The sequence below is a fragment of the Erythranthe guttata genome, chromosome 11 (assembly GCF_056151865.1).
Source record: "Erythranthe guttata isolate IM_541 chromosome 11, IM_541, whole genome shotgun sequence".
In the NCBI taxonomy this organism is placed as follows: domain Eukaryota; kingdom Viridiplantae; phylum Streptophyta; class Magnoliopsida; order Lamiales; family Phrymaceae; genus Erythranthe; species Erythranthe guttata.
Window position 1 is genome coordinate 18,909,355 of NC_142543.1, and position 283,753 is coordinate 19,193,107.

General features: G+C 34.9%; 33 protein-coding genes, 2 long non-coding RNA genes, 6 other non-coding genes and 2 pseudogenes across 50 annotated transcripts; 21 read left to right on the forward strand and 22 right to left on the reverse strand.

Annotated features, from left to right (window-relative positions):
• Window positions 1-1,121: 1,121 nt before the first annotated feature.
• On the forward strand, window positions 1,122-2,486 carry LOC105960955 (uncharacterized). The gene has a single exon (XM_012985175.2). It carries the CDS (start codon window positions 1,584-1,586, stop codon window positions 2,235-2,237), a length of 654 nt encoding a protein of 217 aa, XP_012840629.2. The 5' UTR covers window positions 1,122-1,583; the 3' UTR covers window positions 2,238-2,486.
• An 821-nt stretch (window positions 2,487-3,307) lies between these two features.
• Window positions 3,308-6,107, reverse strand: LOC105960803 (uncharacterized). The gene is made up of 4 exons (XM_088825842.1): window positions 5,233-6,107; window positions 4,752-5,078; window positions 3,854-4,080; window positions 3,308-3,766 (listed from the first exon to the last, which is right to left on the reverse strand). Exons 1-4 carry the CDS (start codon window positions 6,035-6,037, stop codon window positions 3,506-3,508), a joined length of 1,620 nt encoding a protein of 539 aa, XP_088681968.1. The 5' UTR covers window positions 6,038-6,107; the 3' UTR covers window positions 3,308-3,505.
• Window positions 6,108-11,641: 5,534 nt separating this feature from the next.
• On the forward strand, window positions 11,642-12,975 carry LOC148767161 (zinc-finger homeodomain protein 8 pseudogene; annotated as a pseudogene). Its single transcript, XR_016034548.1, has one exon. The product of XR_016034548.1 is annotated as a zinc-finger homeodomain protein 8 pseudogene (transcript).
• An 8,895-nt stretch (window positions 12,976-21,870) lies between these two features.
• TRNAN-GUU (transfer RNA asparagine (anticodon GUU)) lies at window positions 21,871-21,944 on the forward strand. The gene has a single exon. It is a non-coding gene; the product is annotated as a tRNA-Asn (tRNA).
• A 4,230-nt stretch (window positions 21,945-26,174) lies between these two features.
• LOC105960957 (uncharacterized) lies at window positions 26,175-29,594 on the forward strand. Of its 2 annotated transcripts, none has more exons than XM_088825650.1 (5): window positions 26,175-26,627; window positions 26,701-27,608; window positions 28,231-28,644; window positions 28,751-28,977; window positions 29,252-29,594. In XM_088825650.1, exons 1-5 carry the CDS (start codon window positions 26,539-26,541, stop codon window positions 29,504-29,506), a joined length of 1,893 nt encoding a protein of 630 aa, XP_088681776.1. In that variant the 5' UTR covers window positions 26,175-26,538; the 3' UTR covers window positions 29,507-29,594. The 2 variants fall into 2 exon arrangements, with proteins under 2 accessions (XP_088681776.1, XP_088681777.1); XM_088825651.1 differs by having other exon boundaries at window positions 26,175-26,275.
• A 7,639-nt stretch (window positions 29,595-37,233) lies between these two features.
• Window positions 37,234-39,148, forward strand: LOC148767163 (uncharacterized). Its single transcript, XR_016034392.1, has 2 exons — window positions 37,234-37,436; window positions 37,518-39,148. It is a non-coding gene; the product is annotated as an uncharacterized LOC148767163 (long non-coding RNA).
• Window positions 39,149-43,652: 4,504 nt separating this feature from the next.
• Window positions 43,653-45,890, reverse strand: LOC105960958 (small ribosomal subunit protein uS4y). The gene is made up of 3 exons (XM_012985176.2): window positions 45,742-45,890; window positions 44,684-45,065; window positions 43,653-44,045 (listed from the first exon to the last, which is right to left on the reverse strand). The coding sequence occupies exons 1-3, from the start codon at window positions 45,767-45,769 to the stop codon at window positions 43,862-43,864; spliced, it is 594 nt and encodes a 197-aa protein (XP_012840630.1). The 5' UTR covers window positions 45,770-45,890; the 3' UTR covers window positions 43,653-43,861.
• A 1,747-nt stretch (window positions 45,891-47,637) lies between these two features.
• On the reverse strand, window positions 47,638-50,309 carry LOC105960959 (tubulin alpha chain). Its single transcript, XM_012985177.2, has 3 exons — window positions 49,981-50,309; window positions 48,571-49,176; window positions 47,638-48,487 (listed from the first exon to the last, which is right to left on the reverse strand). Exons 1-3 carry the CDS (start codon window positions 50,071-50,073, stop codon window positions 47,834-47,836), a joined length of 1,353 nt encoding a protein of 450 aa, XP_012840631.2. The 5' UTR covers window positions 50,074-50,309; the 3' UTR covers window positions 47,638-47,833.
• Window positions 50,310-57,198: 6,889 nt separating this feature from the next.
• On the forward strand, window positions 57,199-58,373 carry LOC105960860 (transcription factor PRE5). Its single transcript, XM_012985071.2, has 2 exons — window positions 57,199-57,490; window positions 58,036-58,373. The coding sequence occupies exons 1-2, from the start codon at window positions 57,341-57,343 to the stop codon at window positions 58,183-58,185; spliced, it is 300 nt and encodes a 99-aa protein (XP_012840525.1). The 5' UTR covers window positions 57,199-57,340; the 3' UTR covers window positions 58,186-58,373.
• A 3,430-nt stretch (window positions 58,374-61,803) lies between these two features.
• Window positions 61,804-64,699, reverse strand: LOC105960960 (ubiquitin-conjugating enzyme E2 2). The gene is made up of 6 exons (XM_012985179.2): window positions 64,512-64,699; window positions 63,975-64,108; window positions 63,865-63,890; window positions 63,478-63,567; window positions 62,718-62,806; window positions 61,804-62,243 (listed from the first exon to the last, which is right to left on the reverse strand). Exons 2-6 carry the CDS (start codon window positions 64,097-64,099, stop codon window positions 62,115-62,117), a joined length of 459 nt encoding a protein of 152 aa, XP_012840633.1. The 5' UTR covers window positions 64,100-64,108; window positions 64,512-64,699; the 3' UTR covers window positions 61,804-62,114.
• Window positions 64,700-67,897: 3,198 nt separating this feature from the next.
• LOC105960805 (translation factor GUF1 homolog, mitochondrial) lies at window positions 67,898-71,657 on the forward strand. The gene is made up of 11 exons (XM_088825629.1): window positions 67,898-68,392; window positions 68,863-69,604; window positions 69,719-69,875; window positions 70,004-70,058; window positions 70,139-70,206; window positions 70,292-70,390; window positions 70,490-70,561; window positions 70,650-70,763; window positions 70,888-71,028; window positions 71,116-71,178; window positions 71,401-71,657. The coding sequence occupies exons 1-11, from the start codon at window positions 67,994-67,996 to the stop codon at window positions 71,507-71,509; spliced, it is 2,019 nt and encodes a 672-aa protein (XP_088681755.1). The 5' UTR covers window positions 67,898-67,993; the 3' UTR covers window positions 71,510-71,657.
• A 129-nt stretch (window positions 71,658-71,786) lies between these two features.
• On the reverse strand, window positions 71,787-76,262 carry LOC105960961 (V-type proton ATPase subunit d1). Its single transcript, XM_012985180.2, has 10 exons — window positions 75,876-76,262; window positions 74,632-74,752; window positions 73,882-73,989; window positions 73,703-73,805; window positions 73,103-73,183; window positions 72,914-72,999; window positions 72,753-72,812; window positions 72,594-72,642; window positions 72,307-72,441; window positions 71,787-72,196 (listed from the first exon to the last, which is right to left on the reverse strand). Exons 1-10 carry the CDS (start codon window positions 76,054-76,056, stop codon window positions 72,065-72,067), a joined length of 1,056 nt encoding a protein of 351 aa, XP_012840634.1. The 5' UTR covers window positions 76,057-76,262; the 3' UTR covers window positions 71,787-72,064.
• Window positions 76,263-78,923: 2,661 nt separating this feature from the next.
• Window positions 78,924-81,292, reverse strand: LOC105960806 (AP2-like ethylene-responsive transcription factor SMOS1). The gene is made up of 6 exons (XM_088825203.1): window positions 80,803-81,292; window positions 80,396-80,484; window positions 80,214-80,287; window positions 80,044-80,094; window positions 79,781-79,857; window positions 78,924-79,529 (listed from the first exon to the last, which is right to left on the reverse strand). The coding sequence occupies exons 1-6, from the start codon at window positions 81,107-81,109 to the stop codon at window positions 79,012-79,014; spliced, it is 1,116 nt and encodes a 371-aa protein (XP_088681329.1). The 5' UTR covers window positions 81,110-81,292; the 3' UTR covers window positions 78,924-79,011.
• Window positions 81,293-84,477: 3,185 nt separating this feature from the next.
• Window positions 84,478-89,866, forward strand: LOC105960962 (FACT complex subunit SSRP1). 2 transcript variants are annotated; one of them, XM_012985181.2, is made up of 16 exons: window positions 84,478-84,940; window positions 85,553-85,738; window positions 86,077-86,182; window positions 86,394-86,530; window positions 86,636-86,719; window positions 86,814-86,905; window positions 87,008-87,116; window positions 87,218-87,304; window positions 87,404-87,496; window positions 87,620-87,817; window positions 87,944-88,089; window positions 88,198-88,345; window positions 88,537-88,635; window positions 88,744-88,929; window positions 89,317-89,395; window positions 89,599-89,866. In XM_012985181.2, the coding sequence occupies exons 1-16, from the start codon at window positions 84,890-84,892 to the stop codon at window positions 89,709-89,711; spliced, it is 1,914 nt and encodes a 637-aa protein (XP_012840635.2). In that variant the 5' UTR covers window positions 84,478-84,889; the 3' UTR covers window positions 89,712-89,866. The 2 variants fall into 2 exon arrangements, with proteins under 2 accessions (XP_012840635.2, XP_012840636.1); XM_012985182.2 differs by having other exon boundaries at window positions 84,696-84,940; window positions 89,317-89,405.
• Window positions 89,867-90,591: 725 nt separating this feature from the next.
• LOC105960963 (mitochondrial outer membrane protein porin of 34 kDa) lies at window positions 90,592-94,109 on the forward strand. Its single transcript, XM_012985183.2, has 6 exons — window positions 90,592-91,028; window positions 91,133-91,200; window positions 92,195-92,305; window positions 92,514-92,600; window positions 92,681-92,889; window positions 93,482-94,109. The coding sequence occupies exons 1-6, from the start codon at window positions 90,980-90,982 to the stop codon at window positions 93,786-93,788; spliced, it is 831 nt and encodes a 276-aa protein (XP_012840637.2). The 5' UTR covers window positions 90,592-90,979; the 3' UTR covers window positions 93,789-94,109.
• A 526-nt stretch (window positions 94,110-94,635) lies between these two features.
• On the reverse strand, window positions 94,636-101,829 carry LOC148767164 (protein FAR1-RELATED SEQUENCE 5-like). Its single transcript, XM_088825979.1, has 6 exons — window positions 101,648-101,829; window positions 99,351-101,270; window positions 99,106-99,269; window positions 98,718-99,004; window positions 98,256-98,402; window positions 94,636-94,736 (listed from the first exon to the last, which is right to left on the reverse strand). Exons 1-6 carry the CDS (start codon window positions 101,699-101,701, stop codon window positions 94,636-94,638), a joined length of 2,673 nt encoding a protein of 890 aa, XP_088682105.1. The 5' UTR covers window positions 101,702-101,829.
• Window positions 101,830-120,942: 19,113 nt separating this feature from the next.
• Window positions 120,943-124,693, forward strand: LOC105960964 (NADH dehydrogenase ubiquinone complex I, assembly factor-like protein (DUF185)). Of its 2 annotated transcripts, none has more exons than XM_012985184.2 (10): window positions 120,943-121,286; window positions 121,383-121,444; window positions 121,573-121,716; window positions 121,808-121,918; window positions 122,029-122,233; window positions 122,545-122,603; window positions 122,952-123,004; window positions 123,122-123,344; window positions 123,848-123,956; window positions 124,291-124,693. In XM_012985184.2, the coding sequence occupies exons 1-10, from the start codon at window positions 121,073-121,075 to the stop codon at window positions 124,548-124,550; spliced, it is 1,440 nt and encodes a 479-aa protein (XP_012840638.2). In that variant the 5' UTR covers window positions 120,943-121,072; the 3' UTR covers window positions 124,551-124,693. The 2 variants fall into 2 exon arrangements, with proteins under 2 accessions (XP_012840638.2, XP_088681573.1); XM_088825447.1 differs by having other exon boundaries at window positions 121,033-121,286; window positions 121,578-121,716.
• Window positions 124,694-125,491: 798 nt separating this feature from the next.
• On the forward strand, window positions 125,492-126,533 carry TRX2 (thioredoxin 2). Its single transcript, XM_012985187.2, has 3 exons — window positions 125,492-125,712; window positions 125,977-126,099; window positions 126,217-126,533. Exons 1-3 carry the CDS (start codon window positions 125,554-125,556, stop codon window positions 126,364-126,366), a joined length of 432 nt encoding a protein of 143 aa, XP_012840641.1. The 5' UTR covers window positions 125,492-125,553; the 3' UTR covers window positions 126,367-126,533.
• A 2,878-nt stretch (window positions 126,534-129,411) lies between these two features.
• On the reverse strand, window positions 129,412-142,538 carry LOC105960967 (inositol hexakisphosphate and diphosphoinositol-pentakisphosphate kinase VIP2). 6 transcript variants are annotated; one of them, XM_012985190.2, is made up of 32 exons: window positions 142,194-142,538; window positions 141,975-142,058; window positions 141,730-141,789; window positions 141,507-141,553; window positions 141,289-141,372; window positions 140,872-140,935; window positions 140,129-140,282; window positions 139,097-139,167; window positions 138,245-138,349; window positions 137,773-137,865; window positions 137,079-137,153; window positions 136,401-136,486; window positions 135,859-136,065; window positions 135,670-135,769; window positions 135,492-135,562; window positions 135,151-135,232; window positions 134,343-134,501; window positions 134,145-134,187; window positions 133,797-133,879; window positions 133,572-133,634; window positions 133,419-133,493; window positions 132,463-132,588; window positions 132,117-132,355; window positions 131,934-131,978; window positions 131,630-131,696; window positions 131,467-131,538; window positions 130,982-131,232; window positions 130,819-130,876; window positions 130,482-130,649; window positions 130,205-130,279; window positions 129,720-129,978; window positions 129,412-129,628 (listed from the first exon to the last, which is right to left on the reverse strand). In XM_012985190.2, the coding sequence occupies exons 2-32, from the start codon at window positions 142,041-142,043 to the stop codon at window positions 129,564-129,566; spliced, it is 3,216 nt and encodes a 1,071-aa protein (XP_012840644.2). In that variant the 5' UTR covers window positions 142,044-142,058; window positions 142,194-142,538; the 3' UTR covers window positions 129,412-129,563. The 6 variants fall into 6 exon arrangements, with proteins under 6 accessions (XP_012840644.2, XP_088682020.1, XP_012840643.2 ...); XM_088825894.1 differs by having other exon boundaries at window positions 142,173-142,457; XM_012985189.2 differs by having other exon boundaries at window positions 141,957-142,058; window positions 142,194-142,431.
• Window positions 142,539-144,072: 1,534 nt separating this feature from the next.
• Window positions 144,073-148,764, reverse strand: LOC105960968 (FAD/NAD(P)-binding oxidoreductase family protein). The gene is made up of 16 exons (XM_012985191.2): window positions 148,512-148,764; window positions 148,312-148,437; window positions 148,176-148,235; window positions 147,691-147,804; window positions 147,498-147,585; window positions 147,239-147,384; window positions 147,047-147,148; window positions 146,862-146,933; window positions 146,680-146,779; window positions 146,501-146,583; window positions 146,102-146,179; window positions 145,916-146,014; window positions 145,774-145,824; window positions 145,636-145,692; window positions 144,872-144,913; window positions 144,073-144,358 (listed from the first exon to the last, which is right to left on the reverse strand). Exons 1-16 carry the CDS (start codon window positions 148,647-148,649, stop codon window positions 144,275-144,277), a joined length of 1,440 nt encoding a protein of 479 aa, XP_012840645.1. The 5' UTR covers window positions 148,650-148,764; the 3' UTR covers window positions 144,073-144,274.
• Window positions 145,039-145,110, forward strand: TRNAC-GCA (transfer RNA cysteine (anticodon GCA)). The gene has a single exon. It is a non-coding gene; the product is annotated as a tRNA-Cys (tRNA).
• A 520-nt stretch (window positions 148,765-149,284) lies between the features above and the next one.
• Window positions 149,285-156,298, reverse strand: LOC105960969 (uncharacterized). Its single transcript, XM_088825898.1, has 7 exons — window positions 155,407-156,298; window positions 154,816-154,965; window positions 154,222-154,380; window positions 152,794-153,423; window positions 150,784-151,326; window positions 149,717-150,005; window positions 149,285-149,612 (listed from the first exon to the last, which is right to left on the reverse strand). The coding sequence occupies exons 1-7, from the start codon at window positions 156,058-156,060 to the stop codon at window positions 149,587-149,589; spliced, it is 2,451 nt and encodes an 816-aa protein (XP_088682024.1). The 5' UTR covers window positions 156,061-156,298; the 3' UTR covers window positions 149,285-149,586.
• Window positions 156,299-157,838: 1,540 nt separating this feature from the next.
• LOC105960970 (hypothetical protein) lies at window positions 157,839-160,694 on the reverse strand. The gene is made up of 3 exons (XM_012985193.2): window positions 160,218-160,694; window positions 160,038-160,080; window positions 157,839-158,198 (listed from the first exon to the last, which is right to left on the reverse strand). Exons 1-3 carry the CDS (start codon window positions 160,512-160,514, stop codon window positions 158,077-158,079), a joined length of 462 nt encoding a protein of 153 aa, XP_012840647.2. The 5' UTR covers window positions 160,515-160,694; the 3' UTR covers window positions 157,839-158,076.
• Window positions 160,695-166,246: 5,552 nt separating this feature from the next.
• Window positions 166,247-167,489, forward strand: LOC105960810 (LOB domain-containing protein 31). The gene has a single exon (XM_012985021.2). The coding sequence runs from the start codon at window positions 166,498-166,500 to the stop codon at window positions 167,302-167,304; it is 807 nt and encodes a 268-aa protein (XP_012840475.2). The 5' UTR covers window positions 166,247-166,497; the 3' UTR covers window positions 167,305-167,489.
• Window positions 167,490-172,219: 4,730 nt separating this feature from the next.
• LOC105960812 (LOB domain-containing protein 15) lies at window positions 172,220-173,151 on the forward strand. Its single transcript, XM_012985023.2, has one exon. It carries the CDS (start codon window positions 172,261-172,263, stop codon window positions 173,023-173,025), a length of 765 nt encoding a protein of 254 aa, XP_012840477.2. The 5' UTR covers window positions 172,220-172,260; the 3' UTR covers window positions 173,026-173,151.
• Window positions 173,152-195,443: 22,292 nt separating this feature from the next.
• Window positions 195,444-196,449, forward strand: LOC105960862 (uncharacterized). The gene has a single exon (XM_012985072.2). The coding sequence runs from the start codon at window positions 195,473-195,475 to the stop codon at window positions 196,340-196,342; it is 870 nt and encodes a 289-aa protein (XP_012840526.2). The 5' UTR covers window positions 195,444-195,472; the 3' UTR covers window positions 196,343-196,449.
• Window positions 196,450-197,968: 1,519 nt separating this feature from the next.
• LOC148767166 (uncharacterized) lies at window positions 197,969-199,410 on the forward strand. The gene is made up of 3 exons (XR_016034175.1): window positions 197,969-198,213; window positions 198,945-199,082; window positions 199,148-199,410. It is a non-coding gene; the product is annotated as an uncharacterized LOC148767166 (long non-coding RNA).
• Window positions 199,411-200,566: 1,156 nt separating this feature from the next.
• LOC105960973 (beta-glucuronosyltransferase GlcAT14B) lies at window positions 200,567-203,163 on the forward strand. Its single transcript, XM_012985194.2, has 4 exons — window positions 200,567-201,403; window positions 201,497-201,572; window positions 201,668-201,783; window positions 202,408-203,163. Exons 1-4 carry the CDS (start codon window positions 200,806-200,808, stop codon window positions 202,923-202,925), a joined length of 1,308 nt encoding a protein of 435 aa, XP_012840648.2. The 5' UTR covers window positions 200,567-200,805; the 3' UTR covers window positions 202,926-203,163.
• A 957-nt stretch (window positions 203,164-204,120) lies between these two features.
• Window positions 204,121-204,221, reverse strand: LOC148767167 (small nucleolar RNA R64/Z200 family). Its single transcript, XR_016034603.1, has one exon. It is a non-coding gene; the product is annotated as a small nucleolar RNA R64/Z200 family (small nucleolar RNA).
• A 162-nt stretch (window positions 204,222-204,383) lies between these two features.
• On the reverse strand, window positions 204,384-204,460 carry LOC148767168 (small nucleolar RNA SNORD18). The gene has a single exon (XR_016034584.1). It is a non-coding gene; the product is annotated as a small nucleolar RNA SNORD18 (small nucleolar RNA).
• Window positions 204,461-204,506: 46 nt separating this feature from the next.
• On the reverse strand, window positions 204,507-204,590 carry LOC148767169 (small nucleolar RNA Z199). The gene has a single exon (XR_016034598.1). It is a non-coding gene; the product is annotated as a small nucleolar RNA Z199 (small nucleolar RNA).
• A 976-nt stretch (window positions 204,591-205,566) lies between these two features.
• LOC105960813 (putative prolyl 4-hydroxylase 7) lies at window positions 205,567-210,155 on the forward strand. Its single transcript, XM_088825980.1, has 8 exons — window positions 205,567-205,571; window positions 206,122-206,214; window positions 206,335-206,392; window positions 207,112-207,216; window positions 208,168-208,225; window positions 208,803-208,978; window positions 209,101-209,161; window positions 209,791-210,155. Exons 1-8 carry the CDS (start codon window positions 205,567-205,569, stop codon window positions 210,093-210,095), a joined length of 861 nt encoding a protein of 286 aa, XP_088682106.1. The 3' UTR covers window positions 210,096-210,155.
• Window positions 210,156-210,519: 364 nt separating this feature from the next.
• Window positions 210,520-212,804, reverse strand: LOC105960974 (inactive LRR receptor-like serine/threonine-protein kinase BIR2). Its single transcript, XM_012985195.2, has one exon. The coding sequence runs from the start codon at window positions 212,604-212,606 to the stop codon at window positions 210,762-210,764; it is 1,845 nt and encodes a 614-aa protein (XP_012840649.2). The 5' UTR covers window positions 212,607-212,804; the 3' UTR covers window positions 210,520-210,761.
• An 11,526-nt stretch (window positions 212,805-224,330) lies between these two features.
• On the forward strand, window positions 224,331-225,155 carry LOC105960863 (uncharacterized). Its single transcript, XM_012985073.2, has one exon. The coding sequence runs from the start codon at window positions 224,403-224,405 to the stop codon at window positions 224,949-224,951; it is 549 nt and encodes a 182-aa protein (XP_012840527.1). The 5' UTR covers window positions 224,331-224,402; the 3' UTR covers window positions 224,952-225,155.
• A 4,003-nt stretch (window positions 225,156-229,158) lies between these two features.
• LOC105960975 (paired amphipathic helix protein Sin3-like 2) lies at window positions 229,159-239,763 on the forward strand. The gene is made up of 24 exons (XM_012985197.2): window positions 229,159-229,441; window positions 229,512-229,593; window positions 230,366-230,671; window positions 230,769-230,952; window positions 231,024-231,122; window positions 231,220-231,384; window positions 231,493-231,790; window positions 232,083-232,219; window positions 232,577-232,652; window positions 232,736-232,765; window positions 232,854-233,047; window positions 233,142-233,296; window positions 233,419-233,546; window positions 233,664-233,918; window positions 234,338-234,841; window positions 234,996-235,087; window positions 235,246-235,791; window positions 236,287-236,384; window positions 236,476-236,614; window positions 236,715-236,867; window positions 237,005-237,168; window positions 237,892-238,003; window positions 238,543-238,701; window positions 239,324-239,763. The coding sequence occupies exons 2-23, from the start codon at window positions 229,517-229,519 to the stop codon at window positions 238,666-238,668; spliced, it is 4,038 nt and encodes a 1,345-aa protein (XP_012840651.2). The 5' UTR covers window positions 229,159-229,441; window positions 229,512-229,516; the 3' UTR covers window positions 238,669-238,701; window positions 239,324-239,763.
• Window positions 239,764-240,309: 546 nt separating this feature from the next.
• Window positions 240,310-241,615, reverse strand: LOC148767170 (metalloendoproteinase 2-MMP pseudogene; annotated as a pseudogene).
• Window positions 241,616-251,321: 9,706 nt separating this feature from the next.
• Window positions 251,322-252,763, reverse strand: LOC148767171 (metalloendoproteinase 2-MMP-like). Its single transcript, XM_088825492.1, has one exon. The coding sequence runs from the start codon at window positions 252,745-252,747 to the stop codon at window positions 251,752-251,754; it is 996 nt and encodes a 331-aa protein (XP_088681618.1). The 5' UTR covers window positions 252,748-252,763; the 3' UTR covers window positions 251,322-251,751.
• A 4,518-nt stretch (window positions 252,764-257,281) lies between these two features.
• LOC148767172 (uncharacterized) lies at window positions 257,282-258,331 on the reverse strand. Its single transcript, XM_088825981.1, has one exon. The coding sequence runs from the start codon at window positions 258,329-258,331 to the stop codon at window positions 257,282-257,284; it is 1,050 nt and encodes a 349-aa protein (XP_088682107.1).
• A 5,344-nt stretch (window positions 258,332-263,675) lies between these two features.
• On the reverse strand, window positions 263,676-264,939 carry LOC105960976 (metalloendoproteinase 3-MMP). Its single transcript, XM_012985198.2, has one exon. The coding sequence runs from the start codon at window positions 264,874-264,876 to the stop codon at window positions 263,941-263,943; it is 936 nt and encodes a 311-aa protein (XP_012840652.2). The 5' UTR covers window positions 264,877-264,939; the 3' UTR covers window positions 263,676-263,940.
• A 3,277-nt stretch (window positions 264,940-268,216) lies between these two features.
• On the reverse strand, window positions 268,217-269,397 carry LOC105960977 (metalloendoproteinase 2-MMP). The gene has a single exon (XM_012985200.2). It carries the CDS (start codon window positions 269,311-269,313, stop codon window positions 268,375-268,377), a length of 939 nt encoding a protein of 312 aa, XP_012840654.2. The 5' UTR covers window positions 269,314-269,397; the 3' UTR covers window positions 268,217-268,374.
• A 2,165-nt stretch (window positions 269,398-271,562) lies between these two features.
• Window positions 271,563-272,945, reverse strand: LOC105960978 (metalloendoproteinase 2-MMP). The gene has a single exon (XM_012985201.2). It carries the CDS (start codon window positions 272,659-272,661, stop codon window positions 271,723-271,725), a length of 939 nt encoding a protein of 312 aa, XP_012840655.2. The 5' UTR covers window positions 272,662-272,945; the 3' UTR covers window positions 271,563-271,722.
• Window positions 272,946-275,672: 2,727 nt separating this feature from the next.
• LOC105960980 (metalloendoproteinase 2-MMP) lies at window positions 275,673-276,816 on the reverse strand. Its single transcript, XR_016034213.1, has one exon. It is a non-coding gene; the product is annotated as a metalloendoproteinase 2-MMP (transcript).
• A 3,980-nt stretch (window positions 276,817-280,796) lies between these two features.
• LOC105960979 (plant viral-response family protein (DUF716)) lies at window positions 280,797-282,125 on the forward strand. Its single transcript, XM_012985202.2, has one exon. The coding sequence runs from the start codon at window positions 280,977-280,979 to the stop codon at window positions 281,970-281,972; it is 996 nt and encodes a 331-aa protein (XP_012840656.2). The 5' UTR covers window positions 280,797-280,976; the 3' UTR covers window positions 281,973-282,125.
• The last annotated feature ends 1,628 nt before the right edge of the window (window positions 282,126-283,753 follow it).

Here is a 283,753-nt window from a genome sequence, read left to right on the forward strand (position 1 = left end):
AAATAGAAATTTGAAATTAAAAATATTAAATATTTTAAATAAAATTAATAAATAATAAATTAATACATAAAGCTGGCCGGCCGATATTACCCTACTAACCAACTTTATAGCATATTAGAAACCATTATCGACCCAACTATATATGGGTTGGTTGAGATTATCGACCCAACTTAAATGGGTTGGTTGATGGTTGATTATCTGTCACAAATTATGAGTCGAAAATAAGTTGGTTGGTGGTTAAAACCGATTCATACACAACCCTAGTTTGAACATTAATTTTCAATTTCCGCCCTAGTTAAGAGTTAAGACGTACCATGTGGATATTTTGTCAATTGTTTTGTCAAAGAGAAATTTAATGGCCAAGTTAGCCTTCTGCGACTTTTTAATGGGGTTGTCTTCGGTTTTCTTTTTTTTTTTTTTTTAGTGATAGGTCTAACTTTTTTTATTTTTAAATTTGCCATTCTCTACTATTTTACTACACATTACCTTTGATGTTTATTTCGTTTTATTTATTTAAAAATAATAATTTTTAATTTTTCTTTTTAATATTTTTATTTCAGCAAAAAAAAAGAAAAAATCAGTTTTCTTCCTTTCCAAAATCAATTATTATATTCTAGAAATCAATTATAATGAAAAGCAGAGTAATATTTTGGACAGTTTGACTCATCAGTTTAAAATTGGAAACATGTATTATTGAATTTCCAATAGATAATATAAAGGAATAAAATTCTCTCAAGCAGTAATTACTTTATAATCAAATGTACAGCTCAAATGTGATAAAATTGATACAAATTGAAGAATATTCCATAATCACACTAAATTCAACACCGCAAAAGTGGACGTGTAAGAAGAATCATAAATGAAGAAGTGATTATAATTACCCAAACACGAAGGGTATTTTCGTAATTTGATATTACATCAGCGGGTGACCGTAAATCACCGCGATATAGTGTATAATTTGGTTATAATATCAAGTTGACTAAAATGTAGGCCCAAAACCCATAATAATGACAATAAAAATCATATCAAAATCAAGAAATGGAAAGTCCAGTCCATGATAGTCCACACACAAACTCCCACATTTGCAAGCCATTCATTCCATCTGATAATTATAGCTTCATAACAAAGGGATAAGTTACTCATAAATCAAAGCAATATTTCTCTCTCTCTCTCTCTACTTTCTCTCTCTATACCCCCTCTCTCTCTCTAATGACTGCTAATACGACTTTCACTATTTGCCGGCCAAAGAATCCCTATTTCCACTCCATTTTCATCACCCCTTTTTGCTGCTGATTTATGATTCTTGATTGTGTGAACAAGCCTTTCTGATTTCAATTGGTATCTAGCGGCCACCGACACTTCTTGATTTCCAGGTGCTTTTGAGAAAAGAAATAAAAATCTAATCTTTATATTTCATGTTTTGAAGTGGGTTGATTCTGAATTTGATTTGGATTGGTGGGTTTGCTTCTGAATTTGATTTGGATTAGTGGGTTTGATTCTGAATTTTGAATTTCGATTAGTGGGGTTTGTTTTTTGCAATTCTTGGTGAAAAAGATTGAATCTTTAGATTTTCTTGGTTACAAATGGTCTGTTTCCACACCTCAATTTCGGTTGACCAGCATATACATATGGCTAAATCTCTCAATCCAACAACCGATCCTTGTTTGAAATTGAGCCATAAGAACAAAAACCACTCGAATACACCTGCTTGTGACCAATCTCGCTATGTTATCGTCGATGTAATAATCCTGATTGCCGTGATTTGCGCGTGCGGGTTCTTGCTGTATCCCTATGCCAAGATTTTAGTCCACAAAACCTTCGAACTCACCGAAGAAGTCGTCGACGTGGTGTACGAAGAAGTTCTCCGCGCTCCGATGGTGTTCGGTTGCTTGGGGCTCAGCATTTTCTTCGCAGTACTCGCGTTGATGGCGATCACCGTATTTACAGACAGGAGGTGCGGGAAAAAGGGTTGTCGTGGGCTTAGTAACGCGGCTGAATTCGATATCCAATTGGAAACGGAGGAGTCCGTGAAGAAATCGAATCAGCAATCGAAGAGTGGTCTAAAGAAGGGATTGTTCGAACTGCGCCGCGATCACCACAGAGAACTGGAGGCTGAGCTCAAGAAGATGGCCCCACCTAATGGGAGAGCGGTTCTCGTTTTCCGAGCGAGGTGTGGGTGTTCTGTCGGGAGAATGGAGGTTCCCGGATCAAGAAAATCTCGAAAGGTTAAGAAGTAGTTCTTCATACAATCTTATTAGTTTTTACTTTTGTGTTTTTTTTTAATTTTAATATATGAAAGCATATGCTATAATGAATTTTATAGATATAGTGATGAGCACTTCCCTTTTCCGTGTTTTTATTTATTTTCGGTGAACGTTTATAGATTTGAATAAGCTCATTAGAATAAGTTATCTGAACAATATGATATTATGATATATATACATATATCTATATATATATATAAACTGGTTATTTGGAGAATTCGGGATTCCTATTTTCATTAGCTTTATTAGTTTAAAATCAGTTTTATGCTCTTTCACTGCTGAAAAAGTGTTCATCGTATTGTGGTCAGTCCTCCGTTGATTTATAGTTTTGATTCGGTAATGATTCAACTCGTTTAATTTGTTTTATTTTTTAAGGTCGATAGCTTTAAATTTTAACTCAAGTGATGTTTCATATTGTTCTCATTTCGATGATATATGTTGGGTTTCGGGTTTTCGGGTTTCGGGTATGAACCTCTTATGTTCGAGTATTGTTCTATATATATATATTGGAACATTTAACTTGGATTCGAAGTTCGAGTCGTGGAATTGAATTGAATTGCATTTTAAGCCCTCTTATTTGTCATTTGCCCTTTTTATTAAAAACTTGTTATATCAACTGTATTCGATTTCTGATGATTATCGTTCTAATCACAGAGAAAACCTTAGATTTTGATTCGTAGTGTTTGCGTACGGTTCATACGTCTGATTTCGATTCATTAGTGTTTTTGGAAGGTGATATACTTATTAACCATCACTTCTAATGTTAGGGTTTCCCAAAATCAATTAGTCTGATTACTAAATTCAATCATATCATCTCTATCTCCTATATTAGATTCATCACCGACCCAGCCCGGCCCGGCCCGTTTACATGTCTATTTTCTTACATTCAACCCTTGAAAAAGAAAGTTCACATTGAGAAACAAGGTAGTATTCATGTTGTATTCGATATATTTTTCATTGACCGTTAAAACGAAAAAACAAGTACTTCATTTCGTAAGAAACGAGATATACTTGTCCACTATCCACACATTCATGCCTCGTTTGGTTGGTAAGATAAGTCCGATTGATCAAATAATTAACTCTTTATTTTGATGTACAACTTTTTGGACTTGCCCTAATTAGAGAAAAAAAAAAGGAACTCTTATCACTAATCCAATTACACAATCGTGTTCCGATAAGATTCATAATCTTATCTTAGAAACCAAACGAGTATACTGGACTGTCTCAAGATTATCCGATGATCAGAACGAAGGAAACAAATGACTCGTAGGAACCCTAAAAAACGTCCCTTGTTCGAATTCCAAGTTGTTAAGCTTGTCTCGACACCACTCCAATTGAGATCTCGAAAGTAGAGACATTTTAAGAATCCTTTGGATCAACTTAATATCGACCGTGGCAAAAACAAGATTTACGTTTTCGTCTTTCGTTTCCAAAGGCTTCGTTTTTCTCCTTAGCCAATTCTTCTTCTTCTTGCCTTGCAGATATTTCAGCATCATCTCTTTCTTCATACAACATTTATAAGTTAAAAAAAAAATTAGAAAAAAAAAGAGGATTTAATCTTGATTATGGAAAGGTGAAATGAGTTATACCTTGTGCAGCGTTTGAGATACATTGTGTAGGAGCTTCAAATCAAGAGGATCTTCCAAAGGTGGTTGAGTCCTCCAAGTGCCCTTGTATTTCCAGTGTGGTTTCTTATCATCTGTTTGGATATATAAATGAAAAGCTTCTATGCATTTCTCAATGGCTATTAGAACTCGACTCGCCCGTGCGGCTTCCCCTTCGACTCCCGTCCCGTTATTTTCGTCCTCGATAAATCCTGTTAATATCAATAATAATAAAACATTATAGTCATTTCAAGATTCATGAATATGATGTTACATCTCTCTCTCAATCGAGAGTGTAGCATCGAATAAACCGTTTTGGAAAACCCGCACCCGCCCTGGTAGCAAAATTTCCCACCCGTACTCGTTCTGGGTTTGATTTTATTAGACCCATAATTTCTTATTTTTTATTTTTTATTTATAATTTATTTAATTAAAATAACTTTAAGAATTAGTATTTTATAATATAAAAATATATATAAATAAGTTGGATACGAGGCGGGCAAGGGTGCATATGTTCAAAACCCATACCCGCTACGGGTGAAAATCTTAAAACCCGTACCCGCCCCATCAGCTAACGACCGGTAAATCGGGGGTCGGGGCGGGGTACCCGGCGGGGTGGGTTAAATTGCCAACCCTACATGAAATGGATAGTATATTAAAAATAAATACTTCCGAATATTTTAGTTGTTGATTCCAATTTATGGATTGAATTAAATAGGATAACAACTGATGATCTGTCAACTACCAACTCATACATCTTTTCTAGGCATTTCTTATTAATTTAAAAAATAAATATTTTTTTTTCTTTTTTGATAATTCCAAAAAATAAATTAATTAATTCTACGTTAAAGATTAAGACAAATATTACAAATATATTACCTACCTGTAACATCAGGAACAAGGAGCAAGCATTGAAAAGAAATTCTTCTATGAGTGTTTGATGATATTTGGCTCTCCAATTTTTGGTTCTCCACAAATCTCTCCAATAATATTTGTAACTCCTGGAATTTTCCTGCTACACTATGATGAAATAATTTAATTTCACAATTGCCCAATAATTTTAGGTATTGATGATTGAGTCCCTCCCAAAACAAGCATAGTTGAGCAACATAAATCAGCTCAAAATCACACTCCAAACTCCTCAATAGCCTCTTTCTTGATGAATCCTCTAACAATTGAATGATCGCCGAATCCTCGTTCAAGATTGCGTCTGCGCGAACATATAATAAACAAATTAGAAGGAAAAAAAAAATCAAAATCGTTATGTAAAAATGTTTCTAATCTCTTGCCGCGGAGCAGAGGTGTAAATGAGTCGAGCAGAGAATTATTATTTCAATTAAGTGTGGACCATTAGTAGTACTCACTCATTCCATATAATCTTTCATGGTATAGAACATTAAAGAATCCCATTCTTTCAATGTACTTGTGGTGGAATGTATGTTCTTGCACGCGTGTGCTAATGGTCAACTGCAGTTCATTTGAGGAGTCGACAAACAATTGATCACAAGAGTGAGAAGAAATAATATTCTCGGAATATTCATCAGATTCCTGGATAATTTCTTGATTATTGATTATACTTGAAGGTGAATCTTCAAGCTCGGAGAATGAAGAAAAATCACTTATTTCTTGATGGGGTTGGCGATAGTTAAAAGTATTTATCGACTCAACATCGGAATCTTGGAGTTGAAAATCGACATTGGGAGAACTACTAGAAAACGAAGAAGAATTCTCGGTGGAGAATAAGCTCTCTTTTGAGTCAAGATCATAGGTCAAACAAGTGCTTGCGAAATGATCGGAAGACAAATACTCATTCAACCATGAATCTTCTTTCTTACAAGTATCGAGATTAATCGGACAAACTTCCGATTGAACTTTTGGTTTATTAATAATCCGACACGGTGAAGAACATGAGACAATATCAATAACAACAACATTTTCAACTTTTGCTTGTCCGAATTTGAAGATGAACAAACATACACGAAAGGCGATTTTGAGAGGAAAAGAGAGTAACAAGAGAAGCCATTCTTGAAATTCTTTCAACCATAGGAAAATTTGGCAAAACACGAGAAAAAATGGATTAACGTAAAAACCTAAATAAAACCATTTGAGAAATCCACGTGGGATGAGAAAAATTTCGACGATTAGCCAACAAGAAGCCAACAAAGCCATTCATACTATGAACAATCAAATCCTACCTTCACCATTTTTATAGCTATTATAAGTTGACTCTAATTTGTCTTTACGTAAACTAATCCCTCATTAACAATTTCTTAATCGACGTAGGATCAACGAATTTTCTTGCAATGTGATTAGTTGGAATCTTACCTAATGCAGCAATTTTCTTACAAGGCTTTTAGTATATAAATGCCTCGAGCGCGTGGTTTTTTTTTTTTTAAATTACTATTATTATTATTCTAGATTCCTTCAAATCAATAATCTTGCGTAAAGCGATTCTACGATATATAAACAAAGAAGTAAGAGTCGGAGAAATCGATAAAACGACTCTTTATTTCAATATTATCCATAATGAATTAGAAGATAAGCATGCATTAAGTCAATGGTTTAAAAATTATGGCTTCTTCTATCTTATACAATTGTTTTGCCCCTAAATATGTACTTAAGAAAAAAAAAGGAAACAAAAAATCGGTCTTATAATATGGCCTTACGACAATAAATATTATACGTCGAGCATACTATTTATCGCTACATTTCGATTTACGAAATGCGATGGTACATCGAATGAAGTTCGGAGTAGTTATAAACAAATATATAATAAATATTACTACTTATTAAATATTAAATCTTTTAGACTAAATTTAAGTTTACAATTTTGGTGGAAATACCCTAAAGGCATGTAGTTATGGGTTAACGTGTGGGCTTCTTTATGTAGTATTGTGATTTCATGTGAAATGGTGGGCCCCTAAATAGTGTCCATTATTCTTTCTTTTAGGCCCATACTATATATACTTAAAATGAATTCTTTGAATTTTTTAACTAGAATTATCTTAACAAGGTCATGTAGTTACTTATCTTTTTATTTTGTTCAATTTATAAAAATAACACATTGTAGCGCAAAAAAATGCGAAATCCCTCGCCCCCAGGGCCCCCATCCTTTGGCCCGACAAGGATTGAGAAGGAATGTAAATCATGGTAACTCAACGGCTCGTTAAGGTAACGGACCCGGACTTGGTGCCCACAAGGAACCAACCCTCATTGGGGTTGAAATTCCCACACTGCGGCTGCTAGGATTCGATCCTAGGACCTTGCGACCTTGCACCAACTTACCACCTCCGGAACCAGTTGAGCTACACCCATGTAGGCATTAAAAAAAAATTAACACATTCTAGCTTTAATCAATAATTGCTCAAAACCCGACCTTCAGTCGGGTTTCAATTTTACAGTTCAACCGCCCAAATCGAACCGGGTAAGGCAACGGTTATCGGCAAATAAACCGCCTTAGAGTCAGAGTCAACCATGGTTGGTGACGTTTGATTCAAATGTTGTCGGACGAAGACAAGTAAGGACGAAGGTACTAGGTTTACGGCAAACGAAACGATGAAGCTAATATATATGCATGATTTGTTGGACGACCAAGATTGATTATCCAAGATGGATGATCGAGATTGGCGTTTAGAATATTTTCCTAAAATCGGGACATAAATAAACGAAGTGAATTGACTCAAGTAAAAAAAGTTATTCTAGTGGATTGGAGATTGGGCCCATTCAAAAATAAACAAATAATTTGGGCCCAAAACCTCACACATTTAGTAAATTAATTATATATTTTATATAATCTCACACATTTCGATGATTAACGTTTGCAGATGCATGATTGGTTCGATGATCTCATCAATTCTGCTCTTACGTACAAACGGCTATACTTTTACAATTATTAAAAAAAATAAACTTACTTTTTTATATATTATATAATTTTCTATTTCGATCGTGATAAGGTTATTGAATATTCCGCAATTAGCATTGTATACTTTAAGCATATATATTTATTTTAGGTTTTGCTTTAGTATATTCCTTATAAGTAAGTTAAGAAATAAAAGAAGTAATATTCTGATATAATTGTTATGTCGAATATTTGACCCCAAAAAATAATGAATTTCAAAACTCAATTTGAAAAATACAACTGCATAAAAAAAAAGTTTACAAGTTTTTTAATGTTTATTTATAATTTATTTTTTGTAATGAAAGAACTTGCAATAAATCATATATGTGTATTGAATAAATCTACATTCTCGGATTAATCATGGTCCATGTGTGACAAGATCCATATAATTTATACTATAATTAAATCTCTATAAATTAATACGGTCGAGACCAGCTAAATTCTATTAATTTAACGAAATATTGATTTATCAATATATTTTTTAACACGTTGTCTTCAAATTGCGGTCATGAAAACGTATTACTTAAACGAATTTATTAATTTATCGAAGTTCTATAGTATAATATTTCAACGTTGAATTTATTTACATGGTAATTAATATTAATGATATTTTTTTTTTTTGAAAAAATTAATATTGATGATATTAATATTTGAAGAACACAAAAGCTGACTAATTAGCGGCCAACTGTTTTCCACCTTTTGCTGCATTATATATTGAAATAAAGCATTTAATAATTCAGATCTTCCGTTAATAATAGATGAAAATTACGGGTCAATGCAATCGTAATAATTAATTAATTAATTAATTAATTTCTCTTCAGTATTAAAGGACGTAAACATAGTTGGCACGTGGCAGTAATTCTTCGCTAAGAAAATCAAGAAAAAGCACACGTGTTGAAGCATGAGAGTATACTTTAGTATACGTGGCTGTATTATAAGGTTACTTAAACGAGTTAATTAACTGCTAAACATCTGATTTTTCCATGCACTAAACTCCAAAATTTTACTACGTCGTAGGTTGGAAATTGTTACTACATTTGTATAATTAAACTAGGGTATATTGGTGTTTTTCTAATATTATTAATATATTCGTTTATTAAACTATTTTGTCTGATGTATTTTTTAATTTAGCAAAATATTTTTTTTTTGTCAATGTCCGTTTTTAAATATGTTGTTCTTGATTCAGGATCGGAAAAGGAATATTATTATTTAATTAAGATTGTTAACATATCGAATATTAATTTATTTAGTTTCTATTGTATCATGAATTTGAAATCACTCTCTCAAATACTTCAATTCAAATGTGTATTTATAAATTAAATAAATGCAAGGTAAGTTATATTTTTTATTAGAGATTAAATTTTGAGCGGATCAGCCGATATTTAATATAAATCGAATTCCATTAATTTTTTGACATGCGGCACTCTTAAATCTTAACTCTTAATAAATCACGCTGATTATAATTAGGGTTAGAGGGATTACGGATTATGCTGGAAATTTTTTTTTTCCAATTATTAGAGTCCTAATTATATTTTTATTTAAACTATCCACGTGTCAATCATTCTATGGCATCCGATTTTCCTATTAAAACATACGGTCTAAATTTGCACCGTTTCATTATGATCAAGTTTATCAAATTCCTTTTGTTTTTGTTTTGAATGAATTGAATCCTTTAATATACCATCACTAATTAAATTTTACAAAAATAAATAAAAAATCATTTTCTATATTAAATATATCAACCACATTCAGTCTTAATTATCGGCCCTCAAGCAAAATATTTTATGAATATTATTAAAAAAAAATATTAAATAGACACTTTTGGAAGAAATAACATTTTCTGAATCCATACAGGGATTGAAACGGATTACCATAACTCTCCTCTTTTTCAGCTCATAATAATTTGTACTCCTAGTTCATAAATATAAATAAATAAATTATTAAATAAATAATATAAAAGATTAATAAATAAATAAATAAATAAAAATAGGAGTAGATCTTTTATTATTTAGACAAAAACCCTCGACATCTCAAAATTCTATGGAATCCGACAAAAGTACTTTTTATATTTAGGGATGTAGACATCGTATTCGTACGTGTGCCCAATGCTCCTTTGCACTCAAAAGACACTTTTGCCCCTATGAGTTTTCACAAGCTAATACGTACATTTTATTTGAATTCATATAATGGGAATTTTCATTTTCAATATTCAATATTTTTCGAAAATTTTCAACAAAATACAATAAAATTCAAAAGAATGTTCAAACAATGACATAAAATGAGATGTGAGAACAACAAAATGCAATACGGAGTTTCGGAACTAAAACCGGATTGGAATTTTAGATAATTTTATATACAATTCCAAATTCAGTCTAAAAAAGTCGAAAAAAATTCGGGCCTGAATTTTGAAAATTGTAAAGAAAAATAGAATTTTATATTCGGATTTTTCGAATCAAATTCGTCAGAATTCGAAAATTCTGTTCAAATTTCCACCCTAGTGTAAAACAATATTAAGATACTTAAATTAAAGACAAGTATAAAATTCAAATTTCTCCAAACTAATTTTCTTGAGATGTTTTTATCACGATAAATGCTTAACTGTAAATATTAAAATAAAAAAAAATAAAAAAGAGAGGAAAATGGACAATTGAGGGGTATGATGGTGAAAGATGATAGGGGGGTGTTGAGGCAGAAAAAGTTAAAAGAGGGTGCCAAAGAGAAATTAGAGCATTAATGAAGGACTCAGGTGAGAGAGAGACTGGCAAACTTTGACAAATTAAGGGTGGGTTTCAGTAAATGCAGCAGACCTGCCCTCTTTCTTTTACATCAATTTGGTAAAAATATGTAACTCTCACGCAACCAAAAATTCCTGTTTCTGTACTTGTTTACCCTCTGTTATTTTTCCCCTTTCTCTTACTAATTATTATTTAATCTTTTTTACTTCTTTAATTTCCAATTATTTTTCATATAAGTTTATTTCTTCAATCTTCCAATAATGCACTTATTATTATTATTATTATTATTATTATTATTATTATTATTATTATTATTATCATTATTATTATTATTATTATTATTATTATTATTTTTTTTGTTATTACAAAATAATAAAAACGATTTGTAAATGTTGTATCTTTTCCTTTTTTTTTTGAAAATTAAAGAATCGGCAGTTAAACGCATATATGCACTGAGTAAACTTACACTTTAGTATAATAACTTACAAACTTATGCGAAAGATTGATAAGGAAATTCGCACCTGAATAATCGAGACATGGTCGCTTGCTCCAACCACTAGATAGGTTGGATCAGCCCTCGTTTATATCTTTTTTACATATGTATGGGCTGTATAATCTTTATTCACTAAAAACAATTACACAAATATACACGTATTTAAATGGGATGCATTTAATAAATTATGGTTTAGATAAATAACTTGAAATAGATGGTGAGGATGAATTTAATTGCATGCAAGCTACAAAGGACATAAGTTTATTTATTTTTTTAATTTTTATAATGGACATAATTGAGGGGGGGTCAACATTGGTTTGAAAAGACTAGGAAAAGAATTTTGTTTATTTAATTAATAATAGGGAAATTAATAAAAGTAGAAAAAAGGTCAATAGTCCAAGATGAAAATGAAGTTTGCAATTAAAAGTGGTAGAAGCAAGTATTTATTGATTCGCATGACAAAAGCATATGTTGTGTGATATAGGGAGGGTGGTCACCATTTCAAGATTACAATTTAACCATAGATTTACAACTTGGGTTAATTTCAAAATTAATTAAAAATTCAAAATTAAATTAAAAATTAAATAAAAAATGTTTTGAGAGGGGTTAATAAGGACAACCACAAAATCAAGATTTCTATTATCTACAGTCATCACTCCTCATTTATCATCATCACCAAAACAAAACCTTCTTACATACTTTCTCTCTCTTCTTTCTCTCTCTTCTTTCTTCCTTCACATGCCTGAAAAGATTCTTGCTTTTTTCTTCAAACCCTAATCACAGACTGTTAAGAAATCAAAAGGGAGGAATTGAAATTAAAAAAAAAAAGATTTAAAAAATAAAAATTAAATCTTTATTTTTTTTTGTTTTTTTAATGTTGTTAGAGCTGTGATGGAATTGAGCAATTCAACAGTGAAAACTCCGGAGGCGGCGGAAGCCGAGACTCCGACCCGGATCCAATTACCCGTCAAGGCTTCCACCTTCACCAACGGTGTGCTTAAGCGCCACGCGCCGCTTCACCACGGCGGCCTCCACCACCACCACCCGGTCGTGGTCACCTACAAGGAATGCCTGAAGAACCACGCCGCCAGCCTCGGCGGCCACGCCCTCGACGGCTGCGGCGAATTCATGCCGGCGCCGTCGTCCAACCCCGCCGACCCCACCTCCCTCAAGTGCGCCGCCTGCGGCTGCCACCGCAACTTCCACCGCCGCGAACCGGAGGAGCCGCTCCTCCTCCTCACCCCGCCGAACGCCGCCCCGGCGCTCGAGTACCGCCCCCACCACCGACACCACCCACCTCCCCCGCCCCCTCCCCCGCACAGCGGCAGCAGCCCAAACAACAACAACAACGACGACGGCGACGACTCGCCGTCGCCGCCGCCGATCTCCTCCTCGTACTACCCATCAGCTCCACACATGCTGCTCGCACTCAGCCACGGCCAGCTGACGTCATGCCCCCACCCACCCGACGTCATCGGCGCCATCTCCACGCCGGTGATGAGCTCCGGCGGCCGCAAGAGGTTCCGTACGAGGTTCAGCCAAGATCAAAAGGACAAAATGCTCGAACTCGCCGAAAAAATCGGCTGGAAAATGCAGAAAAAAGACGAAGATTTAATCAACGAAATCTGCACCGAAATCTGCGTCGACAAGTCAGTCTTCAAAGTATGGATGCATAACAACAAGAACACCTTCGCCAAGAAAGAAGATCCACCGCCGCCGCCGCCCGCCGCCGCAAACGGCGGCGCAACCCATTACGCCGCCGCCGAATCCCATGGGCTAAATATTCTTGGTACTACTACTAATGGGTCTTCTTCTTCTTGAATCTTTTCCCCCTGAGATTAATTATATAAATTTAAATAAGTTTTTTTTTTCTTTTTTTCTTTTTTTAGATTAATTAGTTCATCGGTACAAGAAAGGCTGCAACTTTGTTAGTTAATTCCCATGTTTCTTCTTAATTAATCTAGATTTTTGCTTCTGTTAATCTTGTTTTAAGTAGCTAATTAATATGACTAATCATCATCATTAAGGCTAATCACTCGAGCTTTCAGTGAGGTTCAAAAATGGCGGAACTATTTTAATTTTTATTATTTTCTCCTGGTAACTTTTTTTTTTTAAATATAAATTCTGGTGCCGCCATCCAAGATTTCATTTCTTTTAAATTATATATTAAATAAAACAAATAATAATAAAATATGCATGAAATAATATTTAATTTCTGGGGGCTGTACTGTAATGAAACAGAGGGGGTGGTTTGTCTGAGATGAAGCAGCAGAAAGATTTTGTGTTACATAAAATTAGGGCGGTTACTAATTAATTAATTATTTAATTGTATTAATTTATTAATTAATTGCATCCCACTGTAGCTTATCTGATGAGCAAAGAAGATAGATACCAAAGTTTTTTTGATACTTTTCTTTTACTAATAAACATATTCTTAAGTGCTTAATTTAATGTTTGATCTTTAATTTCTACTTTATCTTTATGTCATATCTTTTAATCTTTATCTAAGTGGATAATATAACACATAGTGGGACGTTTACTATTCTTGGAGATATTTTAATTAACTAATTTTTTTTTCATTAATTAGATTAGTTGTGTTTTGTCTATAATTGGGAGCATAAGTCGAACTGTTCGGATCGAAATTAGCACTTTTCTTAGATTTTCTTTTTAATAATTTTTGTGGGAATTGAAAATTTTGATTTAACTTTGTTCCAAAATTATAATGTGGAAAATTAGGGATCACTAATGAAAAAGTGTAAATAGCCCTTAACCCCATATGGTTTGAGTTTTATGCATATGACTCCCTTATACTTTTAATATAAGTACAGAACGCCCTAGTTTTTTTAACTTTGTGCATGACATCGTCTTGCACTTTTTATATAAGCACATAACCCTCTCTATGGTATTCCACTTCGTAAATAATACTGATTATTAGGAGGACTCTCTATGGTATTCCACTTCGTAAATAATACTGATTATTAGGAGGAGGAAATTTTTGAAAGTAAAAGGGGATTGTGTAACTATATTAAAATACAAGGGGCTATGTGCTATATTGAAGTACAGGGGTAATGTGAACAAAGTTCAAACCACATGGGGCTAAGTGCTATTTACCCTCGTGGAAATACAAACTTCAAAATCGGAAATTTTCAAACTGAAATATGCGGAAGCCGATTTTTTTTAATTATTATTATTACTGGAAAATTTACAGTTTTCATCCCTCAAGTTTGCATCAATTTCACATTTGGTCCCAGCGTTCACAAAAAACAGATTTGGTCCCTCATGTTTCAATAATTTAACACTTTTGGTCATTTCCGTCAATTTACCGTTAGTTTCTCAGTTAATTCATTGATGGGCATATGCTCGATTCCATTACTTTTAACGGAAAATCAATTGAAAGGACTAAAAGTATTGAAATTTTAAAACACGAGGGACCAAATGTATTTTTTGTAAACACGATGGACTAAATGTGAAATGGGGCTAAACCGAATGACGAAAACTGTATTTTCCCTATTATTATACAAACTCTCTATAAACACTTCTTGGTCACGTGATATTTGCTTCTATCCTTTTGAAGTTATATATCTAAGCACATTGTACTTAAGTGTATATGTTTGGTGTGCTTAATTTGGTAATAAAGCATTTCATAATTATTAATGTAAGGCAGCATAATTGCTATGTTAGCTACACCCTAACCTCAGATTAGTGAACTTTCTGAAAACATTAACTTTCTTATTACGGTAAATATTAATAATTATTATTAATGGAAGGTGAAGATGGGGAACTATATTTTGGCATCTCAAATATCAATTAAAAAAGTATAATAATAATAAATCATATTTTACAATTTTCGAAAATCATGACATTTTTAAAATGATTTTATTGCTTCATGGAATCTTTTGAATTTTTTTCAAAATGTAAAACAACGTCCAAAATAGATATTTATGAATTGGATGTGACAAATGTCGTTGTATAGGGTGTTTGACTAAGCTTATAAGATGTTAAAATGAGTTTATAAGATGTTTTAGAGCTTATAAGCTCTTTCAAAGTGTTTGGTAATCTTTTTAAAAAAGATCTTAATTTTTTTAAAAATAAGCTGTTGGACAGCAAATAAGATATTTTTAGATAAGTACATCCACCCCACCTTTTTATTTAAGATCTTATAATGAGTAAAAATAGGAAATAAGCTCATTATCCAAACACTTTAAAAATTAATCCTAAAAATAAGATGTAACAGCTTATCTCTAAAAACATCTTATCATACGTAATAGCTTATCAGCTGTTTAAAATAAGCTTAGCCAAACACCCTCTTAGTTTTAATAAAATTGTTCCAACTTCAAACATGACTTTGACAGTTTTTTAGCCTGAATAAGGCAAAACTCAAAGTACAAAATTTGTAGTCCTTCGAGTTAGGATTCTAATCCAACTTGAATTAACAAGATTGAATATCGTATGAGAAAGTTATTCATAAATCAATTACCATTGCCCATAATTTGATAATTGAAGTTATCTAAAATTCAAAATGTAACTCCTTTATGCATAATTTTGTAATCCGACACCCAACTTAGCTAACTCAAGTTAAATTAGAAAGCTAATACAAAAAGCTACAATTTCCGTATTTTGTATTTTGCCAAAATTATACTAAAAAATTGTCAAAATCCTAAATAAAAACAATGTTAATAAAATACAAACGACATTTAACATTTCACTTTCTTATATTGCACATATAATCCTATTTGTGTTCCATGCAAATAGAAGATTAAAAAAAAATCAGAAATCAGATTTTCATAATTGGAGTAAATGTATTATTCATTGAAAATTTTCATAATTTTTTAGGTTTAATCTATAATTTAGGAATTGGGGTATCAAGTGGTGAAAAGAGTAAATAATTATTATTATTTTATTTATTTTTGAATAAAAAATCTTGATTTGTTGGAGAGGTGCATAATTCCATATTCTGCTGTATTCAACCACCAAAAAGCATGGGTCATTAATTGAAGGGGTAGTAGTGGGTAATGGGTACATTAGATTAGCTGGAATTTTTTTTTTCTTTTTTTTCTGAGATTTATGTAATATAATATAATAATCAATAATTGTTATATATAATAATAATAATAATATGTCAGCCTTAACACACACACACACACATCATGATTCATTACTGCAAATTGCAAAGTTCATTGGTTGTCTCAACGCCTATCATTGTTTCTTCATACTGTGGAAATAATGATGATCAAGATTACAACATCACCTCATTCTTGACTTATCACACTAATTTAATTAATCCAAAAAGAATATAATAAAAAATTCAACTTTTGTTTTGATTTAGAGCCTCATTTGACTAAGTTTATTTTAAACGACTCATTAGTAAGTTGTTTCAATAGTAGGTGAGTTTATAAGTTATTTTTCCTAATTGTAAGATCTTAAATAAAAAACTGAGGTAAATATCATTTTTTTTTGTAAATCATAAATACTCTATAGAAACTTATTTGTTGAAATTTCAAGGTTTTGAAAAAAACTGCCAAACAATTTGGAGAAGCTTATTAACTTTCAAACATCTTAAAGTTTTTTTAACAACTTATAAACTTAACCAAGCACCGTTTTAATAATTAAGAATTAATGAATTGATTCAAATACAGTAGAACCTCAATAAATTAATATTAGATAAATTAACCTCGCTCAAATCATAATTTCTTCTGGTCCCGACTCGGTAAAAACATATTGTTGAATGACCATCTCAACCAAAAGCTTAAGCTGGTAGTGAAATGTATCATTTAATATTAATATCTCCAATACAAATTAAATTATTAGTTCGATAATTTAATATTTCGCTAAATTAATAGAATTTTACTAGTCCCGACTCTATTAATTTATAGAGATTTAACTGTAGTATCTTAATTGCCCTCTAGCAGCTTATTTGTTAAATTGTTTAGATTCTTTTTTAATCATCAAACAGTTTTGAAGAGCTTATGACCTTTTAAACATCTTATAAGCACTTTTTAGCAACTTATAAGTTTAGCAAAACACCATCTTAGTAATTATGAATTAATCAATTAATTCTTAGTATAAACTATTTAGTTTATTTGAGTTAATCGCATTCACCCACGAATATAATTTACTAATTAAAAATCTCATATGGGTATTGTTTGTGTCAATTTTCAGGTGGTCAAAAATTAGAACGAATATGGAGAAAATGAACTTTAAGGAAAAAAAAAGAGAGGAGGATTTATGCAATTATTAATAATTTAGGGGTATTTTGGTAATTTAACACAATGCAGGCCACGAATATAATTAACTCATATATATACAACCCACTAAATTATTCTAAATTGTGTTCATTATAATGTTGATTATACACAATACTTAAATTACACACCAATTATAAACTATATATTAAAAGAGAAAATATAAAATATTAATTAAGATTTGCAGTTGGGTGAATTTATAGATCTAAGGTTGAAAAATCAGGGCCCCAATAGCATGTTATTGCAATCAGGATACATTATGGTGTTTAGGCTTTATCAGGGAAGGTGATATATATATATATATATATATATATATATATATATATATATATATATATATATATATATATATATATATATATATATATATATATATATATATATATATATATATATAATTGTGTTTTGTATATGTGGTGACTCGAGCAAACAAAGAGATTTGAACACAATTATTTAAATCTGAAACTATATACTAAAAAAGTGTACAATTCATCCTAAAATATTGGAATCATCTTTTTTCAAGGGTAAAAAAAGGAAATTTTATTAGGTTATAGAAGCCAATCTAGGGGAAGAAACGAGTCCTTAGTATTCGCAACATCAAGAGAGCTCGCAAGAACGCGAGCTAATCAATTACGGTAATGTTTAACGAAGGAAAATTGACAAATTTAATGTCTCCCACAAAAGCATCAAAAGGTCGCACCGAAGAGTCTTTATCTTGGATCGACTTGATAAGCTGGAGACAACCTCTTTCCACGATAATATTCGATTATTGTGCATTTTATCAATATTTAAAGTCTAAACATATTGATGCGACCCAATAACTGTATAGGTAAATTACAACCGCATTCCTGAAGTAAAGTGTAATTACAAAAAATTCCTTCTTTGTAAGAAATAACATCCAGACCCTTGCAATTTGTACATTTCTTACATCCACTCCCGACAAAGGGTGTTGATATTATAAATCTACAAATTTAAGGGTGTAAATGTAATAATGAAAATATGAGATTTTTTTCCTTCATAAATACACCTTGTTTTTGTTGTAATTTACCCTAACTATAGTTTATGCTTGAACATAATAGAAGCACACTAAGTTCATAGCCCAAAATCAAAAAGTTCATCGAAACCCAACTGCACGTGCTCTTGCCACGTAAGCCCAATTAAATTAATTAATGTTAATAAAGAGCCCAAGCCCATTTCATCTAATTAAAAGTATAATTAACCCTTAATCTTCATCATTAGTGGTAAGTGATAATTTTCATGCTAATGAATTCTCTCAAGCCCAATTATGAGCCTTAAGATATGTTTCGCCATCAAAAGCAAAGATAATTGACATCATAATTTATAGTTTTGGACATATAAATTAGGGTAAATTACGGCCACCCCCTGAGGTATGATCGAATTACGAAAAAACCCCTCTTGTTCAGGTAATTAGTAATTACAACCACTCCTTCAGCTATATATTATGTTATGAAGCCCACCCTCCTTGAGTAGGTAAATTTAACATGGTAAGGATGAATGTATAAAACAATACATAGTCAACATGAGGGATATTTTAGTAATTTATCTTACATCAGGATAACCATAATTTACCCTAATATAATACACACACAGACACACTCTTTGTGATAAAACTGGACCACCTAATCCTTTCTTTTTCTTTTAATTATTTTGTGCAATTTCTTGAAATGGTCCCTCCTAATAAATTGAGGTTAAACATATTAATTTACTTCACTAGTGCTTTTTAAAAGTCTTATCTATGCCCCGGTAATATTTAATGCTATATAATATCTGCACACATACATTTAGATGTGTACAAAATAGATAATTACCTATCCAATGCCATAGTTATTATTTTATTTTACCCAAAAAAAAATTGAGATTGTGCATAATTATAAAAGTAACTACTTAAGTTTGTAAAAATATAAATGATTTATTTATCTTTTTAATTAAAACAAACTAACTAATGTAATGAAAAGGTGAAGGGGTGTTTGTCGTAATTTTGAAAGTTAATTGATGATATTTTATAATTTAATCAAACATGAAGGGTATGTTTTGCAATTCATCCTAATTTCTGCTTGTGCTTGAACCTTTTCCATTTCTTAATTTCATTTAGTTTTTGGGTTTATATATTTTCCAATTTAATAATTAGTTGCATAAGACATGATATTTAATATGAATAGAACTTGACATAATTAATTGTGACAAGTCTAAATTATTGTTTCAACTTCAAGTAGGTCTATAATTAATTAGTAAGTGTGGTCAATAATACGGACGAAGATGCTGACTTATTCATACAAAAAATCATTTCATACTTATATTGAGAATTAAATGTCGAAGAAAACCATCAGATTATTCGGTTTTGTAGAACCTACACCTGCTGAAATGCAATATATAGTTTTATATCATTAATTTAAACACAATAACACGCATTCATGTACATGTGTGCTTAATGGATAGTTATTTATGTAGGTTTACGATTTAAAAATCATCTGGCGTATTTCACAGTGTGTAAAATCGCACAAGCCCTCATTACCCCCTCCTTAATAAGTTCTGGCAAAATATCCATATTACGATTTATTACATGTTACGTCTGGTGAATTTCATTGGATTTTATTACATCATAGTTTATAGATTTATGGGCAAATTACAGCCACCCCTGAGTTAATGGTTAAATTACGAAAATTGCCCTTCTGTTTGGGTAATTACAGTCACCCATTCAACTATGTATTATCTTACAAAAAGACCTCTCCTGAGATAAATTTATGGATTTTTTCTGTAATATTGAACCGAAATTTCGGTACGCAAACATTTCATATCGTTTACCGAACTAAATATACGATTTGGTTCGGTAAATAACTGAATTACATAAATTTTATGTAAAAATATTTAAAATGAGAAGGTAACTGTAATTATTTAAACAATAGGGGTTTTTCGTTTTATGTATATTTTACACACATAAATCAAGGTAGAAAACTATACTATGTATTTTAGTAGATTAACTTCTACAAAACCCTAAATAAATTACACATTGACTATCAAAACGTTCTAAGTAATTCAAAATTTTCTTACCAATCAAACTTTAGGATTAAATAATAATAATAATAATTATTTATTTTTATTATAATAATAATAATAATAATAATAATGAGTAATGACTAATGACCATTCATTGAAGATCTATAATTAGATGCGGGGTGGATGGTGACTTGTCAACTTGAAGGATTTTTTGTGTCCATTAATCCATTTTGGTGGGTGTTTTGTCAGTTACCTTTTTTACCCATTATTTAAGTTAAATAATCGTTTTTCTTTTTTGTGATAAGTCATTAAATAATGGCTTAGCAAAAAGGAAAATAGACCATATTATTTGATTTTTATAATGAAAAAGTTGTAAAGTGGTAATTGAGTGATCAATTTGGGTTATAATATATAGTAGTTTGGAATTTGAATTATATTTTGATTAGATGTTGTTTTTGTCCACTAAATACTATTATATACATCTTCATATGATTCGAATGTAATTATTGTAGACATTAGATATAAACCATACCGATTTATACTCCAAGTAAGTTCTATACTGTGGCGTAATTGTTGGAAATCTGTTGCTGAAAGCAAGGCGATGAACGAACTAGGTCGTTCTCTTTATACGAATTTCACGATCCCAGTAAGATCGCAATCTGGTAGCTTAACTCAAAAGCGCACTATTAAGTGAAGCAAAATCAAAAAATCAACTTTTTAATTACTTTTTGACACAATATTTTATAAATATGTGTTTATGTGCCCCAATTTTTTTTCATCTCTATTCTCTTACGTAAATTTAATTTCTTTTTTATTTGTTATTACAATATTAAATAATACTATTAATATTAATAGTATTTAATTAAAATAAAAAGGAAAATTATGGTTGCTGAAATTTCCATGTATTTACTAACTACAATTATTTAATTTATAATAAATTCAATCTTGAAAACTTTTAGATACTATCAAAATTCACATGTAGGTGATTGAAATTATTATTATTCTTTTCGAAATAATTTGCATGTATTAATAAAACGTGTTTATCATGTGGAAACTTGAGTTGAAATCGAAATAAAGTTTTACAATTGTGGAACAATTATTTGCATGTCTACCCAAAAAAAGGTACGAGAATTGCTTTGTAGACCCATTTTTTGAGATTTTGGTCACTTGATGTTTCTTTATGTATAGAGAGAGTGTGCGATATTGGAATATCTAATAAGTATTTAACAGAAATTTCTAATTATTTTATATCGTAGCAAATTAAGTTTAATTTTGCCCCAAAAAATTTGGGAAAAATTAGATTTTATCAAAATCGAGGTTTTTCGTATCGAAATTGATTGAATTCAAAAATTTCAGCTCTTTCTTTCTATTATAGAATACATAATAATATTAATCATTTAGTTTGTAAATATAAATTTTGGAAAAATATTTTTTATAATTAATTTAAATATTAAAATTTGGTTGAAAATCGGAACATTATATAATGTATATACTATGTTCCAAATCATAATTAACTGAATTCAAATCTCGATTTTACTTATCAACAACCATGTTTCAACTTTTGGGGTCAAGACATCATGTTAAAATAATAGAAGATTAACTTAAATTTGTAAACAAAAGCTGGAATAGCTCAGTTGGTTAGAGCGTGTGGCTGTTAACCACAAGGTCGGAGGTTCGACCCCTCCTTCTAGCGTATTTGTTTTTGTAATTTTAATTTCACTCTTGTTTTAACAAAATATAAATATTATTAATATTATTATTATTTAATCCTTCGTATTAATTTTTTTAATAAATATTATTAATCCTCCTAAAACTGCGTATTTGTTTTTGTAATTTTAATTTCACTCTTGTTTTAACAAAATATAAATATTATTAATATTATTATTATTTAATCCTTCGTATTAATTTTTTTAATAAATATTATTAATCCTAAAACTGCGTATTTGTTTTTGTAATTTTAATTTCACTCCTGTTTTAACAAAATATAAATATTATTAATATTATTATTATTTAATCCTTTTTAATAAAAACTGGTGCTGCTGAATTAATTGCTCCAACATTTAAATGGAAAGTTTCATCTCACACGGCAGACTCCTCAACTCAAACCCACGCCCTTTCACGTGACCAAACATTTCATTGCTCCCTTTTTTGTCTGTCCCTAACTTCCCCACATTTTATTGCAATTACTCACACTTACTACACGAGGGTAATTTCGTCTTTATGGTAAAAAAATAATGGAAAAGACTGCTTTCTCCCTTTATTGCAATTACTCACACTTACTGCACGAGGGTAATTTCGTCTTTATGGTAAAAAAAAATAATGGAAAAGACTGCTTTCTCCCTCGTAGGATCTAAAAGATGCTATCTTGGGGGAAGGCAATGACGATATTTCAAAACCACAATACCATGTCTGGACTTATATGTATGTACATAATACATTCATCGATACACAAATTATAACATACAGTAGAACTTCGATAAATTAATAACTTCGCTTTAAATAATAATTTATTTTGGTCCCGACTTGGTGTAAATGTACTAAGTTGTTAGTTCAAAAATTTAATATTTTGCTAAATTAATAGAATTTTGCTAGTTCCAACTATACTAATTTATAGAGATTTAATAGTATATTAGTCAATGTGAGATTATTATGTATACAATGACACAGACTATGATCGGTTAAATAGAAAATGTTGCCCTAAAGGTCCCAAAACCCATGTGAAATTATTTTTAATTCCACTTTATATATTTTCTCAATCTATTGTACAACCATCACTTCTGATTTTCAATAATTATTTTAGATTCTATGGACACATTAATTATATGTGTCACCGACTCAAAACAAATTAATCTCAAAATTAAACTATAAATGATTAGAAGATGATAGTGTTATTTTTATTATGTTCAATGAATTGCATTTTCTGGAATTGTCAAGGGATTCGGGGTATACTACTCTTGATAATTCACACGGTTGGAGACGTGCTCCGACGTCACCAACCCTTTTTTGATGTTTCTCTCAGAAACGAGGGCTACATTTGTTGTTCATAAATAGATTGAAGAAATGCTGCAAGTTTGGATGGAATTCGTGACTTTCAAACCGAATGAACTCCCCCGTCTGACGATTTTGTCAAGATTAATTTTGATGTTGCCTTTCCACCTGGGAAGGATTAATACATGATCACGGCTATGGTGGCCAGAAATCGACAATGAAGTTGCGTACGGTGGAGTGTGGAGAGGGTCCATGGACGTTTAACTGTGATTGAAAGTGAAGCTTGAGTCGAGAACCAAAGGACATGGAACGATCATAATAGAAGGCGATTGCAAGCGAGTAGTCAATCTCTTCAAAGTGGAGAATCAGTGTCCTTACGACTCGATCGTTTTCTTCTTGTTTATGTATGTTAAGAGACAAGACAACCGTCTTGTTCATGACTTTAGCTATTGAGTCGAACCATACTAGATCGGAAGGCTCTTGCCTCCCTCAAAATTTGGCTTATGTAGCGTCGTGAAATTTGTTTATGATACGCCTAAATGGGCCACATTGGGCCATTTACATTATACAACCACGTGGGCCGAAATATTAGGGCACAGAGCCCGCCAAATAAAGGACTCGAGCCCATTCTCCTAATTGGGCCCCAATATCGTATTAATAAAACACCTTATCAGAGTCCTAATCTAGGAGAAACTAGATTATTGTTCTAATTAGGAGTCTTCTATTAATTAAGTATAAATAACACCTCAACCTGAGTAAAAATGTACGTTTTAACAAATCTCTCGAGTGCTATTAATCTCGTGTTCTTTATTCTATTCTTTGTGCTAGCATCTGACTTGAGCGTGTTCACGCGCTTTGATTTTACAGGTTGGACAATTAAGCTTCTCTCTGCGTGGTTGGATCATCTACTCGGGTGCAAGACACCTACCCGTGTTTCCGATTAAATTTATCAAGGTGATCCACACATCATCAGTTTCCTAAAACTAAAAAAAAATAAAAAAAATCAATATAAAAGAGTATGTCATATCACACATATATGATATATGATATATGATATATGATATGAATAATAATCTGTATTAATTGAGTTCAAGCATTTGAAACGTCGTCGTTTTGTTAAACCATGGAAGATTGAACGGCCCAAATATAAAATCAGCCCAAACAAACAGTCGGCCAATGAATGCAGCGATATAAAATATAAGATTTCCCAAGTTGAATTACTTTAAAATTATTTATAATATAAATAAATAAATATAAAACACAGTTCACAATTCAACGCCTATAAACTTAGATTGTGTGTTTAAATGGATAGGAAAATATGATCTTCCAACTTCCGAGTACAATGCCCTAATTATTGATGTCTCAATAAATGAAATAGATTAGGGGAGTGCTAAATCCTACACTAAAATCTACTAAATCCTGCACATAAATTAAACACTTTCTCTCTCTACAACTTTTTTCTCTGACTTCTCTCCTCAACACCTTTCACTTCTTTTGTTTACTTCTTTTCACACACAATTATTAATATTCATAAATATTAAATCAAACAATTATTCATAACATTACTTAAATAACTATTTAAAACATTGTAAAATTATAAACAATTATTAACGCTTATAAAATAATTTTAAATTATCGATCTAAAGAAAGAAAAAAACATAAAACATTACTAAATAATTAATAATAATTGTTATTAAAGTATTGATCAAAAGAAAACAAACATAAAACATATACATTACGAATATTTAATATCATTATTAAATATTAAATATTAATAAATAATTATTATATCTAAATTAAAAAAAAAATCTTACACCCTTTTGGGTCCACCATGGATGCTTTTTTTCTTCTGCCTTGCATCCACCTTGGACGCACGACTACTACAACCCGCGGCTATGGTGGACGCGCCTTTCTTCACCGCGCGGCCACCACAGACACCCACCTATCTCCGTCCGCATTCTTTTTTAGCGCGATGTAAAGATTTTTTTGCTTGTTCGTCGATTGAATTGATTTGATTTTTGGGTGATTTGAAATATGTCGTTGTTTCTACATGGATTAAAAAATATTCAATCTGCTCTGAAACTTGATGAATAGAAGTGTTTTGATTTAGATATAAGGTTTCAATTTTCAATTTTCATCTTACAAAATTTGATGGATGAACGCATTCCATCCCTGCAAACCCTAAGTCCCCATAACCAGAAAAGTACCACTGCAGAGTAAATATTTAACTACTTATTTCTTGATTTGGAGGGTGATTTTGCAAACAATGAGTAGAGAAGTATGGGGGAAAAGAAGAGGAAAGGAAGAGGGTTTTGGGTGCTGGAGGATTTTAGAGAGAGAAATTATTTTATTTATGTGTGGGATTTTGTAATTTTAGTGCAGGATTTAGCATTTCAGAATAGATTATCATTAGACAATATTAATAATTAATAATAGTAATAAAAGAAGTAAAAACAAGAAAACTCAAATGATTAATTTCACTATTCATAATATTTTTCTCCTTTTGCCAATCCCAACAAAATTTAAACGTAAATCTCTCTCTCTCTAGCAATTGACCAGCACAAACTGACTTCTCAACTGATAAATAAAAAAAAAGATAATATTACAGTTTTCACCCCTCAAGTTTGCACTTATTTCATATTTGACCCCCTATGTTCATAAAAACACATTTGGTCCCTCATGTTTCAATAATTGACAACTTTTGGTCCTTTTTGTCTATTTACCGTTATTCCGTCAGTGATGGCCACACGTTTGATTCCGTTAGTACTAGCAAAATATTAACGAGAATGACTATCTATAAGTGTTGAATTTTGGAAACATAAGGGACCAAGTCTGTTTTTTGTTAATATGAGGGACCAAATATGTAATAGATGAACATTTGAGGGACCAAAACTGAATTAAAAAAGAAAAAAAGATATAGTCCAAGAATGAAAACAAACAATTTCCATGCATGAATCATATTAACCTAGGGGAAAAAAAAATCCTAGTCGTTCGCATGTAACTATCTATCTCCCCAATTTGAATCCCTAAAATTAGGTCAGATTTCAACTTCTTATCACCTCCGATTTTCAAGCCAAAAATCTCTGTTTATTCTTTTATTTCTTTGTTTACAGGTGCTGAGTCCCAATTAATTACCTCTTTTGAATTATTCAAATCAGTCATGAATTACCCTGTTTCTTTGCTTCCATCTGAACCCACAACAAACCCTAATTAAATATTAAAAATTTTTTTTTTTTTTTTAATTTTATGGATTTGATTAAAACCCATTTGTATTCAGCAATATTTACAGTTTTCTGAAAATGGGTTGTGATAAAGTTGGAGTCTTGCGCCAAAAAATTGCTTCTTTCATACACTCTGTTTTCAGCTTCATCTCAACCTACATTTTCAGGTTTAATTTTTTAATTTTTATTTTTGTTTAAAAATGGGTTATGTTTAATTTGATTTTTTTTTTTTGGTTGCAGGTTAAGGACACGTGGCGATTCAGTAAAGAGGGACGATGGTGATGTAGTTTTTCTTGAAGCTGAGAAGGATGCTAATGAATTCAGGCATTTGAAATTCAAGTTTCCAATGTTTGAAGAAATTACAGGTAATTTGATGGATTCTGAGGTTGTTCCTTGTGCTGAAACTACCGGCAAAAAATACGAGTTTTTGTCTCGAAAGACTTCTCTTACCGCCTTCTTCGAGGACTTGAGCACTTTTCGTGTAAAGGAAATTAATTGCGACAAAATCGGCAACTTGTTTTTGGACGACGATGTTTTTTTGGAAAGCGAGGCAGCTGGATTCGGAGAAATTAAGGAACATTCGATTCAAGAAGAAGAGTTTCTTGATGAATATAAGCTATGTTCGGAGAAAAACGGTGACGGTGACGGTTTCTTATCGGACGGAGATTTCGTTGGTGAATCGGATATTGATAGTGAGAATGAGAAAATATGGGATATTGATAGTGAGAATGAGAAAATTGATAGTATGGAAGAAGATATGCATAGATCCGAGTCAGAGTTCTTGTCTGAAAAATATTTTGATGAGAATTTAGAAAATAAAAACGAAGACGAATTTGTACGAAAAGATGATATTGAACCAAAAGAGTTGAGAAACTCGGATGCGAATAAATTGGAGTCGCTTTGGGAGCATCAAGAATTGATTGAGCAGTTGAAAATGGAGCTTAAGAAAGTGAAGGCAACGGGATTACCGACTATTCTAGAAGAATCCGAATCCCCAAGGATAAACGAAGAAGAGTTGAAGCCATGGAAAATCGACGATAAATTGCAGGACGAAGATTTTATTGACGAGCTTCACAAATTCTACAAGAGCTACACCGAAAAAATGCGCAAATTCGATATATTGAACTACCAAAAGATGTATGCTATGGGTTAGTCCTTCTTTCACATCCTTCGATTATTATTCTGAATATTATTTTGAATATTATAATTATAATAATTTGTTTGTTCTTGCAAGATCTTATAATATTAGCAAATCTTGTCTTGATTATGTGTCCCCAACTAGGGTCTATATTGAACATAAATGCCAATTTTCCCACAATTACAAACCGAAATTTTCCGATTTTGGAATTAAATTTCTCATACCGAATTCCAAAAATTTTGATTTCTTTGGACCGGAATTGAAATAAATATGGGATTTCGATTGTTGATCCAATTTTAATTTCTGTGTTCTGATTTCTTTTTTCGAAAATGAAACTTATAATATTAACATTATTAACATTATTATGCATTTTTATATGTTAGATGTGGCCAACAAATTGGATTTTTTTTTTTCAAATTCCACAGATTCCGATCCCAAAATTTCCGATTTAGGAACAAGTTTTTCTTTCCAATTTCTGAAATATGGAATTATGATTTTATTTTTGTGACGGAACCGGAATTATATTTTGAGTTCCGCAAAAAAAACCGGATTTTTTTAGAAAGTGCTAATTCCAATTCGATATGTCTGATTTTCAGCGCGAGTCCTAACAAAAAAAATTGAACTCGGTGCAGGTTTTCTACAACTAAAGGATCCTTTTCAATCGACACCTCAACAAAAACGAACGGCCCCATCTTTAAGATCACTCGTTTCACAAAACCTATGGCTATTCAAGCATAAAATCAACGGTAGTGATCCAATCAAGAAGTTCATCAACGAATTGCACGGCGATCTTGAAGTTGTCTACGTAGGACAAATGTGTCTTTCGTGGGAATTCTTACATTATCAGTACGGAAAAACCTTGGATTTATCAAACTCCGATCCGAACGGAATTCATCGGTACAATGAAGTTGCGGGCGAATTCCAACAATTCCAAGTTCTCATGCAAAGGTTCAATGAAGATGAGCCTTTTCAAGGGCCAAGAATTCAAAGCTATGTCAAAAGCCGATGTGTTCTTCGTAATCTTCTTCAAGTACCCGTCGTAAGAGGTAAGAATTATAAAACCCGTGTTTCGTTTATTTATTTTTTTTTTGGAAAACTTATGTTCTTAAAAATACTAAAAAGGAAAAAAAAATCATTTTGGCTTCTTGATAGAGGACTACTTGAAAGGCAAAATAAGGAAAAAGGATCGAGATGAATATGTTATTACAAGTGAGATGCTAGTAGAAATTGTCGAGGAATCTATTAGAATATTCTGGAATCTCGTTCGTTCGGACAAGGATTGCAATGTTTTAGCCATGAAAAATAGCAAGAAAACGCCCGAGCTACAGAATCCCGATGACCTAAAGTTGCTTGTAGATGTCCGAAAATCTCTTCAAAAGGTTAGTTCCTTAACAATCATTTTTTTCACAAACTCCATCATAGAAAATGCGATATAATTTTGCAATAAAAAATATATACAGTAGAACAACGATAAATTAATAACCTCATTTAAATAATATTTTTTTACGGTCCGGACTCCGTAAAAACATACTACATTATTAGCTCGATAATTTAATATTTCGCTAAATTAATAGAATTTTGCCCGTCCTGACTGTATTCATTTATAGAGATTTAACTGTATCTGCATTTTTTATCGATGAATTATTATTGCAGAAGGAGAGGAAGTTGAAGGACATATTGAGGAGTGAAAATTGCATACTTCGGAAATTCCGAAAGAGCAACGAAGATGATTCAGATCAAGCGCTTCATTTTTTTGCCCAAGTGGATATGAAATTAGTTTCTCGAGTTTTGAATATGTCGAAAATAACGAGGGACCAATTAATTTGGTGTCGAAACAAGCTGAGTAGGATTAGTTTTGTGAATAGAAAAATAAATGTAGAATCTGCATTTTTGCTATTTCCATGTTGATTTTGTTTAGAAAGTAGTTGCTTCTTACACTTGGGTTGTTCTTATTACATGGAATCGAATTTTATTTTAGTGAGATTATTATGTATTTACCATTTTTTTTATTTAGTTGTTTTATAGATTGTAACTATGATCTAATTGATTGGTAATTTGGTTGATTAGTTCAGATTATTTGTTATAAAATGATGATTAATAATATATTGAATTTGTTTTTACAAAAATATTAGTAATTTAAGATGTCGGTATAAAACAGGAACCAACAAATTATTGGTGTTATGTTGCTATCAAGATTTGTTGGCACAAAATAAATATTAGAGGATTAAAAATATAAAATATATTAATCTACATATAAAACCTTGACGAATCCAAAACCGAACATTTGGCAATATTTGAAAGCTAAGTTTTGCCGGTAATTACAAAAAACCCCTTATCTTATAGAAAATTACATCTAGCCTCATGCAGTTTGTAAATTTTTTACATCCACCCACAAAAGGGTGTTATGTGTAAAAAATCTACAAATTATAAGGAGTGGATGTAATTATAGAAAAATGAGTGGTCCTTTTATAATAGACCTTATTACCTGGTGTTATATGCGATAAAAAAAAATTTTAATTCAAAATGTGACATAAGAATTTTCAAGAAAAAAACTAATCCCTTGCAATTTGTCTAGGAGGAGGACGTACATACATGTCATCAAACAATATTAGCATAGTTAGTGAATAGGCGAAATAAAATCAATAATTTAAAGCAATGAAACAAAACCATTAAAAATTAAAATCATCATCCATATAAGAAAATAAAAACAATCCATAGAAATAAAATATTTAGGCCCTGTTTGGTTGGCAAGATAAGATTAGCCTAGATAAGATTAAATAATTTAATAATGAAACCCAATTATTTTATTGGAGCTTGAAACGTCCAATAAAAAAAACTCATTAGAATGCAAGATAAGGCAAGATAAACCATGATTATATAATTTTGACGGGTCGACCCGACAATTTATTAAGAATACCAAACATTAAATTAATTCCAACTATTTAGTTAATCATGACTTATCTTGCCAACCAAACAGGGCCTAAATAGAAAGGGATCATTTTCGATTCGCTTGTTCTTGAAGGGTGGCTTGTCCTTGTTGGAGTTGTCGAAGAGGGATATGACCCGGGAGAACTTCATCCGGGGTACTACCGAATTTGGCGCAACAAGATTCCAACGCATTATCGTACCTATGAGCAAAAGTTTCGAGTATATCCATAACCTCATTATAGTACGGCGGGTAATCCAAACCCGCTTTCTCGATTTCCTCAAACTCCATAGTCAATTTTTCCATCACATCCTGAAACTGAACCAACCCTAAAACAGTTTGCCCTCGTTCGGGACCCATCGATCCATAATATTCCATATCGGCACTACTCGGAGGAGGTAGGTCGTTGACCATGGCTGCAAAGTCAACGTGCTTTGACAAATTCACTCTCGCGTAGTCAACCATCTCTTTCAATTCATCTGCAAACTCTTGTGTTTGAGATATTGCGTCTTCCACCGGCATCAATGTGTGAATGCCCATCTTCATCCTGTCAATATTGTATTCATTCCACTTTTAAACATTTTTTTTTCCAATTAAACATTTATTTATGGCGTTTGGCAAATAGATTCAATGGGAAAACATATTAAACACGGGGCAAATTCAATAGATGTATTGTTCGAAACCGAAACCGAAACCGAAACCGAATTATAACAATAATTTATCCACAAACACCTAAAAATATATACTTCGGCATTTCAAATCAATTATATTAAATTCATCGGGATTTGGGCATGAATTTCAAATCTTTTTAGTAGTTATAAATTGAGCAATTGATGCGGAATTCAAATATTTCCTACAAATCCCATGCCCAAATCAAATCATTGCAGCAAATTCGAACGCAAATTCGGGGCACAAAATATTTCACATAAACAAAATATTCAAAGCTGCGTAGAAAGAACAAAAAAGGGACCCATAACCCTAATTTCGCTCCTACATCGTAAAATTAGCCGAAACCCGCATGCTTAGAACGAAATTCAGATAATAAAACACAAATTGAACCTAAAAACAAAGTACAATAGAACGTCGATAATAAATTAATACTCGACATAAATTAATAACCTTGTTTAAATAATATGTTTTCCCGGTCCCAAAAAAAATATTTCGTTAAATTAATATTTCGCTAAATTAATAAAATTTGGCTGGTCCCGACTGTATTAATTTATACAGGTTTAACTGTATAACACATAAATGCAACGATTATTTGCTGATATTCAGAAAAATCACAAGAAAAATAATATCACCTCGTTCAGAAGAAGAAGAAGAATCGCGAAATGATGAATTCAACAAAAATACGAACCGGCTAATGGAAGAGAAATAGTAGACTTATAATTAACCCTACTTTGGTTAATTAAAAGGCATTTACTTTGTGGGCCCAAGATCTCACACATCTTTTTTTTTTTTTTTTTTTAATTGAAATAACAATTCAACTTAAATAAAATGTTTAAATACAGTTTATACCCCTAAAGTATACCCTATGTAACACTTACCTTTTAAATTAAACTATCATTTGTTACACTTACTCCCAAGTATAATATAATTTTTATTTTACATTCCAATACCTTGAATTTTTCTCTTTTATTGAAAAAATAACTAAAAGAAAAATGAAATTATACAACTAAAAAATATATCTGCAATTTTATCGATGAATTATAATTGCAGAAGGAGAGAAAGTTGAAGGACATGTTGTGGAGTGAAAATTGCATATTGAGGAAATTCCGAAAGAGCAACGAGGATGCTTCGGATCAAGCGCTTCATTCTTTTTAACAAAGTGGATATGAAATTAGTTTCTCGGGTTTTGAATATGTCGAAAATAACGAGGGACCAACTAATTTGGTGTCGAAACAAAGTTGTGTAGGATTAGTTTTGTGAATATGAAAAATATGTAGAAGCTGCATTTTTGCTCTTTCCATGTTGATTTGTTTAGAAAGTAGTTGCTTCTTACACTTGGGTTGTTATTATTACAAGGAATCGAATTTGATTTTAGTGAGATTATGGATGAACCATAATTTTAAATTTCTTTTAATTAGTGATTCGAAGTGTTTTATAGATTATTTGTTCTCAAATGATGATTAATAATATATTGAAAGTTTTATAAATAATAATAATCTAACATGTCGGTAAAAAACATTCACATTATGGAAAACAAAAACTAAATTATTGGTATTATATATATATGGGGTCTGAAGATATAAGTCTTTGGTGACAAACTTTTTTAGAACTAAATGACAAGTATAATTAAAATTTGCTTCACATCTTTTATTAATTTCATTCCAAAAATGTCCCTCCACCCACAAATTCAAAATTACATCAAATTGTAAGTATACATACTATGATGAACTATGGTATTATTTAACATTTTTAAGTTTGCATCTAGCATTTTTGTTAATTTTTACATGGAACACGTTTTTTTTTTCCGTTTTTTTTTTTTCATTACATAAAAATCTATTTTACCCTTCTTTTCTACATAAATTGAAAATTATGTTTTTTTTTTATTTTTTCGATCGTAGACATCTACAGAAATCCATAGAAAACCGTAGTAATCCATAGTCACCCATAGATATATTGAAACCCTAACTTCTCCAACGAACCCTAGCCGTCAAACATCCATAGACACCCATAGACACTCACAGACATCTGTAAACATCCAAATCGAATTTTTTTAAATTTTTCCCACCAAACCCTAGATCTATTCCTCCGCCACCACCACCATCACCGAGCGCCGGCGTCACGCCATCATCCATGCCCGCACCGTCGCCGCGCCTTCCACCATAGGTCTGACCTTACACCACCATAGTCGTCGCCTCCTTGCCTCTACAATCATCCTCTTATTGTCGTCGTCTCCACCGCCATCACCACTGCCATAACCACCGGCCCCCCTCGAGAGTGGATTGGAGTGGTGGAGAACGAAAGAGATGGCGAGAAATAGAGAGAGAGAGAGAGAGAGAGAGAGAGAGAGAGAGAGAGAGAGAGAGAGAGAGAGAGAGAGAGAGAGAGAGAGAGAGAGAGAGAGAGAGAGCACAAAAGAGAAGAAAAAAGAAAGATAAATCTGAGAGAAACGTGACTTTAGAATTTATGTATTTAGGTTAAGGGCATATTAGGGATAAAAGAAAAATTGAGGATGTGACTCATATTTATTTTTCTACAAAAGGATTTAGTTCATAACAAAATATTAAAGTTGTATTGTACATCTAATTATGTTTCCAACTAGGGACCTCTAGCATATTACCCATATATATATATCACCTTGATGTATCTACAACTTAGAAGAAAATATGACAATAGTTGAAAGCTTAGTTTTGCCGGTATTAGAGAAATTGCTTAAAAAATCAGTCCCCATAATGACCTAATAATGGCGACTTGAGCTTCATCTATGTATAAAGGACCCGGGAACGAGGACACGGGGAAATAGGGAAACATAGAACGGAAATGGACACGGGAAAATTCCGTTTTCCAAAAAAATGGATACGGCAATGTTGCAGAAACTCGTAAATAATAAAAATATAGGGGTGCATTCGTAATTTCTAAAAAATAGTGTTTAATATCGCACCACAAATTGCATTCGTGGCATATAAAATTATTTTAATATGAAATTAACATCTACAAAAATATTAAAACACTACTAAAAGTGAAAAAAAAGACATAATATTTAAAAAAAATTAAGCGTATGCAATTAGAAGTTTTTAGTTAAGATGGAATTTGGATTTATTTTGTGTAGAAACACGTTTTCAATTTTTTATTATTATCAGAAACATCCCATAAACTTTTAAATATATAATGAAAACGACCCCAAAATATTTCCCACATGTGTCATGGAGTTTCGGTTTCCGAAATGTGGAAACGCGTGCTAGCTGAAGTTTACGTGCATCATAGAGCTTCATATATTTTGTGTTACCTTAGAGCAACTCCAATCTAAACTCAAGAAAAACTCTAAACATCATAGATGTCAAGTACGAAATGTGAATCTTAAATTTTTCTCTATCCTATTTGGCAAGATTGAGATTCTCTACTGCAAAGTCTTCTCCAATGCAACACTCAAAACTCAAAATATTTTCTTATGTGTAATTTATTATTGGGTTTTAAAATTAAAATTAAAATTATTAATTTGTTTAAAAAAACAAAAAAAAAAAAAACTTATTTCGTCAAAAAGAAAAATATTTTGTTCTCATTTTAATATTAGTAGGGTTTATTCAGAATTATTTGAAGAGAGAGAAAAAAAAGTAGATGGAGTTTTTGTGTGAACATTCATTAGTTAAATATTTTAATGAAAAAATTTTAAATTGACATTTTTTCTTTACGTTAAACCATGAACATATATTGTATACAAAATAACAATCTCTATAGATCACGCGTACGTCGTATGGTTCATTTATTTTATGTCAGAGGAAACACAATTTAATTGATTAATGTTTAAGAAAATTATTGTTAAAATTAAGTAATCAATTAGTATTTTTACCTGAACGTCGAATTTTCAAAGAAACATATAAGTCCAATAAAATAGTGTAGAAGAAAATGGAATAAGAGCAGAGATATGATGAAATTTAAAACCATTTTGAAGATAATTTAATTAACTTAACTTTTTAATACAAAGTAAAAGAAAAATTGAATTAAAAGATGATTTGGCACTTTAGAGATCCTCAAGACGACACTTCAATTTCAGAGCGTTGTTTTAAGAATCTCTAAGATCACAAGTGCCACCTCATTACCACATCATTTAGATTTTTTTTCTTAAAATTTGCATTGTAGATGACTTTTAACAAAAATCTCAAACAATCTAAGTATTAGAGATTGAATTTAGCATTAGAGATGTTCTTAGTCACACTATCTTTGGAAAATAATAAAAATAAATAATAATAAATGATAATAATAAAAATAATAAATTAATATGCCAAGAGTAGAATTTAAATCCACACCTTTTCGGACCAATGCTTGAAACTGACGCCTTAGACCACTCGGCCGTCTTGACTATTAATTTTAATTTTCATATACTTGCTAGTCAATTTTATTCAAGTTCTTGAGATAAGTAAAATTATTTTTAATGGCCAATAACTATTGAATACGACTGGTTTTAAATTCAGCGAGTAAGGTAACTCAGTCGAGTCCTTACCATATGCGTTTAGCAAAGAATATTAAAACTCATAATATGTGCCAAAATGTTCTTGAACTCATATGAGTCATGAACACTACATGGTTGATTCCTACAGTGATGAAGCTAACAGAGTCGACTCCTACAGTGAGAATAAAAAAAGATTATGAACCTTAAGAATATTGATGGATAGGTTTTACAACGTCGAATTATATAAAATAATCATCAAGCTTCATTCATAAACAATCCATGAAATACAATAATCCTATCATTTCGAGCGATACTATAAATGATTCACCATTCTACAGATAAATTAAAACCTAAGATTTGAGGCACATAATATATAAATCTCGGCTATAATTTTGAAATTAATCTAATAACTACAGACAGACAATACGAGAAACATATTAAGCACCTTACCAATGACGAATGGGTTTTACAAGTTCGAATTATATCAACTCATCATCAGATTTCACTCATAGAATCATGAAACACAACTATCATATAATTTAATTTATACATGAGTCACTTTCTCTCATATTCATTCTAAATGATGTTATCTTCAGAGGGAAATTACGACATTTCTAAACCACAATAATGAGCATCATCTGTATGTGTATTATGTACAATAGACAACGAGTCGAATGCGACTTTCAAGAATAGTAATATATATAATTACATCCATCAAATTTGGAGGAACGTGTCCATTCGGACCAATATTGAGATCCTCAAGTTCATTTAGAATCATGAACTGTTGCAGATTGTCCTGGATAGGTACGTTATTCGGGATTATGTACATATTATGGTCATTTACTTCAGGGTTGATTACTTCACCGAGCTTCTCTTCGTTCTGATCGGACAGACTTGTTTTACTTTTCTAAACAACTAAGATTTTGAGAGCGGGATAACATGGTTGGTTTGGGTTTGAACTCTAATTTATAAGTTAGGGTTTTGCCGTAATTTAATATAATATATTCATTTAATTGCAAAACCCTCCCTATAAAATATATAATTATTACAAAGCTTCTGGCTAAAAAACCCCCACCGAGTGTAAAAGACAACTATACCCCTCCTTAAATATTTGTTATATTTTTTTTATTATTAAAAAGTCATACATATTTCCTTAATTATTAATTAAGTATTTTTTATTAGTATTTGTTATTATTAAAAATTCATACATTCTAAAAAAAAATGTTCTTCGTATATCGCCGCCATCTCCCACCTATATATGAAGAATAAAGATTTGTTACAAATTAGTTTTAACTTGATCGAACGAATAAAAGGAGATTATGAACCTTAAGGCCCATTTTGGTTGGGCTGATCCGGGTGGATAGTTCATCTAATCCACTCGGATCTCAGCTTTGGTTCAGCCCAACCGGGTTCTGGATTGTACTTGGGCCCGGGTCCGGATCATGGATTTACTGGATCTCCCATCAGGCCTAATGAGGTGAGATTGAGTAATCTCATCCAACACTCAGCTCAATCAACTACCTATATTACTTTTATGCCCTGAATATTTATTTCTAATTACAAGACTACCCCAAATATATATCAATTACGCCCTAGAATTATTGTGTCATAGCATTACACAGCCGTTCGTCGTTCTTCTGCACCGAAAACCGAATAGAACAATTCTGAGAAATTCAAAGGAAAGATGGAAAAATAAATCAATTAAATTTGTGCTTCAAACGGCTCACCTGATGATCGGAAACATTAATTTTTAGACATTGTTAATCCTCGGTTTGATGATCATAAGATTCTCCACTGTGGTCTGTGGTTTTTTCACGGAGGTATTTTTTGGATAATCGACTAATCTAGGTTGTCTAATACGCTCCTTTCTTCGTTTTTAGGCCCCCCTAAACCGGAGTAATCACAGATTGATTTCACATATTGCTTCAAACGCATCCGAGTAAAATTGAAGAATTTTGGGTTCATATCCTTAATTTTCCTTTTTTTATATCCTTAATTTTCTCGCATTGTTCTTACAGCATTTCAAATTCTTGAAAAAAAAAAGATCTTTTCTGCTATATGTTTATATCTCATGATTCTTGAATTTCATTTTATTTGATTGTGAGTTATCCCTCTTTTTTAATTGTATTTAATGCTTTTGTGGCTTATTCGGAGTTTGTTCTATCCACGATAATTTAAATTCATATATTGATTGCTATAAATAATGGGTTCAATTTATTTATTTAATTTATTTTTTTTTTAATTTTGATTGCAGCATTTGCAGGGGAAGCAATTGTTGACTTTTTTTGTTTACTTACTTGTCCTTTTCTCCTTTAGGTTTAATTTCGATCCCTTTTCACATCGGAAATCATCGCAGATCTTGTTCGATTGTCACTAAGACCTCATTTTGTTGCTAAGATAAGATTAAATAAATCTAATGAAAATCCAATTATTTTATCAGGCACCGAGACGTCCAACAAAAAAACTACCTAAAAGGCCGATAAGCTACGATGATAACATAATATTTGCAAGTTGAACCGAAAAGTTATTGGGATAGCAAACATTAAACGAAGTTAAATTATTTAGCTAGTAATGGTTAATCTCCCCAACTAAACGAGGCCTTATAGTCCAATTTTATAGTAAGAGGTTCAATGCCAATCCTCCAATAAGCGTAAATAAGGGATGATAAGAACTAATTTTTTGGCACCCTGAAAAGTTATTGAGCCAACTAAATACGAGGCATTAACCTCTGTTTTTTTCTCGCGATGGCGATATATTAGTAGCGATTTCGTTCACTTGAAGCATTTACTAATAATTATTAGAGTATGAAATTGACCTAGGGGGTGGATTCTTGAATATCGACGTGACATGTGTTTGTTTTGGTTTAGTTACTTCTTGTAATGAAATACTTTCATGATAGGAGTCATTTGCTTTCTCATCAATTAGCTGACTAGTCGATTTTCGATCACCCACCGAAGCCCCTACATGTACAAGAACGAATGACTATTAGAAACATGGAAATATACGTGTGTTCAAATATTGTGGAGAATTCTAATTCTCGATGGGATTTTATATATATTCAATGGGATTTTTTTTCTTTTTGCAGATTGTGATGAGTAATTTACGAGGGGAAGTGAGCACACCACAAACGGAGATGTCCGACGAATAAGATTCGGAAGAATGGATGAGAGGAATGAACGATCAAGATTGGGAGCTGTGGGAAGAGTGGATAGGATGGGAAGGTGCTGGAATTCGAGATTACTCTTCCCATATTAACCCGTACATTTAATGACATCTTCAAAATGAGTTTAATCAAGTGTTTGTATATATAATATATATATATATATATATATATATATATATATATGTTGTATTGAAGTTGTAAAGATGGTTGAGGTTGCTGTGTATAATGATGTTTAATATTTTTTTTTATTTTTTTTTGCTGTATATATCATGGCATTGTTCCTTGGAAGGAACACTGTTAATTGTATCTTATATATCAATGTTAATTATTAAATGATTTTACCTAGTATATTTGAGTTTTTACATTCTTTTGTTATGTTGAGGCTTGTCTTGTTTTAATTGTTGTGCTTTGATTCTATGCTGACCTCCTCTTAGAAATATAGAAAATTTGGACTCCCGTTGTTCAATCCTAAACGATACACGCTTCCAACGACACCTAGTAATCGTTTGCCCCGTCGATTGGCTCCTTGCCGTTATCTTTCTTTGAGGGGCGGTTTGACCCGGACGAGTGAACAAAATTGGAGGGGCGGTTTTATAAAACAAGAAAAATGGTTAATGTAAGAAGTTGTGGGTTCAAACAGTGTTTTCCATTACTTTGGGTATATAATATAATAATTAAAAAAAAAAAAAAGAGAAAGGGTGGTATGGTAATTAACCACATTATCCATCCCAAACAACCCAACCTTTCGTGAGATTAACACACCTAGTTTCAATCCCATAGACCCGAATCCCACCAACCAAAACAGAGATCCCATCCAACTAACACCAATCCATACAGTAGAATTTGAAAAAGAACCCCAAATCCCATCCCATCCCATCAACCCAACCAAAAGGGGCCTAAGAATATGGATGGATAAGTTTTACAACGTCGAATTATATATAATAATCATCAAGCTTCATTCAAAAACATTCCATGAAACACAATAATCCTATCATTTCGAGTGACACTATAAATGATTCACCATTTATATGGATAAAATAAAACCTAAGAATTGAGGCACATAATATATGAACCTCGGTTATAATTGCGAAATTAATTTAATAACTACATACAAATAATACGAGAAACATGTTACGCACCGATGTTGTTTGCATTGAAATCAGGAAAACCAAAAAATTCATCTTGATGATTGTGACCAAAAAGTGGCGGATTGTCGAAATTGAAATGCTGGTGATGATGATCGAAATTCTGATGATTGTGAATGTTGAAATTGGGAATATTAAAATTTTGATTCTTGGGCGGCAATAAGGGCTCGTTGGGATTATAAATTGATGCAAGTACTCAGGCACATGCACGTGGTTGGGGATTACGAAGATATTATTCTGAGGCATTTCTTCATTGATCAGTGATCACCTCCCCCAGTGGATCTTGGTTCTCATCCATCGGAAGAACAACTGATCGGAAAATTAAAAACTGATCGGAAAATTAAAAACTGATCGAAAATTTAAAAAACTTCGAAACAACTAAGTTTTTTAGAGCGGGATAACTAGAGTTTGTTCGGGTTTGAACTCTCTAATTTATAACTTGGGAATTTAACAAAATCTATTTATTTAATTGCACAACCCTCCCGGTAAAAACTGTAATTATTAAACAGTCCCCCTAGCTAAAAATTGTAAAAGACAATTATAACCCCGCTCCTTAAATATTTGTTATAATTTTTTTAGGGGTCATTACAAATAAGCCCATCAATGGTTACTTATTCATAAAGAGATTCAGACAAAAAACTCATTTACAAATAAGTTCACACATGGTTCAGATTTTTGTAAAAGATTAAAATAGTCCATCATACTTTAATATGCTCCAATTTCATCCTTAGTTTAATTTAACATCAATTTGAACCCAAATTTTTCAAATTATTCAATTGTGTTTACAATTATTTTACTGTCAACGACAATAATATAATTACGTTGAGTTGTCAACAAATCAAAAAAATAAAAATAATAATATTACGTTAACTTACTATCAACGGCAGAACATTAATTAAATAAATGTATTGTCAACAACAGTACAATTACGTTAATTAACTGTCATTGACAGTATAATTACTTTAATTTGGTGTCAGTGACAGCACAATTACGGTCAACGTTTAGCGGCGGACGTAAAAAAAATTAAAAAGTCAACGCCAGAAACCGGCGGCAAAAAAAAAATATTGAAAAAAAAAGTCAAAATTGGATTTTTATGGTCACACTAGGCCAAATTTCATTTCAGGCGACGTTTTTTTTGCTACGATAATGTAAACGTCGCTCGTTTTGCGACGTTTTCTTAACATATCGTCGCAATAATGCACAATTTAAATTCAAATTCCAAAAAAATGAGTAAATATTGCGACGATTCTAAATTACGCCGCTGAAATCATCGCAAACTTGAAAACGAAAAGTTTCTTGAACGTCGAATGTAAATATTCGTCGCAAGAGAAAAAAAATATTTTTTATTTTTTTTAATTAATAATATTTGCAACGATAAGAAACGACGCAAGGTGATTGGAAAATTGGCGACTTTTAAACATTATTGCGTCGCAATGGTTTTTCAATTAAAATTTTCTAAATTTGTTTTGCCTGGGAGGACAGTATTGGTAAATGAGCTTGCTAAACAGGTTACACAGTATGACCTCTTTAATCCGTGTATTTCATGGCCCACACATAAAAAGGATGGACGTGTGGATGAATTTTGGGCACGGTTCAAGGTAAATGGTATTAAAATTCTCGTATAACAATCGACAAAATTATTTTTTCAAATTACCTAATGTTATTTTTATTTTTCTTAGGATAAATATAATCTTCCCGATAATGATTCTACAAAGAAGTGGTTCAACAAGACTGCAAATGCTCGTTGGAAGGGCTTCAAGTCTAGGGTTTTAAAGGCACATTTTGATCGCATGCCCGACCCTGAAACTGCAAGACAAACTCGTCCTGAGGGCTTTATTAGCGATGATTTATGGGGTCAATTGTGCGATCAATTTATTGCTATGAATGAGTCAGGGAGTGATGCGAAGGTAAATTTGTAATTCTTATTAATTAATATCATTATATGATTTATGCATTGCATCAAAATATAGTAACTTATGTGCTATTATTATTAGTCTAAATCTCAAAAATGTCGCGAAGCACGAAAGTCAATTGCAACCAAACACCATTGGGGTCGAACTAGTATCACCGGTTGGTCTCATAAACATGTAAGTGATCTTGTATATGTGTGATTGTATATATTTTAAGATTTATTATAAGGGTGTAATTATTTTTATATTATTTATACATGTTCAGAAATTGGCAAGGTTCCTACCGTGGCAGCTAAATTCAGAAAAGGCTACATGAGCATCGATGCATTAAAGGAATCGGAGCCTTTACCTTTTGATGATAGTGATAGTGAGATTGGTGGGGGTGATGGTGAGCGACAAGTAGATCAGAGAGGAAAGCCCGAACTACGTGCCATTGCAGTAAGTTATTATTTTAGTTGTATCGATGTTTTATTTGCTATTTTGAACATGTTTGGTTTGTATTGTAGTTGATGGATTATGGATTTATTTCGTACTTAGGTATCGATGAATTGTGTAATGTGGTTGGTGGATCTTTACGTGAATTGAGCAATTGTGTATATTGGGTTCTCTAATGAAGTTGATGCTTATTTTTGTTGAATTGTTATTTTATTTCCTAGTTGAGCATATGTTGGTTGTTTAATGTAGTTGGTCGATCTTTATATATGAATTATTGTGTTTTTGTTTACTTGAACATCTTTGAGTTGAGCAATGTAGTTGGTATATTTATATATGTTGGTTGTTTATGTTGGTTGTTTAATGTAGTTGGTCGATCTTTATACATGAATTATTGTGTTTTTGTTTACTTGAACATCTTTGGGTTGAGCAATGTAGTTGGTGTATTTATATATGTTGGTTGTTTATGTTGGTTGTTTAATGTAGTTGGTCGATCTTTATATATGAATTATTGTGTTTTTGTTTACTTGAATATATTTGGGTTGAGCAACTTAGTTGGTATATTTTTATTTGAAATATTATTTTATTTTATACTTCGTATCAAGTAATTAGTGTTAATACACTTTTTTATATTACTCAGGCGGATTTGAACAGAGTCTATCAAAAATGTATGAATGATGGGAGTGATGAAAGCACCGCCAACATGATAGCTTGCGAACAAGTACTAGGAAAAACAAAAAGACTAGGACTTGGTTGCTCAAGTTCAAAGAAAGGGGCGAGGTCCAACTTATCTTCTATTGCTAGAGATGAAGAAATAGCGCATTTGAAAGAAGACAATTAGACTTTAAAAAACAAGATGAATCAAATGCAGAGTACTATGAAATCCATGGTCGAATATTTTAGGGCTCAAGGTATCGAGTTCAATTCCCAGAATCCACCCGCCGACGGCTACTAGTTTCCTCTACAACATTGGTTTTGGGTACTTTTATTTCATGTTTGAATGAATTTAAGTTGTTATTTGGATTATCTTGTGTTTTGATAGAATTTTTAGATTATTTTGTGTTTGATGATTTTGTGTTTGATGATTAATCGAAAAAATATATCGGTTTACCACTTTTCCGTTAAACAAAAAAAAAACACTTTAATTTCATAAACTTCTAACTACAACAAATTATTTGTAACTTAATCTTCTAACCATTGTTATGGTGTAGTACTACAGAAACCCACTCCACCACCACCAGTATTTCTTAAAAAATACGGCGGGAAAAAAAACAATTGAAGAAATTACTCTCCTATTAAGAAACATATTAAGTGATTAATGCCATTTAGATATATTATAAAATGATTAAATGCATAACCAAAATATATCAGAACCTATAAATAGTCATTGATATTGCAACTCAAACAACAAAATTCTTTGCTAACTGTCATCTCATACCAACAAAAAGGCTAAAACAAGAGATTAAAAAAAAAAAACGGGATAAAAGTCGACACAACCGATACTTCACGGAGCTTCAAACATGAAATTGGCCAAACAAATTAAAACGATTTTTTTAATAACTGAAAGGAAATGCTTAATCCTCGTCCTCTTCTTCTTCACCACCACCGCCAGATTTCTTGGAAGCAGCTTTCTGGTTCTTTCGCTTCACTCTACCGGGACGACCACCACCGAACGGGCTAGTGAGAGAAAAGTCAATGTGTTTCTGAGAGTCAACTCTAACCATGAAAGACGGGACATTCACCACCTGCCTTCCAACCCTAATTGCATACAAAACCGAAAAATAGAGTTAACAGCAAATTCATCCCCGAATTTGTCGGAGTTACAACACGTAAGGCACTCAAACCATTTGACATTCACAAGACACGACGATTAACCGAGTTTTCCGAAAGAAGAAAAAAATCAAAATTAACAAAAAAGATTTACATGCATCAACCCTCAAATTCGAAACAGAATAAAGAATATTCTTCAACAATTAGAAAATAAAAATAATTAAATTCCATAAACCATTACGATTCTAATTCGAAACTGCTTTTCACAAAAATGAAAAAAAAAATCAAAATTAAAACATATTTACATGCATCAACCCTCGAAATCTGAACAGCATAAAGAATATTCTTCACCAGTTCAAAAATAAAATAATTAAATTCCATAAACCATTACGGATTCTAATTCGAAACTGCTTTTTAAAAAAATGAAAAAAATAATTCAAAATCAAAAAATATTTACATGCATCAACCCTCGAAATTGGAACAGCATAAAGAATATTCTTCAACAATTAGAAAATAAAAATCCATAAACACGGATTCCAATTCGAAACTATTTTTTCACACAAATACGTAAACGACACAACTAATAAAGATAGGTTACATAGATAAACAAAGTCGAACAAATTTACCTAATGTGCCTCTGCCTGATGAGAACACGAGCATGGTGAATCGATTTAGCCATGCCGGCCTTGAACACAAGTGTCTGAAGGCGGCGTTCTAGAAAGTTCTCAACAGTGAGTGCCAACACGTAATCGAGCTTGTTCTGGCTCTCGTCCAGAAGAGCGTACTTGTTCATCCTTCGAAGAAGGGCCTCACCCTCGAAGATTCTTTTCGGGTCTTTCTCATCTAGAGTGAGAAGCATCCTTGCATTGTTACGGATACGGCTCAGTGCGTATTGCACCCTCCATAGCTCCCTCTTACAACGGAGCCCGTATTCTCCAACGAGCTTAAGCTCTGCATCCAGACGCTCCTTTTCGTACGGGCGTCGAGGCTTCTTGAATGTCTTCCCATCTACATAATAAATAAATCAAATTATATATAATTATTTAGCATTTATCGTTCAATCGGAGAAACCTAACAGCAAACAAAATAAATATTTCTGAAAAAAAAATGTCCTAATTAAATAAATATAAAACATTAAAAAAGCAGCAGAAAGTTTCAGACATCTCAATTATTTGAATATCTTCCATCTATATCAAAAATAATTTTAAATAATCATATATATCTTAAAATTACATCTTTCAATAATAGAATCTAACAGCAAACGAAATAAAATCAGCAAAATTTATTCTAATTAGATTGAAGCAAGAAATTATGTGGGCAAAATGCTTTAAAAAGGGGCAATTTTTGAAACTAAAATGTCAAGATTAAACTTTTAAAAGCTGAACAGCTAAACATCAGATATATATATATAATATATAATAACGGGGAGGAAATAAAATCAAAAGAGTGTATCTATCTATCACAAATCAGGTGTAAAAAAACAATTTCAAAAAAACAATCAATCTTCATTTTAATAGCAATGACTATTTAACCAGATCCATAACACCAGGAAATCGAATATTAAATCAAACAAAAACTGTTAAAAAAAGTAAAATTTAAAAATCGACAAAATTACATGTTTCGAATTCATGAAAATGCAGGAATAGAGAGAGAAAGGAGAGATCGGAAGAGAGAGAAAGCTTACAGTTGCGGTAGAAGCAAACGTGAACCATTGTGTCAGGCTACCGTCGGCTGAAGCAGAGAGAGAAAATGCAGAGGAAATGAAGAAGGCGAAAGCAAACCCTAAACCCTTTTTAAATAGTGTAAATAATTTTTAACATGGAGGAAAGATATTGGGCTTACAAGCCCATTTAATTCATGAGTTTTTAATTGGGCTTGTTCTACAAAAAAATGTTACCTTTTAAAGTGTTATTATATTATATTTCTTTTTAGGGTAAATTTACTGTCACCGCCCCTGAAATAAGATCAAATTACGAAAAGACCTATTATATTTAGGTAATTACAATTATCCATAAACTATGAGTTTTTTTACGCGTTCGCTATTGTGGTGTCAAATTCCAACAGAATATTCTGGATTTCCGTGAAAGGTTCTCTAGTTTGCACTCATTTTGTGGAAAAATACAGTTTCGGATGGACCACAATCTAATATTTACTAGTCGAGAGACACGTCTTATGATCATCTTGTTTCAAAATGTAGAGCTCGAATAGGGATAAAACGGGTACAAACTGAAGAATATTCTACATAATCTAGAAGATTCCACTAAATTTGACACTACAAGGGTGGCATGAAGAAGTTGAGGATTTGGTTGTAATTATTCAAATATGATGGGGTTTTTCGCAATTTGATCTTAACTTATAAGTGACCGTAATTTACCCTTCTTTTTATTACTTTATACCTATGCTGCACGGACACTTCTAGGTGGTGAAGAGTCTCCGTATCCGACACTTGGACACTCGAACACTCGAACACGCCCGAACACTCCTCGGACACCCGTGTCGGAGCGTGTCATAATTTCGCTAAAAGTAGGACACACGTGTCGGGCAGTGTCCGCAATTTTAAAAAAGTTGGGACAGGGCTCTTATGTTTTAAGAAAAAGACCTAATAAAAAATACGCATTTTGTTTTCTTTGTAACACATATTTCATCTGTCTTCTTTGAGAGTCTACTCAAAAGTCCAAAACTCTAGCGGCAACGGTGACCAAGATCACGAGCAGCAAGGGCGAGCGACTCTCTTATGCGATTTGGCGACTTATAAATATATTTTTACAATTTATAAATGTATCCCAATATTTTCATAATTTATAAATATACCCCTATATTTTTATATTTACGCGTATCCCCACGTGTCCGTATCCTAGTTTTTTAAAAATTGCGTATCACCGTGTCCGTATCCGCGTATCGCCGTGTCCGCATATCCGTATCCGTGCAGCATAGCTTTATACAAGTAACACTAACTCTAGACCGGCACAATATTATCGCTGAAAATCAAACTAAATTATTTTGATACTCAATACGAGATTGTTTGATAAAACTTTAATTAAGCTCGATTTGTACACATAAAGGATCGTTAAACTTGAACACATATTTTTATTCAACTTGCACGAACTTGAATCGTGTTCGGTCGAAACTAAAACTCATTCAAATTCTGACTTAACTGTTTCATCAAATCAAGCTCAAAGAACACTTAATGGAGTATTCGTCCCTGTATATCCACTACATCACCTCTTTCTATATATATTTTTCCATGTATAAACTCTTCAACCAAATTTTCCTTCCTCAAACAAAACTTTTTAAGTCTAGCTCGAAAAATCGAGCGAGCATGCAAGGATGACATAATTGTCGGCGTAAGAGAAAACCGTACCGGTCAGCAATATGAGTTCAATCCAAATCTTTTTAGGTCAAGTTCTTTCGTCCACATTTTTTCCTAGATTGAGCCAACAACACATTTTCTAAATCGAGCTAACATCAATAGAAATATCTCGTCCTGATATTTTGTTCTACATATCGAAAGGAAACATTTGACTTATTCCATGTATCAGCTACCAGTTTGAATAGATAAAAGCAAATTATACGCATCATCAAGACTAATTATAAGCAAATCGGATTACGAAACATCAACAAATACACCAAGTCTTATAAAAACATCAAAAGATACACACACATAGCAACAGCGTTATAAACTCATAGTTCAACGCAAAAGCAGCACGACATTTAACAGAAACAAACAAAACAAACACTTCATAAACCAACAAGACAATTGGCTTATTAAGCTCGGCTCAGTAATCGTCGTTCTCATCATCATCACCTTCACCGGACTCAGCACCAACCTCCTCGTAATCCTTCTCAAGAGCAGCCAAATCCTCCCTAGCCTCAGAAAACTCACCTTCCTCCATACCCTCGCCCACATACCAGTGCACAAAGGCCCTCTTTGCGTACATCAGATCAAACTTGTGGTCAATCCTCGAGAACACCTCGGCCACGCTAGTCGAGTTTGAAATCATGCAAACAGCCCTCTGCACCTTCGCCAGGTCACCACCAGGAACAACAGTCGGCGGCTGGTAGTTAATACCGCACTTGAAACCGGTCGGGCACCAGTCGACAAACTGTATGGTCCTCTTGGTCTTGATTGTCGCCACGGCTGCGTTCACATCTTTGGGAACTACGTCACCCCTGTACATCAGACAGCAGGCCATGTATTTCCCGTGACGTGGGTCGCATTTTACCATCATGGATGAAGGCTCGAATGCTGTGTTTGTGATTTCCGCAACCGAGAGCTGCTCGTGGTAAGCCTTCTCGGCGGAGATCACTGGTGCATAGGATGAAAGCATGAAGTGGATTCTTGGGTATGGAACCAAGTTGGTTTGGAACTCGTTCACATCCACATTCAATGCTCCGTCGAACCTCAGAGAAGCAGTCAGAGATGAAATTACCTGAGGAACATTTTTTGTTAGTTACAGCGAAAGGGTAACAAATCAAGAAACAACATTTGTTCGTTAGTTAGTTAGTTAGTTACCTGAGAAATGAGCCTGTTCAGATTGGTGTAAGTAGGCCTCTCGATATCGAGGGATTTACGGCAGATGTCGTAAATAGCTTCATTATCAAGAAGAACAGCTACATCGGTGTGCTCGAGCAGAGAATGAGTAGACAGCACAGAGTTGTAAGGCTCAACAACAGCAGTTGAAACCTGGGGTGAAGGGTAAATGGTGAAACCGAGCTTCGATTTCTTTCCGTAATCGACAGAGAGCCTCTCGAGCAAAAGTGAACCGAGCCCAGATCCAGTACCACCACCTACAGCATGGAGAACTAAGAACCCTTGCAGCCCAGTACAGTTGTCAGCCAGCTTGCGGATCCTGTCCAAGCAAAGATCGACAATTTCTTTGCCAATGGTGTAATGACCTCTGGCAAAGTTGTTGGCGGCATCTTCTTTGCCGCTGATTAGCTGCTCCGGGTGGAAGAGCTGTCGGTATGTGCCTGTGCGCACCTCGTCAATCACAGTTGGCTCGAGGTCAACGAAGACTGCACGAGGTACGTGCTTTCCTGCACCCGTTTCGCTGAAGAAGGTGTTGAAGGCATCATCACCTCCTCCAACAGTGGTGTCACCCGGCATTTGCCCATCAGGCTGTAAATACACATCAACAAAAGAAAAAATTAGGAACAAAACAATATCATGTATAGCCAGATAACAGCTAATTTTATGCAAATTTTGAAATTACAGTTATCAGATCTCATAATTTAATCAGTTTCAGAAAAATCATGTTCAAATTAAATCCGGGTACAGGTTGATCTGATATCGCCATAAGACAGAAACTAATCAAGAGCTCAATTATGCAAAATTTCAAATTATGATCATTTAAACTAACAGCAAATCCTTACAAAAATTTCATGTTACAATTCAAATTGATTGCAGGTTGAACACAGTTTTCCATATCTACCTTAGGAATGAAAATAAGGTTAATAAATGTCTCGATCTAATAAAATTACTGAAATTTTTTTTCCACATAAAATCAAGCACATAATACGCACAGCAACAGTTTACAAAATTTTACGATTTAAGAAGTAGATCCGAAATAGGCACAGTTCGTCATTTCAATTTTCATACAAACTAAGCACAAATTATGAACATAATACTATTTTTTTTAAACGAAATAACGTAAAAACAAAATCACTAAATCTGACAAAATTACGTAAACAAAACAACAGAGCACTGAGGCATTTTGATTTTAAAAAAAAAAATCAAAATACAATCGATTCCAGTAAAAAACAATCAGATCTAACCAGTATATAAACATTTAATAATTAACTTAAAACTACAAACGCATAAAAATCCCTAGATCTGAGAAATTTGCAGGTAATCAAACGGTTGATCATCGGATCTGAGAGATCGACGGCTAAAAATAAAAAGGAGAAAAAATTAAGCACAAACCTGAATGCCGTGCTCAAGGCAGTAAAGCTCCCAGCAAGCATTTCCGACCTGGATTCCGGCCTGTCCAATGTTGATTGAAATGCATTCCCTCATTTTCGATGTGTTTTTTTTGTTTGTTTTTTAGAAGAGAGATGTAAATCCTAGAGAGAGAGAGAGAGGGGAGAGAGAAGAACCAGATGCGTATACAAAGACGCTCTGGAGGAAAATTTTCTGAGTGGGAGCACAAGGTTAGCGGTAATGGGGGGTTTTTATAATTGAGGCCACTACTAAAAAAAACCGGTGGTTACATTTTTTATTTTTGTTTATTCAAATAATACGAATTAACAGCTGGCTTAGTGACCGTTGTCGCTCCGTTTTCTAAGGATGGGCGGACCTTATTTGAAATTTGAATTCTGGTGCGGGTTCGGGCTTGGAGCAACCACTAAAACGGGTTATGGATATGGATTATGGACGCACCACTCATAATAATATACAAATATAATAATATAATAAAACTTAAACCACCAAATACAATGCAAACAAAATTTATTTTTACTATAGACACTAGAAACTAATATAATACTCGATTTATTATTTATTATTGTCGTGGATGCAATGACTAACGGTTGGAGTAAGTGAATATTTACATCATCTAATGGTTCATCTAATGTCTATAAAACTACTATTTTAAATTTATTGACTATATTATCACTGTATGATCATTTTATGCATGTATTTTTTATGTAAACTTATAACTCCATTATATAGTTTGCTTATTTTTACGAAAATTCTACATTATTGAGCTTTTGTTATTATATGTTTTAAAGAAATAATTATGTTACAAATAAGGAAGTAAAACAGGGAGAGACAGTTTTACTTAAACATTTTGCAATTCAAAAGGAAGTTTCATAATAATGTAAGACCAGTGGAATTTTCTTTTTCACATTTAATTAGTTAGGAGGAACATATATTCGATTTCATTCTTTAATCGACTCTCTCTACCATCCATCAATATGTTTATTTATAATAATGACCTCAATCACCAACTTTGATTAAGAAAGCTAATGTGTATAATTAGATTTTTGGCTCATTATGCGCAAATCAATTCAATTAATAATAAAAGTCCATCATCACCTACTCCTAGAATGCCCAACCATTTCAATTATAGCTTACTGCATCACATCGGATTTCTATAAGAAATTTCTCCATTACATCATCACCTATATATTGGTGATTTAACTCAATAATGAGGTACGCATTATTTTTTTAATTACTTAATATTATTTACTTATATTGTGATAGTTTTCTTATTTGACCATCGGAGGACAATTGTCTGGGCAAACCTGACGTGTCACCTAGTGTTTTGCTAAGTGAACGAGTATATCTCCACCCTCACGGGTTCAAATGCTCTTGTGTCCTCCCATCGACATTTTATATGTCAGCAATGAGTGAACCTATCCCTTCGTCCACCTAAAATAAGTTAGGTTAGTTTAATCAATGTAGTATATATATATAAAGTGACTAAATAAAGTGACAACATTCCTTGTGTGTCACTCAAAGTGTGTGTCACTCAAAGTGGGGATCGAAATTGTGTAAAGTTTACTTCATTCCATTCCAAGTCAAATATATTATGATAAATGTGGCCCATTATATTTAGATGGGCTTCATTGTGAATGCAGACAACATTTACAAGTTTCCCAACTTACTAGTTTCTGGAAAAACTTATTATATTTGTGTGATCATACTTCATAAACATATATTCCCTTTTTTTTATTTATTAGACAAATATGCTTGAGACCGAAAATCAAACTAAACTACAAAATAATCGATTTGGGATTGTCCGATAAAACTTTATTTTAGCTCGAACGCATAACAAATCAAATTTGAATACATATTCTCGTTTGATATTGTATGAAGCTCGACTAATACTCGAGCTTGATTAGGTAATATATACAATGTACTGTATTAGAAAAAAAGAAGAAGCAAGTAACCAGAGCTCGCTTTATTATCGTCAATTAGAGCCCATTTGAGCTTGACTTCGTTGCTTATCAAATTAAGTTCACATACAACTTTGAAAATTCGATAAAAGTTCAAATAAATTTGAACAAACATGCATTTTACTCAATTCAGTTCGATTTACCCCCTAAAGCACGCGGTTCTTCATATTAATTAGAAAAAGGATGATAGTGAGAAAGAAGTTGTTCTCTGATGAATGTGTTTTTAAGATTTTAATATTTTATTCTCCATCCAAAAAAAGAGAAAATCTTTATCAATGGTTGGGTCTATGGGTGGATTGGAACGCAATTCCTAATTTGGAACTGAATTTTTTCAGTTTTGGAATAATATTTTCCATACCGAATTAAAGATTCCAATTCCATTTTTTTTATCGGAATTGGAATATATATATATGAGATTCTGAATTTCGAATCAATCTTAATTTCCACAAATATTTAAAATATTCCGATTTCTTTTTTAATTTCCAAAACTTACAAGTGATATTATTACGCATATTATATATTAGGTGAATAAAAAATTGGAACTTTTCAAAATTCCGTTGCTTCCAACTTGAAAATTTTCAATTTTGGAAAACAAAAATATTCCAATTTCTATTTTTTTTTTTTTTTTTTCCGGAAGGATTTGGAATCTTATTTAGTTCCGAAATTGCTAATTCCGATCAAATCCGTTTGATTTCCACAATGGGCCGTTCGAGAATACAGTAAGGCCTAACCTAAGTCGTTGAACAGAAAAAGTATGGCCCAAATTTTCATTGCTAACATTGATTAAACTACGGGCCTATCAAATCGCAAATAAACATATTGAGTCCACTACACCAATTAAATCCACCAAGTTATCTTAAAATTATTAATTTGACAAAAGAATAATAATTTTTTTAAAAATGTCCATTAAATGATTCGGAAAAAAAAGTAAAAAATTTCAAATAATGTAATGTAAATTAAATTAAAATCATTTATAAACATTCTTAACAACTATCAAATAATCTTTCGATTTCCCATTTCACAGTCGTAGTAATGATTACCTATAACGCGTATATATAAAGAATCAATAATCGAGCACAAAAAGTGAAACATGCAGCCAACTATATATGTGCACTGTGTAAACTTATGTTATCGTATAATAGCTTGTAGCAACTCATAAGAGAAACGTAAATCACAGTAAGCTAACCATGACAAATTCAATCCAGCGACCACTGACAATGAGAGTCGAACTTAGATCACTTGCACACATGTTAACTTGGTTCAGCCGCTAGCTAAGTCATTCGTTGCGTGTAAATAAATTGAGCCATAATTAATTACATAGTAATTAATGCGTGTTATAAAGACACAACATAGAGAAAATATGAAAATTAAAAAAAAAAAAAAAAAAAAAAAAACAAGTATCATCAGATTTGCATGTGACAACAACATGGTTATTTAATTTCATTGCCTTTTATAGAAAAATCATACACATGTACTATGCCACGTGTCGGGTGGTAGGTGGTTGGGAAAAGCATGTGACATTATTTTCAGACAATGAAATTGGGAACCAACTCTCGTGGTAATGTTTCTAACAAGGAGGAAAACAATTAATTGAATGGGGAAGAGGCATATTTTGGTGGGAACCCCTTTTTAAAATTTAATTTTTTATTTTAATTTTAAGGGTAAAATTCATTTTGCACCCCTGTGCTATGTACTATGAGAAAGGTATCGTTTACCCCCTGATGCATGAAAAACATCAAATACCCCCCTGCCGTTAACTTTTTTCTTGAATCCGTTAGTCAAACCCTTTGACTGGCCGTTATAAAGACCCGTTGGTTTTTTTTTTTTTTTTTTTTACGAAATTACCCCCAATAATCTCTATATAGGTTTTGTTTGATAGGCCAATTTTTTGGATACGTTTGTTTTTGCTGGAAGCAATAAGAAACATGTTCAGTTGCTTTTAAGAATCTAAAATTAAGTTGTTTGGTTACAATCAATATGAAACATTCTTAGTTGGTTTACAAATATGTGGATCTAAGACAAATGAAGAATTAAAGAACAGAAGAAAAAATGGGTGAAAATAGTGAAAAAAACATGTTGAAAAGAGTGAAAAAAAGGGCTGGATAAGTGGGAAAATTTAGTAAAAAAATGGCTAAAACTAGACAATCTATATATAGAGATTATTGGGGGTAATTTCATAAAAAAAAAAAAGCCAACGGGTCTTTATAACGGCCAGTCAAAGGGTTTGACTAACGGATTCAAGAAAAAAGTTAACGACAGGGGGGTGTTTGATGTTTTTCATACATCAGGGGGATAAACGATACATTTCTCATAGTACAGTGGTGCAAAATGAATTTTACCCTAATTTTAATTATATTTTACTTGTTGCACAATTTTTGGGGGCAATTGTTAATTTTAATTGTACAATTCCCCCATATATATATATATATATATATATATATATATATATATATATATATATATATATATATCACTCTCAACAATAATATGTAGTGACTATAGGCATGTGCCCTCCACGTGATCACTAGCACGTTACTAGTATTAATGTCACAACACATATATACTATTCGTATATTAATTGCAATAGTCCCCTATACTGCAGATTCGAGTTTCTTATATTATAAATCGAAAATGCTATCGTTGATGTTTTGGCTACTTTCGATTGTCGCACGTAAATTTATCGAATCCAATGTGTAATATTGGTTGATTACAATGTTTGTGGTTGAGTTGGAGATTTTTTAGTTCTTCATTCGGCATAAAGATTGGAGATTATAAAGATTGTATATCATAAAGCTTATTTCGGGATTTTTTATTATTATTATTTTTTTTATTAACAAGTAACTAGAGCTGGGCAAAAATTACCAAATACCGATTATTACGGTATACCTACCACAAATTACCGAATAAATACCGAACTATCGGTTACCACTGCATTTGGTACGGTATCGGTACCGTACCATTGTCTTACGGTACGGTAGCGGTATTGTATCTTCAATACCATGGTAATACCGTACCGTACCGCAACTTATTTTAAAAATTAGTTAATATATTTTTCCTTTTATATTGTTAAATAAAAAAAAATATAGTCAACACATATTATTAAAAAAAATAAAAAACAAGAATAAAGATATGATGATACATCCTACATATACTATATATACATAATTATAAAAAAAAAATCATATATTTATGCAAACTCAATATTTGGTTCTCGGTGAAGTTGTTTATGTCACGTACTTCTTTAGTTTCAAAGTCCATCTAATCTCTTATTGGTGGAATACTTTTTGTCATAATTTTCTTCTCCATTTCTTTCCCCCTAACTTCTCAGCCTTTTATTTCATTTGCATTATTGTAACATAGTTTTTTTTTTTTATTTCTCTTTATATAAACCATGAAACTTTTTTTCTCATTAATTTCTACAATTTTTCTATAGATATCTTAGTAATCATTAGTTAATTGAAATGCTATTACGGTCGTATAATGTATATTCATGTAAATTACCTGATTACCATATTCATTTGCTTAATTTGTTGTATTTATGCATTTATTTAGTATTCATCTTAATAATGGTATCATTCGATTTAATCAACAAAATGATGTACGGTAGATTACCACGTACCGATCATACCGTACCGAAACTAACGGTATACCCGTACCGAAACTAACGGTATACCGCAATTGTTGGTACGGTAATGCTATAGAATTTTTCAATACCGAAAGATACGGTAGGTACACGGTATTGAACAAACTGTTCGGTAACCGTACCGAAACCACCCCTACAAGTAACAACTAAAAGAAATTTTGAGTTAGACTCGTCAAAAAGCTCGAGTTCAGCTTTTCTCGAGCCGGCTCATCGAGCTCATGAATCGGCTCAGCTCGTTTACCAGCCCTATCGGCATGTTGGTGATTATAGAGCACGTTTTTTCATTTCAAAAATTCTATTTTCTAGAACATAATTGGAATTAGACACATTCGAAAAAGTTGATCTTTCTAGAAAGTATGTAATTATGATTGGATGGGTTCAATTTCCAACCACCGTGAATGTGAAGTAAGTAAAAATTCTCAGAAATTACTACTACTATTTGAGGCATAAATTAGTCAACAAGGGTTAATAAGTGTTCAATTGTCACATGGTCTTGTATATTGAGACACAACACAAAGGCCCACTTTATTACAACATCAAAAAATATATCAAGACCATGTGAAACTTGTATATCATGTATATTCAAACTAAACCAATCCGTTGCGATATATCAATGTCTTGAAACACAATTTAATTTACCCTAAAATCAAACTTTTCTCGAAACTAAAGATAAAATTTATGTGAATCGACCTAATTTTTTATTTTATTTTTTGAGAAAAAAGAAGAAAAAGATTCCTTTAGACTTTAGGCGGGTGGACTCAAGCTCACCCTCAATTTACAATTTTCACCTTATATTATACTATATATTTATTTAGTCCACTCAAAATTTATTAATTAGCCCATTTAAAATTTTAATTAGTGCAAAAGAAGTCCCATTTTTTAATTAATTAGCCCACTCAAAATTCAAATTAATGCAAAAAAATCACAAATTTTAATTAGCCCACCCGAAATCCAATTAGTGCAAAAAAAAAATACTCTAAAATTTGTTTTTTCTTTCCTTTTTTTTGTTTCTTCTTTTCCTATTTTCAAAGAATTCCTAAAAAAAATTCGAGGGCGCTACTCCCAAACCCTCGAAAATTTAAGCGCACCCTATACTAGATTCTTGGACTCACCACTGCCCACTATTACTGCAAATCCTGACTCCGCCACCGATTCTGATTGATCACGTATTCACATACGACCGAGTATGTAGAAAGATTTTTCACCCTCGTAATATACTCAAAAACAAAAACAAAAAAATTACTTAATTTTTAAGACACACATCAACATATATATGTGTGTGCGCGCGAATGTATGTAGATTAATTATGACGCAAAATTATTCGATATATTTAACCGATGTAGCATCTTCGTACAAGACCAAAGACATCCAAGATATCCAACATCACAGTCTTCTCTGTCTTTGTTCTCTCTCTCTCTCTCTCTCTCTCTCTCTCTCTCTCTCTCTCTCTCTCTCCAATCTCTTTCTTATGTGGTCCTTCAATCAATTCATAACTCTTTTAATCACTTATCATTTTCTTATCTTCAATTCACCTCCTCTTTATATATATATATATATATATATATATATATATATATATATATATATATGCATTGAGTGTATGGATCAATATATACACACACACATATATACACACTTAGCTTCCTTTTCTTCTTACTGATTTTCCTTGTGTACTACTAAACTTTTCACCCAAGTTTTCTTTTCCATTCCAGAAAAAAAGTAGTTAATTAAATTTTGAAGAATGTCGGGAAGAAGGTCAAGACAGTATTCAAACGGCGCGAGTTCGAGGAGGACGATAACGGATGATGAGATAATCGAACTCGTCTCCAAATTGCAACAACTCCTTCCTCAAACTCGCAACACTAGTAATACGACCCCGGCCTCTAACAAGGTATTATACGTCCATATATTTAATTTATTCCCAATTTAATAAATTCCACGTGCAAGACTTCAAAATATAACATGCATGCGATCATCAGGGCGCGTGTTAGAGATATAAATATTAAAATTATTTTTTTGTAAAAGAGAAATATATACTAAATGATTCACATTACTAACAACTTGAATTATCACGTATAATCATTAATTCGTGCATTATACATGATAATTCAAAATCGATTTCTTTTTTGTACGTAGACGATGTGTAATTTTTTCATGTTTTGTTTAGGTTCAAGTACATATAATAATTGGTTCATTAAATTAAATACCGACAATTTTTTTATAAATATTATAATTCTTTAACGAAAAATTATTGCATGTCATGCATTTGTGTTTTTCTTACATACTGAATGTTGAATGTAACGTTTTCTTGTACACAATTTGAACTTTAAAAACAAATATTGGACGATGTTTGTGTGTATATATATATTTACGAAAATATTTTCATATATAAAATATGATATTAAATTAAAAAAAAAATGATTTATAATTAAGCAGGCATCAGCAAATAAAGTGCTTCAGGAAACTTGCAACTACATAAAGAAGTTGCAGAAAGAGATGGATGATCTGAGTGTGAGGCTGTGCCAGCTGTTGTCCACCGTGGATGCTGATAGCGCCGAGGCTGCCGTAATTAGGGCTTTAATCTAAATTAATTATGTTTAATTAAGGAGGGGTTTATTAGCTTAATTTAATATTTTAATTTGCTAGGTTGAGTCCTCTGCACGTGCTTAAATCAGGCATTAATGAATTAATTAATGATGTATTATGGTCTGTGGTTAGCTAAATTTATTTGTATTTTTCCCAATTCTCCTAAATTTAATTTTCTATTTTTAGTACTTACGAATTTTTTTTCTTTCTAATCAGCTACTCCTTTTCAAAATAAATACTCCTCCCGTTCTAATTTAAATATTGTTTTGGGTTATGGGACACATATTTAAAAAAAAAAAATGTGCATGTATTATATACTATAGTAAGAATAATATAGAAAACCACTAAAATATTATGTCCCAACTAATAATTAGGAGTGATTAAAGGTAAACTTAAAAATAATACAATTAATGTTACGTTGAAAATCTAAAATGATAAATAATTCGAGATAAGAAAAACTCTCTATAAAAACAAATAATATAGGAGAGAGGAGTAAGACTTTTATTAAATACTCTTGATTGACACTTTGCATCGTTGAATTGCATGGGTTTGACATTTTGGACCATTAAATTGAAAAAATAGCACTTTGCACCCTTCAATTATAAATTTATTGTCACTTTGCACCCTCTTGCAATTTTTGACTCGAAAAATTATTGGCAACCGGTTTAATGGGATTTGACGAAGGGCATATCTGTCTTTCTAGGATTCCATGCTATTTCATTTTGTACTCATGTTCGTTTGCAGCGGACATGATTTCACGCAACCAAACTTTCGAATTTTTACGATAATCAGAAATCCTATTTCGAATTGTTTTAACCACATAAAATGATGAAAGGGAGGGAGAGAGTATTATCTTCATGTCATTATTATTATTGGAAAAACAAAAAAAAACTAATTAATTGAATATGGATAAAATTGCTAAAATACCCTTTCAATGCTTTAAAAAGTTACGAGAGCTCACACATTTTAGGGTAAGGTCCTTGCATAAAAAAAACAATTATGTAAGCAACTAAACATGCACGCACCACGTGAACTATTAGAATTTTATTGTACTTGTCGTATATTTTATTATATATTTTATTAAATTGACGTAAATAATTAGTAGGCTCCAATCAATATATTGGCATAATATTAATTAATGGCCATCACATTTTCTCTGTCCTTAAAATTAGGAACGTGTTGAATCAAATTCGTGTTGATTCATTTAGGCCTACTTTGGTTACAGAAATTAGTCATGATAAATTAGATAATTGGACTTAGTTTGATATTTGATATTTCAAATAATTTTCTGAGTCGACCCGTAAATATTATGTTATCATGGTTTATCTTGTTTTTTAGCCATATTTTTTTATTTGACATTTCAAGGTCCAATAATACAGTTGAGTTTTACTGAATTATTTAAGTTTATCTTCGACAATCTTATCTTAACAACCAAACAATGCCTTAAAATAAAAGTTATTTTGTAAACTAATTTAAAAAATGTTAAATTACAACCAGTCCCCTGATGTATAATCAAGTTATGAAAAAACCACACATGTTTGGATAATTGCATCTACCCCTCAAAATTTTTGTTTGAAGGTACATCTGCTTTGTTCAACAGACTATATACATTATTGTACATTACTATACATTACTATAGTAACATGTAGTTACATATGCATATATTTGTGTATTTTTTATTTGTATTTTATTGGTTTTGAGGTGATTTATAATGTAAATATTGAAATTTGTAAATTTTTGTTGTTGGGGTTTATGAATTTCTTTTGTATAAGCCAGTATTCGTGTGTGTGTGTATATAATTGATCGACTGAAAATATGGGCTAAAGAAAAGAACATAACTACGCATTACTATAATTACTACTGTTACATGTAGTTATTTCCAGTACAGTAAACATATTGATTTGAAAAAAAAAAAATATATATATATATATATATATATATATATATATATATATATATATATATATATATATATTAATAAATTTATCAAACAGGTTTATTATTAATAATAATAATAATAATAATAATAAATAAATCAGCGAAAATGATAAATGCAGGACCAAAAATGTTGAATGCAGTTTGTCCGAAAATTGCATATAAGGATAGTATAATATTTTTGCTTCTCCAGGGAGTATGTCAAATGATGATATGAGCTTGGGTTTATCCCTAGTTTATTTGGTGGCTAGGAGTTATATAAAATAACCCCATTATTTAATTTTATATTGGACAATTTTATCTTGACAACCAAATAAGTTGTTAAAATAAAAATTATTTTGCAAACTAATTAAAAAAAAGATTAGGTAGAGTAGAGTTGTACATGGAGAAATATGCACAAGGAGAAGAGAGAGAAAGTGACAATGCTTAATTGGCTTAATCTAATTGTCTTAATCACAAAACTTGAAAAAGCACCATACATAATCAATGTCGTTGAATTAAAAAAACGAGTTGTTAGGAGTTTAGGACCACCGCCGTATGAAGTTGAATTGTCAATTTCAAACGACATTCTATCATTTGTTTCTAAATCATCAACATATACATTAATTATGTGTCTATCAATTATGCTAATAATTATTAAATAAGTAATCATTATAGTCGCAGAAGCTGCTTTCGCCCGCCTTCCAAGCAAACTGCGAGTGGGGGACTAGTTGATTCGGATCAATTCAATTCCGATTGCCCATTAAGCACATCTGGTTCAATAAAAAGCACACAAAAGGAGACGAGCTCGCATAAAGCGGTCGCCAACGAGAGTCTTCAAAACGAGGCACCCGCGAGTAATGCGAACAAGTCAAACAAGGGATGGCCTCCTCGGCGAGAAGATGGTTGGCTACTATTAAGCGAGACACTTGCTCTCCTGAACCATGCAACAACATTCAATGCACATCCCATTAGTAGACAGATTCAGAGAATATTTGTTGCTTTCGACATGTGTAGCTATTCTACTATTCGATCACCTGAAATGACATAGTAAATACAATTGAAATGTAATTTCATATTCGGAGATATTTTTGCTCTTAAATAATGGGACAGGTTTAACTGGATAGGGGAAAAAATTGACGCCCGAACATTCTCCTATAAATACTAGACATTATGAGTCATACAATATAAGAAACCCACAACTCAAGAGTTTGACCATCGGAGTGCTAACTCTGGAATAAGTCCGAATTTTTTTTCTCTCTTTCGGAGATCATGTTTAAGCTTAGAGCACAACCCAAAAACCGATCAAGAATTTGACTTGGTCAACACGACATTACACGATTAAAGAATAATCCATCCATAACCCACAATTGTTCCAAATAAATACTTAATTAGTGGGGGTGATTAGTGACTTCTGCTGTGCGATAACAATAATCATTTTTACCTTCACCATATTATGCCAATAAAATGATAACTCTATTCAACCATATAAGCCATGACATCAAAACACAGTGTTACAAACTAAGATGCATAAACACAACTTTCACATGTACAATAAGAAACCGAAATGTATAACGTAAAGGCGAAAATTTGCTTAATCGGCTCAATTCAGTCTAATTATCTACTCCTAGTAAAAATATTATCCCTACAGAATACAATTGTAATATAAAGTATAAACCAGTTATCAGGAGTTAGAAACCAATCTCACAAGAACGACGTAAATTAATAAAGTCGATAAAAATATACTAGGCAATTCGGTACAGAATATTGACTATATACATAGGCTGCAGGATCATTCAGAATTACTATATATCAAGATAAAGACACTCTGCGTATTACCTGAAAATAAACATTTTAAGACATTGATAACAGCGTTTTTCTTTCCGAACTACGAGACACAGTAAACGTAATTGTAGCAATCATAATAATACAAACATTAGGGGAGAGGGGATCTTTGCAAATTAAGCTCGTCAATTTGCGATCCCCTCTTGTGCAGCTTTTCGATTGGTGGAATATTAATCTGCCGTCCAGCTCTGCTCGACAATTTCGCGTACCTTCCTGTTGTATTCGCGTTTGTTCTCGCTGAACAAACGTGCAGCTTCAGAGTTTGCGGGCGAATTTGGGTTTGGATCGCAGAGCAGAGACTGTAATTTTTTGAATAAATTAAATTAAAGTGATTAGTGAATCATAAAGATTATCAAGGAAACTAGTGTATATATATCAATGATTCTGTCAACAATTTCTAAAAAAATTTAGACTACTAATAAATTTAAAAAGAATAAGTGAATAGCAACAGAGTAAATTTAACTTTGAACCATCGATAAAATAATTTAAACGACTAATAAAAAGGTTTAGCCAATCTACACAATTCTAGGATATTAAACATCATCCAACAAACTCGGAAAGTGCAAACGGGAAATAAGGCCATGTTCCGGTTAGGTATGAAGATTACTCAATCTGCTCAATTGGGGCAGTTTCAGCATTACCAGTGCAAATATTATATTATTATAGATCCCTTTCTAAACCTAAGAACAGTATTTAACCTTGAATATATATATATACACAAGACTGAGTATTGATGAACAATTGATTTTTAAAAGAAATAGTCGGTTCATTACCTGAATAGATGTAAGTATAGCAGCTACATCATATATCGGACTCCACTGATTTTGCAATATATCCAAGCAAATACTTCCATCTGCATAAACTGATTAAAGAGAAGTAAATCAGACTACGTAAGTGCGACTCTGAACAGAAACTACGTATTACACTGACACGTACTTAAACAGCCTTTGACCCCTTGAATACATATTACTCTGAAACGTGGATATACAGCCTTTCATGTGTAAATCAACTTTTTGTGTGTGTGTGTGTGTGTTGGCGGGGGTGACGACTAAGTCATGAAAATTATCAAGTTTAAAGTTTAAACTGATTTTTCTTGTCACGAAAGAAAATTTAAATGTGGACTCATTGGCGAGAAGTAAAGCACAATATAGATAGGAAACCTAACTATGTGCTACTAATAATATTGATATCATATTATGTGACATCGAAACTAGTGGTGACAACAACACAAACTCCAACGGCATTGCAGAAAACAGCAAATCTAAATACAAGCATAAACAACTAATTCCTTGTTTTGTTCTCATTTTCCAAAAATCTAGAGATGTATTGCCTGCCATTAGCTTAGTCTTTATTCTACAAATCCCGGGATTTAGATTATAGCACTTGCTATTTGTTCTCAAAAGTTTATAGCCTCCACTACTAGTCATAATTTCATGAACAATCCATATTAAAAAATAGTCAGGCTAAAGAGGTTAATTATAAAATCTGTACCATAATAATAAATCGAAAAATAAAACATCTGAAACAACTTACTGTTGGGATGGAACATCCTAGATATGAACCGCACAATCGGGGGCTTGTTTGGGTAATCCTCTGTGAATTGAAGTGTCAACTTAAACGTTCCTAGAACCAAACAGTTTTAACATCAGTGATTTAATACAAAAAAAGTAAGAAAATATGTGTGCAATTAAATACATCTGTGAGTACATACATCTATTGTATCTATCATCAAATCGTCAATCAAGTTCAGAATCTCTGTTAAAAGTAAACTCATTTAAGATATTTTGTTATAAATTATAAATTATTCATTTTCCATTTTATTCCGAAAGATGAATTAGTCGTAAACTACTGATTCTAGATTCCTAGCTGAACATCCGCAATCAGTCAATATAAAATCAAACTCGAGTAAAATATTCTCACCTCCATCCCAAGGGGTATCATCTGGACTGCAATTAAATAAATAAATAAAATATTAGTATTCAATTTCTTCACAAAGAACAATACCAAAATAATCAGTGCATACACCATACCCGAATATAACCGCATTCCACAGCATAATGTTGTTATCGTACGGCGCACCGCTGATGCCAGCTGGCGGGTCCTGCTGCAACCGCTTGAAATCCCTCATCAATCTTTTCCTAGCTGGTGTCGACATCTTCAAGACCTACAATCGCAAAAAAAAAAAAAAAAAAAAAAAAAAATATTTCATGTTTTTTAACCTTATTAATCACATGAGCTCATACAAATCAACAATTCAAATTTGATTACGGGCATTTCTAATTTCAATTTGCACTAATTAATTCCAGCAAAAATTACGGCGAAAAAAAAAAACAAACAAATTCACAACAAGAAAACATAGCCCAAACATAATTACGTACGAAAACCCTACCTAGGGCACACAAATTAATCATCTAAACAACCAAAAAAAAATCCTAGATCCACGAATTCTTCGCACAATCAGACAGATACAAATAAATCAACGTAACAAAAAACTAGGGTTCATATCAATTGCACGCAATTTAATCATAAAAAAAAATTAAAAAAAAATAAAAGAGATATTTATCTACCTGAGAACGAGAACGGCGAGAGCTGCTCTTCTCTCTGGTTTATTTAATATAATTATTAAAATATAGATAAAAATTGAGAAAATGGGAAACAGAGGAGAGCGATTTTGAGTTGGGCGTGAAATGTAAGCGGAGAATCTGTGGGTGGCTTTTATATTGTCTGATCACACCTCATTTATCTGACGTGGAATATCTGGACTCATTATGGGTACATATATACAATTTATAATTATAAATGATCACATAATCCAAAGTGGTGACTGACTGCTTCGTAGGAGTGACAATATTTCTGGATTATCAAATCCAACCCGGCCCGGCCGACCCATATTATTATGTTTTTGCAAAGGGGCATGCTAAATTCTACACTAAAATTTACTAAATCCTACACATAAATTTAAAAAAAAAAATTATCTCTACTCATATTCTTTCTAACTTCTCTCTGAGATAATTCTATCAAAGTCACCCCAAATTCGTTATTTTTTACGTGAATAATCATAAAAAATGAGTTCAATTTTATTTAATATTTATTCAATCTCGTTAAGCCTTTTTAATTATTCAAATTCATATCAATTTGATTTTTTTTTCTCAAATTTCAACTTTATTTTAGTTTGGACACGTGAAGATTTTTCTCAAATTCAAATTTGGAATGCTAGGGACGTTTTAGCGTGTGATTTTGTGAAAAAATTAGGGAAAAAAAGAAAGGTAAAGAAGGAGAAGATAAGATTTTAGAAAAATAAATATTTTCAGTTGTGTGTAGGATTTGGTAAAATTAGTGTAGGATTTAGTATTTCAGTTTTGCAAAATGTTAATGTTAGAGTATTTATATTATTAGATATTATAGGATATTAGGATTCTATTATGATTCGGTTACCTAGATTAGTTAGGATTTAGAGCCCGTTTGGCTAAGCTTATTTAAAACATCTTATAAGCTCCTACATCTGATAAGATGTTTTAGGAGCTGATAAGCTGTTAGATCTTATTTTAAAAATTATTTTTTAAAGTGTTTGGATATGTAGCTTATAAGTTACTTTTTGTTTTTATAAGTTGTTCTGGTGTTTGGAAATAAAAGGTCTGTTTATTGCTATAATGACAAAAAAGTACATGACGCCAGTATAATTTTTAAACTTATTTGACTCAAATATTTTTGTTCCTAAAATATTATTATAATATTTACAAATTATTGTTTCAAATAATAATAATAATAATATAAAATTATATAATAATATAAAATAAAAGTTGTAAAAGAAATATAATTTTTTTGTAGATGAAAGAAATATAATTTATTATGGAGATAATAAGAATATTCGTGTATTTTTATATACATATAAAATATAAATAGAGAATAATTTTTTTTACAATTATTATGATAATTACGATAATTATATGTAACTAATTATTAATCTTGATTACAAGAATACGTTGTTTTGATAAAATATAAATATTATTAGTATTCATGTAATATAATAAAGTATTTGAGGGTAATTTTGTATTTTAAGTGTTTAGTAAAGAAGCAAATAAGATCTTAAAGAAAAAAGGTGGGGTAGAGGTACTTTTTTAAAAACATCTTATAAGCTCCCTAACAGCTTATTTTTTGAAAAAATAAGATCTTTTGCAATTTTTTTACCAAACACCTTTTAACAACTTATAAGCTCCTAAACATCTTATAAGATGTTTTTAGGAGCTTATAAGCTTAGCCAAACGGGCTCTTAGTTAACTAGTGAAACTCTATTACCTTGCATTATTTCTCATATGCTATTCTTTCAACTATAATAACATAATGGGTGTTTCTATTCTATTACGTATTATAATACAATTCATTAAAAAAGGGGTCTTAAGATATAAGTCCCTGGTGACAAACCTTATAAGAACTAAATGACAAGTCTAACTAAAATTTGCTTCACATACTTTATTAAATTCATTTCAAAAATGCCCCTTCACTCACAAAATCGAAATTACACTAAATTGTAAATATACTATGATGAACTATGATATTATTTAACATTTTTAAGTGTGCATCTAGCATTTTTTTTTTTTTATGTGGAACACTTTTTTTTTCCGTATTTTATCATTATATAAAAATCTATTTTTCCCCTTCTATTATACATAAAGTGAAAATTATGAACTTTTTTTAATTTTTTCGGTCGTAGACATCTTCAGAAACCCATAGGAATCCGTAGTAATCTGTAGTCACCCATAGACATCTTGAAACCCTAACTCCTCCTACAAACCCTAGCCGTCAGACCCATAGACACCCATAGACATCCAAATCGAATTTTTTTAAATTTTCCCCACCAAACCCTAGATCCACACCTCCATCCACCACCATCCACCACCACCACCACCATCACCGAGCGCCTCCATCCACCACCACCCCCATCCACCACCACCACCATCACCGAGCGCCGCCATCACACCATCATCCATGCCCAACATCGTCGTCGCGCCTTCCACCATAGATCTGACCTTAAACCACCATAGCCGTCGTCTCCACCGCCATAACCACCGCCCCCTCAATAGTGGATTGGAGTGGTGGAGAACGAAAGAGACTGAGAGAGATAACGATATTGAAAAATAGATAGATAAAGATTAAGAGAGAGAGCGAGAGATTGAGAGACAGAGAGAGCGAGAGATTGAGAGACGGGGAGAGAGCGAGAGATTGAGAGACGGAAGAAAAAAGAAAAAAAAATCTGAGAGAAACGTGACTTTAGAATTTAGAATTTATGGATTTAGGTTAAGGGTAAATTAGGGATAAAAGAAAAATTGAGGATGTGACTCATATTTATTTTTCTAAAAAGGATTTAGTTCATAAAAAAATATTAAGGTTGTATTCCACATCTAATAATGTTTCCAACTAGGGACCTCTAGCATATTACCCCTTAAAAAAATTATGTTTATAAGATATTTTAAGATTTAAGAATATATAATTAATTTCTCTAAACTCAAAAAATTATTTAACTATTATTATGTTTAATTTTGCAGATGAAGGCCTTATTTGCTTGCTACTATTAAGTTAGTTTGACTAAATAGTAGGAGTTAGTAAGATGTTTGGCTGGTAGGATTCAACGTTACTCAACTCCGCTACTAAACTTCTACGTCATGAAATTAGTAACACCCCTCCTCCCTGTGTTTAATTTTGTAATGGATGACAAAAATAAAAAAGTACAATTTTATCCTTAAAACAATAACTTGATTCATACATAATAACAAAATCTAACAAACAAACATATTATTAACTAATTAAGTAGTTGATCAATAGAGAATTTATTCAATCTAATTCGATCTAATCAGATCTAGGTAAGCAAACGAAGTATAATTAATTAACCAGTAGAAAATTAATTTAATCTGACCTAATTCGATATAGGTAAGCAAACAAGGCCGAGGATGCCGAACAAATTTGGCTCGTGAGGCCCAAGTACCTTCATCCCCAAGTTATCAATCGAATTCATGGCGCTTCCCTCTTATTAGCGTTTTTTTTTTGCGGAAGCATGCAAATTTCGTGCCCAAACGCCATGAATTCACTAACGGCCGTTAACTACCGTCTCTTCGTGCCACACTTCACTGTCGTTTACCCACTACTTAAGAGCTTCAAGTTCAGAACTGCCAGTTTGGGGTTTTCACGGCGGCGCCGGTCCCCGTTTGTTTGCCGGCAAAGCCGCGGCTACTCGTCGCGGCCGTACCACCAAATTATTGCGGAGATTGAGAAGGACGCGCTGGCTAAGAAGAACGGCATCGATTTGACGGAGTTCCCGCCTGAAAATATTCGTAATTTTTCGATTATTGCGCACATTGACCATGGCAAATCCACGCTGGCCGATCGGCTACTTGAGCTCACCGGAACTATTCAGCGGGGACTCAATCAGCCTCAGTATCTCGATAAGCTGCAGGTAAGCACCTACAAGTTTCAATTAATTTCTGGATTTTTTTTTTAATTCGGCAGTGCGTAATGCACAATAAAATTGAAAAGTTAGGGTTTCTTAGCGCTGTGCGTTTGAATCGTAATTATTAAGAAGATTTCCCACGGAAATTTCACTAATTTTCAGTTGAGAAGGCGATTTCCCCCTTTGTTTCCCACTCTGATTTTTGTGAAGACTGTTGCTTATGTTATTATTTTGTGTGTGTGTGTGTGTGTGTGTGTGTGTGTGTGTGTGTGTGTGTGTGTGTGTGTGAGAGAGAGAGAGAGAGAGAGAGAGAGAGAGAGAGAGAGAGAGAGAGAGAGAGAGAGAGAGAGAGAGAGAGAGAGAGAGAGAGAGAGAGACAAATATAAACTGTTTGGGAACTGAAATTACTGCTAATGTGATGGATTTATGATTACCAACTCTTGATTTATGTGATGAAATAGTATGTTGATTCGTAGGTGGAGAGACAGAGGGGTATAACCGTAAAAGCTCAGACGACAAGCATGCTTTATCGTCAAAACAACCAAAATATCAACAAACAAGACTCCTCACTTTTTCTATTGAATCTGATCGACACTCCTGGCCATGTCGATTTCAGTTACGAAGTTTCGAGATCGCTCGCCGCATGTGAAGGTGTACTTTTAGTAATAGATGCAGCTCAAGGCATTCAAGCACAAACGGTCGCTAATTATTACCTCGCCTCAGAATGCAACCTTGCAATAATCCCCGTAATAAACAAGATAGACCTGCCCACAGCTGATCCAGACCTCGTAAAAGAGCAGCTACAAGACACATTTGATATCGATCCAAGTGAAGCCCTTCTGACTTCGGCCAAAACAGGGGAAGGTCTCGAGAAGGTTCTAGAAGCTATTGTCGAGCGCGTGCCTCCGCCTCGTGGGAGGGTGGATGCCCCCTTGCGCATGCTCTTGTTCGATTCGTATTTTCACGAGTACAAGAAAGTGATATGCTCCGTGGCGGTTATCGATGGGGTTTTGCGTAAGGGTGATAGGATTGTTTCGGCTGGTACTGGGAAAGGGTATCAGGTTTCGGAAGTTGGAATTATGCACCCGGAACTAAAACCTACTGCGGTTCTTTTAACGGGGCAAGTGGGGTATGTGATTTGTGGTATGTATTCGACTAAAGAGGCGCGAGTTGGGGATACTTTGTATAAGAGGCAGAGTACTATTGAGCCTCTCCCAGGTAATGAAATAAAACGAAATTACACCCTTAAGACAAGAATTATGGGAATAAAATTATTTTGTTGATTAAACATGATTTATTGATCTGCTACAAACATTTGGGTTTATTTTCCAGGTTTTAAACCGGTAAAACACATGGTGTACTCTGGTCTTTATCCGGCGGATGGAACTAATATGAGTGAACTTGAGCATGGCATAGAGAAACTTACGTGCAATGACTCGAGCGTGTCTGTTGAAATCGAAAGCAGTGCAGCGCTTGGTCGGGGTTTCAGGTTTGGATTTTGCTCGGTTTTTTTTTTTTTTACTTTACTAATTTTATATTTAAGTTAATTACCATTACGTGACATCAATTTTAGGATAGCTTCATAATCTCTTTGCTTCATTGGCAATTTGAATACAGGTGTGGTTTTCTAGGTCTACTTCATATGGATGTCTTTCATCAGCGGCTCGCACAGGTGTCACATCTTCATTGGCCCCAAATGTAGCAAAGATTTATTCTCTTTTCTATGTTGAATTATGTATCAAAATGAAACAGGAATATGGAGTCAATGTTCACAACACTATGCCAACTGTACCTTACATTTTTGAATTTCACGATGGAAGGTATTATCTGACAATTTTTTTGCTTCACTCGTATTTCATTTTCTCTATTTTCTAATTTAGGCTGAATATTTGGTTACTTGTTCAGTAAGGTAGAGATGCATATGTGCACCGAGCGCTACAAAGATAAGAAACTTAAAGCTATTTGGGAACCAATGGTAATCGCTAAAATCATACTTCCTAGCGAGTAAGATCCGAACCTGTGTTCTTGTTAATTTTTATATCAATTCTTTTTTCTTGCATGTTATTTGTTTATTAATTAACTCACACCTTCGTATTCCCAAAGATATGTGGGGCCCGTCATTACCCTTTGTGCCGAGCGGGAAGGAGAACAGTTGCAGTTCTCATTCATCACTAGGTAAGTTTCATGAAAAATCGAGTATTTTTCTTGAAACATAAAACATTAATTTAAGTTTTAAGATGTTGACTCGTGTTTTCATTTGCAGTAAGAAGGCACTTCTGAGATATAGATTACCATTGAGGCAAATTGTCGTTGACTTTAACGATATATTGAAAAGTGTTACATCAGGATACGCGATATTCATATACGAAGAAGCAGAGTAAGTTTGCTTGTGCTCGTTTTTTTTAATTTTTAGTAAAGAAGTTCTGCAATATTTCTCTTTCTTTTTTTAATTTTCATTAAGCCACCATTTTTCTCAATGAATATTTTTATTTGATCAACAGGCATCAACTTTCTGGTCTGATAAAACTTGATGCAATTCTGAATAACCAAAAGATAGATGTTATGGCCACAATTATCCACAAGTCGAGAGAAGAAAGCGTTGGCGGTAGTATGATGGATATGCTGAAGAAATTCATCAACCGGTAAACTTAAAATTATATTCTCAGTTATATAATCATGAATTAATTCTAGAAAGAAAATCACATACCTGTTGACAATAATGATCTCAGGAGTCTGGATAATACAATTTCGATAACGGAAGCTATCTCAGGTCGAGTTGTTTCAACCCAAAGGTAAGGCACGTCATTTGTTTATCATTTTCTTCGGTAATCTGATACGCATTACATTTTTCGATATCTCAATAGTTCTATATAAAATATCAAGTTTTTGAGAAGCATTGGGGGCCATGGCCCCCGTGGCACTACCATACGAGTGATATTTTTGTCATGTAACTATGCAAGAAGTGCTCGTCTTTATTTATGAAAATTGGCAATCTTGTGTTTGTTTGGTTACAGGATTCCAGCTGCACCTTTGGAAAGAAAAGGTGTAAAGAAGCAACTTAAGCAAAATCGGTCTATAAGTATTCCACGAGAGGCTTTTATCGAGCGCATGAAGCTTCAATAATATATATAATTAACAAAATACAAAGAGGTAATTAATGGCTATAGGATATGTTTTTTCTCCTTTTTTAATGATCAGCTGTGATTAGTGAATAGATTGTGATCTCTTTCTTTCCACACTGTGAGTAAACTGTGTGAAAGCTTCTTATATATATATATATATATATATATATATATATATATATATATATATATATATTCCGGGACTTGAACACAATTATTAACAATTAATTATATAAACAAATTGCCAAATATTCATGACCAACAATCAACTATAACTCTAAATACAAACATACACTTCCAGAGCTTTATTAAATATCCGAATAAATATTTGGCGTACACTCACAAAATGACAATAAAACACTTTTCCCTTTTACTAAAAAAGATAAGTCACACTTGGGCTTATTCAGGAATATCAAACCAGATAAAATCAAGAGTTTAAATCCCAAATAAAATTTACACAAAAAAATTATGAAGGTGGAACTTTTGTAGTAGTTTTAGTAGTGATAGTAGTAATGGAAATAGCTTTTCCACTGTTTACCAGCTTTTCCACTGATTACTAGAATATAGATACGACACTGTCGTGGACTCGGGACTTCTGGTTTTGAGCAACGCATTCAGAAATCCACATCAAATTCCTGATCTCCTGCTCTTTCAACCTCATATACGCAAAAAACACAGCATAGTGGAACTGCATCACAAAGGAATTACAAAATTATTTAATTAATAAATGAATTCATCGATAATTTGAAAATAGAGCACAGAAAAGCAGAGAAGAGGATTAAGCATTGGAAAACGAACCTGCTGTTCAAAAGATAGGCAAAGTCGTTTTACTTCTTCTTCGTAGAAGGCCTTGTCAAGCATCTGACTCTCCCCATAGGATAACTTAGAAAATATGGCCTGATAAGGAGGGTACTTTTCCATGGCCCCACGAACCTAAAAAACATTGAATAAATAAACATCGAGCAAAGATAATAACACACTCAATTGTTTGAGAATATTGATAGGATTGATTGGATAGATAATATAATGGGATTGTTTCATACTTGGGATTTATGATTGTATTATATTTGTTTGAGAATAAGTACCTGATCTATATCCTCACAGATAGCAAGCTCCTCGTGGCCATACGGGTATCTATTGAAAAAATATTGCGTCAGTGATAGGAAATAGTAACTTCAGTAAAGCATATAATTTGGACTCACTGAAATAATAAAAAGCCGAAGAAAAAAAAAAAGAAGCCTTACAGCAAGCCAAAATTAGAATACAACTTCCTACGATCATCTCGAGTGAGCTCGGTGCCAATGCTGGATATAAAAAATAAAAATAAAATATGCAGATGTCAGAAAATTATACGACCAACTATTATATATTTGAAAAATTTCAGAGATTTTAGATTTTGACAAACCTGTTTATAGTGATATTCACTGCCCTTCTGTCAGCCTCAAAGGATAGGAGGTCAGACATGATCTCTGCAGTTGCGCCGCCAAGTTTCTACTAGTAAATTCTTTTGTTAAAAGTATAATTCCAAACAGACACTAATGTACTTCGAATATATAAAGAAACATTACGAAATATTCGAAAATGATTATTGTACCTGGCAAAACCTGTAAAAATCCTCAAGGTATGCCTTGTAGAGAGTGTTCCTCATAATCTCAATGTTCATGTCATCCAAGTCCTGTAAACAAATCCATGTAAGAAAAAGTGCATCAACATTAAAAAATAAAAATATGCAAGTGCACCCCTTGTTTCTGGTCAGTGTATAATAGTAGCTAAACTGATAACTATTTTCTAGATCACAAGATAACAACATTTCCATTCACCGACAGTGTTTATGCAGTGTTGACTGAACCAGAGGGTACTGTATCATTATAGTAATATTGTTTAACCACTAATTTCTCAGACAACCTATATTTTAATCTAGTAGATTGGTCATTAAGCTGTCTCTTAAGTAAGGTACGAGTATTTGAGCCAGTTGACCAATGGTACGCAGAGATAATCATTGAGGTCGGCTTACTTCGCCTTCTTATTAAACCTCTAAACCAATCAGAACTAAGAATCATGATGACAAAATCATGACTAGTAAAAAATGAATAACAGATTATAGCTGTTAGAATATTATCAATTCTGTTACCAAAACAAAAATAAGTATGCTAAACAACAAAAAAGCAAATAAAAAATGTGCATTGGTAGTAACCTCTGAAGTGATGCACTCAGAAAAATATGGAGCCAGGGGCGTGTCGACAAGCACCAGCCTGTAGAGCTCCCTCATATTCTGAGCAACTGCTAGAGTGGCAATGCTGTGGAAATAAATGGTTATTTTTTAATGTACTAACAATTTTATACAGTCCAAAATATCTGCTTAAGGTAATATACCTGTCAAACATCCCTAAAGGATGGCATTTCTCCAGCAACTCCTGAACATCTCTCTCATGCAGTGTTCCAGTTACGATTAGCACAACATTGTCAATCATGTGCCCGTATCTGAATAATGAGCAATAATTTTCAGATCAAGAAAATGCTCAAGAAATAACTTGCAGAGTATGCCACCGGCCCACCACAAAAGGCAAGGCAAGGTGTCCACTGTGATTACTGAAAATCTTTCTATCATATCCTAAGTCGTAAACCGAAAACATTAGAACAAAATAAAAGACCAATCTAAATACACTCAAAGATGACCATCCAAGATCACTGTATATTACACATTTGACACAAGCATCATTTTTCAACTACAACCAAATGTTTTTCAACGTAAATTCATCACTATTTCTGCATAATTTTCATTTTTCCCATTTTTCAAAAAGATTTCTTAATTAGGTATGATATTACGACCATAACTTTTGGCATCACATTTTCACATATTTCAATTTCAAATGGCTTTGTTCTTTCAATATGATGCAAAAAGGTGTATGAAAAGAAGGTACTATAAATTAAAGGAATGACTAGTTTTTCCTATCCAGCATATTAGAGAGATTCTTTAAAATAACTGTTGTACCACAAAAGTCAAAATTGGATGATCAACTGAATATGCACTTGAGCTTGCTAGGATATCAAAATCAAATGTACGAGCCAATGTACAGAACATAGAGTAATTACCAAACAAAGTAAACTTAGATATATACATACGTGATATACTCTAGAAAGGTTGACAGAGGCTCCGTGGCTTGGGTTAACATGTGCTTGTACTCATCAACCAATTTCAGGGTGCATTTCTCCACAATTGTTGTCGTATGCAATGGAGACGGCTCTGCAATTCATTGGGAGAAGATAATTAAATATTGCCATTTTAATTTTCCAACATTTTTTTTATCAATGAAACTATCAAGCAGTCTCTTTCAGATTAATATTAGATGAAAACCGAGAAAATTAAAAGTACCACAATGTGTATACTCATATAGTCAAAGATGCCACAAGCCGAAGAACTAATAAAGCTTCTGACAACTAATGAAACTAACAAATAAACTCCGTTAGTGAACTAATTTGTAACAAAGCACTTTTATTGAACTATTTGAAGTTGGCAAATGGAATTAGAGCTAATGATACAAACGAATTAAAGTCAATAGCAACTGAGGGAGAAAAGCAAATAATAACCTCAGCAAATTATTCTCCCAAGCTGAAAACATTTGCATCTACAAACTTAGAACCCTCATTATCGAATATCCTTCAGTTGAAACAAGCTCTAATAGTGTGCTGATCCAGTAAGCATAGATTAGAAAATTCAGAAAACGAAAAGAAAATCTATTGAATAAACTTAATAACTCCAAAATCAAAATTCTACTCCATGTCATCAACTGCATATATGATATAAATCCCCAATGGCTACATAACAGAAGTCAAAGTCCAAATCCAGAGCCCGGAACTAACAAACTATGATAGTTAATAGTAGCATAGACTAATGTAACAAAATCGAGTACTTGGATCTGATTTTCAGTTGATTCGGTAAACGGACTCAAAATCATGCTTAATAGTAGCATAGACTAATGTAACAAAATCGAGTACTTGAAATCTGATTTTCAGTTGTAAACCGAATCAAAATCATTGGGATCAACATAATAACTTCAACATCGAAGACTCCTAATCACTAATTCATCAATTAAATCCAGCAAAACAACATAAAATGTAAATCAGAGCTCAGAACTAACAAACTGTGATTACTTAATAGTAGAACAAACCAACCTAACAAAATCAGAGTACTTTGAATCTAATTTTTCGGCTAATTTGGTAAATCGAAACAAAATCAATCGGATCAGCAATAACAACTTCAAAATTTGAAGACTCCAGTTCACTATTTCATCAATAAACAACAGAAAAATGCAAAATCGGAACTCGTCAACTCAATTTGAATCACGAAAAAAAGAAAAAAAACTCACCGTTCTGGAGGTAGGCGCCGTACTCGGTGGCGGAGAGGTGCATTTTGATGTCGTCGAGGGTCTCGCACTGGCATAGATTGTTGTAATCTGCGGCGGTGAGGAGGCCGGAGCGGTGACCGCGGACGATCGCCTCCAGGTAACCGCCATGGATGTTGAAGGTCAGCGCTTCGAATCCGTACATTTTGTCGATACAGATCTGAAGCGAAATCTGGTAATTTCCCCCTCCGATAAAAATCCAAAACGACGAGCTGTTTGAGATAGAAAAGGGGGGTTAGAAGAGAGAATGGAGATGGGGTTGGGGAAAAAATTAAATTAAATTAAATTAATTAATTAATCACGTGCCAGTTTTCAGTTCACGTACTCACGTTGATGCGGGATAAGTATTATGACGGTGGTAAAAGCCGTAAAACCATAAATCTACAAAAGGGTAAATTACAACCGTCCCCCTGAAGTAAGGACTATTTATGAAACCTCCCCTAGTATTTCCAATATCACATATAGAGCCCTACAGTTTATAGATATCTTACATTAACACCCTTTTGTAGGGAAGTGGATGTAAGAAATTTACAAACTACAGGGGTTGGATGTAATGTCTATGCAATGAGGGGTTTGTTCGTAAATAGACTTTACTTCAGGGACGTAGTTGTAATTTTTCCCACCTACACAATTAACCCCGTTAAACAAAGTTTATTAGAGTTTGATTTGTTCATTACAAATTAGTGGTGGGCTTCAAATGTTTAATAATTTGTTCATAATTCTTATAAAAAATAGGGTAAATTACAACCAGCTCCCTGAGGTAAAATGTAATTATAGAAAAACCGCTTAGCTTTTAGAAATTACATCCAGCTCCCTTACAGTTTGTAATTTCTTACATCCACCTCTACAAAATGAATCATATTTACTAATAAAAAAATAACAATCATATTTTTTTTATTGAATTGGTTATTAACGAATTACAATTTTCTTTACACCCCAAGGGCTGTAAACGAGATGAGCCGGCCGACAAAAGCTCAAACTCGAACTTGAGTTTTCTGATGAGTCGAGTCCGAGCTCATTTCTAGTTATTCGTGAGCTCGCGAGCTTTTTTCATTTAAATATGATTAATATAAAATTAAATATAAATTCATATAAATAATTTCAAAAAATTACAAGTCATTTTTTATTACAATTTGTAATAATAAAATTTTGATAATATTAATAAAGAAAATACAAATATATCTATATATATATATATATATATATATATATATATATAACATAAAATCTTATACTCCGTAAAGTTACTCGATATTTTATATTATGGCAAATTACGGTCACCCATTGAAGTAAGTCTAAATTACGAAAAAAAACTCCTCATATTTGGATAATTACAACCACCCCTCAACTATATATTGTCTTACGAAGAAACCCCTCAATCAGTAGGTAAATTCGACACCGTAAGGGTGGACGTGTAAGACAATACATAGTTGAGGAGTAGTTGTAATTACCCAAACATGAGGGGGGTTTTACGTAATTTGAGTATACCTCAGGAGGTTGCCGTAATTTGCCCTTTGATAATAATAACAAATCAAACTTGAACTCGTAGTTTCATTCAGTAAGTTATGAAGCTCGATTATGAAAAAAAAAGTAAATAATAAAATACGTAAAAAAAATAAAGCTACTCAAACTCGATTCGTGTTCGATGTAATTAAAGCTCAATCCAATTACTGATCAGACCAAGCTAAAACACTTTTACAAGCTCGATAAAAATTCGGGTTTTTTGCAAAAACCACCCCTGTGTAATCTCGAATTGCTGAAAACGACCTCGTGTTAAAACAATTAGCAAATACCCCCCTATAAAAATTAGTCAAAGGCAATAAGGCCCTTAAGAGCTCACCGTGCACTTCACTCGCCATGGATGAGAGTGGGGGTTCGTTTTTTTGACACGAAATACCAAAATGCAACCATTTTAATTATATAAGTACCAAAATGAAGTTTTTAAAATTTTCAATTGAGTCCTTTATATTTTCAATTAAGCCATCTTCTTCAATTTCAAGAGCAAACCTCCAATTTTTTCACCATGATTTTTTTCCAGCAAAAACCATCAACCAAATCCATATCTGAACATGAAGTTCATTTCTATTCGAAATCCAAGAAAACAAACGGGAAGAAAAACGGCGCCTCCAAATTTTTCGGCACATCCTGCCCAAACAAAAAAATATACAAAAACCCTTCAAAGAACTTTCTTCCAATTTCCATAGAATTTTCTTTCAATTTGTGAAAACTTAATTCGTACCTTCAGGAAGAAGAAGAAGAAAAAGAATGTCAAACTCGAAGAATCATTTGCCGACTCTCCAATTCCACCACGCCGCCGCCACTGCCTTTCAATGCCACCACCGCTACTTGAGCTTCTGAATTTCCGTGTACCAAAAATTGCCGTTGCTTTTCCTTTTCTTCGGATTTGAAAAAAAAAAAAAACGAATCCCCACTCACCATTGTCAGCAACCATGCTTTTCCTTTTCCTAGACGTGCAATGAAGATGAGAGGTGGTGTGCTCTGTTTTGTGTGATAATTTTTTTTTTTCATTTCTTTTTGTTTAAAACTGAAAATTACAAAAAAAACATATTAGGGGTAGTTTAGTCATTTCATGTAAGTCAACCATCAATTTTGAAATAAGGGCCAGTGTGCTTCGTAAAACACAACATATGGGGGTCCTTGCTAATATTTTTAACACGAGGACTTTTGCGGCAATTAGAAATTTCACAGGGGGTTATGTGCAATTAGCTCTAAAAATTCAAATAAGTTTGAACAACAACGCGTTTACGAAACCTCTTCTCGACAAGATTGCAATACTAGCTTATAAATCGGATGCATCCTTTTTATTCTATCTATATTATATTCTTACAAGTTGTTACATCCAAACATATATATATATATATATATATATATATATATATATATATATATATATATATATATATATATATATATATATATATATATATATATATATATATATATATATATATATATATATATATATATATATATATATATATATATCAGCACCTTTGTAGATCTATCTATTCTGCTACATCAATCTTTGTACAAAGAGTAGCCTAGAGACAAAGTAAAGGCAATTGCATTTGCATGCTTATTACCATATAGGAGCAATGCCTACTGTATCAGCCCCAATCATTTCCGAATAATCGTAATCGTAATGAAATTGCCGTTGAAACTCGAACGGAATATCACAGAACAGATCATCGTATTCGTCTTTACTACTAACTTCACTTTGCTTATTGATCTTCATATTGTTCTCGTCGTCGTCACTACTTTCTTCTTCGGACAAATTCGAGTTCTTTTCGACGAGCTCTTTGAAAACCGAAGATCGAAGTAGAAGCCCTAAAGCCGTAGGAGATGAAGGCTTTCCGTACGAGCTAGACGAGATTTTTCTCCCGCCGTGTAATTTGTCGGCAGTGTGAAAAGACGAAAATGCCCCCCGCGATTGTGTGAATAACGGCTTTGTTTCTTCTTCGGTGGGGGAGGATGAGTTGTTTGCTTGGGGCTTCAACCATTGGATGTAGCTGCTCAAGTCGAAGTTAGTGACTGCGTTAATTCCTCGGTATTCGATTGCGGCAATATCGTATGCTCGAGCAGCCTCTTCTTGAGTACCTGCATACATACAGTATAACCCCGATAAACTAATAACCTTGCTTAAATAATAATTTCTTCCGGACCTGACTCGGTGAAAACGTATTAAATTATTAGTTCGATAATTTAATATTTCGCTAAGTTAATAGAATTTTGTAATCCCGACTGTATTATTTTATAGAGGTTTAACTGTATTTATATTATTATTATTAGAAATTTAATATTTATTATTTATTTTTTTATTTTAAAGATTGATTTATATATGTACTTACTGTAAGTGCCAAGGTAGAGGTACTTGTTGCCAAAAACTCTGCCTATTCTTGCCTCCCATCTTCCATTGTGGTGATGTCTGCATTTGTTACAACACATTTGTAATTAAATATTTATAACAATTTATTAGAAATTTAATTTGAAGGAAATTAAATAATTAGTTCATTTCTTATATATATATATATATATATATATATATATATATATATATATATATATATATATATATATATATATATATATATATATATATATATATATATACCTAGCAACTCCTCTGTACTTTGACACCCCTCTTGAAAAGCCACTGCTCTTTCTGCAGATCATTAACACAAGATTCTGGTTAATAATTACTATTTACTCCTCCATTTTCAAATTTTTACGTCGAATTAAATCAATCGAAATAAGGGTTTTTTTTTTTAATTTAAAATTTACCTTCTCAATGAGGCTAAGTACTCTTCTTTTGTGAGATTTTGCATGATTTCGATTTCTTTCTCGTAATCAGATATCTGTGAAATTAGTAGATGAAAAAAAATCGTGATCAACTAAGAATGAATTAATACACGTGACATGACAATATAATATATACGACTAAATACGTAAGAAAAGAAAATTACCGGAAAATTGGTAAAAGTCGATGCCCCCCAATATTTTAGTGCAGCTAAATCATAAGCTCTTGCTGCAGCTTCCTCTTCATCATAAGCTCCTAAGGAAATTTTTAATTTACAAATTATTTACTTTTACGCCGATTTTTATTTATTTATAATAATTATTATTATTTTTTGCATATTATGTATACAGTATAATATTATAAAGACTACTCACCAAGATAAACTGTCCATTTTGAATTCCATTGCAGCACACAACAAATAATGGACCATGAAAAAAAACAGACAAAAAAATTTCATGTCAGAAAATTGATGATTATACAATCAATATATATATATAACTATATATACATATATATAATTCAGTAAGTGTAAAAATTTAATCGAAAAATAATTATGGTAAAAAAAAAAATTACCTTGTTTACCCTTTTTCTTCTGAGTGACATTCCAAGAGAGTTTGTCCCACAAATGAGCTTCGTATCGACCGGTCCATCTATGCTTACTCACACCACGAAACCTCGAACTTCTCTTCACGGTTGTCGTCTTAATACCCGAAGAAATATTTGCGGGCCCGCTTTCGTTTTGCTGTATCTCTTTCCGATTCTTCGTATCTCTTCTTCTACGCTTAACGCACCTAATCGCTTCATAAGTTCCGCCTTCTACTTCTTCATGCATGCACCTTTTTCCGAGGGTTTCTTCGCTTTTTACCATAATCATTGCCATTATTTAATTTCTAGTTATATTTTTCTCTCTTTTAATAATTGAAGTATATAAACGAGATTTCGAGTGTATATATATAACATTTGTGCTTGTTTTGGTTTTATTTGTTTTTGTTTTTTGTTGCTATGATTTCTTTGTATAGAAAGACAATAAGAACGATGATATTAATGGATGCTTGAGCTTAAGACAAAATCTAAATTGTCTATGTACTGTTCCAATTAATTTGGACTTTTTCAATTTATTGTCTCAATAACTTATTTTTTTTATTTAATTTTCTTGAGGTATCTTAAATTTACTTTGGCTGTATCTGTGGTTTTGAGCATAGAATACACCGAAGGTATAATGTAAATAGTTCGGGTAAATTACAACACCTCTCTGAGGTAAAATATAATTACAAAAAACCCCGGTATTTTGAAAAATTTACATCCAGCCCCTATAATTTGTAAATTTATTACGTCCATCCCCTTACAAAAGGTGTTAATGTAAGAAACCTACAATTTACGGGGAGTTGGATGTAATTATAGAAAATGAGTGTGACATTCGTAAATAGTTCTTATTACCTCATGAGAGAATTATTGGTTTAATTAGCATATGTCACACGTACAGCATAACCTCGATAAATTAATATTCAATAAATTAATAACCTCGTTTAAATAATATGTTTTCCCAGTCCCGACTCGAAGGCAACGTGTTAAAAAATATTTCGTTAAATTAATGCTTCGCTAAATTAATAAAATTTAAATGGTCCCGATTGTATTAATTTATAAAGGTTTAACTGTAGTTGAAAAGATTCTTGTTTGTATTGTAATAGTTGTTGTAATAGTTCAGGTAAATTACAACCACTTCCTGAGGTAAAATGTAATTACAAAAAACCTGCTATATTTGATAAATTACATCTAGTCCCCTGCAATTTGTAAATTTATTACATCCAAACCCCTATAAAAGGCTGTAAATGTAAGAAACCTACAGTTTACAGGGTGTTGGATGTAATTATGGAACAATGAGGGGCGGTTTTGTAAACAATTCTTACATCAGGAGAGAATTAGTGGTTTAATTAGCATATTTACACACATTATTACACATTGTTGAAAAGATTCTTCCTTGTTTGTATTGTGTAAAAATATTGAGGTTTCTAATTGGAGAATGGAGATCCTTTTTCTTGATGCAACTCTTAACAAAATTGAAAATTGTCATTTTCCTAACAAATATTGACATAATTAATAAGATTGAGTAAGATAATATTTTCCATGCATGATAATAAAAATGTTTTATGTATGGGATTTAAAGTAATATCATCTTTATATTGTGAAATATTTTGTGGTATAGAGTAAACCATCGATAAATTAATAGCCTCGTTTGAATAATAAATTATTCCGGTCCTAATTCGGTGAAAATGTACTAATTTATTAGTACAATAATTTAATATTTCGCTGAATTATAGAATTTTACTAGTGTCGACTGTATTAATTTATAAAAGTTTAATTATATATATATATATATATATATATATATATATCGAAAAAGGGCGATGGAAACTATATAGACTTTTTTTAATTTTAGGACAAATTTCATTTATCCTTCCAAATGCAGGAACAGAAATTACGAAGAAATGTTTTTTTTATTCTTGTAATTTATATTCTACTTGTTTCTTTTGGCTTTTCAAATGGAATCTGAGTTCATTTTTGTGGCGATGTTATCTAGAATCGACTTTGCGTGATAATATTCTTTTAATATGTTTATAATCGACTCTTTCTTGTATGTTTCTAAATTTTTGTGGAGGGGCGATAGTATTTCGTTTGGTTACCGTTATGTAATTATTTGTTAAGTGGCGGTTATATAATTACCTGTTCAGTGTCAGTTCAGTAATTACGACGTTGAGTGGCATTCTTGTAATTACTTAAAGAGTTACACATTTTGTAATTACTTGGTGCATGGTAGTTTTAGAATTACTATAGAATGATAGTGCTCTAATTATTTGATAAGCGACAATTCTGTAATTATTTGGTGAGTCATAATTCTGTAATTACTTGGTGAATGGCACTTCTGTAATTCATAGTGAGTGATAGCTCTTTTAATTATTTGTTGAGTGACATTTTTTTTAATTTAATTATGACGTTGAATGATATTTATGTAATTAATTGGTAAGTGGTAACTCTGTAATTACTTGGTGCTTGATAGTTATATAATTATTGTTGAGTGACAGTGCTGTAATTATTTAATGAGCGACAATTATGTAATTATCTATTGAGTGACAGTTATGTAATTACTTGTTGATCGACATTTTTTTAATTACTTGATGAATGACAGTTTTTTAATTATTATATACGTGTGTCAAAAGTGTGTGAGTATGCGTATATGTGTGTCTCAAAAGTGTTTTTTTTTTTTTATAATTAAAGTATTCAGTAAATTAAAGGAAATGAAAGTTACAAGAGTCGACTAGAGGAGAGCCTCCGTAAAAGAAAACAGTTCAAAGGAGGCAAATTTAAAGGAACAGGACCAGACCACTTATCAAAAACAGCCCATTGAGCAAGATTATGGGAAGCAAAATTTGCATTCCTAGAAATAAATTTAAATCTCCATTTCGGCCAAAGCGCCCAGAATTTCTTGATATCTTCAATCATCACTCGGACATTCCAATCAATGGTGCATGAGTTGCTATTGATGAAAAGAATTGCGTTAGGGCAATCTGACTCAATATTAGCTTTTTTGACTTTTGCATGATTGAGAAAAGAGCAAGCTTCCAGAATGGCAGTCACCTCAGCAACGAGAGCATCCATGCAAAAGTGATGGTTTGCATGGGCAAAGATGATTGAGCCATTTGAATTGCGAAAGATAGAGGCGGTGGAGGCACATCCATTCTTGAAAGATGAGTCTGCGGTCACTGTGATCCATCCCTTGGAGGGTTTTGACCAAGTTTGGCAAACATGATCCTTTCCTTTCTTTAGGTTAGACAGCTGCTGAGATTTCCAGTGCTGGGCTGCCGTCGATTGAATCTGTTGGGAAAGAACCGTGAGCAACTTTGTTACGAATCATCCAAATGAAATCAAGCATGACAGCGGTAAAGACAGCAAATTCGTCATTTGAAACATTGCGAGGGAGGAAAGTGCATTTCTGATTAAAAATGGAGGAGATCCATTCCCTCAGAGGAGTGTTGTGAAAAGCATCAAGTTTGAGACTCCATTTAGAGGAGAACCAAAGCTGTTCTGAGAAAGGGTACCGGAGAAAAAGATGTTGGATGTATCGTCATTGTCCGAACAAAGGGGACAAGAGAAAGAAGCAATGGGAAAAATGGAACTAAGCTTCGATTGAATGTGTCAAAAGTGTGTATATGTGTCCGCGTGAAAAGTATATTGGAGTGTGTGTATACATGTGCGTGTGAAAAGTGTATTGGAGAGAGTTTGTGTGTGTATAAAAGGTGTGTGCGAGTGTGTGCCAAAGTTGTGTATACAGTGTATATATCACATCATGAATGTGTGTGAAAAGTGTGTTGGGCTTATTACTCAAAAAAAAAAGTGTGTTGGGCTTATAACTTCAACGTAAGCACTAACATGAAACTATACACAAGTTTAATTGGGCTTATTGAGTTCCTACGTACACTGGGCTGTGGCCTATGATAGAACAGTACATTATCAGATTATTCATTAAAAAATAAAAAGAGTCAGAAGTAAAATAAATAAATATATAAGGCCACGTCAGCACAATAGAGCACCCGGCGCACACTATATATAATCCCACACCAGCACAATTTTTCCTCAGTTTTCATTCACCACTTCTCTCTCGCAAATGTCAGACCATCTGTTCAACAACATCTCTCTCGGCGGCCGTGGAGGAACCGTACGTATTCCTCTTCTTCTTTATCAATTCATATCGATTCCGAAAATCCTCTCTTCCTTATCAGCAATTCTGTGGTTGCATTTTTTTTTTCCCGATATGTTGCCTTTTTATAATTCTTCAGACAATTTGTTTATGTAACTTGTGATGATTTGAATCTGAATCTACGTTTCTTCCCCGTTTTTGTTCGATTAGGTTTCGTCATTTTTCCATGGGTTCTGTGTGGAATTTTTTTGTTCTGTGATTTTGGTTGGGACGACGTCGTTTTTGTCAGTTATTGATTTTCAAGGAATTTTTTTAGTGTTTTCGGATATGCACCTGGAAATTCAGTGTTTCCCCATACCTTGCGGCTACTGCAAAAAAGATAGTTTTAAGAAAATGAAGAATATAATATTCATTTCCTGCAAAAAAATCCAGTTTATTTAAAAAAAAAGGAGAGTAACTTTCAATAATTGATTTATTATGTTTCATCTTTGATATAAGAGATTTTGACTGGTATTAGATGCATTCGAGAACGATTGTTCGGTTGACCTCTAGTGGGGGCGGAAATTTTGAGTTTTTCTTTCTTTCGGATGACTTTTTATTTATTTTTTAATTCGGAGTTTCTAAATGTAGAATCCAGGGCAGCTTAAAGTTCATTCAGATGGGATTGTATGGAAGAAGCAAGGAGGTGGCAAGGCAGCTGAAGTTGACAAAAACGACTTGCAGAGCCTTACTTGGATGAAGGTTCCTCGTTCTAATCAACTTGGTGTTCGGACTAAAGACGGTCGTTATTATAAGTTCACTGGTTTTCGAGATCAGGTAAATAAATTCTCGTTATCTTTTCGTTGGATTATCTACATTTAATGCATTAATTATTTATGGTTCTGAAGCCATGTCGTTTATTGGACTAAATTTCCTTAAAGTGAAAAAAAGGATTGAAAATAGACAAAAAAGGTCGTATAAATGCACTGATTTCAGCTACCTCTGTCATCAGTTTACAAATTTCTGTATCATGCAATAGGTGGTTGAAGTACATATATATACATACGAGATTATTCTTTAAACTTCAGCTTCTTTGTGTGTCTTTGTGTTTAAACTTTAAATAGATTAAGGTCTCGTCTCGTCATTTTATATTTTTCGTAAATTCTTGTTATCAGGATGTTGCAAGTCTTACTACATTTTTCCAATCGAAATTTGAGAAAACACCGGAGGAGAAGCAGCTCTCTGTTAGTGGAAAGAACTGGGGAGAAGTCGATTTAAATGGTATGCGAATTTGTTATTCAGAGCATTTATACCTTTTTGAAATATTATTTACGGCGCTTTTATATTACTGTAGAGATTCTATGAATACACTCGTCTGTAAATGTGACAACACCGTAGACAGCAACAGCGGCAATACTCACCCACAACTCCGTATCTATTTACTTACCAAAAACGGTTAGATGATCACATATTTTGTAATTTGTTTTTTCAGGGAATACACTTTCTTTCCTTGTGGGTGCTAAACAAGCTTTTGAGATATCCCTAGCTGATGTGGCGCAGACCCAACTTCAAGGAAAAAATGACGTCATTTTAGAATTCCATGTAGATGATACAACTGGGGCCAATGAGGTATGCATTTATAATTTTGTATGCATTTTATGTCATTCACTGTTTCCGTGGTACTTGAAATGTTGCATCTAATTAACGACATTGAATTTCTTACCTGTTTTGCAGAAAGATTCATTAATGGAAATAAGTTTCCACATCCCAAATTCGAACACCAATTTTATTGGGGACGACAATTGCCCTTCTGCTCAGGTAACGTTTCCAGCTAAAACTCGATCCGATTTTATTTGATGCAATTCAACCTTTTGTCAATCATTACAAAAAAAAAAAAGGTGCTTTTATGCAGGTGTTCCGAGACAAGATTGTCTCGATGGCAGATGTTGTAGGGGGTGAAGAATCTGTTGTTACTTTCGACGGAATCGCCATACTCACCCCTAGGTGGGCTTTTTTAAGAACTAGTTGATAATTTACAGTTCAATATTGTTTACTTCTATCTATTAAGAAATTTTTAACATAGTTTTCCTTTTTCTTCTAATTTAGAGGACGGTACAATATTGAGCTTCATCTCTCATTTTTGCGCCTCCAAGGACAAGCAAACGACTTCAAAATCCAATATAGCAGTGTCGTTCGTGTTTTTTGGTTGCCTAAGGTTCTCAATTAGCAGGCACTTATATCTTGGCATTCTTGTTTATCGTTTGCTGTCAGTTTTTTCTTATGATATAATTTTAATGCTTAATCATATTTTCGCAGTTCAATCAACCACATACCTTTGTGGTTGTTACTCTTGACCCGCCAATTCGGAAGGGCCAAACATTATATCCGCATATTGTGATGCAGGTAATAAATCCTCTAATAGAGATCCTTTCTTTTTTTAATAGACATCTTTCTGAGTCTAAGCAACCACATACCTTTTTTATTTCTCGTGTATCTGTTCAGTTCGAGACAGATGCTATTATAGACACCACCTTATCGATGGATAAAGACCTATACAGTGCCAAATATAAGGACAAGCTTGAACTTGAACATAAGGTAATCATATCATCTCTTACTTTATGGAATACAAGGTTACTACTCAAATCTTGGCTATTCCAATAATAATAATAACAAAAAATGAATGTGCTGATTATTCACATGAATACATTCGAATATCAGGGACTCACGCATGAGATTTTTATTACAATTCTCCGTGGTTTGTCGGGCGCCAAAGTTACGAAACCTGGAAAATTCCGTAGTAATCAGGACGGTTACGCAGTAAAGTCGTCGCTCAAAGCTGAAGATGGAGTTCTTTATCCTCTCGAAAAGAGCTTTTTCTTTTTACCCAAACCACCCACTCTGATTCTCCACGAAGAGGTATAATTTTCATTTGTGTTTTTGTTTCTTATTTGGAAACCTTCAATTTCGCTCGTATGTGTAGTAGCATAAGCATATGCTTGCAATGGGAAATGAGAACTACTGTGTTTATCTCTTATAACTCAGATTGACTATGTAGAGTTTGAGAGGCATACAGCTGGAGGTTCGAATATGCATTACTTCGATCTTCTCATTAGACTTAAGACTGAGCAGGAGCACCTTTTCCGAAACATTCAGAGAAATGAGTACCATAATCTTTTCGAATTTGTAACGTTAGTAATCTTTCTTTCCTCTTATACTTAAATAAATAATTAATAATAAAATGAGCTTTTGTCGTTATTTTGGGGGTATAAATTTGATAGTATAGGTATCTCTTGCAGTATGAAAGGTCTAAAGATCCTCAATTTGGGGAGTGCCAAGCCGACAGATGTAGTTACATCTGTTCTACAGGATGCTGTTGATGATGCTGTGGACCCACATCTCGAGCGGATCAAGAACGAGGCCATTGGAGATGACAGTGATGAGGAGGTGATGTCACACTTTAAATCTTTTTAAATCATGCAACTCACATATATTTTCTTCAGACATAATCTTGGATTCTGCTTCTTGATTTTCACATGTAATAATAAAATGAAAAGGAAAAAGAAAAACAGCAGTAGTATATCCAAGTTTATACATGAAATGGGCTAACGAGTATTCTAGATTTATCACCTTTGCAGGATGAGGATTTCGTTATTGAAAAAGACGATGCAGGCTCCCCAACTGATGACTCTGGTGAAGGAGAATCTGATGCCAGTGCCAGTGGAGATGAGAAAGAGGTAAACTCTCTCTCTCTGTGTGTGTGTGTGTGTGTGTGTGTGTGTGTGTGTGTGTGTGTGTGTGTGTGTGTGATTTAGGCACCAATGTCAATATATGTTGCTATATAGGCACCACTAGCGAAGAAAATGAAGAAAGAGCCTTCTGCTCCAAAGGCGTCATCATCATCTTCGAGTAAGAAAAAAGCTAAAGAGGAAGATGGATCAAAGAAGAAGAAACCGAAGAAGAAAAAGGATCCAAATGCGCCAAAGAGGGCAATCAGTGCCTTTATGTTCTTCTGCCAAACCGAAAGAGAGGTTCGTATCCTTCTGAAACATACAACTCGTAAAATTAACTGAAGTGAAATTGATGTGAGGATTTAGAGGAAAATGTTTCAATACGCTCCCATATTGATTTTTTTATCTCGTATTCACCACAATAATCAACTGGGGGATCAAGGTTTTTTTTAATGTGAAAGATTATCAAGTCTATACGTAAAATAATAGGCGGCTTTTGAGAAGGTTAATATGAAATATGAGTTTGAAGTACCTTATACCTCCAAATCTTTCCACTCAAATGGAACCTTAACATCACATATTCTTGAAAAACCATTTCTCTTTTATGAGTCCCGACAATCGATAAGCACTTTTTAATTTGTAGCGCACACAAATCTTACCTTATTCCAATTTATATTCGAAATGCAGAATGTGAAGAAGAGTAATCCCGGGATTTCCTTTACAGACTTGGGGAAAGAACTCGGGGATAGATGGAATAAGATGACAGGTAATATTAGGTACTAGCACCTTTTGTTTCCTCTTCTTTTGTATATATATATATATATATATATATATATATATATATATATATATATATATATATATATATATATATATATATATATATATATATATATATATATATATATATATATGCTTTTAACAATGACCACTTTGCCCCTGATGCTGGTGTCGTTTGCTTTTCTACAGCTGAGGACAAATCTCCATACGAAGCAAAAGCTCGGGAAGACAAGAAACGTTACAGTGAAGCGATCAGTGACTATAAGAACGTTGAATCCGCTGATGTCACTCGCGGTGTTTAGGTTTTTTTTTTTTTTCGTTCTTCATATTATTAGATCTCATAGAAACACAATCACTCTTGAGAGATACATACATGTTTTTTTGGTTTCAATAAAGAAAGAATGATGGTGCTGATATAATGTATCATATTATTACCAAATTTTTTTATTTTTTTTTTTACTTTTTTTGTGTCAATCGGCTAAATTTCATGGCCCTATTTTAATTTACGGTAAATTACGGCCAACCCCACGAGGCAAGGTCAAAATTACGAAACCCCCCTCATGTTTGGGTAATTACAACCACCCCTCAACTATGAACCTTCTTACACGTCCACCCTTGTGGTGTCAAATTTGGTGGAATCTTCTGGATTATGTGGAATAATATTCTCTAGTTTGTACCCGTTTTACCCCATTCGAGCTCCACATTTTGAAACAAAGTGATCATAAGACGTGTCTCTTGGCTTGTAAATATTAAATTGTGGTGCATCAAAAATTGCATTTCTCTACAAAACGAGTACAAAGAAAATTATGTTAAATTGACACCATTAGAGTGAACTTGTAAGAAAATTCATAGTTGATGGCGGTTGTAATTACTCAAACAAGAGAGATTTTTTCATAATTTAATCTTATCTAAAGGGCATCACCGTAATTTACTCGTTTATATTACTGGATCAATGTTGATGGGTTATCAGCCGTAAAGCAAGCCCAACTGAATTGAACTCAACGGTCCAACAAGCTATATATCTACTGAAATCCAACACACTAATCAATTTGAACTTTGAAGTAATAATTTTCGTAATATAGTATATATATATATATTCGTATAAAAAGATCCTAAATATTAATTATATATTTCTTATATCAATGTATAAATTTCCTAATGGCCAAACAAAGCACTTTCTAGTTTCTTGGGGAACAATACAGCAGTGACAATATTCTTAATTTCAAATAATAATTTTCGTAAATTATCAAACGTGGCATTTTCTTGGGGAACAATACAGCTCTCTTGCAAAATGATAAGAGTACAACAAAAATGTATTCTGCACTAAAAAATCAACCAGCGGTCCAGATTAAACCTCACGCCCCACCCCTACCTCATCAACGGCTCTAATTCCCGAACAAACACGCCCTTCAAAAAATAAATCCACAACAGAAAAATTAGCCTTCGTCACTGCTTATATATATAAATAGCATCTCTGCTAAACAAACCGCACTGCACACATTCATTTCTCTCTCTCTACTCTCTCTCTCTTCTTCGTGAATTTTCGGTTATCAATTTTAAGTGAAGAATCATGGGCAAAGGTCCAGGTCTCTACTCTGATATTGGCAAAAGAGCTCGAGGTTTTGATTCCATCCTTTTTTTTTTTCTGCTAATATTCGATTTCATTTATTTGTTCCTTCATTTTTGTTTTCGTTTTTTATGTATAATTTTTTTTTTGAAATAGATCTTCTGAACAAGGATTACAACAGCGACCAGAAGTTTACGCTCACCACCTACTCTCCCACTGGAGTTGTAAGTATTTTTTTTTTGCGGATCTGATTTTATTATTGTTAAAGATATATGTGTGTGAGTTTGCGCGCGTGGAGCTGTGTTTTATATACTAAAAATTCTTCTGTGTTGGTGAAACTATTTTCCGGTGAAATATACGTGATTTAAACTAAAAAAAATAACTAGGTTTTTTTTTGTTCGGTAATTATATTTTTGCTTTTGTATGTTTGAATAGCTATTTTAACTTGCGGCATGGATGATATCTGGAAATTGGTGGTTGTTTCGTGTGTTTTTCTCTGTGCGTTTGAGATATATGCCGATTGTTGAAGTAGATTTGTTGAGATTTTGTGGTAAATGTATGCAGTCTCCATTAATTTGTTGGTCTATAGTTGCGCTCACATGTTTGTCCATTGACAACTCGTTTCTGAGTTTTTTTAGGGTTAACGATGAACAATATTCATGAATATAAGTTACTGTCATTTGTTAATTAATTTGGGCGTTAGTTGAATTTGTTAGTGAAAAACACTGTAAACTGAGCTTCTTTTGTTTCACTGTAGTATTTTGATGTTTAGACGATGCAATATTAGAATAAAACTCAACACGAAAACACATTGGTCTGGAAAATACTACTTCGTTATCAAAGGAAAACACAGGGTGTTGCTTTTGTAAGTTATATGAGATGCTTATTAGATTGTGTATGTGTCTAGTTCATCTCATTTCTCAAAAGACTGGGACATAAAATAGATTCAAATGGAGTAGACAGTAAAAATAATCCTTGAGCAATGCAAGTATTGGTAATAACTGATGCAAAGTTGGTAAAGCCGTTAGTACTTTTTAGGAACTAGCAATTAATGGAATTTGTTACTTCTATGGGCATGTGGTTTCATGTAGTTCTCTGTTGCTCTTGATTCCTTTGGTTTGGTTTTTTAAATGTAATTATTGGCCTGATGAGTTCTTGATTTTTACCTCTCTGTCTTAAGCATATGTTTATTGTTTTTGGTTTTTCGTTTCTTGTCAGACTCTCACTTCGTCGGGTACAAAGAAAGGCGAGCTGTTTCTGGCTGATGTCAACACTCAATTCAAGAACAAGAATGTCACCACTGATATTAAAGTGGACACGAGCTCAAATGTAAGCCTTGCCATCTGCTGCTCTCCTTGGACTACGTTTATTCATGTCGTACTTTCCAATTATTATTCTCTTGCGGCCAAGAGAAGTTGGCATCAAGATATTTGTATGATCTCTTCAGTAACATTCTATTGTAAATTGTTAAATAATACTAATATTGGATTTTGTCTACCTTTGAAACATTTAACCGACTTATTGAAGCCAATTGCAGCTCTTTACTACTATAACAGTTGACGAGCTTACCCCTGGATTGAAGACAATATTGAGCTTTAAAGCTCCTGATCAAAGGTCTGGAAAGGTAAGCTAGATTTCAAGTTCTTTTCTCGACTACATTTAGGCCCTCCGTTCTAATTCGTTGTTCACGATTGACCATTGTAGTTGGAACTTCAATATCTGCACGACTATGCTGGATTGAGCTCAAGCATTGGATTGACTGCCAATCCCGTTGTAAACTTCGCTGGTGTTTTTGGTAACAACAAGCTTGCTCTGGGAAGTGATGTGTCTTTTGATACCAAGGAAGGAGCTTTTCTCAAGTACAACTTTGGCGCTAGCTTCACAAATGCTGATCTTATAGCTGCAGTGACTCTGTAAGTTGGTGTCAATTGCTTCTTCTTGTTTGTTTATCCTAAATTTATTGAAATTATAATCTGGGCAACTGTTAAAACATGCACTCAAGTTGCCTTCGTTTACATTTCCAAATTATTTTCCATCATCTATAATACGATTTCCCATAAAACATAAACAAAAATTACTTCCATTCTCAAAATCTATTCCCAAAACACCATTCCCTCAAAATGAAATTCGTTTGCATTTCAAAATCCCTTTTCTCGTTTACCACCATTTCAAAATTCTTTCGATTTTACTCATTATCCGAACATATAAACAAACATCACTCCCACTCTCAAATTTTTTTCCCTTCAACGTCATTCTCCCAAAATGAAATATGTTTCGTTTACATTTCAAAATCCCTTTTTCTCATTCGAGAAATGCATAAATCGGTGTTTTGTTTACCATTTCAAGATCCTCTCAATTTTACTTATATCCCCAACATATAATAAACAAACATTACCCCCATTCTTCAAAATCTTTTCCCAAAACACTATTCTGAATCAAACATAGTTTTGTCTTTGGTTTATGTATTCCCGATAAAATTCTGAATCTGCCATTTTCTTGGTGTAGGAACAACAAGTTTGATTCGGTGAGTGCATCATACTACCACACAGTGAGCCCATTGACCAACACTGCAGTGGGTGGAGAGTTTACCCACAGCTTCTCGAGCAGCGAGAACACTATCACAGTTGGCACTCAGCATTCACTGGACCCACTCACCAACGTGAAAGCACGTGTGAACAATGCTGGCAAGGTTAGCGCTCTGATCCAGCACGAGTGGCGCCCAAAGTCTCTCATCACCGTTTCTACTGAAGTCGATGCCAAAGCTTTTGACAAGAGTGCCAAATTTGGCTTGGCTTTGGCCCTCAAGCCTTAAACGATTCTTCCTTTTTTTAGGGTTTGAATGAGAATTGAACTTGTCGTGTTGGGTGGTTGTAGAAAGACAATTAGGCTGTTGGTTGATTTCCTAATTCCATTTGACTATATAACGACTTCTCTTTCTCGTTTAACAGTTGAACACTTTTTGAGCCTGAAATTTTCTTAAATCGAATCAGGGCAGCTATTATTTGTTTCTTATTAAAGTTGTCTTCGGTTCTGGTTCGGCAGGTACCAGACTTTGTCATGTCGTAAAACTATGTTTGATATGACTGAGAATAAGTGAATTTCAGGGGATGTTTTGCCCTTGGAGCTGTGAAAATTTTGTGTTTGCATTTTACTTGCGCAGTTTATTTCGAAGGCAAGATGTGTGAAATTGTTTGCTGTTATTAGCTTTGGGCAAACAATTTCATGTGATGTTGTGCCCATATTATCTGCATTTCATACGTAAAATACCAAATTTCTAGATATAAAAACAGAGCAATTTTCATACGGTGGTTTGTATCACTTGTGGGCAATTATTTTATAACTGTACTCATTTGAAGGTTTTGGGCTTAGCTTTGTTCTTGAGCAGTTGTGCTTCTTTGATAATCTTTGAGATGAGAAATAACTAGGGGTGTGAACGCGCAGAACTCGAGCCGAGTCCGCTTATTCTCGAGCTCGACAAGTTGAATTTTTTTGGCTCGAGCTTGAATTCTTTATTGGATTCTAAAGTATAAAAATCTTCAAAGCTACAAAAAAATTGACACAAAAGAAGTATAAAATCATTTTTGGAAACAAAATAAAGTGTTCCGATGTACGAAATTTCAGATTAAGAGACCATTTAATCCTCTCGTCTCTCTCCAAGTTCAGAAGGGTGCTGCTCCAAGCTTCCACACGCGTCTCTTCTCGTCTTCTTCGCTGTCATGCGCAAACCCGTGGCAATGCTCTTCGTCTTCTTCCTCATCATCTTCTCAATTTCCAAACGATCATTTCGTAGAACACTTGGACAAATGAATTTCAATTTCTGATTTATTCGATACAAATTTATTTGAACTGGACAAGGAGCATTATGTAATATTTAAAGGTACATAATTAAAGATAATATATATATATATATATATATATATATATATATATATATATATATATATATATTCTGAAAAACAAATAGTACGATATATTTTTTAAAGGGGAAATATGCAATACCCCCTCAAATGGAAAATATTATGAGCAAAACCCATTTGACTTTTAAGACTTTTGTCAAAACCCAAAATTCAATCTTAATTAGTGAAACCCCCTCAATAAACGTGATAAGCCAAAACTACCCTTATAAGTAAGTGTTTTTTAAATGGGAGGTGATAAATGTCGTTTCAGTTTTCATAATGTCGTTTTGACTTCAAACGTGGTTTTGACCATTTTCGAGTTTGAATTTGGCAAAATTCAGAACATGAAATTTGTAATTCTTTGAGTTAGCATTCGAATCTAATTTGAATCGCCAAGATTGGATGTCGGTTGAGAAAGTTATGCATGAATTAATGAACACTGCCCACAACTTTGATGTTTTAAATTATGTAAAATTTAAAACGTAACTCATTCATGCATAACTTTGTCACCCGACATCCAATCCAGGTGATTCATGTTGTATTGGAAAGCTATCTCAAAGGACTACAGTTACCGTCTTTTGAACTTTGCCAAATTCAAAATAGAAAATAGTCAAAATCACTTTCGAAGTCAGAACGACATTAGTAAAATTAAAACGACATTTATCATTTCAGTTTTTAAATAATTACAATATTTATTTTCCATAACCTCTTACGTGATTGTAGGATTACATTAATTCTCTCTTTATATCTCCATATCTCTCTTTGTTCTCCCTCTCCTCTCGTTCTCTCACAATTAGGGTAACATCATATATTATTACAGACACCTCTCGATTCTTATATGATTATTTGTCGATATTTTTTTTTTCTTTTTTGCGCTTACGAAACATTGATCTCTCAACCTCTGAGATTCAATTCAATCTCACCCAACTTGGTGTTCCTGTCTTGGTGCAAAAAATAATTGCTACTATTTTTTTGGTGTTTATATGTGAAAGAACTTTGATATGGGGATGGATACGAACAATGATATTGTCTTCTGTCTGGATGTTGTTCGTCAAGTGAGGGTGAGTTTTTTTTCACGAGTGTTGTGCCGTCAAGACTTGCTACGGTGTCAAACCTCCCAAAAAACTCATGTTGTCGCCTCCTACACATCATACCACCTTCATTTCGTTATTTTTGATTTTTTTTTTTTCCTCTCCAGATCTGAAGTAGCAACGTCAACGTGACTATAGTCTGGTTCTAATGTGACTATTCGATTTTTTTTGCTACTTTCTGTTTTCGTGTTCTTGGAAGCTTATGAGCAACTCAAGATGCCTTTTGGCATTTAAATTTTTTTGCTTGTGACTGTGTGTGGTTTTGAATATTAGAGAGAGAGAGAGAGCCCATCATATATATATATATATATATATATAATGATTTTTTATTAATTTTTTTATTTATGTATTTTTCGATTTCTCCTTCTTTTTTCTTTTTTTCCAGATCTGAAAATACAGTTCAAATATGTACGGTAGCAGCAACATGACTATAGTCATATTTATGTATTTTTCGAGTATGACTATTGTTGAATATGATTGTAGTCATATTCGAATATGTTCTATTCTCGTTTCAAGTTGACTTGTAATAACAAGATTCAAATTGTGGTTTTTTGTGATTTTTTTGTGTGGATGTTGATTGCATTGTTTCCCTACACAATAGGTAATCTTTGTTGTTTTATATAATTTGATAAACATCACTTTACCGCACTATATAATCGAAATTTTGAAGTTAAAAATTTTAAAAAGTGCAATATAAAGAAAGAATATGACTACAGTTATATAGTCACATATAGTCATATTAGACTATAGTCTTATTCAACTATAGTCATATTCGGCGTAGTACACTTGTTGGGGAAAAAAAAATCAATTTTTCGTTTAAAAAAATTAAGAAAATATGCCTATAATCATATTCAACTACAGTCATATTCGGCTATAGTCATATTCAACTATAGTCATATTCAGCATAGTAAACTTGTCGGGGGAAATTTCAATTTTTCGTTTAAAAAGAATTTAAGAAATATTAAAAAAAATTAAAACAAATAAATAATAAAAAAATAAAAAATAAAAAATAAAAAAAATAAAAGCTTAGGTCTGCAAAGTTTTGATTAGTGGGTTTTAATTTTTGTACGTGATGAAGCAGATTTTTTTTTTTTTTTTGATTTGGTGGCTGATTTTATGGAGCTCGGTTATTGAGCTGATTTTATTTTTTATTTTTTCTTTAATTAGTTGGCTGATTATAAGGAACTTGGATATTGAGTTGGAAAAAAATCGCTATTATATTGGCATTATTTAAGGAACACGACGTGGAATTATTAATTATTGGGTAGGAGATTTTATAATTTTAGAAGGGTAGTATTGGAATTAATATTTGTAGGGGTTTATCACAAAGAAAGATTTGAGGGTTGGACATATCACCATTTATTATTCATCCAAGGGGTTTATTGCTAAAGACCCCTTTTTTAAAAGGGGGCAACTATTTTGAATACTAATTTTTGCTTAGTTGAATACTACCAAGTTGAAAACCACAATTGAGTACATATTTATAAGTTTTTTTTTACTTTAATACCAAAATAAAAATAAAAGTACAAAAATACCCTTTCATACAAAATACTAATTACATCAATTTTTCTTTGAAATTACCTATTTGAAAACCAAATAAAAAAAAAGAAAAAAAAAATTCAAACACAAAAAAACCTCCCTCCGTCCACCCCTCCCTCCGTCCACCCCTCCCACGCCGCCCGACGCCGCCGCCGCCGCTCCAACCATCGCCGCCGCCGGACGCCGACGCCAAACACCGCCGAACGCCGCCCAACGTCGCCCAAAGCCGCCGCCGTCGTCGTCTTCGAATAGTAAGTTATAGTTGTTTCGATTTTTTTTCTTTAATATTTATTTAAGATTTGATTGTTTGATATGGGTAATTAGGATTTGGTTGTTTTAGGTTAGAATGATCGTTAATTAGTAATGGGTGCATCTGATTTCAGTCGATTTGAGCATTGATTTGAGATTCGTGGGTCGGTTCTTCGTTCACCATTTTCGACCTGTATATGTCGATTTTCGATGAATTTTCGACAGGTTGATGTCGAAAATTCATCAAAAATCGACATGTAGATGTCGAAAATGGTGAAATTGTTGAATTTGGAATTTTGGCAATTCGACAGCTACCTGTCGAAAATTGGTTGAATTTTCGACAGCGACTTGTCGAAAATTCAACCAATTTTCGACAGGTAGCTGTCGAATTTAAACTGTGAATTTTTTTTTTTCCTATTTTTATTTGCTTGTGTTTATATTATGTATATTAATTTTTATTTGTGTGTTATTTTGCAGTGGAAGAACCACGTGAACCTCGTATACCTCCGACTGTCTCGAACCGTAAGAAGAGGAAGGAATTATCCGATAGAGGCAAGGGCATACCAGTCACGACCAAGAAAAAGACCACGACCAAGAAGAAGTCTGGAGAGGGTTCTTCGTCAACGAATCCGGTGCCGGTTCTACCTTCGACTGTAGAAGTTGGTGATTCGAGCAACGAACCGGTCCGAGGTCCCGAGATACCGGAATTGTACACAAAATTTGATAAGCACATTGCTTATCATATTGTGAACGGAGGGCCAGATCGTTCGGAGCGCGGCTCAGAATTTCGAATACGAAATCACACAGGAACTTTGAAAGGTTGGGAGCCGGCGCCGTTTATTACAGAGGTAGTACAAAGATGTGGTTTAATGTCAGTTGTACAGGCATCGTACAATACTGTGGACGGCCATCTACTTAGAGCCTTCATAGAGAGATGGCAGCCAGCTACCAACACATTTCACTTACCTGTTGGAGAGATGACCATCACACTTGACGATGTGAGTACGTTGGTCGGTTTGCCAGTTGTTGGGCGTACCGTAGCTTGCGAGCGTTTGGTCCGTGATTCCAAAACGATCCCCAGTACTTTGATGTTCGAGTTGCTAGGTGAGTACCCGGACGATGTAAACAAGAAGAAAGCGGTCAAGTTGGAATGGTTGAAGGCTAAATTTAGCAAAGTGACCATGAGAGATAGTGCGGAGAAGAGGACAAACGCCATTCGGGCGTATTTGTTATTTTTGCTCGGGTGTACTATACTGTGCGACAAGACAGGCAACATGGGAGATAGTGCGGAGAACCGACATTGATGATTTCTCGAACGTGCATACGAAATCGTGGATGGATCGTGTCAATGTACTTATTCTTGCCGAACAAACCTGGTGGCAATCCCACATCTGCATCTTCAAATAATGGTTTGAACGACTCTTGTGTCGGTATAGTGCTTTTTCCTGACTCTTGAGTTGGTATAGTGTTGAAAGAATCATTCGAATGCCCTCGTAATCTCATCAGTACAGGTATAAGCTGCAGTATATTACACTTCATTACTCAGCACAATTATAAAATACAATTTCAATGAAATGAGACGATAGTAGCGACATTTACCTTTGGAGAACAACTAGCTTGCTTCGATTTTTTTTTCTTTGGCTCCACATACTCAAAATGTGATTTGTCCCGGGTGCTTGATTTGTCTTTCCTACTTTTTGCCGGTCGACCTTTGCTAACAACTTTTTCACTTGGCTCCGTAAGGTTAGTCTTCTCTGGGTGGGTAAAATGTCTCAAATGGTTGCGCAATCGAGTTCTTGCATCGAGATCGGCACATTCAAAGAGCTTCTGGTATTCCGATAATTCTTCGTCGATGGTTGGTAGGATGACTTGGCCTGTGGTCGCGACGGGCTCCATACTCATGTGTTTCCAATACGAGCCTATTAACTCAAGTGGGATAGGACATTTGTTCACAACAACATACTCATGAAGTTCATGGCGACATGGTAGACTGTGGGTTGTTCGGATGGCGCAACTACAACCCATATCGCTCGGTTGCAATAGTTTCGCATTGTCCACCTCAACTTTGAGTAGTTGCAGAGCGTATTTTGAGATACTTCCACGAAGCTCATTGTATATCAACGTTTTGAAAGTGTGCTCGTAAGTATTTTTACTTACTTCAAAGGAAGCCTTGATGTCATTGTGTTGTTCGACAATTTGATTGTGGACTTTCGTATACAAATCCACAAATGTGCCAGTTGAATTACGCACATCCCTTTTCATTCGTCCGTGTGCCCCCTCCACCCTATTAGAAGTGTACGTTCCAAAATGAGTATACTTATTTGTCCACACCGATACAAGTCTCTCCTTGTACGGATCCAACCATGAATTAGCTACATACTCTATAGCCGGGAGATAACCCATAAATGTTCTTTTCAAATCCTCCCAATCCTCATTGAACTCCTCTATGGTATTTCTTTCAATAAGAGCCGAAAAACTCGACTGAAATTGCTTCCATTTGGTGATGTCATTTGGGAACAATTTTTTACAATTGGCCACTATATTCTTGTTCACATGCCACCGACACAGCAAGTGATGACTCGATGGATACACATTGGCCACTGCTTTCATTAAACCCAAATCTCGATCTGTTACAATGCAATTAGGCCGAGGACAACTGGTCATGGCCTCCTTCAAACAACGCAACGCCCATTCAAAATTTTCCGTCTTTTCGTGGTCCAAGTATGCAAAGGCAATTGAGAACGTCTTGTTGGTACAAGTAAAACCCACAATCTCAAGAAATGGGAGTCCGTAACGATTGGTCTTGTACGTGCAATCGATGACGAATACGTACGGATACGACTGTGCCAACTTAATGCATTTCGGGTGGATCCAAAACAAGTCGGTAATCGCATTCAACTCGTTCGATCTATGGTACGAGAGGTATTCATCTTCTTTCAACTTGACGAACAATGATTGCAATTGAGATCTCCCATCCAATTCACTGAAATTTAACTTAGAGATAGTATTGTAAACTGTCTTCATACCAGTTACATTAGACGGGTCCTTTTGCTTCAATGCTCTTAGACATGCCCTTGGTTTCACCATTGCTTTCTTCATAGTGTGAACAAAGGAAACATCCTCCTTTGATAATCTTCCGGCATAAGAGTGTCCGTGCAAGTTTTCGAATAAGTTGTGGTTGTGAATACCACAACTAACATCCAATTTCCACTCAGCCTTTTCATCATCCTTGTGTTCTCTTGTCCCCTTCAATTTAAACGGACAATTGCATTTCTTTGAACCGGTGCTCCTTTTTCCCGGTCTTTGATCATCTTCACCTGGTACCTTCTTGCCAACATAATGGCCCCCACGCTCACAACGAACAATCACATACGGTGTCCTACGTCCTCTATCCCCGTCACTCGAACCCCCAATCATTAACACCATTCCAATTCTTTTACATACTTCACGAACCCATGCCATTAAAGCTTCTTTTGTTGGGAATTTTTCTGACGTGGTAAATGAATGGGTGCAATCGATCTACACAAAAGTGTCGAAAATATAAGACAAGTAAATTTGCAACAGGAACCAAATCGACACTTAAGTGTCGAAAATTACCCATATTTTCGACACTTAAGTGTCGAAAATACCCTTAAGTTTCGACACCAAAGTGTCGAATTATGATACAATTGTCGACACTTTAGTGTCGAAAATTACCCATATTTTCGACACTAAAGTGTCGAAAATTGTATCATAATTCGACACTTTGGTGTCGGAACTTAAGGGTATTTTCGACACATACACGTCGAAAAATAAGGGTATTTTCGACCTGTATGTGTCGAAAATACATGGCGAGTTTTAAAAAAAAAAAAATTTCAAAATCGATGTTTTAGCTCAAAAAATACATGAATACATACCTGAATGGGTTCTCCTTGCTCGTAAACTACCATTCTATTGTCATTTGAGGCCATTTTGCAAGTTGTGTAAGGTTTTGATTTCTTTTGTTTTGGGGTTTTTTAGGAGGGTTTTTGGGGAGGGAGAAGAAGGAGGTGGAGGAGGTGAGGGGTTTGTGAGTGAGGAGGGAAATGTTTTTTTTAGGTATTTGATTATTTGGTTTTTAAGAAAGAAAAATAATATTTGTAATATTTTTTGGTTTTAATTTTCATTAAGGGTATTAAAGTAATTTACAATTAATTATTTATTTTTTATTTTTTTGGTATTCAAGTAAGCAAAAAATAGTATTTGAAATAGTGAATCCCTTTTTAAAATACCATTATATGATGAATTAAATAAATTTGCAAAAAAAAGAAAGATCGTTTCCTTATTTAAACAAACACAAAGAAGGAATATAGTTAAATAATGCCATGAACTGAATAATAAATATGGAAGCGAATTAATTACAGTAACTATTATATAAACACCTGCATGCAATCCGTTGCCAACACAAACTATCCAAGGTTTTTACCTTTCAACTTTTTTTTCTTCATCTTCTCTTGAAGGAGTTCAGATAATTGAATAAGGTGAGTTATAATCTCTATATAATCTTTGTTACTTATATTTGGTTTTCTTTGGATTATTCTCTTCCGATTCCTTTGGTCGTTTATTGAATGTAAATTGCGATTCCGTTCAATTCTTGTGTTATAATCTGAATTTCTTTTGTTCATGAGTTCGAATTTGGTGCTGTGTATAGAAAAAAAAATCACAATTTTCCGCCCGAGGAACGAATTTCTTTTGTTCATGCGTTCGAATTTGTACTGTCTCACGTATTCTATAATATGTGTCTCGATCTCTATGTGTTTCTACTTTGATTTTTTTTTAATTATTTACTTAATTATGTTTTTTTTGTTATTGGTGGATTAATGCTATATTGTATAATTCTACGTGTGACGAATATATTTTTTGTAGAAAAATAACATTATGGAGATGAAGATCGAGATGGAAAATTCTGAGAGCTCCCCCGAATACATATACTCGGTAACAGAAGAATATCTCAAATAAATCGAACAAGCATTGGACTACGCGTGGGATAATTTCGAAACCTATATTGACCCTGTTGACGCTGAAGCCGTACTAGCCGACCCGGTACTGAGCAACCCACCACCGGAGATGGTGTTGCCACCACCGCCACCGCCGCCACCATTGTTTTCACCACCGTCAATAATCATCCCAAATAATAATAATGATAATAATAATAATGCCGTCTACAAAAGATTTGAAGAGCTGGATTTGCAGCACCGGGAACTGATGGAAAGGGCGAATCAGGTTGAAAAGGCGGTTGACTATCTGATGATCTACTATTACCTGAGGAAGAATGGGTCCCTCCCGCCGTATCACGACAAGCTTAATTCTACAGTGGAATGATTTACCGACAGAATGAACACCCTCCAGAAATCTTACAGAGCAAAACTATTGTTGGATCCTGACACCGACACTGACGCCGCTTCTCATTCATGTCTTGATCTCATGATCCTCAAGTTTCGACACATGAAGCTGATGTGACGTCATCTTCAGACATAAATTATTAATGCCCCTTAAAAAAAAAAGAAAAAAAAATTGGACTAGTATTATCATGTTTTGGTTGAATTTGTTTACATTTATCTATTTACTATTTCCATTTAAATTGGACATCAATTCTTCATATCTATTTGTTTCCATTTATGGCATCATGTGCTTTTTTATTTATTTTTACTACTTAAATATATATATTTATTAGACTAGCTTGATATTGGTCTAGTATTAACTTGTTTTCGTTGAATTTGTTCTAGTTATTATCATTGATTCTTCTATTTTTTGGGTTTATTCTATGCTACATGGTGTAGAATGTAGATCTTTACCATTTATATACAGACAACCACACACATATATAGATTAGTGTGTGTAGATCAATAGTACGATTATACCGAATGAATATCCTTAAATTTATCAATTGAATGAGTGTTTTTTAGACAATACATAGTTGAGAGGTATCTATAATAATATAAACAAGAGTGGTTGTTTCGTAATTTGTCCTTATCTCAAATCTACAAGCAAATTAGTTCGTTGTCTCATAAAAGAGTGGTTGTTTCGTAATTTGTGTTGAAATTAGTTCCACCAAAGGCATAATTACGAAGGTAATTTGGTTTTGGAGGAAGAATCGGAAGAATTTGGAAATGAGGCAAAACACATTAAATAATCAGAAAATTGCAATTTTGTATGACTTACAACGCCAATCCATTTTATATTTATTTTATTCATTTTTTAAAAGATACCATGTTTTTACTCTTAATAATATTGAAACTAGGAGGGTCTTTGATTAAACTTATAAGTTATAAACAAAGTTTATAAGATATTTAAGAGCTTATAAGCTCTCACAAAGTTTTTGACAATTTTTTTAAAAATATCTTAAAAAATCATAAAGTAAGCTGCTCGAGAGCAAATAAGATTATTTTGAAAAATACGTATGCCACATCTTTTTATTTAAGATCTAATAATGAGTATAAACATATTATAAACCCATTATCCAAACACTTCAAAAATTAATTTAAAAAATAGGATAAATTACAACCACCTCCTGAGGTATGGTCAAATTACGAAAAAACCCTTCCTATTTGGATAATACAACTACCCCTCAACCATGAATTTTCTTACACGTTCACCCTTATGGTGCCAAATTTAACATAATCTTATAGGTTTCGTGTAATGTTCTCTAGTTTGTACTCGTTTTATGCAAAAATACAATTTCTGATGCATCACAATTTGATATTTACAAGCCAAAAACACATCTTATGATCTCCTTGCTTCAAAATGTGGAATTCGAATGGGATAAAACGGGAACAAAATTTAGAATATTCCATATAATCTAAAAGATTCCACTAAATTTGACACCGCAAGGGTAGACGTGTAAGAATATTTATAGTTGAGAGAGGTGATTGTATAATTACCCAAACATGGAGGGTGTTTTTTCGTAATTTGACCATACCTCAAGGGGGTGGTTGTAATTTACCCTTAAAAATAAGATGTATCAGCTCTTAAAACAGTTTATCAAACGTACAAACTTATTAGGTGTTTAAAATAATTTTAGCCAAACGTGCCCTAAATGATACATAAATTATTTAACGCAATATGAGATTTCAGTGTTGTGGTGAAAAAACATCCCTAAATTTATCTCAAAAGAGATATTTTCGTAAGATAATACATAGTAGAGATGGGGTGACTGTAATTACCCAAGCAAGAGGAATGTTTTTGTAATTTGAACGTAACTCAGGGGTGGCCGTAATTTGCCTTACATAAATTATGAAACACAACATGAGATTTCAGTGGTGTGGTAAAAATTTCAACATATTTTCAAAATATTTCAAAAAAGTTTCTCGATATTTATAATTTTAATTCATAAAAATAAGACCTTAGAGGTATTTTAATTTTTTTTCTCTTGATAAAATGGTACATGAAGCACAATGTTTTTAAAATCGGATAGGAGTATCGGACATCAACTCGGTCATGGTTGGACCGGTTCAATCGGATTTATTTATTTACTTTTATTTTTATTTTTTAATAATTAAAATAAATTTTATTACTATAAAAATATTATTAAAATGATATTTTTTTATATTTCACTACAACTCTCTGTATTTCCACCGGAAATAAACCTCCGGTTTACTTGACCGGTTTTTTTTCACTATTGCTTGGGCCCGGAAGCCCAAACTTTAACCCTAATAAACCTCCGGTTTACTTGACCGGTTTTTTTTTCACTATTGCTTGGGCCCGGAAGCCCAAACTTTAACCCTAATAAACCTCTGATCTTCCTAATCCGAATTTATTACTCCTGATCAATGTTATCAGAACCGGACCGGACATAAAACCGGCAAAGCGTTCGGGTCACGGTTGGACCGGTTCAACCGGGCTCAACCCGGGTTTTTTAATTTTTTGATTTTATCATTATTTATAAATTTTAGTACTTTAAAATTATCATTTTTCTATTTATTTATATATTTCACACAACTTATTCCCTAAATATACCATTTTCTCTATTTATTTATATATTTTAATCAACTCTTTTACTTTACTATCCACCTTATTCTACATTATTTTATTTACTAAATACAATTTTTCTTATTTAATTAAACCTCACTTGTCATTTTTCTCTCTCTTGACTTCTCCCCTTCCCCACTCTCTCCCTCTCTCTCTCTCTCTCTCTCTCTCTCTCTCTCTCTCTCTCTCCTCTGTACATTTGAAAACAGCTGCCTCTTTCCTCTCCCTTCTTCCCTTTCCATTTTCCTTCTCTACATTTCTCTCCATTTCCGGCGACATAGTGATTAGATCCGGTTTTGCTCGACGTTTATCGGCCTTCACCCCAAGATCCGGCCCTCACCGACCTTTACAGCCCATATCCGACCATCCAAGACCTCCAAAGCACCATTTTAGACAAAAAACGGGGTCTTCCACCGGTTTCCGGTTTTCCGGTTTTTCCGGTCGAACCGGTGGTTTTGCTCTCTGACCCCGGTTTTTGATTTCTCCGGGTTTCAGTGTTGAACCAGACCGCCAAGATGCCGGGTCGCGGTTGAACCGGTCGGACCGGCCGGTCCGGTCCGGTTCTGACAACCTTGCTCCTGATCAACCTCTGACCTTCCCAATCCAAATTTATTACTGCTAATCAACCGCCGTAAACATGGTTAATCTAAACCTTAACCCTTCAAATTCTTCCTTTTCTGACAAGACCTTTCAACTTGACCTTTTGAAAGTCCTTTATATATATATATATACATACATACATACATACGTATACACATATTCCATCCCATTTCTTTCTCTCTCACCACTCTCCCTTTTATATTTGTTTAAATTATGAAATCTCGTCTTCTCCTATTATTGAATCTTCTTCAATGGAATCCCTTTTATATATTTTTTTTTATTTTTTTTATTTTTTTAACTTGGTTCTACAGCCAAGCCATAGTAATTCCACTTTTTAATTTTTAATTTTACTATAATCGAATTATAACCGGATCTTATTGATTCTCCTTCAATGGAATCCCTATTTTTTTTAACTTGGTTTTAAAGCCATAGAAATTCCACTTTTTAATTTTTAATTTTACTGTAATCGGATTATAACCGGATCCGGAACAGACAGTTGAACCCGCAGTCCGAACCGGTCCGAAAATGTCTGAAAATGAAATTATGCTGCCCGAGAACACGTGTACCCAGTACACGTGTCAACATCTTATATGTTCATCCCATCTCCCGCCCTTTACTATAAAACGAATATTTGTTGAAAAAATTCATTTCCATCCAAACGATCAGACTACATTCTCTGCATTCTCTCTCTTTGTTTGCTACTAGTTAGGGTTTTCTGATATTCTTTTGTAACCGTTTCCTGAATTACGAATTTGTGTTAATTCGTACGATTTATTTCAGAAATTTTCAGTCGTGGTTGGTTGTGCTGTAGCTGCCGCAAGGAAGGAGGTGATTGCAAGGAGGTGGTTTTTGCTTTCATTCTGTAAGTTCGTAACTCTCTCTCTCCTCTCTCTCTCACGCACACAAACACACACACAAACACTCGAAATTTCGAAATATCTATGTCTAATTTAACCTTTCAGTCGCGAAATCTCGAATTTGTTTTGAATTTAGTGTTAAACTACGTTCTGTAATAATAATCTTCGAATTCGCAGTTTGGTTTATAAACTTTGATCGTTTGCCTGAATTTGTTTGCAAATCTATGTGTAAATTAGCGTATTCGTTGTAATTATTGGAGTCTGATATCTGGATTTCATTTTATAATTCTGTTGATTGTGTTAATTATTTATTTTGATCTGTTATTGTATCTGGTGGTATGGGAATATACAATTAGCTATAGACTTGATCTATTGTTGATGTAATATTATCATATTTGAATTAGATTAATTATTTTCATCATTTCCACGATTGCATTTGATGTTAGTTTTACTTATGTTGATTTGTATTTTTATTTTGGTTGTTTTACTGTTTGTGGCTATGAATTCTGGAGGGAAACGTGTGCATACGTTCGACTTGAACCTGCATGCTGCGGCTGAAGAAATTGATGAAATTGGTCTTTTTTATCGAAGATCCTATTCCAGGTATCTTAAATACTGATGTTATTAAATGTTTTGTTGTATTTATTTTAGTTGATGGAGTGGTTGTTAATGAAATTCCTATTTTGTGTTTTACATTTGCAGAAGTGGTACATCTGCTTGATTTAAATATGCCTCTACCTTCGGAAGACACGCCTGTTGATATTGGTCTGTCAGAAACTCAAGGTAACCTTATGCTTAATATTATGTATTATGCCTTCTTATTTTTTTTTTGAACTTTATAAATTATTATTTTTGTTTCCTTGAATTTTGTTAGTATTGAATTCGGTGTTGGAAGATTCCACTAGAATTGATCCTAATGATGTACGTGTTGATGAACTTCCAATACCAAGTCTATGTGCAAGTGAAGGTAACTCTATTTCGATTTACTTAAATTTGTATAGTAAATTCAATATTATCATTTCTGAATTGTATTTTGGAGAGGAATTTGATTCTGTAAAACTGTATCTTTATATTGTGTTTGCTTGATTTATTTTTTACGTTGCTTTTTATCTCTTGTATAAATGTGTGCTGCAGAGTTTTTTTTTTTATTAAAGTTGACTGTCATTTTCCTCTAGTGATGAATAATGTTGAATTCTAGTTTTATAAATTCAATGTTTATTAAATTTGTTTGGTTTAACTTTGACCAGCTATTGTAATGCTCAGTCTCGATTCTTGTCTGTCCGAAACTGAAGTTAATTGTTACATTGATGTATTTTTAATTCGTACCTGTTAAATTTCATCATTTTTACCATTGCCATTGATTTTAGTGTTACTTGTGCTGATTTGTATTTTTATTTTGGTTGTAGTTTGTGTGGCTATGAACTCTGGAGTGAAACGTGTGAATTCGTTTGATTTGAACCTGCCTGCTTCCGCGGAAGAAATTGTTGAAATTGGTCATGTTATCGAAGATCCTTTGCCAGGTATCTTACATACTTATGTTATTTAACATGTTGTTGTATTTGCTTTTATTTATGGATGGATGTAAATAATATCTATTTTGAGTTTTACATTTGCAAAAGTGGTAAATGTGCTTGATTTAAATATGGTAAATTCAATGTTATCATTTTTTAATTGTATTTTGGAGAATTTGATTCTTTTAAACTGTATATTTATATTCTGTTTTCTTGATTTATTTTTTACTTTGCTATTTATCTGTTGTATAAATGTGTGCTGAAGCTGTTGTATTTATTAAAGTTGAATGTGATATTATAAATTAAATTTGTTTGATTTAAATTTGTCCCAGCCATTGAAATATTCGTTTCCCGGTACATGTCTATTGTTACAAATTGATCTATCTTTAATTTGTAGCATTTAAATTTAAATGTAATGGCTCATTTTTTTGGGTTTGATGAAATATTTTTATCATTTTCACGATTGCTTTTGATTTTAGTGGTATTTTGTTTTGATTTGTATTTTTATTTTGGTTGTTGTAGTTTGTGTTGGTATGAACTTTGAAGAGAAACATGTTAATTTGTTTGACTTGAACCTGCCACCTCCTGTTGAAGAAACTGTTGAAATTGGTCCTGCTGATGCTGTAGACGGTATCGAAGATGTTATGCTAGGTATGTTTGAAACTTATGTTATTATATATGTTGTTGTATTTTCTTTTATTTATGGATTGGATTTAAATGAAATTCCTTTTTTGTGTTTTACAAAACCTGAATTTGGTATCGATGTTAATGTGGTTCATGTATCGGAGATTGATCTTGAATCTGCTAATGAACTCAATTTGGTTCTAGAATCGAAGACTGCTCTAGAATTCGCTACTGATGTCAATGTGGTTCCGGAATCGGACATAGCTCCTGAATTTGCTAATGAAATTAATGTTGTTTCGGAATCGAACACTGCTCATGAATTTGCTAATGTTCCCACATCTGTTGTGGTTCAGGACTCGGAGGCTGCTCCATGTGCAAATGATCCCACATCTGTTGTGCATTCTGCTCTTTCGAGAGTTCGTGGACCGAAGCAGCAGACCAAAACTTACTTCCAAGTTCTTAGCTATCACTCCACTTGTAATGAAATTTGCTAACTGGGCCGAAAGAAAATTTATTGGCGCATGAATTTTATTTTGAAACTTTGATTTTCTTTGAGGATTCTATGTTTATAATACGAAATATATTTGAAGATACTTTTAATCGGATAGGAGTATCGGACATCAACTCGGTCATGGTTGGACCGGTTCAATCGGATTTATTTATTTAGTTTTATTTTTATTTTTTAATAATTAAAATAAATTTTATTACTATTAAAATATTATTAAAATGATATTTTTTATATTTCACTACAACTCTCTGTATTTCCACCGGGAATAAACCTCCGGTTTACTTGACCGGTTTTTTTTCACTATTGCTTGGGCCCGGAAGCCCAAACTTTAACCCTAATAAACCTCCGGTTTACTTGACCGGTTTTTTTTCACTATTGCTTGGGCCCGGAAGCCCAAACTTTAACCCTAATAAACCTCTGATCTTCCTAATCCGAATTTATTACTCATAATCAACCTCTGACCTTCCCAATCCGAATTTATTACTGCTAATCAACCGCCGTAAACATGGTTAATCTAAACCTTAACCCTTCAAATTCTTCCTTTTCTGACAAGACCTTTCAACTTGACCTTTTGAAAGTCCTTTATGTATATATATATATATATATATATATATACATACATACATACGTATACACATATTCCATCCCATTTCTTTCTCTCTCACCACTCTCCCTTTTATATTTGTTTAAATTATGAAATCTCGTCTTCTCCTATTATTGAATCTCCTTCAATGGAATCCATTTTTATTTTATTTTATTTTTTTTATTTTTTTAACTTGGTTCTACAGCCAAGCCATAGTAATTCCACATTTTAATTTTTAATTTTACTATAATCAAATTATAACCGGATCTTATTGATTCTCCTTCAATGGAATCCCTATTTTTTTTTTAAATTTTTTTAACTTGTTTTTAAAGCCATAAAAATTCCACTTTTTAATTTTTAATTTTACTGTAATCAGATTATAACCAGATCCGGAACAGACAGTTGAACCGGTCCGAACCGGTCCGAAAATGTCCGAAAATGAAATTATGCTGCCCGAGAACACGTGTACCCAGTACACGTGTCAACATCTTATATGTTCATCCCATCTCCCGCCCTTTACTATAAAACGAATATTTGTTGAAAAAATTCATTTCCATCCAAACGATCAGACTACATTCTCTGCATTCTCTCTCTTTGTTTGCTACTAGTTAGGGTTTTCTGATATTCTTTTGTAACCGTTTCCTGAATTACGAATTTGTGTTAATTCGTACGATTTATTTCAGAAATTTTCAGTCGTGGTTGGTTGTGCTGTAGCTGCCGCAAGGAAGGAGGTGATTGCAAGGAGGTGGTTTTTGCTTTCATTCTGTAAGTTCGTAACTCTCTCTCTCCTCTCTCTCTCACGCACACAAACACACACACAAACACTCGAAATTTCGAAATATCTATGTCTAATTTAACCTTTCAGTCGCGAAATCTCGAATTTGTTTTGAATTTAGTGTTAAACTACGTTCTGTAATAATAATCTTCGAATTCGCAGTTTGGTTTATAAACTTTGATCGTTTGCCTGAATTTGTTTGCAAATCTATGTGTAAATTAGCGTATTCGTTGTAATTATTGGAGTCTGATATCTGGATTTCATTTTATAATTCTGTTGATTGTGTTAATTATTTATTTTGATTTGTTATTGTATCTGGTGGTTTGGGAATATACAATTAGCTATAGACTTGATCTGTTGTTGATGTAATATTATCATATTTGAATTAGATTAATTATTTTCATCATTTCCACGATTGCATTTGATGTTAGTTTTACTTATGTTGATTTGTATTTTTATTTTGGTTGTTTTACTGTTTGTGGCTATGAATTCTGGAGGGAAACGTGTGCATACGTTCGACTTGAACCTGCATGCTGCGGCTGAAGAAATTGATGAAATTGGTCTTTTTTATCGAAGATCCTATTCCAGGTATCTTAGATACTGATATTATTAAATGTTTTGTTGTATTTGTTTTAGTTGATGGAGTGGTTGTTAATGAAATTCCTATTTTGTGTTTTACATTTGCAGAAGTGGTACATCTGCTTGATTTAAATATGCCTCTACCTTCGGAAGACACGCCTGTTGATATTGGTCTGTCAGAAACTCAAGGTAACCTTATGCTTAATATTATGTATTATGCCTTCTTATTTTTTTTTTTGAATTTTATAAATTATTATTTTTGTTTCCTTGAATTTTGTTAGTATTGAATTCGGTGTTGGAAGATTCCACTAGAATTGATCCTAATGATGTACGTGTTGATGAACTTCCAATACCAAGTCTATGTGCAAGTGAAGGTAACTCTATTTCGATTTACTTAAATTTGTATAGTAAATTCAATATTATCATTTCTGAATTGTATTTTGGAGAGGAATTTGATTCTGTAAAACTGTATCTTTATATTGTGTTTGCTTGATTTATTTTTTACGTTGCTTTTTATCTGTTGTATAAATGTGTGCTGCAGAGTTTTTTTTTTTTATTAAAGTTGACTGTCATTTTCCTCTAGTGATGAATAATGTTGAATTCTAGTTTTATAAATTCAATGTTTATTAAATTTGTTTGGTTTAACTTTGACCAGCTATTGTAATGCTCAGTCTCGATTCTTGTCTGTCCGAAACTGAAGTTAATTGTTACATTGATGTATTTTTAATTCGTACCTGTTAAATTTCATCATTTTTACCATTGCCATTGATTTTAGTGTTACTTGTGCTGATTTGTATTTTTATTTTGGTTGTAGTTTGTGTGGCTATGAACTCTGGAGTGAAACGTGTGAATTCGTTTGATTTGAACCTGCCTGCTTCCGCGGAAGAAATTGTTGAAATTGGTCATGTTATCGAAGATCCTTTGCCAGGTATCTTACATACTTATGTTATTTAACATGTTGTTGTATTTGCTTTTATTTATGGATGGATGTAAATAATATCTATTTTGAGTTTTACATTTGCAAAAGTGGTAAATGTGCTTGATTTAAATATGGTAAATTCAATGTTATCATTTTTTAATTGTATTTTGGAGAGGAATTTGATTCTTTTAAACTGTATATTTATATTCTGTTTTCTTGATTTATTTTTTACTTTGCTATTTATCTGTTGTATAAATGTGTGCTGAAGCTGTTGTATTTATTAAAGTTGAATGTGATATTATAAATTAAATTTGTTTGATTTAAATTTGTCCGAGCCATTGAAATATTCGTTTCCCGGTACATGTCTATTGTTACAAATTGATCTATCTTTAATTTGTAGCATTTAAATTTAAATGTAATGGCTCATTTTTTTGGATTAGATGAAATATTTTTGTCATTTTCACGATTGCTTTTGATTTTAGTGGTATTTTGTTTTGATTTGTATTTTTATTTTGGTTGTTGTAGTTTGTGTTGGTATGAACTTTGAAGAGAAACATGTTAATTTGTTTGACTTGAACCTGCCATCTCCTGTTGAAGAAACTGTTGAAATTGGTCCTGCTGATGCTGTAGACGGTATCGAAGATGTTATGCTAGGTATGTTTGAAACTTATGTTATTATATATGTTGATGTATTTGCTTTTATTTATGGATTGGATTTAAATGAAATTCCTTTTTTGTGTTTTACAGAACCTGAATTTGGTATCGATGTTAATGTGGTTCCTGTATCGGAGATTGATCTTGAATCTGCTAATGAACTCAATTTGGTTCTAGAATCGGAGACTGCTCTAGAATTCGCTACTGATGTCAATGTGGTTCCGGAATCGGACATAGCTCCTGAATTTGCTAATGAAATTAATGTTGTTTCGGAATCGAACACTGCTCATGAATTTGCTAATTTTCCCACATCTGTTGTGGTTCAGGACTCGGAGGCTGCTCCATGTACAAATGATCCCACATCTGTTGTGCATTCTGCTCTTTCGAGAGTTTGTGGACCGAAGCAGACCAAAACTTACTTCAAGTTCTAAGCCGTCACTCCACTTGTAATGAAATTTGCTAACTGGGCCAAAAGAAAATTTATTGGCGCATGAATTTTATTTTGAAACTTTGATTTTCTTTGAGGATTCTATGTTTCAATAGTATATCGAGTTTTTCGAATATTTTTGTGTAAAGTAGTATGTGATGATGTTATATGAAGTTGGGGATTCTTAGTTGTGAAATTGCTATTTTTCTTTATGCTTTTTCATTCACTTTTATTTTTACTGCATTAAATTTATTTTTGTAGTTGAAAAAAAATCGTAATTTGAGTTATATTATTCATTGAAAGATATATATTATCTCTCTAAGTAGTATTTTTATTTAAAAGATATATATTTTGCCTTAAATATATAATACGAAATATATTTGAAGATACTTTTATAGGATGAAAAAATAAATTTGCAAAAAAAAGAAAGATCGTTTCCTTGTTTAAGCAAATAAAAAAGGAATATAATTAAATAATGTCATGGACTGTGTTAGCATGAGGGATTCGATCAAATCCCGAGACTGTTGCAATTAATCTTTATTCTAGGAATCAGTAATTATGGAGAATAATCTGTTTCCTTGTACATTTATATTTCTTAGAATAGAATAGATTTACGTGTATATATCTTCCTCTGTATGAGAAGAATAAAAATATATCGAAATGTTTTCCCCAAAACATCCGTTCTACATGGTACCAGAGGAGTTTGTTTTTTGAATTTGAGCATATTTTTTTTTTGAATTTGAATGGGAGATCCATACCTCACTAAATCAATTGTCATTCCAACCACAAATATGAATATCCCACCACCATCAATCATAGTCCAACAAGATAATTCATCTTTTCCCACAAGTATTGTACTGGATGAAACGAATTTTCCATTATGGTCACAGTTAATGGAAATGCGAATTGGAGCACGAAACAAAGTCGGATACCTAACTGGTGAAACCGTAAAGCCAGCAGCCGGCGATTCCGGCTACTCGACATGGATTACCGACAACCACAGAGTTAAGAGTTGGCTAATTGACTCAATGAGCCCCCATCTGATGCAGCGATTTTATTAGGCTAGCCACGGCTAAGGAGATCTGGGAAGCTGTTGCAAAAACTTTCTACGATGGATCCGATGAGACTCGCTTGTTTGAATTGAATCAGAAGTCTTTCACCACCATACAAAATGGTCGACCGTTGTCCACCTACTATAATGAACTAATCGAAATTTTTCAGGAAATCGACCAGCGAATAATAACACAAGAAGAAGCGGTTCAAGGGATTGTAAATATGCATTCCATTATGGCGAGGCTGCGGGTTCATATATTCCTGAACGGGCTCGATGATGAATTTGATCAAGTTCGTGGTGAGATTTTGCGGAAGGACCCAAAGTTGGATCTAGAGAGTACATATGCGTATGTAAGAAGGGATGCTCAACAAAGGCATATTATGGGAAGTTCTCGACCGGTCTCTGAAACCTCAGCCATGGTGGTTCACCGAAACAAGGGACGAAATAACCCACCAACTGGAAAAAATAATACTTTTCTTTGTAGTCATTGTGGTGAAACGGGACACTCGAAACAACGATGTTATGAAATCATTGGCTATCTAGAATGGTGGGATTTTTCAAAGAAACCAAGAAAAATTGTTACTGGCAAAGTAGCAGTAGCAATGCAAGGGGACATTCGAGCAATCCAAGAGGAAAAATCACAACCCATTGTCAACGTAGCTCAACCAGGTATTTCTGGTAAGGTTGATGTTTTTTCTGTCACTTCTAGTAATAGTACTTGGATTATTGACACAGGAGCATCCGATCATATGACTAGAGATTCAAATAATCTACAATCCATTCACTCGTCCTCTCAATCTGTAATTTCTACCGCAAATGAAAGTACCTCTCCTATTATTGGGGAAGGATCTGTTATACTATATAATACCTTAACACTTGAGTATAATCTTTTGTCTGTTAGCCAAATTACCTTGTCCCTTAACTGTGTTGTAACCTTTTGGCCTTCGTTTTGCATCTTCCAGGACATTCTAACTCGGAAGACTCTTGGTTATGGTGTTAAACGGCAGAAGCTCTACTACTTGGAATTAACTAAAAAGGGGGAAAAGAAATTCAGTCAGACATTTCAAACTAGCGGAATTGAGAAGATTCGGGCAAACGTATGGTTATGGCATAGGAGATTGGGGCATATTTCTTTTGGTTATCTCAAAAAACTTAGACCGTCTTTATTTTCTGATTTGGATGTTTCGGATTTTAAATGTGATGTCTGTGAATTGGCCAAAAGCCATCGAATTCCTTATTTACCAAGTATGAATAAAAGTTCAGAACCATTTTTTGTTATACATTCCGATATTTGGGGACCTGCAACGGTTCCATCCATTTCAAAAGCTCGCTATTTCGTTACTTTCATAGATGAATGCACAAGATTCACTTGGGTATCCTTACTCCATCATAAAAGTGATCTGTTTACAGCATTTAAGGAATTTTATAGCATGGTGAAGACCCAATATCAACGGCAAATTCGAATTTGGCAGTCTGACAATGCCATGGAATTCGTTAGTACTTCATTTAAAGAGTATCTTAGCCAACTAGGGATAAGACATCATACTTCTTGCACGTATACACCGCAACAAAATGGTCTAGCGGAGAGGAAAAATAGGCAGATTATGGAGGTTGTACGTGCATCTCTTTTTGGGATGAATGTGCCACGTTTTTATTGGGCGGAGGCGGTAAAATCTGCTGTCTACCTAATTAATCGCGTTCCTTCTCGAGTTATTGGCTTCCAAACTCCCCAACAACAGCTAAATTCCTTTTGCTCTATTTCGCATGTACCAAATCTTGAACCTAGAGTTTTTGGGTGTACAACATATGTTCATATCCCTAAAGTCTTACGAAGTAAATTGGACCCTTGTGCAAAACGATGTATCTTTGTCGGCTACTCAGATTTTCAGAAGGGATTTAGATGTTATGACCCAGTGAATAAGAAATTGCATGTCACTTTAGATGTCTCTTTCCGTGAGAGTGAACCATACTACACCGGGGGTGTTTCGGGCTCATCTCTTCAGGGGGAGAAACCGAATGAAGATTCTTAGCTTAATGGATTAAATAGTGGAGGAAAAAATTGTGAAGCAGAGTACTTGGAGCTGGAAGCAATAGAAGAAAGATTGAGTACACATAATCTATCCCATGATCACCCTACTGATGAAGCTCCAGATTTGCCTCATTTGTTGGAGAACGAGGATGATTTACCACCAGAAAGTGATAAATCATTGTCCGAAGAAGACGTATTAACACCATTAACTGAAGAGTCTTCCCAGAATGTCCAAACTAGTGCTACACCTGAGGTAACTATCGATTCCCTTTTTAATAAGAATTGTTCTCCTGCTCGTTTTCCACCAAGATTAAACAGGGGTATTCCAAAGAAACAATATGAACCTGACCTCAAAGCAAATGCCAAATACCCTATTAATAATTATATCTCTACTCATCGACTATCGGATTCATATGCTCTGATTGTTGATCAATTATCCAAAGTATATATTCCTAATAGTGTGCAGGAAGCGTTAACAGATCCAAGGTGGATTAAGGCAATGAATGAAGAGATGGAGGCTCTGAAAAAGAATGCGACTTGGGAATTAGTTCCGCTGCCCGGGGGAAAGAAAACGGTCGGATGTAAGTGGGTGTACACCGTGAAACTTAAAGCTGATGGAAGCATTGATAGGTATAAAGCACGATTGGTAGCAAAGGGTTACACACAAAAGTACGGTATTGATTATCGTGAGACATTTGCACCAGTAGCTAAGCTCAATACTGTTCGCATTCTCATCTCCATTGCAGCAAATCGCGATTGGCCTTTACGACAATTCGACGTGAAAAATGCCTTTCTAAATGGTGATCTAGAAGAAGAAGTGTACATGGATCTTCCACCAGGTGTTAAGCTTAAATCTGCACAATCAAATAGCGTATGCAAATTGAAAAGGTCATTGTATGGACTTAAACAATCACCTAGAGCTTGGTTCGGGAGATTTACATCAGCAATGAAGTTGGTTGGTTACAAACAGAGTAACTCTGACCACACTTTATTTATTAAACGCAAAGGAGAAAAGATAACGGCATTGATTGTGTATGTAGATGATATGGTCTTGACCGGCAATGATCATGAAGAAATGAATGAGCTACAGAAATATTTATCTACGAAGTTCGAGATGAAAGATCTTGGACAAATGCGATATTTCTTAGGTATTGAAGTGTCACGATCAAGACATGGAATCTCTCTTTCCCAACGAAAGTATGTTTTGGACTTATTGGCTGAAACTGGAATGCTAACATGTAAGCCCGTTGAAACACCGATGGAAACAAATCATCAACTTGGAATTTCTTCTAGTCAAAGCCTGGTAGATGTAGGTCGTTATCAACGACTAGTGGGAAAGTTGATCTATCTAACTCATACGAGACCAGATATTGCCTATGCCGTGAGTGTTGTAAGCCAATTTATGCATGCTCCAAGTGAAGAACATATGATTGCAGTGCATAGAATATTGAGGTACTTGAAAGGCTCTCCAGGAAAAGGACTACTCTACTCAAAGAATGAAAATTCCACCATTGAAGGCTACACCGATGCCGATTGGGCAGGTGATTTATCAACCAGGAGATCTACTTCCGGTTATCTCACATTCGTAGAAGGAAATCTTGTGACTTGGAGGAGCAAGAAACAAAAGGTTGTTGCTCGCTCGAGTGCGGAAGCGGAATTTCGGGGAATGGCGCATGGTTTATGTGAGCTGCTATGGATTAAAAGAATTCTGAGAGATCTCGGAATTAAGTGTTCAAGTCCCATGAGTTTATTTTGTGATAACAAAGCTGCGATTCAAATTGCCCAAAATCCGGTACAACATGACCGCACGAAACATGTTGAAATCGATCGTCTTTTTATTAGAGAAAAGCTCAACCAAAAGATTATTCAGTTTCCATTCGTCAAGTCGGAGAGCCAACTTGCAGATATCCTCACGAAGGCTATCTCGGGAAGGATATTTCATGAAGTGATCAACAAGTTAAGCATGATAGACATCTATGCATCAACTTGAGGGGGAGTGTTAGCATGAGGGATTCGATCAAATCCCGAGACTGTTGCAATTAATCTTTATTCTAGGAATCAGTAATTATGGAGAATAATCTGTTTCCTTGTACATTTATATTTCTTAGAATAGAATAGATTTACGTGTATATATCTTCCTCTGTATGAGAAGAATAAAAATATATCGAAATGTTTTCCCCAAAACATCCGTTCTACAGACTGAATAATAATTCCTTATTAAATATGGAAGCGAATTAATTACAGTAACTATTATATAAACACCTGCATGCAATCCGTTGCCAACACAAACTATCCAAGGTTTTTACCTTTCTTTTTTTCTTCTTCTTCTCTTAAAGGAGTTCAGATAATTGAATAAGGTGGGTTATAATCTCTATATAATCTTTGTTACTTATATTTGGTTTTCTTTGGATTATTCTCTTCCGATTCCTTTGGTCGTTTATTGAATGTAAGTTGCTATTCCGTTCAATTCTTGTGATAATTTGAATTTCTTTTGTTCATGAGTTCGAATTTGGTGCCGTGTATATAAATTTTTTTTTTACAATTTTCCACTCGAGGAATGAAATTAAGATTAATATTAATACTAATACTAATACGTGTCTTATACGGTCTCTGTACGTATTCTATAATATGTGTCTCGATCTCTATGTGTTTCTGCTTTGATTTTTTTATTTATTTAATTATGCTTTTTTAGTATTGGTGGATTAATGATATATTTGTATAATTCTAAGTGTGACGAATATATTTTTTGTAGAAAAAAAAAATATTATGGAGATGGAGAAAAATATTATGGAGATGGAGATGGAGATCGAGATGGAAAATTCTGAGAGCTCCCCTGAATACATATACTCGGTAACAGAAGAATATCTCAAAGAAATCGAACAAGCATTGGACTACGCGTGGAATAATTTCGATACTTATATTGACCCTCTTGACATTGAAGCCATAATAAATGATCCGGAACCGAGCAACCCACCACCGGAGATGGTGTTGCCGTCACCGCCACCGCCGCCCCCATTGTTTTCACCACCGTCAATAATCATCCCAAATAATAATAATGATAATAATAATAATAATGATAACAATAATGCCGTCTACAAAAGATTTGAAGAGCTGGATTTGCAGCACCGGGAACTGATGGAAAGGGCGAATCAGGTTGAAAAGGCGGTTGACTATCTGATGATCTACTATTACCTGAGGAAGAATGAGACCCTCCCGCCGTATCGCGACGAGCTTAATTCTACAGTGGAATGGTTTACCGACAGAATGAACACTCTCCATAAATCTTACAGAGCAAAACTATTGTTGGATTCTGACACCGACACTGACACTGCTTCTCACTCATGTCTTGATCTCATGATCCTCAAGTTTCGACACATGAAGCTGATGACGTCAGCTTCGGACATAAATTGTTAATGCCTCTTTTTTTCTTTTTTCTTGTTAAATTGGACTAGCATTCTCTTGTTTTTGGTTGAATTTGTTTCCATTTATTATCGTTGGTGATTCTTCATATATCTATTTTCAGATCTATTATTGTTTCCATTTAAATTGGACATTAAATTCTTCATACTATTTGTTTCCATTTATGGCATTATCTGATTTTTTTTCTTTGTTACTACTCAAATATTATTTAGGGCTCGTTTGGTTACTGTTATTACCCCCTACTAGATTAAATAGTAAGGACCAATAGCATGTTCGGTTGACAAGATTCGCACCAAGGGAAGCTCGTTTGGATTAGCTTGATATTGGTCTAGTATTATCTTGTTTTCGTTGAATTTGTTTCCATTTATTATTCTTGATTCTTCTATTTTACGTGTTTATTCTATACTATATTGGGTGAAAGACACCCGTTAGACACAACATATGCTCGTTTGCAATTTCTAAAAAGTTAGAAACATGTTTCAATATCAAATTTTTAAATATTCTTATTACTTCCCTTATTGTTTTCATGATTTAGTAATCAATTTAATTGATAGTTGATAGTAAAATTTATTTTCATTATTTTTTTATGAAAATATAGAAAAAATATATATATATAAAGAAAAGTTATACATATATTTATATATCATATTTATAAATAAACCCTCGTACTATTAATATTTACACACATTTCTCTCAAGTTCGGTAATACATTACTGATTACTCTGTAGAAGCAAGTCTCTCTCTCTCTCTCTCTTGTTTCTCTCTCTAAATTCAAACTGCTTCACAAAGAAAGAAATGTTGAGAAGGGCGCTGCTCCAAGCTTCCACACGCGGTCTCTTCTCGTCTTCTCCACTGTCACTCGCATCTCTGCGGCAATGCTCTTCGTCTTCTTCCTCACACAATTCTCAAATTTCAAACGATCATTTCGTCGAACACTTGGACGACACACCTCAACCACCCGCCACCGCCACCATCTCCATCGATCGCTCCTCCTTGTACCACCCTCCCGGTAAATAAATCACTCAATTATCCTATTCTTTCCTCATCCCCCTTTTCCCCCCCTTAATTAGGAGTTAAATTAGGCTTAATTATGGCTTATGAGCAGAGCATTCCCACGAACCGTCTGCTGATTCTGAGCTCGTTAAGCACCTCAAGAACATCATCAAGGTAATCTCCATGTGAATTTTTTATTTAATTTCGTGATCTTCTATTGTGATCGATTTGATTTACATTGGGTTTTTTTTTTTGGTTGGTCTAATGGGATTTTTGATTTTTTTTTTTGTTGTTGTTATTAGTTCAGAGGAGGGCCTATTACAGTTGCTGAGTATATGGAAGAGGTGTTAACGAATCCGAAAGATGGGTTTTACATGAATCGGGATGTATTTGGAGCTGGGGGCGACTTTATTACCTCCCCAGAAGTGAGCCAGATGTTTGGAGAGGTAAAATTATGTGTTTCAGATGAAATTGCAATCAATAATTAGTATCATTTGGTTATACATTCGTCGATTAATATACATTTCTTGCTTTTAGATGGTTGGCGTTTGGGCAATGTGCCTTTGGGAGCAAATGGGACAACCAAAAAGAGTTAACTTAGTCGAACTCGGACCAGGCAGAGGAACTCTTTTGGCTGATCTTTTGCGCGTACGGCTTCTGCACTTACTATATATATGTTAATGATCTTGTGGCTATACATGTATTTACGTCACTTTGAAGTATCGGTACTTGAAAACTGTTCGGTTGCTATTGTGTAGGGTGCGTCGAAAATCAAGAACTTCACAGAATCGTTGGAAATACATATGGTTGAAGTTAGCCCGGCATTACAGAAACTCCAGTATCAAAACTTGAAGTGCGTGACTGAAGACGGTGGTGATGAAAATGCAGAGAAAAGGTGTATTAGCACATTAGCTGGCACACCTGTATCATGGCATGCAACTCTCGAACAGGTTCCAACTGGATGTAAGGAATTACGTTTCAACCTTCATATTATATATATATATATATATATATATATATATATATATATATATATATGTATGTATGTATGTATGTATGTATGTATGTATGTATGTATGTATGTATGCATGTATGTATAATGGCATTCCTGTCATTTCTCTCGTTACTAGTCAATGATGTACATGGCATAGTCTGTTTATTATTCAAGAAGATACGATTCTGTGGTGTTTATGGTGCATGGATGTGTTTTTTTTAATGGAGCTAGTAATTTATTCTGGGATTTATCTAACTAAAAGTTTAAAATGTTCTTTCAGTGCCTACAATTATCATTGCACACGAGTTCTATGATGCTTTGCCGGTGCACCAATTTCAGGTTTAATCTAACCTTTGGAATGTAGTTATTACTTTGATGCTATTGCGATCTCTTTACCTTATGAATTCAATCTTTTTAATTCCTCTGTTTTATTACTAGACGCCATCCTAATTTCATCTTGTGTGGCGGAACCACTATAGGGCCACGGGGGCCATGACCCCCGCAGCTTCTGTAAAACTTAGGAAGTATTGTTGGTCCCCGGAGAACTTTTTAGTGTAAATTTGGCCCCCGCAGTGATTAAAATCTCGGTTCCGCTATTGGCTTGAAACGAAATATTTTGTTGAATAGAGTACAAATTGTTGTGATATATTGAAGCAAGCTTATTAACTATTCATTGTTATCTTGCAGAAAGCTTCTCGTGGTTGGTCTGAGAAGATGGTTGACCTTACTGAAAATTCATCGTAAGCCTTTATACCTCCTCTGCCATTTTTTATTTTTCTGATTTGGCTAGCTAGTCTTGTAGATAAAACCATGTCGGTTACTAATTTTTATTTTTATTTTTTAAATTTCTTTTGTAGGTTTCGTTTTGTTTTATCTCCCCAGCCCACACCAGCAAGTCTCTATCTCATGAAACGCTGCAAATGGGCTGAGACTGAAGAAATCGCTAAAGTTAGTCATATTGAAGTTTGCCCAAAGGCGATTGATTTAACTCAAGAAATTGCTAATAGAATTGGCATTGATGGTGGAGGAGCTCTCATAATTGATTATGGCCTCAATGGAATAGTGTCGGATAGTCTACAGGTTCGCTTCTCTGCTAGAGCTCACGCCTTTAACACTTCAATTTGGAATTGCATGAATTAGCTAAGGCCTCGTTTTAATAAAAAATCCGATTGTATTATTGTACTATGGGAGGTCCAATAAATAATCTCCCTAGAATTAAAATAATATTTCTGGGTCGACCCGGAAAATTATTGAGTTTACCGAATATCAAACAAAGTCCAATTATTTTAATTAATCATGGCTACTCTGCCCATACCAAACGAGGCATAAGGGAGTAAGTATATAGTACAACTTTAATAAAAATCACATGTCAATCATCGTGTATTCTACATAAGGATATTCGGTTCATATGAAAGTTGCACTCTTATGGTGATAAAGAAAATGGAAGGGCCGTAACATGGTTATATCTTTTTCAAAAGGCCATGTTATTTATTCGAGTTTTTTGTTTTTCAGACTGCTGTGGAAAGTGGAAACCGTAATGAACATTTCTGTAATATGAGCAATCTGATTTTATTTAATTACAGGCAATTAGGAAGCACAAGTTTGTGGACATACTGGATAATCCCGGATCTGCTGATCTCAGTGCTTATGTTGATTTTGCTGCTATTAAGCATTCCGCTGAAGAAGTTTCAGGTTTGCCTCTTGTTATATTGATATAGTTGTGATAGCTCGGTTAAAAGTTCAAACCCAAAAAGAAAAATAAAAAAAATAGTTATTTTCCCGAGATCGACATATAAAATGCAATGATTCTTACAACTCTCCAAGTAGCGGAACCAGAATTTTATCTTCACATGAGCTAAATGTACGCTTAAAGTTTGCAACGGGGCGATTATACTATATTGCTCTCGAAAAATAACAAATCTCTAATATTTTATAAATATTCACTTGGTTTCGTTATTCTTGGTGGCTCCGCCACTCAATATTTCCCTTATAGTTGTTTCTGAAAACGATGAAAAATGTTGTGCAGAGGATGTGTCCGTACATGGTCCAATGACTCAATCGCAGTTTCTTGGTTCTCTTGGAATTAACTTCCGAGTTGAGGCATTGTTGGAAAAGTGCAATGAAGAACAAGCGGAATCTCTGAGAACGGGATATTGGCGTCTGGTTGGTGATGGTGAAGCCCCGTTTTGGGAGGGGCCCGATGAACAGGCCCCCGTTGGGATGGGGACTCGCTATTTGGCCATGTCTATTGTCAACAAGAAGCAAGGTGTTCCTGTTCCTTTCTAACTTCACAATTAATTAATTAATTAATTGCTACTGTTGATTATACAACAGTTTACCGGATTGAGTTTTTTCTTTTTTTAATTTTTTTCTTTTCTAATTAACTTTTTTTTTCAAAAGAAAAATGAAGTCGTGTTTGTTGTTGAAAAGAGTACCTCCGTCTTCGTGATTATTTATTTAGGTAAATTACAACCACCTTCGTGAGGTAAAGTATATTACAAAAAAAAAAAAAAAAAAAACCTTTTGTTTGAGAAATTACATCCAACCCCCTGTAATTTGTAAATTTCTTACATTCATCACCCTACAAAAGGGTGTTAATGTAGGCATTTACAAATTTCAAGGGGATGGACGTAATTATTGGAAAATGATGGTTTTTTTTGTAAATAACCCTTACTTTAGGGAGTTGGTTGTAATTTACCCTATTTATTTATGCCAACAACATTGAAATATTTGAATATATTATTTAATCACAATCCATAAAATGGACTTGGAGATGTTGGTCCACTCGATGAAGTACACCGAGTAGTTCTAATTATACACATGTGACATGTTTAATATACATTTTACTTGGCGGAAATTGGAACGGAATTTATGTATGAGATTTTGATTTTCAATCGATTTAATTTCAAAAGTTCCAAATTATTTATGAAGATTAAATTTCTATAATTAATATTTTTTTAAATACTAAAATTGAACATTTTTTTATTTTTTTGACCTTTGCAATTTTTGATGCGGTTTTAGTCATTTTTTCTCTTAGTTTGGGGCAAAATTTAATTTCCGAATTTTCCGGCTACAAAATTGAAATTATTTTTTCACTCTAGAATTACAATTCGCGCCCCAAAATTCACAATCTGCAAACTGAAGGCGAATAATTTTACTTTATCGCGCTGAAATGACAGAATTGCCCAGTGGTTCAGAACTCTTTTTTAAAGTCTTTTTCCAGAGCTGTATCGTTTTAATCGCACTCATCCACTTTACGATACTTTTCAATTTTGACTTTCTGAAGACCATGGGTTCCATCGTATCTAGCCTCCTGGGCGGCGGAGAAGCGGCGGCGGCAGCCGAATCATCCGGCGCCGATCCATCTGGACCGTCGCGCGTCACCGCTTTCCACTCCTCGCAGCGCTGGCAGCTCCACTTCAACTCAGCCAAGCAATTAAACAAACTGGTGATTCTCTTCGCCCTCTCTTCATTTCAGACTGTGTTGGAAAAGACTCCGTTTGTTTTATAGAATATTTTTCCCAATTTCAGTTCTAGATCCCTATCAATCGAGACCTAAAATCGACAAAATTCAATTCGAAATTCGTTAGAAATTTTCCGATCAAATCTTAATGTTTAACAGTTTAACTTAACGGCGTCCAAAAAACAGCTTGAAGTTCGTCTGATCTGATTGTTCTCATATTGATTCTGTGTTTTTTTTTTCGTAAATTAGATGGTGATTGATTTTTCCGCTACATGGTGCGGACCGTGCAAATTCATGGAGCCGGTTTTCAACGACATGTCCGCCCAATACACCGACGTCGATTTTATCAAAATCGACGTCGACGAGCTCGCGGTTCGTTTCCTATCTCAATTCGGAGATGTTTCCGTTTTTCTAGTTCCTCTCGATTTATTCCATTTTTTTTGGCTAATTATTGATTATTGATATATAGTTTTTGGTTGATTTGTGTAGGATGTGGCGCGTGAGTTTGCAGTGCAGGCAATGCCGACGTTCGTGTTGCTAAAGCAAGGGAAGGAAGTCGAGAGGGTGGTTGGAGGAAAGAAAGATGAACTCGAGAAGAAAATCCTCAAGCACAGGGAAGCTCCTAAATTTGCTGCCTAATATTTTCGTTGAAATTATTATTCTCGTATGTGATGAATTACTGCAGATTGTTTTTTCTCTTTGAAAAATTGAGTTATGTGTTATATAATTTATTTCAGTGACGATGATGATGATGATAATGAATAACCTGATATTTGTTTGTTTATGAATAAAAATCCATTCAAAGAGTAGTGGGTAGTTTACGGTAATCTTAAGGTACCTTGCTTTGTTAACAGTTGGATAACCTTTTTGTATCTTAAGTGCAAGTTAGTTACCTTCTAATCAAATCAAGATTGCTACGTAAATCTGATGCTTGTTTTCTGTCACAGAAGAACTGAAACAATATCAGTCTCACATTCGTGACTATGTATGATTGTGTAAGTTAGATAAAAAAGTTAATTATTAATAATTTGTAGCTAATCGATGTGATGTTGATAGAGGACTTGTGATTTTGAATTACTACATCTGTGATTATATTCCCATGACTGAGAGTTGATTCATTCATCTCGTCACGCTGTGGGTAGTTTGTGTTATGATGGAAAAGTCTATTGCTCTATTAAATTCTCGACGGAAATGGAGTTTTATGAACTTTCCTCGTAACTGGAAGATCATTTTGAGATCTTCCAACATATTTGAGGGTTCAACGTGACTTTTTTGACGAGTCCAACGTGGAGCATTATTTTTTTTTTTTGTTGCCAAAATATGAGATTGCACTCCCATGGAGTGGAATAAATACTTAATATAAACTTTGCTGCTCTATTCACTGTGTGACTGTGTGTGTGTGTGTGTGTGTGCGCGCGCGCGTGCGTGTCTTTTGTGTGAGTGGGAGGTGTTGAGATATCGGTACTGTTGGATGATCAATGGAGTGGACCAAATGGCCACTTCTGTTGTTTTGTGAGTGAGTTTGTATATCAACTGTTGATGTCTCTTTCTCTTTCTCTTTCTCTTTCTCTGGGGTTTTGTAGTGTGATGCGTTTCAAGGATAGATTGAAATTTGAAACTGAGTTGCCAAGAATTTTATTTATCGCTTAGGCCTATGGATGAAAATTCGAATAGAAATTCTGAAAGCAGCTGATTTTGATCCGGAATTTTCCAATTTTTTTACGATGTTTTTCATATGGACTCTGATAGTTCCCAATTCCGATTTTTCAAAAAAAAAAAAATCGAAAATATTTCCGAAATTCGAACTCTTTTTCCGAAAACTATACCGATTATTTTTTGGAACAAAATTGAAATTAGTTTTGTATTTCCGAAAAAAATGATTTTTTTTTAAGGTGCTAGTTCTGATCCGATTGTTTCAGTTTTTGCGCCTTAGGAGTCGTTTGGTTGTGGATTCCTTCATAAAAAAGTTGGCTGTAGGGATGGATGGATACGAGTTTGGTGGGTTTCATACACGAAACGAAGAGCAGTTTAGATAAGTTGAATGATTTTGGTAGGGGTAACGAGTCCTATAAGAACCGACTACTATATAATTTTTTTTACAGTATTTTAATTGTATTATAACTAGGGCTGGAAAAAAAATACCGATTACCATATACCATGGTATACCAACCAAGGATTACCGAAAAATTACCGAAAGAACGGTTACCATTGTCTACGGTACGGTATTAGTACCGTACCATTACAATATGGTACGGTATTGGTATTGTATTTCTAATACCACGGTAATACCGTACCGTACCGCAATTTACATTTTAATCCGATTAATATGTTTTTTTCGATATTATTTTTTGTAATTCTATTTTGTTTACTTAGAATCTTATAAATGGCAACAATTATTTTTCCCTTAAGTTAGCGGTAGTGTATTGTTTTTTTTTTTCTTTTTTTTTTCTACTAAGTTGAATTTTGCAATTGAACATATATGTTCTACTAAATTGTCTTTTATGTTCCCTATAGCCAACTAATTTTATTATATATGATGTATGAATATTTTATTTTTTTACCTACATGTATGTATAGCATTGGTAAAGTATTTATTGTATGTAATAATTATTAAGTACAATCAAGTTCCTAACAAATACCTAGTTGTTCCATTAAACAACATTTACATTATTATGGTATATGTTCTTGTTTCAATGAAGCAAATTATGTTAATTATTCCGATTATACACCAGACCTTCTTAGAAAATAAAATACAACTCATACAAGAGTAACTAGAACTATTTTCAATTGGGATATATATGTATATTTTTAACTCATTTGTTCTTTAATCTTTGATGCATCACCAAGTACGGCAGAGTACCACGTACCGATTGTACCGTACCGAAAATAACGGTATGCCGAACATTGGTATACCGAACTTTTTGGTATGGTAACGGTATGAAATTTTTCAATACCGCAATGTACGGTAGGTACACGGTATTGAGCCAAATGTTTGGCAACCGTACCGAACCCACCCCTAATTATAACTGTTAAATATATTTAACATTTAATATTTATAAATACAAATTTATGATTTTCACTTCATCAAAAATTGGTCGCCGTCTGATCTGGGCTGGTGCTTCCCAACATTGATGCCCCAACAGGCGTCCATTGTTGCACGATTGTCGGTGCACGACGGGCAAATTAACGGGGTGGGGTCGGGCGATGGGTAAAAGATATGGTGGGTTATACCTATGAAATTTGGGTTATGAGTCGATGTAGATTTGCATTTTATATTAATGCCTGTTTGGGCATGTTTGAAGTTTTTACATGATTTTCACGATCCAGATATTGGATTTAGACAAACTCGTTGCAAAATCGGGAATAGTTTTCCTATTTTATGCATTTTAAAATTATGTAAAATGAGAAAGAAAAAAAAACAACGCGAAAGTAAATTGTATCAAATCGTTATTTGTATGTGGCTGCAAAAACATTTTTCACTATATAAGTTACTAGAAGTTGGATTGAAACGGGTACGAAAAAACATTTATCCTGCGTCAACAATACGCTCGCAGATGAAATGCTTTACCAACTTTCCACAGTTGAATTGCATATAAAACATTATATCCTGTGACCACATAATTGCTCGTAACAAACCTTTTAATCATTCTGGAAAAAGCGGCATATATGTAAAAACCCATAATGAAGTGCACTAACCCTTTGAAACCGTGAAAACGTATTTAGCAGAGGCAATCTTAGATTAGAGAAAGATCCTCTAATTTGAATCGCCGTCAAACTGCTACATACATGAACAAACATAGAACAAGATAGCAGCTGGCAAGTGGAAAGTATCAGCTTTAATACATCGTTTCTTCAGCTTGATTCTTGTGGTTCTCGGTCCTAGACTTTCTCGGGCTAGAGCCTTTAACCACCAAAACCAAAATATTACCAAAATAAGATCGGATAATTTTTTAAGTCATTTTTTTTTTTTTTTTTTTTGGTTTGGAACTTACCGTTGCTGTTGCTACTATGCTTGTGAAATGGCCAGAGATTGACAAGGCGTTCCAAAACGGCAGCACTTTTGGAGAAGTAGCCAGAGAAACCTTGTGGGATTGATGGTGGAGGAAAATCTTCAGCAGGCATTGCGAATGGACGAATCATTTTCTCCATCATCTCTAATGTTAAATATGATCCGACATCCTGCAGTCTCTCGGGCCCCATTATTGGCAATGTGTGCTCCTGATGCAACGAAGCTGCCTCACTATCATTACTCTGTTCCAAAAACAAAAAGTAAAAATAAAATAAAATCAGTCGTTTCCTTTGATATAAGAAAAATGTGTGACTTCGAATGCTTTAAAATGAATGGCTATAAGCGAACTCGATGCAATTGGACGAGTCTTCAACGTGGTTGATTATTATATATCTCGAAGATATACTTAGCAACATGATATTAAAAATAAATAAATAAATTCAAAATGAGGTTTGAGTTGAGGGTTACCTCCAGAGGGGATAAATCGGCACCTCGGCTAAAAGTCATCTCGATACGGAATCTCTTTGGATCTTCTAACGCCACCTGCATTCAGTTTTGGAGATTAATTTCGTTGAAGGTGATTATAAAAAGTGTATTGGACCATTAAAACATCAATTATCAACAGAAACAAAGTATTGGACTTAATTTTAAGCTATAAAATAAAAATAAAATAATGAAGTGCAAACCAATCTAAACCAAAAACAAATGTTTGCTATATGAAACATGGAAACCGCTAAAGACTAACCTCTGTGTTCTCGAATAGCCTGAATACAATGTAACTCATGTAATCAAGCTCCTTTGTCCGATACAAGCGGTCCAATGCGTTGTCACAAACAAGGCTAGGTTCTTCTTGAAGAGATTCATCCAGGTTGCAGTATCGGAGAACATTCATTAACGAATGGATATGTGACTCCTGTCATTTCATATCAAATAAAGGTCCGTTAATTTTAGATAGGAGAAAAATGAAAGCAGACCCCCAAAATTTTACTGTCTTACTTCCTTAAGCATGAAACAACGTTGAGCAATATACATTGATCCTATTCGAAAACTTCAAGAAACAGAGTTGAATTATGATAACTCACCGAAGTAAAATATAGCCGCGTTCGCACGTGACGCTCTGGTGTTTTCACGTTTGCGTATCTGGTGAAAGAATTAAAAACATGTATAATTGAAATAAAACTATCTCTTGAGCTTAACTAGATGTAATCGTAACTTGAGCTTGAGAGTAAAGAAGAAATTAATTACTTTGGATCCAAACGGTATTTAGGTTCTTTGTCATCATCTTCATCTTGGTCCATTGACATGTCACTGGTAAAACTAGCTCTTCTCGTGCCATCTATCTTACCATACGCCTTTGAATGGTAATCCGTTTCTTCCTTTGCAGCAGGCACTGCTATATTATTGTCTTGATTACTCTTTAATTCTGCAACGCTTATTGCTTCTTCACGTGTATTCCTCAGATCAATTAATATTTTCCCCAGCAAGCGACGAGCAATCTGAGATTTCACAAAATAAATAAATGTCTGAATTTAAAGATAATTGTGAAAAACTTCATCTTTAACACACATACAGCATGGCATCCTCACAATTAAAGCAGAATTACGGAACTTGAATCTATATAGGGTTATTTTATTTACTGCAAACTACTCTTCCCTTTGCTTTCCAGAGTTGTACATAAATTCAGCTGAAAATGGATACTGCAATATATAAAAATTAGCGCTAAAATTTACCTTTGATCCAATTTTCAGTTTTTGCTTCGCATTGATTCCGTACTCGTTTGGAATGACGCCATCTGCAAGTAACTGAAAAAACAAAGAGAATAAATGCATGTAAAGATTCTGATCAGTAAAAAAACAAAGAGTGCGCACATCGAAAACATTAGCTGTGACATACCTGAGCAACTTTGAAAAGTTCGTCTAAACCGTCCAGATTTAGATGTGCATTGTGCAAGAGATCATACCTGTCAAAGAAAAAGGGCATGATAAGGAAAAATCCGAACCACAATAAGAACTTGACTATCAGCCTTCTTCCTAATTTGACATCCAAATGTCAAACATCTTCCCTAAATAAACTATATAAGCAATATTAATGTTCAATGCGAAATGACAACCACGAGTCTATTAATACTTGTGAATATAAAATGAGCACAACTAAACTTTAATATGTATAACAACAAAGTATAGTAATAAATCCCTACTTGCAAGAGTCATAAACGTCAGGAATTTGTGTGATATCGAACCGCCTGCAGTTGGTTTCAAAGTTTAAGTTAGTTAAACTTTATACAGATAGAGTCAGCTAAATCTTGGTGTAGAAGTAAAATTGCAGCAAACTTATTTGTCGTAGAAATAAGTAAAACACGGAAAAAAAAATCAATACTTACTCTTTGCGTTCATTATACAAATCTCTCTCGAGTTTTCTCCAACGAGCAAACATGAGAAGAAATCCCTCGCCACAAGGTAACCCCGCTGCAATCCGGTCAACATCTATATGCGTCTTACCGAGTGCCTTAGCTTGATCATATGGAAGAATTACATCATATGAGCTTGACTCAGCAAGCTCCTCATCTTCGTCAATGGCTAGGAGTCTTACTTGTTCAGTAACTTTCTTTGTTAACTTCACCTAATAATATTCATGATAAACACAAAAAACTCATGAACACAATAAAGTCGGAGATCATAATATAGTTCCATTTTAATAACTTATACAAGTTGTTAGCACTTATTTACCAGTTTAGGTAAAACTTCAGATGCATTTGAAGGAAGTCCAGCTCCATCAACCATCCAAGGTTTTTCTCGCGAGCTATTGTTGTGAACAGATTTTGAGCCAGAAGTTATAATCTCATTTAACCTGGCCTGGGAAAAAAGAAAATTAAAGTTGATGAGGAAAAAAATTAAGACAAAATTCTGTATCTGGTTTTTGATGATATCATATTCCAGCACTTTCTTATGTGCTTAGATCTAAAATCAGAACCACTTAACATACACTTCAAACAAAATTATAAGGACAATAAATCGAATAACTTTTTGAATTTCAAGAAAATTGTTTTGAGTTTTATTCCATGAATTTGATGAAAGGGTCTGGTAGTTGACCTTTAGATATGTCAAACCCCAAAACTGAATCCACATGTATAGTGATATTAGGGTCTTACTAAAGATTAATGAACTCGTCTTTATTATTCTAACACTAATGTCTACATTGCCTCTTATCCAAAAAAAAAAAAAAAAATTATTCAGCTGAGAACTGTGTGCGCATCCAGCAGAATGATAATGATTTATTGTGTCAAAGATAATGATCTGGAGGATCCGTGAAAGCCAGGTAAAAACTGCTTTAATCAAATTATTTGTCAAAGTCGTGGTTTGCACTCATATTTGCTTGTCTTATTTTTTTTTTATTTTATCGAAGTACAAGGACAGGTAAGCGTGAAATTAAGGTAACCAAAAACCTAAAACTAGTAGAAATGGATGCATATAAACTGTAAGATTGATAGAAAAATGAATTGAACTTATTCAACTAAATGCATAGTGAGACATGTGAAGTGATGCCGGTTTTGGCATCCAAATGACTAAATGAAAGTAATTATATGAATTGTAATGATGCACAACCCTCTGTTTCATCTAGCGTATTCCTATTCCTAAATATTGCAACCCAAAAAAAAAGGAATGTAGCTAGCAGTAAGACAAACCTTAGCTTCTTTTATCTCAATACTAGCATTCTCAAGTCCATCCAACATTGAGGAGTCCTTGCTGACAAGTGAAACCTAAAACCGTCAAAGAAAATTAATGAGTGAACTTACCTATAAACACGAATCAATAATAAGAGATTTAAAGTAACCAACCAAAATAGGCGTCAATTGTCCTTCCAAGTCAAGGAGACCCTTAGCAAAAGCAGCTGCTGACATCTGCCAATATTAAACAAATAAGTGAAGTGAAACTCATGAAGCAAGATTTAACTTGCATAATGGTGCCACAATGGAATTTTGCAAGTCATATAATTAACTCCAACAAATCTCAACATGAAATATCAGAGGAAGAAAAGATGATAGAGCTTTTGGAAGTAAAACCTGTACACGGCCTTCGTCTGAGCTGTATATTTTTAGGTCATGGCGGTAAGTACTGTGGAGACGAAGCAGGCCAGTACCTTCACCTGAGAAGAAACAAAAGAATTGACAAGCATGAGAAATTGCTCCGAGTTTCATCAAAGAAAGTAATAATTTTATCCAAGTTCAAGTACAAAATGCAGACTAAAGATGAGAGGACCATCGATACATAACCGAAAGACGATGTGCATTATTATTATTATTTTTTTTTTTTTTGAGACTGATGTGCATTATATTAAGCAAAATAAATTTTGATCAATGCCACATTAGGCAGCACTACATAATTGAATATCTTAATAGCTAACTACTAACCTGGATACATGTTATTCCGAAAATACCTGCCCAGTTCTTCAGCCTGCCAAGAAAATGATGATCACATGAATGTTTTTATAGCAAAATCATCACGAAGAGCCCAGCTTTGTGCTCACAAAGATGAAAACTGTAGATATATTTCATGTCTTAAATCAAAAGATATATAAATCAACGCGCATGACACAAAACAATTGCCACCTGCTTTCTGCCAGCATGAGTAAGAACGCCACCATATTTAAGAACCATCAAGGCCTCAGTAGGTCGTTCTTCTTCTCCTTCACCATTAGCTTTTTGAACCTTAACCCATTTTAATGGCTTAAGTTGAACCTTTCTATATATGCCAGAAAAATGACCGCCCTGTACCAGAAACATAAATGATCAGTGAAATAACCGTAACAATCATCTACAAGAAATCCCCTTAGCAGCCAAGAAAGATACGTAAACATAAAATTCTGAAACAAAATCAAGATTATGTGAGAGAAATCTAAACTAAACGTTTTAAGATGTGAACAAGTAAAAGGCATAAGCAAACGGAGCCATGTAAAGTTCTAACGATGGGAGTAGACGTGGTAGAGGTGGATTTAACAATAAACATGGATCAGCCAGATAACATTCTTCTTTAGAGAACTAAAGTTGTTCTCTGTCAACTAAGTTTCATCCAAAGAATGGAATTGTTGCAGTCTGCTAAACAAAGGCTCAAGTCCAAATTTTGAGAACCTGACAAATGAAATTAGAGAACTCAATCGCAGATGCAATATATAGTTCTGCCCTTGCTTCAATAATATCTTAAAGAAACTTCATCCAAAATCCTACAGATCAACATAATAACAATGATGAAAATAATTTGGAAGATCCTACATGTTCATTACATTTGTCAAACCATAGATGGACAAGCACATAGAGATATAGAGTTGAACCAACTAAAATGATAAAGAATTTCAACTTATCCACGAAAACAGCAAACAAAGAGAATTTGTATTGACAATGTAAGCATATATCTAATAACCTCCTCAAGCACAGCTTTCACTTGGCGAAGCTTTTCGGCATGCTCAATGTCTTCAGCTTCACTATCACTTTCTCGACCAGGTCTGCATGATAATTTTATCATCAGTACATGTGATCATATAGAAAATTCAACATGCACATTAAGAAGTTGTAAAAATTATGTTATTTTAATAACCTAGCAATAAGAACTATTTTCTTTAAGAACATGAACCTAGAGGTAAGTCAATATTGGATGAAAGCGACAAGCATGCCAATAGCAACTTTATTTTGAAAACAAATTGAGATTCATGTTCTTAAAGAGAATAGTTCTTCGTCATAAAATGATAAAATTATCACACATGCCTGACACGAGGAACTAAAATTCGTGTCGCATCCAAAAGATCTTGCAACTGGATTGCACTTTTTAGCTTTGTCTGCAGAAGCATATAAGAGAGACTGCAAGTTAAAACACAATAGCTATACATGATGTTGACAATAGCATCAACAGAAAGAGGAGATATTTTGAAGATTTAGTAAGTACCTCTGCCCTAGGTCTTCCCCCATTATATTTTAACATCAAATTTAAAAGTTTTTCCTCGGTAACTTTCAACTTCACTTTCTGCTTCGGAGTTCTGTCACCACTGTCAAACAGAAAATGATATCTCAAGCAAGAACAACACACAAAAAAAAAAAAAAAAAAAAAGAAACAAGCCAAGGTGATATATCTTACTGACGAGTAATGGCGATCACACAACGTAGCTCTTCAGATTGCCCAAATGTCCCAATAATTCCACTTCCTTGCCGTGTTAGTCCTTCAGACTGCTGAACTGGTTCATTAACCTTCCATGGCAGAGTTGGAGGAAGTGTTGAAGAAAGATGTGGGGCTTTTGCATCAAGAAACATCTTTCTCAGAACACAAGCAGCATCATCGTAATATCTGCATTTAGTAAGACATAAATATCATTTGAGAGGAATAAGAAAGAAAAATAACAGAACAGAAGAAAACTATAGAACAAGACAAAGAAGTGAATTGAAAGAAAATATCAAGAAATAAAGGTAATAAGAGCATCTAAAGAACTCCTTAATTTATTGATTCACTGGCTAGTATAGTATCCCTAGACGAAAGCTGCTCAATTGATGAATCTCACAATGCATAAGCACAAACAAAAGATACCATGCAACATACACAGTTTTAGAATAGTTGCTGTAGATATCCATTTACTAATGAAATCAAACACCAGAGAAAATGAAAGCAGCAACCAGAAATGTTACTTGTGTGAATTCTTAACAAAGCTCCATCCATTGACATCACAGACATAGGATCTCCCATCGCAACGCAAGAGATCAAATCCGCAAACCTGAAACAACATCAAATGAAAATAAGTTATTCCTAAAAACATTGCCACAAAGACATTTGACACAAACTAAATGTAGTGAATATGCAAAATGTGAGTTAATGAAATGATAAGTTGGATCCATCAACAAAATCTCAATCAGTATGGTATATGGACTAAGAAATATTGCCACCCCATAAATTCAACACCATTAAGTCGGACCAAATTCGGTTCCAGAGAGAGGAATAAAATTCGGAAAAGTCCAGTAATAGCATTTCAAATAAACAAGATGCAATCAAATGGTATAGACCCATCTGGAGGAAACCACAAGCAGTGACTGGAATCCAATCGTACCGTACTTCAAGTCTTGTGCACTCTTAAATGCTACTTTTGATTATGGCTAACATCTTCATTTGAATCACATCCAGAAAATTAAAATTATTTTTCAAATAAAAAGATATTGTGGTGAGCAAGCTGTGGGAGGGATGGGAAACAGCAAAAGTGAACACAGTTGCTGAAAGTTGTTTTCATGACTAACACGATAAAAAATTCTAATAGTTATTAATGGATGACAAATCGACAATAAATACACATATGAAATTCCATACTGACTTACAGCTTGCCCAAAAGCACTGAACACCTCCCTTGCCATTTGCTTCTCAGCGGGAGTAAGTAGAACAGGATATCTGACCTGAAAGGAAAGAAATTATTGAAGTAAATAAATGTTATTCAAATCAAATTAGAGAATGAAAAAAACTAATCAAAGGCATCACTAGTCCTAAACTTTATGGAAAAGAGCGGGGTAGGCAAGTAAGAGATATCAACATTCACCACCTTTATTGTAACATGGGCTGTAAATTATACAGTAGCGTGCTCAAACTTAAGTTTTGTATCAGAACGAGATAATTATTACGCACAAAGATAATTGGAGGATTGTAATAGATCCTTGGATGCTAGAGATGGGAGAGAAAAGCAATTGCCAATGTGCTTTATAATACTGAAACCAACAAACTATAGAAGATCAGATTTGATCTTTATTATCTTTTCATTTTTACTTTTTGCTACTAAGCTTGTTGGGAAAACGAAGGGGGGCAGCAGAAGTTAGCATCGATTATTTGTTACACATGCAGAAAACTGCATCTTCGCCTTTAAAAAATGCAACAAATATTGCAGTGTATACACCATCAGATAAATTAAGGTCTCAAAATACAAACTTCACTTTCTTCATTAATTCCGTAAGAGTGGAAGAAATCACAAATGCATGAAATCATTGTCAAACTTCTTATTACATAGATATATAAGTTTCTTACTTCTTTACCATCAGGATTCCTCATAACAACTCCATCAACCACAGGAGATTTTCTTGCCTCAGCGTGAGCATACTCAGGGCCCACTGTATACACCTGAAACGCAACAAGAAATTTACTGTTGACTTTTTAATACAATTGAGACGAGAACATTCAGGCAGAGTTCAAATAGCCTTAAGACAACAATATAATATGTACAAAAATATTTGATGATTATGTCTTCACCTTTCGTTTGTTAATAAATATTTTTCTTTTCTTGGATAGAAGAAAAAAGGGTGAGCATGCACCAGAAGGGGAAATGACTAGCACAATTTCATGAAGTTCTCAGTTCTCAAGAGGCTCAGTATTCGAAATTCCAATAGCAAAACTTCCACATCTGTTGGTATATCAGGAATTTCGAAGTATTCATGCATGAACAGATAAATTTTCACAAGGATTTTATTCATCAAGGATAGTATAACAAAGATCAAACAACCTTCACGTCTGTTCCCCCAGTGGGCATGAATTCCTCGTATATATAAGACCCTTCACGTCTGACTCTTCTGACATCAGGACGAAATTCACTAGATCGGTTCCCAATCTGAGAAAGAAGCAGAAAATACCCATAAATTATCTATGGAGAACCATAAAACAATATAACTAAAGATGATATGAAAAATTCGTAAACTAAACCAAGGATGTAAAACTATAGTCATCAATGCACCAACACATTGCTTGTCAGGAATGGGCAATAACAGATCCTGGTTTGTTACCAAGTATCCGATAAAAAAATGATCATTCTAATTAAAAAATTTATAAAGTAAGTTGGTTTAAATATTCTTGTATTATAAACTTCCCAACCAAACAAATCACGTGATATCAGCTTATTAGGCAGCTTTTATCAAACCAAAAAGAATAATCTAAAACAAGGGCTTAACAAACAAACAAACTACGGTAATAACATAGAGTACTCAATGAGCAATTAATTGTAGTGCCTGTCAGAAAATCTCGTATCACACCAGAAGAAAAGTGAAATGAAGAAAATAAATTGTCAAGTTCTTGGAACATGGAACAGGTTAAAAAAATAAATATAAAAGATGGAACACTAACGAAATAAATACTTTTAGGATGTTTTGATTGACCAAGTTTAACACATGGAATTTTAACAGATATAAGCAAATAGCATATGCACCCTTTTGTATATTTCTCTTGTAATGTTTAAAAATTCGGTTCCACCAGTACTAAGCAATCCAAGCGATATCACTCTATACTTGAAGGAATGTACTAACAATGCGGTCAAAGAACATCAACCTTTAAAGTGAATCTCAGAACCTGTCAAAACTCTCACCTTTCGGAACAACTCCTTCATTCCTCCACCAGCTGAACTGGGATAGTATATCATTATACTGTGATCGTCACCTTCAGAAAACAGAACACAAAAATTGGCAGGCATTTCTATAGTAAAATGTAAGAAGGGCATATCAAGGGAAAATTGTCATTTTGGTGACTTCAGGTTCACATAACTTAAAGAGGTTAAAGAATAAAAGAAGGATAAAAAATAGAAAATGATCATGTGTTCGCGATTCCTCTCAAATAGATGCTTATACATCCACCTGGGACAGCAACAACAATGGCCATTGGTAAAGCTATTATCATTGGATATACTGACTAGATCATTTTTAAATGATTTGGCTTTCTCATAAAGTTAATATATATGGGGCAAAAACTAATTGTTGGTATAGAAACAAACATACATAAAACAATTTCACATAGAATGCAAAATCAGAATCACTACATGAACTTAGTACATTTTTTGTTCGACTACTATAGATGTAAAATGATTATCATGAAGAGTAAATCCCCCTTGTTCCTAGTTCCTCTAGACCTCAAATTGTAGCTGTATTGATAATTTCTCTTTCGGATTTCGAAACTCCATACATCATGAAATGTTGTTATTTATTTTTATTCTAAAAACATTATGGAACTATTATTGCAGGACACATGTCCATGACAGCAAGTAAACAAACTCATTTTCTTAATAAAGGCTGTTGAGAAACACAACTCTTAGAGAAGATAAGATGCAACTATACACTCATTCTTTTATAATATAGGCTGATAAGTGTAGCCAAGCTGCCTGAAGTCAACTATGCCACCTCAAACTTAACCAACATGTAATGCATACAGCCAAGAGGTGAAAACAAGTTTATTGTAATATCTAAAAATTCGTAAGGGTAATCAGATTAGATATTCTGAGAAGTAATTACAGAAGAGTACGCAATTTAGTTGAAACTAATATCAAACCTGGGTGCATGAGTGACACCCCAAGTTTGCATTTCGCATGACTGGGCACACCACAAAAAATTATACATAAATATCTTACCATCAATAGGCTTCTCTACAAAAGGCTTCCAGAATCGATTCCCATGGACCTCAACAAAATCTTCCTCCTCAATAAAATAATCCAGCTCTTCATTCGGAGATTCCCGGTTAACTAGGGCATATCTTGGTACAGGAATGCCATAAAATTCAAGCCGCTGGATTGGCACACCCCCACAATAAGAACCACCACAAACAAAGAAGGGAGTTAATAAGAAAAATGGTTAAATTCTAGTTATGAGAATAAATATAATTAATATCCATTTTCTCCACCGATAGTGAGAAAAGCTGAATATTGATGTAACAGAATACTTTATTTGAAGATGTACAAATTTTATTAATCAATGTATAAACAGTAGTTATAACAAATGTATTTTAAGAATAACTGAGAAGTCAAATCCAAGAAGGCAACAAAAATATCTAGGAAGTGGCAAGATCGTGAAAAGTGAAAACCAAGAAACGATGATAAATTTTACATTGTACGAAGCAGGCATAAGATAGTTTTTATGAACTGGCTGCACGTATGAGTCCAACTGATCAAAATATCAAGTTCTTGTTACACTTAACTAGTAAGATAAAGAAACTTAACATCAAGTTCCTCATATGCTCAGACAACATAGGTTCTGTTAGTTCACTTGGTCTTTTGACATATCTGTCTTAGCAGGAAGATCAAACTAAATATATGAAAAGCTACATATCGCGAATATTGCGAAGGTATATATATATCTGATGACAAAAAATTCACACCTCGTATACTTTCCTTCGATCATGAAGAAGACGCTGTTGTCCCAGTTCATTCACAAGGAAAGGCCTAAAACAAATAATTGGTAAAGGTCCATTAGTTTTACCGAAAGCAAGATTACATGCTCGACATAAATTTCTTAATGGCTAACGTAGTAAAGAATACGATACAAGAGTAAAGGCTTCCTATCAAGAATCAAGATTACTTGTCTAAATTAATAATAACCAACTATTACAATGGTGATAGGAAACATCACTCTGATCATGTGCTCATGCAGTCATGCTTCTTTAACAAAGGCGAAGTGTTTACTCTACTACTATACCAAGGGTGGCTCGTGAAATGTGAGAATATAGGGGGGGGGGGGGGGGGGGGGGGGGGGGGGGGTGCATGCAAATAAGATAAATAACCAAGTGTAACCTTACTTTCTTAGTGCAGCATATGCCTCAGCCCTCTCCAGAGGATAACCAGAGGAATGGAAGGCAATCAGGCATTGGCATATCGGCCAGCTGTAATGTACGAGCAACAATGTTATCGACCAGGTAATCAGTTCACAATTCAATATACGAGTAAAATACAAACTAGCACAAAATACAATTATCATCATTCAATCAACATTTAAATTACAACCGGAGAAATTCACCTCTGAATAGGCTCTTCAAGGATTACCTTGTCCCCAAAATGCACTATCTGCACCATTCAAAATCCAATAGACACTAGTGAGAGTATAAAATCCGCAACGAACATGAAACTGGTAACGTACACTTAAAACGATCGGAATAAAATAATAATTTATTTATTTTTTCCATATCATAACAATGAACTCCATTGTCCAAATTGACCAAAATCGAAAAACGATTAATCACCTCAAATTCTCCAAACGCCTCTAATCTCTCCAAAATCTGCAACATCGGCCCCGAAAAGGCCTGGAAAAAAATCGAAACATCCAAACAAAGTTACAAACACCAAACAGATGGATCAAACAAGACAAAAACAAAATCAATCAGCACTCTAATGACTCTAATGATAGCATTAACTAATGGCGCATGGTTTTGTGAAGTGAAATATTTTTGAAGACAACGAGAACAAAAACCTCGGAGCCGGACTTCACCTTCTTTTCCATCACACAAACTCCTATCGTTACTTTATTCTTCATACCACCGTCCTCTTCTCCCACCATTTTCAACGGTAAAAACTACAAACAAAATAAAAATAAAAAATTCGATTAAATACGCATAATATCTTCCTTTACAGCTCAAAACTCAAACACACACATTTTCATTCATTTATACAACAATATAGATTTAACGAGCGAGAAATAAGCACATACTTTGTAACCGGAGAGAAGCAGAACTTCGTAGTGGAGCTGGCGATTACGAATTCGTCGCTTTTCCTGAGCTAACAATCACGAGAAACTGTAGAGAGAGAAAGAGGAGAGAGAGAATGTGAGACTTGCAAGTGGAAAAAACGACGACTGTGTGTGTGCGCGCGGTTTGTAGGGGGGGTTAAAAAGTAGAGGATTGAGGATTCTGGGATATACGAAAAGGGGATAGGGGCGTGTTTGGGGCATGATATAAATTAAAAAAATTAAAAATTGAGTATTGATTGTGGTGGCTCTATAATGCGTGTCCCTCTCACTGTCCATCCTAATAAAGCTTAGTGTCTTTTCTCTAATGTTTGTTTTCTCTCTCATCAAGTATTTTAAAAAGGGTTGTCATTATCCATTTGTCACAAATGAATTTATGGTTAGGTGTTTTTTTTTTTAATTAAAAAATCAACTGCTCTTTGTAAATATATAAAAAAGGTAGGAAAGATGTAGAGTTTGATTAATCATATCCTAGTTAGTGAGTTTTGGTTTCTAGTATTTGATGTATTATTGTACCATATATTAGATGTGTTTTCCCATAACATTGACAATTTAACAATAACCATATCAAGTCCAACAAGGGGATTATCTAGCAGTCGGAGTAATTGCGCATGTGTCGAATGATTCAGGTTTGAATTCTCTTATCAATTGTCGCTAGGTCGAGTTTGGTTAGTCTAATGTAGTCTACGTCCCTCGTACGGTTTGCAAGCTATTATATGAAAAGTATAAATTTACCTAGTGCACATGCCTATATAATTGACTGCGAGTTCCTCCACTACCACAAATTAGTTTAAGTGACTACCTACGAATTTTAATAGCATGGGCTAAAGTAATGACTGATTTTATTGAACTGTAACATTTAATTGTGGGCTTCAATTTATATGCGAATCTCAATTAGTTTAAATAATATATCTCGTAGAATTGAAGCTTTGAGTAGCATTCTCAAAAGTTAGAAAATAAAATGTGTATGTAAAATGACTTATTTAGATAGTGACCCCTAAACATGTCTTTATAGTATAAAAGGTTTAAAAGAAACAACCTTTTAAGTCTTGGTAAATGAAATCAAATAAATGGAATCGGTATTTCATGGAGGTTCCATATTCTATCCCCCAACACTTTTTAGCCTTTATGAGATCATACCACCATTTTTGGGCAGTTTAATTTATTCAAGATGGCCTTTTTGTGATACGTGATTTGGTATTTTTGCAAGGTATCTACGAGGTAGGATATTCCTATCAAGAAAAAGATTTTTAGGGTCTTGTTTGCCACTTTGCATGTGTGGGGAAAATGGTAGTTTTGTCCGCAAAAGATGGTCTAACGGTTGCAGCAAGCCAGCAACTGAGTTTGTGTCAATCGATTCATATTGGAATCTCCTTGTCAATGATCGGTAGGTGGAGTTTGTTACACATCGCTAGCGCCTAGTATAGTTTACGTTTCCCGTATGGTTTGCAAGTTATCAATTCAAAGTGTAGATTTAGCACATATATAATTGGTTATTGGTTCCTTCATTAAAAAAAGAAAGTAGCTTTTGATTTGTTACATAATTACACGAACGTATAAATATATATAGTATATAAATTTGGTATCCCCGATAACTTAACGGATCGACGCGCAAATATTATGTTATCATGGTTTATATTGCCTTATAACTTCTAAACATGTTTATTATTGGACCTTCCAAAATCCAACAATATAATTAAGTTTCATTACATTATTTAATTTTATCTCAACTAATATAATATTGGCACCCCCAGGCCTTATATAATTTATATAATACGATATAATGGATGAAGTTGACTGGTTATATAGCATAGAATAAATCATATTTCTTATGAGATCTCACTTTCATAATTTCATTGGTCAACAACTATTTAAAATATCATTTTACATTTATAAAATAAAAATTAGATCTACTTTAGTGACAACAAAGTCAATCAACAATGATCTACTCCATAATATAATTTCAATTATAAAACTATAATCATAAAAAAATAATTTATTAGATCCTGTTTGATATTGAAGAACAGAGATTTCAAGCATCTTTCTCACACAGCTTCCTCCTTCAGATTAACTGCTATTGCCAGGTTGCCAATAGTTGTTCCAGCTATATATCCACCTGACCAAGCGTTCTGCCATAAATAATAATATTTTTATTAATAAATGAATGGAAAAATACATCACCAAATAAATAAATTATATAACTTGATTATCCAGAGGCAAAATACAGTGCTTAATTTAGATAAGCCTGTATTATCAATTTGTTAATTCTAAACCATTTACAGTAGAACTTCGACAAATCAATAATTTCGCTTAAATAATAGTTTTTTCTGGTTCGGTTCGGTAAACCTACTAAATTTATTAGTTCGATAATATAATATTTTTCTAAATTAATATAATTTTACTAGTTCCTACTGTATTAATTTACAGAGGTTTTAACTATATATGCACATCGAGTTTTACATATATGGTCATGCAATTTATTTCTCTAAACATTGGCATAAGGCTACTTAAGTGAATTTTATTTAAGAAGCTTTGGTAACATTAATTGAACAAAGTATGTTTCTAGACCAAATGAAATCAAATGCAATTGACGAAATAATAAAAGGAAAGAATTACTTCAAAATTTAAATATGATCTATTACCTGGAAATTGAAGCCTCCGGTTATGCCATCGACATTCAATACCTACAACAAATATCAGCTGTCCTAAGTGAACTCATGATTGACAACTTGATAATAGCATTTACACTTGCATCTCATTCAAACATTTTCTAATATATAATAAATTTATTGGCAAAAAAAACAACAAAGGGTCCATAGCTCAGTGGTAGAGCATTTGACTGCAGATCAAGAGGTCACCGGTTCGAACCCGGTTGGGCCCTTATTTATTTTTATTTTCTTTTTTCTTATTTATTTTTATTTTCTTTTTTCTTATTTATTTTTATTTTCTTTTTTCTTATTTATATTTTTATTATTTTTAAGTTAAAATTGACTTTTTTATTGCATTTTATTTCATTTTCCTTATTTATTTTTTGATTATTTGTAAGTTAAAATTAACTTCTTTATTGCATTTTCATTCCTTTTCTTATTGCATTTTATTTTCTTTTTTCTTATTTATTTTTTGACTATTTTTAAATTAAAAATTTACTTTTTTATTGCATTTTATTTCATTTTCCTTATTTATTTTTTGATTATGTTTAAGTTAAAGTTAAATTTTTTATTGCATTTTAATTCCTTCTTTTTAAATTAAAATTAACTTTTTTATTGCATTTTCATTCCTCGTTTAAAGTTATAATAAATTTTTTTATTGCATTTTGTTTCCTATGCTATTAGTGAGTTTTATGGCCTATATAATTCACTAATAAAACTATACAAATAAGGAATAGTATCTAAAGCAGTAATAATACCTCCCCAGCAAAAAATAGCCTTGGTTGAATCCTGCTCTGCATGGTATTCAGGGATATCTACAAAGAGCCCAAGTATAAGCAACACGCGCGCGCGCACACACACACACACAAAGACACACATAGAAAGAGAGAAAGCACCTCGGACAATGGAACGCCTCCAGCAGTGACAAATTCGTCCTTGAATTGGCTCTTAATTTACATGCAAGTGCAGGTTTAGTGCAATTAAACAGAAAACGGGAAAATTAATGATAAAAAGGCAATTACGTACTCGTGATTATACCTTCCCTTTGACGCGAAAGGAACAATTTTTAAGACGAGAAGCAATTGATATTAATAAATTGTTGGATATGGAAGCCCACAAAAGATCTTCAACTGCATCCTGTGCAAGAAAAAAATATAGAAATTAAACCAAAATAAAATTACTGATTGAATTCAAATATCACGTCTCGGTTGAGAAAACACCGACCTCATGTTCTAAAATGTATCTCCAGAATCTCTTCACAATCCCGAATTCTGACGGAAATGAATTGGTTATTTTTTGCTTCTGCAATTGGCAAAGAGAGATAAAAAATATATATATATATATATATATTAGATACGAAAAATCTCACAACAGCTAGTGGACTATATTCTCACATCGAGAAGTCACTGTCTATAATGCAGCAAATTTCCGTTTTTGGGGCATTCATTTATTTATCATTTTATACATGAAATTAGACTTTCTTCGTCATTTAAGTAAGATCGAAATTTCTTCTTTTAACCGTCCTTCAAATGGATAACACTTCACAGCTAATAAAGCACGAAGCTAATTGAGAAAACGAAATATAGACGAAAAAGTGAAAAGACGTTACATCAGAACAATTACCGCAAACTTGTTCTTGTGTAGAGTAAGTAACGACTTCACATCTTCTATATGAACATCAGGAACAAAATCCACAATAAGCGAGCCTGGATATTCATTTCAAGTATTATTTAAATGTTATTTAAATGATACTGAAACTGGGAAAAGGGGAAGAAACACGAAGCCATTTTAAATTTTACAACCTTTGTACTCAGAATCTGAGAGCTCGCGTGCTCCCCAAGCAGACAATCGAAGAATAACGGGCCCACTAAATCCCCAGTGTGTTACCAACATCGGCCCAATCTTTTATTCGAAAATCAAGATTACCCTCTTATGCAAATTAAATTAAATTAAATTAAATAGTTGTCTATAAAAAATATCTTGCCTGTGTATGCTCAGGTATGCTTTTCTGTACAGTTTCTAACTTCAATTTTGCTCTCACCTTCGGAAACGTGACCTAAGCACAAACGTAGCGACATATAATAATAAAAAGTTATTACAAGAAATATCCATTCAAGATTTCCATCTTTTAGTTAATTAGAGACAAAGTATTGACACGAGAATTTTTACCCCCGACAATTCTACTAACTGAAAATCATCGATCTTGAAAGTGAACAAACTGGGCACGGGTTTCACAATCGAGTGACCGAGTTGAGTAGCAAGTTTATAACCCTGTCGCAGAGTAAGAATACATGTTAAGGCAGAACGGAATCAAGAAAACACGAGAGTATGTTCAGAATAGGTGAAAGCTAAATATATAACCTGATCGCTACTACCACTAGCAATTATTAAGTAATTAGCTCCAATATGCTCGACATAATCAATCGTGCGTTTTTCGACTTTGACGGAGAATTTGCCACCACTAGTTGTCGACACACTTGTAACAGTTTTCCCAGTCTGCAATACCACTGATAGAAACAAGCAATCAGAATTATTGAAAAAAAAAAAAAGTTTGTTCTAATTTTTTGAAATGACATAAAAGAGATGCTAAATGGACTGCATTAGGAGTAATAATACAGACCCCCTCGATTCTTTGCTTCGGAGATAAGGCAATCTATAATAGTAGATGAACTGTCGCTGACCGGAAATACTCTTCCATCAATTTCAGTCTGAGTAGCAAAGTGAAACTCAACTTAGAAAACACTGTTATCGAACATATAGGTTCAAGAACAGACACATTTAGTTTTAATTGAAAAAAAGAAATTGAGATTAACCTTCAATTCGACTCCACGATCCGAAAACCATGACATGGTATCATTAGGGCCGTGTGTATTGAAAAACGATCCTCGTAATTCCTTATTACCTCTCGGGTATTTTCCTGCCAGAATCTACCCCAAACTGTCAGTATTACAATTTAAAAATGTTCAAGCATTATTCACCAAAATCCTAAACGAGAGCCAACAACTATTAAGCAGAACTGGCAGAATGACTATTAATTTGCTCCGCGTAAATTCGGAAATTTATTTTAACCAATCGAAGGTAAAATAAACGAAACATCGAACACGTTCGATTAACGGCATTACTGCCTAGTGCCTACTAATTGCAAAAGAGAATCTACAAGGCTACTAATTTTTTCGACATGAGATTTCGAAAGGAAGAAAGAACTACGAACAAAAATTTAGAACACCAATAATTTTTTTATTAAAAACAAAATTAATAAATAACATCCATACAATCCAAAATTACGAAAAAACCATACCTTAGTATCACTGCAATGGCCATTCGTCACATTACACCGACCACCACCGGAAATCTTCACCTGCAAAACACAATAATAATAATAAATTAATTAATTAAAAAAAATAAGTATACATATAGCAGAAAAATTTACAAACCTTGGATAGAGGCTTGGCTTTCTCAATGACGACAACATTAAGAAGAGGCGCGATGGTTTTAGCCCTAATCGCTCCGTATATTCCGGCAGCTCCGCCGCCAACCACCAGCAGCGTTTCTTCAGCTGACTGCACACAGAATTCAACAAAAAATCAAAATATAAAATCAGAATCAGTTAATTCGAGAAGAAAAAGGTGTTCACCTTGGTAGATTCAGAGAGTGCAGCAACGCAATATCTTCGCTTGTGGTTTGAGGAAATAAAATAGGCGTAATTTGTGGAGGGAATTGAGATTTTTGAAAGGAATTCCGTTTGGAGGATGAAACGCGGGAATGTTTTCATTGTTTCTAGCTGAAAAAACTGGGAAGTGCAAGAATAGTGATAAAAATGGTGTGAGGGGGTGGTGTTAAAGGAAGTTCATCTTATTCAAAAAATTTAGAATTTCCAGATTAATTTTGAAAATTTTATATTGCTGAAAATAATATGTATATTACCAAAAAAGAAAATCAACAAGAGTTTAATGTGCAACTATGCGGCACGGACGGCAATACAGCGAACGGCATGTTCAAAAAATAGGGACACAATAACTTATATATAAGTTTTTATTTATATATAAATTCTTTTTTATGTATTTTATTTTTTATTCAAACATATCCAAAATGTTTTTTTTTACGAACAACTATAATTTGAACTTATTATTAAATCATGTACATAATTTAGGAAACAACAAAAATATTTGAAAATTTAAATTTTTAGAAATTGCAAAACGGCTCATAAGGTGTCCGGTATGTGTCTTTGAGTTTCCGACACGAAACGTTTTCGAAACGCGAAAACGGTAAGAAGTTGAAGTTTTCGTGCTACATAGTTGTTGTGCAATGCTTATGCGTAACTAAAACGCCTAATTCATAGGTGTTTGATAAAAAAATTTCTATGAATTGATGCAAGCCTTTTATCACCTTTCTCACTTGAAATGATTCTTTTCACAAAGAAATACACCCTCATCTTCTGCAACATAGAACACAATTAACAAAATCATTTACAACCTTAGATGAACAAATTCACTTCCCATTGTACTAACAATAACAAAAAAACAAACCTTCCTATTTTCATTAGAAAAAGAGAAAATTACGAAAAACCCAAAAAATTACACTTGTATAACAATTTCTTTACACAAAAAAAATTAAAAATAATAATAAATAAATAACAACCTCCTTGCTATTGTTGTTTGGATAATAACATAAATAAATGATTGAATAAAAAAAAATCAAGTGCAGAATCCTCAAGGAGGCAGGAATTCATTAGCCGCTGTCGAAAACAAACAAAGATTAATGTTTAATTCACCATCAAACGATATTTATCAAAAAACGAAGGGAAAAAGAAAAAGAAAAAAAGATGTTATGTAAACGAACCTTTTGATGTAGGTGGAACGACGACAACATGCATAGTGGCATTATTGGGAGGTAGAGCCAAACGAAGAGGATAAAGCTTCCCGTTAACGATGTTTCTCGAGCAAACAATGATATCTTCAAGCCCCGTTTCTTCCTCCAACTTTTGAGTCAGCTCCTCCAATCCATGCCCTTTGAACTGAAACGAAGGCTCTTCGATTGCATCGTTGATTTCCCCATCATCGTTCGCCACGTAGTAATATATTAGCCGCCCTTCCGATTTCTTATTTGAATCGTCAAATGAACCACTAGACTGATTGTTTCGAACAAGCCAAAGATTAAAAGTTATTTTAAGCGATAATAAGCTTAATAATCAAATATCTTTTTGCACAAGTATGAGTAGGCGAAAAAAAAATCCCATCTAAAGAATTATCGATACCAACGAAAACGGAAGTGGTTCGTAGTAGTAATCGATGGCGGAAACAGCATGCGAGGGGCCATGACCCCCATTATTTTTCAAGAAGCTACTATTTTATATAGAGAATTTTTATCTTTTGAATAATTTAGTATTGTCAGCCTCCGCCACAGAGATAATAATAAGTACTTCGGTTTATTGCATATATCGGCACCCCGGTGTTTTCTCTAATTGTCAAAAAAAATTCTCATGTTATTTTATTAGCAAAACCCCCCTATAATTCAATTATTATTAGCAAACGCCCCCATAAAACTCCCGATATAGGGGGGCGCACGCTAAAAAAATTCGTTATAAGGGGGTTTTTAATGCTAATATTCATAACACGAGGATTTCTTCAGCCATTCGATATAACACATAGATATTAAGGTGGTGTTTGCAAACGTTTTTTCAAAGTGATTATGAGCTTTTTTTTTGTTCAAAATCAGTTTTTTTTTAAACATTAAAAAGCTCATAAATCACTTTGGAAAAGTGTTTGCAAACACCACCTCAATGCAATAAACTCATAAGCACTTATGGAAGTTAGACTATGTCTATCGAATTAGTCAGACGAAATTTGAACACTAAAAGAATTTGCTAACAAAGGGGGAAAGAAAAAAAAAAAAAAAAAAAAACTAACCCCACGTTTCGGAAAGGGAATACGAAAAGAAGAAGAGTTCAAATCACTCTCCAAAGAATCCGATCGAACAACTTTCGGAGGCGAATCGGGTCGAATCTCAACAATATCAACCTCCCACAAAATCCAATCGCGGTGCCTATGAGGTATATCATGAGTAATAGAGTTTCTCCAAGGGGGCAACCCTCCGTTGGCGCGCAAAAAATTCCCGTATCTACTTTTGAGCTTGACTTGCATGCCGTCTCTGACGGGCTCCCACTCCACCGACGAGTCCAATTTCCTAGGCAAGGCTTGGACGACCCTCCGCCCCGTCACGCCGAGGAGGAATTCCTCGTCGGCGGCTTTGAGGTATTTTCCGTAACGGCTTTTGAGGCGAATTACGTTTTCGACCCCGTCAACGAACTCCACATTCCACCTTGCTGACGTGGACGAGCCGGAACGGTCTTGGACGACCGTTTCTTCGTCGCTCTCGGCCGTTAGGTATTTGTCGTGGTGGCTTTTCAGCCTCACGGTTTTTGCGTCTTTGAAGAACTCCATCCCGGAAACCTGTTATATATCAATCAATTCCGGTCATTCGATCAAATATATGTATACGTGCTGCAAAAGTATGTCATGTTTTGGATCTGATTTTGTACCTGCATTATTATGAATGATTTTGCAATAGAAATTGGGAAAATTTAAAGATTGGCTGGGATATGAAATGGGATCCTGGAGAAAGATTAGAAGATTGTTTTTTTTTTTTTTGGGGATCAAATGATCTTAGATTCTAAGGTGGAGGGTTGATTACTTGATTAGATGAATGTCTAATATTAATTTTTGATTCAATATAATTGTTTAATAATATCAATAGAAAAAAATCTTTTATTTTTTACAAAAATAAAATAGTTATGCTTATATGCATAATAACTTGGGACCCACTTCCCTATTACGAGGTCCACGAGGCACATGTGAACTCAATTTACGAGATGCTGATTGGTAAATCTTTATTATTTATACACATATATTCATATAGGTGTGTGTAACAACTGTAATAAAAATCTATTTGGTGTAACGTTCAACGAACTTAGCATAGAAATAAATATTATATGTGGCTTGTTGTTTCATAAAAAATAATTTAGCGTAAAATTTTGATCATTTGATGCAACATGGGGATATTTAAATAGGTGGGACTGAGCCTTCTTAATTAATTTAATTTGATGCCACAAAGTGGCGTGCCTATCATAAATTTTGAACAATTAAATAACGAATAGAATTTTAATATGAAAAATAATATTTTATTTAAAATAAATATAATATCGGTAATGTGGGCCACTTTATTTATCTGTCTTTATTCAAAATAAAATTGACCCGTGATGCATGTTGACTTTGATTTGGTCATTCATATTCCTTGAACAAACTTAGTCATAATAGAGGTGGACAGGTATTATTAGCAAGAAAATAAATAAAAACATTAAAAAATTTTAGTTTTAATATAACGTTCAATTACGAAAAACCCCTTTTGTTTGCATAATTACACCATCCCTTTCAACTAAGTATTGCCTTACGAAAAAAACTCTTCCGGTTGGTAAATTTAGAGATGTTCATTCGGTACATCAAATTTTCATACATTTTATCGTACAGTTCGTTAAATAACCGAATTATCGAAATTTTATTAATTTTTTTTTAATTTTGTTTAATATTTTGTAGTTTAAATATTAATATTTCATATATATAAATAGGAAATATCGAACCGAATTACTGGTTCAATAATCGGCATGTACCGAATTTTCGTTCAGTTTGGTTCGGTCGGTTTATAACTAACTGGATAAACACCTCTATGTAAATTTAACGATGTAAGGTGAATGTGTAAGGTAATATGTAGTTGATGGGTGACTGTAATTACGCAAACAAGAGAGTTTTTTTCCATTATTTGACTTAAGTTATGGGTGACGGTAATTTGCCCTAATTTTAATATTATTTTACATAAATGAGGTAAGGGGGAGAAAAAAAAAAGAGAGAAAAAAAAGTGTGTACCTGATTCATGGATACACTCCCGGACCTGTTTGAATACTGGACCATGGCCATGGGCGACCCGGTATCCGGTGACCCGGAATCCGGCGAACCCGAATAGTCATCCATGACAGAAGAAAAGCTGGACCGGGGTGAAAAAGAATCCGATTTCGGATCCGGATCCGGATCCGACAACGAAATATCCACAACATCCACACTCCACAGTACCCAGGGCTGGGTCGCCGTCCGGTGCGGCACGTCGTGGGTAACGGAGTTCCTCCACGGCGGCGCTCCGCCGTTGCCTCTCAAGAACTTGCCGGCACACGTCATCAGCTTCAAGCTGAGACCTTCCTTCACCGGCTCCCACTCGATCGCCACGTCATTCTTCCTCTCCGGCATGGTCTGGAGGACCTTCTTCCCAGTCATGCCGAGGAGAAAAGCCTCGTCGGTGGCGGTGAGGTACAGCCCGTGGCAGCTCTTGAGACGGATTCTGTTACGTTTTCCGTCCACGAACTCCACCGACCAACGAGCCCTGTTGGACGCGCCGTTACGGCTCTGACGGACGGTCTCCTCGTCGTCGTCGGCCACCAAGTACTTCCCCAGGTGGCTTTGCAGCCGCACTGCTTTCGCTCTTTCGAAAAATTCCATCCCATCCTGTAATTAAAATAATTATTAAAATTAAAATTAAATAAATAAAAAATAGTTTATTGCATTATTACTTATTAGTACTTGTGTTATATTAATTTTGCGAAAAACACTTCTCATATGTATAAATTATAGGGTAAATTACAAAAACCCCCCTGAGGTATGGTGAAATTACAAAAAACCCCTCTTGTTTGGATAATTACATCTACCCCCTCAACTATGATTTTTTCTTACCTTTATGGTGCCAAATTCAACATAGTCATCTAGATTCCGTGAAATGTGCTCTAGTTTGTACTCTTTGTGTAAAAAATACAGTTTCCGATGCACCACAAACTGATATATACAAGCTAAAAATCACATATTATGGTCATCTTGCTTCATAATGTAGAGTTTGAATGGGATAAAACGGGTACAAAAGTGATAATATTCCATATAATCTCGAAGATTCCACTAAATTTGATGAGTTGGGGGGTGGTTGTAATTATCCAAACAAGAGGGGTGTTTTTGTAATTTGGTCATACCTCAGGGGGGTGTTTGTAATTTACCCTAAATTATAATATTAGTTTTGAAAAAGAGCAATTTATGATTAATTTTTTAATCACACAATTCTTAAAAGATTAAAATAAAAGGTTAGCTGTTAATTTGCTGAAAAAATAATTAGTGAGGTTTTTGTTAATACTAATAATAATGGGCATTTCTTAATAATTACAATAAGTACAGGGTGTTAATTGCAAAAACCCCATAAAATATAGTTTTCTTTTTTTTTTGATGAATAAAAATGTAGAGTTGATTTGAACTGAAAATAACCTGTGTTCCGCTGTTGTGAGAAGAGCGATCGGATAAAATAGACGGCCACCGTTTCTTGGCTGCGATAGATGATCCCGGCAGCTTCTCCGAAGCCGATAACGCCAGCCTCGGGCTTCCAGACTTGACGGATAACGGCGAATTCGGGCTTGAAATTTCTTCCTGCATAATAGTAATAATAATAATAATAAATTAATAACAACTTAATTAATGATAAATTACGAAAAACTAAACTTAGACTAAATAACAAAAAACACCTCCACCTACTCGTAATTACCAAAAATTCCCCGAGATATGTTTTTCTATTACACCAACCCTTTACAGTGTGATTTTTCACGATTTTTTTATTCCAAGGAATAGACTTTACACAAATTTCAGATATTTTCTTTTATTTCTCACCTATTTAACAAAATAAATAATATACTGTACACATTTTCTATTAAAAATACTCCATCAACAGTTAATCAACGGAGAATTATGATTATTACGCGTTATTTAGCCTAAGTTAAGGGGTATTTTCATAATTTAGCATTAATTAATTAATAATTACAATACATTAATAAGTAGAGTTCACTTAGCAATTGAACTGAAAACTACCTGTCTGGCGCTATTGTGAGAAGACCGATCGGGTAAAATAGACGGCCACCGTCTCCGGGCGGCGGCAGGTGATTCCGGCAGCCTCTCCGCCTCCTTCACGGATGCCGCGGCCGTGCTGGAAAATGGCGAATTCGGGCTTGAAATTTCTTCCTGCATAATAATAATAATAATAAATCAATAAGTAAATTAATTAAGAATAAATTACGAAAATCCCCCTAAACTTAGGCTAAATTGCGAAAAACAGCCCACCTATTCGTAATTTCTAAATATCCCTCGAGGTTTGTTTCCGTATCTTTTTTTTCTTCCGTATTACACCAACCCTTTACGGTGTGAATTTTCAAGAATTTTTTTTTATTCCAAAAAAAACTTACACAATTTCAGATATTTTCTTTTATTTCTCACCTATTTAACATTAGGTATAATATAGTATGTACACATTTTCATTAAAGAAACTCGATGAACAGTTAATTTTAGGGGATTTTGATTATTACGGATAGGTGGAGTATTTTTTGTTATTTAGCCTACATTCATGGGCATTTTCGTAATTTCACCATTAAGTGGAGTTGACTCAGCAATTGAACTGAAAATTACCTGTCTTCCGCTATGGTGAGAAGACCGATCGGGTAAAATAGACGTCCACCGTCTCCGGGCGGCGGCAGGTGATTCCGGCAGCCTCTCCGCCGCCGCGGCGGAAAACGGCGAATTCGGGGACGAAACATCCTCCTCAAACTGCGAAGAAGAGAAACTTGAAGCATTGCTGGTGGGCGGCAAATACTCATCATCCAGCACCGAAATATCAACCACATCCACATCCCACATAACCCAATCCTGCGTCGCCGTCCGGTGAGGAAGATCGTGGGTGACGGAGTTCCTCCACGGCGGCGTGGCGCCGTTAGCCCTCAGAAACTTACACCCCCTCGTGCGTAGCTTCACTAGGTACCCTTCCTTGATCGGCTCCCACTCGATCGAGGTATCCTTCATCGAGTCCGGAATCGTCTGGAGAACCTTCTTTCCGGTCATTCCGAGAAGGTACGACTCGTCGGAGGCGGTTAGATAGCGGCCGTGGCAGCTTTTGAGGCGGATGACGTGGGGGTTTCCGGCGACGAGCTCCACCGTCCATCGGGCCTTTCTGGATGAGGCGGCGCTCCGGCTTTGACGGACGGTGGTTTCGTCGTCGTCGGCGATTAGGTACTTGTCCAGGTGGCCTTTCAGCCTTACTGTTTTCGCCTGGTTGAAGAACTCCATGGTTTTTTATCTATCTATCTGGTTTTTAATTTGTGGGAATTAAAAGCTTTTTTTTGGTTTTTTGTTTATTGGAAGTTGTATGTATGGATTTAAAAAAGGGTGCTTAATGTAAAGGGTTGAGTTTTATTTGATGAGTTGGTAAGATTCTTGGGGGTTTAAAATTGGTTGACTTCTAGGTTTGTTTTTTTTTTTTTTTTAATTTATTGGTATTTCGTCTTTGTTACATCTTGTTATGTGCATTTAGTTGATTGGAATCGTGGCTAATTATTTAATCAAATTTACGATTCAAATTCATCTGGTGTAAATAACTAGCTGTACTGTATCATCTAGCTTCCCTAGATTTTAGTTGACTTGTAGGTTTGATTTTTAATTTTTTTTTTTGACATTTCCTCCTGGGAAATTAGATGAGTTATAGGTAATTATTTATATTCGGTGGATTTAAACAATAAATTTAAATATAATCACAGTTACTCATGTATATGTGTGTTTAGTGGGGAGTTGTTTAATTAAATATACAATACAAATTACACCCGATGTAAGTAATCAGATGTAACATCTAACTTCACGTATTTTTAGTATTATCATTTGTTTAAGATTTTAGCATAAATATTATAAAAAATTACTCCTTCTGTTCCACAATAACTGTCTCTTTTTAAAATTATTTTTGTTTCATATTACCTGTCACTTTACATTTCCAACACTGCATTAATTGTGTAATTATCAATTTTACCCTTATTAACTATCTCCAACACTCTCTCACATTAATTATTGGCAAGGGCATTTTAGTATAAAGAACATATATTTTTCTAAAATTAAGCAACATTTATTGAGATCCTTAATCCTTGTGCACAAGCTAAAAACGACAATTATAAAGGAACGGAGGGAGCAGTAAACATGCATGAATTTTAGAGAAAATGCTTTTAATAAACTATGATAATATGATAATTTTATTTTCTATTAATTAGGAGCATGAGGACATAATGGAGAAAATGATAATAAATATGTCCTTGGAATACTAAAGTGATACGCAATGAAATAGAAAAAATCTTGAAAGTGAGTTAATTTGAAACAAATAGTCTTATAAAAGGCAATAAGCAAATAAATTGGTTTGAATTTCCAGAATCTTCTTATATAGAGAGAAGATGTTACATCAAACAAGCCAAAAGTCATGACATCACTTAGTATAAATCTTGTTTAAAATTGCTTGTGAAGCACAAATCCATTGTAAATTACAAACATTTTTTCGACATTTGTATCATAAATTAAAATTTTAAATAAAAAAGTAAACCATAATAAAGGGGCATTTAATAATTAAATAGAAAAACTTGAAGTGGTTTTAGAATTTTCAAAGAAATTTATGTGGAGGGATTTTCAAATTACAGGTAGTAGTAGTTTGAATGTTCTTGTAACACGGCGCGATTGCTAAATCAACGCTTCTCTTTCAAATATCATAGAACAAGCGATGTAATTGCGAAAAAATCGATTGATGTAAGGGAGACCTAATCAACGTAGGTATTTCAAACAAGAAACCGTACAACATACCCCATTAAACACGCATACACATGTGTGTGATATTATGTGTAGATCAACGGTGCAGAATCACCTGGTGTATATTTAACGGGGCGTAGCGTCTGCAAAACACAACGTACGGAGAGATATTTCCTTATTCCTAGAAAGACCTACATTATTGAAGTCAACTACTAATAACAAAAATGAAGTCTTTTGGCATTTCTACACTAAACGAAATACAATAAAAATTTGACCTTAAAAGAAAAAGATTTATGTGCCGACATACAACGGCGTAAAAAAACAAAATATTGATGTCTTATTATTAAGGATTAAACCATCAAAAACCCAGTGGACCAGATTCAGAATTGGGATCTGAAAATTTTTGCATGGTAAAAAAAAAAACAATCTATTCTCTTACAACACACTAATATTGCATCTCAATAATATATCCCATAAAATATTTGCAATTTTACTCGTCCCTCCCGAATAAATTAAGTAAAAAAAGGCTCACGCAGTTTGCAATTCTTGCTTAGATGCATTTGCTTCTGTTTTTTTCGTGTTGGGAATGTATTTCCAGCAACGCTTGTGGACCCCGCTTATTTTCTTCGGTGCATCTGCAGCTACAGCACCTGAAAATAGCTCGATTACATCAGCGATTATTCTATATAAAATATAAAATAATTTTTTTTTACGTTTAATTAAGATTATCCACCTAAGTACAAGAAAATTTTATTAGTTTTGAGAATGTTTATACGGATTAGATATCTCTTCATTCCAGCTGTTTCTTACTCTATTTATTCTAGCTGTCATGTGTGGTCACCGGTCAATTATTAATCAATTGAAAATAAGAGAACAATTAGCAATAATCGAAGACAAGGTCTCTTCTAAATGTTTCATGCTACGCATACTCACTAGAAAACAAATAACTCGTCAATGAAAATATTATCCGACTCTCAAATTACTACGAACTAGCGGGTTACGTGACATAGAAATACAGCTAAAAAAATTCGAAGATTTTTCACATTGTTCAATAAAGCAATCAAATTAAGCTACTACCTATATCCCCTGATCTTACTAAAGGAAAATGGGAGCATCCATAACCATGAACATCAAGCATAATATGATTTTCAAGAGTTATCGACTTTATTTTAGTGCTTCAAAGGATATAAATATCATTTCACTAGTTTAGAGGGTTTCTCTAGCCAGTTTATCGACTCCGTTTTAGTTCTTCAACGATACAATCTATTTTTCACTTTATTAAAATTATTCCTCACAACTTCACCTCAAATGTCGAAATTATGAAATATAATGGCTCAACACAGTTAGTTCTCGAAGGAAATCTGTACTAATCATTGTAGATTACTAATGCATTTACTCGATTCCATTATACAGAAAATATTACCCCACGGCCAAAAAATATATTTGTAGCACAAACTTAAGGGCGTCGACTAGTCTAAAAAACATAAACACAAACTCTACTGTAAATTGGCATTTTTAAGTGAAAAAGAAGATCAACGGAAGCAAATTCCTAAGCAACACTCGTCCAATAAATATCACATGTTAATTACTTTTCACAGCACAAGCTGTCACACACAGGTTCTTCGATCTCGTCACTAACATCTTGAAAAGAATGTATACTTATATGGCTAACACTAAACTAAGTAAAACAAAGATAACTACAGTACATAAACTCAGGTTGGATCAGTACTTACAATGTTACTGAAACGAATTAAGAAAAAATAAGAATAACCTTTTCGTTTGTATCTTGAGGGAAACACACACCGAACGGTATACAGTTATACAGTAGAACCTCGATAAATTAATAACCTCGCTTAAATAATAATTTATTCCAGTCCCGACTCGGTAAAAATCTACTAAATTATTAGTTCGATAATTTAATATTTCACTAAATTAACACAATTTTGCTAGTCCCGACGTATTAATTTATAGAGGTTTAACCGTAAGTAATAACTATCACAATGTTATGAATTTTCGCCCCTTATAAATGAATCAAAATACGATAAAATAAATATTAACTTGTGTTTTGATAGAGAGGAAATCCATTAGTCACACACTGTTCGTCCCCTGTTTTACTATCCTCTTCGAAACTCTATCGATCATTCTTCTACGAGACCTATTAATTCCAACTTAATAAACTCCAACAAATATAAGTTGGAATATAATTTTTTAACCAATCCATTAATTTTAACATTAATTTTATCATGTCTATACTCTTACCGTATACTCTTCTCAAAGTGAATAAACAAACAAAAATACGCCGAATCGAAACTTCAATTTCGACACCCCCATTTCATCTTTCAGTGTCAAACGAACCAGCGATTAATTTCAAGTTTCATTTACTACCACAGTGATGACAATAAAATCCAATTCACACACACACACACACACACACACACACACACACACACACACACACACACACACACACACACAGGGAAAAGGATTACCATCTTTATGAACAAGGCCCCAAGCCTTCCCATGCCTCCCATCCTGCAAAAACCGCATTAAACAAAAAAATTAAAGCCAAATTACAAATCAACAATTACAATTCCAAATTATAAAATAAAACCCTAATTTTCAAACCCTAAGATGCAAAATGTGCAGGTTTAAAATACAGAAGCAATTACTTTGTAGAGATTGATCTTAGTTATCTCATAAGAGACACCGGTCCAGTGAGTTTTCGCCATGTGATATCCAATCCCCCAGTTGGGCAAAAATTGAGCCACCTCGAACAGGTTCTTCTTCTTCTTCCGCTTCGGCTTCTGAACTTCGCCGCCGTCCGCGGCGGCGCTATCGGCGGCGGAATTGTTGATTGGTGCGGCGGTGCTGAGATTGCGTAGGAAGCTGCTGAATGAGCTTCTAAATAGGGTGGAAGTTTCTCCGATCGTGGATTGTGCTCTTCTCGCTAAGAGACCAGTCGCCATTTTTCCAGATTAGTGTGTATCGGCGGTGCTTGATCGGCGCCTGTTTACAGGGGTTTATTGCTCTCTGCTAACCCTATGTGTTGTTCTTCATTTACTTTCTCTCTCTTCAAATCGTATATTTTCTCTCTCTTCAAATCGTAATTAGCATTTTAAAAAAATATTTATATTTTTCCAAAGTGTAAAGGTAATTTCAATTATATTCCAATAAATTGGAAACAAAAAAAAAAAATGCAATTTCGGAAACACGAAAAGAAAACTGTTCGATTAATTGGAATTTACGAATTTGTATAGGCCGAACTTAATTTTATTTATAAATCACCTTTAATATATAGACATGATAAAATTAATGTTAAAATTAGGGTTGGGACTACGTTGGTTATCCACCAATTTATTACTGACCACATTTTTAGACGGATAATAATTTTTTAACCAATCCATTAGATTCGAAAATTTCAACCAACCCATCATCTATAATGGGTCGGTTGGTGGTTTCTATGATTATCAAAAGTTGATTGACCGATAATTCCAACTATATTATTAATATTTTATTAACAATTATAAAATAAATGGTGTATTTTCTTAATTACTGTGAATTTCTTAATTATATTTTTTTTTATCAAATTGTTATTTTCTTTAACTGATAAATGATGATCATGCAGTGGCATAATATACATATTTACTCTAAATTTTGATTTTTTTTATAGGTGAATTAGGTTGCGGTATAACCCATCAACCGACTCATTTCGGAATAAAATATTCGGTTGCCAACCATCAATCGACCCATGAAGGTTGGGCCGGCAACAATTCTCAAATTTCACCAAAATTAATTTGTCAGATGAGTCAGTTTTTAGGCTGGTAATTGATCGACCCAACCAAATTTCAGCCCTAGTTACATTTTAGGCTAAGAACTTCTTTTTAATTAAATCTACGAAATTTAAATATTTGGTTCCAATTTAGACTCTTACACAAGTGAGCCTCGTTTTCTTTTTTATACATTTTCTTTTCAACCATTATTTTTCTATCAAGGCCCAAAAGAATTGGAATGACTTTATTGTTGGTCCAACATTCTAAACTCAACCCATTTACTCTATATAAAATTATTTCAAGTAAACCCAACTCTACGAATTTATTTATTTGTCTAATTAATTCAACCAATATATCTTCCGCGATACACGTGATAGCATTTCAAAAAGTTAAAAAAATATTTATCTTGATATACAATAATAAAATATAGTTGTATAATCTTTGTAACGAAAAAAAAAACGTGTAAATTTAATTAGAGATGTACGATTGAAAAATATGAGATTAATCTTGAAAGGATTCTACACGATTTCGTTTGAATTTCGTACTTCTTATTATTAAAACCTAGTAGATAGAAAAAGAGAAAAAATATATAATTACAAAGATACTATTAGGGTTGCCACATCGTTTATTTTATTTTATTTAAAGATTAAATATTATATAAAAATACTTACATATATTATTTAATATTAAATATATATCAGAAAAAACCTTAAGTTTCAACGTCAAATAATTATTATCAATGAATAATTTATTTAATAATAATAATAATAAAAATTGGACAACAAAGTATAATATTCTAATTAATTGTGTTTTTTCTTTTCTTGAATAAATAAATTCTAAGATAAAAGCCTAAAAGTACAATTTTTCAAGAAGTTCTGAATTATAGAACCAACATAGGAAACGGGCACCAACGTCAATATTCATTACTACACACTAAAACCATTATTATATTATTTCTTAAAAGCCTAAAACTAAATTTGACTAACTAATCCAAGTCTTAGGGTAAGACTAATTAATCTATGACTCCTCTCAACAATATATCCGCATTAACAGGAGTACCATTTTTTAAATTCTTTTACCAAGTCCTATCTATGGAATCACACGTGTGTCACCCTTTTTTTCTTTTTTTTTTCTTTTTCTTTTTCCCTCTTTTTGATAAATAAAAATGGTAAATTGCAACCAGCCCCCTGAAGTAATGTCAAATTACGAAGAAAAAATCCCTCATGTATGGGTAATTATACCCATCTCTCAACTATGAATTTTCTTATACGTCTACCATTGTGTCGTCAAATTTAGTGGAATTTTCTAGATTATGTGGAATATTTTCCAGTTTGTACCCATTTCACGCATTCGAGCTCGACATTTTGAAACAAGATGATTATAAGATGTATCTCTTGACTTGTACACATCAGACTGTTGTGTATAAGAAACTGTATTTTTTCATAAAACGAGTACAAACTAGAGAAAATTTCACGGAACCTAGAGGATTCTGCTGAATTTGACACCATAAGGATGGATTTGTAAGAAGATTCACAATCCAGAGGGGTAGTTGTAATTACCCAAACATAAGAGATTTTTTCGTAATTTGACATTACCTCAGGGTGTGGCAGTAATTTATCCTAAATAAAAATTTTACATTTTACAAACCCTATCAAATCAAGAATCCTCCCTAATCTCAAAAACTAATCACAACAAACCGCACGTGCGGTTTTCACAAAACACACTAATTACCAACATTTCTACGTCTCGCCCTTTCTTCACACACATGTTATAAATACCCCACCCCCATTTGGAGATTCTTTCATTACTTTTGTGCAAAAAAAAAAAAAAAAAAAAAAAAAAAAAAAAAAAAAGAAAAAAACAAAAAACAGTATATGAAATGATGGTGAAAGGATCAACAACCCCAGCTTGCGCAGCATGCAAATACCAAAGAAGAAAATGCAGCCCTAACTGCCCGCTGGCTCCGTATTTTCCGGCCAACCAGCCGAAGACATTCCAATACGTGCACCGTTTGTTCGGGGTTTCGAACGTGACCAAAATCCTAGAAAGCCTAACAACCGATATCGAAAAAGACGACGCCATGAAATCCATCATCTTCGAGTCCAAGATGAGGCAGCAATTCCCTGTGGAAGGGTGCACCAGAGTTATCCAAGACCTCCGACTCCAGATTCACTACGCCCTCCAAGAACTCAACCGCGTGCACGAGCAGCTCGCCGCGTGTAGGAACCACCACCTCTGGATGAATGCGCAGCCTTCCGCCGCCGCCGAGTATGATTATTCTTCAACTTGGGTCCCGGCCGGGGGGCCGCCGACCTATTTTGAATCCGGATGGGTTGATCCTCGTGTCTCGGATAGTCACCCTACTTGGCTTCCCGGGTCGACCCGATTTGATCCCGGGGCAAGCTCGAGCAATGCGCCCCCACCGACGACGACTATGCCGGCTAATAATTACCACTATTTGATGAATGAAAATAGCGGTGGGTTCTATTCCGATAGCGATTTGTCGGGAATCAAAGAAATTCAAGAACAAATGGAGTCGTTCGGTATCCAACAATTCCCGCGTCTAGATCAAGATTCCGACGAATTGGTGATGAAGTCGATGGAGGAGAAACTATCGCAGATTGATCGTGATCATACATACTAGATCATACTAAAGAGAATTTGACTCTCTGTTCCATATTATTCCGTAGCTTTACAATTCCAATGTTGCATTACTTGCATATTTTTTCTATTGTATTTTTATTAATTCTACAACACTATTTTAGTATTAATCAGTAAACAAAGGTATTTTGGTTTATCAATATTTGAATTTATGGTCTAGTGTTTATTTTCCTAAATTCAAAACATATTTAATGGAATTATTACAACTCGTGCCAAGATGATACAACCTATTTAGGAACGAACATTTTTGTATATGTTGAGAATCTTTGTATATTTATATAAGTATTTTGCATTTGATTTCCCTTTATATAAGTTGCTGTTTCGATGTATAAAATTGGTATATAGAATAGTAGTTAATTTAATTTAATCATTAGTAATTAATCTATTTTCTTAGCTACATTTTACCTAATTGACATCAATCCTCCTTCATTTATCATTTAATTAGCGAGCACGATACCGTGCCATGAAATCGCTCGAGTTTGAATTGTTTCTATGTCGAATTTTGTCACACAAGGCTAATGTGCAGTGTGGTTTACATTTATTGTATAAGCTATGTATTACGCGAGAATATAGATTTTCTTTATGCACCTATATACACGATAGGATATTCACTCAGTACATCTATATATAGAGTCTTGTTTACGCTACATCTATTGAAATAGGTCGTAAATTTGCACAACTGATTTATACTTATGAATATATGTAAAATATGATTTATACTTATGAATATATGTAAAATATGTATTAATGTATACACATTTGCGGTATAAATATAACTCGATAAAATTGATTATAAATAGCACTTTATTACTTATGCCCGTTTTCCCCTCAACCACCTTAGAAAAAAATTGCACGAGCACGCTAAAACCCGTATTTATTATGCCCTTAACCAATAGAATTTCCCAATTGTGTAACCAAAAAATAGGAAGGGGACAACCATATACATACACCGTTACACACACACAAAAAAAAAACTAAATAAAAAACTAGCCCCTAATTAATCTGCTTAAACTGCCTTTGACTGAATAAATCAAACCAAGTCATAATAGAGTACTAATCAACCTAGTACTCTATACCATGATGACATCTGCATCATTAACGGCTATCATTTTTCAAATTCTTTTACCAAGTCATCTAACCATCCCAACAAACACAAATTACTATTGTATAAAAAAACATTAATAATAAATAAATAAATAAAGATTAAAAAAAATCCCAACAAATCACACGTGTGCGATTTCGAAAGAGATCGTGCCATGACATCGATCATATACGAGGCTAATACAAGGGCGATGTTCCCCGTGCTCGGATGCCACTATGTAGAGAAGCTATACTGCCTTGAACTCGAATACGCATTAGAAGAGCTGCGACACCCGAACAGGAAGCTCGATCAGTGTAGGGCCCACTTGAGCCTTTTTGGGCCGACCCATTTAGAATTTGGGCCTGGTTCGGCCCACCAGAACCAAATTGATGACTCTTCTTTGATTTCTGGTGGGCCGGCCCAGTTAGAATATGGATCGAGCTCGAGCAGTGACGACGTGCCTATGTTAGCTAATAATAATCATTTTTTTGTAGTGATATTAATATAATTTTGGTTTGGATAGCAATTTGACGGCAATTCATGAAGAACAAATGGAGACATTTCGTATCCAACAATTCCCTCACCGTAATCAAGATTTCGAAGAATCGGTGACGAAATTAACCGAGGAGAGATGAGTCAATTGAATCGAGGTGCGTTTTAATTTGATTGATTGATTCCCCTTGTGTAACAATAGCAATTTCAATATTTAAATTTTACAAATTACAAAAATATGCATGAAAATAATTTAATATTTTTTGTTTTCCTATTTCGCCGTGTCCGTACTACATAGGATTGAAGTCATGTCAACTTCAACACGAAAGAAAAGAAAATTAAAACATATTTTATTGTCTTTTAGATATTTATTGTAAAGACTAGTATACTATGTATTATTTGAAATTTTGAAGAGTAATTTACATGCATTATCAGTTTACATATTAGATGTGCCCTATTAGAATATTCAAATATGCATTATCTTATATACTTCGCGAATTATTAATGGGTAAATTACGGTCATCCCATGAGGTAAAATTAAATTACAAAAGGCCCCTTCATGTGTGGATAATTACGGTTTTATCTATCCTACATCCGCTGAAGTTACACCGGATGATTTTTTACTGTTGATTTCACCCGGTGTAACCTTCAGCGTCAAATACTTAAGTTACACGTCCACTCTTACGGCCGGTGTCAAATAGTTAAGTTACAATCAATCTTGTTTCACAACTAATGAAATCAAGAATCACAACAAAAAAACCGCACGTGCGGTTTTCAGAAAACAAACTAATAACCAACATTTCTACGTCTCTCCCTTTCTGCACACACATATATTATTAATTATAAATACACCCCCCCCTCCCCATTTGGTGATTCTTTTATTTTTATTTTTATTTTTATTTTTTATTTAGAAAAAAAGAAAAGAAGGACTAATTAGCAGTGACGATGAAAGAAGACGGAGCTTGCGGTGCATGCAAGCACCAAAGAAGAAAGTGCACCCCCGACTGCGCACTCCGGCGCTATTTTCCGGCCAACCAGCCCCCCAACATATTCCAATGCGTGCACCGTTTGTACACCGTTGCGAAAATCACCGAAATCCTACAAAGCCTACAAACCGAAGTCGAGAGAGACGACGCCATGCAGTCCATCATCTTCGAGTCCAAGATGAGGGAGCAATTCCCTGTGGAAGGGTGCACCAGAGTTATCCGAGACCTCCAACTCCAGCTTCACTACGCCCTCCAAGAACTCAACCGCGTGCACGCGCAGCTCGCCGCGTGTAGGAACTACCGTGGCCACCTCTTCATGAATAATAATGCGCAGCCGCCTTCCGCCGCCGCCGCCGACGTGGGGCCCACCTATTTTGAATCCAGGGTTGACCCTCAATATCTCTCCTCGGAGCATCCACCTTCTACTAATTGGCTTCCCGGGTCGACCCATTTTGAACCCGGGTCGGGCTCGGGCTCTAGCAGTATGCCGCCCCCGCCCCCGCCGCCGCCGCCGCAGGCTAATTATTCGAATTCGGCAATTCAACAACAAATGGGGTCGTCGTTCGGTATCCCGCGTCGTCGAGATCAAGATTTCCAAGAATCGGTTATGAAGTCGACGTTGGACGAGACACTATCGCTGCAGATTGGTTGTGATCGTATCGAAGAGGCATCGTCGTCGTTCGGTATCCAACAATTCCCGCGTCACGATCAAGATTCCGACGAAACCGGTGATGAAGCCGACGAACAAGAAACTGTCGCAGATTGATAGTCGACGTTTGACTTTCATTAATTACGAAATATACCCCTATGTTCCGTAAATTTTTGTTCCATATTATCCGTAGCTTTACAATTTCAATGTTGCATTCTTACTTACATATTTTTCAATTATACATTTATTGACTGTCGAACACTATTTCATTATTAGTTAGTAAACAACGGTATTTTGGTCTATCGTATTTATTTTCCTAAAAACAAGACATATTTAACCGGATTTTTTAAATTTGTGGTGCCAATGTGAAACACACCACCTATTTAAGAACGCAAAGAGAGTGTTTAAATTATATTTAAATATAATTATGAGTTTATTTACATTTGTATTCTGGTGGATATTGAATTACCAAAAAACTCAATGTTATAATTATTACCATGCAACCCTAAATGGTTAGTGGTGCCAATAAAAATATTGTTTTTTCTAATGTTCATAATGCAAAAAAAAAAAAAAAAATCAATATACAATAAAACCTAGCTTTTAAATTCGTTTGTAATGAAAAATGGATCAAATATTGCATATAAATAACTGATTTGACGCGATAATTTTCAACAATTCGCCTTTCTTTACGCCCAATTTTATTTATTTATTTATTTCAACTAGTAATTCACCCGTGCGATGCACGGGAATCAAATCTAAGTTCAATTTTGTTAATGACTAAAACACGTCGATACACCTTTATGAATGAAAAGGGGATGCTAATACGATGCATGAGTGTAATATAAAAAGAAAAATATATTTTAGATAAAATAATCGAACGAAAACTTTTAATAGTTGATGTATAATACGGTATAATAGAAAAAAAAATTAAAAACAATATCAATTAATTTGATTAAAGTACCGAGATAAACAAAATAAATAATAAAAGAAAATATTAAATACGAAAAGTGTGATATAAAAGATAAGATACATTATGAGCACCAAATGGTACAACTATCTCGTTCAATACACTCAGATCCTTAACAGGAAACTTAATTATCAAAGTAGTGTTTTACAGCACATGCATTGACATTGTCTATAACTCATCTAATACTTTGCGAGTATCATGCACATTTTTCATTGTTCAAATGCAATCAGTGATACACATTACTGAAGTACTAATCTTTATTCTAATACTGATATTAATACTAATATAAATACTATTACTAATATTAATACTAATTATAGTCTTAATCATAATCCTAATTTTAATCATACTCCTAATTCTAATACTAATATTAATTCTAATCGTACCAATAATACTAACATTAATACTAATCATGATCATACTAATACTAATCATAATCATAATTCTAATCTACATCTAAATCTTAATATTAATCGTAATCCTAATACTAATTTTAATCATACCCTAAGACTAATAGTAAGACTAATATTAATATGTTAATGCATATGCTAACACTAATACTAATAGTAACACTGATACTAATGCTAATACTAATACTAATACTAATACTAACACTAATAATAACACCAATACTAATACTAATATTAATACTCATACTAATACTAATACTAATACTAATACTAATACTAATACTAATACTAATACTAATACTAATACTAATACTAATACTAATACTAATACTAATACTAATATTAATGCATATACTAATACTAATACTAATACTAACACTAATACTAATACTAATATTAATACTAAGAGTACTAATAGTAATACTAATACTAATATTAATGCATATATTAATACTAATACTAATACTAATACTAATACTAATATTAATACTAATATTAATGTGTTAATACAAATACCAATAGTAATAGTAATAGTAATAGTAATAGTAATAGTAATAGTAATAGTAAAAGTAATAGTAATAGTAATAGTAATAGTAATAGTAATAGTAATAGTAATAATAATTTAATAGTTATAGTAATAGTAAAAGTATTAGTATTAGTATTAATAATGGTAATGGTAATAGTAACAATAATGATGTAGTATGTTATAAATTGTTTATATATTTAAACAATAATTATATAAAATTAGAATGATTCCATTTAAATATCGCAATAATTATATATTCCTAGGGATTAATTCCCCTTTCCACTCATTAAATGTACTATTTGACACCTTACACCCTTGAAAAGGATTAATAGCACTTTGCACTATTGAAACACAATAAGTCATTAACAATGCCACTACAAATTAATTTTAAATTAATTAATGCGATGAATTTCATATTTTTAGTTGCACTTTTATAAAGATGTAAATTGTCAAATCATTTTTATTTCTTTCAAAAGAAATCGAGGTTTCGGTATCCAAGAACCAATATATTCAAAAGTCAAATAACCATACTTTATAAATTACGGATTCTCATACAACTATAAGTATCAATACATGCGATGCTTCTTATTGAATAAAAATAATATTTAGAAACACTTCAATATATAATTTTTATTTTTAATATTCATAAATAGAATATATCTATAGTACTATATAAATTTGATGAAATCAATATAAAAGAGCGATGGAAGTAAGTTCAAAAGAAGAGTGGAAGTCTGATGGATCGGATCGAAATAAGCAAGGAATAAGTTCAAACATATGAATAAATATGAACCGGAAAATTTTAATTTTTTTGGCACTTCAAATATAAAATGTATAATAATAATGATATTATAAGAGTGATTTTCGGCAAGAAAAAAACTCAGAAATTTCGGAAATACGAAAAAAAAATGTTCGATTAATTGGAATATACGAATTTGAATAGGCCGAATTTAATTTTATTTATAAATCACCTTTAATATAAACATAATAAAATTAAAGTTACAATTATGGTTGGGACTAGGTTGGTTATCGACCAATTCATTACTGACTATATTTTTAAGCGGATAATATTTTTTTTTAACCGACCCATTAGATTGGATCGAAAATTTCAACCGACTCATCTATAATTAGTCAGTTGCTGGTTTCTAATATTATCAAAAGTTGGTTGACCAATAATTATCGGTTATCGGTCAACCAACTATATTATTAAAATTTTATTAACAATTATAAAATAAAGGGTGTGTTTTCTTAATTACTATGAATTTCTTAATTATATTTTTTTATTATAAAATAAAGGGTGTGTTTTCTTAATTACTGTGAATTTCTTAATTATATTTTTTTTATCAAATTGTTAATCTTTTTAACTGATAAATAATGATCGTGCAGTGGTATAATGCTATTTACTTCAAAATTTGATTTTCTTTTAAGTGAATTAGGTTGCGGTATAACCCATCAATCGACCCATTTCGTAACAAAATATTCAGTTGCCAACCATCAATCGACCCACGAAGGTTTGTTGGATGAGTCGGTAGTTATATTGGTAATTGATCGACCCAATCAAATCTCAGCTCTAGTTACATTTTAGTTTTAGGCCGAGAACTTCTTTTTAATTAAATGGACGGAATTTAAATATTTGGTTCCAATTTAGACTCTTACACAAGTGAACCTCGTTTTCTTTTTTATACATTTTCTTTTCAACCATTATATCTTCCGCGATACACGGGATAACATTTCAAAAGTTAAAAGAATAATTATCTTGATATACGATAATAAAATATAGTTGTATAATCTTTGTAACGAAAAAAAAAAGTGTGTAAATTTAATTAGAGATGTACGATTGAAAAATATGAGATTAATCTTGAAAGGATTCTATACGATTTCGTTCGCATTTCGTAATTTTTTATAATTAAAAATTTAGTAGATAAAACAAGAGAAAAAATATATATTACAACGATACTATTAGGGTTGCCGCATCGTTTATTTTATTTTATTTAAAGATTAAATATTATATAAAAAATACTTACATATATTATTTAATATTAAATATATATCAGAAAAAACCTTAAGTTTCAACATCAAATAATTATTATCAATGAATAATTTATTTAATAATAATAATAAAAATTGGACAACAAAGTATAATATTCTAATTAATTGTGTTTTTTCTTTTCTTGAATAAATAAATTCTAAGCTAAAAGCTAAAAGTACAATTTTTCAAGAAGTTGCTGAATTATAGAACCATTAACATAGAAGACATTATTCATTACTACACACTAAAAAACATTATTATATTATTTCTTAACAGCCTAAAACTAAATTTGACTGACTAATCCAAGTCTTGGGGTAAGACTAATTAATTTATGACTCCTCTCAACAATGTATCCGCATTAACAGGAGTATCATTTTTTAAATTCTTTTACCAAGTCCTATCTATGCAACGTGTGTCACCCTTTTTTTTTTTTTTTTTTTTCTCTCTTTTTTGATAAATAAAAATGGTAAATTGCAGCCAACCCCCTGAAGCAATGTCAAATTATGAAGAAAAAACCCCTCATGTATGAGTTATTACAACCACCTCTCAACTATGAATTTTTTTTATACGTCCATCCTTGCGGCGTCAAATTTAGTGGAATTTTCTAGATTATATGGAATATTCTCCAATTTGTACCCATTTCACTCATTCGAGCTCGATATTTTGAAACAAGATGATTATAAGATGTGTCTCTTGACTTGTACACATCAGACTGTTGTGTATAAGAAACTGTATTTTTTCATAAAACGAGTACAAACTAAAGAACATTTCACGGAACCTAGAAGATTCTGCTGAATTAGACACCCTAATAATGAATTTGTAAGAAGATTCATAATTACCCAAACATAAGAGATTTTTTCGTAATTTGACATTACCTCAGGGGTGTGGCAGCAATTTATCCTAAATATTTTTTTTACATTTTACAAACTCTATCAAATCAAGAATCCTCCCTAACCTCAAAAACTAATCACAACAAACCGCACGTGCGGTTTTCACAAAACACACTAATTACCAACATTTCTACGTCTCTCCCTTTCTTCACACACATGTTATAAATACCCCACCCCCATTTGGAGATTCTTTCATTACTTTTGTGCAAAAAAAAAAAAGAAAAAAAGAAAAAAAAAAAACTGTATATGAAATGATGGTGAAAGGATCAACAACCCCAGCTTGCGCAGCTTGCAAATACCAAAGAAGAAAATGCAGCCCTAAGTGCCCGCTGGCTCCGTATTTTCCGGCCAACCAGCCAAAGACATTCCAATGCGTGCACCGTTTGTTCGGCGTTTCGAACGTGACCAAAATCCTACAAAGCCTAAAAACCGATATCGAAAAAGACGACGCCATGAAATCCATCATCTTCGAGTCCAAGATGAGGGAGCAATTCCCTGTGGAAGGGTGCACCAGAGTTATCCAAGACCTCCGACTCCAGATTCACTACGCCCTCCAAGAACTCAACCGCGTGCACGCGCAGCTCGCCGCGTCTAGGAACCACCGCCACCTCTTCATGAATGCGCAGCCTTCCGCCCCCGCCGCCGATGATTATTCTTCAACTTGGGTCCCGGCCGGGGGGCCGCCGACCTATTTTGAATTCGGATCGGTTGATCCTCGTGTCTCGGATAGTCACCCTTCTTGGCTTCCCGGGTCCACCCGATTTGATCCCGGGGCAAGCTCGAGCAATGCGCCCCCACCGCCGCCGACTATGCCGGCTAATAATTACCACTATTTGATGAATGAAAATAGCGGTGGGTTCTATTCCGATAGCGATTTGTCGGGAATCAAAGAAATTCAAGAACAAATGGAGTCGTTCGGTATCCAACAATTCCCGCGTCTAGAAGATTCCGACGAATTGGTGATGAAGTCGATGGACGAGAAACTATCGCAGATTGATCGTGATCATACATACTAGATCATACTAAAGAGAATTTGACTCTCTGTTCCATATTATTCCGTAGCTTTAAAATTCCAATGTTGCGTTACTTTGCATATTTTTTCTATTGTATTTTTATTAATTCTACAACACTATTTTAGTATTAATCAGTAAACAACGGTATTTTGGTTTATCAATATTTAAATTTATGGTCTAGTGTTTATTTTCCTAAATTCAAAACATATTTAATGGAATTATTACAACTCGTGCCAAGATGATACAACCTATTTAGGAACGAACATTTTTGTATATGTTGAGAATCTTTGTATATTTATATAAGTATTTTGCATTTGATTCCCTTTATATAAGTTGCTGTTTCGATGTATAAAATTGGTATTTAGAATAGTAGTTAATTTACTTTAATTATTAGTAATTAATCTATTTTCTTAGCTACATTTTACCTAATTGACATCAATCCCCATTCATTTATCATTTAATTAGCGAGCACGATACCGTGGCATGAAATCACTCGAGTTTGAATTGTTTCTATGTCGAATTTTGTCACACGCAAGGCTAATACATGTGCAGTGTGGTTTACATTTATTGTATAAACTATATATTACGCGAGAATATAGATTTTCTTCATGCACCTATATACACGATAAGATGTTCACTCAGTACATCTATATATAAAGTCTTGTTTACGCTACATCTATTGAAATAGGTCGTACATTTGCACAACTGATTTATACTTATGAATATATGTAAAATATGTATTAATGTATACACATTTGGGGTATAAATATAACTTGATAAAATTGATGATAAATAGCACTTTATTACTTATGCCCGTTTGAAAAAAAATTGCACGAGCACGCCAAAACCCGTATTTATTATACCCTTAACCAATATAATTTCCCAATTGTGTAAGAAAAAAATAGGAAGGGGACAACCATATACATACACCATTACACACAAAAAAAAAAGAAAAAAAAAACAAAAAACAAAAAACTAGCCCCTAATTAATCTGCTTAAACTGCCTTTGACTGAATAAATCAAACCAAGTCATAATAGAGTACTAATCAACCTAGGACTCTATACTATGATGACATATGCATCATTAACGGCTATCACTTTTCAAATTCATTTACCAAGTCATCTAACCATCCCAACAAACACAAATTACTATTTATAAAAAAATATTAATAATAAAATAAATAAATAAAGATTAACAAAAATCCCAACAAATCACACGTGTGTGATTTCGAAAGAAATCGTGCCATGATATCGATCATATACGAGGCTAATGCAAGGGCGATGTTCCCCGTGCTTGGGTGCCGCTATGTAGAGAAGCTATATCGCCTCAAACTCGAATACGCATTAGAAGAGGTGCGACACCTGAACATGAAGCTCGATCAGTGTAGGGCCCACTTGAGCCTTTTTGGGCCGACCCATTTAGAATTTGGGCCTGGTTCGGCCAACCAGAACCAAATTGATGACTCTTCTTGGATTTTTGGTGGGCCGGCCCATTTACAATATGGATCGAGCTCGAGTAGTGACGACATGCTTATGTGAGCTAATAATAATCATTTTTTTGTAGTGATATTAATAGTTTTGGTTTGGATAGCAATTTGATGGCAATTCATGAAGAACAAATGGAGACATTTCCTATCCAACCACTCCCTCACCGTAATCAAGATTTCGAAGAATCGGTGACGAATTTAACCGAGGAGAGATGAGTCGATTGAATCGAGGTGCATGAAAATAATTTAATATTTTTTCGCCGGGTCCGTACTACATAGGATTGAAGTGATGTCAACTTCAACACGAAAGAAAAGAAAATTAAAACATATTTTATTGTCTTTTAGATATTTATTGTAAAAGTAGTATACTATGTATTATTTGAAGAGTAATTTACATGCATTATCAGTTTACATACTAGATGGCCCTATTAGAATATTCAAATATGCATTATCTTATATACTTCGCGAATCATTAATGGGTAAATTACTGCCATCCCATGAGATAAAATTAAATTACAAAAAGCCCCTTCATGTTTGAATAATTACGGTTTTATCTATCCTACGTTCGGTAAAGGTTACATTGGGTGATTTTTTACTGTTGATCTACACATACCAATGTAGGTGTGTGTGTGTTTTTATATGTATATGAATGGTTAAAATCTACCCGGTGTAGGATCTCAAAAGCCGATATTACAACAACTCTATTTAACTACGAATATTCTTACACGTCCACTCTTACGGTGTCAAATAGTTAAAGTTACAATCAAGAATCACAACAAACAAACCGCACGTGCGGTTTTCAGAAAACACATATATTATAAATTAAAAAAAAAAAAAGAAGGATTAATTAGCAGTGACGATGAAAGACGACGGAGTGACAATCCCAGGTGGTTGCCCTCTCCGGCGCTATTTTCTGGCCAACCAGCCCCCCAAGATATTCTACAACGTCCACCGTTGCGAAAATCACCGACGCGGGGCCCACCTATTTTGAATTCTTGTCGGCTGATCCTCAATATCTCTCCTCGGAGCATCCACCTTCTACTAATTGGCTTCCCGGGTCGACCCATTTTGAACCCGGCTCGGGCTCGGGCTCTAGCAGTATGCTGCCGCCGCCGGCTAATTCGATTAGCGATTTGATTTAGTCCGTAGGTCTTCGTCTTCCTCAAGCCAGCTCCGTTCGTACTCCGGGTGAATAAACCTGCAACGCCGGGAGGGGTTCCCGGCGGGAAAGCTCCGACGATCAAGTTAGTGATCGGAAATAGGAAAATGTATATGCAATGTAATAGTGATTAGTGTAAAAATCTCATCCCCTTGTGTGTGTGTTGATTCTCTTATTTATAGATGAGGAAAGCTTGGCCTCCAAGGCTTTCCTTTTTTAGGGTTTCTCTTTTCCCCCAAGTCATGTATCTTGGGCCTGTATTGTCCTGGGCTCGCCTTACCTCGTTTTGGTATTGGGCTGGCGAGTTAAGGTACTCCCATATAATACCGAGGTTCGCGCCATACAGCAACTTCGTTCATAGTACCGAGCTGAGTCATCATGGGTTCTTCATTATGGGCCTATCATATTGGGCTTACCCTAATGGGCTTGTGCTTATTTGTTATATGTCGAACTAGCCCGTATCAACTACTCCCCCCTACTCCTTATTTATAAAACAAGTCGGTTTTTTCTTTACCTCGTTTTATAAGTACGGAGTATGAGGCATTAGTTCGCACTTCGATTTAGGTTTACGTCGGCGTACACAGCCCCTCGTCCTTTCCCTTTCATTAATTGTTCTGACACCCCGCGTGGTCGGTTCAGGTTCCCTAGGTCATCATGAGAAGATTTCCATCAACGTTTTTCGCGCTGGGTTCGAGATAATCTGCATTAAATCTCGTCCGTTCGGGTGGGCGGTTATGATTGATTTTTTCTCTTTCCTAGGTCATTACTAGGGGAGTCCAATCGACACCTCTTGCGCAGAATTCGAGGCGACCTACTTTGAATCTCGCCCGTCCGAATAAACGGTTGTGATCAGGGTTTCCACTTTTCCCCCTCCTATAAGTATCTGACTTCCACGAATTTTCAGAATTTTTCCCTCTTCTTCACCTCTACGCTCTCCCTATCCTTGTTTTCCTCCGGCGACTTTGCTTCTCAAGAACCAAGTTCTTTCCTATCCGTGCTTGTCTTCTTCTTCGGCAAAGGTACTTCCCTTTTCACCCTACTCTTTACTATCCCATGTCTTCCAATTCTCCCGACCCTTTTGGTCAAAAAATGCCCTCCAGAGAGGGAGATGAACACCCTACCCTTACTCTTTCTTCTTCATCGGAAGAAGGGCCCTATTTTTCCCCTTCGGGTAAATTACTGAAAAAACCGAAGAGAAAAAGAAGAGATGACGTTTTGTCTTCCGCAAGGAGCGGCTCTCCTTCGCTGTCTGAGGGACGCGATTTAGACGACCAGTGGGGGCCCAGCACTTTAAGCGAGGTAGATTTAGACAATTTAGTTCGCGATATAGGCCTTCCTAGCGACATAGAACTATTGTTGCCTTCGCGAGATCAGCGTCCCCTAAACCCACCCCCGGGTTTCAGCACTTGGTTCTCAGAACAGTTTTATTTTGGTCTTACTTTCCCCATCTCACCTTGGTTTTCCGAGATTGCTCAGTTATGCAATGTATCCCTCAACCAATTTCATCCGCACGCCATAGTCGTCATGACCGGGTTTCGCATGCTTTGCGTCTGGTCCGGTGTGGTCCCTACTCCAGCTCGATTCCGGAGTGTGATGGTTCTGAAAAATTCTAGTCCTTTTCATGTTTCTATCTCGGCTCGCCCGGGTTTCAAAATATTAATGCCACCCAACAAAACTGATGGGTGGCAGGGTCATTATTTCTTTGCGAAAAATCCCGCTAATACTCCTTACCTGTGTCCGTGGTTCGCCACTTTACCCGACAAACGGAGGGGGAAACCCCTAGCGATAGACGAGTGGCTCTTGAAAATGATTGTTCACTTTCAACCGAGCTATGGTATGCCTGAGACTCTTACCAGTTTTCCACCGATACTTCGCCACTTCTGCTTCCATGACAACGGCACTCATCCCTTAACTCAAGAGGATTTAGGTGGGTTTAAGCATGATACTAGTTTTCTGCTATAGTTCGTCACTCGTTTTGGGTTGTGGCTTTTTACTTGGCTGTATTTTATGCTTGCCGAGGTATTGTATATTTCCTGACCACACTTTCTTTGATCTCATTAACAGATTTAAGGATGAAGAGAATGTTCCGAGGTGAGAAACTGGCGACTCGCCCGTCCGAATCGGAGCCGGAATTTCAGGCGTCTGAGTTCCAGCGCCCCGTGGTTGCTGAATCCGAGAAAAAGTCCCCCGAAGAGGGAGCACTAAGGCAAAGGCCTTCTAAGAAGAGTGCTGTGGCCGCGCGTCCCCGAGGTAGCCCACGAGTTGAGGATCCCGAGCCCCCTTGCCGATCTTCGGCCATAGTTACGGTCCCTTCCTCGACACCTCCCTCGGTCGAAGAACAGGTGGAGAAAGAGCCCACCACAAAAAAGAGAAGGACTGATCTAGCCCTTGGGTTAGTTGGGTCGACTCCCGGGCAGACCGGGTCAGCTTCGGGGCAAGTTGGGTCATCTCTGCCTCCAAACTTTGCACTTCACCTCTGCCAGAATGCAGAGAACGCCATCGCTGCTTGCCGAGCTATGGCGCTTCCCCGAGACGTTGCTCATTTCGGGCAAATGAGCAAGGGTGATCGGCTTGAATTGCTCCTTCATAACATAACGCAGGTTCGTTTTATTTTGCATACGCGAGTTAGTTTCTACGTTTCTTAATCATAGCTGATTTTACTTAAACTCTATGTATGCGTTAGCAATTTGCGATCGCCTTCTCGGGCCCTTTGGGGTGGGATGATGTCTCTCGGGAGGCATACGATAATCAGAAGAAGGAGGTCGGCCAGCTCCGAAAAGAAGTCCGAGGTCTGAAAGAGAGCCTGGCGGTGTCTGAGTCGGCAAAAGAGGGACTGTTTGCCGAGGTGAGGAGGCTACAAGAGAGAGAGAAGATCCTTCAAGCGGAGAAGGACTCTTTGGTATCCCATAATGCGAGTTTGGAGGAGAAAGCCAAAGGGCTTTCTAACGAGCTTTTCGCGGCTGGGAAGCAGGCATCTTCTAACTTCACCGAGGGAGTGAAGGAAGGCCATCGGCTGTTCCCGGGTTCTTCCGAGGGTCTGCGCTTCATGGAGGCGTTTGTCGGTCGTTTTTTCAACCGGCTCTGGCGTTCCACCACATTTACCCGACAAGCGTCTGGCCTGGCTCGCTTCTTCTTTTCGGAGGCGGTGAAAGCTGTTCGGAAACGACTAAGCGGTGCTGGCATCGAGTTCCCGCTAGTCGAGAACGATCTTGCCGAGGACTTACCGGATGATGTTATCCCGGGTTTCGAAGGCGACGTGAATGAAGACCCTGACTTAGAATGGTGGAGGGAGGTACATCGGGAGCTCGTTGTGGACTTCTCTCGCCAGGGAAGCTCTTCGGTGATCATCACCGATTTGGTTGGTGATGTTGAAACTATCGATGCAATGGCGAACCTCAACAGGGTGCCGTCGGACCCTGCCTCCTCTCCTCTCCCATCTGTCGGAGATCAAACCGGGGCCGGGGTGGAGTCGCCGAAGAAGACTTAGCCAATTTCAGCTGTTTCCCATTCATGTATTATGTGCTTTGTATGTGTTTGAACAATCTTTCTTTTTTGTATGTGTTTGAACAATTTTCCTTTGCTCTCCTTATATCGATATATCAGGAGTTCGTTTGTTTAAGTATTGCCATTCATGTTTACCTTGAGTTTATGATACTCTGATTTTTGTGTGTCCAAGAGTAGTTCTTTAGACTTAGCAACTTTTCCTTGCATTCGAATTGAACTGATGATCTTTTAAGCTCATATCGACGGTTATTCCATGATTTCCTCAACTCAGTCATTACTCTGATTTTCGCAAGCCTCTTTGATTTTATCGCGGTACTTTGCTTCCCTTCCTAGTTTAACTTGCCTCGGTAAAACACGCGAGTTAACGCCACAATGAAACGCACGAATTAATGCCACGATGAAACACGCAAGTTAACGCCACAATGAAATACGCGAGTTAACGCCACAATGAAACACGCGAGTTAACGCCACAATGAAATACGCGAGTTAACGCCACGATGAAATACGCGAGTTAACGCCACAATGAAACACGCGAGTTAACGCCACAATGAAACACGCGAGTTAACGCCACAATGAAACACGCGAGTTAACGCCACAATGAAACACGCGAGTTAACGCCACAATGAAACACGCGAGTTAACGCCACAGTAAAACACGCGAGTTAACGCCACAGTAAAACACGCGAGTTAACGCCACAGTAAGACACGCGAGTTATCGCCACAATGAAACACGCGAGTTAACGCCACAGTAAGACACGCGAGTTAACGCCACAGTAAAACACGCGAGTTAACGCCACAGTAAGACACGCGAGTTAACGCCACAGTAAAACACGCGAGTTAACGCCACAATGAAACACGCGAGTTAACGCCACAATAAAACACGCGAGTTAACGCCACAGTAAAACACGCGAGTTAACGCCACAATGAAAACTAAAATAAATAACACAAGGATTTTTTAACGTGGAAACCCTCCAAATAAGGAGAGAAAAAACCACGGGGCCTAGCCCAGATCGGAAAATGGATGTTTATTAATGGTTGTTTTGCCTGTACAAGGTGTATCTCGATTTTGCTGACATAATTGCCTCGATCTCCTTTCTCTCTCTCTCTCTCTCTTTTTTTTTTTTTTTTTTTTTTTTTTTTTTTTTTTTTTTTTTTTTTTTTTTTTTTTTTTTTTTTTTTTTTTTTTTTTTTTTTTTTACGCGAAGAAGCGTTTCAAATGAATGATATTCCATGCTCGTGGCAATGGTTTTCCTTCTACGTCCGCCAGCTCATATCCTCCACCAGCCAAACATTTTGTGACCATGTATGGTCCTTCCCAATTGGCTTCTAACTTTCCTGTGTGTTTTAGCGCGTCAGCTCGTCGTAGGACGAGATCACCGATTTGGAATGAACGAGACCGTACCCCTTGATCGTATCGAGCCTTGATCAGGTTCTTACTTCGTTCCATGTGCAGATACGCTGCTTCTCGTAGGTCAAAAACCTCATCCAGCTGTGTCCTCAGGGCATCATCGTTTGTCCTTTCATCGAATGTGGTGATGCGGAGTGTTTCCATTGCCACTTCGACCGGTATAACCGCTTCAGTTCCGTAGGTTAACCGGAACGGTGTTTCGCCAGTAGCTGCTTTGGTTGTGGTCCGGTAAGACCAGAGGACGGAGGGCAACTCGTCTACCCAACTTCCACCTAGCTCGTCTAACCTTTTCTTCAACCCATTGACAATGGTCCGGTTTACGGACTCCACTTGTCCATTGGCCTGAGGGTGCGCTACTGCTACAAATTTTTGTGCAATTTTCATCTCTTCGCACCAAGCTCGGATTTTCTTACCGTTGAACTGGGTGCCGTTGTCCGATACAAGGCTTCGAGGTAGGCCGAATCGGCAGCAGATATTTTTCCAAATGAAGTGCATGACTTCGTCTTCTGAAATTTTCGACAAGGCTTCAGCTTCAACCCACTTAGTGAAGTAGTCTACCGCGACAATGATGAACTTTTTCCGACCCGTGGTTTGAGGGAATGGCCCCACCAGGTCGATTCCCCATTGGGCGAAAGGGCATGGAGCACTCATGATGGTCATTTCTTCCCCCGGTTTGTGGATGAGCGAGGCATATTTTTGGCATTGTACGCAGTGTTGAACATATCGGTGCGTGTCTTTCTTCATGCCAGGCCAGTAATATCCGGCCCGATGTAATTTCTGCATTAGGGCCCGAGCTCCTCCGTGCTCACCACAACCACCTCGATGCACTTCATCCAGAACATGCTTTACCTCCTGCTTTCCCAAACACCTTGCATCTACTGTGGTGAAGTTTCTTTTATATAATGTCCCATGCCGTACGTAAAAGTGCCTTGCCTTATATGCTAGACGGTGCTGCTCCCTCTTGGTGCCAGCTCGCTCTCCTCTGAAGTATTTGAACAACGGTGTTCTCCAATCCGGCTCTTCGTCTATTACCATTACACCCGGCGTTGGGGTAGGGGCAATGAGGATAGTGATCTTTCTTTCAATACAATCGACGACTGACGACCCGACTTTAGCGAGGAAGTCAGCTCGCTGGTTGTCGTCTCTCGGAATTTGATGCATGGTACAGACCTCAAAGGTTTCTGTCACAGCTCGGGCTTTATTTACGTAATTCTTCATTCTATCGTTTTTTACTTCGTAGTTCCCTTCGAGTTGGTGTATTACCAATTGGGAGTCGGAGTATATTCGCACCACTCGCGCTCCGAGCTCTTGAGCGATCTCCATACCTCGGATAAAGGCTTCATACTCTGCTTCATTATTGGAAACCCGAGGTAACCTAACGGCAAACTCGACCTCCGCTCCAGTGGGATCAATAACTATTATCCCTGCCCCCGCTCCCGAGGTTGTAGAGGAGCCATCCACGTAAATTTTCCACTCTTTTTCGATGGGTATCCTGGTGGTTTCTCGGATGAAATCCGCTAGCGCTTGTCCTTTGACCGAGGTACGGGGTTGGTATTGGATCTCGTATTGTCCCAGCTCGATGGCCCATTTAACAATTCGCCCTGACGCGGTAGGCTGACCTAGTGTCTGCCGAAGGGGTAAGCTTGTGCGAATCACCATGGTATGCGACAGGAAATAAGGCCGGAGTCGTCGCGTAGTGAGGACCAGTGCATACGCTATTTTCTCGACTTCGGAATATCGGCTTTCCGACGTAGTGAGGATCTTACTAGTATAGTAGATCGGCCTTTGTTGATTATTAACTTCCTTAAACAACACCGAACTGATGGACTCATCGCCCACTGACAAGTATACAAACAGGGTTTCGCCCTTTTCGGGGGTGCTAAGAATCGGCAAGCAAGTGAGAGATCGTTTTAATGCTTCGAATGCGAGCTGGCATTCGGTGGTCCATTCGAACTGAGCTGTTTTCCTTAGTACTTTGAAGAAAGGCAGGCTCTTATCAGCCATTCGCGATATAAACCGAGCTAGGGCTACAACTTTTCCTGCCAAGGATTGGACTTCCTTGATGGAGCGAGGAGGTGTCATCTGAAGTACGGCCTCCACTTTATCTTGGTTTACCTTGATGCCTTCCCGATTAACAATGTATCCCAGAAACTTTCCAGCTTGTACTGCGAATGCACACTTAGCAGGGTTCAACTTCATTCCATATAAACGAAGAGTTGCAAAGGTCTCAGCTAGGTCTGCGAGATGCGTAGAGCGCCTCTTGCTTTTAACTAACATGTCATCAACATAAACTTCAATGTTGCGTCCGAGTTGGGCCCGAAACATCCTATCCATTAGTCGCTGATACGTGGCTCCCGCATTTTTCAGGCCGAAAGGCATCACCACGTAACAGTAAGTCCCCGTGGCGGTGACAAAACTTACTGCTGGCTGGTCCTTTTCGTCTAGCGGAATTTGGTGGTATCCTTGCGAGGCATCCATCATACTAAGTAGCTCGCATCCAGCAGTGGCATCTACAAGCTGGTCTATGCGAGGTAAAGGATAATCATCTTTCGGGCAAGCCTTATTTAAGTCCCTGAAATCGATACACATTCGCCATTGGCCATTAGCTTTCTGTACTAACACCGCATTGGACAGCCATGTAGGGAACTGAATTTCCCGGATGTGTCCGATTTCCAGAAGTCGTTGAACTTCCTTCTGTATGATTTCGTCTTTTTCGGTACCGAAGTGTCGCCGTTTTTGCTTGACGGGCCTGCACTCGGGTCGTAAATTGAGCCTGTGTACAGCAGTTCGCGGTGATATACCGGTCAAATCACTTGGTTGCCAAGCAAAAATATCTTCGTTAGACCGCAATAACGCTATCAACTCATCCCGAAGAGGTGGTTCTAAATCCTTACTTATCCGGGTTTGTTTCATCATCCCAGGGACGAGGTCGATTGTCATTAGTTCGTCCATAGGCTGTACATGGTTAACCTTATCCTCAGGGTCAATTCGAGGGCGTTTCTCGTCTCCCAAATCTTCTTTGGTGAGGGTATCACGTCGGCCTTTCTCTGCTACTTTAACCATTTCGACATAACACGATCTCGATTGGGCTTGGTCGCCCCTGACCTCGCCCACCGTTCCATCAACTGGAAACTTAAGCTTTTGATGAATGGTTGAAGGGACCGCCCGAAAGGTATGTAACATCGGTCGCCCTATCACGATATTATACGAGGTTGGCGATCCTTCGACAATGACGAAATTGACGGTTTGAGTGCGTACTCGAGGTGGCGTCCCTATAGTGACGGGGATTTTAACTTGTCCAACCGGCGTCAAGGATCCTCCCGTGAACCCGAATATCGGAGTAGTGACAGGGAAGATTGGGAGGTCAAGCTCCATTTGCAGGAAACATTCGTAGGATAAAACATCCACCGAACTTCCTGGATCAACGAAGGCGCGAGCGACATCGTACCCCCCAACGTTAATCGTGATGAGGAGAGGGTCACAATGGGAATCCTCTAGGTCCGCTTCATCTTCCGGACCAAACGAGATAGTGGGATATTGACGATACTTCGGTGTCGAGATTTGGCAAACCTCATGATTATTTTTGAGGCTACCGAGGTGGCGTCTCCTAGCCCGGTGAGTATCTCCTCCCGTAGGACCTCCTGAAATCATCTGAATGTACCCTCTTTTCGGCGCTGGTGGTGGGGGCGGTGCTCGTGGCGGGTTCCCGAACTGGGCTTCACGTTTTTGCCCCCGAGGTGAATCTATCTTCACAAAATCCCCAATTTTGTTATCCCTGATGAGACGTTCCACTTCGTCTTTCAGATGTGCGCAGTCGTCGGTCGTATGTCCGTATTCGTTATGAAAACGGCAGAAAGTACCCAATGCCGGATCTCGACGAGGGGCTCCCCGAGCAGTTCGAGGCCACCGCAGATCGGCTCTCTTCTCGATCGCGTATAGCACCTGGGATAGAGGAGCTGTAAGGGGCTGATATGATTGAAAACGAGATCCCTTAGCATCCGGGACAATACTCCGACTAGGGGCATTGGCATCCCTGCGAGGTAACATGAGCTCCCTGCCTTTCTTTACGTCGCTGACTCGTGCATTTGCGACTTGGTGAGATTCTTCCACTTTCTGTTGGCGGGCTTCTTCTAAATTGATGAACCTAGATGCCCTTTCTAATAGGTTATCGAAATCAGGGGACGGCTCCAGCGCCAAAGCTCGGAAAAACTCATCATCTCTCAGTCCTTGTGAAAGAGCTGCCATGAGTACCTCATCACTGGTGGTCGGGACTTCCAGGGTGGCCGAGGTGAACCGTTTGATGTAACTCCTGAGGCTTTCTTTCTCCTTTTGGCGAATGCTAAACAGTGACAGGGAGGTTTTTTTGCACTTCTTTGAGCTGGCGAATTGGTTCACGAAAGCCTTGGCAAATTGCTCGAAAGATTGTACGCTCCCGGAAGGCAGCAAACCGAACCAGGCCTGAGCAGATCCGGCTAGTGTGGTAGCGAAGGCACGACATCTCACCCCTTCTGTGAGCTGATGAAGCGATGCTGTATTGTTGAAACGGCTTAGGTGCTCGGCGGGATCCGATGTGCCATTGTACTCGAACGAAATGGGTCGGTAGCTAGCTGGTATGGGGTCATCATCAAGGTGTTTTGCGAAAGGGCTAGATCCCACGAGATCTCGCGCTGGCCTATTCCGTAAGGCCTTTAATTCATTCATATCGCGTCTCAGGCTGTCTACCTCGGTCCTGACTCTATGACTATCGCCTCTTCGATTTTCCGAATAACTGTCGCCTTCGTCATCAGCTCGTCCCTCGTTCGGGGAATGTCTGGGATCCCTCCTGAGTCGGTTATCGTGAGGTAAACTTTGGGTGTAGTTTCTGATGGCCGTGGTGATCATGGTTTCCACCTCGTCTCGGGTATACATGCGCTCATTGGGAGCCTGAGCGGGGGTTGTGGCTGGCCTTCTCGAAGCAGCTTCGCCATCCTGGAACTCGAAAGAGGGGCTGCTTGGAGCGAAGGGGATCCGGCCCTCCTTTTCAGGTGTAAGGAAGCTACACCCCGATTTATCCTTCTGAACGGATGATGGGTCAACCGGTGCACCACGGGCTACCGCATCCAAATCCTTCTGCAAATTCCGGGCGACTGCATCTTCTCCGTCCATTCTTTCTCCACGTTCTCAGCTCAGATCCGGACTTCCGGGGGTAGATCTGATTTTTCCCGGAAGCTGTTTTCCCAAAACTTCAGGATTTTCCCACAGACGGCGCCACTTGATTTAGTCCGTAGGTCTTCGTCTTCCTCAAGCCAGCTCCGTTCGTACTCCGGGTGAATAAACCTGCAACGCCGGGAGGGGTTCCCGGCGGGAAAGCTCCGACGATCAAGTTAGTGATCGGAAATAGGAAAATGTATATGCAATGTAATAGTGATTAGTGTAAAAATCTCATCCCCTTGTGTGTGTGTTGATTCTCTTATTTATAGATGAGGAAAGCTTGGCCTCCAAGGCTTTCCTTTTTTAGGGTTTCTCTTTTCCCCCAAGTCATGTATCTTGGGCCTGTATTGTCCTGGGCTCGCCTTACCTCGTTTTGGTATTGGGCTGGCGAGTTAAGGTACTCCCATATAATACCGAGGTTCGCGCCATACAGCAACTTCGTTCATAGTACCGAGCTGAGTCATCATGGGTTCTTCATTATGGGCCTATCATATTGGGCTTACCCTAATGGGCTTGTGCTTATTTGTTATATGTCGAACTAGCCCGTATCACGATTTGTCGGCAATTCAACAACAAATGGGGTCGTTCGGTATCCCACGTCGTCGAGATCAAGATTTCCAAGAATCAGTCATGAAGTCGACGTCGGACGAGACACTATCGCTGCAGATTGGTTGTGATCGTACCGAAGAGGTATCGTCGTCGTTCGGTATCCAACAATTCCCGCGTCACGATCAAGATTCCGACGAAACTGGTGATGAAGCCGACGAACAAGAAACTGTCGCAGATTGATAGTCGACGTTTGACTTTCATTAGTTACGAAATATACCCCTATGTTCCTAAAATTTTTGTTCCATATTATCCGTAGCTTTACAATTTCAATGTTGCATTCTTACTTACATATTTTTCAATTATATATTTATTGACTGTCGAACACTATTTCATTATTAGTTAGTAAACAACGGTATTTTGGTCTATCGTATTTATTTTCCTAAAAACAAGACATATTTAACGGGATTCTTAAAATTTGTGGTGCCAATGTGAAACACACCACCTATTTAAGAACAAAGAGAGTGTTTAAATTATATTTAAATATAATTATGAGTTTATTTACATTTGGTATTCTGGTGGATATTGAATTACCAAAAAACTCAATGTTATAAATATTACCATGCAACCCTAAATGGTTAGTGGTGGTGCCAATAAAAATTTTGTTTTTTCTAATGTTTATAACGCAAAAAAAAAAATAAAAAAAAAAATAATATACAATAAAACTAGCTTTTAAATTCGTTTGTAATGAAAAATGGATCAAATATTGCATATAAATAACTGATTTGACGCGATAATTTTCAACAATTCGCCTTTTTTTACGTCCAATTTAATTTATTTATTTATTTCAATTATTTGAACTTTAGAGTGAAAACATTTTGTATATGTTGAGATCTTTGTATACTTATATAAGTATTTTGCATTTGATTCCCTTTATATAAGTTAGTGTTTTCAAGTATGAAATTGATATTGATCGAACAGAAGTTGATTAATTTACTTACGAATATATGTAAAATGTATTAATATAGTCTGTGGCAAATCCAGAAATTTAACCAAGAGTGTTCAAAATTGAGTAAAATAGAAATATAAATAACACCTAATAAATTGTTAGACTAAAAGTTTAGGGGCTGCACACATAAAATAATACTAGTATGTAAGAAGATCAAAATTAGACAAGATCATTTACAAAATTTTCGAGAATTTTGGAAAAAAAAATTACAAAAATATTGAGAGAAAATGTAATGTAAATGATTTCGTCTAATGTATGAAGGGCGATGTTCCCCGTGCTTGGGTGCCGCTATGTAGAGAAGCTATACCGCTTCGAACTCGAATGCGCATTAGAAGAGCTGCAACACATGAACATGAAGATCGATCTGTGTAGGGCCCACTTGACCTTTACCGGCCCGACCCATTTAGAATTTGGGTAGGGTTCGGCCTACCAGAACCAAATTGATGAGTCTTCTTGGATTTCTGGTGGGCTGGCCCAGTTCGAATACGGATCGAGCTCGAGCAGTACTGACGACAATTCAAGAACAAATGGCCGGAGACATTTGGTACCAACAATTCTTTCACCGTAAACCAAGATTTTGAAGAATGTAACGGAGGAGAGACGATCGCGTTTTGAAAATAAAGAAATGTCGATTGAATCGGGGTGCCTCTTAATTATTTGATTGATTCCCCTCGTGTAAGAATAACAATTTCAATATTTAAATTTTATAAATTAAAACAATATGCATGAAAATAATTTAATATTGTTTGTTTGCCTGATAGCTCGGACACAATACACCTGCCGGAGAGAGCTACAAAATGTTGCCGGAGGTTTCAGGATCACTCTTAGACCTTTCCTAGACAATGCACCTCTTTATATTATGGGTAAATTACGACCAACTCCCTTAGATAAGGTCTATTTACGAAAACCACCCTCATTTTGATGAAATTACATCCACCATTTGCAATTTGAAAAGTTCTTACATTAACACCCTAAGTAGGGAAAGTGTAAGGACTGGATGTAATTTCTCAAAAGTAAGAGAGGTTTTCGTAGTTACACTTTACCTAGGGAGGTGGTTGTAATTTACCCTATTATTATTGTTGGGCCCCCGTCGGGATAGCACGAACTCCACATTGGTATGATATTGTCCAGACTGGCCCGAGCCCAACTGGTTTTGCTCTTGGGTTTCCCCAAAAGGCCTCATACCAATGGAGTTACTATCCCCTCCTTATAAAGGATAGATCTTTCCCATATTTAACCGATGTGGGACATTGTTTGCACCTCAACAATCCTCCCCTCGAACAAAGTACCACATAGGTCGGACCACAAAGGACCACCGAGCCTCCCCTCAATTTGCGCCTGGGGCTCACACCATTTTTGTTACAGAGCGCACCGAGCCTCGAACAAAGGAACACCGAACCTCCCACCTGGAGCTCGTCGAGCCGCCTGCCATTTGCGCACCGGGAGCTCACCATTTTTGTTCGGCACCGAGGATTCGGGAATTTCCACACAGATCCCGGCAATTTTCACCACATGGTTAGGTCTGGGCCATGGCTTTGATACCACTGTTGGGCCCCCGTCGGGATAGCACGAACTCCACATTGGTATGATATTGTCCAGACTGGGCCGAGCCCAACTGGTTTTGCTCTTGGGTTTCCCCAAAAGGCCTCATACCAATGGAGTTACTATCCCCTCCTTATAAAGGATAGATCTTTCCCATATTTAACCGATGTGGGACATTGTTTGCACCTCAACAATACTGTTGGGTATCCGCCCGGAGAAGACAAACCACACAAAATCAAAATACTCATATTTTATTAGAAACAATTAAAATATAATATAATATAATTAATCAACACACTTAATTAATAATTAAATTAAGGACATATGACAGCAATTACCGAAAACAGAAAACAACAATCAGCAACATACATAAGCAGAATGTGAGTCACGTATCCATTATATTATATTCTAAATATTAATGCCAATTAACATAGAATATAATATAATTTATTTTATGCTGAAAAATGAATAAGACAAAGGTAAGGAACAGAACCATGCAATTCACACAGAATTGCGAACGATATATCTCCGACGGTTGCTCCGGCGGTCGTCGATTTTCCGGCTCAGCCCTCAATCTCCGAGTCCTCGTCCAAGATCCAAGTGGGGCCTCCAACACTCACGGCAGCCACACACACGCACACACACAGTGTACTCCAATGGAAAAACAAAGAAAACGAAACCCAAATTCAAACCCTAATCTCACCGGTTTATCCCTAAAGAAGTAAGCTCGAATTCATTGAAAGAATCGAGCTTTTCTTCTCAAAAAAGGTTTCTCTCTTTTCACTCTATTTTTCCCTCTCAAATACACAAAGTATTTTTCTCGACTCTATTTTTTCTGTCTCTATTTTTCCACGCCTTTTTTTCGTCTCTCACGTCTCACACAGAAAAAGAAAAGGGTGCACTTATACGCCCAAATCATCTACCAAACTCACTAAGAATTAGGTAACAAATCACCAAGATTTGTTGAGAGAAAAAAGGAGCAGATTAGAAAACAAATCTGCTGGGAAAAACAAAACACCGATATAAGGAAAAAGAGGTGAAGAGAGAGAGAGAAAGGGAAAACCTAGTGAGATTGGGCTGACTTTTAATTTTGGGCTCAAATTTTGTGGGCTGCTCGTAAGTGGGTTGCAAGGTGGGATTTTAATGGCCATTCACAAAGAATTCATTTGGGCCACATACTCTACAATTATTTTCAATTTCATTAATTTATTTATTTATGTTGTTATTTTGAACCCCTCATTTGTTTATAATTTATATATTTATGAAAAATGGAGTTTCCTTTTGTCCGTTTCCATGTTTTCTCGTGACCGTGTTCGTGATACATAGGAATATTGAAGTCATGTCAACTTCAACACGAAAGAAAAGAAAATTATAAACATATTTTACTGTCTTTTAGATATTTATTGTAAAAGTAGTATACTAGAAGAGTAATTTATATGCATTTTATATATTATATGGGCCCTATTAGAATATTCAAATATGTATTATCTTATAAACTTAGCAAATTATTAATGGGTAAACTACAGTCATTCAATGAGGTAAAGTTAAATTACGAAAAAACCATGACTGGGTAATTAATTACAACCACTCCCTTTAACTATAAATCTATTTACACTTTCACCCTTATGGCGTCAAATAACAACATAATCTTCTAAATTCCGTGAAACGTTTTCTAATTTGTACTCAGTTTTACGAGAAAATACAGTTTCTTAAGCATCACAACTTTATCTTACAATCAATCTTGTTTCACAACTAATCAAATCAAGAATCACAACAAACAAACAAACTAATTAGTTGGTGCAAGAATCACAACAAACAAACCGCACGTGCGGTTTTAAGAAAACAGACTAATTAGTAATTACCAACATTTCTACGTCTTTCCCTTTCTTCACACACATATATTATAAATTATATAAATACCCCCGCCCCCCCCCCCCCCCCCCCCCCCCACCCACCCACACATTTGGAGATTCTTTTATTTTTATTTTTCTGAAAAAAAAAACCGAGTAATTAATTGGCAATGACAAGAATCCAAACAAGATGCGCAGCATGCTATTACCGAAGAAGAAAGTGCCCGGACGACTGCCCTCTCCGGCGCTATTTTCCGGCCAACCAGCCCCTCAACATATTCCACAGCGTCCACCGTTTGTTCACCGTTAAGAAAATCACCGAAATGCTAAAAGACCTAAAATCCGATGCCGAGAGAGACATATGCATGCAATCCATCATCGACGAGTCCAATGCGTGGGAGCAATTCCCTGCGGAGGGGTGCACCGGAGTTATCAGGCAGCTCCAACTCCAGATCCAAGACGCCCTCCAAGAATGGCAGCGCGTGAAAGCGCAGCTCGCCGCGTGTCGGAACAACCGCCACCTCTTCGTGGATAATAATAATGCGCAGCCTTCTTCCCGCCAATATCTCTCCTCGGAGTATCCACCGTCTACTAATTGTCTTCCCGGGTCGACCCAATTTGAACCCGGGTCGGGCTCGGGCTCTAGCAGTATGCCGCCGCCTTCCGACGTGGGGCCCACCTATTTTGAATTCAGGGTTGACCCTCAATATCTCTCCTCGGAGTATCCACCTTCTACTAATTGGCTTCCCGGGTCGACCCATTTTGAATCCGGGTCGGGCTCGGGCTCTAGCAGTATGCCGCCGCAGGCTAATTATTCGAATTCGGCAATTCAACAACAAATGGGGTCGTCGTTCGGTATCCCGCGTCGTCGAGATCAAGATTTCCAAGAATCGGTTATGAAGTCGACGGACGAGACACGGTCGCTGCAGATTGATCGTGGTGATCGTACCGAAGAGGCATCGTCATCGTTCGATATCCGACAATTACTACGTCAAGTCGGTCAACATTTCCAAGAATGGTTTATGAAGTCAACGGACGAGACACTATCGCTGCAGATTGATGGTGGTGATCGTACCGAAGAGGCATCGTCGTCGTTCGATATCCAACAATTAGTACGTCAAGTCGATCAAGATTTCCAAGAATGGTTTACGAATTCGACGTACGAGACACTATCGCTGCAGATTGATCGTGGTGATCGTACCGAAGAGCCATCGTCGTCGTTCGATATCCAACAATTCCTCCCTAACGATCAAGATTCCGACGAAACTGCTAATGAAGTCGACAAACAAGAAACTGCCGCAGATTGATCGTCATCATACCAACGAGCCTTTTGACTCGAGTTATATTCTTTCATTAATTACGAAATATACCCCTCTGTTCCGTAAATTTTTTGATCCATATTATCCGTAGCTTTACAATTTCAATATTGCATTACTTACATATTTTTCGATTATACCTTTATTGACTGTCGAACACTATTTCAGTATTCATCGATTATTTCAGTATTCATTAGTAAACAACGGTATTTTGATCTATCGTATTTACTTTCCTAGAAACAAGACATATTTGGCGGGATTCCTAAAATTTGTGATGGCACTGTGAAAAACAACACACACGGACACACCTATTTAAGAACAAAGAGAGTATTTAAATTATATTTAAATTAAATATAGTTATCAGTTTATTACATTTGGTATTCTGGTGGATATTGAATTACCAAAAATACTCAATGTTATAAATATTACCATGCAACCCTAAATGGTTAGTGGTGCCAATAAAAATATTGTTTTTTCTAATGTTTATAAAACAAAAAAAAAAAAATTAGAAATAAGGGCAAATGGCAAAAAGGCCCATCACATAGGACTTAAATGCATTTTAGTCCACAAAAAAAAACAGTCTCTCAATTAAGCTCATCCCCATGTCTTTAGTCTAAAATACCCTCAATAATATAATTCTTATCAATTCCACCCATTATGCTCTTACTTCCTTAATATTACACATTGACCCGGGATTTAAACAAATATATCACATTAACCCCAAAACTTCTTTTTTTCATAAAATAATTTTTTTTCTGAAATGTTTTTTTTCCGGCCAGATTCCGGCGTTGACCGCCGGAGACCGTCGGTCTCCGACGTTGACTTTTTTTTTTCTTAGAAAAAGATATTTTAATTAATATTACTGTTTTAGCTACTAAATTACTGTCTCAGACAGTAATATTACTGTTTGGTACAGTAATATTATGAATATTATTTTTTTCCGAACAGTAATATTATGAATATTATTTTTTCCGAACAGTAATATTATGAATATTATTTTTCCGAACAGTAATATTATTAATATTATTGTCTAAGACAGTTAAATTACTGTTGAAGACAGTAATTTAGCATCTAAGGCAGTAGTATTAATTAAAATATTTTTTTAAAGAAAAAAAATGAAAAAAAACAATTAACAGTTAAATTACTGTCTCTGACAGTTAAATAACTGCTGGAGACACTAATTTAGCAAACGAATACAGTAATATTAATTAAAAATATTTTTTTTTAAGAATAAAAAAGTCAGTTAAGAGTTAAATCACTGTCTTCAACAGTTAAATAACTGCCGGAGACAGTAATTTAACAACGAATACAAAAAAAAAATTTAAGATTAAAAAAGTCAATTAACAGTTAAATTACTGTCTCCTACAGTTAAATAACTGCTGGAGACAGTAATTTAGCAACGAATACAGTAATATTAATTAAAAAAATTTGAAGAAAAATAAAAGAGTCAATTAACAGTTAAATTACTGTCTCCGACAGTTAAATAGCTGCCGGAGACAGTAATTTAGCAGCCAAGACAGTAAAATTAATTAAAATATTTTTTTTAAGAAAAAAAAAATTAAAAAAAAAAAAGTCAACGCCGGAATCTGGCCGGAAAAAAATATTTCTGAAAAAAATTATTTTCTGCAAAAAAAAAATGTTTTGGGGGTTAATGTGATATATTTGTTTAAATCCGGGGTCAATGTGTAATATTAAGGAAGTTAGAGCATAATGGGTGGAATTGATAAGAATTAGGGTTAAAATTGGGATCAAAATTGAAATTAGGGTTAAAATTGGTTAATTGATGAAATTGGGCTAAATAGGGGTGTAAATCATGAAATTGGAGTTGAATTGGGTTTCAATGAATTGGGGGTAATTTTGGTATATATGAAAGGATTTTCCTTATTTGCAAATAAGTTTGAATGGGTTGGATTTATTTGAAAGAAAAAAAAATTGAATGTCCCTCTTTTAATTAAGTGCCCTTATCATGGGCCTATTTGCCATTACCCCTAGAAATAATCAACAATTAGAATAAATATATACAATAAAACCTAGCTTTTAAATTCGTTTGTAATGGTAAAAGGATCAAATATTGCATATAAATAACTGATTCGACGCGATAATTTTCATCGACGGCTCAGATACAACAGTTGAGAAGACATGTCGGGCCCGGAGATAGCTAACGAAAGCTACCGTCAATTAGAACGGCTTAGATCTTTCGACAATTCGACTTTTTTTACGTACATATTTATTTATTTATTTCAATTATTTGAACTTTAGGGTGAAAACATGTTATATATGTTGAGATCTTTGTATATTTATATAAGTATTTTGCATTTGATTCCCTTTATATAAGTTAGTGTTTCGAAGTATAAAATTGGTACTTAGAATAAAAGTTGATATAATTTAATGATTAGTAATCTATTTTCTTAGCTACATTTTATCTGATTACGAAAACCCCCTCATTTTTATAAAATTACATTCACCACTTGCAATTTGTAAAGTTCTTTCATTAACACTCTTATGTAAGGGGTGGATGAATTAAAGAATATTACAAACTGCAGGGGCTGAATCTAATTTCTCAAAAATAAGGGAGGTTTTTGTAACTACACTTTACCTTAGGGAGATGATTGTAATTTACCTATTATTATGTTTAATTTCATTTATTTATTTATTTCAGTTGTTGTTTTGAACCCCTCATTTATTTATAATTTATAAATTTATTAATAACTTATTAGTACTTTATGAAGTTAGTAAATTTATTTATTATTTTATTTGTTTTTTTAGTCATATAAATTCAATGGAACTCATAAAGATGATAGTTTTATTCGATAGCATGTTTTTCGGAAAATGAAACTCTTAAAACAATAATCGTATTGATTTTTTTATTTTTTTTCACTTATGTCAAAATTACAACGTAATATATGTACTATGCATTATTTTATAGTTTATACATTAGTTGTACCCTATTAGAATATTCAAATATGCATAATTTTATAAATTTAGCGAATTATTAATGGATAAATTACGGCCATCCCGTGAGGTAAAGTTAAATTACAAAAAAACCCTTCATATTTCGGTAATTACAACCACCCTCTTCAAGACTTCAACTATAAATCTTCTTACACATTTTTAGATTCCGTGGAACGTTTTCTAATTTTATACTCATTTTGTAAAAATATAATTTCTTATGCAACACAATCTGATAAGTACAATCCAAAGACATCTTATAATCATTTTGTATCACAACTAATCAAATCAAGAATCCTCCCTAATCTTAAGCAAATCACAACAAACCGCACGTGCGGTTTTTCAAAAAACACAATTACCAGCCTTTCTACGTCTCTTTCTTTCTTCACACACATATATTATAAATACACCCTAACCCACCCTACCCCACCCCCCATTTGGAGATTCTCTTTTTATTTTTCTGAAAAAAAAAAAAAAAAAAAAAAGCATATATGACAGGAGGCACAACTCCAGCTTGCGCAGCATGCAAATACCAAAGAAGAAAATGCAGCCCTAAGTGCCCGCTGGCTCCGTATTTTCCGGCCAACCAGCCGAAGACATTCCAATGCGTGCACCGTTTGTTCGGCGTTTCGAACGTGACCAAAATCCTACAAAGCCTAAAAACCGATATCGAAAAAGACGACGCCATGAAATCCATCATCTTCGAGTCCAAGATGAGGGAGCAATTCCCTGTGGAAGGGTGCACCAGAGTTATCCAAGACCTCCGACTCCAGCATCACTACGCCCTCCAAGAACTCAACCGCGTGCACGCGCAGCTCGCCGCGTCTAGGAACTACCGCCACCTCTTGATGAATAATAATATGCCCCCTCCTGCCGCCGCCGCCGCCGCCGATCCTTCTTCAACTTGGGTCCCGGCCGGGGGGCCGACGACCTATTTTGAATTGGGATGGGTTGATCCTCGTGTCTCGGATAGTCACCCTTCTTGGCTTCCCGGGTCGACCCGATTTGATCCCGGGGCGAGCTCGAGCAATGCGCCGCCGCCGACGACGACTATGCCGGCTAATAATAACGACTATTTGATGAATGAAAATTGCGGTGGGTTCTATTCCGACAGCGATTTGTCGGCAATCCAAGCGATTCAAGGACAAATGGGGTCGTTCGGTATCCAACAATTCCCGCGTCAAGATCAAGATTACCACGAATCGGTGATGAGGTCGATGGACGAGAAACTGTCGCAGATTGATCATGGTCGTACCAATGGTGCATCGTTCGGTATCCAACAATTCCCGCGTCACGATCAAGATTTCGACGAAATCAGTGATGAAGACGACAAAATCAGTGATGCAGTCGACGAACCGTGATCATACCAAAGAGCAATTTGAATTGAAGTATCTTTCATTAGTTACGAAAGATACCCCTATGTTCCATTATTTTTTGTTTCATATTATCCGTAGCTTTAAAATTCTAATGTTGCATTATTACATATTTTTCGAATATACCATTATTAAGTACTACTCTCCGACACTATTTCCGTATTAATTAATAAACAACGGTATTTTGGTCCATCGATATTTATTTTCCTAAAATCAAGACATATTTAACGGGATTTTTAAAACTTGTGCCAAGGAGAAAAATAATACCAATTTAAGAACAAAGGTGGCTTATTACATTTGGTATTCTCGTGGATATTGAATTACTAAAAAAACTATATATTATAAATATTAGCATGCAACCCTAAATGGTTAGTGTAGGTTTCTTGATCTGGCAGAAACCCATCCGACTAAGCGGGTTGATTTGGTAGAAATCCAGCCCGTACATTTTTCCTTAGGTTGATGTGTTATTTATACTTAATTAATAGAGACTCCTAATTAGAGTACTAATCTAGTTTCTTGCTAAATTAGGACGCTAATTAGGTGTTTTACTAATACGCTTTTACGTAGTGGGCTCATAGAGGCCCAGTTAAGAGAGTGACTTGAGTATTTATCTGGCGGGCTCTGAGCCGTAGTATTTTGGCCCACATGGTGGTATAATGTAAATGGTCCAATATGACCCATTTAAGTGTATCACTAGGTATCTTCGCCGATATAAATATTGTTTCTTCAAATGTTTATAAAAAAAAAAAAAAACAATCAACAATTAGAATAAATATATATGTACAGTAAACCTAGCTTTTAAAATCGTTTGTAATGGAAGATGATCAAATATTCGACGCCGATATATGATTTACAAGCATGACGGTGAAAAGAGCCCTAATTGCCCACTCGCCCCGTATTTTCCGGCGAACCAACCTAAGATATTCCAAAATCTGCACTGTTTGTTCGGGGTTTCAAATGTTACTAAAATCCTCAAAAACTTGAAGAACGATTTCCAAACAGATCACGCCATGATCTCGATCATTTACAAGGCTAATACAAGGGTGATGTTCCCCGTGCTCGTGTGCCGCCATGTAGAGATGCTATACCGCCTCGAACTTGAATGCGCATTAGAAGAGTTGTGGTACCTGAACATGAAGCTCGATCGGTGTAGGGCCCACTTAAGTCTTACCCGCCCTACACCGATCAATACTGAGTTGACAAGATATATACCTTCATTGTAGATAAAATTCAGAGTTCATAAAATTAAATTAATGCATTATCTTATAAATTTAGCACATTGTCTCTAAATTAATATTGGAAAATTTTATTATTTAAGCAAAGTTGTTAATTTATCAAGGTTCTACTGTATTTACTTCGATGATGCTCCATCTAATAGAAAGTAATCAATACATGATATTTAAATTATAAGATAGATTTATGGGATTATTTGAGAAAACCCCCTCATATGCATTGTATCATTAGACTAGATCCTTTTTTTTTCCTCACTTTTGAGATAAATCCAATTATATTTTATTCAGCAAATTATATTATTAATAACCTATTTTACCCTTTTTCAATTTCTTTTAACCTACCCACGTCTCTCCTCTAGCCATCTCTCTCGTTCTCTTCTCTCCCTTTTCTCCACAACTCACGCTCACCCCCTCGCCTCCCTTACCAGCCCCCAAAACGGGGCAAGACGTTTGGCCTCTTCCTCCTCTTCGCCAGCCAACAGTTAGTCGGAGTCGATATGCCCACCACACCAAAGGCGGCAGCCACACCTCACACATCTGATCTATGCCATCTGGCTTACCCCTTCTCGGCCGTCGATGGTTTGCCGGTGAATGCTTCGTCGCCTATTGAAATTTCTGAATTTATTGGTAATTTAAATTGAAGATTCGACAGATTTTTTGCAGTTTGTAATTGATCATTCAGTCGCCAAATTGGATTATTGGGTTTTACTAATTTTTTAAGTTTCTCGTTTCTTTTTTTTCCTCTATCAATTTTTGGCATTTTTTGTTGGATTTATTTCAACATACCAATCTAATAAAACCATGTCCGTAATTTATAAATTAAATGGGCGTAAATATTGAATCTGTTGAATTAATTAGGTGGGCAATGGTAATTGTCTTCGGGTTAACTTTAGGTTTTGTCATTTTTTTTTAAATTTTTGTTGTAGTGAATCTCCGTGAAATTGAAGAGGCATATTCAACCACGTCTCATATAATCACTCCTATGAATTGATTTAATATGTTATTCTTTCGGTGTTTTATAATAGCGGATTTTGATAAGACTATAGTGGATTTCAAGTTATTGTCCTTGTGTAGAAAAAAAAATGAGTGTTTGTGTAGCGGTGAAGGTGTGCAAAATAGTTGTTTTTGTTACCTTTGACAGTTGTTTTTTTCTATTTTCATGATAAGTTTTGCTATTTTTGCAAATTATTTTTATAGTGGATTAGATTAATATTTGAGTGAGTTTTGATATTTTTTGTAGTGGATTTTGATGAGATTGTAGTGGATTTCAAATTCTTGTTTTGGAGATCGAATTTTTTTTATGAATTAAATTTACGCATTGTCTTTTTTTTTTCTTTTTTTTCATGTTCTTCCACAAGCGGAGTGATGGCAGCAAGTGGGACGAGGTTGGGTGATGCTCGGGTGCCTCTACAATTGTCTGTGATGACGTTGTTTACTAAAGGGAATTTTTGTAGTGGATTTAGGCAGTTTTTTAGTGGATTTTCTCTTTTGTAAAGGTGATTTTTTGTAGTGGTTTTTGATGAACTTATAGTGGATTTTAGACAAAATATACCTGATACAGGCGCGAGGAGGAGGGGCTGTCGATGAGCTTACACTAAATAGTGGTTTTCGAACTCTCACGCGACATTAATAGTGGATTACGTTAGAGGGAAGGGGGTTGACAACGCGTACATTGAATAGTGGATTTCAAACAGTGAATAGTGGTTTTCAAATTCTGGTAGTGGATAGTGGTTTTCAAATTCTGGCAGTGAATAGTGGTTTATGTTAATTTTATAGTGGATTACGATAATTTTTCAGTGGATTTTAAGTTGATTTTTCTTTTTAGATAGTGAATGCTCATAAATTTTGATGTGTAGCGGATTTTATTTTTCGATAAACCTGTTGGAAAAATATGATTTTCAATAAATTTCGAAATATTTATAGTGAAATTCGATAAGTGAGTAGTGGATTTCAATTTGGTAAAGCGAAAAAAAAAATCAATAAAAAAATATTAATTAAAAGAATAAGCTGGTAAAAAAATATTTAAAAAAACAAAAAAAATGAAAAATAATAAACGAATAAAAAAATTGAAAAAACTAAAAATAATAAATAATTTTTTAAGTAAAAAAAAAATCAATTTTTTGAAAGAAAATAAAAATCTGAATGTGAGGATTTGCATACCTACGTATTTTTTAATTAATTTCCCATATTAATTAATCTTTAATATTATTATGAATATAATAAGGGTAAATAGGGTATTATGCCAAGTGAGGGGTTATCCCTAATAGTAAATAAAAAAATGGATTTATCCCTCTAATGAAATTGTATGAGGGGGTTATCTCATATAACCCCTAGATTTATAGTAACAAAATTTATTAGAACTTAGGGCAACTCCAACAGTGAAATGCAATTCTATTATTTACCCTTTTTACACATTTTGAGGCCAAAAAGAGAACTCCAACAACATAATGGAAAAATGCAAATTTTAACAAATTATAAATTTGGTTGCTCAAGTTTAGAACACCAAAGTCAAACTTTAACCAATTGTGCAAAAATAAAAAAATAATAAAACTACCACAACCCATACCTTTTGATGTCCAAATTTACGGAAAGTTCAAAATTAAAATACGAAAAAATAATAAAATATAGTAGTTGTTTAAATTGTAAACAATGTTGTTGGAGTATATAGTTAAAAGTGACGGTGCATACTGTACGTGTGCCAAATTAAAGATATGGACAACCAACTTTAAAACAACGATTGGTGATGGCCATAGAAGTTTAATAAATAAACTAACTATTTTTTCCATAATTGACATCAATCCTCACTTCATTTCTCATGCAATAAGTACATCAAACAACCCATCTAAAACAATAAAAAAGTTGGAAAAATTAATAATGTGATCACCACACTAAATCCACTATTGCTTATTTAGTCAATATTATTTTAACACGTGGCCCCCACAAATAAATTATATCATTAAATAATTTGTCGTTTTACACATTATTTTATACAATTGATTTAAAATAGTAGTTAATTTTCTACGGAATTGAATCTCAGAATCTGAAGCGAAGAAATTTTTGAGTAATCTTCCAACAAAACCAGAAAAAACGCAACCAGCCAACCACCGTAGCCCCACCGCAGAACCACCGCCTCAAATTTCCATCGCCGTCGTCGGTTTTTGAGAGAATCTCAAAATTAGTGATGTTTGTGTGCAGAATTCGTCAATAATTTGGGTGGCGATGAAGAAGCTGAAGAACTACTACTTACATCTGAAGCATCGCCACCGCCACACAATGGAGAAGAAATGGATCTTCCCGCTCGCAATCGGCTCCGTAATCTCGCTCTTCCTCCTCTTCCTGACAACCCTAACCTCCCCCGACGGCGCGCCGCTCCTCCCCCTCCGCCTCAATTACCCGTCGCCGTCCTCCGCCGCCGCCTCCTTCTTCGTCGAGTCGAAGCTCAAGCCCCTCCCGGTCTCCGACCTCCAACCTCCGCCGCGATTGGCGTACCTAATCTCTGGCTCCGCCGGAGACGGCGGAATGCTCCGCCGCACGCTCGAAGCCCTCTACCACCCGAACAATCAGTACGTCGTGCACCTCGATGCGGAGTCCTCCGGCGAGGAGCGCCTCGATCTGTACAATTACGTCGATACGCATTCGGTTTTTCGGAGATTCGAGAATGTACGGATGATTTCTAGGGCTAATTTGGTAACTTACCGCGGGCCGACAATGGTGGCGAATACACTGCACGCGGCTGCTATTCTGCTGAAGGAAGGTGGTGACTGGGATTGGTTTATCAATCTCAGCGCATCTGATTACCCACTCGTTACTCAAGATGGTAATAATAATGATTGAATTTTTATAATTGAGATTTTATCGAATTGATCTGCATTATACTAATTTGTGATTAATTAATTAATTAATTAATTAGACTTGCTGCACGCTTTTTCGTACTTGCCGCGGGACCTTAATTTCATGGATCATACTAGTGATATTGGCTGGAAAGAGTAAGTTATCTTTTCTGTTAACTATTCTCCTATTGGGATTTTACGAAATTAAGTTGAAGAACTTCTGAATCGATGATACATTGTGTTGGGCTTAGGTTTCAGAGGGCGAAGCCGGTAATTATCGATCCGGGGTTGTATATGACGAAAAAAACCGATGTATTTTGGATTACGCAGCGAAGAAGTGTGCCAACTGCGTTTAAACTCTTCACGGGTAAATTTTGTTTGCGGTTACTAATTTTGCTTCTCTTAATATGTTTCTACTCATTTCCGGTTTGAATGAGTACCTACTGTGAATGTCATATTTTCGATATTATCGGTCTTCTGTAAGGTGTAAGGAGTAATACGACTCCATTTATCATAAGCCGAATCTCATACATCGAATGTGAATTTCGTCAGATGCATCCAGTTGCTATAGTTCGTAATACTTTTTCTCAAACGAAGTTTCATTCAATTGTTCGAAATTACCGAATCAGCTAGTTTCCAATGGATTGATTGGATGATAGTTTTTGTGATGCATTAGCAAATATGAGTCGATTGTTTGGAGTTTAGACATAAATATAATTAGTCGATGCAGCAAATATGAATCTCGATTATCCTCCGAAACATATTTCAGATAATATGAAATAAAGATCATCCGAAGTTACTGCACATTATGGAAGTAAGAGCATCAAACAAAGAGAGTACCTATAAGATACTTATCTTCGAAGTAGGTAGAAAATAGTTCAATCAAAATTATTCTCGTTTATTCCGAAACATGCATTATTCATTTTTTTGTTTTGTTTTTTTTTTTTTTTTTTTTTTTGGCAATTTGTTCACAAGCCATATTTCCGTACAGGGTCGGCATGGATGGTACTTTCTCGACCATTCGTAGACTACTGCATATGGGGGTGGGACAATTTACCAAGAACCGCCCTCATGTACTATTCCAACTTCATATCTTCCCCCGAAGGCTATTTCCACACAGTAATATGCAACGCTAAAGAATTCCGAAACACGACCGTGAACAGCGACCTACACTTCATATCGTGGGACAACCCTCCGAAGCAACACCCTCACTATCTTACGTTAAAAGACATGCAAAGAATGATTGACAGTAACGCCCCTTTCGCTCGAAAATTTCACCGGGACGACCCGGTGCTTGATAAGATCGATGAGGAGCTTCTGTTTCGGGGTAAGGGTATGCTTGTGCCAGGTGGCTGGTGCTTAGGTGGCGGTGAGAATGGGACCGATCCTTGTCTTGTTGTGGGGAATGATACTGCGGTGCTCAGGCCCACCGTAGGTGCGAAGAGGGTCGAGAGTCTTGTGGTGTCTCTTTTGTCGGAGGGTAGTTTTGAATCGCGGCAGTGCAAATAGCCGAAGCTCGGTCGTTCTTCGGGCGAATTGATGTCTCTTTTGGTTAAGCTTTGTAACTAATTTTTTTTTTTAATTATTTTTGTTTGTGTAATTATAAGGTCTTGTTTGGTAATAGAGTAATTAATGATGAGGTGAATTATATGAGAATGGTGATGGGATTTTGTTGTTACTGCCTGTAATCATTCATCAGCACTCTTTTTCTTTTGGGTAGAAGGGTTAAATTAGAAATTGTGTTCCATTTTTGTGTTCTGTTATTATTAGGTTAAATAGCACTTATGCCCCTGTAGTTTGAACTTTGTCCAAATACCCCTCTTATACTTTTATTATAGCACATACCCCTCTTGTATTTTAATATAAACACATAACCAACCCCTTGTATTTAATTAGAGGGTAGAAAATTGGATTTCAGCCTAATATAGTTAAATCTCTATAAATTAATACAGTCGAGACCGGCCAAATTCTATTTATTTAGCAAAATATTAATTTAATGAAATATTTGACTTCAAGTGGGGACCGAGAAAATATTATTTAAACAAGGTTATTAATTTATCAGTATTAATTTATCAAAGTTCTAGTGTTAAACAAATTCTAATTTTGCAATAATATATTTCTATTAGAATTCCAACAATCGAATTCCTTTTTTATTGTATTTTATTTTTATAGATCAAAATTGAACAATGTATGTGAATTCAATTTTCCATTACAAATATAATTTCAAAAAACAGTCAAATTCTTTTTAAGATCTACATTCAGTAACAAACGTCTAAGGTAATTTATTTGTAACATATATACGAGTAATTATCAAAAAAAAGTAACATATATAAGAGTCATAAATTATTGTTTATAATTTAAAATTTTACCATATAACAGAAGTTAATTGCAAGTTTTCACAATTTAAAGTTTTAATAGACAAATAACGGAATTAAAAATACAATTATTCACATTTGCTTTCACTTTTGCTTTTCTCTATCTTACAATTCATCATCAGACTTTATTTCTCCAATAAATTTCCAGTTTTTTTATTATTCGACGACCGCCACCGCAGCCATGGCGATACAGCTGCGCCGCCGCCGCCGCCCCAGTCAGCTCATCAAATTAACACAGTAACATAACTACTAACTACTAGAAATTTTCTCAAAGATCAACACTTAATAGACTAAAAAATTAAATAAAGGAAATTTATTGCAAAAATGCATACCTGCTCAGAATCATGAAATTTTATTCTCATGGATTTTATAAATAAAATCTCTGAAGTCTGACATGTGAATTCATTTCAATAAATCATCACAGCAGAAATTCATATATATATATATATATATATATATATATATATATATATATATATATATATATATATATATATATAGAGATAAAAATAATCGAAAATCAAAATAAATAGATAAAATAATTATCAAATGCTGTAATTAATTAAGTAATTTTTTTTCAGAAAAATAAGAGGAGATCAGAGGTTGGTAAGGTTTATCAGTCACATATTATTCAGAAACACGGACCAATTATATTATTCATCATATCTCCAAATATTCAAAAAATAATAAATAAATAAAAATTAATAAAATGAGAAATCATCAGAGACTTAAATACTATTAATCATGGAAAACTGATTTCCAATCATGTTGTTGCAGTATTTCTTTCATCACTTGATTTCAATTTTCAATTAACAAAAAATAAAATTGAAATCGGAAAACTTTACCGGGTGAATGAAGAAACAAGTACAGCTAAAATTGTTGGATTAATGGGGTCGTCATCTGTATGTATTTATATACGAAAATGGAATTAGGGCTTTAATTCAGAAACCCTAATTCTTCCGGGCTGGGGAAAATTGGGCCCATTTAATGAAGGCACGAAAATTAGGCCCATTTTACGACAAGCAAACTCCTTCTTTTTGGAAATTACGTCCAGACCCTTGAAGTTTGTAATTTTGTTACACTCGTCCCTATAAAAGGGTGATAATGTAAGAAATTTATAAATTGCAGGGAATGATGTAATTATGGAAAATCAAGGTTTTTTCCTTATAAATAGACCTTACTTTGGGAGGCGGTTGTAGTTTATCCTAAAACGAAATACTATACAAAATTTTGTTTTCAAAATAAACTGTATTTTCGAACTTTTGGTTCTTTTGGTATTTCGATGATGGTTAATTTCGTTTTACTCCTCTATACTCAACCTCGTTTTCACTTTATCCTCTTGTACTTCCAATTGTATTATTTTACCCCATTGCACTCACTCAATTGCGTCAATAGCGTATTTCCGTCAATTTATCAGCAATTCCATCCAAAATCGAATAGACATAAATGCCCTTATCCATCCCCTAATTATATAGATGCCCTAAATCCCAAATCCATCTTCTTCATGTTTGTGTACCTATTTGTTCCCACCTAGCTCGATTTGAGGGGAAATAATGAAGAGAGACGGTACTAGAGTTTTCGTAAGCGAGAGAGTGAAAATATGTGTTTGTGAATGGATATTGAGTGGTGTAGAAGATATCATGTGCATTTAAGTCATTGCGTCCCTAAAAGTTAACGGTGTTAAGTTTGACTGCTGGAAAATTGACCGAAACCCACTATTGACGCAGTTGAGCGAGTACATGGGGATAAAGTGATACAGTTCGACGTTCAATAGAATGAAGTGAGACTGAAGTTGTGTAGAGAGGGTAAAACTAAATTACCCCTTTCGATAATTATAGAATCAAATCAAATTATCTCATTTCAATATTAGTAAAAATGTATTAATGCACACACACATCCTTACATTAAATGTAAAAAAATCAAGAAATCGTTAATTATGCCTATTTTAAAAAGGAACCAAAAAATAAACAAAATACAAATCTAATTACAATAAATCTAGCTTTAAATTGTGACAACCCCACTACAATTATTTTTTGAATACAAACAAGTCCATTTCATTGAGTTCTAACACTATAAAAAAGAAACCCACCCACTATTTTTATTTTAAATACAAATAATTTTTTCAATTTGATGGCCCCAAGATTTTTTAATTTGTTTTTAATTGTGTGTTTTCTTGTTCAATCATCTCATGGGTATGTCTACTGTCTAGTCAGTCTCTCCTTTTACACACACTTTTGGGTGTTATTTTTATTTATTTATTTAATTTTTCTTCTGTTATTTTTATTTATTTATTTATTAAATTAATTATTTTTATTCTGTCGAAATGTCAGAAGCAAAAAAGAATTGGTGCCAAAATTGACAACTGGTACCCCTTCAGCATCACTTAATCCAACCCATGTCACCCAACTCTCATGGAGCCCCAGGTTTTTATTTTCCCCTTTTTTTTTCCTAATTTCAAATATTTAATTTTAATTAATTATTTAACTTTTTGTGACTAATTAATTAGTTATGATAATAGAATTATGGCGATATGGATTTTACAGGGCTTTCTTATACACAGGATTTTTGACTGATGAGGAGTGTAATCATCTCATTTCTCTGGTTAGCCCTCATTATTTGATTTTCATTAGGGGTGATAAAATATTATTGGGAAAAATACAGTCTGGTCCTTCAATTTCTCACCAATTCCACATTTGGTCTCTCATATTTAAAAAAATCATCATTTTTAGCTATTTCCATCAAATTTCCGTTAATACTGACGGAATCAAGCGTTTGTCCATCACTGCCTTAACTGACAGGATAACGGTAAATTAACGAAAATAACCAAAAGTTTTCAATTGTTGAAACATGAGGGACCAAATGTATTTTTTGTGAACATGGAAGACCAAATGTGAAAAACTTAAGAGGTGAAAACTATATTTTTTTCAAATATTATTAATTAATTTCAAAAACTCTCATATCATTTTGAATTTAAATTACTAAAAAAGTCGTTATGTTATTTTTTTTATCAGTATAACAACCCGTTTGGATAAGCTTATTTAAAATATTTGATAGTCTTTTACATCTTATGAAATGTTTTAACAGTTGATAAACTATTAGATCTTGTTTTAAAGATTAATTTTTAAGGAGTTTGAATATGGAGCGTATAAATTATTTCATTATAATTTTGTATTTTAAAGTGTTAGTAAATAGTAAAGGAGCAAATAAAAATTACTGGAGTATTAAATTATGAATTTTTTTTTTTTAATGTATGTATGATATATTTATAAATAATTAATTAATTAATTAATGGGGATACGGTTGACTTTGTGAGTGTTTAGGCTAAAAACAGGCTGCATAAATCTATGGTGGCTGATTCTGATACCGGCGATAGTGTTGAGAGTGAAATTCGAACCAGTTCTGGTATGTTTCTTATGAAGGCGCAGGTTAGTCAAATCTCCGATTTATTATTATTATTATATATTAGTAATTTCATTTATATGATTTGATTGAGTACTTATTATTTTCTTAATAATAAAAACATGATTTAAAAATTACAAAATATCAATATATATTTTCTTAAAGGGTGCAAATTTAGACCGGATGGTCTGTTTTAATAAGAAAATCGGATGCCATAGGATGATTGACACGTGGATAATTTCAATTAAAATATAATTAGTATTATAATAATTGGAAGAAAAAAAAAAAAAAAAAAACCCCACCAGAACCACCGTATCCCCTATAACCCTAATTATAATAGCATTTTTATTAAGAGTTAGACTTAAAAGTGCTACATGTCAAAAAATTAGTGGAATTTGATTTATATTAAATCGGCTCATCCGCTCAGAATTAAATTTCTTTCTTAAATTACAAAAATACGATTCTGATTGTCCAAAAATAAAATTATCATTTGACTTGCACTACACTCGATTGGCTGATTAAAGTTTGTATCGTTTTACACTTTAGTTGACTTCCAAAGACGAGAAATAGAAAAATAACGCTTAATCCCACTTTGAGCCCTTGAAATATAGTTTTTTGGCACTTTGCACCCTTAAAAAAAATTAATAGCACTTTACACCTTCAAAACATAATAAACCATGCATAATGCACTCATGTGATATTTTTTGGGATGGTCAATCAATTTCTTTTTACATTCATCAATCCTTTGAAAAATACAGTTATTTTTACATTGTGTTGTGAATGATCTATTGTGTTTAGATGATACAAAATGCTATTAATATTTTTTAAGAGTGCAAAGTGCTAAAATATTGTATTTCAATGGTGTAAAGGGGAATTAAGCTGAAAATAACATTTAGATTTAGTATATAATATTTAATTAAATAGAAAGTATGCACAAATATTACATAACGATTTTTTTTTTTCGTTATTCGTCTAAGGATGAGATAATTTCCGGCATTGAAGAAAGAATTGCTGCATGGACTTTTCTCCCTATAGGTATTATTTCTAACTTAGGGTAAATTACGGCCAGCCCCGAGGTAAGGTCAAATTATGAAAGAACTCGTCATGTTTGGGTAATTACAACCACTTCCTTCAACTGTGAATCTTTTTTTGCGTCCACTCTTATGGTGTCAAATTTTGTGGAATCTTCTAGATTATGTAGAATATTCTTCAGTTTGTACCCGTTTTACTCCATTCGAGCTCCATATTTTGAAACAAGATGACCATAAGATGTGTTTCTTGGCTTGTAAATATCTGATTGTGGTGCATCAGAAATTGCATTTTTACACAAAATGAGTACAAACTAGAGAACATTTCACGGAATTTAGAAGATTATGTTGAATTTGACACCATAAGGGTTGACGTGTAAGAAGATTTATAATTGAGGTGATGGTTGTAATTATCCAAACATGAGGGGTTTTTTCGTAATTTGACTATATTTGGGGTGGTTGTAATTTACCCTATAACTTATAACAAATAGTACAGCTTCTTTAATTTATTGCATCGAATATAATTTTTTTTTTTTTTGTAAATATTTTCTTATTATTTAAAAAACAATATTTTTGTAATCAAGAAAATGGGGAGGCAATGCAAATATTGCATTATGAAAATGGGCAGAAATATGAACCACATTTTGATTATTTTCACGACAAGGCCAATCAAAAACTAGGTGGTCACAGGGTGGCTACTGTTCTTATGTATCTGTCAAATGTTGACAAGGGTGGAGAAACTGTTTTTCCTTATTCTCAGGTAATTATATTCTATCCATTTATTATTTTTTAATTTGGATTTTCATATAATATAAATATATGGTTATAAAATACAATTTTTTTATATATTAAAATTTAATATTATTAAATATTAACATGCAGGCAAAAGACACACAAGCTAAGGGGGATGACTGGTCTGAGTGTGCAAAAGAAGGTTATGCAGGTAAAATATTTTTGGGAAAAATACAGTTTTCATCCCTCATGTTTGCACTGATTTTACATGTAATTCCTCATGTTCACAAAAATCACATATGATTCCTGATGTTTGAAAAATTCAACACTTTTAGTCATTTCCGATAATTTTCCGTTAGTACTAATGGAATCAAGTGCGTGTTCATCATTGTCTTAACCGACGAACTAACGGTAAATTGACGAAAATAATAAAAAATGTTAAATTATTGAAATATGAGGGATCAAATGTATTTTTTTGTAAACATGGAAAACCAAATATAAAATCAGTGCAAACTTAAGGGATGAAAAATGTAATTTCCCCAAATATATTTACTTTACTCCTGACATTTAAATACAATTTTCGTAAAATAAAATCTGAAACCACTTTGATTGAAAAGAAAAAAAAAAAGGTTGTGTTGCGTATTCTCAAATCGAACGAATTGAATTGAAATGTTATCGTTTAAAAAAAAAAATCAAGAGTAAAAATTAAGTACGATCTCATTACGAAAATCTTCGGGAAAACAAGGAAGGGTGATGCATTGTTGTCTTTTGGTCTTCATCCAAATAATTCTTATTCTGTTTCTTGTTTATTAATTTGGCTCTTTTTTATTTTTGTGGTAGTGAAACCAAGGAAGGGTGATGCATTGTTGTTCTTCGGTCTTCATCCTAATGCAACCACCGATCCATCGAGTTTGCATGGGAGTTGTCCTGTCATTGAAGGCGAGAAATGGTCCGCTACAAAGTGGATTCATGTGAGGTCGTTCGATATTCCACCTAGGCGACGAGATCTTGGTTGTATCGACGAGAATCCAAATTGCTCCGATTGGGCTCTTAGTGGTGAATGCGAGAAGAACCCTCTTTACATGGTGGGAACTGAAGTGGATTGGGGCTTTTGTAGAAAGAGCTGCAAAGTTTGTTCATCTTGAACTTAGTCACATTCTTCACTAGTTGAATTTGGTTTATGAAAATTGGATTATACTATAAAATTTGTGTGTTTGGTTTGCATGATTAAGTTGAACTAAAGCTTACTAAGCTACAACAAATGAACCTGAAAATTCAAGCCAAATGTAGGACTAATGAAACCTGGATGATAAAATCATCGAACGAACCGACATTTGTCGATAATATAATAGAAGGTAAACAAGATATAAATAAGTCTACTAAAGTCTAAAAGCATAACAATTACCCGATATTTACGGAAACAAAATCACATGAGCTTCAGAGGCTTGAGTGTCAATTACCTTCGACAATCTTCGCAAAATCGGCACTTTTTCACCAGGTCTTCGCCTCATTGAAACAAAACCAGGATGAGGAATTAACGAACAAAATAAAATTGCAAAAACCCGATGCGAAAAATAAGAAACGTGTCGTCTGAATAGCAAACAATAAAATACCGACATCCCACGAGAAGATATCCTTTTCTTACAACAAATTTCGAAAAATAAACACAACATCTTAAGTACAATTTGTGCGAGCGATCTTATAATTATACATCTATATCCCGCAATTATGGCATGTGTTATACAGAATGCAGATCAAGAACACATACACTGCACAAATATTTATCGATTTCGGAAACTTAGAGAAGAGTCTCAAATAGGGCTATTCGATTCTTTTTTCATAAACAATAGCGGGAACTCGTCAAACTGTTCGGAAAACCCGTGCTCCTCGGCCATGCTCTTAAGTGATTCATAAACCTGATACATCGACCACCTATCCTTTGGCCTAGAAACGACACAATTACTCGCAATTTTCAAGAACCGAACTATCTCTTCATCGTTGCCCTTCCCACATAGCTTTTTATCAATAGCATCTTTAATCCGACCAGAAATATAGAGCTGGTTCACCCAATCGACTAAATTACCCTTGAACAGTTCGTCGGCCGCACTAACATCAAGAGGCTTCAATCCAGTTGCCAATTCGAGAAGCACCACTCCGAAACTGTAGGCATCCCCTTTGGTGGAAGCAACCATTGTACTCGAATATTCAGGAGCAACGTATCCAATTTCGCCTAAATCGCCATACACGAAACTACTCTCGTTCGACTCGGAAGAAGTCATAAGCCTCGCCAAACCAAAGTCCATTATCCTCGAATCGAAGTCCTCGTCGAGCAGAATCACGCCAGAGCTTATGTTCTGGTGCAGGATTGGAGGGTGGCAACCGTGGTGGAGCCAAGCAAGTCCCCTCGCCGCCCCTAGTGCAATCTTGAACCTGGTTGCCCAATCCAAAACTGCGGCATCGCCGCCGCACAAAATCGAACCGAGGGTTCCGTTGGATAAATGCTTGTAGACCAAGAGTTTCTCCTCCTCCACCAAGCAAAACCCTAACAGCGGAACTAAATTCGGATGCCTTAATTGCCCTAGCCTATTCATCTCCATTCTAAACTGCTTCTCCGCTATCTTACACTCGCTCAGCCGCTTAATCGCAAGCGCAGATCCGTCCGGTAAAACCGCTTTGTAAGTAGTTCCTGTTCTACTCGTCACAATAACACTCTCAGCTCCGAAATTATTCGTTGCCGCCAGCAAATCGGCCAGTTTAACCTTCACCAGCGGTTTTTGGAACAGCATAACTTGCGTAAGCTTATGAGACCTCAATCTATCCGCCCAACTACCGCCACTACCGCCGCCGCCATCATCTCTCCCTCCGATGCCGTAACCTCTCTTCCCCCTCTTACTGGATCTGGTGGAGCACCACCACCACAATCCAAACCCTAACAACAACGAAGCAGCGGCACCGAAAACCCCTGCCGCGATGATAATTGCTAAATTCTTCTTATTCAGGCCACCGCATTTACCCAACGGACCGCCGCAAAGACCGCTGTTACCGCTGAAATCGAGCTCCACCGAGTTCGAATTAAACGATGGCACGGTACCGGATAAATCGTTATTGGCTACAGAGAACTTCTTCAACCTTCCGAGATTCGAAAACTGGAAAGGAATAGAACCGGATAACTGATTATCATCCAAGATCAAAGTGTTCAGATACGAGCAATTGGCTAGATCCTCCGGGATTTGACCGGTCAAACCATTGCGCGAGAGGTCAAGCGTGACGAGGTACGGCAGCCACGTGCAGATTTGGGGAGGGATCGAACCGGAGAGGGAGTTACCGGAGAGATCGAGGTTCTGCAGGCTGTGGCAGAACTGTAGCGAATCGGGAACAACTCCGGCGAGGCTGAGATCGCGGAGCGCCAATCCGATGAGCCTGTTCTCCCTGTCGTTCCAGCACGAGACGCCGACGAACTTGCAGATGAATCCGACGGTGGTGTTGGAGAAATTCCACGAGCTGAGCCTCCCCTCCGCGTCGGTCAACGAGCTCTTCACTTCTCGCAAACATATGACGTCATCTTCGCCGGAGGAGCTGGATAGAAGCAGCAGGGAGAGCAGCAGCAGCGGGAAGAACACGGATCTACGGGGAGGAAGAAGACGACGGTTCGCCATTGGTGGTGGTGGAAGATTGATTAGGTAGGGTTTGAAGGGGAGAAAAAAAATGGAGAGCTAATGGACAGCCATTTTCTCTCTCTACACTCTCTCTCTCTACTCTCTCTCTCTCCTCTGGTGGGGTTAGTTTTTGGGGGTTTTGTTTTGAGTTTTTCAAGGTTTGTTAATGGAAAAAATGATGGGAAGGAATAAAACTATAAAAGTGGGGTTAATGATAACTATAGAGTGTTTTACTGTGTATGTTCGTGTTTGACTGGGAGCTCTAATTTATTTATTTATTTATTTATTTTATTTATTCAAATATTTTGTTTTACAATTAATGAAAATTAATGCAAAGTTTAGTTAGTTTGATCGACGCTGATGATAATTTTATTTTATTTTAGGAGTGTTCAGAATAATTTATGAAAAATCTAAATAAAAATATTTTCGATTCCTTAAAATGCTTAATATGAATGTTTGAGGCGAAATAATTCAAACTTAGTGGGTGTTATTTATCAACCTCAATTAGCAAAGTCAAACATTGACTAAGATAAAAAACTTCGGGTTGGAATCATGTCCTTACTTTTGTTTTTGGGTTAATGGCATTTTGACCCTTATACTTTACGTGTTTTTGCATTTTGCCACGTTAATAAAAAGAAATTGCATCGGCACACTCGAATCTGTTATTTTGACATATTTACAATCTAGAGCGAATTTTTATGCGAATCTTAACATATTTTTCGGCGCATGCGTGATGCCCATGACTAAAGATATGATATGAAGGTGAAATTGAAAGTTTTAAAGATTCAATCGAAGTAGATTTAAAATTTGCCCAATTTTAATTGAAATAAAACTCTGGCTCTTCTAAATCTAGTTCAATTGAATCCTTAGAACTTTAGATTTCACCTCCATATTATATTTTCGAAAAGATGTAAAAGCCCATGTAATTAGTCATGTGTGTCACACACGTGTCAGAATCGGTCAAAATTCGCATGAAAATCCGTCCTAAGTGGTTAAGTACGTCAAAATAAAGAATTTGGTGTGCCGGTGCAATTGTGTTTTTTTAATAATGTGGCAAAATGCAAAAAGACGCAAAGTAAAGGTGAAAAAATGCTATTAATAACCCTTTATTTCTTTTTATATGTAAAATGATTTGAATATTCTTTTTTCTAATAACCTTTTTTTTTTTTTGGAATTTTTATATTATTTTAGCTTTTACTTTGACCACCTCCAAGTGGACCATCACGGGTCAAGAATATCCCAATTTGTCACAAATAGCATGCGGCACTTGCATTAAGACCATGACCTTATTAATTTGACTTTTATTTCCTTAATTTAAAGCGACATATTAATTTGGGATTTTCGTGCTTGATGGGCTCCGGTGGGTCAGGAGATTAATAGAATTATTATAATTCAAAATAACTTAATAGCCCAATTGAGCCCAAATTATATAAAGGATTGGCCCAATTATTCAACTTCATATTATTAGTTTAAGAAATTCAAGCCCATTTTTTAGGACTTAGAACTTCTTCAAATTGGTCGGATTGGAAGTGAGAGTCGACAACACATCGAACTGAAATTAGCACGACAATGGATATTTATTCAATACGCTTATATAGTTGGTTGTGAGTTAAGGAACTGCAGCGGGAGATGGGGCTTAAAGCCGATGATGGACTCCTATAGATCTTACATTGATGATGTACCTTATTGGATCGGCCCAATAAGCTAATTAGTATATGGGTCATTTAAGGCCCGATCCATCTGCAAGGTGATTAATTAATGGATCAATTCCACAATATCTTACAAGTCTATTAGGGTTTTTTTTTTTTTTTTTTTTGAGGAAGTCCATTAGGGTTTTCTAATCCTACTTATTGTTCTAATTTAATACGGTTCTACTGATTACACTATAAATAAACCATCTTAGGAATGTTCTATTCTCTAGTTCTGATACCCAAAATGCTATTGTTCTACCTACCCAAGTGTTTGCCTAAGCATTTATCTGACTTGAACGTCGGAGGGGTTTCCGACGGATCAACCCCGGGTTTAGTTCACGTGTTTTAATCTTGCAGGTTTGAGATTCACGTGCTCATCTTTACGTGGCAGAGACTCCGACAAAGATCACCTACTCGCGTGCAGTGACATACCCATGTGTTCCCGTCAAATCTATCAAGGTGATCTACACATCATAACTTAACAATTTTATCCAAGCACACGAGGCGCGGCAAGCAGAGTTTCAAACATGTTGGTCACCACCATGTGAGGACTCCATCAAAATAAAATTTGATGCCGCCATTCCACGTGGGGAGAATTGTTATCCGGTTGCTATGGTGTCGAGAGACTCCCAAGGAGTGTGTAAACTTGTGGATTGTTCACAATTTCTCCGGATGCCCAACGGCATTGGACTGTGAGGCACATGCGCGCTGCTTGTAGCGATTATCTACTTGTTAAGTGTATATTTTTACACTTTATCGTACCTTTTTTATTTGAGCTTTTGGTGTGTTTTAACGATAATTGGTGCTTAAAAAGTTGATTTATTGTATTTTACGTACAAATTGAAGAATTGGAAAAGTATGGGGTCAAAACTGCAATTTTGGAGAAAATATGGGCCAAAAGTGAAAAAATCAAAATTATGAGGATTTAAAGCTCGGACGGCCGTCCGAGTTTTAGTTCAAATTATGGGACAGCCGTCCGAGACCCCGAGGCAGCGCAGTAAAGGGATTTTAATTGCACAAGGAAACTGCCTTCTTCCCCAAGTTTTTCACCCTATATAAGACCAAGCCAAGCACACAATTGGAGATCTTTTTACGCAATTTCAAGAGCAACAAAGCAATAACGAAGACGAAGAATTCGAAGACTCCAAAAAAAGATTTATCGTTTATGATTTATTTTATTTGTGTTTTTCCTTTAATCATGAGTAGCTAATTTTCTTATTTCTAGGATTTTATTTTGAATCCTATGTGGGATTTATGAACCATTTTCTATGATTTTATGCAAGTTTTCATTTCGGATTATTTCTTCTACTTGTTTTATTAAGTGCATGAACTTGATCACCTTATGTGCTTTTATGTTATTGTTAATCGCATGAATCGGAAGATCGGGTTAATAATTAGAACTGTGGTAGAAGAGCCTTTGTGGTATTAACATAGGAATATAGTTAATCTCTTAGGTGGCCATTATTGAGATTTGTGCTTAATGTTGTGTTATAGAATTAATTGCATAGGAATATAGTAATTGAATCTAGAGTATTAGAATCGTAATACACGCGGAAGCGGGTTATGATTATTTTAGCATCTCAGGTTAATAATCCGGGTTAATTGCTTGCATAATTGAAGGAATTGGGGGAGTAATAATCACATAGGGGGAAGAATAAAATTCTAGGCTTGTTTACTCTGATTAAACCTTCGTTTTTAATTGCTTTCGTGCTCTTGTCTTTTTAATTTGCTTTTTAATTTAGTTTATTTTAGTTAATTCTCTCCAAATTCGACTGTGTAGGGTGGGCTTGATAATAATTGGTAGGATTTAGCGTCTATGATTAAATAATTAAATATTCTATGTGGGTTCGATATCCGGACTTTTAGTCCACTATATTACTTGTACGATACGTGCACTTGCGTGTAGGTATTTCAACCAACAAGTTTTTGGCGCCGTTGCCGGGGACTATTTTAATTATTTATTTTATTCTAGCTCTAGATTTGAACAATTTTCACGATTCACCCATTTAATTTTTGTTTTATTTTATTTTTCTTTTAGGTACTGTGTATGCGCAGGAGACTCGATCTTGCTAGAGAATCGTTTGATTCCGAAATCGAGCGCACTTGTCGAACCGCTAGGAGACGTCAACGTGCAAACAATATAATGGCAGACGAAGAACGCAGAGACGCAGAGGGTCATTTACTCGATGCGAATGGAATTCGCATCCAAGACCCACCCCCTCAACTTCCGTTACAACCAGCAGTTAGGCCACGGGCACTTCAAGATTACATAATCCCAACTCTAGACGGATTCCGCCCGAGCATCCAATATCCACCCATTGAGGCGCACAATTTTGAGATCAAGCAAGGTCTCTTGACGATGCTCCAAAATAACGGGTTATTTAATGGATTGGCAGGTGAAGATCCCCATCTTCACATTGTCAATTTTCTAAATACCTGTAATTCCCACCGTCAAAACGGCGTTTTCCAAGAGGCGTTTCAATTAATTCTCTTCAAGCATTCCTTACAAGGAAGAGCTTGCCAGTGGTTGATGTCCCAAGCCCCCCACTCTATCTCGTCGTGGCCTCAACTCCTCAACCTTTTCATGAAAGTTTATAGCTCACCCGAGAAGGACGAGAGAATCCGACGAGAAATTCATAATTTCGTCCAAGAGCAAGGCGAGCAATTGTATGAGGCATGGGAGAGATTTAAAACCCTTTTGAGGCAATGTCCAACACATGGAGTCGAACAATGGCGGCAAATCCACATCTTCTACCAATGGATTAACGAGAATGCACGAACCGTCTTAGATGCATCAACCGGAGGTAATTTTATGAGTCAATCGATATCGGATGCAATGTATCATGTTGGATCCAATTGCACAAAATCGGTTTGCCAAGTCAAGCGAGAGGACGGTTAGTGGAGCCAAGAAAATTCCCGGAGTGTTGGAGTTAGATGCAATTACGGCACTTCAAGCTCAAGTGACCCAAATTGCTCAACAAAATCAACTCCTTCTGCAGCACATCAAAGCAAGTCCACCACAACAAGTCCAAGCAATTGATTCTCCATGTTGTGAAATTTGCGGTGGAAATCATTACACGCTCCAATGCCAACAAGATGTGGAGTCGCTCAACTACGTCAACAATGCGCTTCACCAATTCCAAAATCAAGGGTGGAGATCACAAGGGCAATATGGAGGAAATCAACAAGGCCAAGGGTATCAAAGACCTCAAGGTCAATTCCAAAATCAAGCCACTCCTCCACAAAGCTATCAAGGCAACAATCCACCGGCCCAAAAATCAAACACGGATGAGATATTGGCCCAATTCATGACCGCTACCCAAGCCTCGCTGCGGAATTTGGAGAATTAATTTGCTCAATTCGTTGTGAATCAAGAGAAACGTCCGGCAGGAGCATTGCCATCGAATAAGGAAGATCCTCGAAAGCAAAAGTTCGAGACATGCCAAGCTATCGATGTCAAGATCGAAAAAAGGGAAGATATTCAAATAAAGCCGCAAGTCACTGTAGCTGAATGGGTGGAACCAATCCCATATCCACAACGATTGCTAACGAAAAAGATCGAGGTCGAGACGTGCCAAGCCGTCACCTTGAAAAACGGTAAGCAATTGGAGGAAGCCTCGCGAAAAGAGAAGAGGAACACGATAATCGAGAAGCCGAAAGTGAATGAGGAAAAAAAATCAACTCATGAAGAGCCACTGTCAACGATGCCTTCACAAGTCCCTCCAATTCCTTATCCTCAAAAGTTTATAAAGAAGAAGCTCGACGCCGAATATCAAATATTTTTGGACAAGTTGAAGGAAATTTGCATAAATATTCCATTCATTGAAGCACTTCAAAAGATGCCAAAGTGGGTGAAGTTCCTCAAGGACCTCGTGAAGAAAAGTAAGAAATTGCAAGGGAACGAGATGATCCAACTCACGGAGCAAATTAGTGCAATTCGTACTTGGCCTCTTCCACAAAAACTCGGCGATCCAGGTAAGTTTACTATCCCTGGTACTATAGGAGGTAAAAATTTTAGATCGCTCATTGATTTAGGCGCTAGCATTAATCTTATGCCTTATTCTACTTTTAAAAACCTTGGGTTAGGAGAAATTGAACCGACGGCTATAACTCTTCAATTAGCCGATAGATCTTTAGTTTACCCAAAAGGTATTTTAGAGAATGTGTTAGTGAAGGTTAATAAATTTATCTTCCCTGTAGATTTCGTTATACTTGATATAGATGAGGATAGGGAGATACCTCTTATCGTAGGGAGGCCATTTTTAGCCACGTCGAAAACTCTCATTGATTGTGCTAGTGGTGATCTTACAATGACTGTGCATGATCAAACAATCAAATTCAATATTTTTAGTGCTAATAAAAATCCATGTGATAATAATGATTGTTTTGCTATTGAGCTTATGGATTTTACAAATAATAAAAGTTTGATGTTTCGATCTTGGACAATGGGAAGGCATCTTTGAGTGCAGGAGATGATGGCGGAAACGAAAATCGAAAGGAGCAAGTTTACTTCATGGACTCAATTTCAACTCCTCCGAGAGAAAGTCATACGAGTTTGAGTCTTAACGGCGATGAGAGTGCAAGAAAGATGTTGCCACCAGAGACTCGAGCAAGTCATGAGAGAAGGATGAGTCAAGCTATTGTGGTCGTAAGGAGAAAGTCAAAAGGAAATTGCACAAAGGATAATTGGTGTTATTGTGCAAATCACGGCTGTGGTTATTCCCAAGGAAGCGCAAATCAAAGTGGTCGGTATCATTTATTGTCCAAGAGATTCTTCCTCACGAAGTGGTCAAAATAAAGGAGCGAGATTCAAATCGTACGTTCAACATGAAGCGGAGCCGGCTCAAACCGTATTGGGAAGCGAGTGAAGAATGCCAAGTGACCTCGGTCACTTTTGCTTGAAAATAAAGAAGCAACGTCCGGCTGAAGACTTTAAACTTAGCGCTTCTTGGGGGGCAACCCGAGCTTTATTGTTTTTCGTAGTTTTTCTTTAATTTTTCGTTTCGTTTTTATCGTCATAGGCATGCATTCTAATTAATTTATTTGAATTTTAATTTTCAGGGTCGAAAACATGGTCGGGGGGTCGAGACGGCCGTCCGAAATTGCAAGCAAAATCCCGGACGGCCGTCTGGGAAACAGAACGAAAAAATTGTCATCTCTGCCTATAGGACGGCCATCCAAAAAATAGGTGTAACTGTGGGACGGTCGTCCCATGACCAGTAAGGAGAAAACAATGTCGGACGGCCGTCCGACATTTAGCACAAACACCGGGACGGCCGTCCGAACCTATTTAGGGCGTTTTAAATTTAAAAAATCAGATTTTATCCCCCCATTATTTGCTAAACCCTCCTTGTTCCTTCTCTCCAAATCCCACACACAAGCAGGCTAGAGAATCAAACCAAATTCTCCAAAATCTACTCTTTCAAGGCACGCCCACAAGGTGTTCGACAATTTGCTCCAACCAAATTTTGAGTTCGATTGTCAACCAATTCTCACCGAATCTATTCCAACCTCTCTCCCAACTATGTCGTCCAACAAACGAGGCCGCATGAGCGAAGCATCATCTTCCAAAGGGAAGGGAAAGGGAAAGAAAAGTGCCACCGCCCGTACCCGAGTTTTCCGATGAGGACGAGCGTGAGAGAGCGAGAGAGGAGCACCCGATCACATCGACTCCGACTAAATCAGGTGTTTTCTATCCTTAAACTTTGTGCTAATTTCGTTGAGGGCAACGAAAATTTTAAGTTTGGGGGTGAAAAACATGTTTTTGTGCTTATTTGTTTTAGTTTGCATGCATTAGGTTCTATTTGTTTTTATTGCTTTTATCGTTTTTTTCCGGAATATAAAAAAAAATAAAAAATTGCTTGAGTCGAACGCATCGATGAGTTATGATGCTGAGAGATGATCAATGTTTGATGATGAAATTGCTTGTTTTGTGTGATAAGGATTAGATGTTTGTTTAGCTTTCGGTTCAACGGAACTTAGAAGCGAATTATTGCTAGGAATCACACTTTGTGCATTGCTTTGGTTGAATGTTTTGTTTTGTGTGATAAGGATTAGATGTTTGTTTAGCTTTCGATTCAACGGAACTTAGAAGCAAATTATTGCTAGGAATCACACTTTGTGCATTGCTTTGGTTGAATGTTTTGTATTTTAAATTTGGAATTAATTTTTGCTAGATCATGCTATGTTCAGTTTTAAAACTCAACTTAGGAAATTTATGATACAAAGTATTGAGTAGTGAGTGATTTGGGATATGATTTGGGCCTTCTTTAAACCGTTTGAGCCTTTCAAGCCGACATTTTTATCGAAATTATCCTTAGAACCTTCATTTGAGCCTCGAAGAAAAGGTGTTCTTTCTTTTAGCCAATGTGTATAAGGTAGAAAGTGGAGATTCTTGAAAAAATACCCCTTGGAGTTCAGTCGAAATTTTTTATAAGGTCATTCTTCTTCTTCGAAAAAAAAAAGAAAATAAAGAAAAAAAAAAGAAAAAAGAAAAAAAAAATAGAGATAAATATATATGCTTCTATATATATATTAAAAAAAAAAAAGAGAAGAAGAAGAGACTAGAAGTAAGGACGAGTTGTTGAATTGTTTTGAAAGCTCAATCCATATATATGTGCTTCTATATATATATATATATATATATATATTAAAAAAAAAAGAGAGAGAGAGAGAGAGAGAGAGAGAGAGAGAGAGAGAGAGAGAGAGAGAGAGAGAGAGAGAGAGAGAGAGAGAGAGAGAGAGAGAGAGAGAGAGAGAGAAACTAGAAGGGAGAAGTAATGACTAGTTGTTGAATTGTTTTGAAAGCTCGATCTATTACCTCAAAAGCAAAAGTGGAGACTTTTGAACTTTTGAGAATCGAGTTTATTAAAGTCCTTAGAGGTGAATTCATTGTTTCAAACGCCTATCTTTCAAATTTTGGCGTAATCACCTCAATTCAAGAAGAATAGCCACATATACCCGTATTTCCTACCTCGAACCAAAGAGCCTAACAATTGAAAGCCACAAAGCCCCAATGACCCCAATAGCTTAATGTTCGATATTAGTAGAGTAGAATAATTTGGTGAGTATTTGGAGTCAAGCATATGCATGTAAGTATAAATTCTTTCTATCTTTAATTTGCAAATATTGGATGCTTGAAGCAATTGTATGAAATGTGGTTTTTGGTAATGGTGAGTGACTAAGTGTTGTTGAATTTTGAGCTTGCAAATGCCTAAGAATTGTCATTATAATTACAAGTTCTGAAAACGTGAAGTTGATCATTGATCTATGTAATGAGATGTAATAGTTGAGTTATTTGCTTATTGGTAGATTTTGCTTGAGGACAAGCAAAAGTTCAAGTTTGGGGGTGTGTTAAGTGTATATTTTTACACTTTATCGTACTTTTTTTATTTGAGCTTTTGGTGTGTTTTAACGATAATTGGTGCTTAAAAAGTTGATTTATTGCATTTTAGGTACAAATTGAATAATTGGAAAAGTATGGGGTCAAAACTGCAATTTTGGAGAAAATATGGGCCAAAAGTGAAAAAATCAAAATTCTGAAGATCTAAAGCTCGGACGGCCGTCCGAGTTTTAGTTCAAATTATGGGACGGCCGTCCGAGACCCCGAGGCAGCGCAGTAAAGGGATTTTAATTGCAAAGGAAACTGCCTTCTTCCCCAAGTTTTTCACCCTATATTAGACCAAGCCAATCACACAATTGGAGATCTTTTTACGCAATTTCAAGAGCAACAAAGCAATAATGAAGGCGAAGAATTCGAAGACTCCAAAAAAAGATTTATCGTTTATGATTTATTTTATTTGTGTTTTTCCTTTAATCATGAGTAGCTAATTTTCTTATTTCTATGATTTTATTTTGAACCCTATGTGGGATTTATGAACCATTTTCTATGATTTTATGCAAGTTTTCATTCCGGATTATTTCTTCTACTTGTTTTATTAAGTGCATGAACTTGATCACCTTATGTGCTTTTATGTTATTGTTAATCGCATGAATCGGAAGATCGGGTTAATAATTAGAACTGTGGTAGAAGAGCCTTTGTGGTATTAACATAGGAATATAGTTAATCTCTTAGGTAGCCATTATTGAGATTTGTGCTTAATGTTGTGTTCTAGAATCAATTGCATAGGAATATAGTAACTGAATCTAGAGTATTAGAATCGTAATACACGCGGAAGCGGGTTATGATTATTTTAGCATCTCAGGTTAATAATCCGGGTTAATTGCTTGCATAAATTGAAGAAATTGGGGGAGTAATAATCACATAGGGGGGAGAATAAAATCGTAGGCTTGTTTACTCTGATTAAACCTTCGTTTTTAATTGCTTTTGTGCTCTTGTCTTTTTAATTTGCTTTTTAATTTAGTTTATTTTAGTTAGTTCTCTCCAAATTCGACTGTGTAGGGTGGGCTTGATAATAATTGGTAGGATTTAGCGTCTATGATTAAATAAGTAAATATTCTATGTGGGTTCGATATCCGGACTTTTAGTCCACTATATTACTTATACGATACGTGCACTTGCGTGTAGGTATTTCAACCAACTCTACTCACGGAGTTTTTATAGTAGAGGTTTTATCTTTTGTTCCATCGTTTGAGTTTTGTTCCTTCTCTTTTATTAAACGTTCTGGTAATCAATTATTAGCTTATATGTTAGCGTTTAGGCATGGTACGAGTTGTAATGAAGGCTTCGCCCTTCCGGGTGATTTGGCGTATTACGCATAATAATAACACACTCTTCTTTTTTTCTCGGAAAAAAAAAGTTGATTGTGAAGTTTCCTCTTTACAAAAACTAAAATAATTATTATAAAATTCGAAATTCGGAACCCGAACCTGAAGTAGTTTGCCCGAGAACAAAACGGATGGGAATTTAGAGGGAAACTAAAGAAATTTTGATATTGAAAAATGGATGAATCAACCGGAACGTAAGCTCGATTATGTGATGTTTAAGCATAAGTAGGATAATAATCGAACATCTCGGATCGAAATTAATAATTTTGCAAATATCCTAATTTTTTCAAAGGTGAAAAAATTAAATCCAGTTATGTTGCAAGATAATTCGATAATCGTAATTTAAAAAATTGGAATAAAAATAGAAAGGAAATTTTCATTTTTTTTAGTCACCTGTAATAATATTTAAAGTCGGAATCAAAAATTTTAGAATTAATAAAAAAAATAAAAAATATTATGGTTGAAAATGATGAAATTAGGAGAGCATAAGAAATAGGCGTGCTTTGGAAACCAGCACAACATCCCTCTGTTAAGTCAGCTTTCAAACTCCGGCAAAAAGTTTTGCTGTCTTGAGTACAACCCCACCCCACCCCACCCCCACCCCACCCCACCCCCAAAACATTCAAACATAAATATATCACCTATAAATAAGATAAATAAATACCCCACTTGTTACTAAATAAAAAAGAGGGAAAAAATTCCATAAACTATAAATGTTTTTACGCGTCCACTTATGGTGTTAAATTCTACAAAATTTTCTAGATTTCGTGAAATGTTCTCTAATTTATACTTGTTTTAAGCAAAATATTGTTTATGATGCATCACAACTTGATATTTATAAGCCAAATGACACATCTTATGATTATTTTGTTTAACTGTGTGGAGTTCGAATTGAATTAAACGGATACAAACCCGAAAATATTGCACTAAATTTGACACACGTGTAAAAAGATTCACAATAATTAACCAAATATAAGAGGTTTTTCGTACTTTGTCGTTACCTCAGTGGGTGAGGAGTAATTTAACATTTTTGGTATATTAATTTGTATAAAAAAAAAATTAAAGTGGGGGGAGTGAATAAAAATCAGTGATGGTGCTGCCATTTTGCACAAAGAGAATGTCTTCTTGTCTCTCTCTCACTCCTCACCATCATCTTATCATTACAAAACAAAGCCTGCTACTCATTCTCTCTCTCTCTCTCTCTCTCTCTAAACACAGCCCAATGACACATATCTGTCAATCAGCTAAATTAAAATAATAAATAAAAAATCATTTCATATAATTTCATTCCCTCTATAAAAATGGCCTCAAGCAGTATTTCTAAATTTGTCACCCACACACACACACCCAATAATTTTCATCTCTTAGTGTGTGTAAAATGTGTGGGGAAAAGATGATCGGAGAAGACGCTCAGCTGCAGGCGGTGTGGTTCGCGGCGGGGACGGCGGCGTTAATCGCGTGCATAGAACGCGCGGTGGTGGTGTCACTCTTCGCGCAGTGGCGCGTGTGGGCTTTCCTAGCTCTGAATCTCTTGCTCCTCGCCATTCTTTTCACCTCCTCCAAACCCTACAAACCCTCCAAACCCTCGTCGAATAATCAAATCGACGACGTAGCCGAAGATTCAAAAGTACTCGATACGAAGAAAGTAATAATCGAAGAGCATTTTTGCAGCCATCCGCTTGTTTCGGACGCCGGAGAAATTAAAAATCGGGTTGACGAGATCGAAAAAGTCAACGGCGGAGATGATTCAGATGACCAGCAGCTGTCGAAGGAGGAATTGAATCGGAGGGCGGAGGCTTTTATAGCTATGTTTAGGCAGCATTTGGTTTCCGATGCTAAGGGCAAGAGTTTCGATCTACAGTTTCCAACAACCAACGGTGGAACACCGGGAATATCACGTCGACTGAATACTAGTATTAGTACATGATCATCCATCGTCGACTGAATACTAGTATTAATACAACAATGAATGTATTAGTACATGATCATCCATCGTCGTCGCGCCGCTCTTTTCTGGCATCTCACTCCTACCCACCATACTCAGGGCAGCTCCAACAAAATCTTCTGCAACCCGCGGCCGCAGCGCTCGTCGCGCGATTCTTACTTAATGTGATTGCTTCTCTAATGGCATCGTGGTATATTTTCCCATATAAAAAAATATTACCATCAGTTGCCATCCTTTTGAGCAAATTGAGTTATGATTGTATTGTCTTACATAATATTATAAATTGTTTTATTTCTCTGTTTTTCAATCATAAAAATGGTTATTTCTCTGTTTTTATGATTGTGTACCACAGATGCATTAATTGGATTTTTTAAGACAATTAAATATCTCCATTAATTGGTCAGTTTCATGATTTATTTTTGATGAAATTGCTCAAGGGGAGAAAATACGCGAACTAGGAACCAAAAGTGGATTGAAAGAGTGGATTAACATTCTTTTTTTATTATTTTTTATTTGTAATTAGTAGTGGATTATATTAATTCGTTGTGGAATATGCACATTTTTAGTATTTTTTGATACGTTTTGTAGCGGATTATATTAATATTAAAGTGGACCACGTTAATTTTATAGTGATTTTTGATAATTTAATAGTGATTTTGAATGAGTATATAGTGGTTTTCAATATCTACGAGTGTGTAGAGGGTTTTATTTTTTCGATGTTCTGTTTTCTGAAATTTCAGGGAGGCGTCGGTGGCCATGGGAGATGGAAGACGATATAGGGTCGGGAATAGTGGATTTCGTTTTTTGTATGTTTTTAGTGGATTACGTTAATTTGTAGTGCATTACGAAATATATTTCGGTAAGTTTGTTGTGGATTACATTAATATTAATGTAGATTACGTTAGCTTTAAATTACTATTTACTTCAATTTCATAGTGGTTTTCGATAAATTTATAGTGGTTTTTGATGAGTTAATTCGTAGTGCATTCGTAGATTTCGGTAAGTTTAGTTTTATATTAATATTTACTTCATTTTCATAGTGGTTTTCGATGAAATTTATAGTGGTTTTTGATGAGTATGTAGTGGATTACAAAATTTAAAAAACTGAAAGAAAAAAAAAAAAAAAAAAACCAATTTTTGTTTAATTCGAAATAAAGAAAGTGTTAAAAAAAAAAAAAAAGAACAACTAGAATGACGTGAGATTGTGAGAAATTTGGGGGATTTGAATATTTAAAAAGAATTAATTGATTTTCCATAATAATATATGGTAACTTTCAGTAATTTAAAATAGGGGTATTTTAGATAATTGAAATTAATTGGGTTTATCACAAATATGAACAAAAAAATGTGGATTTATCATAAATTCAAAATTCAATGAGGGGGATTTGGCAAATAGCCCCTTAATTTTATAAGTGAAGTCATTCATTGAGTAAATTCTGCGCTTGTACAAGAGCTAGCCTGCAAGCCTGCAGATCATACGAAAGATGTCAGTTGAACTGAAAAAGTCATGTACGATGAAATCGATTTAGAATGTGTGACAAACTCATTATATTCCATTTGTACATATTTTGAAAAGAAAAATACAAATGATTTGAGAGTTGAGCATTTTAAATTAATTTAATCGTGCAAAATTACCCGATAAAATTTACGCAACATAGCATCTACGAGACCGAATCGAAGGAATACGAGTTTAAATTTTGCTAAATACCATCAAAATTGGAGGGATTTTACTCGAATTGGGCATAAACAAATTGGATACCATAATTATCAACTAGCCCAAAAATGATATTTTTAGTCTAAGGCTAAATTAATTTATTTGGGCTAGGCCCAAAATAATGGATTTGGGCTTCGACATAGAAATCTTATTTTTCAGCTTAGATTGGATCCTCGACCCAAATGATTGGCATGACTTTCTCTCTCTCACACACCACACACTAGTGGCTACTTGATACACTATTTATATTACGGTTAAATCTCTATAAATTAATATACTCGAAACCGGTCAAATTCCATTAATTAACGAAATACTAATTTGACGATATATTTTTTAACTCGTTGTCTTGAAGTTGGAACCGAGAAAACCTATTATTTAAACGAGATTATTAATTTATCGATGTTCTATTGTGTATAAGATTTCTACCATTACATAGATTAGGTTAATTTGAATTACGTTGTATTGGATTATCTTAATTTTTACTTTGTATTTGACTTAATGCTAAAATTACTATAATTTAGTTTCAAATGTAATGTTGCAATAAAAAATCTTATTATTATTAGCAGTAGTTTTTTAGGTATATAATTGTTTTACTTCCCTTGTACATATTACCTACAAAATTAATCTTATTCAATTACAAGCATCCTTTGGTCAAAGGTGGAAGACTCACATCCTCTCTCGATTACGAAAAAAATCCTTTACATTATACATATATATTTATTTAGTCCACCTCAAGTTTATTTAATAGTCTACCCAAATCCCGAATTAATGCAAAAAAGGTCATAATAAATTTTCTTTTCTATCTTTTGGTTTTGTAAATAAAAGAAGGCCTTAAAACTTTTTTTCGGAAGGAGCATTTAATCCATTTAAATCCCAAATTAATGCAAAAATAATCCTAAAAAAATTAAGTCAACTTTATGATAAATTTCTGAACTCGCCATTGCCACTAATCACAAGCTTCAACTTTTAACTGGACTTAATAGACAATTTGATTCCATTTGTGTGTGGGTCAATATATATATATATATATATATTAATACAATCTATAACATTAGTTCATTCAACATGTATTATTTTGTACCTAATCTAATTTTTATTTATTTGAGTGGAATGGTAATGTTTGTTACAATGAAAAAGTCATATCAAACGAAGCAAATCATTGCAGTTGTTACTTAAACCTCCGCATGTTCACCAAATGCAAAGTCATATATAAAAGTTAATATATTTTGCTCAATTTAACACAAAATTTGGTTATGTTTTATAAGATGAATATATATTAATTAAAGTATTCTAAATAAAAAAAATGAAAAAGAAAAAGAAATCCAATTTCAACATAGAAAATGCTATTTGCGGTCACAAAATTGCTATTCGCGGTTTCTAACAAAATCCCCAAAAACTTTTAAAAATATCAAAAAACCCCCCAAAACTGCAAATAGCAAAAAAAAAAAAGAAAAAAAAATTCAAAAATTCGAAATCAAGCTTGAAGAAGGGTTGGGCTTCGATTTTTTGATGTAATTTCGACTCTTTTATGTGTAATATGCATTGGGTAGGTCGATTACGGAACCAATTTCATGTTAAAAAGCCCTACAAATCGATTTGTAGGGCTTTTTTTTTCGCAAAAAAATGGTCGAATGCCCACGATGGGCGCACAAGGCGTCCATCTTGGGCGTTCGACAATTTAAAAAAAAAAAAAAAAAAATTGCACTGGACGCCCAATTCGGGCGCCCAAATGCAGCTTGCACGGCCAACTTGGGCGTGCACTGCATAAATGGGCGCCCAAGTTGGGCTTTTTGGCGTTTTGGGGGGGTTTTTGGATTTTTTTGGAAAGTTTTGGGGTTTTAGTGAAATAAAATATTTTTTTGGGGGGTTTTGTCAAAAACCGCAAATAGCAATTTTCAAACCGAAAAAAACAATTCCCTTTCAACATTTAGCCACTATTTGCGTTCCTCAATCCACCTTTCTTCAAATTGGTGTTTCAAATTTCAATTTGTATCATGTATCACAATTCATAAATACATAAAAAAATAAATATTAAATAGATTATATATAATTGAAATTTATAAATGACTTGAACAACATCTTAGAGCCATGTTTGTTCCATGCTACACCCATTTAACTCCAATTTTATTATTAAATCATACGCATGTACAGATTCACACACACATTTTACATGGTTGATCAAAATTCGAATCCATTTGCTAACGGTTACTAAGTTGAGCTGATCACACATGGTTTTCATATCTCTAGTATGATCTGCAAACTATTTTATGATAGTGTAAATAAAAAGAAATACACACATTTTACACAAATCGAAAGGCGAAAAAATGACTCGATACAACATCTAATTTTTTTATAGCCATTTTAATAATTTGTGAAACTTTGAAAAATACAATTTTTTTTGACAAAAAAAAGAAAAAAATGAAAATTAAGAAATAGAAAAATAGGGAAAAAGAACCCCTAGACATAAAACATGTTACAAGATTTCAATGTATATATAATAGTAGAATAGAATTGGCGTAATAAGAGATACAACATCATATTATGTATGTAGAGCACCACCACAAAACACCTCCAAATTCTTGCTCACCTCTTCATTTTTTCCTTCTCTCTCTCTAACGTTACAAAGAGGCTGCGCTAAATTAAATTAAATTAAAAAATAAATTAAGGATTTTTTAACTGTAATCATTTCTCCATTGGTTCGGTTCTTCGATTAGATCTGTTCGCTTTTCCCTTTTCTGAAGGGAAGAGATTTTCACAGGTTAATTTTTTTTTTTTTTCATTTTTCTAATTTTTTTTTGGTGTTAACGTTGAAGTTGATGTGTTTGCAGAGGGGATGAAGCGTTTGCGAGACGATGCATATGTGAATCCTCAAACTAAAAGGCCGTTCGGACCTTCTTCTCGCGGAGAATCGTAAGTTTTTTTTTTTTTTTTTTTTCTATACATCATGAATTGCTGTAATCGTTAGTGATTTACTCTTGTTTATGTTCTATATGATTTTCCGTGATTTGATTTTTTTTTTTTAAATTTATTTGAGGTTGAATGGTTTAACGTTCGTCTGCAAAAGAGTGTGGTTTTTGGTGATATGTGGCTTAATTAACTGGATTTTGTTGTGGTTTTATTGATCATAATTTTTCTGGTACGGATTCTTCATTTTGTAGCCGTCTCTAGTGTTGAATTGGTTTCGAAAAAGAAAAAAAGAAAAAGAAAAATTAGCTTTAATTGTTATGCTGATTAGGGTTGCTGAGATTGTTGTGGTGGGTGAAATACTGGAAATGAATCCTTGATCTTTATGGGCGTTGATGCTTTCGTGTATCTTGTTGTTTAATGCCTGCTTGCAGTAGATCTCTCTCTCTCTCTCTCTCTCACACACACACACACACACACACACACACAAACACACACACACACAAACACACACACACAAACACAGAGAGGTGGATTGGTTGGGCTTTTTGCCTATTGATTTTTTTTGGTGGTCGTGTATGATATATGTAACCAGTGTCAGTTGATTAGAGCTAATATACATTTTGAAGAATGGAGAAATAGATGTGACAAAGATCTAGCACTTTGCACTTCCAATGCACATCTGTTGCCTTTGCAGTTTTATCGAGTTGAATTTTGATTATTGGTTCTTTGGTGGATCTTGTTCTCAACTTCAAGTTTTTTATGTTCTTATATTAAGGTATGGGCTGCCAAATACGGTTGTAGGAGGTGGAGGTGGAGCTGGAGATGGCAGCGGCGGGGGAGGCGGCACTGTTAATGGTGGTGTTGGTGAAGGAGGCGGTGGCGATGACGGCGGGGGTGGCGGCGGGACTGTTAATGGTGGTGGAGAAAGTGTCACTGATGCAGCTGTTGACCCCGGCAGTGCTCAAAAACTCACCACCAATGATGCTTTAACTTATTTGAAGAACGTTAAGGATAGGTTCCAGGATCAAAGGGAAAAATATGATAAATTTCTCGATGTCATGAAAGATTTCAAGGCTCAAAGGTAAAACAAATCTTTATTTTGTCCGATCATCTTGTATACGATTGAGCAACCAATAGGAACATCTTTTCATAACTCTTCATTAACCTGTTTCTGGCAGAATCGATACCGCTGGTGTCATAGCTAGGGTGAAAGACTTGTTTAAAGGGCATCCTAATCTAATACTTGGGTTTAACACATTCTTGCCTAAGGGATATGAAATTACCCTCACCGATGAAGAAGAGGCTCCACCAAAAAGAACCGTTGAGTTCGAAGAGGCTATCAGTTTTGTCAATAAGATAAAGGTAAAATTCTTAGTACTCGTATAGTCGTTTGAACATAACATAATCTCCTTCTCCTTTGTTTTCATCTGCAGAAGCGTTTTCAAAGCGATGATCACGTTTATAAATCTTTCCTGGACATTTTGAATATGTACCGGAAGGAACATAAGGGTATAACGGAGGTCTACCAAGAGGTTTGCATGTCCCTTTTTTCACACGAATAAGACAATACGAAATGGCTGTATAATTCAGTCGTCATTATTAATATTGGATATTTTGTATCAATTTCAGGTTGCAGCACTTTTTGGTGACCATCCAGACCTTCTTGAAGAGTTCACAAGATTTCTGCCCGATACATCAGCCACAGCCTCAGCTTCTCATGCTTCTTTAGGCCGCCACCGTTATGAGGAGAGGAGCTCTGCTAACCCCACCATGCGGCAGCCTAACATAGATAAGGTTCTTTTTCTATACATTTTATTCTTTCTTTATTATCGAGATTTATGGTTTGTTGTGCTCTTTCTAACTGAAAAAAATAAATCGTATTTTGCACATTTCTTTTTTTAGCAACGGTCAAGGAGTGACAAGATCATTGATCCCCATGGGGAACGAGATCTTAGTGTTGAGCGTCCTGAAATGGACGATGATAAAACAGCTGTAAAGTTGAACAAGGAGCAGAAGAAGAATACTGAGAAGGAAAATAAAGATAAGAGAAACCTTGACCAGGATGAAAGAGATCCTGCCGCTGAAAACGGGGACACTAGCACACATCGGCTTTTGGAGAAAAAGAAACCTGCTCGAAAAGTTGAAGACTTTGGGGGGAGCTCGAATTTTGTCAACTATGATTTCAAAGATTCAACAAAAAGTGAGTTAGGATAGTCCATGTCTTTAACATTTCTTGTGAATAATCACCTTGTTGCATCATAAATCCTTATTTATTTATTTATGATTAGAGATTTGTGCGGTGTAGTTATAATAATTGGGGAGCATTTAAATGAGAATCTGAAAGACAGTGGGGTGGGCGGGAATTTAACTGGGAAGCAAAGATCCTTTATCTTTTTTAGTATTTATGTCAATTAAACTATTTCTATACCTCGATTGTTATGTTTGACTTGATAATGAGGCTTATAATGTTTAATTATGTTTTATCTTGGCAGGTATGTACAGTCAGGAATTTAGTTTCTGCGAGAAAGTCAAAGAGAGGCTGAGCAGTGCAGATGATTACCAGGCATTCTTAAAATGCCTTCACATTTACAGTACAGAAATCATTACAAGAACGGAATTGCAGAGTTTGGTATGGACATTGTGCCATCCTTTTAGCCCTAAACATCCTATGTAGATCTTTCTGGGTCTGAAAATATAGATAGAGCTAAGATGTTCTAGTTCTGTCATATTTCAGAAAATAGAATCACTTGTGCCTCCTTCAGTTCCATATCCCGTTCTTATATATGCTTCGAGTTGCTTCATCAGTCTACTGTTTTATTCAGCATTTTTCATCCCCAAGTTAGGTCTTTCTTAAAGTACTATTTTGTTGTTTGCCTTTTCTCAAATTAGAGGCATTATAATTGATTCATGATGAGTTCATTACTTCGACCCATACAATTTGGTGAAATTAGCTCCTCGTATCTGGTTCTTATGCAAATGCTTTCAGGTTGCTGATTTAATTGGAAAATATCCCGATCTTATGGAAGGGTTCCATCAATTTTTAGAGCGCTGTGAGCTAAAGGGTAGGCACATTTTTTTTTTGCTTGGTAAAGTTGTATCGTTTGATTTAATTAATTCAACTTCTAACTAATTTCTTATTTTGCAGATGGATTTCTATCTGGTGTTATGGGCAAAAGTATGTATTATCTCAGTGTTCGCTGCATGAATAAAATAATTTCTCTTTGGTGCTTCTGTTAATTACGAATCTATTTCTTTAATTTCAGAAACCTTATTGGATGAAGGTAATTCTTCAAAAGCTCCACGGGTAGAGGAAAAGGACAAAGAACAAAAGCGTGAAGTGGAAGTAGGAAAAGAGAAGGATAAATACAATTTGAAGTATTGGGGGAAGTCCATTCAAGAGCTTGACCTCTCTAATTGCGATCGCTGCTCTCCTAGTTATCGTCGTCTTCCCGAAGATGTACGAGTTTCTGGTGCATGGTTTGAAATTCACGGTTAAGCTTTTTATCGGAACATTCTAAAATTTTTCTTTGTCGCAATTTTGACTTTTGCAGTATCCAATACCTTTAGCCAGCCAGAGATCAGAGCTTGGTTCCCATGTTCTAAACGATCATTGGGTATCTGTGACATCTGGCAGTGAGGATTACTCGTTTAAACACATGCGGAGAAACCAATATGAAGAAAGCCTGTTTAGATGTGAAGATGATAGGTATAGTATGACCCTTCCACTTTCTGTCTATCTTATTCGTAACTATGAGACTAACTAATTTTGTTTTATACTCATATTTCATAATTTTATAATTCTGTCATGTGGTTTTGATTATATTTCAGGTTTGAGCTAGATATGTTGTTGGAGTCTGTCACTGCAACTGCCAAAAAAGTAGAGGAGTTCTTGAATGGTATTAATAATAATACAATTGGTTCTGACAGTCCCATACGGGTTGAAGACCATCTCTCAGGTTCGTCACTGTAGAATTATGGATAAACGCTCTCCTCTTATCGTTTCTTTTATGCATATTTAATGATTGATTGGATCCATTGCTTTTTTTATTTTATTTTAAATTTATCCCTTGCAGCTCTGAATTTGAGAAGCATTGAACGCCTGTATAGTGATCATGGTCTTGATGCAATGGATGTTTTGCGTAAGAATCCATCTGTTGCATTGCCAGTTATCCTCACCCGCCTTAAGCAGAAGCAGGAGGAATGGAGTAGGTGTCGTTCGGATTTCAACAAAATTTGGGCTGAAATATATTCTAAGAACCATTACAAGTCTCTTGACCACCGGAGCTTCTATTTCAAGCAACAAGATTCCAAGAACTTGAGCACAAAATGTAAGTTCACCATGCTGTGTACAATCCCGGTGGTCTTTGTTGTTCCAATTCTGACATACGCTTGGCCTTCTTAGGATTTTGCAAATCTTGAAGGTTTTTCATTTGTAGTAATAGCAGCTTATAGTTAGTTTGTCTAATACGATAGTTCATAGATGAGAGACTCGATTTTGGCATTCAAGCATAATACTCATTTTCATGTCTCATTACAACTGCTCATATGTTGCCTTTTTTTTTTCTATTGCTACTTTCTTTTTCTTATTGCCGCATTTGCAATGTGTCTCATTCAAATTAGATTTCTATTTTCATCTAGGTCATAATATTCATCCATGAATCACCATTGTAAATAATTTTGAGGTTCCACGATTGCTTTCCATCTGTATTGTGGTTCTCAAGTTTATTTTTCATGCTTGCGATTGCAGCTTTAGTGACCGAGATCAAAGAAATCAAGGAGAAAAGACAAAAAGACGACGACGTGCTTCATATTGCCGCTGGAAGTAGGCACTCAATCGTTCCAGACCTTGAATTTGAATATTCCGATACCGAAATTCATGAAGATGTTTTCAAGATTATCAAATACTCGTGCGAAGAGGTGTGCTCAACAAAAGAACAATTGAATAAAGTTATAAGGTTATGGACCAAATTTCTCGAGCCAATGCTCAGTGTTCACTCCAGGCCACATGATTTTGTCGGTACTGAAGATAACAGTGTCTCTAAGCATCAAATTGCGAAAAACAGCACAATTGAAAGTGAAGATAGTCCGAATACTGATGCTATCCCCTCGAGCTTGAAGCAACCAAAGTCTAACTGCAACAGTGATTTTACTACATCACCTCAACAAGCTAAAGAATGGCTTTCCGTGTCTGTCGGTGAAAGATTAACTAACTCTAACGCAGCTGTTGCTTCTGGACCAGATGTTAATCATGGTATGCATTTACGATAAACAATAAAAGCTTTACTAATAATTTTAAGGTGGCATAATATGTATGCAACTGCCTTTTGTTTTGAATTTGTTAAGGTTGATGTTTTCTCTAAGTACGATGTATTCTTATAATTATTTGAATTCTTTTGAAATTAAAGTTCAAGGTGCAACCTCCTCGCGCGTGATTAATGGTCACATCGAGGAAAGCAATGGATCCAAACCTATTGCAGTGGAGATTCTCCCTTCTAAGGTACAAATTCATGATTTTGGCTTAACTGATAAAATTGAATTTTTGAATGGACAAACCATATTGACGTATATGAAAGATTTTGTTCCATCTTCTACCAATTGTTCTGGTTGCCGCTTTCTCTTCATTTTCTTTTGGTATAATTATCTTGTATGCAATAGGTTTCCGATACACTGAGATTGAATCAATCGACAAATGGAGAGTTTGCAGAAGGCCTTAGTAAAAACGAGAAAGAAGAGGGTGAACTTTCCCCTATTTGCGACACCGAAGATAATTTTGGTGCCTATGAGGATGACAATTCACAAGTCTTGCCTAAGAAAAATGGCATGCCATGTGAAATGACCAATCATGAAGAGAATCATGCAAATGCTGCTGCGTGTGAAAATGCCGATGACGGGGACAGTGAGAATCTTTCCGAGGCGGCAGATGCTTCGGGCAGTGAGTCAGCTCCAGATGAGTGTTCGAGGGAAGAGCAGGCAGAGGAGGAAGAAGATGGTAAAGCTGAGAGTGAAGGTGACGCTGAGAATACAATTGAAGCTCGCTATACTGGGATAGATGGCACATCTGTGCCTCAGTCTGAATATTTTCTCCAGACTTGTAAACCTCTGTCGAAGCACGTGGCTTCTCCATTAGTTGGCGGCGAGAAAAAGGATCGTCAAATTTTCTATGGAAATGACGCCTTTTACGTGCTTTTTAGACTCCATCAGGTAAAGTTATAATATAGTAGAGCATGAATAGGGGTGCTGATCCGAAATTTTCCGATTTTGGAACAATTTTTCATTCCGAATTCCAAAATTTTGATTTCCGATTTTTCCAAATTTTTTTAGATGGGAATTGAAATAAATATTAGATTCCGATTTTCTATCTGATTTCAGTTTCTAAAAATTCCGATTTTTTTCACTACAATTTATTTTGTATTTTCGGTGACTAAAATTAAAAGTTTCCGAATTCTTCCGGTTCCGATCCGAAAGTTTCCAATTTTGGAACAAGTTTTTTTCATTCCAGTTTCTGAAATTCGTTTTCCGGTTTTTTTTTAAGGAAATTGGAATTATTTTTACACTTCTGAAAAAAATCGATTTTTTTCTCCAGAAACTGTCAATTCTAATTCGATCTTCCGATTTCGACCGCCCCCTAAGTATGAATTTACGATAAAGTGTTAAACATTTGATGAGTTTTGTTTTGATGGTATTCCGTTCTTGCAGACACTATATGAGAGAATATTATCAGCTAAGGTGAATTCAGTATCTGGAGAATCGAAATGGAGAATCACAAAGGACGAGAGTTCTGATACTTACTCCAGGTTTTTTTTTTTAATTGCAGAATTTAATTTATTTATTATATCTTGGGAGCCATATACTCTTTTACGGATTTCTAATTGAAATTCATTGCAGGTTTATAAGTGCTCTATTTAGCTTACTTGATGGATCTTCTGATAATACAAAATATGAAGATGATTGTCGATCACTGATTGGAAACCAGTCTTATATGCTGTTTACTTTAGATAAGTTGATATATAAGCTGGTCAAACAGGTATTCTTCCTTTTTTTTATTGTACTTTTTTTTTATCCTTTCTGCAAGTGCCTTAATTTCCATACCACATATTTACTCGTGCTCTGTCTTTCATCTGCAGCTTCAAGCTATTACGGGTGACGAAGTGGACTGTAAGCTTCTTCAGTTGTATGAATATGAAAGTTCTAGAAAGTCAGAGAAGTACGTTGATTCAGTTTATTACGAAAATGCCCATGTTATTCTGCACGAGGAGAACATATACCGGCTTGAATGTGTACGTCTTCACATCAGTTCCTTTTATAATGCATTGATATTGACTTGTTTTCTTCATTATTGTCAACAACTGTACCGATTATTATTATAATCATAATTTTTAACCTTTTTTTTTTAATTTTGTAAAAATTTTTGTAGACATCTTTTCCCACCCGCTTGTCGATCCAGTTAATGGACGATACAAATGAGAAGTCCGAAGCAACTGCAGTTTCAGTGGATCCTAATTTTGCCGCCTATCTCCAAAATGACTATCTTTCATCGGTTCATGGAAAAAAGGAGTCGTCCCCAATAATGCTGAAGAGGTATTGATATAAAGTTCCAATCTTGAAATACAAGAGCGCCTCTTATTTTAAGAAATGGATTAAATCTTCCGACTAGAAAGATGTGGAAATTATTGCAGTTTTTCTCCAGACATGCAGTGACGTAGATTTTTCGATATATGCCGTCGCAATGACATTGAATTATTACCTTTATTTGCTTGAAACTGGATTTCAGGAAAGTTATTCCTTTCTATAGACTACTATTTCTGCTATATTTTTATTATTTAGATACTAATAGACATATCAGACACTTCTTTGTTTGACTTATGTACCTACTCTAAACCCTTATTTTACATTTCCTTTTTCTTGCACTTCCCGTAGTATTGCCGGGATGATTAGTAGATCAAAATGGAAGTCGTAACAATTTAATGATTATTTTGGGGACATAAGTAATAGCTGTCTTTGTTATTTATTTACCCGTTTTATCAGGCTTATTTAGAAGTTGAAGTTTGAGTCCTCATTGAAAGGAACAATTATTGGCAATCTAAGAATATGCCGCAAATGCTTCCTATAACCTGTCCTACTGTTGCTCATCCCTCGAATTGAACTATAGTCGGACACAAATTAATAATGATACAATATTTGATATTTAATTACCATTTTATTTGAGCTCAGTATTTCAATGTACAACAAAATAAATCATTCGAGTACAAAAAGTTTGTATTTTGTTTATTTCACTGCCTGACCTGCTCTTGACACGTGCAGGAATATGCGGAAGTATGCTAGTCTTGACGAAGCTAGTGCTTTCTATATGGCTACAGAAAACGTGTTGATAATGAATGGTTTGGAATGCAAGATGGCAACCAACTCATTTAAGGTACAATTAATTCTCCGTATTATTTCGGAATAAGTGAGCGTCAGATTTAGTCAATTTTTTGTTAATATACCTCTTTTATTTGTCACGTGCGAAATCTTATTTCATCAATTTTTCATTGAATTCTCCTTTGACGTGTCCTCGAATCTCTCTCTTGTGTGCACGTGTGTTGATTACACGTACAAAGATTGCTTACATGTATTTCTCCAGCGTAATATCGATACACTACAAAATTTATTGCTCTTCCGTAAATACAGAAACCTTCCTAAGTCATAAATTCTTCATCTGTCTTTGTCGTAGAAGTTAATGCAAATGTCCAAAATTATCAGTTTATTAAATGACTATATTAGCCCTGTGGTATTTCGGTAATGCTTACGTATATGGGTTGAGTTCGACTTGTAATGTTGATATAGTTGACATCATAATATATTTGTAGTATATCCTATAATTGCAAAATGCAAATATAATTTATGTTTCTCGGCTATGTGGTTCTCATTTGGTTAGATTCTTTCTTTAATCTGATCTCGAAATTGTTATTTCAGATCTCATACGTTTTAGACACAGAGGACTACTTTATTCGTTTAGGGCGGAGAAGAAAGAACAGATCATCAAGCAAGGAACAAGCGAGGGTGCAAAGGTTTCACCAGTTTTTGTCAGCATCTCTATGATTTGGCATTCCCTTTTTCACGATGCCACATGAGGTATTTACCGTTTTACCCTTGTGGAGATTCTGTTTTAGATAGAGTTATGTGTTAATTTAAAACTAGCGGTGGAAAATAGTTGGACTGTATTTGGATCGGATCCACATGGACCCATTGCCTTTTTCAATAGACCCAACATTAATCTTGCCTTCAAAATAAAAAATCTCTCTGCCTCAAGATAGTTGAAATCCTGACTAAAATCCTAAAATTCTAGGATTTTTACGATTTAACTGCCCTACGGCCTACGCTTTGTTAAATCCCAGTAGAATCCTAATCCAAGCAAAATCCTCCGAGAATGGGAGTAAAATCTTGAAAATCTATGATTTTTCTGCGATTTAACGACCAAGTATTGATTTATGTTGGGTGGAGATGTTATATATATATATATATATATATATATATATATATATATATATATATATATATATATATATATATATAAGGCATAAAAAAAGTTGGAATCTATTTAAATGTACAAGATATGTGAAATCCTACAATTTTGCAATTGGATTTCACGATTACGATTTCACGGTCCCCTTTCTATTTTACTTCAAATGCTGATTCTGACTACCTTGCTTTCCCCCACTTACGCTGTTTTATCTTTTCTTTTTTTTTCCGGCAGACTTTGCTGGCAATTTCTCTATCGAAGAACTGGCATGTCAGCAAGTTCGTCGATTTGCGTACGAAGGAATTAAATAACTTATTGGTTTGATCTGATCATGTCGATGGAACGGATGCAGTTGATCTGTCTGTATATAAAAGGATTTGGCCCCGTAATCTTAAGTGTAGAGTCTTATGTTTATTTGATTGTATTTATAACTTTTTTCACAGGCAAGAGGTAGCTCTCTTTTTGTTTCTTACAATGTTGTAATAGGTTTGTTTGTAAGTTTCAGGCAGTTGGGATTCTGCCAGAAAGATGATATAAGAGACAAAGGGTTGGGGATAGGGTTCTTTTTTTGCCTTCTTGAAATGTGTATATAGAACTCCATGGGAAAACTAATGTAAATGTATTTTCAACAACCTATAATTTCTTGTTTATTTGAAGTTGATTTTTTGTGTTCAGAAGTTACAAATTTAAGTTGATTCCATTAAATTAGATTTTTTTTCTTTGTGTTGATTTTAACAGTGGCGAAGCCAGAATTTTTTTTACCGAGAGTCAATATTTCATTTGCTATTTTTTACATAAAACGAAGACCTAGTTTTTTCGTTTTGATTTTTTATCATTTCGACTGTTTATAATTTTAGGTGGTATTTAAAAAGACGACTACAAACAAAAGAAAATAGGTGACTAGTGCAATTGGAATCAATGTAGTTATATTGAAAACGTTAGAATTTCTCACATGAGTATTAGTTTTGCGATTTTATGAAAGTGCGTGTCCTTATTTTTGAAAGTTTCCGAAACTTTTTTAAAATGTTAAAACTCGTGAAATTTCCATAGCTTTTGGAATTTAAATGAATTTCTAGATTCAGAAAATTTGGATTTGGAATTAGAATTGGAATAAATTTTGTACTTCCGAAAAAAATAATTTTTTCCCGAAAAGGTTAATTACGATCCATTTCTCCGACTTTCAGTCCTAATATCAAGCTAGAAGATAAACTACAAGATAATAAGCACACACAAAAAAAAAACATGTATATTTAAGGTTTCAGACCCCTCACACATTCTAAGATACAAGCTTGAAATACAGAACTATAAAGCATAAATTACCGTACAATTTATGTGTTTTATTCTTACAGAGAGAGAGAGAGAGAGAGAGAGAGAGAGAGAGAGAGAGAGAGAGAGAGAGAGAGAGAGAGAGAGAGAGAGAGAGAGAGAGAGAGAGAGAGAGAGAGAGAGAGAGAGAGAGAGAGAGAGAGAGAGGTCTTTTATTCAGTCACGCGCCAAGCCATGTTGAAGCAATATTTCACACGTTATATAGAGCTCTGATTCCCTGGATATCATCTGTATTCAAACCCTTGGTCCTTCCAGACGGAATTCGAGGGTACATAATCGCAGCCTCGACCGAGCTATGTTCTAACCCAAGAAGGTGCCCGATTTCATGCAACGCCACCGTTTCCAAGTCGAAAGCATCTTGGACTGGCCCAACGGACCACGGCTCATCCGCATCGTAATGGAATCTCCCATTGGTCGGAGCAAAAGCATGGGCTAGGGTTCCGCCACGTCCGTCGAACGGGAATCCATCCCCGTGATCCCCACGATGAAACCCTATCACCAGATCGGCGGAATTCTGGGCCAACGAAAAGGTGAAATGGGTAGAGGAGGCCCATTTTTGAAAGGCCCGAGAAACAGGGCCCACTGCCGCCGCGAGGGTGTTGGGCAAAAACCTGTAAGTTAGATGGGTTTTGGAAGGCGGCCATCTAGGGTTTCCCGGAAAGAAAGAGTAGTGAGATACTGTATGAATATGTTTGCTGCTCGAGTTCGATTCGTGTTCTTTTGTCCCATGCTTCTGCATGGTGTTTCTACCGTTGATGATGTCGGGGACCCCACATCGAGGGGTGGTCATTTTCGATACCGTCGTGGCATCTAATGTGCCCGTGGGGTTAATATGGTAATTTCGCTGGTAGGTTTTGATGGCGGACTCTAAGGTTTCGTCGAAATCGTCGTTGTTGGCGTGGGTTTCATTTGGGTATTGGAGATAGCCAAATTGATGGAGGTAGTTTTTGAGGTGGTGGATATCTTTGGTTTTGTTACCCTTGTGACAACCTTGTAGGGTTTTGATGAACTCAAATGGTGATGGTTTTTTGTGACTTGGTGTATCCCTCTTGGATTGGCCAATAGGAGAGAGGGAAATTAGGGCAAGAATGAAAATGAATGATAGGAGATTAAATTGTTTAAGTGCCATAATTAAGTATGAAGAAGTTATACTCAAAGAATTGAATAAGAAGTTTGTGTATAACATATTGCTATGTAGTATGTCTATTTATATATACACATTTGTATGTGGAGAAATGATGCATAAATATTAGAGACGACTCATAGTAGAAGTCTGTTTTATGTTTCACTAGAACATTCCTTGCATTTAGAAGACCAATGACTATATTGTGGAAATTTGCGTCCATATGTATAAATTGTGGAAATAAATTGTGTTTATTTTCCTCGAATAATTGACGGGTTTGGAATTTTTAGGAAACTATATTGTGACCAATGACTTGGAAAATTGGGAGGAAATTGAACAAATTGGAATTAAATTACCACATTTGAAAAAACAAAAATCTTTTTTATTTTGGAAATTGAAAAATAATGCAATTGGTCCAATATTCCAAGTAAAATTAAAAAAACTCTTTGATAACAATAAATAATGATATACCTAATTGAGTCGATTCAATTGGCGCTCAATTTGTCTAATAATTGGGCCAACTACACGAAAGCCCAAGCACCTTCAAAATAAGGCTTGGGCCTAATAAAGTAAACCCAACCCAATCAACGACATATATATAGAGGTTTTTACTCATTTGTTAAGGTACGTTCTATTATTCACAAGTTTTCTAGAGTGCTTATTCTCTCTACCATCTCCACGATCCGTACATCTGACTTGAGCGTCGGAGGGGTTTCCGCCGGATCAACCCCCGGCTTAGTTCACGTGTGTTCATTTCGCAAGGACCTCAGGATTATCGAATTGGCAAGCTACTGATCTGCTTAGCTTTCCTAGCTCGTTTACCACACTACCTCAGGTGATCTAAGTAATTAGCATCATCATTTTGGCGCCATCTGTGGAAATGCAAACCAGATCACGTAGCCAGCAAGATCCTCCTGAGCCATCCGCTCGGAGAGAGAATGACACAGCTAACAACCTCCCAATCCGCGGAGGCTCTGGCTTGCCACCTTCTTCCCGTGCTCCGGATCCCCCTCGCGATCTCCAAGTGAATCCCCCTCGGGATCCTCCCCCCGCCGATCCGCCACTCCCTGCTCCCCGAACGGGATCCTCGGTTTAGATCCTCTTCCACTCCCTACTCCACTACCTCAGGTGATATAAGTAATTAGCATCATCCAGTAAGTATATAAATGCAAACAACTCTCGTGTCCTATGCAATCAAAAGTAAAGTACAACGGCATTATGCCAACGATCGTTATGTCGAGTTTGTAATACATGGTCAGTTTAGTGTGATTTACTTATCTTGTATGCATGGTTTGCAAGTTATTATATAGGTTTATCTAGTGCACCTATATAATTGGCTGCAGGTTCTTTCATTATCAAAAAAAAAAAAAAAAAGTAAAATGGCAGTGTGCTCATTTTCAAATTTACATTAACAAAATAACGATTTTGTAGATGTTGAGTTCGATGAAATATATCTGGTGATTGGACGGCATTGATCTATATATAATAACACACACGCACCTATGTGTATGTGTGGCTTAGCAGATGGTTATTTATATAGATCTATGATCTAAAATCACTTGATATATTTCACCAAATATAATATTTTATAAATAAAAAACGACGATCGTTACCCAGTAATTTTATGTGGGGGTTATTTATCTAAATTAGGGTATTAATCTTTTAAATAAATATTATGGATTCTAGTAAAAAACAAATTATAAAAAAATATTCCTCTTACTAATTTTTTTTTACCATTAATTATCTACTTAACAAATTAGTACTAATAATAGCAAACTAAAATAATTTTTTTTTTCCAAAACGATAAATAATTTCATAAAAGAGTTAAATGCAAAAACTCCCCCTGTGTTAATTTTAAAGACCAGTAAACCCCATGTGATAAAAAAAAGTGACTCAGACCCCCCTGTATTCAATAGTCAAAGTCGTTTCCCCCCCTCCCGATCGGCTGTGTCGTTCACGCGCTCTTCGTGCGACTCCTGTTTGATTTTTGTGCAATATTTTGTGTGAAAAGACAAAATTGCCCCTTTGAGACTTTCTGTACTTTTAATTTTCAATTTAAACAAATAAATTGTGAAAAAATATATATTATATAAATTAATTAATTAAAAAAAATCATGTTCTTCTTCTCCCTGTCCAAGCCTCATCCGCCGCCATGAAAAAATCAAGTTCTCTTCTCCAAGTTGTCGTCCGGCGACCTCCACTTCGACGAAGAGCAAAATCCATCGTTGGCCCTCTCAAAATCGTCGTCTTCACCCGCAAATGGCCCATCGGCGCCACTTTCAGATTTATTACTTCAATTCCACCGTAAGTCCGTACCCCCTTCTTCAATTCCGCCACCACTTCAATTCTTCCCCACCGTCTTCAGTTCCTCCCCCAACAACTCAGAATTTCAGCCCTGAATTAGGTGAGAAAATCAAAATTGAACACGATTCAGAGGGTAAGGAAATCGACGATGGGCTCTAGTGGCCTTGTGCCGGCGGTTTTCTTCGGGAGCAAACTCGTCGGATCAACGTCCCTCCACCTTAGAGGTTGCAAAAAATCCCGTTTTATTTTGAATTGGGCGGAGCTTTCTCGAGTGGGTTTGAGATTTGTATGATGATAAGAAGGTGGCGGCGGAGACGACTGTGGTGGGGTGAGGTGTGTATACTTGCGCAGAGAGAAGTGTGTGTATTTGTTTGCTACTGTGTGTTTTTTAATTGGAGAGAGGGCTTAATTGAAAATACAATGGACTGAATTGAAAAATTCAAAAAAATTGTTTCAGTCTTAAAATTCTGGAGCTCGAAAATATTTTTCTGGAGGGCTTTTTTGTCTTTTCATAAGTGGTCAATGGGGTAAAAACAAAAAGGGTTGAGTGTGCTTGCTTGAACACATTATAGGGGGGTATTGATCACTTTTTTTATCACATGGGGTTTTCTGGTCTTTAGGATTAACACAAGGGTGGTTTTTGCATTTAACTCTTTCGTAAAATGATTATGTATTTACCAAAAAACAAAGTTAGTTCTATTATGATTGGACCGAATATTCCTCAATATTTCAGGGGTAGTTTGGTCTTTCTGGCGATGAGGGTGATTAATTCGCTAATACGTACTAGGGGTAATATGCTATGAACCCCTTAAATCAAACCTAATTTGAACTAAATGACAAGTTTAAATACAATATTTTACTTAAATACTTAGTTTGAAATAATATATGACTGACATCCTTAATTTTTCTTTTATTCCTATTTTGCCCTTATTTAAATCATATAACTTCACGTATCTCAACCAAGATTTATTTATTTTCTTTAATCTTCTCTCTCGCCTTTTCTCCTTCCCCCCTCTCTCTCTCGTTTTCTTTCTGTCAATTTCCTCCCTTTTTTTTTTCTCTCACCTCTCTATCTCTATCTCGCTCTCTCCGGTAAGCACAAAGGCCGGGGCCGACAGTGGAGGGAATAGGAGCGGGGTCGACGGGGGAGGTGGTGGTGGAGGAGGCGGCGGCTGCGTGGCGGAGGAAGCAGGTTTTATATATATATATATATATATATATATATATATATATATATATATATATATATATATATATATATATATATATATATATATATATATATATACATTATCTCTGCAGTGGGTGTCGATTTTGATTATAAGTTCAATGAAACTACTATGTCGTACTTTCTTAGATTTGCTATTTTTCTTATTGTTTGTATAGATCTGTTATTGATAGTATATTTTGATTAATTGCATATAATTTTATTGATCTTTAAGAGATTTTGTTAGGTTTGGATCTGATTTGCTACTTTATTTGACCTGTTGCAGGTCATTAAGAACGTTCTTAGGACGAGATGATTGAGTGGCGGCATGCGTTAGGATTAAACATGGCAGATCTAGGTTTTGGCAGATCTAGATTTTTCAAACAGAGGTAGGTGACTATGGATGCGGCGGCTGTGCTGTTTCACGGCGGTTGCGTTGATTGCTAGGGTTGGCGACGGCTGGGAGTTGTTGGCGGCTAGGGTTTGGAATAGTATACTGTAGTAAACCACAGTATACCGTAGTATACCATAGTGAACTGTAGTATACCATAGTACACCGTAGTAATGTTTTTGTACTGTATATGAACAACCATATGGTGTGCGATAAAATGAACAAGTTTTAGATGCGTGCAAGCACAATAGCAACTACGGTGACTATATATAACTACATTTATTGATAGAAGATAAAATTAAAATTAAAAAAGATAAATAACGTTTTTTTTTATTTGTTATAACTTTCAATGTTATGTAGACAAAAAAGGAAAAAATAAAGTTTTTTTATATATAATAGTGCATAAAATGCTAAAATCACGAAAGAAAAAAAAAGACAAACGAGTATTCTGTAAAAAAAATTAAAAACATAAGATGGAAAAATGAAAAACATACAAAAATGATAAATGCAGTTTGAATTTATTTAATGCAAATTTTGAATTTTGTATTGGATGAGCATTTTTGGAATGAATTTTATGAAAGATGTGAAACAAAGGTTTAGTTGGACTTGTCATTTAGTTTTAATAAGTTTTGTTACTCAGGGACCTATATCTTAAGGCCCCTATGTACTAATTAGTTTGCATAATAATATCCATCTATCTGGAAAAATCATTTTGGCGGTCACCGGCGCCGAACTTAATTGCAGATCAACTGTGAGCCACTGCCGAATTAGAGCCCACGATCCAATTCGTTAGATCCGATATACCTAATCCAGATTCCACCACCGTTCTCGTTTCTTCTTCAATCTCGCAAATTCCGAAGGCGAAAAGAGTCGACCATGCTCTAATTCTAATCGGCACGTGGGAATCGGTCATCTCCGCCTCCGAATCCCTCAAACAAACCCCACCGCCACACTCGCCAGAAAATAGTAAACAATCCACGCCGCCGGGAACATCCTCGTTTTCGTCGACGGTGACGTTTCTGCTGATCTCCGTTCTGTCAATCCTCTTCGTTGTGAACTCCTTCATCTCTTTATCCGACGCCGTCGCCTCCGACGATGACGTCGGTTTCGCCCTACAGTTGGAGGTAATCGCAATCGGCTTCCTTTTTCACAGGCAAAAGGTAGCACTGTTAAGTATTGAGCCCAATAGAAATGATCTGTTGTGATCTGGGCCAATATCTTAATTATTCACAGCCCAACTTGTGAAATTGGGCCCAAAATTACTTAAGCCCACTGATCCAGTCATCCTAAGATCTGAACCGTCTATTCTAGGGCTTCCATCTGAGCCCTCCATTCCCCCCTTTCCTCTTACCACTCTCAAACCCTAGCAGCATACTTCTGCTGCGCCGTTTCCTCTCTCTTCTCCTGTCCCCCTCTCTCTCTACAGTATTTCGTCACCCTTGTCGTTTTCTGGCAACACCGTCGCAGGCCTTGCCGGACAATGGGTGTCCTTGCCGTCGCAGCATATTTAATGCTGAAGACCGTTGAAACTTTGTGTATTTATACTGTGGTGAGAGAGAGAGACAAGTGTGATTCACCTCTGATTCAAACCGTTTCATTTCTGACCTTAATCCTCTTCTGTGAGGGTTTTGGTATTGTGTGTGCAGAAAACTGGGTTTGTGCTGAGTGGAGAGGGTGAGTTATCACCGAGTTGACTGTGCATGTGTTGGTGAGTCAACTCGGAGTGAGGTTTGGGGGTCAGATCTAGGGTTCCGATCAGTGTGTATTTGTTTGTACTGTATGTTTTTTAATTGGAGAGAGGGCTTAATTGAAAATACAATGGACTGAATTGAAAAATTCAAAAAAATTGTTTCAGTCTTAAAATTCTGGAGCTCGAAAATATTTTTCTGGAGGGCTTTTTCGTCTTTTCATAAGTGGTCAATGGGGTAAAAACAAAAAGGGTTGAGTGTGCTTGCTTGAACACATTATAGGGGGGTATTGATCATTTTTTTTATCACATGGGGTTTTCTGGTCTTTAGGATTAACACAAGGGTGGTTTTTGCATTTAACTCTTTCATAAAATGATTATGTATTTACCAAAAAACAAAGTTAGTTCTATTATGATTGGACCGAATATTCCTCAATATTTCAGGGGTAGTTTGGTCTTTCTGGCGATGAGGGTGATTAATTCGCTAATACGTACTAGGGGTAATATGCTATGGGCCCCTTAAATCAAACCTAATTTGAACTAAATGACAAGTTTAAATCCAATATTTTACTTACATACTTAGTTTGAAATAATATATGACTGACATCCTTAATTTTTCTTTTATTCCTATTTTGCCCTTATTTAAATCATATAACTTCACGTATCTCAACCAAGATTTATTTATTTTCTTTAAGCTTCTCTCTCTCGCCTTTTCTCCTTCCCCCCTTTCTCTCTCGTTTTCTTTCTGTCAATTTCCTCCCTTTTTTTTTTCTCTCACCTCTCTATATCTATCTCGCTCTCTCCGGTAAGCACAAAGGCCGGGGCCGACAGTGGAGGGAATAGGAGCGGGGTCGACGGGGGAGGTGGTGGTGGAGGAGGCGTCGGCTGCGTGGCGGAGGAAGCATGGTTTATATATATATATATATATATATATATATATATATATATATATATATATATATATATATATATATATATATATATATATATATATATATATATATATATATATACATTATCTCTGCAGTGGGTGTAGATTTTGATTATAAGTTCAATGAAACTACTATGTCGCACTTTCTTAGATTAGCTATTTTTCTTATTAATTGTATAGATCTGTTATTGGTAGTATATTTTGATTAATTGCATATAATTTTATTGATCTTTAAGAGATTTTGTTTGGTTTGGATCTGATTTGCTACTTTATTTGACCTGTTGCAGGTCATTAAGAACGTTCTTAGGACGAGAGGATTGTGTGGCGGCATGCGTTTGGCAGATCTAGATTTTTCAAACAGAGATAGGTGACTATGGATGCGGCGGCTGTGCTGTTTCACGGCGGTTGCGTTGATTGCTAGGGTTGGCGACGGCTGGGAGTTGTTGGCGGCTAGGGTTTGGAATAGTATACTGTAGTAAACCACAGTATACCGTAGTATACCATAGTGAACTGTAGTATATCATAGTACACCGTAGTAATGTTTTTGTACTGTATATGAACAACCATATGGTGTGCGATAAAATGAACAAGTTTTAGATGCGTGCAAGCACAATAACGACTACGGTGACTATATATAACTACATTTATTGATAGAAGATAAAATTAAAATTAAAAAAGATAAATAACATGTTTTTTTTTATTTGTTATAACTTTCAATATTATGTAGAAAAATAAGGAAAAAATAAAGTTTTTTTTATATATAATAGTGCATAAAATGCTAAAATCACGAAAGAAAAAAAAAGACAAACGAGTATTCTGTAAAAAAAATTAAAAACATAAGATGGAAAAATGAAAAACATACAAAAATGATAAATGCAGTTTGAATTTATTTAATGCAAATTTTGAATTTTGTATTGAATGAGCATTTTTGGAATGAATTTTATGAAAGATGTGAAACAAAGGTTTAGTTGGACTTGTCATTTAGGGCCCGTTTGGCTAAGCTTATTTAAAACATCTTATAAGCTCCTACATCTGATAAGATGTTTTAGGAGCTGATAAGCTGTTAGATCTTATTTTAAAAATTAATTTTTAAGGTGTTTGGATATGTAACTTATAAGTTTATTTTAGTTTTTATAAGTTAATCAGGTGTTTGGAAATAAAAGGTCTGTATATCACTATAATGACAAAAAAGTACATGACGCCATTATAACTGTCAAACTAATTCGACTTAAATAATTTTGTTCCTAAAATGTTATTATAATAATATTTACAAATTATTTTTTCAAAATAATAATATAAAATTATATATTAAACATACCAAATATTTTTTTATGTATGTTGATATGACATTTGACAATTTTTTAAAATAAAATGAAGTGTAATAAAATATTTTAATGAAACAGATTTGTGAAAGTTTTAATTTTTCTCCCATTAATATATTAATATATAATAATATAAAGGTTGTAAAAGAAATGTATATTTTTTTATAGCTAGATAAAAGAAATATAATTTATTATTGAGATAAGATGAATATTCGGGTATTTTTATATACATATAAAATATAAATAGAGAACATTTTTTTTTACAATTATTATGATAATTATATTTTAACTAATTATTAATCTTGATTACAAGAATATGTTGTTTAGATAAAATATAAATGTTTTTAGTATTCATGTAATATAATAAAGTATTTGAGGGTAATTTTGTATTTTAAGTGTTTTAGTAAAAAAACAAATAAGATCTTATTGAAAAAAGGTGGGGTGGAAGTACTTTTTTAAAAACATCTTATAAGCTCCCTAACAGCTTATTTTTTGAAAAAATAAGATCTTTTCGAATTTTTTTACCAAACACTTTTTAACATCTTATAAGCTCGTAAACATCTTATAAGATATTTTTAGGAGCTTATAAGCTTAGCCAAACAGGCTCTTAGTTCTAATAAGTTTTGTTACCCAGGGACCTATATCTTAAGGCCCCTATGTACTAATTAGTTTGCATAATAATATCCATCTATCTGGAAAAATCATTTTGGCGGTCACCGGCGCCGAACTTAATTGCAGATCAACTGTGAGCCGCCGCCGAATTAGAGCCCACGATCCAATTCGTTAGATCCGATATACCTAATCCAGATTCCACCACCGTTCTCGTTTCTTCTTCAATCTCGCAAATTCCGAAGGCGAAAAGAGTCGACCATGGGATTGTTCACCTACACAGTAGCCGGCGGCGCTCTAATTCTAATCGGCACGTGGGAATCGGTCATCTCCGCCTCCGAATCCCTCAAACAAACCCCACCGCCACAATCGCCGCAAAATAGTAAACAATCCACGCCGCCGGGAACATCCTCGTTTTCGTCGACGGTGACGTTTCTGCTGATCTCCGTTCTGTCAATCCTCTTCGTTGTGAACTCCTTCATCTCTTTATCCAACGCCGTCGCCTCCGACGATGACGTCGGTTTCGCCCTACAGTTGGAGGTAATCGCAATCGGCTTCCTTTTCACAGGCAAAAGGTAGCACTCTTTTTGTAATAGGTTTCTTAATTTGTAAGTTTAAGGCATTATGCTAGAAAGATGATATAAGAAACAAAGGGTTTGGTATAGGGTTTTTTTTGGCCTTCTTGAAATGTGTATATAGAACTCCATGGGAAAACTCGTGTAAATGTATTTTCAACAACCTATAATTTCTTGTCTATTTGAAGTTGATTTTTTGTGTTCAGAAGTTACAAATTTAAGTTGATCCCATTAAATTAGATTTTTTTTTCTTTGTTTTGATTTTAACAGTGGCGAAGCCAGAATTTTTTTTACCGAGAGTCAATATTTCATTTGCTATTTTTTACATAAAAAGAAGACCTAGTTTTTTCGTTTTGATTTTTTATCATTTCGACTGTTTATAATTTTATGTGGTATTTAAAAAGACGTCTACAAACAAAAGAAAATAGGTGACTAGTGCAATTGGAATCAATGTAGTTATATTGAAAACGTTAGAATTTTTCATATGAGTAGTTTTAGTTTTGCGATTTTATGAAAGTGCGTGTCCTTATTTTTGAAAGTTTCCGAAACTTTTTAAAAATGTTAAAACTCGTGAAATTTCCATAGCTTTTGGAATTTAAATGAATTTCTAGATTCAGAAAATTTGGATTTGGAATTAGAATTGGAATAAATTTTGTACTTCCGAAAAAAATATTTTTTTCCCGAAAAGGTTAATTACGATCCAATTTCTCCGACTTTCAGTCCTAATATCAAGCTAGAAGATAAACTACAAGATAACAAGTACACACAAAACAAAAAACATGTATATTTAAGGTTTCAGACCCCTCACACATTCTAAGATACAAGCTTGAAATACAGAACTATAAAGCATAAATTACCGTACAATTTATGTGTTTTATTCTTACAGAGAGAGAGAGAGAGAGAGAGAGAGAGAGAGAGAGAGAGAGAGAGAGAGAGAGAGAGAGAGAGAGAGAGAGAGAGAGAGAGAGAGAGAGAGAGAGAGAGAGAGAGAGAGAGAGAGAGAGAGAGAGAGAGAGAGAGAGAGAGAGAGAGAGAGAGAGAGAGAGAGAGAGAGAGAGAGAGAGAGAGAGAGAGAGAGAGAGAGAGAGAGAGAGAGAGAGAGAGAGAGAGAGAGAGAGAGAGAGAGAGAGAGAGAGAGAGAGAGGTCTTTTATTCAGTCACGCGCCAAGCCATGTTGAAGCAATATTTCACACGTTATATAGAGCTCTGATTCCCTGGATATCATCTGTATTCAAACCCTTGGTCCTTCCAGACGGAATTCGAGGGTACATAATCGCAGCCTCGACCGAGCTATGATCTAGCCCAAGAAGGTGCCCGATTTCATGCAACGCCACCGTTTCCAAGTCGAAAGCATCTTGGACTGGCCCAACGGACCACAGCTCATCCGCATCGTAATGGAATCTCCTATTGGTCGGAGCAAAAGCATGGGCTAGGGTTCCGCCACGTCCGTCGAACGGGAATCCATCCCCGTGATCCCCACGGTGAAACCCTATCACCAGATCGGCGGAATTCTGGGCCAGCGAAAAGGTGAAATGGGTGGAGGAGGCCCATTTTTGAAAGGCCCGAGAAACAGGGCCCACTGCCGCCGCGGGGGTGTTGGGCAAAAACCTGTAAGTTAGATGGGTTTTGGAAGATGGCCATCTAGGGTTTCCCCGAAAGAAAGAGTAGTGAGATACTGTATGAATATGTTTGCTGCTCGAGTTCGATTCGTGTTCTTTTGTCCCATGCTTCTGCATGGTGTTTCTACCGTTGATGATGTCTGGGACCCCACATCGAGGGGTGGTCATTTTCGATACCGTCGTGGCATCTAATGTGCCCGTGGGGTTAATATGGTAATTTCGCTGGTAGGTTTTGATGGCGGACTCTAAGGTTTCGTCGAAATCGTCGTTGTTGGCGTGGGTTTCATTTGGGTATTGGAGATAGCCAAATTGATGGAGGTAGTTTTTGAGGTGGTGGATATCTTTGGTTTTGTTGCCCTTGTGACAACCTTGTAGGGTTTTGATGAACTCAAATGGTGATGGTTTTTTGTGACTTGGTGTATCCCTCTTGGCTTGGCTAATAGGAGAGAGGAAAATTAGGGCAAGAATGAAGATGAATGATAGGAGATTAAATTGTTTAAGTGCCATAATTAAGTATGAAGAAGTTATACTCAAAGAATTGAATAAGAAGTTTGTGTATAACATATTGCTATGTAGTATGTCTATTTATATATACACATTTGTATGTGGAAAAATGATGCATAAATATTAGAGATGACTCATAGTAGAAGTCTCTTTTATGTTTCACTAGAATACATTGCCTTGCATTTAGAAGACCAATGACTATATTGTGGAAATTTGCGTCCATATGTATAAATTGTGGAAATAAATTGTGTTTATTTTCCTCGAATAATTGACGGGTTTGGAATTTTTAGGAAACTATATTGTGACCAATGACTTGGAAAATTGGGAGGAAATTGAACAAATTGGAATTAAATTACCACATTTGAAAAAAAAAATCTTTTTTCTTTTGGAAATTGAAAAATAATGTAATTGGTCCAATATCCCAAGTAAAAAAAAAAAAAACTCTTTGATAACAATAAATAATGATATACCTAATCGAGTCGATTCAATGGGCGCTCAATTTGTCTAATAATTGGGCCAATTACACGAAAAACCAAACACCTTTAAAATAAGGCTTGGGCCTAACAAAGTAAACCCAACCCAATCAACGGCATATAAATAGAGGTTTTTACTCATTTGTTAAGGTACATTCTATTATTAACAAGTTTTGTAGAGTGCTTATTCTCTCTACCATCTCCACGATCCGTACATCTGACTTGAGCGTCGGAGGGGTTTCCGCCGGATCAACCCCCGGCTTAGTTCACGTGTGTTCATTTCGCAAGGACCTCAGGATTATCGAATTGGCAAGCTACTGATCTGCTTAGCTTTCCTAGCTCGTTTACCACACTACCTCAGGTGATCTAAGTATTAACATCATCATTTTGGCGCCATCTGTGGGAATGCAAACCAGATCACGTAGCCAGCAAGATCCTCCTGAGGCATCCGCTGGGAGAGAGAATGACACAGCTAACAACCTCCAATCCGCGGATGCTCTGGCTTGCCACCTTCTTCCCGTGCTCCGGATCCCCCTCGCGATCTCCAAGTGAATCCCCCTCGGGATCCTCCCCCCCGCCGATCCGCCACTCCCTGCTCCCCGAACGGGATCCTCGGTTTAGATCCTCTTCCACTCCCTACTCCACTGCCTCAGGTGATATAAGTAATTAGCATCATAGTAAAGAATAATTCTATGGAAAAACTTATTTTATTGTTCTCTCTTCATTGGCATAATATAGCCACAATACGTGACAAGATCCCAAAGTTACGGGATTGTATGTTCTTAATCTAGGAAATAATAAACAACCTAAACAATAACAAATATTCTATAGTATATATGTACAAGAAACTACAAGGAAATAATATAAAGGAAATCTTCAACACTCCCCCTCAAGTTGGTGCGTAGATATCACTCATGCCCAACTTGTCGAGACATTTGTTAAAGGCCTGGTTAGACACTGCCTTCGTCAGTATATCTGCAAGTTGATCTTGAGATCGAACATGAGGGACTTCAATAATTCTTTTTTCCAGCTTTTCTTTGATAAAGTTTCTATCAACCTCAACATGTTTAGTCCTATCATGTTGGACTGGGTTGTGAGCAATATCACATGCCGCCTTGCTATCACAATACAATTTCATGGGACTTGTTTGCTCAAAATGTAGTTCTTTCATCAGATTCTTAATCCATAATAACTCGCATATTCCTTTAGCCATGCCTCTATATTCGGCTTCGGCGGATGATCTAGCTACTACTTCTTGTTTCTTACTTCTCCAAGTGACCAAATTTCCACCAACAAATGTAAAATATCCAGACGTAGATCGTCGATCTTGTATTGAACCAGCCCAATCGGCGTCGGTATAAGCTTCAACTTTCAAGTTGTCTCCTTTTCTAAATAAAATTCCTTTTCCTGGAGATGATTTCAAGTAGCGTAAGATACGAGTAACAGCATTTCATATGTTCTTCACAAGGAGAGTGCATAAATTGACTAACCACACTCAATACATAGGCTAAATCAGGTCTGGTGTGTGCAAGATACATTAACCTGCCAACTAGTCGTTGATAACGTTCCTTGTTAGCAGGGACTTGGTTTGAACATAAACCAAATTTCAGATTTTCTTCCATAGGAGTATTGACAGGACTACATGTTGTCATACCCGTTTCATTTAATAAATCCAAGGTATATTTTCGTTGGGATAAGAAAATCCCTTCTTTCGATCTAAGGTCTTTCATTTCAAACTCTTGGGCAAGCTGACTTTGCAATATTTTTTTCTCTTCGGGGTCATTTCCAGTCACTATCATGTCATCCACGTATACAATAAGAGCTGTGATTTTCTTTCCGTTTGATTTCAAGAAAAGTGTATGATCAGCGTTGCTTTGCTTGTAACCAATAGACTTCATAAAATTGGTGAACTTTCCGAACCACGCCCTCGGAGATTGCTTCAAACCGTACAAGGACTTCTTTAGTTTACAGACATGCTTGCTTCCTTCCATTTTCATAATACAGCCAGGAGGTAATTCCATGTAAACCTCTTCTTGGAGCTCTCCGTGTAAAAATGCATTTTTAACGTCAAACTGATATAAGGGCCAATCGAGATTTACGGCCAAAGATAGAAGAATACGAACAGTATTGATCTTTGCCACGGGTGCAAATGTATCCATGTAATCAATTCCGTATGTTTGAGTATATCCCTTGGCAACAAGTCTGGCTTTGAATCTCTCAATGGTGCCATCAGCTTTATATTTAATGGTAAATACCCATCGACAACCAACTGGTTTCTTTCCGACTGGTAATTCGACTACTTGCCAGGTCGAATTCTTTTGGAGAGACCTCATTTCTTCATTCATAGCTTCTCTCCACTTTGGATCTTTCAACGCCTCCTGCACACTACTAGGAATAGATATAACAGATAATTGATTCACAAATGCTTCCCTTTCCTTTGACAATCTATGATAAGACACAAAATTATTCATGGGATACTGTGATTTAGATGTGAGAAGAGGTTCATAATTAATTCTTGGTTTTCCTCTAGTAGTCCGTTGGGGCAATACTTTCATTTGAGATTCGGAACTTACCTCGACCTCGGACATGGATTCGGAATCGGGCAACAATTGACCTGCTGGTACTATATGAGGGGGTGAACTAGTTGGCTGAGATTCGGATTCCGTTGCTTCCACTTCGATTTGAGCACTTTCATTCTCTAAATCATTTTGGCGTTCATTGTTGTAATCCTTATCAGACTCGTCTCTTTCATCCAGGTTTTCACCACCGACAATATCCAAAGTGTCCAAATGATGACTAAGAGTCTGCAATTCAATTTTGTTCTCCCCCTGAATTGAAGGCTCACAAGAATAATACATATAATCTTCATGAAATACAACATCAAGAGTGACATACAATTTACGAGAGGGAGGATGAAAGCAACGATACCCCTTTTGATGTTGAGCATAACCAACAAAGACACACTTGAGAGCTCGGGGTTCCAATTTATTCCTCAATGTTTTATGAAGATGAACAAATACTACACACCCAAAAACTCTAGGTGGCAGATTAGGCGCAGCGGGTAAACTCACAGATTTGTGAAGAACGCTCAAAGGTGTCTGAAATTCTAGTGAACTCGAGGGTATCCTATTAATAACATAAGTTGCAGCCGTGATGGCTTCACCCCAATAATTCGTCGGCATATGAGCTTCAAATAAGAACGCTCGAACAACTTCGAGGAGATGACGATTCTTGCGCTCCGCAACCCCATTTTGTTGAGGTGTGTAAGGACAAGTAGTTTGATGGGTAATGCCATGTTCATCTAGATATTGTTTTAAATCTTGATTAACAAATTCTCCACCATTATCACTACGTAGAGCCTGGATTTTAGAATTATAATGAGTGGCTACCATTTTATGAAATTGTTTGAACAATGAGCTAACTTCACTTTTGGATTTCATTAAGTAAATCCAAGTCATCCGGGTGTGGTCGTCAATAAAAGACACAAACCACCGTTTATTACCAAGAGATGGAATACTTGTTGGACCCTATACATCGGAATGAATAATCATAAAAGGTGATGGACTTTTATTCATACTAATTCGAAAGGGAACACAGTGGCTTTTAGCTAATTCACATACGTCACACTTAAAATTTGAAACAGAAAACTGAGTAAATAGGTTTGGAAATAATTTCTTTAAATATCCAAAAGACGAGTGACCAAAACGTTTGTGCCAGGTCCAAATTTCAGAACCTGCAGACTTATTCACGGAGAACGCTTGAGCCAACTGATGAGAACTTGCCGGAGTTAAATCAAGATAATAGAGTTTGCCCTTTCTAGTACCATAGCCAATTGTCTTCCGAGTTCGAATGTCCTTAAAAACACAAAGGTTAGGCCAAAAAATCACAATACAGTTCAGAGTAAGAGTTATTTGGGCAACTGACAATAAATTATGATTGAGGGTTGGAACAACTAATACAGAATCAAGACTCAAATTTTCGGTAAGGGTGACTGATCCTTCTCCAATAACGTGAGATGGAGTACCATTTGCGGTGGATACAATATGTTGTTTTGATGGTTTCATAAATTTGATATAACGATTGTCAAATGTCATGTGATCTGTAGCCCCTGAATCAATTATCTATTTACTACTATTACTAGGAACGAAAGTATGGAGAGCCTTACCTGATGTAGCGATTAAGGCTGAACCCTCGTTCGGAGTGTTAAGGGTGCAAGGTTCTGCTACTGCAACCGAGGCTTGATTGTTTGTTCTAGAGTTTCGTTTGCGAGGTGCTTTGGTAGGATCCCACCATTCTGGATAACCAATCAACTCATAGCATCGTGTCTTTGTATGTCCGGTTTCACCACAGTGTGTACAAATACGTTCCGATTTTGCCGATCCAATTTCGTAGCTACGGTTTTGAGATGCTGGTGCTCGACTTTGATCTATGGCAGGGCCATTTGATCGATATATTTTAGGCTTAGCTTTATGTGTCAGCATTGCAGATGACTCGCCACGATCAACTTCACCATTTAAAGTAGTTCGACGAACAAAATCTCTACGTACATAAGCATAGGCTTCTTCGAGGTCTAATATTGGATCCTTTCTGAGGATCTCGCCTCGGACTTGTTCGAATTCTTCTTCTAACCCATTTAAAAAAATGTGTACACGCAATCTTTCAACATATTTTCGATAAGCAATGATATCATCGGGGTCTTTCATTACAATTCTGTCACGGTGGTCTAGTTCTTGAAAAATTTCCACAAGATCACCGTAATAGATTGATAAAGCACGACCAGCCTGCCTTGTAGAGAAAGCTCTTTGATTTAATGAAAAAAGTTGTGTTTCATCTGATTCGTCGTAGAAAGCTTTAGCCAACGCACTCCAGATTTCACGTGCGGTGCGTAGTCGGATATACCGTTTCATAATATCTGGTGACATAGAAGTTAGCAACCATCCCTTTACTTTTTGATTTTCAGCATACCACTTCGCATATGAAGCATCGGTACTTTTTGGGGGTGATGTTGTGCCTATAATATATTCAAGTTTCTCACGCCCGGCGATTTGCATCTCCATTATTTGGGACCATACATCGTAGTTAACTTCTGTAAGAATTACACTGGTTGTAAAACCTGAGTGTTCGGTTTGGACATGAATGGTTGGTGTTGGTTCAGTGTTGTCTTTCGTCATGATTTTTTTTTTTTTTTTTTTTTTTTTTTTTTTTTTTATGATAACTGGCTCTGATGCCAAGTAAAGAATAATTCTATGGAAAAACTTATTTTATTGTTCTCTCTTCATTGGCATAATATAGCCACAGTACGTGACAAGATCCCAAAGTTACGGGATTGTATGTTCTTAATCTAGGAAATAATAAACAACCTAAATAATAACAAATATTCTATAGTATATATGTACAAGAAACTACAAGGAAATAATATAAAGCTAAGGAAATCTTCAACAATCATCCAGTAAGTATATAAATGCAAACAACTCTCGTGTCCTATGCAATCAAAAGTAAATTACAACGGCATTCTGCCAACGATCGTTATGTCGAGTTTGTAATACATGGCTAGTTTAGTGTGATTTACTTATCTTGTATGCATGGTTTGCAAGTTATTATATCAGAGTATAGGTTTACCTAGTGCACCTATATAATTGGCTGCAGGTTCTTTCATTATAAAAAAAAAAAAAAAAGTAAAATGGCAGTGTGCTCATTTTCAAATTTACATTAACAAAATAACGATTTTGTAGATGTTGAGTTCGATGAAATATATCTGGTGAATCGACGGCATTGATCTATATATAATAACACACACGCACCTATGTGTATGTGTGGCTTAGCAGATGGTTATTTATATAGATCTATGATCTAAAATCACCTAATATATTTCACCAAATATAATATTTTATAAATAAAAAACGACGATCGTTACCCAGTAATTTTATGTGGGGGTTATTTATCTAAATTAGGGTATTAATCTTTTAAATAAATATTATGGATTCTAGTAAAAAACAAATTATAAAAAAATAATTTTTTTTTTCCAAAACGTAAATAATTTCATAAAATGATTATGTATTTACCAAAAAAAAAGTTAGTTCTATTATGATTGGACCGAATATTCCTCAATATTTCAGGGGTAGTTTGGTCTTTCTGGCGATGAGGGTGATTAATTCGCTAATACGTACTAGGGGTAATATGCTATGGGCCCTTAAATCAAACCTAATTTGAACTAAATGACAAGTTTAAATCGAATATTTTACTTGAATACTTAGTTTTGAAATAATATATGACTGACATCCTTAATTTTTCTTTTATTCCTATTTTGCCCTTATTTAAATCATATAACTTCACGTATCTCAACCAAGATTTATTTCTTTTCTTTAATCTTCTCTCTCTCGCCTTTTCTCCTTCCCCCCCTCTCTCTCGTTTTCTTTCTGTCAATTTCCACCCTTCACTAAATCGCGCGAGAATTTCAACGCGCTCCACCAAATTGCGCGAGCTCTCCAGCGCGCCTCACTATATCGCACACGCTCTCACATGGATAAACAAAAATTATTGTTTCTCCACGCCACGCCAGCAATTAACGGTACACCACAACACCGATCTACTCTCGATACGATCCGGTACATTTTTCGACTATGCTCTCACATCGAACCGAGAGTGGGGGGCTTGCTAGACAACCCGCAGTGAGACAACTCCCACGAGGAGCAAACTCGCTCGGCCCTACAAACCCGTTGCGAGGCAACTCCCACGAGGAGCTAACTCCCTCGGGTCTACGAAACCACAGCGAGATAACTCCCACGAGGAGACAACTCGCTCGGTCCTATAACCCACAGCGAGATAACTCCCACGATGAGCAAACTCGCTCGGCCCTACAAACCCGTTGCGAGGCAACTCCCACGAGGAGCTAACTCCCTCGGATCTACGAAACCACAGTGAGATAACTCCCACGATGAGACAACTCGCTCGGTCCTACAACCCACATCGAGATAACTCCCACGAGGAGACAACTCGCTCGGTCCTAACAACCCGCAGCGAGACAACTCCCACGAGGAGCCAACTCGCTCGGCACTACAAATCAGTTGCAAAGCAACTCCCATGAGAAGCCAACTCGCTCGTTACTTCGAACCCGTAGCGAGACAACTCCCACGAGGAGACAACTTGCCCGCAATTCACTATATAATCGCAATTCTAGAAACACTTTGAGATATTATGAGAATCTATATAGCCTGGCCAGCTTGATTAGTCAAAATTTATCTACTTGTTTTCGATGGGTCCTTCATTAAAACGTGGCCACAGTCCCAACATACTTACGATCCACGAGGTCTAATAAGGGGCACGATCCCCATAAAAAACTCTTGAGATCCTGATCCCCTCCTCAAGTACATCACGCACAGGATATATGTAAACACATACAAGCAACGCGTCAAAACATTGACAATGTCGATAAATAACAACTCCCACGAGGAGAATACTAACTCCGTGCTACTACATTATCGCGAGACAACTCCCACGAGGAGATAACTCGATCAACTCTATTACCCCACGACGAGACAACTTCCACGAGGAGATTACTTGATCCGTGCTACCACATTATCGCGAGACAACTCCCACGAGGAGATAACTCGATCAACTCTATTATCCCGCGACGAGACAACTCTCACGAGGAGATAATTCGCTACTACATCGTCGCGGGACAACATCGACGACTCAAGTAACTTACATAGCGACAACTTGGTCGCGCTACGCGCCAACGCGCATTCACGCCCCTCCGAGACACGCTCCAACGCGTTTTCGCACACCATCGACTACTACAATTTTTATTCTCGACACGATCTGTCACCCATTTCAATATGGCCCCCACATCGACTCGAGAGTGGGGGGCTTAATGATATCCCTAATTGGTCCAACCCAATGGGCTTACAAATTATTTACCTACTGGGCCACGAGCCCAATATCAAAGACCACTATCACCGATGCCCAATCACCTTCAAGTAAGGTTTGGGCCCGACAATCTCAACTAAGCTATAAATAAAGGTTTGAACTCATTCTTTCAGGTACGTCCTAGAAACTGAGCAATACTATCAACATGTATTCTCTGGACCATTATATACTATCAGCACGTCTGACTTGAGCGTCGGAGGGATTTCCGCCGGATCAACCCCCGGCCTAGTTTACGTGTTCTGTGATTGCAGGTATCTCAAGGTCATCAAGCTCGTGAGCCAGTGATCCACTCTGCTCTTCCAACTCATCCTACTTCAACTATCTAAGGTGATCTAACTTTAGCATCATAAAATATATATATATATATATATATATATATATATATATATATATATATATATATATATATATATATATATATATATATATATATATATATATATATATATATATATATATATATATATATATATATATATATATATATATATATATATATATATATATATATATATATTTATACATACATTATCTCTGCAGTGGGTGTAGATTTTGATTATAAGTTCAATGAAACTACTATGTCGTACTTTCTTAGATTTGCTATTTTTCTTATTGTTTGTATAGATCTGTTATTGATAGTATATTTTGATTAATTGCATATAATTTTATTGATCTTTAAGAGATTTTGTTTGGTTTGGATCTGATTTGCTACTTTATTTGACCTGTTCCAGGTCATTAAGAACGTTCTCAGGACGAGATGATTGCGTGGCGGCATGCGTTAGGGTTAAACATGGCAGATCTAGGTTTTGGCAGATCTAGATTTTTCAAACAGAGGTAGGTGACTATGGATGCGGCGGCTGTGCTGTTTCACGGCGGTTGCGTTGATTGCTAGGGTTGGCGACGGCTGGGAGTTGTTGGCGGCTAGGGTTTGGAATAGTAGACTGTAGTAAACCACAGTATACCGTAGTATACCATAGTGAACTGTAGTATACCATAGTACACCGTAGTAATGTTTTTGTACTGTATATGAACAACCATATGGTGTGCGATAAAATGAACAAGTTTTAGATGCGTGCAAGCACAATAGCGACTACGGTGACTATATATAACTACATTTATTGATAGAAGATAAAATTAAAATTAAAAAAGATAAATAACATGTTTTTTTTATTTGTTATAACTTTCAATGTTATGTAGAAAAAAAAGGAAAAAATAAAATTTTTTTTATATATTGTATTAGATGAGCATTTTTTTAATGAATTTTATGAAATATGTGAAACAAAGGTTTAGTTGCACTTATCATTTAGTTCTAATAAGTTTTGGCACCCAGGGACCTATATCTTAAAGGCCCCTATGTACTAATTAGTTTGCATAATAATATCTATCTATCTGGAAAAATCATTTTGGCGGTCACCGGCGCCGAACTTAATTGCAGATCAACTGTGAGCCGCCGCCGAATTAGAGCCCACGATCCAATTCGTTAGATCTGATATACCTAATCCAGATTCCACCACCGTTCTCGTTTCTTCTTCAATCTCGCAAATTCCGAAGGCGAAAAGAGTCCATGGGATTGTTCACCTACACAGTAGCCGGCGGCGCTCTAATTCTAATCGGCACGTGGGAATCGGTCATCTCCGCCTCCGAATCCCTCAAACAAACCCCACCGCCACACTCGCCGCAAAATAGTAAACAATCCACGCCGCCGGGAACATCCTCGTTTTCGTCGACGGTGACGTTTCTGCTGATCTCCGTTCTGTCAATCCTCTTCGTTGTGAACTCCTTCATCTCTTTATCCGACGCCGTCGCCTCTGACGATGACGTCGGTTTCGCCCTACAGCTGGAGGTAATCGCAATCGGCTTCCTTTTCACAGGCAAAAGGTAGCACTCTTAATTTGTAAGTTTAAGGCATTATGCTAGAAAGATGATATAAGAGACAAAGGGTTGGGTATAGGGTTTTTTTTTTTTTTTTGCCTTCTTGAAATGTGTATATAGAACTCCATGGGAAAACTCATGTAAATGTATTTTCAACAACCTATAATTTCTTGTTTATTTGAAGTTGATTTTATGTTTTCAGAAGTCAAATTTTTAGTTGATTCCATTAAATTATCATTTCTTGTTTATTTGAAGTTGATTTTTTGTTTTCAAAAGTTACAAATTTAAGTTGATTCCATTAAATTAATTTTTTTCTGTGTTGATTTTGTGGATTTGATCAGTGGCGAAGCCATAATTTTATTTTTCCCTTTAATAAAAGACCTAGTTTCTTCTATAATTTTGATTTTTTTAATTTCGAGGACTTATAAGTTTATGTGGTATTTGATAATATAGATGTCTACAAACAAAAGAAAATAGACTACTAGTGCAATTGGAATCACTATAGTTATATTTAAAATATTAGAATTTATCTAGTTTTATTTTTACGATTTTATGAAAGTGAGTGTCCTTATTTTAAAATTTCCATTGCTTTTGGAACTGGAATAAATTTTGTACTTTCAAAAATTTTTTTTTTTTTTTTTCGAAAAGATTAATTTCGATCCATTTTATCTGACTTTCAATCCTGGTGCCAAGATATAGGATAAAACTACAAGAAAATAAGCACAAAAAGAAACATGTTTATTTAAGGTTTCAGACCCGTCACACATTCTAGGATACAAGCTTGAAATACAGAAATATGAAACATAAATTACCGTACAATTTATGTGTTTTATTCTTACAAAGGGAAATCTGGTGTGTGTGAGAGAGAGAGAGAGAGAGAGAGAGAGAGAGAGAGAGAGAGAGAGAGAGAGAGAGAGAGAGAGAGAGAGATAAAAACAGGTCTTTTATTCAGTCACGCGCCAAGCCACGTTGAAGCAATATTTCACACGTTATATAAAGCTCTGATTCCCTGGATATCATCTGCATTCAAACCCTTGGTCCTTCCAGACGAAAGTCGAGGGTACATAATCGCAGCCTCGACCGAGCTATGACCTAGCCCTAGAAGGTGCCCGATTTCATGCAATGCCACCGTTTCCAGGTCGAAAGCATTCGGCACTGGCCCAATGGACCACCGCTCGTCCGCATCGTAATGGAACCTCCCGTTGGTCGGAGCGAACGCATGGGCTAGGGTTCCGCCAGGTCCGTCGAACGGGGCCCCATCTCCGTGGTTCCGACGATGAAACCCTATCACCATATCAGCACTCCGACCGCTCGGGGCCTGCGAAAAGGTGAAGTGAGTGGCGGCGTCCCATCTCTGGAAGGCCCGTACGACGGGGGCCACCGCCCCCGTGGGGGTGTTGGGAGAAAACCCAAACGTCAGATGAGTTCTGGAAGGCGGCCATCTGAGGTTTCCCGGAAAGAAACTGTAGTGAGACACTGTATGGATATGGCCGCTCGAGCCCGATTCGTGTTTTTTCGTACCGGACTTCTGCATGGTGTTATCGCCGTTGATGATGTCGGCGACCCCACATCGAGTGGTGGTCATTGTAGATACCGTTATGGCATCTAGTGTGCCAGTGGGGTTAATATGGTAATTACGCTGGTAGGTTTTGACGGCGGATTCTAGGGTTTCGTCGAAGTCGTCATTGTAATTGGCGTGGGTTCGATTTGGGTATTGGAGATAGCCAAATTGATATAGGTAGTTTTTAAGATTGTGGATTTCTTTGGTTTTGTTGCCCTTGTGACAACCTTGTAGGGTTTTGATGAATTCAAATGGTGCTTGTTTTTGTTCACTTGGTGTATTCCTCTTGGCTTGGCCAATAGGAGAGAGGGAAATTAGGGCAAGAATGAAGATTGATAAAAGGTGAGAAGTAGCCATTGTTGAGTGTCAAGAATATTAAGATATTGCTTTTGCTCTATAGAATAATGTTTATTTACATGTCTATTTATAGAGATTCATTTGTATTGATTTTGATTTTTATTTTTTTAAAAGAGTGCCATAATTTGTACTAGGTGTCTATTTTATGAATTTTAACTAGAAATAAAGAAAGAAAGAAAGAAAGAAATATATAATACAAGATTACAAGTTGTTGACTTGGATGACCAAAATACCAGGTCCATGCATGACAATTGACTTTCTTTATTCCATTTTAAATATAGAAATAGAATGTTGGTTTCATTTTCCTTGGAAAAATAAGATGATTTAAAAAAAAAAGGGTAAATTACAAACACCCCTGAGGTATGGTCAAATTACAAAAACACCCCTCTTGTTTGGATAATTACAACCACCCCTCAACTCCTCAAATTTAGTGGAATCTTCGAGATTATATGGAATATTATCACTTTTGTACACGTTTTATCCCATTCAAACTCTACATTACGAAGCAAGATGATCATAATATGTGATTTTTAGCTTGTATATATCAGTTTGTGGTGCATCAGAAACTGCATTTTTACACAAAACGAGTACAAACTAGAGCACATTCCACGGAATCTAGATGATTATGTTGAATTTGGCACCATACGGGTGGAGGTGTAAGAAAAAATCATAGTTGAGGGGGGTATTTGTAATTATCCAAACAAGAGGGGTGTTTTTGTAATTTGACCATACCTCAGGGGTGTTTGTAATTTACCCTAAAAAAAATCTTCTTCATTAGAAGAGGAAAGAAGAAAGACATAATTAAAATGGGGTTCAATGTTAAGTCCAATCAACTAATTAATAGGGTTGTCCAGCAAGGGATGACCTAGCCGTTGGAGCAAGTGAGTGTGATTGAATTGACCCAGGTTCGAATTTTCTTGCCAACGGTCGCTAGGTCGAGCTTGCGACACATGGTTAGTCTAGTGTGGTTTACGTCTCTCTTATGATTTACAAACTATTATACGAGAGTGTAGGTCTACACAGTGCACCTATATAGTCGGTTGCGTATTCCTTTATTACCAAAAACAAATAAATATTAATATTCATATACAATATTTTTACTCATTATAAAATATTAAAAAGGGTATATTAAAAAGGGTGGGGACATGTACGTACTTTTTTTTTTTTTTTTTTTTTTAATCTTGTCTTCAACATCTTATTACTTTTCAAAAAAACTACGAAACATTTCTAACAGAGCTTATAACTTCTTAAATATCTTATTAGCTCTATTTAACAGCTTATAAGCTTATGCAAACACCCTCTAAATGCCTCTAAATGCAGAGTTGAATCAGTCCAATTTGGAGACAAAGTGGGAAGAAATCGTGTTGTTCAGTTCATCTTATTTTCCAATCCAAAATAAGACTTCCCCTCGTCTTTGGTGGTCCTAGCTAACATATCTTTATTTATTTTATTTTATTTATTTTTATTTTTTTTATTTCTATGTCACGGCACTACTTACATAAGACTTTTCATAAAGTCGAGCTCGTCTGTTTTGAAAGGTTCGAGCTCGAACTCGTTTACCACCCCTAATTTGGGCTGTATATAATTTTTTGATTTTATATTGATAAATTATTTAATACTTGGAGGTCTAGCTAGAGATGATATATATATATATATATATATCCACCTTAAGTATGGCCAAATTACGAAAAAAACCCTCTTGTTTGGGTAATTACAACCATCTCTCTTCTTTTAAAATTTTTTACATAAAATTTATGTAATTCGGTTATTTACCGAACCAAATCGTATATTCATTTCGGTAAACGGTATGAAATGTTGGCGTACCAAAATTTCGGTTCGATTTTACAGATTTGACATTCCTAAATTTACCTCTAGAAGGGTATTTTCGTAAAATAATACATAGTTGAGGGGGTGGCAGTAATTACCCAAACATGAGGGTATTTTTCGTAATTTGACCATAACTCAGGGGTAGCCGTAATATGCCCCATATATATATTGCACATTTGCCCCCAATAAAGAACTTAGATAATAAAAAGTACTTGCCTCTATAATGGTTCAATTGAGAAGGAAAAATATCAAATTGACTGTAAGTTTGATGCTTCATCTCTTCCTGGAGCTACTCAAAAGTCACTATTTAGGTGCCATGTTTGGGGTAACCTCAAAAAATGTCAATAATTTAAATCGGAGAAACAAGAAAAAAAAAAACAATAATAGCAATAATTTATGATGGGAATTTAAATCGGAAATATAAGTCTATAACACTCTATTTATGAAAAAAAATACATTCTCTATAAATTTTCTATTACAGCTTGCAATTAATTAGTCAAATGTATAAAATAAAACAAGAAAATAAAAGGAATGCAAAAGTAATTTGATCACTAGAATAAGAACAAAAATAAATTAAACTTTTTTTTTTTTGAGAACAAAAATAAATTAAACTACTTATATGGAAAAAGATAATTTCGTAGAAGTGTAGTCATTATAAATATAGTTTGATAAAAGGAGTTTATAAACTGCTAAAAGAATATAAGATTAATAATACTTTTGTTTATGCTCATATCTTGTTAATCTTTTGAGGATAGATATTTAATATAATTTCTAATTATAATCTTTAGGAAATAATATTTTTTTTAACAAACCCCTGAAAACTCACTCTTTAGAGAATTTATGTGCTAAAAATTAAGGCTAAAGTACAAAAAACCCCTGAACTAAGGTCTAATTACCAAAACCCACCTCAGAAATTCATAATTAGCAAAACACTCTCTGACTAATCGTTGACCAGATTTCTTAAAAAGAAATTGTTGTGTCTTTAATGCCCCTAAGTTAAATAAAATTCAAAAATCATAAAATTCGGTGACATTTTGAAGACTTTCAATTGAATTTTGAAGGATATTTCAATATTTATATTAAAAAATATTGCAATTACCTCTATGAAGGAATAATATTATTACAATTACCTCTAACGGTAAAATTGGAATTTTTGAAAAATATTTCTTGAAATTAGAAAGATTCCGTCGAAGTTCACAGTATAAGTGGACAATGTAAGGCGACAACAAAATTTCAGACCAATAGGAAAACAAAATAATAAATAGAAAAAATATGTATGCATTAATAAATAGAAAACAAAATAATAAATAGAAAAAATATGTATGCATTAGGAGAGTTGGTACCTAGCCTTTACCAATAGGGTAACGGTCTAGGGTTCGAGTCCCCCCCCCCCCCCCCTCCTACTTCCCCTTGTAATGGACTTGAATTTACTCAAAAAAAAAAATAAAAAAAAAAATATGTATGCATTAATATTTCATATTTCATACCAATGGGAAAACAAAAACACAAACTATTATAAAGTTTATTTTCTTCATTATTATTAAAAAGGGAAAAAAATCCTTAAGTAGCACACTAATACATTATTCCGAACAAAAGAAACATTTTGTTACATTTATAGAGATAGATGACGTATTTTTTAATTCAATCAAATTAACCATGCCCCATAATATTTCAGACATTGTATAAAGCTCTAATTCCTTGAATATCATCTGCATGCAAATTCTTGGTCACACCAGCTCCAATTCCGGAATACATAATTGCAGCCTCGACCGAGCTATGCCCAAGCCCAAGAAGGTGCCCGATTTCATGCAGCGCCACCGTTTCCAAGTCGAAAGCATCTTGGACTGGCCCAACGGACCACCGTTCGTCCGCATCGTAATGGAATCTCCCATTGGTCGGAGCAAAAGCATGGGCTAGGGTTCCGCCACGTCCGTCGAACGGGAATCCATCCCCGTGATCCCCACGGTGAAATCCTATCACCAGATCGGCGGAATTCTGGGCCCGCGAAAAGGTGAAATGGGTGGAGGAGGCCCATTTTTGAAAGGCCCGAGAAACGGGGCCCACTGCTGCCGCGGGAGTGTTGGGCAAAAACCTGTAAGTTAGATGGGTTTTGGAAGGCGGCCATCTAGGATTTCCTTGAAAGAAAGAGTAGTGAGATACTGTATGGATATGTTTGCTGCTCGAGTTCGATTCGTGTTCTTTTGTCCCATGCTTCTGCATGGTGTTTTTACCGTCGATGATGTCGGGGACCCCGCATCGAGGGGTGGTCATTTTCGATACCGTTGTGGCATCTAATGTGCCTGTGGGGTTAATATGGTAGTTTCGCTGGTAGGTTTTGACGGCGGACTCTAGGGTTTCGTCGAAATCGTCGTTGTTGGCGTGAGTTTCATTTGGGTATTGAAGATAGCCAAATTGATGGAGGTAGTTTTTGAGGTGGTGGATATCTTTGCTTTTGTTGCCCTTGTGACAACCTTGTAGGGTTTTGATGAACTCAAAAGGTGATGGTTTTTTATCACTTGGTGTATCCCTCTTGGATTGGCCAATAGGAGAGAGGGAAATTAGGGCAAGAATGAAAATGAATGATAGGAGATTAAATTGTTTAAGTGCCATAATTAAGAATTAAGATGTTATACTCAAGGAATTCAATAAGAAGTTTGTGTATAACATAATGCAATGTGGTATGTCTATTTATATATACATATTTGTATGTAGAAAAAAAGGAGAGGGGAAGGACACATAAATATTAGAGACGACTCATAGTAGAAGTTTGTAAGAAGAAAGAATAAATCAACACAAGCTCTTGTCTTTAATTTGATGACTTGACTTTGACTTTGACTTGATCGCATCATATATAATTTTTTGAACACAAAGCCAAGTCCATGATATATAATTTACCTGAATATTTATGTTTTGTACGTACACGAATGATAAAGATTTACCTGGTGGAACGAAATAAGTTTATCTCTCGTAAGTGGTAACGATTATATTTCTCTATAAAATGGTTTCTTTTTATTTCAGTATTTATAATCTATTAAAATTAATTGATTGGAATATCATAATCATCTGATTGGTGGATACATTATTATTACTGAAAGTAGTGAATAAAGCAATTTACATCATTTTTTATTTATAAAATATACTTTATTTAACTGGCCTTCTATTCATTGTACTCACTAGAAATACACCTTGGCTGCATTTATATATATATATATATATATATATATATATAAATGACTTGATGTGATTGTATAGTGCAATTTCTTAAGTCCATAGAAAGTTTACTCGGTTTAGCATTAGGAATGTGGAAATAAATTGTGTTATTTTCTTCATCCAATGAGAATTATCAAATAAGGCGTAATTGAGGGGTTTGGAATTTTAGGACATTATGTTGTGACTAATGACTTGGAAATTGGACAAATTGGAATTAAATTACCACATTCGAAGAAAAAAATATTACTTTCCATGTAGCAGGGACACGGAAAGAATGACTTGGAAATTGGGAGGAAATTGGATAAATTGGAATTAAATCACCACATTCGAAGAAAAAGAATATTTGTTACTTTCTATGTAGCACGGATACGGAACCACGGACATGGTGAAACAAGTAAATAGACTCGGGAAAACACGAGAACACCCTATTTTTCAAAAAAATGGATACGAGAATGTGGGTAAACATGTAAATATTAAAAATATAGGGGTACATCCATAATGTATGAAAAGATATTATAATGTTAACTTATATACATATCCTCAATTATAAATTTGTATCTACAAATTATATATAATTTATAAGTTCCAATCCATATTATTATTCGATAAATAATATACAAGGCATATAAATTTATTTTAGTGTTGAATTAAAGTCTGAAAAATATTAAAACACTACTAGAATTGAAAAGAAGACATAAAGTTTTTTTTTTTAAATAATCAAGTATAGGAAATTTCGAATCTTTATTCAAAAACGTGTTTTGGATTTTTTTTTTGGGCGTAACTGCTTTTCCATTTTTTTTATTATTACCATAAACATCACCGGAAATTTTAAACATTTATGGAAACGGCTCCGAAATGTTTCCGACATGTGATAGAGTTTCGATTTCCGAAACGTTCCCTGAAACGTGGAAACGCTATGTACCGAAGTTTCCGTGCATCATAGATTGCTTTGAATTCATGTACAAGTAGTAATTTTCTTGTAAAAAATATTATAGATTCTAAGAAACAACTTATAAAATGACTAAAATATTCTTCTCACTAATTATTTCGTTAATTATATACTTAACATATTAATAGTAGTAATAACAAAATTGAGAAAAGTGTAATATTATTTCACCATAATTGGAATGAGTATTATTTAGTATCTACTATCTACCCAAAAAAAAAGGTTAGTTCTAATTTTATTGGACCGAATATTCCTCAAATTTTCAAGGGTAGTTTGGTCTTTCTGGTAACGATGGTGATTAATTTGCTAATATGTATTACTATTAGTTTGCATGTATCCATTTATCTGGAAAATTCATTTTGGCGGTCACCGGAGCCGAATTTAGTGAAAGATCAGCTGTGAGCCGCCGCCGAATTAGAACCAATGATCCAATTCGTTAGATCCGATATACCTAATCCAAATTCCACCGCCGTCCTCGTTTCTTCTTCAATCTCGCAAATTTCCTCTTCTTATGGAATAATATCATTACAGTTACCTTTAAGGGTAAAATTGGTACTTTCGACAAATATTTCCGTCGAAATTAACAGTTTAAGTGGACAATGTAAGGCGACAACAAATTTCAGACCAATGGGAAAACAAAATAATAAATACAAAAATATGTATATATTAATGTTTCAGAACAATGGGAAAACAAATACACAAATTATTATAAAGTTTATTTTATTCATTAATATTAGAAAGGTAAAAAAAAAATCCTTAAGTAGCACACTAATACATTATTCCGAACAAAAGAAACATTTTGTTACATTTATAGAGATAGATGACGTGTCTTTTAATTCAATCAAACCATACGCAATAATATTTCAGATATTATATAAAGCTCTAATTCCTTGAATATCATCTGCATGCAAGCCCTTTGTCACTCCGGCCCCAATTCCGGAGTACATAATGGCAGCCTCGACCGAGCTATGACCAAGCCCAAGAAGGTGCCCAATTTCATGTAGCGCCACCGTTTCCAAGTCGAAAGCATCTTGGACAGGCCCAACGGACCACTGCTCGTCCGCATCGTAATGGAATCTCCCATTGGTCGGAGCAAAAGCATGGGCTAGGGTTCCGCCGCGTCCGTCGAACGGGTTTCCGTCCCCGTGGTCCCCACGGTGAAACCCTATCACCAGATCTGCGGAACTCTGGGCCAGCGAAAAGGTGAAATGGGTGGAGGAGGCCCATTTTTGAAAGGCCCGAGAAACGGGGCCCACTGCCGCACCGGGGGTATTTGGCAAAAACCTATAAGTTAGATGGGTTTTGGAAGGCGGCCATCTAGGGTTTCCTTGAAAGAAAGAGTAGTGAGATACCGTATGGATATGTTTGCTGCTCGAGTTCGATTCGTGTTCTTTTGTCCCATGCTTCTGCATGGTGTTTTTACCGTCGATGATGTCAGGGACCCCGCATCGTGGGGTGGTCATTTTCGATACCGTTGTGGCATCTAATGTGCCCGTGGGGTTAATATGGTAGTTTCGCTGGTAGGTTTTGACGGCGGACTCTAGGGTTTCGTCGAAATCATCGTTGTTGGCGTGGGTTTCATTTGGGTATTGGAGATAGCCAAATTGATGGAGATAGTTTTTGAGGTGGTGGATATCTTTGGTTTTGTTGCCCTTGTGACAACCTTGTAGGGTTTTGATGAACTCAAAAGGTGATGGTTTTTTATCACTTGGTGTATCCCTCTTGGATTGGCCAATAGGAGAGAGGGAAATTAGGGCAAGAATGAAAATGAATGATAGGAGATTAAATTGTTTAAGTGCCATAACTATGTATCAAGAAGTTATACTAAGAATTGGATAAGAAGTTTGTGTATAGCATAATGCAATGTGGTATGTCTATTTATATATACACATTTGTATGTAGAAAAAAAGGAGAGGGGAAGGACACATAAATATTAGAGACGACTCATAGTAGAAGTTTGTATGAAGAAAGAATAAATCAACACAAGCTCTTGTCTTCAATTTGATGACTTGACTTTGACTTGATCGCATCATGTATAATTTTTTAGGCCAAGTCCATGATAATTTACTTGGATATTTATGTTTTGTATGTACATACATACATGAATGATGAAGATTTACCTGTTGGAACAAAGTAAGTTTATCTCTCGTAAATCGTAACGATTATATTTCTCTATAAAATGGTTCTTTTCTATTTGATGATGCTATAAATAGACCGCCTTAAGTAGTTGAGGTAGAAGGAGTTGGGAGAAAGTGGATCACTGCTCACGTGCTAGATGGTCCTGAGATACCCGCGAACAAAGAGCACGCGAACGAGGCCGTGGGTTGATCCGGCGAAAATCCCTTTGACGCTCAAGTCAGACGTGTGGATAGTAGAAATAGTTAAGAGGATACGAATTGGAGAATTGTTCAGATAATAGAACGTACCTTTAATAAAATGGTTAAATCGTTATTTATAACTTGTCGATTGGGTCGAAGTTAATTTGTTGTGCTCAAACCTTATTTGCAGGTCATTGGGCTCTCCTAATACTGTTCTTCTAAATCGGGCTCGTGGCCCAATAAATAGAGAAATTGTATGGTTATTGGACTGACCAATTAGACATATCATATTTTAGTATTTATAATCTATAAAATTAATTGATTGGAATATCATAATCATCTTATTGGTGGATACATTATTATTAATGAAAGTAGTTGAATAAAGCAATTTACATCATTTTTTATTTATAAAATATATTTTATTTAATTGTCCTTCTATTTATTATACTCACTAGAAATACACCTTGGCTGCATTTATATATATATATATATATATATATATATATATATATATATATATATATATATATATATATATATATATATATATATATATATATATATATATATATATATATATATATATATATATATAAATGACTTGATGTGAGTGTATAGTGCAATTTCTTGAATAGAAGATTAAGAGGGTGTTTGGCTAAGCTTATAAGATGTTAAAAGGAGCTTATAAGATGTTTTAGAGCTTATAAGCTCTTCTAAAGTGTTTGGTAAATTTTTAAAAAAGATCTTAATTTTTTTAAAAATAAGCTGTGGGAGACCAAATAAGATCTTTTTAAATAAGTACCTCTACCCCACCTTTTCATTTAAGATCTTATAATGAGTAAAAATAGGAAATAAGCTCATTATCCAAACACTATAAAAATTAATCCTAAAAATAAGACGTAACAACTTATCAGCTCTAAAAACATCTTATCAGATGTAAGAGCTTATCAGCTGTTTAAAATAAGCTTAGCCAAACACCCTCTAAGTCCATAGAAAGTTTACTCGGTTTCTATTTGAATTAGGAATGTGGAAATAAATTGTGTTATTTTTCTTCATCCAATGAGAATTTTCAAGTAAGGCGTAATTGAGGGGTTTGGAATTTTTAGGACACTATGTTGTGACCAATGACTTGGAAATTGGGAGGAAATTGGACGAATTGGAATTAAATTACCACATTCGAAAAAAATAATTATTTGTTGTTTTTTATGTAGCACGGACACGGGAACTCGGACATGGTGAAACAGGTAAATAGACTCAGGAAAACACGAGAAAACCCTATTTTTCAAAAAAATGGATACGAAAATGTGGGGAAGCATGTAAATATTAAAAATATAGGGGTACATCCATAATGTATGGAAAAATATTATAATGTTAACTTATATACTTATCATCAATTATATATAATTTACAAGTTCCAATCCATATTATTATTCGGTAAATAATATACAAGGCATATAAATTTATTTTAGTGTGGAATTAAAGTCTGAAAAATATTAAAACACTACTAGAATTGAAAAGGGGACATAAATTTTTTTTAATAAAAAAAATAAGTATAGGCAATTTCGACTCTTTATTTAAAACGTGTTTTGGATTTTTTTTTTGGGCGTAACTGCTTTTCCATTTTTTTATTATTACCAGAAACATCCCCGAAAATTTTAAACATTTATGGAAACGGCCCCGAAACATTTCCGACATGTGTTATAGAGTTTCGATTTCCGAAACGTTTCCTGAAATGTGGAAACGCTATGTAACGAAGTTTCCGTGCATCATAGATTGCTTTGAATTCATGTACAAGTAGTAATTTTCTTGTAAAAAAATATCATAGATTCTAAGATATAAAAAACTTATAAAATGACTAAAATATTCCTCTCACTAATTATTTCATTAATTATATACTTAACAAATTAATAGTAGTAATAATAAAATTGAGAAAAGTGTATTATTTCACCATAATTGGAATGAGTATTATTTACTATCTACCCCAAAAAAAAGGTTAGTTCTAATTTTATGGACCAAATATTCCCCAATATTTCAAGGGTAGTTTGGTCTTTCTGGTAACGAGGGTGATTAATTTGCTAATATGTATTACTAATATACTATTAGTTTGCATAATATCCATTTATAAGGAAAATTCATTTTGGCGGTCACCGGCGCCGAATTTAATGACAAATCAGCTGTGAGCCGCCGCCGCCGCCGCCGAATCAGAAACCCACGATCCAATTTGTTAGATCCGATATAATCCGGATTCTACCGCCGTTCTCGTTTCTTCTTCAATCTCGCAAATTTCCTCTTCTTATGGAATAATATTATTACAATTACCTCTAACGGTCAAAATGGTATTTTCGACAAATATTTCCGTCGAAATTCTAATTAGTATAAGTGGATAATGTAAGGCGACAACATATTTTAGGCCAATGGGAAAACAAAATAATAAATACAAAAATATCTATGTATATTAATATTTCAGACCAATGGGAAAAACAAAACACAAATTATTATAAAGTTTATTTTATTCATTATTATTAGAAAGGTTAAAAAGAAAATCATTAAGTAGCACTCTAGTACATTATTCCGAACAAAAGAAACATTTTGTTACATTTATATATATAGAGATAGATGACGTATCTTTTAATTCAATAACAATATTTCAGACATTATATAAAGATTTAATTCCTTGAATATCATCTGGATGCAAGTTCTTGGTCACTCCGGCGCCAATTCCGGAATACATGATTGCAGCCTCGACTGCGCTATGCCCAAGCCCAAGAAGGTGCCCGATTTCATGCAGCGCCACCGTTTCCAAGTCGAAAGCATCTTGGACTGGACCAACGGACCACAACTCGTCCGCATCGTAATGGAATCTCCCATTGGTCGGAGCAAAAGCATGGGCTAGGGTTCCGCCACGTCCGTCGAACGGGTTTCCGTCCCCGTGATCCCCACTGTGAAACCCTATCACCAGATCGGCAGAGCTCTGGGCCAGCGAAAAAGTGAAATGGGTGGAGGAGGCCCATTTCTGAAAGGCCCGAGAAACGGGGCCCACTGCCGCCGCGGGGGTGTTGGCCGAAAACATGTAAGTTAGATGGGTTTTGGAACGCGGCCATCTAGGGTTTCCTGGAAGGAAAGAGTAGTGAGATACTGTATGGATATGTTTGCTGCTCGAGTTCGATTCGTGTTCTTTTGTCCCATGCTTCTGCATGGTGTTTTTACCGTTGATGATGTCGGGGACCCCGCATCGAGGGGTGGTCATTTTCGACACCGTTGTGGCATCTAATGTGCCCGTGGGGTTAATATTGTAGTTTCGCTGGTAGGTTTTGACAGCGGACTCTAGGGCTTCGTCGAAATCGTCGTTGTTGGCATGGGTTTGATTTGGGTATTGGAGATAGCCAAATTTATGGAGGTATTTTTTGAGATTGTGGATTTCTTTGGTTTTGTTGCCCTTGTGACAACCTTGTAGGGTTTTGATGAATTCAAATGGTGATGGTTTTTTGTCACTTGGTGTATTCCTCTTGGCTTGGCCAATAGGAGAAAGGGAAATTAGGGCAAGAATGAAGATGAATGATAGGAGATTAAATTGTTTAAGTGCCATAATTAGGTATCAAGAAGTTATACTCCTCAAAGAATTGAATAAGAAGTTTGTGTATAACATATTGCTATGTAGTATGTGTATTTATATATACACATTTGTATGTGGAAAAATGATACATAAATATTGGAAACGACTCATAGTGGAAAGAATGATTCAACACAAGCTTTTGTCTTGAATTTGATGACTTGTCTTTGAGTTGACCAGAAGGCCAAGTCCATGATAATTTTTTTTTTTGATAATAAGTCCATGATAATTTACATCATGTTTTATCTATAAAAATATTATTTATTTAACCGGCCTTTTATTATAGTCACTAGAATATATTGCCTTGCATTTAGAAGACCAAGTCCATATGTAGAAACTTTCCACATTAGGAATGTGGAAATAAATTGTGTTTATTTTCCTCGAATTATGGAAGAATGCGTAATTGACGGGCTTGGAATTTTTAGGAAACTATATTGTGACCAATGACTTGGAAATTGGGAAGAAATTAAACAAATTGGAATTAAATTACAATATTGTTTTCTTTTGGAAATTGGAAAATTGTGTAATTGGTTCAATATTCCAAGTAAAATATAAATAACTATTTGATAACAATAAATAAGTAGTATTTAAATGCAAACAACTCTCATGTCCTATGCAATCAAAAGCATAGTATAACGGCAGTCTGCCAATGATTGTTATGTCGAATTTGTAACACACATGATTAGTCTAATGTGGTTACTTCTTTTGTATGCATAGTTTGTAAGTTATTATACGAGACTATAGGTTTATCCAGTGCACCTATATAATTAGTTGTAGGTTCTTTCCTTATTAAAAAAAAAAAGTAAAATGACAGTGTACTCACTTTCAAATTTACATTAACAAAATAACGATTTTGTAGATATATACCGCACTCGATGAAATACATCGGGTGATTTGACGCCATTGATCTATATATAATAACACATACGCACCTATGTGTATGTGTGGCTTAGTGGATGATTATTTATATAGATCTATGATCTAAAATCGCCTGATATATTTCACCAAGTATAACATTTTATATATAAAAAACGACTGTTGTTACCCAGTAATTTTATGTGGGGGTTATTCATATAAATTAGGGTATTAATCTTTTTAACAAAATATTAGGATTCGAGTAAAAAAAATTATAAAATGAATAAAATATTCGTCTTACTAATTTTTCACCATTAATTATCTACTTAGCAAATTAATAGTAATAATAACAAACTAAAATAATCATTTTTTTCCAAAACGATAAATAATTTGGCAAAATGATTGGGGTCATTAGCAATAAACCCCTCATATAGATAATAAATGGTGATATGTCCAATCCTTAAATCTTTCTTTGTGATAACCCCTAGAATTTGTATTTCCAATTCTACCCTTATGTCAATTAGCATAATTAGTCTCAATTATTCCTTTTTTCTCTCTTTCCATAACGATAATCTAATTCCTAAAAATCTACTTCCAAATTTCTAAAAATTTGCTACCAAATCAAAAAATAGGATTTTTATTATTATTTTTATTTTGTATTATTTTCGGATTTTTTTTATTTTTTAATATTTTTTTAATAAATTTTTTTTTTTAATTTTTTTAAACAAAAAATTGATATTTTTTTTTCTCGACAGATTTACAACTCCGAATATGACTATAGTTGAATATGGCTATTATTTGACTACGCTATGTATAACAGTGTAATTAACATATTGTAGAAGCATAATTATTAATATAACAGTAAGAATATGACAATATGTGAATGTGACTGTGCTTTGTAAAACATTATATAATTAACAGACAGTAGAAGCATGAATATGACTATTATGTGACTACATTTTGTATAACAGACTGAACATGATTAACAGTAAGAATATGACTATTATGTGAATGTGACTGTGCTTTGTAAAACATTATAATTATCAGACAGTAGAAGCATAATTATTAATATAACAGTAAGAATATGACAATATGTGAATGTGACTGTGCTTTGTAAAACATTATATAATTAACAGACAGTAGAAGCATGAATATGACTATTATGTGACTACATTTTGTATAACAGACTGAACATGATTAACAGTAAGAATATGACTATTATGTGAATGTGACTGTGCTTTGTAAAACATTATAATTATCAGACAGTAGAAGCATGAATATGACTATTATGTGACTACAGTTTGTATAACAGACTGAACATGACAGTGGGAATATGACTATTATGTGACTAGGTTTTGCGTAATGTGACTACAAGTAATCAGCACTTGAAAAAACTTGCAATATTAACAGCAAAATACATTGCAAAAAGAAAAAAAAAATGACTACAAAAAAACAAAAATAACTAATGTGATCCTTCAACAATGGCCATCGAACATGTTTTTTTGTTGCGGTATCCAACTCGGTTGCACCGACTGCACTTAATCTTCCGTTTGATCATCTCTATTAAATATGACTGCACTGTTGAACATATGCAACACTACAAAAAAAAAAGGACAAATATAACTAAGTTGTTAAACATGACTACTCTGTCAAATGTGACTACTCTGTAAAATACATTGCACTACAACCGACTAATCTCGTAACTCAGTGGGTTTTCCAGATCTAAACATTCAGAATATGCAGAATAACACAAAAATTAATAAAATCCAGAATAATTGAAAATCGATGTATGCGTTCATAACAAACAAATAATAGAACTGAAAATCCAGATCCATAACATATTCTATTGCTAGTTCGACAATTAATTCGAGAAAAATAACAAAAATGAAATTTACCAATTAATATAGTATATATTGGTATTCCGCGTTGATAGAAGGGAAATCTTCATGTAGAAATCCGACGGAGACAACGACAAGGTGGGGGAGGGCCGCCGCCAATTGTACCAGGCGTCGATGTGGTGGTGTCCGCCGCCAATTATTACCAGTCAAAATACACGGGAATTAAACACCCCTCTCTCTCTCTCTCGAATCACTACAGATAAGTAACACAGCCTCACGTGTGAGATGATGTAGATATATGCGACTGTACGTAATGTTTTGGTTTTTAAGCTGAACCCTTTTTAAAAGGTACCAAAGCAGAGTTGCTTAGCTTCTTCACCTATGTTCTGCCTTTACGTGTAGCTCTCTCTCTCTCTCTCTCCCCTAAGAAAAAAAGTGTTGTGTGTGTGTGAGAGAGAAAATGGCTATGGAGGCTGTGATTAAACAGCAAGACGGCACTACTTCCATCTATGGCGAAAAAAGATTGTAACTACAATAATATGGGTTACGGAGAGCGGGGTTCGAATAATGGGTACTATAATTTGGGATCCTCCGCCGCCTTATTCGGTCACTCCGACCACCACTTCTTCGCCGGATACTTGCGTCGGTCACGCCGGAGACGGATTCTTCGTCGGAGGTGTGCACTCGCCGGCGGGTTCGAGACGGCGGAGGCGGCGGCGGACAAAGAACTTCAAGAACAAGGAGGAGATGGAGAAGCATAGGATGACTCATATTACGGTGGAGAGGAATCGCCGCCGCCAGATGAATGAATACCTCGCCGTCCTCCGCTCCTTGATGCCACCTTCCTATGCTGAGAGGGTAACGGCCGGCGGCGTTTGAAGGGAAAAAGAAAAAAAGAAGAAAAAGAAAAGAAAGAAAGAAAAAACTGTGAGAAAAAGCGAGAGAATGAAAGAGAGAGAGAGAGAGCGAGAGAAACGAGAGAATTAATTTGAGCGAGAAATAAAATTGTATTATATTAAAAACCTAACACATAGGGGCACTTTAGTCTTATCATGGCTGGTAAGGGGGGTCTCACTAATTTAGATTGAAATGTGGGTTAAGGGAAAAGTCTTTAAAGTCAATTGGGTTTATTTCAAAATATTTTCTAAATAAGGGGTGTATTGCATATTTCCCCAAAATGATTATGTATTTACCAAAAAAAAGTTAGTTCTATTTTGATTGGACCGAATATTCCTCAATATCTCAGGGGTAGTTTGGTCTTTCTGGTAACGAGGGTGATTAATTTGCTACTAATATGTAGTATTAGTTTGGTCTTTCTGGAAAATTCATTTTGGCGGTCACCGGCGCCGAATTTAATGGCAGATCAGCTGTGAGCCGCCGCGAAATCAGTACCCACGATCCAATTCATTAGATCCGATATACCTAGTCCAGATTCCAACACCGTTCTCGTTTCTTCTTCAATCTCGCAAATTTCCGACGGCGAAAAAGAGTCAACCATGGGATTGTTCACATACACAGTAGCCGGCGGTGCTCTAATTCTACTCGGCGCGTGGGAATCGGTCATCTCCGCCTCCGAATCCCTCAAACAAACCCCACCGCCGCCACACTCGCCGCAAAATAGTAAGAAATCCACGCCGCCGGGAACATCCTCGTTTTCGTCGACGGTGACGTTTCTGCTGATCTCCGTTCTGTCAATCCTCTTCATCGTGAACTCCTTCATCTCTTTATCCGACGCCGTCGCCTCCGACGATGACGTCGGTTTCGCCCTACAGCTGGAGGTAATCGCAATCGGCTTCCTTTTCCTACTATATTCTCTCCTGGGCATTTTGTCGAACACCATACACTCATTCCGATTTCCGACAAAGGTACTCAATTTAATCTACGCTTTCGCTTTCGTCGAGGAATTCCTGCTGTTCTACACGAAGAACAAAGATCCGAGTGGAATCGAGAATCATTACTATGATCTCATCTTAGTCCCAATCCTTATATGCCTCTTCTCCACTGTTCTTGAACTAAAGAGCTCGAAATCGACTTATCCGAAATTAGGGCGTGGCATTGGGTTAGTTTTACAGGGTATGTGGACTCTGCAAATGGGGGTTTCGTTTTACTCGAACTTGATATCCAGCGGGTGCTCGTTGCACGAACGAAGCAGGGGTAATTACACTATCAAGTGCAAAGGGCATCCCGAATACCACCGCGGGCGTGCAATCGCCACATTGCAATTTAACTGTCATTTGGCTCTTCTGGTTACTTTTGCTGTCGGGGTATTTTCGATATTCTGCAAGACTTATGGGGTTAGTCGAGACTTTATGCGGTATAAGCCTATTGGAGCTGTAGATATGCAGTTGGATAACTATGCTCGGTTCACTTTGGTTAGTGACGACGAGGATGAAGAAGATGGGATTAAGGAAATGAGGAGCGTGGAAATGCAGAAGGCTAATACGGTGGGTCCCGCATCCACGGTGAATGGTAATGGTTGTTCTCATTCTTGATCTTGAGGTACATTAGTCGGAATTTCTTCTAGGAAAGATCTTGGCTTTTTTCCTTTGTTATGTAGATGATGTTGTATAACTTGCTTATGTTTGCTGCAACTTTTGACGGCCCGTGTGAGTTTTGAAAAGTTTAATTGATCTGATTTTTTCTCACTCGTGTTTGGTTGAGTTTGAATGTTACGCGATAACTTGGTAAATTGCTTGATTTTTCGACTCGTGATTTCATAATTCCATACTGGCTAATAACTTATGCATTATGCAATGTACTGCAAGCTCGTAAACCAACCTTTTGCATGGCTGCGCATTACCTATTCGAAGCCTAGGAAAACGAAGAATGTTATTCACTATAATTACCGGCGTGGGGGGTTGAGTATACACTGATCTCATTTTCTTTTATATGGTAAATGCAATTTTCTAGAGGTAATTGTTGTGAAACTATCTTGAATCTTGATTTAATGCTTAAAATTTAGCTATGAAATGAATAGAGATGTTGATCAGAGCAAGGTCTCTTTTAACTATAGTATGATATTTTTTTTTCTTTGATAAGAGCAAATTTAATGAAGCATCTATAGGTTGTGATCATGAATTAGGGAGAGTACACTTTTAACTTTTAAGAGATTATTTTTTATAATTAAAAATATCTATATTGTTAACAATTAATAATATTTAATAAATGTTTAACAAATATTTAAAAAATAAAAATAAAAAATTGATGCAACTTTAGTAAATATTTATTTTGGATGAGTGATTCAGTTATTTTAAGTTGAAGGCGTGTGTTAGGACCCAATGGGTCTAAGACCTTTATCTCAAATTGGGATTATAAATCCAATGAGCCCAAGGCCTTTCTCTAAAATTGAATGTGTACATCTTTTTTTTCTTCATTTGACAATATCGATGAGATTGATTAAATTGAGTATCAAAATACATTATCATGCAATATGAAATATTGAAATTGTTCATATTTGAAGTATTTTGATCAACTAATCAAAGTGGAGCTGAGCTGGTGGAAGACCAGTTCCTTTCCAATTCTTCTCGGACCATTGCTTTAAATACAACATACGATGAGATTGAGATGTTAAAACACTGTTCGATCTTCTTCTTCTCTTTTTCGACTCGGTGAGGAAGAAAGGGGTTTTAGTTTCTGGATTGGGCTGAGTGCCTGATACTAATTGGAGTCGTCGTCAACTTTGACAGTAAGAGAGACTGAACCTAGCTGGAAAAACGGCTCTATATCAGATAGTTAATTATTCCTAAGTAAGGCGTTAAATATATGATATTATTAAAATAAAAACAATAAATCGATTCAATAAAATATATATTTTTTTAGAAGAAATTAAAGATTCCAATTTGCTAGCCTCGATAGCTAGGGGTTCCGATTATTTTTAAAATTTAAACATAGGATAAATTACTGCCACTCCTTGAAGCAAGTTTAAATTACAATTAACCTTCTCAATTATGAATATTTTACACGTTCATCCTTGTAGTGTTAAATTTAGTGGAGTTCTCTAATTTATATGGAATATTCTATAGTTTACATTCAAGCTCCACATTTTGAAACAAGATGATCATATGATTATAAATATCATATTGTAGTGCATTTGAAATTAAATTTTCGCACAAAATGAATACAAACCAGAGAACATTCCTCATAATCTAGAAAATTCAGTTGAATTTGACACAATAAGGATAAACTTATAAGAAAATTCATAATTGATGGGTTATTGTAATTATTCAAAAATGAGAGATTTTTTCGTAATTTAACATTAACTCAGGGGGCTGGC

Bases quoted from the DNA above. Each gene is read 5' to 3' on its own strand.
- LOC105960962 (XM_012985181.2), top strand. From the start codon at position 84,890: ATGTCAGACCATCTGTTCAACAACATCTCTCTCGGCGGCCGTGGAGGA. The intron at 85,739-86,076 runs GTAAATAAATTC...TCTTGTTATCAG, and splicing joins TCACTGGTTTTCGAGATCAG to GATGTTGCAAGTCTTACTAC. The intron at 86,720-86,813 runs GTAACGTTTCCA...GCTTTTATGCAG, and splicing joins ACAATTGCCCTTCTGCTCAG to GTGTTCCGAGACAAGATTGT.
- LOC105960973 (XM_012985194.2), top strand. From the start codon at position 200,806: ATGAAGAAGCTGAAGAACTACTACTTACATCTGAAGCATCGCCACCGC. The intron at 201,404-201,496 runs GTAATAATAATG...TTAATTAATTAG, and splicing joins CCCACTCGTTACTCAAGATG to ACTTGCTGCACGCTTTTTCG. The intron at 201,784-202,407 runs GTAAATTTTGTT...ATTTCCGTACAG, and splicing joins TGCGTTTAAACTCTTCACGG to GGTCGGCATGGATGGTACTT.
- LOC148767171 (XM_088825492.1), bottom strand. From the start codon at position 252,747: ATGTTATACACAAACTTCTTATTCAATTCTTTGAGTATAACTTCTTCA.
- LOC105960976 (XM_012985198.2), bottom strand. From the start codon at position 264,876: ATGGCTACTTCTCACCTTTTATCAATCTTCATTCTTGCCCTAATTTCC.
- LOC105960803 (XM_088825842.1), bottom strand. From the start codon at position 6,037: ATGGCTTTGTTGGCTTCTTGTTGGCTAATCGTCGAAATTTTTCTCATC. The intron at 4,081-4,751 runs GTAGGTAATATA...TGATATTAACAG, and splicing joins CCTTGTTCCTGATGTTACAG to GATTTATCGAGGACGAAAAT. The intron at 3,767-3,853 runs GTATAACTCATT...TGTTGTATGAAG, and splicing joins TATCTCAAACGCTGCACAAG to AAAGAGATGATGCTGAAATA.
- LOC105960960 (XM_012985179.2), bottom strand. From the start codon at position 64,099: ATGTCGACACCAGCTAGGAAAAGATTGATGAGGGATTTCAAGCGGTTG. The intron at 63,891-63,974 runs GTATGGTGTATG...ATTTAATTGCAG, and splicing joins TGGAATGCGGTTATATTCGG to TCCAGATGATACCCCTTGGG. The intron at 62,807-63,477 runs GTAAGTTGTTTC...CTCTTTAATCAG, and splicing joins TAGGATGTTCCATCCCAACA to TTTATGCAGATGGAAGTATT.
- LOC105960862 (XM_012985072.2), top strand. From the start codon at position 195,473: ATGACAGGAGGCACAACTCCAGCTTGCGCAGCATGCAAATACCAAAGA.
- LOC105960963 (XM_012985183.2), top strand. From the start codon at position 90,980: ATGGGCAAAGGTCCAGGTCTCTACTCTGATATTGGCAAAAGAGCTCGA. The intron at 91,029-91,132 runs GTTTTGATTCCA...TTTTTGAAATAG, and splicing joins TATTGGCAAAAGAGCTCGAG to ATCTTCTGAACAAGGATTAC. The intron at 92,890-93,481 runs GTAAGTTGGTGT...TTCTTGGTGTAG, and splicing joins CTTATAGCTGCAGTGACTCT to GAACAACAAGTTTGATTCGG.
- LOC105960863 (XM_012985073.2), top strand. From the start codon at position 224,403: ATGTGTGGGGAAAAGATGATCGGAGAAGACGCTCAGCTGCAGGCGGTG.
- LOC105960959 (XM_012985177.2), bottom strand. From the start codon at position 50,073: ATGAGGGAATGCATTTCAATCAACATTGGACAGGCCGGAATCCAGGTC. The intron at 49,177-49,980 runs GTTTGTGCTTAA...GTGTATTTACAG, and splicing joins GCCTTGAGCACGGCATTCAG to CCTGATGGGCAAATGCCGGG. The intron at 48,488-48,570 runs GTAACTAACTAA...AATGTTCCTCAG, and splicing joins TGAACAGGCTCATTTCTCAG to GTAATTTCATCTCTGACTGC.
- LOC148767172 (XM_088825981.1), bottom strand. From the start codon at position 258,331: ATGACGAAAGACAACACTGAACCAACACCAACCATTCATGTCCAAACC.
- LOC105960974 (XM_012985195.2), bottom strand. From the start codon at position 212,606: ATGGCGAACCGTCGTCTTCTTCCTCCCCGTAGATCCGTGTTCTTCCCG.
- LOC105960810 (XM_012985021.2), top strand. From the start codon at position 166,498: ATGAAAGAAGACGGAGCTTGCGGTGCATGCAAGCACCAAAGAAGAAAG.
- LOC105960955 (XM_012985175.2), top strand. From the start codon at position 1,584: ATGGTCTGTTTCCACACCTCAATTTCGGTTGACCAGCATATACATATG.
- LOC105960813 (XM_088825980.1), top strand. The intron at 206,215-206,334 runs GTTTTTATTTTC...TGGATTTTACAG, and splicing joins CAACTCTCATGGAGCCCCAG to GGCTTTCTTATACACAGGAT. The intron at 206,393-207,111 runs GTTAGCCCTCAT...GTGAGTGTTTAG, and splicing joins GTAATCATCTCATTTCTCTG to GCTAAAAACAGGCTGCATAA.
- LOC105960957 (XM_088825650.1), top strand. From the start codon at position 26,539: ATGGGTTGTGATAAAGTTGGAGTCTTGCGCCAAAAAATTGCTTCTTTC. The intron at 26,628-26,700 runs GTTTAATTTTTT...TTTTGGTTGCAG, and splicing joins ATCTCAACCTACATTTTCAG to GTTAAGGACACGTGGCGATT. The intron at 27,609-28,230 runs GTTAGTCCTTCT...AACTCGGTGCAG, and splicing joins CCAAAAGATGTATGCTATGG to GTTTTCTACAACTAAAGGAT.
- LOC105960967 (XM_012985189.2), bottom strand. From the start codon at position 142,043: ATGGTGGGAGAAGAGGACGGTGGTATGAAGAATAAAGTAACGATAGGA. The intron at 133,494-133,571 runs GTTGGTTACTTT...TGACGGTTTTAG, and splicing joins GACAATTGACGCCTATTTTG to GTTTCACTTGTCAGCAAGGA. The intron at 129,629-129,719 runs GTAAGTTCCAAA...TGGTGGTTAAAG, and splicing joins GCATAGTAGCAACAGCAACG to GCTCTAGCCCGAGAAAGTCT.
- LOC105960979 (XM_012985202.2), top strand. From the start codon at position 280,977: ATGGGATTGTTCACATACACAGTAGCCGGCGGTGCTCTAATTCTACTC.
- LOC105960812 (XM_012985023.2), top strand. From the start codon at position 172,261: ATGATGGTGAAAGGATCAACAACCCCAGCTTGCGCAGCTTGCAAATAC.
- TRX2 (XM_012985187.2), top strand. From the start codon at position 125,554: ATGGGTTCCATCGTATCTAGCCTCCTGGGCGGCGGAGAAGCGGCGGCG. The intron at 125,713-125,976 runs GTGATTCTCTTC...TTCGTAAATTAG, and splicing joins CCAAGCAATTAAACAAACTG to ATGGTGATTGATTTTTCCGC. The intron at 126,100-126,216 runs GTTCGTTTCCTA...TGATTTGTGTAG, and splicing joins TCGACGTCGACGAGCTCGCG to GATGTGGCGCGTGAGTTTGC.
- LOC105960958 (XM_012985176.2), bottom strand. From the start codon at position 45,769: ATGGTTCACGTTTGCTTCTACCGCAACT. The intron at 45,066-45,741 runs GTAAGCTTTCTC...TTTATTATGTAG, and splicing joins CGTTTGCTTCTACCGCAACT to ATGGGAAGACATTCAAGAAG. The intron at 44,046-44,683 runs GTAAATTTGTTC...GTATGCAATTAG, and splicing joins ATCAGGCAGAGGCACATTAG to GGTTGGAAGGCAGGTGGTGA.
- LOC148767164 (XM_088825979.1), bottom strand. From the start codon at position 101,701: ATGGCCTCAAATGACAATAGAATGGTAGTTTACGAGCAAGGAGAACCC. The intron at 101,271-101,647 runs GTATGTATTCAT...ACTTTTGTGTAG, and splicing joins AGCAAGGAGAACCCATTCAG to ATCGATTGCACCCATTCATT. The intron at 94,737-98,255 runs GTATACGAGGTT...GAAATTGAGAAG, and splicing joins ACGGTTCGAGACAGTCGGAG to ATGATGAGGAAGAAGACGAA.
- LOC105960977 (XM_012985200.2), bottom strand. From the start codon at position 269,313: ATGGCACTTAAACAATTTAATCTCCTATCATTCATTTTCATTCTTGCC.
- LOC105960806 (XM_088825203.1), bottom strand. From the start codon at position 81,109: ATGGCAATGATTATGGTAAAAAGCGAAGAAACCCTCGGAAAAAGGTGC. The intron at 80,288-80,395 runs GTAATTTTCTTT...CTAATTTCACAG, and splicing joins CGACTTTTACCAATTTTCCG to ATATCTGATTACGAGAAAGA. The intron at 79,858-80,043 runs GTATATATATAT...TAACAAATGCAG, and splicing joins AAGTACAGAGGAGTTGCTAG to ACATCACCACAATGGAAGAT.
- LOC105960805 (XM_088825629.1), top strand. From the start codon at position 67,994: ATGCAAATTTCGTGCCCAAACGCCATGAATTCACTAACGGCCGTTAAC. The intron at 70,059-70,138 runs GTGTCACATCTT...AAAATGAAACAG, and splicing joins TTCATCAGCGGCTCGCACAG to GAATATGGAGTCAATGTTCA. The intron at 71,179-71,400 runs GTAAGGCACGTC...GTTTGGTTACAG, and splicing joins CGAGTTGTTTCAACCCAAAG to GATTCCAGCTGCACCTTTGG.
- LOC105960860 (XM_012985071.2), top strand. From the start codon at position 57,341: ATGTCGGGAAGAAGGTCAAGACAGTATTCAAACGGCGCGAGTTCGAGG. The intron at 57,491-58,035 runs GTATTATACGTC...ATAATTAAGCAG, and splicing joins CGACCCCGGCCTCTAACAAG to GCATCAGCAAATAAAGTGCT.
- LOC105960970 (XM_012985193.2), bottom strand. From the start codon at position 160,514: ATGGCGACTGGTCTCTTAGCGAGAAGAGCACAATCCACGATCGGAGAA. The intron at 160,081-160,217 runs GTAATTGCTTCT...CGGTTTTTGCAG, and splicing joins CTAAGATCAATCTCTACAAA to GATGGGAGGCATGGGAAGGC. The intron at 158,199-160,037 runs GTAATCCTTTTC...AGCTATTTTCAG, and splicing joins GGGCCTTGTTCATAAAGATG to GTGCTGTAGCTGCAGATGCA.
- LOC105960961 (XM_012985180.2), bottom strand. From the start codon at position 76,056: ATGTACGGATTCGAAGCGCTGACCTTCAACATCCATGGCGGTTACCTG. The intron at 73,184-73,702 runs GTTACTACCAAT...ATTTGTTTACAG, and splicing joins CTGAGTGCATCACTTCAGAG to GACTTGGATGACATGAACAT. The intron at 73,000-73,102 runs GTACAATAATCA...ATTTACTAGTAG, and splicing joins ATTTTTACAGGTTTTGCCAG to AAACTTGGCGGCGCAACTGC.
- LOC105960964 (XM_012985184.2), top strand. From the start codon at position 121,073: ATGTTGAGAAGGGCGCTGCTCCAAGCTTCCACACGCGGTCTCTTCTCG. The intron at 121,717-121,807 runs GTAAAATTATGT...TCTTGCTTTTAG, and splicing joins TGAGCCAGATGTTTGGAGAG to ATGGTTGGCGTTTGGGCAAT. The intron at 123,005-123,121 runs GTAAGCCTTTAT...TTTCTTTTGTAG, and splicing joins GACCTTACTGAAAATTCATC to GTTTCGTTTTGTTTTATCTC.
- LOC105960975 (XM_012985197.2), top strand. From the start codon at position 229,517: ATGAAGCGTTTGCGAGACGATGCATATGTGAATCCTCAAACTAAAAGG. The intron at 230,672-230,768 runs GTAAAACAAATC...TGTTTCTGGCAG, and splicing joins AAAGATTTCAAGGCTCAAAG to AATCGATACCGCTGGTGTCA. The intron at 236,385-236,475 runs GTTTTTTTTTTT...AATTCATTGCAG, and splicing joins AGTTCTGATACTTACTCCAG to GTTTATAAGTGCTCTATTTA.
- LOC105960968 (XM_012985191.2), bottom strand. From the start codon at position 148,649: ATGAAAACATTCCCGCGTTTCATCCTCCAAACGGAATTCCTTTCAAAA. The intron at 145,825-145,915 runs GTATAATCACGA...ATGTAAATTAAG, and splicing joins CCTTTCGCGTCAAAGGGAAG to AGCCAATTCAAGGACGAATT. The intron at 145,693-145,773 runs GTGCTTTCTCTC...GGCTCTTTGTAG, and splicing joins GAGGCGTTCCATTGTCCGAG to ATATCCCTGAATACCATGCA.
- LOC105960969 (XM_088825898.1), bottom strand. From the start codon at position 156,060: ATGGAGTTCTTCAACCAGGCGAAAACAGTAAGGCTGAAAGGCCACCTG. The intron at 150,006-150,783 runs GTTAGTTTTTTT...CGAAACAATCAG, and splicing joins TTCCCTTTCCGAAACGTGGG to TCTAGTGGTTCATTTGACGA. The intron at 149,613-149,716 runs GTTCGTTTACAT...TGTTTTCGACAG, and splicing joins CGTTCCACCTACATCAAAAG to CGGCTAATGAATTCCTGCCT.
- LOC105960978 (XM_012985201.2), bottom strand. From the start codon at position 272,661: ATGGCACTTAAACAATTTAATCTCCTATCATTCATTTTCATTCTTGCC.